Raw genomic sequence first — 288,358 nt, forward strand, 5'->3', positions numbered from 1 at the left:
CAATTTAATTTATTAGAATTTTAACTCAAGACAGATGATAACAACAAAATGCACATTTTTTAAACATATAAAATGACTGGAAAATAAAGTGAGCAGTTGATTCATGTGATTTCTGACCAGAGATGATATTACAGTGCAGTGTATTGGTTGGAACCCCGGTCACTTGCATGAGGACATCAAAGGTTAAAATTATTAATAGTTACAATCCATACATTGGTAGATTAAAGCAACATGTTATAGAGAACTCCTCTCACCCCAGGACTCTGTAAAGAAGTTGCTTCCAATACTGCATAACATAAGATCATGCATTTAACTGTTTGTTTTTTTTTAAAGTTAAATTATAAGAAAGCTCATGTCTTAATCCTGTAAACTGTTCCACTGATTTCCATTGACTATATAGGCATAGAGGCTTGCCTTTATAGACCAACTTGCTGGATCAAGGCCTAAATCAGTAAGTGTATGCTGCTCTAGTTTTGGGAGAATTTTTAAAATGAAAGTATATTCTTCATGGTCATAGGTGAAGTGCTACAGAAACTGGCCACCACACTGGCTGGGATCCACATGGGGAGGGAGGAGAGAGCTCTAAGTTTCTTACAAAAACATTTTATTGTTAAAAATATAACTATTTAAAGTTAATGTTTAACATTCTATTACTTTTTCTTCTAAATTATTTCATTTTAATGTTTGTTATATAGTTCCAATAATGATAAGATCAGCAACGTTCATTGTAAACCTAAAGAGTCATTTTTCTTTTTTTAAAGAAAGACTACAAGAAACTGCAGGCTACAGTGTCCCACCACTGACATTTTTTTCCCCTTTGCATTAGAATATCCACTATTCACCAATGATGTTGTTGTATCAACATTGCTGCACTGTTGTGTGTTATTACTTAACGAAATGGTTCAGAATGAATTTGAGTCCTAAGTAAATCGGGCAATACGCGTGATTCCCAACTATGGACAGTGTGGTGTTGTCTGTTTTAATTTCTTTTAAAAATGTCTTAGTTTTTCTGTACCAAATATGCTTTGTTCATTCTTGTGAGAATAGAACGCCCTTTTTTCTGCTGACTCCTTAATTCTGCAATGCACAGGCACACACTCCCCGGAAACACATTGGAAAGAATGAAGTTGTTTGCATCTAGGGAAGAAGCATAATGAATGCCAGAGCTCTAGAAAGAACTCTCTCCACCCTCTTCCCTTTTGTGTGTGTGTTTTTTCAGACTGGCTTCACTTGAATAATAGCAGGAATGGTACTATACACCGCTCATTAGGGAGCTAGATCTTTGTGAATGTTAATGATTAATTGAAGACACCCTGGCAATGGCTCTGTTTCTAGTTGGTCAAAGAATGCTGATAAGAGCAGTGGCAAACAATTTAGCTATAAGAAGATTATTAGAACAGCAGCAGCTATGTCTGCAGGAACAATGAAAAACATACAGTACAGAAAGAAGACAGACATATTCCCATATATTACACAGAAGTTAATATGTTGAGATCCATATGGAACATTATTCAGAACATACTTTGCTTCGAAAAAGAAAAAAACCCCAAGAATTTATACTTGATTTTGAATATTCTAGGGTGCTGAGTCACTGGAACACGTGTGACTGATACTTCTATATGGTTTGTTGCTTCTCTGTTTGGCACAGCATGGTAGGGGAAGGATGCAGCTAAATCAAAGCTTACTCCTACAACAATTACAGGCGTTCTCTTTCAGTGACATAAAATGAATGGCAAACTAAGAAAGTGCTTGGCACCATAGCAAAATTATGGATGATTAAGTAAAGAATTTTGCACAAGGAAATGAGTAGAGTGTATTTTGTATTCAAAGCATAATGTAGCAAATGGCAATCAATGGCACTGAGAATGAAATTGCATTTTAAAAACAACATTTTGAATTAAGTTTTATAGTGTATAAAAATCTTACACTTGTCACACACACACAGAGGAGTACGTGTGTGTGTACACGCATTTTCACCAAAACTGTACAGTACATCTCCTTTACAATAAACAATACTCACGTAGCTGTATTATATCAGGGCAGTGACTAGAATTCAAAGAAAATTTACTGCAGAAAAAAACTAGGTCCTGAACCATAGGCCTCTAACCTACTAGTTCTGACTTTTTTTGGTTTTGTTTTATTCTATTTCATAATCTCTCACTTTCTCTCTCGTCCTCTTCTCTCCTCCCCAATCTTTTTTTTCTTAATTGAGCAAATATGGTCCTGTTGCGAATGAGAAACTGATCCTGCCACATTGCTTCAGCTGGAGATAGGCCTGAATTTACCAGGTAGACAATGGGATGCCGGACAATGGGAGTGAGTTAGAAAGTGTGTGCAGTGATCGGCAGAGAAAAGCACTAGATGGCAGTTCTAGCTGAAGACACTCATGAAATGGGAGCAGGCCTACAGAACACAGATCCATACGATGGATCTTGGCAGCGTGGTTTGCTCTCAGCAGTTTAGATGCAGTGATGTACAGTGTCCATTTATAGCATTGCTGTTTACGGTTGCACTGCTGGGGCTCATGGTTCAGATCTAGGCGTCCTGGATGCCCAGGCTATGGTAGGTGGCCAACCTTAGAGGTAAGAAGATGTGGGGAACTTTAGGATCCAAGAAGAAAGTAGCAGAGCTGACCGGCCATGGAGAGATCAAGTAAAACTGCAGTCCCCCAAGTTGATCCTCCCTCTCATTACTAGACTGATGTCCCTGGTTATAGCCTGTACCTCAGATGAAAGGAGGAACTGAAAGCTGGAGTAGCTGACAAGATGCATAGGTCAGCTACTTCCACATGCCCACTAGGAAGTCTGTCCTTTTAAATGTATATCCATGGACAAGGTAGGTGGGAGGAACAGTTCTATTTTGTGCTGAGTTACTCTTATCCAATGACCATCGTGGCCAAGCGATCCCTTTCCCTTCCTGAGATACTAGACTGTCCACAGGGGTATGGTGAGGAGAAAGTAACATGTACTAGACAATTCCACTACAGAGAAGATCATTAAAGCCCCAGTCCTAGAAAGCAATTGAATTTGTGATTTGTCCCACAAATCTACTCAGCCTTGAAAATCAGGGAGGCATGACAGGCTCCCCAAAGTCACATTTTTGCTGCACTAAGAGGAGTCTCAGCGCAGCAGATAATTTCACTCTAATTTATACAAATTTAGGTGAAAAAAGACTGCAGACAAACTCTACTTCCTTTTAATTTACTTTATTTGGGCTGGATGCAGCTCTGCACAAGCCGGTAAATGTGGAAATACACTAGTGTAAAACTGGTGTAAGCAAGAGAAGAATCAATCAGGCACACTGAGTCTTAGATCTATGCCGTGTTTACTGAACCTCTGGATCAAAGAGAAGTCCTGAAGTGGCCTGGAGTCCTCTCTAGTAATTTTAAGGTTCTAGAGCAGGGTTAAATGTTGAAGGATCCTCCTAGATCCAAGAAAAGAAGTGGAGGATAACAGATCACTATAAGAAAAATAAAGGATAAAAACAGTGACAGGCCCAAAAATGTTTTCCATAACCTGGTTAAGCTGCACAAGCACACACCATGCTTGAAAGTTTTCAGAAAGATCAATTGGGCCACATAGCAGATGCCAGCAGGATGTTGTCAACCTGAGGACCATAATTTAATCACTCTGTTCTACAGAGCTTGAAAAGATCTACTACAAACTAATGCTTTCTAATTAGTTTGTGATTCTGCTTTTGTGTTACAAACTCACGTGTCTGACACGTGTTTGCCATATTGTGGCAAAAATCCAGTTTTGTGTTCATTTGCATGCTAAAGTATCTCTTTTGATACTGTTTGCAGTGTTGTGGTAGCCATGTTGGTCCCAGGATATTAGAGAGACCAGGTGGGTGAGACAATATCTTTTATTGGACCATCTTCTGAGAAAGACAAGCTTTAAAGTTTCAGGACCTGAAGAAGAGCTCTCTGTATATCAAAAGCTTGTCTCTTTCACTCACAGAAGTTGAGTCAATAAAAGATATTACCTCACCCACCTGCTCTCTCTTCATGCTGTTTTTCCTAAACTGATAGTAAAAGATCTTATTAACATGGGCTGACATTTGACAGTGAGTTTGGTGAACAGGAAGGCAGGAAATGCTGAGGAAAGTAGTCCATCTGACTTGTTTTCTTCTGGAATTTGACTGCTGAGCATTTTCCCCCCACATTCTGGAGGAAGAGGAACAGCTCTGCTTGTACTTCCTCTATATGTGACCTACGGAGTGTACAGTTTTGAGGATTCATTGTTAACCTTGTGTTTGAACTGTAGTTCCATTTCCAGCTAAATATAAAAAAATAAAATGTGTCAGACAAGTTAGGCTAAAATAGTGCTGCCTTGGTTGGATAAGGGAGCTATGACAGGATGTATGTAACTGTTCCTGGCTGAATGAAGAAGTGTTTTAAAACCCTTCACTGGGGAAAGGGCTAAAGCCCAGCCAATAGAGACTGCCTGAGCTATCAGGCCTAGAGAAAGAAGCTGACAGCTATGGCTCCATTAGGCTACTGGAAAGTGGAGCTGCCAGATGTGCCTCAATAGCAGAGCTGGCAGCTATATGAAAGTGAGGTTTCCAGGGGTGCCAAGGAAGAAAAAGGGTGGGGCTTCTGGGAAAGAAGAATGAAACTTCCTCCCAAGTGGAGCTGAGCTTGGTGACAGTACCAGGGCACTTTCCTTGATCTTCATTTACCACATCTAAAGGGATAAGTGGAGCTTCTGACAGGAGGATCTTTTTTCCTTGATTATGTGCGTTAGTTAGGCCACCTGGATATTAAATGAACTTTCAGAGACTTATCTGCTTCCCATGATGGAGACAACTTGAAGGGATGTTTTGCTTTAGCTTGTTTTCCATCCTGGATTAAAGACGTGTTAACCTCAAACCCAAAAGGTGGAGCATTGGTTTATTACTGGAGGATATAAGGAAATTAAAGACAATTGAGAGGAATAAGTGAGGGAATTTAGAAGAGGATCTTTGGAAGGCAAGTTAATTTGGAATCAGTAGAATGGTAGGATCAGGGAGAAGAAAGGAAAAAGTAAGAAGGAAGCCTTGATAGATTTAATACCTGTTTGGAAATCTTGGGAATATCAGGGAGCAGGAGGCTGGGCAAGAGGAGGACAGCTGGGCTGGAGCTATCAGGCAAGGAGTTCTGGCATCTTTTCTTCTGTGACTAAAGGCTGCATGATTGTCCTCAGTGAAGGCACTGGCTAGAACCAGGCATTATGAAGGCAGGCTTCCCTGCATCACTCTGCCAGCCCACTTCAGTCCCTCCCTGCAGGAATCATGCAGTTCTAGTCTTAGCCCTCTCTTTCTACAGTTATAAATCTCTGACTACCTTGAACAAGCATTATCACTATGTTGAACCCTCTTAATTTTAAAGCAGAAAAAAGGCTAGAACTTGCATCTTCCTGCACAAATAACAAGGGCCCCCAACACTTGAACTGAAAGAGAATCTCTGTTACCTCACAGCAGGATAAGGACTATGACACACAGATAAGTAGTTAAGCTTTCATCCATTAGAGGGCTCTGGTACAGTAACCTAAGCCAGTTTGGTTTGTTCTCTCTAATATGTACACACACAGTATATGGCATTCTCCTATGAAGCTGCATGTGATTTATCTTCTTCAACGAAGTAGAGTAACATCTGGATCTAAGCCTCCAAAGGTCAAATACTGGTGCTCCAAGCGGCTGTACTACTAAGCCTCTGATTGTATGTACACAGCTACAATTATATTTTCTGCTCTTGCCCTCATAGCGTAACACGTTTGGAATATGGAGGAGGGAGGGCTTACACTTATTTTCTCTTTGTTCCTCTCCTCTTCTATTCTTCCTTTTCTTTTCCCTTTCTCTTCTCCTCCCTTCCTCCTCTGCTCTCCCTTCTTTTCCCACCCCCCCACCTCACCTTTTTAGTGGGAGGGAGGGGCAGAGGAAGGCGAAGGGTCTTACAACATTCATTGGTAACCTGAAGCTGTATCCATGCACTCAGGTATTTTCTTTTTCTGTAGGCCAGTTTACATTGCTTGCCATAGCCCAATCACACTATGTGCTCTAATGTTGTTGGCTACACTGTATCGAGGCTGAGTCATGCATGAGGTGGCTATAAGCAAGAGATCTGAGATGTAGCCTAGACTTAGCAAAATCACCAGAAGTGTTGTGGATTATGGTGAAATAGCGGGGAGGAGTTGTTTTTTAACAGAAACTGAGCACATTTTTGAATGTAATGAGATTTTAGCATAGCCCTGAATTGGAGCCCTCAGTAACTGATCCTTACTTTCCTATGTTCCCTCTCCCCCACACTGGTCATAGCGCTGCACATATGGAATTTAGTAATTCTTTAAAGTAACATACAGAACTGAACACAACATACCGCTTGAAATAGACAGTGTGTGGTACAAAAATGTTATTTACCACTGGTTGTTGATCATCACTCTAAATCTGTACAGAGGCTTCAGATTTCGAAACGAGATGTGCAATAAGTACAAGGCAGTCATCTGATGAAGGGATGACACAAGGGAGTGCCCTGAAAAATGAGCAAGCGAGCGAGAGAGAGCGAGATGCACACAGTGGCCAGAATTAGATACTATCCTAATTACAGGAAACTGCTTTTCACTAATGCTAAGGCTGTGACAAATAGATAAAATCCACGAGACTCAAAGCTAAGGCTAACATTCTATCTTTTTTTTGGAGGTGTGCCGGGCTGGGAGAACGAGGAAGTGTTAAATGATGAGATATTGTTAAGATTAATATTTGCAAATTTATGCCAATTGTATAAATTGATAGACTAAGAAAAGTTACTTTTTTTTTTTTTAAAGTTTACCAGTTGTAGGTAAATGATTTGGTTCTGGAGATTCTGATCATATTAAACAGAGGACGAAGTTAACATGTAGGAGGCACTCTAATACAAAATATTTTTTCTAAACATTGTATGTCATCAAGGGAGTAAGAGTTAGTAGGTTAAATAGCAAAAGCACTTTTCTTAAAGCTGTTTACTTTTCGTACAAGCATTGGCCTTTATTCTGCCTTCACTCACACTAGTTTTACATTAGTGCAGGGGTCTCAAACTCAAATGACCACGAGGGCCACATGAGGACTAGTACATTGGCCTGAGGGCCGCATCACTGACCCCTTATCCCCACCCGCTGCCCCGTCCCCACTCCACCCCTTCCATGAGGCCCCGCCCCTGCCCCACCTCTTCCCAGCCCCCATTCCCCGCGTGTTTGAGACCCCTGCATTAGTGTAACTACTGACTAGAGTACAACTACTAATGGTTTACACCAAGATAAGTTCAGACAAAGCCCTTGTTTTCTAAAATGCTCAGATATTTCCAGACATCCAAGTGTTGGTATCTCTAAATACACTCTGGAGGATCAGCAAGCTGTGAAAGTGCTTCTTTTCCTATTCTCTTACTTTGGTCACCCATTATAAGCTTTGCTGTAGAAGGAGTTGTTTCTCAGCACAGATAGCTTTACTGTTATGATTGTAATTGTTATTCTTTACCCCTGATTGAATCTACATAAGATGGTTTCCCCTGAAAGAGGCATTACCACTGCCAAAGCCTGCCGTGCCCTTTTCTGAGAAAGCAGGAAGTCCCTACTGCTTAAATATAGTCACACAACGTTAATATTCTCAGTACGGATTCAGAATATGCAGTTTCCGGTTTAATGCTGCATGCATTGATCTGTGTAAGATTGACATTTACTGCACCAATACTGTTAAATAATTGACTTCCTTGTCTGTATCACTATGGAAGCCAGTGGTGTCATGGCAAAAATCTAGGACCTATTTTTTAATGTCCTAGATGTGACAATACGCTTGCATTTTAAACACCTAGCTATGAGCACAGTTTTCTCTTCCTGAATATGTCTTCGAAAATGTTTCAAGAGGTAGCTTTGCAATTTGAAAGATAAAAAGTATTAAACAGAAAAAATATGCAAAAGAAGGTGAAACAAACTTTCTTATGGAAGTTTCTAAACCTCTGTCACAGAAAAATATCTCATTTTGAGTTAGATTTCTGCTATCTGATCACCATTCTAAAATCTGAAGCCTTTGCACCATTCAGTTAGGAGAGTTGACACTTGAAAGAAGAGGGAAATACACCATAAATGGCTTTTTTCCAGTTTTACATCAACACCTGGGTTCTTGTGTCAGGAAGTCGAAGTCCCACCAGACCTCCGCACACTAGAACAGTTGAAGCAAGAAGAATGGGGATTGCTTTGGTGATGCCAACAAGTGAACCAAATATTAAGTTTCCAAGTACAGCTGCTGCTTTGCATAGTGCGTTCAAAAAGCCAAAACCTGTTGCCCTAAAAGAAAAAAAGAATAACATTAAACATGCTTGAAAAATTAAAGCCTTTGGGACAGATCCTGAGTGGGGGTAAATCAGGGTAGCCCCATTAACTTCAGTGGAGCCATCCCAATTTACATCAGCTGAGAATCTGGCCTCTTGATTTTATAGTGTGCCAACAAAACAAAGGGACAATCATCTTTGTATGGGGAACAGAAAGTTTTAATTTCCTCCAGCTGGCACACCTGATCAAACAGTACTTGGTAGAAATGCTGATATGATCTCATCCTCATATAATAATGAACATTAAGACTTTGGACATGAACCAAATGGGGGCTTGAAAAATGGGTCTTGGGCTGGAGGTGAGATGTAAGGGTATGACTACACTGCAAAGAAAACCCCACAGCACCGAATCTCAGAGCCCGGGTCAACTGACCCAGGCTTGCGGGATTGGGCGATGCAGCTATAAAATTGCAGTGTAGACATTCAGGCTCAGCCTGGAACCTCAGCTCTGAAAGCTTGCAAGCAGGGAGGGCCTCAAAGTCAAGGCTCCAGCCCCAGCCTGAACATCTACACTGCTATTTTCAGCCCTGCAGCCCAAGTCCCCTGAGTCTGAGTCAATTGACCCAGGCTCTGAGATTTGGTGCCACAGGTTTTAATTTGAAGTGTAGACATGCCCTAAGAGATTCTGCAGGACAGGGAAGGGAGGTGGTTTGCTAGCTGAGAATCAAACAAAAATGCATCTGAGTGAACATTGCTTTATGGAAACAAAATATATGATCCTATTAATATTCGGTATCAAAGTCCAAGAGTAACTAGTCTGCTGAGCTGATGACAAGGTTAAAACTAGATATGTTCTGCAAACTACTTTGATTTTAATAAACCTTGTTTAATCATGAATATATCATATGGGACTGTTACTTATGCAATTTTGCACAGGAAGTCCCAAAGAGAACAAAATCTCTAATAGAAACAAAGAAAGGCAAAGAGTATCAGAAGTGTTAGTCAATATGGGTTTGGACAGAGGTGTCCTGTGTCATCAGGGGCTTCAATCAGAGGAACACAAGGGTGAAGCCTGATGACCAAGAAGACGACACTGTAGTACAAATGCTGAAGTCAACAATCTTCTTTTCCAAGAATTCTTATGGGACAAAAATCATAAATGTAGATATCTATTGTTTCCACATTAGCTCTGTGAATTATGCACTTTCTGAACTCAAGACACACGGTCGAAGTCTTGCTGTGTGATTATAACCATCATTGCTATATTAGACCCTTGGCATGTACTTTGGTACCCACAGGTCACTTGCAGCCAACAGCTTTGTTTTATGATTCCTCTGCAACCTTTAAAATACTTGGACTTTAGCGAAGTATTGTTCCATTTGATTAAAGTATTGATTATTCTTTTTTATGCAACACATGGTGTCCTTTAACATACCACACTAGGGGAAAAAACTCAGTGATATGTCTAGGGAGAAAAGAGACAGGCGGATGGGAAGCAGAAGCTATCAAGAAATACTGCTTGAGAGGGTAAGCAGGAGAGTCATGGGAGGCCCACTTAGAGTGGCCACCAAATCTAGGAATTGTACCTTTTGTCCCTAAGGTGGCTATTACTCTGGTATGTAAGCACTGCCTGCAGCCAGAGAGTCTGCTGAGAATTATTCTTGAGAGGAGAAACTAAAATGCCTTGGAACCTTTGAGGCTGCAAGATTTGTGGCACAAGAGAGAGAATAGTGCAGACCTGTGAGACTCACTTTTTAAGTGAGGAAACTGAGGAAGCCCTGTAAATATATTACCCAAGAAGCCATTGAAACCCGCTGACTGAGAGATGGACCAAGGAATCCACTGCAATGTTGCCTGAAAAGCTGCTAAAGCCACTGCCTGACTGAGGAAGCCCTAGAAATGATGATCACATGATTACCTGTTCTGTTCATTCCCTCTGGGGTACCTGGCATTGGCCACTGTCGGAAGACAGGATACTGGGCTAGATGGACCTTTGGCCAATATAGCCGTTCTTATATTCTTAAAAACTGTTGAAAAAACCAATTAAGGGGAGGACTGTGGGAACCCTGGGAGGGTGGCAGCTCAACCGGTGCTAGTTCTGCGCTAAAATATAGCAGGGCAGTCAGGGATAGCATGGGCAGCAGCTTGGGCTAGCCTCCTGAGTACAAACCCGCCTGGACCCCCGGATATGTGCTTGGGCAGCTAGCCTGAGGCACCGCCCATACTACTGCCGGCCACACTGCTATATTTAGAGCTAGCGCATGTCTGCCTACCCATGATGGGAAGCCCATTCCCAGCTGCAATGTAGATGTACCCTTAGAGGGGCCCTAGAAAGCAGAATGTGATTTTCTCTATCTCCCCAGGAGAGTCTATGTTGTAAGGTGAGGCTCACAAGGAGGGGAGAGCCATAGTGCAAAATAGGGCATCATAGAATATTAGGGTTGGAAGGGACCTCAGGAGGTCATCTAGTCCAACCCCCTGCTCAAAGCAGGACCAATCCCCAATTTTTGCCCTGGATCCCAAATGGCCCCCTCAAGGATTGAACTCACAACCCTGGGTTTAGCAGGCCAATGCTCAAACCACTGAGCTATCCCTCCCCTGCATCAGTATAGTGGTATTTGAAGGAACTTGACTGGTAAAAGGAGGACCTTTTGGATGAGCTGCCTCTCCAGTCTGACTGGTGCCGGGGGGAATCGTGGTGAAGGCAGAGAGCTTGATTGGTACTGGAAAGAGTATCATGGTGGAAGAAAAGGATTGATTAGTATGAGAAGTGGGTATTGTTTCATTTTTGTCTTTATTTATGCACAGAATATAACCTTAAAGATATACAACTTATTTGTTATGATCAGTGCAAAAATCTATCTACTTATAGATAGATAGATATGGGCTGTCAAGTGATTTAAAAAATTAATTGTGATTAATTGCGCTGTTAAACAATAGAATACCATTTGCTTTAAATATTTTTGGATGTTTACTACATTTTCAAATATATTAATTTCAATTACAACACAGAATACAAAGTGTACAGTGCTCACTTTATATTTATTTTTTATTACAAATATTTACACTGTGAAAAACAAAAAAATTGTATTTTTCAATTCACCTCATACAAGTACTATAGTGCAATCTCTTTATCATGAAAGATGAACTTACAAATGTAGCATTACGTACAAAAAAACTACATTAAAAATAAAACAATATAAAACTTCAGAGCCTACAAGTCCACTCAGTGCTACTTCTTGGTCAGCCAGTCAATCAGACAAACAAGGGTGGTTATAATTTGCAGGAGATAATGCTGCCTGCTTCTTGTTTACAATGTCACATGAAAATGAGAACAGGTGATCGCATGGCACTGTTGTAGCTGGCATTGCAAGATATTTATGTGCCAGATGCACTAAAGATTCATATGCCTCTTCATTCTTCAATCACCATTCCAGAGGACATGTGTCTATCCTGATGATGGATTCTGCTTAATAACGATCCAAAGCAGTGCAGACTGACGCATGTTCATTTTCATCATCTGAGTCAGATGCCACCAGCAGAAGGCTGATTTTCTTTTTTTTGTGGTTTGGGTTCTGTAGTTTCTGCATCAGCGTGTTGCTCTTTTAAGACTTCTAAAAGCATGCTCTACACGTTGTCCCTCTCAGGTTTTTGACGGCACTTCAGATTCTTAAACCTTGAGTTGAGTGCTATTTTTAGAAATATCACATAGGTACCTTCTTTGCATTTTGTCAAATCTGCTGTAAAAGTGTTCTTAAAATGAACAACATGTGCTGGGTCATCATCCGAGACTGCTATAACATGAAATATATGCAGAATGTGGGTAAAACAGAGCAGGAGACATACAATTCTTCCTTGCAAGGAGTACAGTAACAAATTTAATTGATGCATTATTTTTTTAATGAGCATCATCAGCATGGAAGCATGTCCTCTGGAATGGTGGCCAAAGCATGGAAGGGGCATATGAATGTTTAAGATATCTGGCATGTAAATAACTTGCAACGCTGGCTAAAAAAGTGCAATGTGAATGCCTGTTCTCACTTTCAGGTGACATTGTAAATAAGAAGCAGGCAGCAGTATCTCCTGTAAATATAAACAAAATTGTTTGTCTTAGCAATTGGCAGAATAAGAAGTAGGACTGAGTGGACTTGTAGGCTCTAAAGTTTCACACAGTTTTGTTTTTGAGTGCAGTTATGTAACCAAAAAAAATCTGCATCTGTAAGTTACACTTTCATGATAAAGAGATTGCACTTCAGTACTTGTTTGAGGTGAATTAAAAAATGCTATTTCTTTTGTTTATCATAGTGCATATATTTGAAATAAAAATAATAATATAAAGTGAGCACTGCACACTTTGTATTCTGTGTTGTAATTGAAATCAATATTGGAAATGTGGAAAAATATCCAAAAATATTTAATAAATTTAAATTGGTATTCTATATCTACAAGCACGATTAATGCTATTAATATTTTGAGTTGAGTTAACTGCGATTGACAACCCTAATTTTATATATATATATATATATATATATATATATATATATATATATACTCCTACACACACACACATATGCACTTATTGTAGCTTCCACTAGTGTCCGAAGGCCAAAATTTGCCCAAAAGATTATGAACACTGAGAAAAACAATATTTATGAAGCGATAACATAATCCTTTCCTGTCAACAGGTCTCAGGCTAAATGCAGTAAAAGCTAACAGAATAAGAGTTAACAGAACCAACAAAAGAATATAGATCTAGCTAATGCAAATTTAGACACATGTCTAGACATTAAATCTTTGGAAGGGCAATGCTAAGGAACATATGGGGATACTTTTTATATTACCCTGTAGAGGTAAATTGCTTCACAGATGCTATCTGCTTACATCATCTAGTTATAACAAGGGCCTGCATATAATTTCCTGAACATTTGGAACATTTATTTTCATATCCTATGCTCTACAACGAGCACATTCTGAACCTGCAGTATATTCCGGGACTGTTATCAGGTGGATGTCTCTGTATTTTAACTCAGACATGAAGGTACTTTTTAAATATGGTATGTCATATATTTGAACTAAATTGGTGCAGAATTCAGGTACTGAAAAACCCAGCTCTTTTTTGCAAAAAAATAATTGGCATAGTCAAACTTTTGCAACTGGATGGTGCTGCAAATTTGGTGATCTTATTAACATTGTCAAATGATCATAAAGAGAGATGAAGAAGACGGTTAAAATAAGCCCATTTTTCTTTGTCCTTGACTGTTTCGAGGTTTTAAAGCGAACACCCCTGTAATAAATGCAATCTTTTGGTCTTTAAGCAGTCTCCATGCATAAAATGTTGCATAAAATACCACGTTGTTAATTGTGACAAGGAACAAAAATAAGATGTTCAAAAGAATGAAGAAAAATGTCTGAATAATGTAGTCCTTTGTTGATGCATCTGAACAGTGTTCTATTTTCAATCACCTCTGATCACTTACTTGAATCTTGAAACTATGGGTCTGACTGTGCGTGCTGTGTGCACCAATAAACATGAACAAGAGTTTCGAGGCTCAAGGAAAGCAGAGTCAGACCCTACAGCTTTAAAATACAAACGTATCTGTTAAAATATTTGAGATTCAAATCAATTATATCCCATATTAATACTTCCCTTCACTGAACCCATAACTCATTCTAGTTCGACAGAGGGACTGTGAAATGTTGTATGTATCTGCCCCAATCCCCAAGCACAACAGGGCACAGTCTTGCCCCTGTATCTCTGTATAGCTGCAGTCCTTGCTGCTGTGCTTCGAAGAGGAGATGAAGTATACTGACATTCTAAGAATCATCAAGGAAACTTGCTTTCAGAGTAGCAGCCGTGTTAGTCTGTATCCACAAAAAGAAAAGGAGTACTTGTGGCATCTTAGAGACTAACACATTTATTTGAGTATAAGCTTTTGTGAGCTACAGCTCACTTCATCGGATGCATTCAGGAAACTTGGTGAATCATCAAAGCACTCAGTGTGGATTGAAATGCAGATGCCTGAAGGCATGAACTCATTACCAAACATTGTACCAATCTGCACTACCTTGATCAGTTAATGGGCAAATCATTGGCACAAACTCCTGTTTTCTGATTCTATGTGAGGAATTAGCTGTGTGATTCCCATTAGGGACTGGAAAAATTATGTAGTCAGAATCCTGTGCACAGCTTAGAAAATTGACAGGAACACATCACATCAATACTGATAGCGCAGTGGGGTGGATTTGTTCAACTCTTGAAAAATTATTTTTTATATATCTTTTAGTAATAATAGAATAACAATATGGTGGTATGACAGGTCTGCCAATGCAGTGGCAGTTAGAAGGTAGGTTTTAATTCTGGTGCAAGGGAGGCCTGGTTTAGTTAAGCCATGACAAAGGGAAATGGCTTCCTTTAGCCAAAATCCCAAATGAAAAAAGTGGCTAAAAATGGGAGGTTAGTGACCCAAGCCTATAGATCACCAGAGCTCTTTCCCTGGATGCCATGTATATTCTTCTGTGGGCCAGGTACTTCTACTATTAAACTTACTGGTCTGGCCTTGCAGCCATAGCACCTAGTGACTGTATCTTCCTAAAATCCCAGCAGCATTTGTAGGGGCACCTGTCTGTACAGGCCAGGGATTGGACACTTTAGTTTCCAGACCCAGTGCCAGGTTCCATCCACATCTTCACATAAGACTATGAATAGCATTATCATGGCTCCCCGAAATATACGTGAGAAGATATAATGGAAGCTAGCAGTTTTTCCTCAATATGCTATGGCCAATCTTCTAACGTTAACAACTCAAGCATGTCCGGTTTTCTCCCCCCTTTCACATTAGGACACAGTTTCATATCCTAGACTAACAAGGTGCAAAATTTTACCCACAATTAGGACCAGAGAATTTGCCTTTCTGCATCAGATTAATGGTTCATCAAGGACAATTGTATAGTCAGGTTATAAATCCCTGAAATGTGATCATTTCATCACCGCACATGGAAGTATAGAATTGGAGATATAAGAAAAGGAATTACAGTCCAAGAATTAGGGGTCCTAGATTTTTACATCCTTGATGCTGAAGAGTGAGAGGGAGGGAGGAAGGAGATAGACACTCTGACAAGTACCTAGAGAACTAGATCAAGTGAGTTAATAAAATCCATGTGCTTTTTACAAAAAGTTTTTCCAGCTGAGTTTATCTGAAGTCATCTGCTGGACAGGACAAGTGCAATTCAGCAGAGGGAATGATCAGGATTATATTACATATGAATCCTCCTTGAGATCATATCTGAAACAACACATACAGCGGTAGCCTAAAAATAAAGACAGCAAAGAAAGACTTGTTAGGGTTTTAGCCAGGAGAACAGGTTTAAAAATTCCACTCCTCTGCCTGCATTGGGGTGGAGCAGAACAGAATACAAATAAAAAATATGAGTAGAAGAGTCAGAGTGGTGACTGTACCTGCTACTAATGTGGGGGAGAGGAGAAAATTCTAGTATAGTTTTAGACCATTCATTTGCTTTTATAATTTTGTAAGGCCACCAGATACTCTGGTGATGGATGTGAAATAAATGGAGCAGACAGAGAATAGTAGACTAGATATCTTTGCAGCATTGAGGAGGAGACTTTAGTATGAATTGATGAGGAATCACAACCCCAGTAATTAGGAAGTGAATTATTTATAATTCATCACACAAAGGAATGAGTTCACTATTTGCATGGGAAAGAAGAGGGAAGAAACTTGGGCAACCCTGCATTTCTGAGGCATTTTATGTCATAAGAAAACAAACATAAGTTTCAACAGAGTGCAGTTGAACCACATCCACAGGATGGCAGTAGAAAATAACTGCCAGGAAGCGTACTGTGAATCAGTGACTGCAATGCTATGTCAGAGATGAATACAAAATTTCTATTCTGACAGCAACAACAATACAACATAGGGTTTAAAATATCCTGTGGATAATGTTTATCACTCTGGGGGAGTTCTCCAGGCTCAGAAAGGGAAACGAAGTATGGGTGCACTGAGTAGTAAGTAGATTTGTAATTTTTCATTTTTGACCGAACTCTATGCACTCTTTTCAAATGCTCTGGAAAAAAGCAGGATATGATGACTGCATTTTACAGTACATTGTGAACTCTAAATTAGCTGGCCAAGATCAAAATCCAGATGTCTGGCAGCTCTAGTGAAGTTAATGAACTGTTGGGTTACTTGATCCGGAAGGAGGTACAATGAGATGACCATACTTATCAGTCTTATTCCAAAATCCACTTACGTTTGGCTTATTAATCTGGTCACAGCTACTCCTGGGTGAGAGTTCTAACTTCTAAACCTGGTGCTCCCCAAACTCATTCACAAGAAGTTGTTGTCATTTAGATGAATGTAGCAATTGAATTTTAAAGTAAGAAAATCTTCCTAAGAGACTTTTAGCCCTATTCCATTCAAATGTGTATTACAGATAGAGCTGGTTGCCTGTGCAACCCTAATTCTACCTCGTCGTGCATCTGCAGTATGGTACAATCTTTCATTACTTGACTGCATTCTATTTTTCCCCACAACAGTGACTCTGCCCAATTCAGTGTACAGTGCACACGGACCTGCTCTGGGGATAAATCAGGGCTGTACAATGAAGGACACTGTTGTCTGTAAGACCCCTGCCTCATTTGCTGACCATACTGTGCCTCAGTTCCTCCTGTGTGAAAAGGGGACAATAATACCACCTTGCCTCACTGGGATGTTGTAAAGATTAATTAATTAATGATTGCGAAGAACTAAGAAACGACAGTAGGGCACCTTAAGGGGGAAAAAACATGGAGAAATTAATAATTCTGTAATCAGTGTAGGGTTTGGATAGTGTGCAGTAAATAATGCCTGGAACCACATGCTAAATGAAGATAAAAGAAATATTGGATAATTTGCTCAGTGAGGGAACACTGTCCATCCTGTACACTGAATGCGTCAGGGTCCCATCAGAAAAATAAATACAAGGGGCAGATTCAAAGTTGCTAAGCAACCTTAATTCTGGCATTTCCAAACTTGTGAGTGCTTGACTTTGCAACCTTAATAATGTTCTTTTAACATAATTTTATTTTGTGTAATTGAGATACAATTCTGATAAGAAAAAATCTCATGGAACAGAGGGAGAAATATTTTGAGATTGCATGAAAATACAAGGCAGCACTTTCCTTGTCAATTAATCTAGGAAGATCTTAAGGGTTCAGAACCTATATTTCTTAAATGTGTGGAAGAGAGAAGGTTTGGGAAGACCTTAAGTGGCTATAGGTTGATTTGGGCCAGATACTACAGGGACTGAGAGTGTGAGACTAATCAAAGGCTTTCTAGAACCAGTCTCCTGGCTGAGCAACCCATCTTGAAGGAAGATGACTATCTTTAATGACCTATTTTATGCTATTAGAAACTGGACTAATGCAGAATATAAACTGTTATAAACTGGACTAATGCAGCTAATCATTATTGTATTGTACAAAAATGTGTGTATAAAGCAGTAAAGAAAAACCCAGAAGTATCAGAGTCACTGTTGTGTACATTTAAAATCCTAATTAGAGAATAGGTGCATCTCCTATTTCACACTCTATGTAGTCTCTTATATTTGCAGTTGAACAGCTCTGATGAAGATTTATTCTGTATGTCCAGACAAAAAGTATGAAGATAGAGTTAGTACATAGCAGTCATTTAGGACAAACTAAACTAAAAGGAGTATTGTAATTACCTCAAACCCAAGCATTAGAAAACCCGGGAAATTCACAGTTAAGGTTAAACTTAAAAGAAATCTAAACATGTTATGGTTCACAAATGCAGATAGGTTACTGAAACAACCCACACTCTATCCTGTAGTCATACCAACACAGGGAAAATTAAATATGTCACTGTATGTCATGTACATTGATTTTCAAAATTTACATCCAATATGTTAAATTGTACTACAAGTAATTTATGTATGAAACATCTATCCTATTAACCCTCATGACACTGGCAAATTGTCAAGTGTGTGGGTCCAGCTAGCTTCTAAGACCTACTGGGGAGCTGTGCTGGAAGGAAGGAAGGGGTTCTTGGGTTGGATCACTTGCCTATGTTAAGCCTCACCTTCCACAGCTGGAAAACACCTGCTTTTTTTCTAGCCCACTCTCCAGCTGCACCTTGCTTTCCTCTGTTGCTGGTTCCTGACCTCTCCTACAGGCATGGAAACAGTAGAGAAAGCAGTGCACAGCTGGTAGTGGTAAGTAACTGATAATATAGGACAGAATGGCTGCATGCAGGGGAGAGGGCTGGCAATCAAGAAGAGGCAAGACAGTACCTTAAGACTCTCAGCCAGTTTTGGACTGGGCCTGTGTGCTAGTGTGCAGTCAGGTGAGAGTAAAGGAGGATTAGGAAGATCTGAGAGGTCTCAGAGGGACAGGGAAAGGGTAATCAGAACCAGGGATGGGAGAGTTGGGGAAGGAAGGATGAGAGAACAATTATTTGGAAGGTTCTAAAGATTAAGAAACTCTGTATGATGATCTAGAGACTGATACACGATAAGACTACATGTGAAGTCTATAGATAAATATTTACCTAATAGACTATAACAGAAAGAATGGTTATGGTAAATTGTGTCAGCCTGTACTTGGATGTCTGCAGTGTTGTTGTAGCTGTGTTGGTCCCCCATATCTGAGAGAGACAAGGTGGGTGAGGTAATATCTTTTACTGGACTTCACAACTTCTGTTTGTGAAAGGAGACAAGCTTTCAAGCTCCACAGAGAAGAAGAAGAGCTCTGTGGAGCCTGAAAGCTTGTATTTTGAAGAACATTTTGGAAAGTGCATTTTTGATGACTCAAAATTCCCAGGGCACTAACTCACATTAGTGAGACATGATCTATTAAATATCAGATAAAGTTTGAATTATTAGAATTAAAATATTGTCTTTATATACCAACTTCTAATACAAAATAATAAATTTTGTAGCATCTAGCATATATTTGGTGCTATATAAATAATAATTGCTGTAATAATATTTTCTTTGAATCATACATCCACCCACCCACCCACACACACCTGATCTTTAAGCTAGAACACTGTTTCTGATCGGTCCTCTGTAGTTCCATCTGACTCCCATAACATATACCAGCAGCTCATATAATAGAATCATAGAACTGGAAGGGACCTCGAGAGGTTATCTAGTCGAGTCCCCTGAACTTGTGGCAGCGCTAAGTATTATCTAGACCATTCCTGACAGGTATTTGTCTAACCTGTTCTTAAAAATCTACAATGATGGAGATTCCACAACCTCCCTAGGCAATTTATTCCAGTGCTTAATCCCCCTGAAGTTTTTCCTAATGTCCAACCTAAACCTCCCTTGCTGCAATTTAAGCCCATTGCTTCTTGCCCTATCCTCAGAGGTTAAGAGAAACAATTTTTCTTCCTCCTCCTTGTAACAACCTTTTACATACTTGAAAACTGTTATCTTGTCCCTCCTCAGTCTTCTCTTTTCCAAACTAAACAAACCCAATTTTTTCAATCTTCCCTCATAGGTGATGTTTTCTAGATCTTTAATAATTTTTGTCACTCTTCTCTGGACTCTCTCCAATTTGTCCACATCCTTCCTGAAATGTAGCACCCAGAACTGGACACAATACTCCACCGCAGAGTACAGCGGAAGAATTACTTCTCGGTGTCTTGCTTACAACACTCCTGCTAATACATCTCAGAAGGATGTTCACTTTTTTTGCAACAGTGTTACACTGTTGACTCGTATTTAGCTTGTGATCCACTATGACCCCCAGATCCCTTTCTGCAGTACTCCTTCCTAGGCAGTCGTTTCTCATTTTATATGCATACAACTGATTGTTCCTTTCTAAATGGAGCACTTTGGATTTGTCCTTATTGAATTTCATCCTATTTACTTCAGACCATTTCTCCAGTTTGTCCAGATCATTTTGTATTTTAATCCTATCCTCCAAAGCACTTGCAACCCCTCCCAGCTTGGTATTGTCCACAAACTTTATAAGTGTACTCTCTATGACATTATCTAAATCATTGATGAAGATATTGAATAGAACTGGACCCAAAACTGATCCCTGTGGGACCCCACTTGTTATGCCCTTCCACCAGGCTTGAAAACCACTGAAAACTACTCTCTAGGAACTACTCTCAGAGAACACTTATTTCCCACAGGAGTCTAATTACTTCAATTGTTTTTGGATTAGGTCTATAGTCCCACTTTAGAAGTTGTACTTCTTCTCTGCTCCTGGTTTCCTAGGCAATGTAAATGGAACCCCAGAGCCCATGGAGCCTCATAAACAGGCAAAGGATAGGTGTCACTACAGGGAGAGGGGGATCACAGGCAGGCAGGAATTGGCATGGGAACACACTGAGAGGGGAAGAGGTGGCTAGTTACAGGAAAAGAAGCAGCAAATTGGGTCCACGCAAGTGTTACTTTTCACATAACTGTGCAAACCATAGGGCCAGCCCTGCATATAAATAACCCAGAAGGCCACTGTTAGGGCCACATTTCCGAAAGTGCTCATACTCAACAGCTCCCACTACCAACAACAGGTGGTGCTGGGACTGAGCTCTTGTGAAAATCTTGCCCTTACTATATATTGCGAATGGCCAGTCAAAGATCAGCAGATTCTACCAACCAGCCTTTTTATGTAATATAAAAATATTTGCTCTCTGTTTGAGTTTTGTAGAAGAAATTTCAGCTGGAAATCATCTTTTGTGGTGGAACTGGGCAAGTGTTATTGTGTGTCAATTGTTTTAAAGGGACAAATAGGAAAACTCTTTGTTGTAGTAGTGGTATTAGCAGAAACTGCTAAAGAGCAACTATTAAGTATAGATGTAATGCAGACTCACTAGGATATATGCTGAAATGTAAAAAAGTAGATGGAGCAGTTACCAGTAGTAACTTTTTATTATTATTAAAAATTATTATATTTTTTCTTCCACTAAAATTAATGAGTTTTACCACAGTAATTTACCTCTACCTGGCTTTAACAAAATATTTACTTCTATTACATTCAGGAATGCCAAGAAAATAGCTATCTGTAAATAAAGTTTATAATGCTTGGTTGATGGGATGATTATTACCAGAAGAGCACTTCCTGAAGTATAATAAAAACACTGTGGCATAAAAATAGAATGCTTTGGATTCATAAGTCATCTGGTACGGTTATCCTGAGATAGCTACAACAATGGAGATGAACTGCCAGTGTAAAAAAAGAAAATATCTTTGAAGCTTTTCTGCGAAAGAGGAACTAGAGGTGAATGTTGTATCTATACTTGGATCTATAATTTCTCCTTTCCCGAGGAAAGGTCTATGCCTATATTCACCCCAAAAGCTTGGAATAGCGTGTAAGGCATTAGGCAATAAGCAGCCTCTGGGTATTTTTATGTCCTGTGTTAGAAATGTCTAATGCCTTCATGACACAATTTACAATAACTTGAGAAAAGATGCTCCCCAGGCTTCACTGACAGGAATCTGAACAATTACAACAGAAGAATTTTTTCAAGAATAAAAGGAAGAAAATAAACTGTCTCAGTTTTCAGATCTACTAGTTTTACTCTTGATGAACTACAACATCTTATACATCCTTGTCCTTCTAATCCCTTCATTGACATTAGACCAATGATCTAGAGCTCCAATCTCAGTGTTAGATGAGAAACTTTATTGCAGAAATTGGAAGTGGCCTGGGGGCCCTTCAAGAGCCTGGAAAAGTCAGAAACAGTGCTCTAGAGGCTTCTTTGTAGCTGGTTAATGAAGAGGTCATGTAGATACCTGCTGATCCTTCATACAAATCCTCACAGGACTGATTAATAGTTCGTACTTGGGCCAAACCCATTAGCCCTCCCAAAAGATGCTATCAAATTCCTGTGCCAGTGATTATATTATAGTCTCCACATCATTTCTAAGTCAATAAACAATTATACTTCGGTTCAAATTCTGCCCTTTAGTTAAACTATTGTAAATCCAGAATCAGTCCACTGAAGTCAGCAGAATCACTACAGATTAGCACAGTCTAAATGAGAGCAGAATTTGAACCTACACGTTTCACATCAACTATACTTCTTAAGGTATTAATTCAAAAGAGCAGGTATCTGATGCAAAGTATGTCTCAACCCATTATCAAACAAACCGCTCAGAAACCAGATTCTTTTTTCCTCTGTTTGCAAGAGAAATGAGGAGTGGAAGACTAGCAGACTAACAGTATAAGACTTTGAGTATGTTTTGCAATGGAGCCAGCAGAACGAACACAGTTATATTTCAATGTACCTTCTGTCTGTAGGATACAGTTCCACAGTAATGACATCAAGGGAGTTCCATGCTGAAATGGTGAGACCATTGTACAAACACAGCATGCCTATCATCATGGATTCACTGGTACCAAACCACAAGAAAAAACAGCTAATTCCAGAGAGTACCATAGAACCACCTATATTCAAGGCAGACAAAAAAATAGTCATTGTTTTTACAGAATAATAATATTTATAATCTTGTTTGTTTTGCATAACAATGGCCTTTCCATATTGGAGGAGTTTAAATCACTAAACTGCACATTTGAATTTAAAACTAAATTCTAAAACAGAACCAATTTCTCTGGCAACTATCAGTAGGAACTACACTTCTTGCAATTACAAGGAATGCATTTACATACCATATTAAACTAACAAGAACAACTTAGTAGGACTCAGTCTTTATATAGGTTGTTGCTCATAGAAAATCAACATAATAAATTACTTGGTTATTTAAGTAAAATAAGCATAGATTTGTCATTATGAAGAGTCGACATCTAATTTTCAACCTCCACTAATGTCCCAAAATAGAAACCTGCCTATGGGCTCCTCAAAATTACACTAGCTAGATGGTTCCCTACACTCACTAAATGGTCTGCTCAACCATATGAGGATTACCTGTGCACAGCTCCCTCTCCCTTTAATGGAGCAAGCCAATACTGAGCACTTTTAAAAATCCCACCACTAAGTGCTTAAAATATTATATTTATTTTATTTTATGGTAATACTGAGTGATGAACAAATATACGGCAGTTGAGAATTGGCTGGGCTCCTTAGCTGTTAATTTCCAAACTTTCTAACATTTGGGTGTTTTGGAATAGGTGTTTAGGGTTATTCACTACTGAAAAAGTCCCTGGAAGGGATTTCTTCTTGCCTTTGTGAGCAGCAAACCCTAAAGAAAAAACTTTGTTTTATCTAGACTGCTTTAGGGTTTTTTTTAGGATTTTGGCAACGCCCTACCTAACATCGTTAAACGTCCAATTCGGTCCATCAGAAGAGCAGATACAATATTCCCTGGTAATACAGCCAAAGTTCCCAAGAAATTAACAAAGTAAATCCAATAGGCACTGTAGTCATCATCAAAGGTAATCTGACATCCTGTCTTGTTGTGCTTAAATATGCAGTTTATAAATTCGGTGTCAATGAATTTATATTGCTCAAGATCTGTGGAAACAAAGGAAGTGTCAGCTAAAACAATATCAGCTAACTCATAACCCTGCGAGAAGCATAGGATTTAAAACATCCCAAGATTAGACACGCTGATTGATAAATAGGAGCTTACATGCTGCATTGCTTAGTATAATATGGCCAGTTACTGCTGTAAATTGTTGGTATTTTTCCCCCTTATATATAAACATTCTCCAGATGAATTCAGAGCTCATGAAAATAAGGGACTATGGCCTTGATCCAGCAAAGCACATAAACTGGTTCCATACATGTTTTGCTCAGCTGGAGACTGATAGTACAGCCTACCACCCTGCATACTGAAGATTTACAAACTTCCACCACTTAGCATTGTCAATGTTTCTCAGTCTTGTTCAGCTACAGACCTGGGTCTCACTTGAACAGAGACTGTCAATCATGTCACCTTTTGGTGGGTTTGTGGTGAGAACGAATGTCCGCTGGAAACTCAGATGAGACTCATTTTCATTTGGGATCAGGATGTATTAGCCTTCAATTGCAGTTCTAATCTAAAAAACTGACTGCAAAAATGCTCTGGAATAACTGAGAGGCAATTAGCTCACCACTTAACAAAAAGATGTTTTTTCTAAAGGCTTGTCTACACAAGGCAGCAATGCCCTCCAAAGGGGTGTAAATTTGAAGGTGCTCTAATACTCCGTGTAGACCCTGCCGATGTGCTGATGGACTAGGAACCTTTTAGAACATGTCAGCAGGGTCTACACAGGGCAGTTACTGCACTTTCCAATTGACACCCCTTGGTGCGCATTGCTGCCCCATGTAGAGAAGCCCTAAGTGCCAGCTCTTCAAACAGAGCCTGAGATGGGTTTTATTTGTTTCCTTTTTAGTGAGACATAAATGAGGCCAGAGCATCAGTGACTGCTCCAGTTTCCACCTTGTTGTCCTACCTGGCCATTTATTTCAAGGGCCCTCAATAGTACCCTGGACTGTGTGCTCACTCATTGGGTTTTCCATGTGTTACGTTTTGAACCAGGAAGTGAACGAACTATTAAAATGCAGAGGGTTTTCTCCCAGTGTCCTCTTAACTCCCTCTGGAAGATCAGACCCTGCATTTCCCCCTTTGTGTCTCTTACTCCTGTCAGCCTCAAGGCCCTGAGCCACATAGACTTTCCCTTCAGGCAAAGAGGGCTGGCCATTTTTACCTCGGAAAACACAGCTTGCAAGATGACCATGTGGGAGAGCAGTAAGAGTTGCTACATCCTGCAAATGTTAAGTCCAGTGAACCAGATTCTCATGTCATTTCAATTGAACAAAATGGAGCTACTCTGGATTTACAACTGTGTAAATAAGATCAGGCCCTGGCCCATCATCTCTGCAATATTCCCACCTCTTATTGGCCTATGTAATAGAGGGAGAAGAAAGAGAGAAAGAATGGGTATGAGTTGTGAACTCAGATCCCCTCCCCCCAAACATGGTAGCATATTGCATATCCCTACTAGATAGCTATGCCAGCTCTGGCACTGATCTTTGTAAAGCTCCCATTCAGCCACATCAGATATAAGCCTAACTAGAGCAATCACTACACAGGTAAACAAACTTTCTCCTATGCGTTCTGAAACTCCACAGAGATAATTAACAAATGTAAAAGATTTAAAATTCACTCCCTGAATTAATAGTGACCATACGATCTTTTAAAAAGGGTCTGCTCCTTTACATTTATTTTTATTATTATTATTATTATTATTATTATTATTGAGCATGTTTATTACTATAGTGCCTAAGGACCAACCAAGCGTGAGATCCAATTGTGCTAGGCACTGGACAATCACAGTAGTAAACAGTCCCTTCCCAGAAGATCTTGCAGTCTAAATAGACAAGACAGACACAGGGTGGCAGAAGAGGTTTAAACACACCAGCACAGTGTATGCTAATGCAACAGCAAATGCCATGTTATTTCCACTTTTTTTTTTTTATACACAGGCTTAGTTAGGAAAGGATCAGTTAAATGGAAAGAAAAGGGCTGGGGAAAGGATACATTGAAGGGAAGGGAGGTGAGGGGGACAAGGCAGGAGAGAAGAGGGTAACTGGCCGCTGTGGAGTGAAACTGAGGTGAAGAGACTATGTGACAAGGGAAGGAAGAGGGCTGCAGCAAACAGCCAATCAGCACAGGGCAGAGAAAAATCTAGTCAAAACTGAGAAAAGCTTTCTGAATGTCCAAAGGTTCCTGCCTCACCCTGGTGCTGGAGTCTCTATCTTGTATTTACATCTGTTGCTTTCACAGCTATTGCACTCCTGACAAGCAGGCTTTGTGAAATAAGACCACGGTAGTTGGACAGTGAAATGATTTTCCTTTCAGCATACCTGTGCTGGAGAAGTTGGTGTCCACAAAAGTACAGTTCCTGAAGTATGTGCTCACAGAAGTAATGTCCTCAAATAAGCAATTCTTAAAAAGGGAATCTTCAAAGGTTACTGATTTAAACTTCATCATAATAAACCTGCCCAATACAAATAATTTCCATCAGTCTGCCTTCATGCATCAAGATTAAAGATTCAGCTGTACATCTTACATGGATGCCATTCTCAGAAGTCCCACACCCATGAACATAATACTTCCTGCAGAGTCAGAATGGCTGATTGACTGATGCTGTGCAACCATTGTTGAATCATTGATTTCACAAAATGACATTCCCACACAGCTGCCAGGCATACCTTTTTCATAGTTAATACGAGGATAAAATATTTGTTATCACCAATCTCTAATCAAAATGTAAAGAACCTCAGGAATCTGATGTAATATACTTATAAAAGCAATATTAAATAGCTATTTCACAAGTGCTACTGTATTCTTCGCTAAGGCTCCAGAAATCTGGCTTCTTGGAATAAATGATTCGTGGAGATGCTAACAGATTTTAAAGAACTTTTATTTCTACAGCCAGACAAAACCCTCTCTATCAGGTCAGGCTCAAACACATTTTGGCCCAGATTTTAAAAAAATGTTTACACAAAAATGCTGGAACACAGTCACAAATATTGCAGATAACCTGTTAGATGTCTAAATGGAAATATGTTTATGCTGCTACTGTGACTGAATGTACAATTGTAATTATTGTGCATAGAAATTATGCACATGCATTTTTGTGCACACTATTCTAAAATTACCCCTTTCTAGTTCCTAGCTCTTCTTACTTTCTGGCCCCTTCTTCTTACTGACTCTCAGATAACTAATACCATAGCCTTTTGACCTGTTTAATTAATTTTAAAAGGTGAAGGAAACCTAGTAGATAACCATACATATAATAAAAACATTAGACTCAATATTCTTAGGCCAAATCTACAGAACAAACTTTTTGCCAACATAGCTATGTTGCTCAGGGGTAGGCTGACCAGACATCCTGATAAAATCAGAACTGTTCCGATTTTTAGTTCTTTGTCCCGCGTCCCGACCGATGTACGTTCGGGACGCCATTTGTCCCGATATTGTGGCTGTAGCCACTCTGGTGGGTTTTTTTTTTTTTTTGCTTCAGCAACTCGGCTCCGGCCCCCCTCCCCCCCGCTCTTTTTTTTTGCTTTGGTAACTCGGGCCACTTTTTTTTTTTTTTTTGCTTCCCCCATGTGTCCTGATATTTTGTCTGTTTCATCTGGTCACCCTAGTCAGGAGTGTGATGAGGTGTGATTTGTGACCAACATAGCTGGGTTGGCAACAGCCCTTTGTGTAGAATTATTTGTACCAGCAAAACTGCACTTTTGCCAGCATAAGCTGCATCCATTATAGGATCACTTTGCCAATATAGTTATACCAGCAAAGCCTTCTAAATCTTAGTCTAGCTAAAATTTCTACTACACAAACTTCTCATGTCTTATACTAAACAACTTATTTAAGTTTTAGGTCAAAGAGCAATTTTCTTCTTGGGGTAGGAGTTCGGGGGTTGAAGAATGTCAAACAAGTTTATTGTGAGGTAGATAAAAATGGTGGGAATTAAACTTTCTCAGATAAAATTGCTAGAATCACATTTTTTGTGGGAAGAGGGGACCCAAAATTCTATTTTGATTTTCATAGGTTACTGGCTAATGACTTTGCTACTAGTATTGGACAGGAAAATGATGCCTCCAGTCTATTAATTAACAACTGTACCTTTTCTCATCTGTGACAGACTCTGATTAAAATCTCATGTCAACCCATTATCCTTTTTCACAACAACACCATGCTTGGTCTTCCTGTTCAAAAAATTGTCTTGATTGTTTAAAAAGGAACAAAGAGCAACAGGACTAACCAATCGAAATAGAAGAGACAGACTGTGTCCCCTACATACCGCAAGATGTGTCTTTTGCATTTTGGACAGGAACTATATTTTGAAACAAAATGAAAAAGAAAACCCAGATGCTTTAAAACTGGTGTAGATTGTTGAGATTGTTTGAATTCAGATCCACCCAGATTTAGAAAGTTAGAACGCTGAATATTGTTGGAAACATGTTCTGATTAGGAGAGATTATGAAAAAAAGAGCAGAGGGGGCTCTTGAGAAAAAAGAGAAATGAGAAAAAAATCCACTGACCCCCCCTCCCACTTCCATCCCCCGCCAAAAATAGTGAATCTTTTTTGGGGGGGAACAAACCCAAAAGTTTATACTGTTGGGGAAAAATGGCTCAAGCAGTTCACCAATCCCAAATATCAAAGTTTGCATACTTTACAGATTCAGGACAGATCTGGGAGCCTCAGTATTTTTACAAGCATTTTTATTTGGATATGCTCTGCAGTACCTGCGCTGGCAGAGTGCACAGCAACCAAAATGTACTGAATGATAATAAATGGCTCCACTTTTTTAGACAGCATCCATCTCCTGAAATGGAACTAAATTTGGAAGGCAGAAGCTAATTTAAAATGAAATAAGTTAGTCAATTTTCAATTGCTCTGCATTGAGCAAATCTTTAATTGCTTCCAAATTCAAATTCTTATTAAAAAAGAATCCTTCTTATATTACCAAAACCTTTAATATAATAAACTTAAATGTAATTTTATTATATAAATAACAACTATTTAGTACCACAAGGCTTAGAACCTTAATATAGTTTATATTATATTCATATGTATTGTAGACACTGACAATGTGTAGACCAGACACTTAAAACAATTCTGTGACCATAGAGTGATTAAACACAATTGGGTTGCTTTGATGTCTTTATAAAAGTAAGTCATTTAGAATTGTGCTCTGTAAAATTCTAGCTAGTGCCTTCAGACTTCTGGACTCAATTTAAAAATAAAAGGACATTGCTCATCTGGGTTTTTACTTTTTACAACGGTTCATACTTTCTACTGAATGTCTCTGGTATTTATCTTTTCAACTATTTTTCCCCTTTTTAAAGATGTCATCCTGTAAGGGCTCAGTGTTTCTGAAGCTCAGCATTTTGTCAGAAGAGATCCTAAGTGAGTACCAAGAAAGGAAAAAAAAGTAGAAAGGAAGAAAAGAAAACTACCCTTTCTCCCACCATTAAAGATACATCTCCTGCATCCCCACATGCCACACACATTGGGTCTGAAAATCTGAGTCCCCTGCTGAAAGTAAGTACCAATAATGTGAATCCTCTAGTCTGGTTTATAAAGATAACCAAGGCCTCAATCCAGCAAAAGGGATCCACCTACATGGACCCATAACGCATGTACAGTCCCCATATACTTCCACTAGAGTGCAGGATCAAGCACCAAGGAGATAAGAATAGAATGACTCTTCCAAAAATTCAGTGTAAACAAACGCAACCCAATCAACCTATTAACGGTCAACATCGAAAAAGATTAGAGTATTAAGAGTTTGTCTATGCAGTGCAGCAAAGTACTCTAAAAGGGGGCAGTGAGAGTCAGAATGCTTTACAAATCATATTCCTCTACCATTTTACCGTCTAGACAAGCCTTTAGGCAGAAAAATAAAATGTTAGTGAAATTAATGATATTTTCTTAACCAAAATCTTTCTAGACCTGTCATTGATGTATGATCCATTGATGTGAATCTGATTTTCCAATGTGAAGTTGAAGCTGAAATCTGTAATTCTCTCTCCATTAAAACGCTTCACTTTGGATGCATATTCGTCCGATTGCAGATGTTTAATGACATCAGGGAACCAGACAGACAACCCATAGTAGCTGTGAAAAGCAGAAGTGTTCAGTCATAAAGCTCACCTTAACTTCAGAAGTATGTACAGACTAGAGATATTAACCTACAGCATCCAACTACTTAAAGCAGATAACTAGATCTTCAGAAACACTTCTACTTCTACCTGAATTTTAGATTTTTAAGCATCAAACATAAGCATGCTTTTAGGATGAAATGCATTTTGCTTGCATAAAGTCAGAATAGTGGGATCCCTCACACTCTTCATCCATGTTAGAGGGGAGGAATAAATCCATTCTCCAATCAGGATCAGAGCTCAGGGGTGCAACATAGACCTCCTACAGCTGTTGGTTTAACCTGATGTGCTTTCAAGGTTGTTAGGGCCACTGGAACTGTGTGGTCACATATCCCTTCATTGATTCACACTGTAATAGCTCCCTATGCCAGACTATGCAGGGCCAGCAGAAACACCACCAGTGGGATGCAGAGAGCGTGGAGGCCCCCGGCTCAGATTTTCTGCCAGCCGCTCATGCTGTGCAGTACCAACACAGAGTTTAAGTGGCTGGGAGAATCTTGCCCAAGCTCTCTTCACTACAGTGAATGTCACTGTGAAGTTTAAACTCTTAGTTAGGGATTGGGCCCCTGCAAATTTACACTGCATAATGATTACAATGGTCTGAGCTTTTGGTGACTTATCCTTAGATCTGAGAGAGACATGATTGCTATGGAAATTCCCAAATCAAAGTAAGCTGGTGGGTGTATCACTTACTCTAATGTTAGGGTCTCAAAAATGTTATCTGGACTCAGAGGACAACTGGCTGGAAGATGGAGTGGATTAGAGTGGAGTGCAGGTTGGGGCACTTTGTATGGTGGGAAGTTGCAAAAGAGATAAGGAGATGCTGTTGTGGAAGGGATCCTGAAGTAGAGGTGGCATAGAGCACTTTATGAAGGTGGAGGAAAGCTGAGGAACTAAAAATTAGTTTTACTCTCCTTCAGTTCCTCAGTGTACTTCAATGAGGATAAATTTAGCATAGCAATTATTAATTATGATTAAAAATACAAGAAAAGTTCATTTTCTGACAGCTCAATTTAAATCTATATAGAACGACAGTCATTAGGTTAATAAGGAAGCAAATAAGTGAATTACTGTAGCATCTGTTCACCAATGAAACATATGCATGGAACAATAAGCCAAAATAATAATAATATTATTAAGGATTTATATAATACTTTACATCTTCCAAGTGCTGTACAAACTCTGACCCTTAATCCCGTTTTTTCTCATGGGAAATCTCTTTTTATTCAAGAAGATAGTGCACTGGGCCTATATATTCAGAAGTGACAAGTGATTTGGAGTTCTTTAGTTTTTGGTCACACAACTCAACACCTTGAAGAGTCCTAACTTTCAAAGGGTACCAACCTTCTGAAAGTCAGAACCCTTTAAGGTGCCAGGTGGGAAACCAAAAATAGAGTAACCCCAAAAATATGATGTTTTATTTAAAAGGTAATTGGGTAAGTATTGTCAATAAGAAAAGAAAATCACAATGACAAGCAGATTTGCATTCCGTATGACCAGCAGCATTAAAATTAATATGTATTTCAAGATTTACAGGCTAACCATGGAAAATTCATCAAGAATCCAAGTCAATCGTACCCAAAAGACAGCGTGAACCATACAGCTGTAAGTTTGATTGTATTGTCCTTGACTGGATAGTTGAAACATCTCATAAATGTTAACCAAATCTGTAAAATATGAGAAAATACATTTAAAAATAAAGTGTTTTAGACAATTAAGTTATAGAGACCTGGATTCTGTTCTCTGCTTCATCAATAAAGCAGCAAGCAAGGGGCATCACATTACAGCTCTTTGATTCTCAGGCCAGACCTGCATGCTGGTGTCGGTAAAAGTAGGTTTGGGTATTGCCAAACTCCATTTATCATGCACCTATCATGATGGCCTCCCCTGCACTGGATCCACTGGGTTTACTTCTAACATTCTGAATCCCTATGTAGCGTCAAACAATCACAGTTTAAAAACAAAATAGTCAGAAATATTTCCATCTTTCCCAACAAAATTATACTGTTCTGAGTGGATGACAGGCAATATTCCACCCTGAAATACTGACACTTTTAAGGTCTGATATGTCATGACCCATCATGGTGTTTTACACAAGTGGAAAGGAGCTGAGACTGCCCTCATCTCAGAAGGTTTACAGCAGAGCTGGTTGGAAAATGGGGTTTTCCACTACATCTCCCACAACTGACTCCTTTCCTGGAGAGGCAAGGCAGTGCATCATAAGAGTCTCCTGGAAATGGTACATCATGGGAGATGTTCTCCGATCAGGGCGCCTCACCCATAGAGAATGGGAACATGAGGCAACTTAACTACAACTCCTATGAGGCATTGCAGTAGCATATCTAAATTGAAACATTTCAGATTTTGGCCGCTGGGTTTTTTTGTTTTTTACTTAAAACACACACATAGAAAGCAGATACTTTTTGCAAATAATTTAGTCAAAAACCCAATTTTTCATGGAAAAACAGTTTTGATCAAATATTTTTTGACCAGCTGTAGCATACATATATTCAAGATATCATTGAGACATTATTACACGTGGGAAAACTATTTTAGATAATTTTTAGTGGCGTCTAAATTAGTGATATTGTCTCTCTCTTTTCAAGGTCTGTACTGTAGGATTCAAAGTAAATGATGTATCTTGGCTTTACAGGTAGGATATGGAAAACAGGCCCAGTAAACTTTTATGAAACGTTATAAAACAGTTCTAAGTTTTCCTGTAAAATATTGGGCGTATGCTGAATACATGACTGTATAGTGTCTTATAAAGATTTTATTGGTATTCATTTTGGATGACCTGCCTAACTTATTCATGGCTTCACTACCTGTAAATAAAGTGGCCATCCCAAACCTCATACTGATGGAACCTTTTCATCATCATATGTTCCCCCTCGCCCCATATCACACTTGTTTTTCCGGTATATATTAAACAGTGCTTGAGACATAGTCCCATATTTTTATTAGGAATGGCTCAAAAGGATCTAGGCTGCCCTTTTCCTGATGAAGAATGGACCCATTATCTCTATGATGCTCAATTCTCTCCCACTGGCCTGTGAAACTGGAATCTTTTGATTGTTCCTGAAGCCAGGTGTCATATTCATTGTATAGCACATCAGCTGTCCACATCAGGTCATCTAATCACTCCTATTTCAGGGCACTAATGATGGCTCTCGTGTTACCATATACACAAACTACAAGTTGAATTTTATTACTTACCCCATATAGCTCTGTGCGGATTCTAACAAAACATCTTCTGTACCAGGTTCCTGTGTCACTCTGAATTTCTATGAGCTCATCTATCTGTTTGGGAGTTTTGATTCTGTTAACCTGTGAATGGAAACAGAGCAGCATTTTTTTGACCTGTTAAAATGCAATTAAAGGGGACTTGAAAGTTTAAATAAGCTCCATAAGCTAAAGATGGGCAGACAGTTAGGAGCAGATTTTCAAAAAGATAGAAGTATAAAGTCTTAACTGGAAATTTACAACTACAAATATCCTATTTGCAAACGCTATATAATTTACATGCACAAATTAGGTGTGCTATTGCACACACTTCTGCTCTTGGACCTGTATTTCTGCATATTCAAACACTAGTTTCTGAAACAAAATAGTTCAACTTTGCAGCTGCTTTAACAGAGTGTTGCCAAAAATTTGGGCCTTAATGTGGTATTGTGGGTAAGAGCATAACAAGCAGATATATCCAATTTTCTTACAGTCTGAATAAAGTATGAGACAATTTGCTGTGTATGCCATGCTGTCCTATTTGAAATATATCTAAGGTACATATTTTTGGGGAAAAGAATGGGGAAGAATATGTGGGTAATCAACAAACAAAATGCAGCATAACACTTTTGTGCTGCGAAGGGCATGTCTTGGGCCCACCAGGGATAAAACGTTAATGAAACCCTTCTTCACTATTATAGCATTAAAGAGGCGAGTGTGGTCCAGGGTTGTGTGTTCAGTTATTGCTCGGTTACTTTCACTGTGACAAACATCATTAAAAATATTTTAAATAATTTATTAGAGATACCAAAAAAGAAGGAAAATAGTTAAAGCTTTTGAAATATAAAGTATTAGGTACAGCTTTGATTTTAACAATATCCCTTACTCCTTTTCCCTTTAGCTGTGGGGAGTTTTTACAGGGATTACCCCCTTCCTTCCTCTGCTGTTTGACCATCTTTAGATGGTATTAAAAATGTTTATTAAATGTCCTTTTTAGAAAAAAAGAGAAAGTTAGCTGAATGGGCTGAAGCTGTTGCTGAAGTCCAGTCCTGTTTTCTTTAAGACAAAACCAGACAAACGCACAAAAGAAAAGCAAAACAAGAGTAAAGATAGAAAATGCAGCTTCTGTGTCTGGTGCTGACTCTCACTTGCAGCCTTGCCACTGGAGAAACAGACACAGTACATGGCCTTATCAGCTACTCTGAGACCTGGCAAACTTGCACCAGTGTTGGGCTGTTTAAACTGTGATTTTAACTGCCTGTCTGGAGACAGACTCACAGCAATGTGGCAAAAGGTGGAGTTGTCTTGGCCAGCTCAGCCAGACTTTTTTTAGACAGAAGACAAATAGAAAGAGAAGAAATAAGGTATGGAAGAAAAATGCCATGGGGGGGGGGGGGGGAGGTGGGAAGGGGGGAAGGATAATAGCAGGAACTCAAGGATCACACTCCAGATATTATTTGGGATTTAGCTGAAAGCAGTGGAGGTGACAACATCATCTGTTTCCTTCTCATTTGCCCAATTTGATCAGGATGCTTTTCAGGATCAGGACAACAAAGGCCCAATGGTGTCATGGTAGATAACAATGTCTCTGGAACTAGAGAGGGTTGTGGCCATAATGGTAAAACTTGCTCCTTTCAGAACCCCTCCCCCCTTCCCCCAGATATACAGGCCCCAAGCACCCTTTTGCTGGGCTCAGGGTAAATTCCTAATACGGGTCTCCATCTCATCCCACACAGACACTAATGAAAGAAAAATTTATATTTGTTCTGAAATGGGATAGCTACGCCTCATCACCTCATCTCTTTAAGACTCTTCTTTTCCAGTGCAAAAGCACAAAGGACCTCACTAAAGTCAATGTTTTCCTATGAGTTCACACTCAGTAAGCAAAACAGCAAGATGACTTAAGTGTTCCTATGCCATTGTAGATCATCTGCAGTTTTTGATGATATCTGGTACAACCATGCTAACCAAGACTGACTAAATGTTATTTAGTCAAACTCAAACATCCACACTTTAGCTTGAATTTTTTTTCTTGGTGATGGGCTTGTGGCCTTCTGGCTGGGCTCCTTGTACTCATTTCCCCTCCCCTTTACTTGGTCCCTGGAGATATACAATGTCCTGAAAGAGGCAGCAGCCTCATCCCATTAACAAATCAAAGCACGCTTCAGGGTTTTTTTCTTTCAGCTCATTGCCATGCCAACTCGTGACTTCACCAGGAGCTTTGAAGAGTCTAATGTCATAGGTCTTTTAATCTAATCTAAACAATCCAATTTGGAACCATCTAATTGTCTCCAACTTTTTCTGACCTTCATAAAGAATTTTATTTTTTTTAAAACCTTGGACAACTTAGTGTACAGGCCTCTGCACCACCACACTTGCATCAAATAGCTGTAACTGATAGACACAAATAGGCAGACTGCTGGATAGACTGGCTGTTGATGAGAAATGAATGTGCAGGGCTTGCAGTAAAGAAAGTGTGTTTCCCCCCCTTAAAATAGAGGAATGGAAGATAACCTGCCCAACCATAGCTCATCATAGGCTTCAAAGTAGTAGCTGATTGGTTTTATTCAGTATGCCTTTCCCTGCACTGTTGAAATGTTTCCAGTTTAGAGCTTGTAACAGGATAGCGATCACCTCTTGCCTGTGCCCTCTTTGCCGAGTGCATATGCCTGCACGCTCTCTAATTGAGGTAAGTCTTCACCCCTCCAGTCGAGTCACACACAGTCTGAACATGAAACACAAACCCCTTCCGGGATAAACAGTTGTAATGGGGGCCTATCCCAGTACCCCTCGGTTGGCCTCTCTCTTCCTGTAGCCCTCCCAGGTTCAGGTCCTTAATTAATCTCAGTCTTTAAACAGTCCTGGCCCTGGTATCGAGCCATACCTCAAGGGATCAATGGAGGCAATGTCTTTTTCACCTCTGGGCCTCTCTGGGACAGCGTGGTTACTAAACAGTTCAGGTCCCCTTCTGGGGAGTTGTATTCCCAGTTCAACATCCAAGCCACCTCCCCAGAAGCAAATGGGAGGAACCCAGGCCTGCCCAGTACTCCAGGTCCCAGGCCTACAAATAGCAACCACCTACCATGTCCCTTTAACTAAACCGTGTTGCTGCTATGATTTCCTGGGCCACTTCCCCAGCACCTTTGCCCTCACTGTAGGGCTGAAGTCTTTGACCGTCTCTGCTCCCCTGATCCCTTCTAGCAGCTGCTTGGTCCACAGTCCGTTAACACCCTCAGCAAGCCAGGAACACCAGCCTTACTCCTTCAGCTACAGGCAACAACTGCCCTCATCTCTACCCTGCAGCTCCTTTTATATGGGCTTGCTCTGTCCAGACTGGCTGCTCCCTGCAGCCTCTCTCTGATTGGCTGTGTCCCATGGAGCCTCTTTAGGCCACTTGGAGGACTCACCTCCACTGTTTCTTTCTGGGATGAGGTGTGGTAAGATCATGAGGCCTCCAATGAGGGGGCCTCAAGGCCTGGTACACCCTGTCAAGCAGCTGTTTCTAGCACCTAATCTGCACTGGATACAGCCCAAAAATCTTAACCCTTTTACATCAGATTCTGGTAGCAAAATAGAAATGTTCCTAATATAGATAACTATGATTTTGGTTAGAGCTGGAGAACTTGTTTTTGCAGAATTAGCTCCACACCCAATAGAACTATAAGGTGCTCCTTAACAATGACAACAAAATACATTTTGATAATATCCTGAAAGAAATAACAGAATTCCTTTCTTTTTGTCTAAAATTATAAAAATGCTCAGCTGAATAAATAAAAAGATTTGAAGAAACAAGAATACTAAGTTATCTAAAAATCCATGTTATGTCTTTTATCTGTAAAAATTTGTAACTATAAAGAGAGAGATGCAAGACTGGAGCTATTCTAAGTGATAAATTTTCTGTTGGGTAGGTGTAGAAAAAATATTTTGAAGCAAGTCTGGTTTCCAGGGTATGAAATATGGGAAAGACAAAAAACAAGAATAGCTGCATATCTGAGTGAAAAGGCAACTTCTGTATTCCACAGATGACTAGAAGTACATAGTGCCTCAAATTTTACAAACTAATGAAACATTGTAAAGGAAAATTCACCCAGAAAAAATGCTCAATTAACATAAATGCAATATGAATTGACTGAGGGGGAAGAATTTTGTCTGTAGTGGATTGGAAGATTTTTTACATGGATATTGATCCAAGGCAACTTAACGTATGCTTTTTTAAAAGCCCCAGTTCTGGAAGGTAAACACATACTTAAATTTTAAGCATGTGAGTAGTCCTACGGACTTCAATGAGACTTACTCATATACTTGAAGTTAGGCATGTGACTAATTACATTGTGAATCATGGCCTAAGAACAGGAGTACTTGTGGCACCTTAGAGACTAACAAATTTATTTGAGCTCACGAAAGCTTATGCTCAAATAAATTTGTTAGTCTCTAAGGTGCCACAAGTACTCCTTTTCTTTTTGCGAATACAGATGAACACGGCTGCTACTCTGAAACATGGCCTAAGAACGTAACTGCCTAGAGGTATAAATATTTGCAGTGTTGTTATAGCCGTGTTTGTCCCAGGATATGACAGAGAAAAGGTGGTTGAAGTAATATCCTTTATTGGACAAACTTCTACTGGAGGAAGAAACAAGCTTTCAAACTTCACAGAGCTCTCAACAAGTTAGCACGAGTATAAATAGCAGTGTAGCCAGGGTAGCATGAGTAGCAGCAGCTGAGGCCTGGCTTAGCCATGTTGAACACACACTTGCCTGAAACTGGTGAGTACTTACTCAGCATGGCTAAGCCAAGCCTCTGCTGCCGCTATTCATGCTACCATGGCTACACAGCTATTTATCAGAAGGGTAGCCGTGTTAGTATGGATCTGTAAAAGCGGCAAAGAGTCCTGTGGCACCTTATAGACTAACAGACGTATTGGAGCATAAGCTTTCGTAGGTGAATACCCACTTCGTCGGATGCATGTAGTGGAAGTTTCCAGAGGCAGGTATAAATATGCAAGCAAGAATCAGGCTAGGGATAACAAGGTTAGTTCAATCAGGGAGGATGAGGCCCTCTTCTAGTAGTTGAGGTGTAAACACCAAGAGAAACGGCTTTTGTAGTTGGCTAGCCATTCACAGTCTTTGTTTAATCCTGAGCTGATGGTGTCAAATTTGCAAATGAACTGAAGTTCAGCAGTTTCTCTTTGAAGTCTGGTCCTGAAGTTTTTTTGTGGCAGGATGGCTACCTTTAAATCTGCTATTGTGTGTCCAGCGAGGTTGAAGTGTTCTCCTACAGGTTTTTGTATATTGCCATTCCTAATATTTGATTTGTGTCCATTTATCCTTTTACGTAGGGACTGTCCAGTTTGGCTGATGTACATAGCAGAGGGGCATTGCTGGCACATGATGGTGGACGTGCAGGTGAATGAACCGGTGATGGTGTAGCTGATCTGGTTAGGTCCTGTGATGGTGTCGATGGTGTAGATACTGCTATTTATACCTCTGCTAGCTAGCATGAGTATGTGTACACAAGTAGAGTAATCACAACTCAGCTCTAGACAGGCCATTTGTTTAGTTTTAAACCAGACAGTCTTCTTTTTGAGTGTTTGTACTCAGATAAAAGCAGATGTGGTTTTGTCCAGTATTAGACAAGGGACACCATTTTGAAGAGTCATGCTGTTGCTGGTGTGAGCTTGCACGCACTGTGAGTGTGAGGTTACACTGGCAGGGTCACACTGGCAGGGGCAGAGCTGTGTTATTCCTGGAAGTACCAGCATGTCTGCTATTCTGGGAATGTGTGAGTGGCTACCCTACCCAGCTCATAGTGTAGACATAGCCTAAGTGTATTCCCCACCCCAGTTCAGTTCGTCTCCTTTTCATTCTGATTTTGATAACCATATCTAAAAAGAAGCCCTAGTCATACTGGAAACAAGTGTAAATATTACTGGCAGATGACAAGTGGCTTCTGGAAAATATGACATCATATAATTAGGAAAACGTATCAAAAGAAAAACACTCAAATTAAATAAATAATTAAGAAAAAGGAAAATCACCTGAATCAAACAGAAATTAGATCTTCTGCAGGATCAGAAAACATCAGAAAACTACCAAAAGATCTGTATCTTTTTGATATAACCAGTAACACAGAGGTCAAATAAAAAATGACAAATATATCTAGGCATACAGTCAGACTGCATGAAGCTATGAAGTTTAAGAATACCAGCTAAGTAAATACTTGGACAACAATTCACAATAGCCAGGTCTAATTTAAATTGAAAAAATTAAAGACAAAAAAGAAAATGACACAAAAATTCTTTGCATGTGTACGTAATATGATAAGGTGCTAACATGGTCGAATGAGGAAACTGTGATAAACTAACATTCTAATAGTGTTAGCATTCTAGTCGGTTAATATTGTATTAGGAAAACACAAGCCTACATTAGTGACCACTTCAATGCATAACCTTGATGTACAATACAATGTTTCTAATACTTTGGTTTTAGGAGTCAAGTTTTCCCATCACTAACAGCAGCAGCACTGAAAAATCCTTACTCCCTGATGTTTTGCCTCTTATCCATGCAATGGGAAATTGGAAGTTTAATCATATTAAAAGTTGACGAACTATTTACAACATTTAAAAACAACACACTGAGTTTAGTTTTAATAATTTTTCCAGTGTTTTATTTCAATAATTAATGTAGAAGGAGGGAGTGTTTCTAGCCGTTAGATCAGTGGAACAGGAGTAACTAAGCCCATGTTCTTTCGCAGCTCCACTGCTAATTCACTGTGTAGACTTAGGCAATTTGCTTTACCTACAAACGACAGTAGGTATTAGTAGGTGTAATAACAACAACATTATGCTGGAAGATTTTAATGGCTGCCATCAAGTGGATCTTTGATCCAAAGGCAGCCACAGACCTGTTAAAGCTGATGCATGCATTAAACATCCTTCTTTAGACTAAGGAGCAACTAAGCTCCTATATGAAGACACCTGGAGACAACCGACGCTACCACTCAAGGCAATTGGCTGCAAGGCAAAGCCTGAGCAGAGTTACATTGTGAAGTTTGAGGGGTTTACCTGGGACTATTTGCAAATGCAGGGAGTAGGGGATTGTTTCTGGCAAGCTGGATGTGTGTTAAAGCAACAAGAAAGCCAGCAGAAAGCAAAACGAACAGTCATGAGCATGAGTTTGAGAGGGAGCAGAGAGACAGAGTGCCTTGGGACACAGAACTGGCTGGATTCAGAGTAGCAACCGTGTTAGTCTGTATTCGCAAAAAGAAAAGGAGTACTTGTGGCACCTTAGAGACTAACAAATTTATTAGAGCATAAGCTTTCGTGAGCTACAGCTTCAGAAGTGAGCTGTAGCTCACGAAAGCTTATGCTCTAATAAATTTGTTAGTCTCTAAGGTGCCACAAGAACTGGCTGGAGAGGCAGATTTGGATTTCTGAGGAAGGAACCGGACTATTGTGGTTTGTTTCTGCCGTGTTCAGAGAAACAAGACTTTGCTTACATTCTTTGTAAATAAACAGGATTTCACCAAAGAAATACTTGTCTCATATAATCCATTTCTCCTCCGAATGGAAACAAATCTGCAAGGCACTGAATATTGGTAATAACTCAGGCCAAAGAGGCAACTATAATAAATAGTTGATTTCCTGGGAGGGTATCAGAAAATTATTTTTAAATGTGTTGAGATCTTGATACAAAAGACATTCTAAAAAGTGCAGTATACTTTATTCTTTTAGCTGGGTAAAAACAAATTCATTTGAAAAGAAAAGGAGTACTTGTGGCAGCTTAGAGACTAACAAATTTATCTGAGCATAAACTTTCGTGAGCTACAGCTCACTTCATTGGATGCATTCGGTGAAAAATACAGTGGGGAGATTTATATACACACACAGAGAACATGAAACAATGGGTTTTATCATACACACTGTAAGGAGAGTGATCACTTAAGATGAGCTATTACCAGCAGGAAGGAGGGGGGGAAGGAGGAAAACTTTTTGTGGTGATAATCAAGGTGGGCCATTTCCAGCAGTTAACAAGAATGTCTGAGAGCCATTACCCTCTGATCCCACTGAGGGTTATCAAAAGAAACTACAGCATTTGCTCAAGAAACTCCCTGAAAAAGCACAAGAACAAATCCGCACAGACACACCTCTAGAATCCCGATTCTATCTGCTACCCAAGATCCATAAACCTGGAAATCCTGGATGCCCCATCATCTCAGGCATTGGCACCCTGAAAGCAGGATTGTCTGGCTATGTAGACTCCCTCCTCAAGCCCTATGCTACCAGCACTCCCAGCTATCTTCGAGACACCACTGACTTCCTGAGGAAACTACAATCCATCGGTGATCATCCTAAAAACACCATCCTAGCCACTATGGATGTAGAAGCCCTCTACACCAACATTCCACACAAAGATGGACTACAAGCCATCAGGAACAGTATCCCCGATAATGTCACGGCAAACCTGGTGGCTGAACTTTGTAACTTTGTCCTCACCCATAACTATTTCACATTTGGGGACAATGTATACCTTCAAATAAGCGGCACTGCGATGGGTACCCGCATGGCCCCACAGTATGCCAACATTTTTATGGCTGACTTAGAATAACGCTTCCTCAGCTCTCGTCCCCTAATGCCCCTACTCTACTTGCGCTACATTAATGACATCTTCATCATCTGGACCCATGGAAAAGAAGCCCTTGAGGAATTCCACCATGATTTCAACAATTTCCTTCCCACCATCAACCTCAGCCTAGAGCAGTCCACACAAGAGATCCACTTCCTGGACACTACGGTGCTAATAAGCGATGGTCACATAAATACCACCCTATATCGGAAACCTACTGACCGCTATTCCTACCTACATGCCTCTAGCTTTCATCCAGATCACGCCACACGATCCATTGTCTACAGCCAAGCTCTACGATATAACCGCATTTGCTCCAACCCCTCAGACAGGGACAAACACCTACAAGATCTCTATCATGCATTCTTACAACTACAATACCCACCTGCTGAAGTGAAGAAACAGATTGACAGAGCCAGAAGAATACCCAGAAGTCACCTGCTACAGGACAGGCCCAACAAAGAAAATAACAGAATGCCACTAGCCATCACCTTCAGCCTCCAACTAAAACCTCTCCAACGCATCATCAAGGATCTACAACCTATCCTGAAGAATGACCCATCACTCTCACAGATCTTGGGAGACAGGCCAGTCCTTGCTTACAGACAGCCCCCCAACCTGAAGCAAATACTCACCAGCAACCACACACCACACAACAGAACCACTAACCCAGGAACCTATCCTTGCAACAAAGCCCACTGCCAACTCTGTCCACATATCTATTTAGGGGACACCATCATAGGGCCTAATCACATCAGCCACACTATCAGAGGCTCGTTCACCTGCGCATCTACCAATGTGAGATATGCCATCATGTGCCAGCAATGCCCCTCTGCCATGTACATTGGTCAAACTGGACAGTCTCTACGTAAAAGAATAAATGGACACAAATCAGACATCAAGAATTATAACATTCAAAAACCAGTCGGAGAACACTTCAGTCTCTCCGGTCATACGATTACAGACCTGAGAGTGGCTATCCTTCAACAAAAAAACTTCAAAAACAGACTCCAACGAGAGACTGCTGAATTGAAATTAATTTGCAAACTAGATACAATTAACTTAGGCTTGAATAGAGACTGGGAGTGGATGAGTCATTACAAAAAGTAAAACTATTTCCCCATGTTATTTCTCTTCCCACCCCACCCCCTACTGTTCCTCAGACGTTCTTGTTAACTGCTGGAAATGGCCCAGCTTGATTATCACCACAAAAGGTTTTCCTCCTTCCCCCCTCCTTCCTGCTGGTAATAGCTCATCTTAATTGATCACTCTCCTTACAGTGTGTATGATAAAACCCATTGTTTCATGTTCTCTGTGTGTGTATATAAATCTCCCCACTGTATTTTCCACCGAATGCATCCGATGAAGTGAGCTGTAGCTCACGAAAGCTTATGCTCAAATAAATGTGTTAGTCTCTATGGTGCCAAAAGTACTCCTTTTCTTTTTTGCGAATACAGACTAACACGGCTGCTACTCTGAAACCTGTCATCTGAAAAGGTTTCAGTGCATAAAAAGCAGCTGTTAGAGGTCCAGTGACTTTATCTTTCTTTTTTGTGTTTACTATTATCCACATTAAGGCAGGAGTAGGCTTTGCAGCAGCTTTCTTAAGGAAACACTAAAACTGGAGAATATTGGTTATATCAATACAATGGAATTTATTGTTACATCACTGATCCATATGCCCTGCAATATGCTGGCTAAGGTTTACAAAGCCAGCAAAGGGATCTTGACACCTAATACCTATTAATGTTAAAGGAAACTGGGTATTTAAATCCCTTAGGTAGCTTTTAAAACTGAAGCCATTTAGTTTATATGGCAGGGCTGTAGAATAACTTCCTTACTCTGAGTCAGATGTACCACAGGTATATAGAGTACAGTTACTGATTGCTAAACCATTCAGGACCTGGCTGACAGGAAAATGGATGCTTCTCTAAGAGGTCAGCTTGGTGATTAATACTCACTGTGAAGACTTTTTCAGGCTGACCACGAGCTCGCATGTTGGTGTCATGAATTTGCTTGAGAATCATCCAAGCTTCATCGTGTTTTCCAACCTATAAAATTTGACCAAATTATGGAAAAGATTTATGTTAATACTTTTTCAACAATTTTAGTACCTGGTGCTGTGATACTATGGGGATGAATGCTCCAGACATAAGCTAGACAGGAACAGTGAATTATAAAGAATACGTTGAAAGTTTTACCTCCAGTAGAAACCTTGGACTTTCTGGCATGAAAGTGAGTGCTACTACTGAAGAGACACAGGGCAGTGCACAGACGACTACAAATACTCTCCAGCTGTGAAACTGGTAGGCAGACCCCATACTAAAACTCCATCCTATGGGAGAGAAAAATAAACATGAACAGAAACAAGGAGCATTTCACATGTTGATGTCTGATGACTTTTGAATAGTTGGATATAAATCTACACCCAAATTTGGTCCAGCAAATATTTATTTTGAGAGGGTGGTAAGGGAATTATTCCCAGCATTTATTCTATTCTTGTTCCACAGACATTCAAGGGATCAAGTTTTACTGACACAAATGCTCACCGGATGTATTTTAAACTTTTCTCTGTAATTATTCACACTGGATATGGTAATACCTTATGTGGGATGGGAGGCTGCTCGACACAGCAGTGGGAGAAAGTTTCCCAAGCCCCTGCCAGAAACCTCCTCCAGAGATAACTAAATGAACCAAACAAGGACACCACTGCAAGCTTTGCAAATAGGACCTCACATATATACATACAATGGCTGTGTGTGAATATGACAGGAAAATTAAATTTAAATGCTACATTCACCCACTATGTTTTACAATGGTCTATTTTTTCTAGGAATGATGCCTCTGAGAGGGCCTGTGTGAGCCTGAAAGGACAATGCTTAGTATTTTACAAAATTCCATCATCCTGCTTATCTGCTACATCTGGCTAAATTACTACCACTCCCTGAGAGAGTCAAAGCCCCAGCGGCTTCTTCAAACCTTCCTACTGATTATTGATAGGATTTACATCCATCCCTTTAGGCAAAAGTAATGATGCCATGGGACTTCTGGATAACGTGTCGAATTCTCACAAACTATTAGTAATCAATCCAAACAGCGTAAAAAATTGCAAAAAATGTGACAAGTATATTCATATAACAAATACATTTGAGTCAATTGCAATATGTAAAAAGAGGTTAAAATCAGAGTAAATTTTTCACTGTGAATTTTTTGCTCATTTGTCTGCTTTAAACTAAGCAGGCATGTTTTTATTTTTCTGGTAAAGCACTGGAATTTTGTTTTTAATTGAGTTAATTATTTTTTTGGTATAAGATCAAGAGTTTCTGAAATTGTGTTACCTCTCATTTAGAAAAATGAATATGGCCAAAGTAAATTCCTTTTTAGGTTTGGGTGAACAGTTAAGGAATTTTTTTTTGGTGTGGTTTTCACCCCACTAATTTTTATAGAACTGAAAGATAGAAAAATAAGAGTTATTTTGATTTAAGATTCCAAAGTCTGATTTTTTATTTATTTTTTCTACAAAAGGAAGATGCTAATGTCAAACAAACTCAATATGGAAACAGAGTCCCAGAATGCAATACAAGGCAATACATAACGCATAGAGCATTTAAAGGGCATAACTCTCTTCACATCTAGTCCCAGAACACTGTACAAAGAGCCATCTAAAATCTATTATCATAAACATCAAATGCCTTCAGTTGGAAGTACTAAGAAGAGCATTCAGTGTTTAAACTCACATCTGGGATTCAAATCCTTAATCCTGAAGCAGTTAGGGCTAGATTTGAGGCAAAACAGGAGGGGTGAGAAGAAAAAAATGAAAATAACTGTTCCTTTCCTCCAAAGAATAGGGTTGTGATTCAACCCTAACAGAAATATCACTGAGTTGAGTTATTAAGGATAAGTTTCTCGAGCTAAAATACTTCAAAGAAGACAAAAGGAAAGAAAGGCTTCCCTTTGGCAAAAAGTTTATTAGTCAAGTCTTGATCATTTATAGAACATTCAAAACTCTGAAAATGCAAGTGTGCTAAAAAGATACAGGTATGTGGATACGCACCATACTGTATATTCTCTGTGTAATAGATACACATATATTCTGCTGAAGATTTCCTTTGCATCATTCTTGTACAGAACGATTATAGAAGCATGACTGAAACTGGTAACATGTCCCCTGATGCTCAATGAAAACACTGTAATTCTCCCTTTTACATAATTGCACAAACATGTTTGACATTATTAAGCTTTTTCTTTCTTTTGTTCCACAGTGTGTGTCAGAATATGGTTTGTTATGCAAAGTGTGGTGTTTTTCATTTGCCATAATACAATGAAATACAGCTTTGTTTTGTAGAGCAGCTTTCATAAAAACTTTACCTGAAAGCACTTTACAGAGTTAAATAACAGAATCTGAATTAAATAACAAGGGAGAGAGAAAGAATGCCATTAAAGTGTAAATAATAGCAGAAGGAGAAAGAAATTGAGGTAAGAGAGAAAAAAGATGTTTTCAAATAAGAGTTAAAAGGAGATTGTATTAAAAAGGCAAAGAGTTACAGTAAAGCTGCTCAAAAAGAAAAGGAGTACTTGTGGCACCTTAGAGACTAACAAATTTATTAGAGCATAAGCTTTCGTGAGCTACAGCTCACTTCATCGGATGCATTTGGTGGAAAAAACAGAGGAGAGATTTATATACACACACACAGAGAACATGAAACAATGGGTTTATCATACACACTGTAAGGAGAGTGATCACTTAAGATAAGCCATCACCCACAGCAGGGGGGGGGAAAGGAGGAAAACCTTTCATGGTGACAAGCAGGTAGGCTAATTCCAGCAGTTAACAAGAATATCAGAGGAACAGTGGGGGGTGGGGTGGGGGGGAGAAATACCATGGGGAAATAGTTTTACTTTGTGTAATGACTCATCCATTCCCAGTCTCTATTCAAGCCTAAGTTAATTGTATCCAGTTTGCAAATTAATTCCAATTCAGCAGTCTCTCGTTGGAGTCTGTTTTTGAAGCTTTTTTTGTTGAAGTATAGCCACTCTTAGGTCTGTGATCGAGTGACCAGAGAGACTGAAGTGTTCTCCAACTGGTTTTTGAATGTTATAATTCTTGACGTCTGATTTGTGTCCATTCATTCTTTTACGTAGAGACTGAAGGACTGAAGGACGAGCCATCGCTCTCTCAGATCTTGGGAGATAGACCAGTCCTTGCTTACAGACAGCCCCCCAATCTGAAGCAAATACTCACCAGCAACCACACACCACACAACAGAACCACTAACCCAGGAACCTATCCTTGCAACAAAGCCCGTTGCCAACTCTGTCCACATATCTATTCAGGGGATACCATCATAGGGCCTAATCACATCAGCCACACTATCAGAGGCTCGTTCACCTGCGCATCTACCAATGTGAGATATGCCATCATGTGCCAGCAATGCCCCTCTGCCATGTACATTGGCCAAACTGGACAGTCTCTACGTAAATAGAGACTGGGAATGGATGAGTCATTACACAAAGTAAAACTATTTCCCCATGAAGAAAAGGAGTACTTGTGGCACCTTAGAGACTAACAAATTTATTAGAGCATAAGCTTTCGTGAGCTACAGCTCACTTCATCGGATGCATCCGATGAAGTGAGCTGTAGCTCACGAAAGCTTATGCTCTAATAAATTTGTTAGTCTCTAAGGTGCCACAAGTACTCCTTTTCTTTTTGCGAATACAGACTAACACGGCTGCTACTCTGAAACCTATTTCCCCATGGTATTTCTCCCCCCCACCCCACCCCCCACTGTTCCTCTGATATTCTTGTTAACTGCTGGAATTAGCCTACCTGCTTGTCACCATGAAAGGTTTTCCTCCTTTCCCCCCCCTGCTGTGGGTGATGGCTTATCTTAAGTGATCACTCTCCTTACAGTGTGTATGATAAACCCATTGTTTCATGTTCTCTGTGTGTGTGTATATAAATCTCTCCTCTGTTTTTTCCACCAAATGCATCCGAGGAAGTGAGCTGTAGCTCACGAAAGCTTATGCTCTAATAAATTTGTTAGTCTCTAAGGTGCCACAAGTACTCCTTTTCTTTTTGAGAATACAGACTAACACGGCTGCTACTCTGAAACCTGTCATTAAGTAAAGCTGCTGCAAAGGAGAAGGTTCTTGCACCAAAAATAGTGAGATTGTATGAAGGGACAAAGAGGGGGCCAATGAAAGATGGGCAGAGGGTGTAGAGGGCACCAAATTCCATGAGACAGTCTTGCCAAGTTCATGGAGGGATATACATACACAAGGGGCCATATCCTCAACTGGTATAAATCAAAGTAGCTCCACTGAAGTCAATTAAGTTATGTTGATTTACATCAGTTGAGGATCTGGCCAAGGACAATTGTGACCTGTATCCTGAAGTGGGTGTGGAACCAGGAGAATTGTTTGAGGAGTAAATGAAGGCATTGCAGTTCTAGGTATGATATATGAGAGAAGACAGGCAGCAGTATTCTGCACAGGTTGAAAACTAGAGAGTCTAAAGAGAATGGACTAACACGGTGAAAGAAGCTGCTGGTTTGCATGAGAATTTTCAGCAGAGATGGAGTTGAGGCAGTAATGTACCTTGGCAATGTTACAGAGATGCTAACAGCCGATTTATAGACAAAGGACATGTGTAAGCAACTAGAATTTAAATTCAAGAATTACATCAAATTATGGATTATAAACCAAATTATTCTATCTGTTGTTACAGCCCCAATAAAGCACCCACAGTCTGCTGTGTTTGGGTCCCACTATGCCAGACCAATGCACTCTTAAGCTTCCTTTGGTCTGAGTCAGCTGCAGCACTTTCTTTTTCTTTGGCCTCTGTGTCACGCTTCCTGAGCACAGGCTCTCTGGCTGTTACCCCGTTGTGTAAGAGGGACCTCACAGTCCAGCTGCCTTGGACTCCGGAACCAGTGTTGATCCCCTGCATACTCCTCAGTAGATTAAGAACAGCCTTTTCCAGCATTCCAGCCTCATGGGCACTACAGTTCACCTCTTTAGGGATGTGTCACAGTTGAAGGCATAACACGCAGGCTCTGTAAAGGTTTCTAACACAATCACTCTTTACCTTAGACAGCACAAGCAATATACAGCTCTAGACAAAATAATAAAACATCTGTAAGCATTTTCCTGCTTCAGTTTCCTCATTATACTTGAACAATCTTAGGTCAGAGTCATCTAGGTTGTCCAGGACCCCCCGCTTGCACATGGTTTCTCCTCCAAATCACTGACTATATGTGTCTCTCTCTTCTCTCCCCTCACCCCCCTCCAGCCAGCTTCATTCTGCTTTCTTTCCCCCAAAGGACTGTGAGAGACCCTTTCTTTTAAAACCCCCAGTCCTCTATGTCAGGTGACCCCATGATAAGCCTTATCAAGTGATCAAAGTCACCCAGCAGCTGAACCACTGCTTAGTCACCAGACCATCCAGACAGACCGGTTCTGGGCGGTAGCCAACTCTTTGTCCAAGGGGACTTCCATGAAATAGAGAATCATCCAGTTTTAATGACCTTGCATTATTAGCTCTGTGCCACAACCCCCTGGAATTTCAGTCCCAGGTTGAGATGAAAAGACAACAGAGAAGCCCCACATTCAAAATGGAGTTTGCCCTCTAACATAGATGTACATACTATATCAAACACAATTCATAGGCTGTATATAGACAGATTTCCCAAATTCTTACACCTATACAATCACACTGACAGACGCATTTGCAATGGTGTAATAAAATAAAATTTGGTCCAGTGGAGGCAATGAATTGTTCAAGACAAAGAGAGAGGATGCTCCTTATACCCAATAGCAGCACTTCTTTTTAAGAGACATTGAGCTGAAAGAAGTTAAATCCAGGCCATAATTTGCTTAGTCAAAGCAGGTGAGGGAAAAGACAGTTTGACAGGTGGGAGAGGAACTACAACAAGAAGGAACTAGAGATGCCTGTATAATTATGGAAGTGGAGTAAGATGATGGAGTGGTCCATAGGGTGAACCACACAATAATAAAGGAGAAGGAGTCACCAGCAAAAGACTCAAAAGAATGAGTTATTAACTGCATGGAGGTATGTGGCTTCTGTGCTACAATTAATGGAACGCAACCAAGGACCTTGTTCTAGGAGAGGTAAGTGCTGAGACAGAGAAGGCTACATAGTGGTTTCTTTTTTAAAAAAAATTAAACATTAAGATGACACTGTGCAAGGAGTTGTAGAGGTCTGATATACATGGAAGAGAACATAACTGTAGTGGGATCTACAAACCCCATACTGACTAGAGGCAGAAGGGGGAGGGAGCCTCTCCTGCCTACGGGAAAGCAGCCTGACCATATCCCTGTGCAGCTGCCAGAACTACCAGTCATGGAGGCAAGCACTCACAGTGGCAACCAATACAAGAACAAGGCCTGCTATAAAAGCAGAGAGCTCAGAGAAGGAAGAGCGGCAGAAAGGCTTGGGACAGTGAAGGGGTAACACCCCTGTACCAAGCTTCCTCCAGAAACATGGCCCAAAGGGACTGAAGGAGACCACTAGGCTTAATTAGAGGCCAGGGGCCAAGGAGTGTCTTGTCCAAGAACTAACCAAAGAAAGCTAATCAGTGGGCAATAGAGACCCTTTGAAAGACCACATCAGGGACTGGTGACAATAATACAATATCTTACACAGCTACTGGCAGCACACAGGAGATACATGATGGCAGATCCAGATGACACTTGAACAGCATCACCCCAGAGACATTAGCTGATGACGTGGTTCATTTTTGGATCACCACTGCCCAGGGATGGAAGGATCAATAGTAGCAATTTGTGTCAGGAAAGATGCTACTAGGAATGGTAAACCCAGTAACACACCGAAGCACTGTTTGAAGAGGACAGACTTGTTACTTCCATCATAACCCTGAATCATGTTTCCTTGGGAAAAATGCGTTATTCTTTTGGTACATTTTTAAATATATCAGGACTTAGTGCAACAGATCAGTAACTCATGGCATTCACAAACAGGGCCTAGCGTAAGACTAGTCTATAGATAATATAGATTCTATGGCAGGAGTTACTCCTTCCCACCCCCTGCTAATTTATCTTTATTTTGTCTATATGATGCCCTTATAGTCCCTGATCCTGCAATTTAGTGTATACACACATAATATCAAAACTGATTTAATAAAAACCAATAAAAATGATCCCACTGTGTGAAATTGATTTATTTATTTTAATTTCATAATGTGTTAGGCAATTAATAGTTGGTGCCTGTGACAAAGAGCTTACAAACTAAGGTCCTGATCCTGCAATTTACAATGCATGGGATACCAAGATAGCGATAGACACTGCTGCTATAATAAACCGCTTCTTAACATATGAACAATCAAGCAGAGCTAGAAATAGCAGCCGCTTCTATTTTGATACTCTATGTATTGTAAATTGCAAGATCAGCACCTTAGACTGGAAATTCTTTGGTTCAGGCACCCATCTGTTAAGTGTCTAGCACCTTCTGGAAGCAAAATAAATAAATATACAGTGTACCATTTTGATATTATAAAGTACAATATGTTAACAACAGGATTTGCAGGCTTGTGATCCTGTTTTTCTGGCCTTTTGACTAGGTTTTGTAATTCACAAACTGCATAAGATTACTTCACAGGATCATTTAGTGCTCTGCCTCTTTCTCAAGAAGAAATGAGAAAGAAAACAAAATGACCGATAACCCTTCAAAAGTTGTTTATTACATTCACTGCCTGAGAGAGACAGACATCTAGGCATGGAAAGTTTCTTGAGCCCTTGCTGGCTTTGGAAAAGCTGAGATGCTTTAAAAAACAACAGATTTTTACATAAAATTCTGCAGAAAATTGTTTTTCATAAAAAAAGGATTTATTTGTATTTCAGGCTGATTGACTGAGGAGCATGTGCCAGTGCAGATGAATCAATCATTTTGAGCAAGTAAAGATGTACTTTGATTTGATAGATTAATTTTTATACAAACAAACAAACAAACAAACAAACAAACAAACAAACAAACAAACAAACAAACAAACAAACAAACAAACAAACGGCGGTTACTTTCTTTCCTAACAACATAAACTGCTTCCTAATATACAGTCAAGATGAGCTAGAAATAGTGGCAGTGTCTGTTGCTGTCTTTGTATCCTGTGTTATATTCTTGAGTAGCAATGGCTTCCTCATAATTAAGGTTGACGCTTGCCTCACTTTATAAGTCCAATTTTTAACGTTCCCCTCGAAAACTTCCCTGAAATGTCATGTTCCTCATTTCATCCTAGGGTAGTATTCTGCTTGGAAATTTGGGAAAAAAGCAGAAAAGGGACTTTAATGTTATTTAAAAATGTACTTTTTGCTGACTTTTTAAACCCGTCCCCCCTTTTTTTTGATTCAGCGGATCTCCAAATGGCCCAGGCTACAAAATCTAAATTTTTACATTTTATTGGCCTATTTTTTCTTTTTTGGGAGAGGGAGGATGTAAAGAAGGAGAGGTGCCAAGTGAGATAATTACAAATATATCTAGTAAAAAGAGCTTGTGATGGGGTGTGCATACACTAGGTTGATAGGTAGGGAAAGAGCGACTCATTTAAAGCAGAAATAGAAGGTCTGGTCTACATTTAAGGTAGGTCGACATAGGTATGTTGGTGAGGGTGGTGAAAAATCCACACCTCTGACTGATGCAGCTATGTGCTGATCTCATCCCGGGTGTATATGCAGCTATGTCAATGGAAGAGTGCTTCTGTCGATGTAGCTACTGTTGTATGGGGACGTGGTGTTTCTACACTAGCGGAAAAACTCCCTTTGTCAGTGTAGGCTGCATTTATGTTATGGATTTATGCTGGCAATATAACTACGTTGACGTAGCAATGCCAGTATAGTCTCTACACTGTGAACATACCCTCAAGCAAAGGTAATGGAAGTTGGTGCTATATATACCGCAAAATGTTATTACCGTAAGTCAATTGTGTAGCAAAATCCAATTTCAGTGGACAGTAACATTTTTTTAAATATATTTTTATGTGGAGAAATTACATCCATATTTACAAAAAACAGTATTCGTGGCATCCTCCCTTTTCAGCCATCCAAAGCACCCTATTCTACACAATTCCACACCTCTAGAAAATCAGTATTCTTGATGGTTCATTTATAAACCCCACAGTAACACTTTACATTATTTCAGAGATAGGGCAAAAATAATCCTTGTGGAAGTGATGTCACCAACTGGACCATTTTCAATGTTCATTCTCCTAATCCTACACCTGAATTCAACATCTTCGGACACTCTCGCCTCTATTTGTATATTTGATGCGGTGAATAGTACTCTGATAATCCACTTTCAAGGGCATTCTTCCTCCCTTATCTCAAATAATGTGGCCTACCTTACAGAAAATCCTTTTATGATGCCTGGTCCCCTGTGTGACAGGGTACATCACCCCTACATTGGTGAGGCGAAGGTTAAGGACTTGCTCTGGATGCAGAAAGCCATGCTCCCTTGTCTATACTAGGCATGCTCCCAGTGGTGGAAGCATTCAAAATAGAGCAGTTCAGCTCAGTTCAGTCTGGACTGACCAAGGAGGAGCGCAGTTGGAAACCTTCCGGGACTGCCAGGAAGCTTCTGGGACTCCAAGTCGCCTGGATTGGCCTCCTAGATAAGCTGCTGGAAGCCCATTGACCACAGGAGCTGAGGGCAATGACACGATGTCATCAGGAGAAGGGGCTCCTGAGATGAACCTGGGAGAAAGTCAAGAGGGATCCCAAGACAGTGTAATGACACCGCAGAGGTACAGGAAACAGCGGTAGGAAGTAACCCAGGGAGCATGAGTAAGGGTAAAAAACACCCGAGGTCACATATATGGCCTACTGGTCAGAACCCAGTGGAGTAGGGTGGAGCCAGGTTCCCCTACCTCCCACCCCAAGGGACTGTGTCCACCAGGCAGAGCAGCCCTTGATTCTAACCCTTAGGCAATGCTACTGTGGACTGTAGCTGGTAGGCAGAATGGCTCTTGACTCTCACCACTGGGGCACCACTGTTGTGAACTGTAGCCGCTAGGCAAAGTGGCCTGGACACTTGCTATTAGGTGGTATTGCTGGCCTGGGACAAACATAGGGTGATCAGATGTCCTGATTTTATAGGGACAGTCCCGATATTTGGGATTTTGTCTTATATAGGCACCTATTATTCCCCACCCCGTCCTGATTTTTAACACTTGGCACACAGGCACCCCCGACACCCTGGCATATAATCAATTTACCTGGTTTCCCTGATTTGGTTTGAACTTATTCTTCTCTTAGTCTCAATTTGTCATCACTTATTGAAAAACATTATAACTCATAATGTTCCTGTATATGCACACAACCTAGTATATGCACACAATACGTTCCTGTGCAAATGATCCTCAGATTGATTTTCAGTCAGTTCAACAATCACTTGTTGTAGATCAAGCTCCAGTCTGGGCTAAGTAACAATGTAGGTTTGGTGTTTGCTTTTTAACCACCATCTTTGTTTAAAGCCAGATGCCACAAAACTGAAATTATTGTGCACTTGCCACTCCTTATTTCTGGAAATGAGAATCATTTATATATACACACCTTTATTCTACATATGCATCTCAGCTTAGAGACTCTGACCTGATAAATGTCAGTCCCAAACCTGACAACTATAACAGCTGCTCACCCCACATTTTAGGTGTGCACAAAGCAGATTATAAACTTCTGTCTCCAATGTCAGTCAAATACCATATTAATAGAGCAGGGACCACATCAAAATGGATACTCTGAAAAGGCTGTTATAAATAAAATAAAGCCAAATCTCAATGAAATACAGTTACAGTACAAACTAAATCAGCTCATGTTATAAACCTCTAAAGTCAACATCTTGTATGATTGATTTTTACCTTTGTATTTATTTAATAGAGAATCATACTCAAAATCAAGTCATTTCATTTTCAAGAAACAGGTTATTGCTTATGTTTCTGTCAGCAATCCAATCTGCAAGCTTCCAAAGCACGTGTATGCTGTTTACTCTCATACATATAATCAGTGTTACAGTCCTGCAGACAAATTCCAATGAAACTCCTATGACAGCCACAGTAAAAAGATTTCTCTCTGTTTCCCAATGCAGTTTCAATTAGTAAAAATGAAGACCTATACAAATCTTCCAGATCAACACAAAGCAATAGCTGATGTTGTCACTAGAATTAGTCACGGTAACATATGCAGCTAGGATTACACAATCCCCCCTCCCATCTCCTCATTTTCAGGCAAATTCAGTCATCCTTACCTATGTTCAGTAGTCTAATTCTACCAGTAGTTTCACTGAAGTAAACTGAGTTACACTGGCATAAAAACTGGTGTAAAAGAGTGGAGAATCCTGCCTACTGTTTTCCCAGTGCAATGCTTCCTATTTAATTCTGGAAAATCCTAGGCAATAAGTCATTTCCCAGCTATTAAGTTTAGTGAACCAATATTTAACAGTGCTACATTTAATGAATGACACCCATTCACAGTTATGGACACACACTTTACCTTCTGCTGTCACTCTGACAGTATCAAAATCTTTTTCATTGTATAACTCCTTAAGATTCCTGGTACCCTGTCAACTGGTAGGTTCATTAAGGATTTTGTTGCTCTTATCCTTTTTTCCTCCCTCTTCTCACTGGTTTTCAGCTGCTGCAATTTATCTCTTGATTTACTCACATTTTCACATTTCTGCCATGAATAATAATTATGTATTACAGAAATATCAAAAGAAATATGGGGGGGGAGAAGAAAACTCAGTGTCAACACATTTTTCTTAGTCTTGGGTTGCCTGTTGTAATACCCATTCTAAAATCACATGATGGAGTAGCAAAACAAAATTAAAAGCGCAGCGACTATTTGCTTATTATTATGTTTAACACATTTAAAAATTGCATCAAATTTTCTTAGATCATGAACTAGGCTGGGAAACTTGGAAGGACTACTGTGATGATTTTGGAGTTGGTCCCCAAGATGTCTTTCATTCTGATTGTCTGAAGATCAGCTTTGGAGCCAAACGTAGGCATGTTCTTGGCGCTAACTCAATTTGCCTCTCCCATTCCTGATTTATGATACAACAGGACAGTTATAAGTGCTCTTACTCTGTTTTATTCTGAGTGTTGTGCAGCAGCTACCCAGAATTAAATATCACCCTGGCTCCTTGTAAATGCTGTATCCTCAAATCATTAATCTTGAAGCCAGTAGCAAGTTCCAAGGTGCTATGGACTGTTAAAGTAAGTGGTCCCAGTGCATTCTGGGAATAGTTTTCTTGGGCCAAGGTGCAAAATAAAACCTACAATGACTGAGCTGGAAGCGCTGTAGCAGCTTCTCAGTGAATATCACCGTCTCACTCTACTGATTACCAGAAATGACCAGATGAATCACTGAGCCTGCAGCAACGGATTACAGAACAGTGGTAGTGCAGGGCAAATCAATCGCAAAATGTACAAAGATGATCATTTACATATAACCACTCATTTAAATGTCAAATTCCAGGCCTTGTCAGATTTGTTTTCTATTATGGCACTGCATCTCCTACATGGAAATATTAAACTGAAAGAATATCTTTAAACAAAGTTTCTGATCTGAAGAAAGAAAGGACATTTCAGTTGTACACACGCTAATGGAAGTGATGCATAGCATACCTTGGAATTTGTTTCAAATAGGAATTTAAGTCCTTTTTCTGTGGTGTTTTCATGGTACAAGATTCTTGTAAAAGAGATGCTTTCTATCTTCATTTAAAAATAAATAGCACTCACTGCAGAAAGAAGGGAGGTTATTGTCCTCCAACATCCCATGTCAACACAGTATGTACAGTTAGGGGATCTTTACCCCCAAACCCCAAATTTCTAGACATGAGAATCCCATATCTTTGGTAGAAATAACCCCCTCTTAACAATGCAGAGTTTTCTAAAGGTGGCAGTGAGTGAGGCACTTTCCAGACCTAGGTATTCTTCTCATGGGAAGCCTTCAGATCTTCAGTAAAGTCAAAATGTCCCATCTACTGGGACTCCAATGGCGGGAGGAGGGAAAAGCAGCCCCAAATGCAGGTGGAAGAGAAATGGCCAGGGAAGCCAAGGGAATTCACTGATTCAATGTATGTCACCAGCAGCTTCCCTTCTATGCCCTTCAGTGGTGCTTATCACCTTAGCACCTAAGCACCTATACTGGCCACTACTCAAAAGCTGTTCTCCACCCTCTTATATTTACTTCTAAATCTGGGGATGTGCTCACTAAATAGAACCTGTGATTAACCTAAATTGCCGCTTGATGGCACTGTTACTGCACTCAGATATAAAATATCCAGTAGATAATTTAACTATACAATAAGTTTTACTATGAACATTGCTGGGTAATTTAGAAGCCCCTAGATGTAAGCTAAATCTAAAGGATAGGGCTAGAAATATTTTACACTGGGCAGAAGTTGAGACACACTGTTACTAGGTTTCAATTGTTATTAAATGTGCCCTCAGCATTTCCCAATTTAAATGTTAGCAATATCAGCGGAGCAAAACAAGAACTGCAGCTAGAACAACATCTATGCTTTGAGGTCCTGAGATTGGAACAATGGATTTTGACCATATTAAGCTAAATCATACTCCTAAGGGATCAAGTTAGATATTTTCACAGGGTCAATTGAAATAAATGTTTTCTGACAAACTTAGGTACTATTTCGGGATTACACCGGAAACATGTGCTTGATGGAGGGGGGCTACAGTGTCAGGAGGGCTGGTTACCACACTAGTCTTTCATCTACATAAAGATATAAATCTTGCTACAATCACACATGAAGAGCAGTTTGATGGTCTGAGACTAATCACCAATGGATCTCATTCCACATTACCAAAACCACCATGCAACCTGGCACAATAAATCAACCACTGGCAATTTTTGCAGAAGAGAGTCCAGAGCTGAAATAGCTGGAGTGTTGCAGGTCATGACTGGAGTGTTGCAGGTCATTATCAAAGCTGCTGGTAGAAGTTTGCATAATGTCTGGCCGCATTATGTCTGGATCTCTAGCCAATGCTATTAGTCCCTGACATTCACAAGGAGGAACAATTTAATACAAGAAGAAAGTAATATTGTTAAGCAGACATCCTTATATTTTATCTTTTATAAATGTATTAAATTCCAAACTCAGACCTGCTCTGATGACATTTCAATCTTTGTTTAAAAGCAATGAGGTATTTTAGAGACATATCCTCAGAAATTGAACTGGGTCTTTTAAGTTTTGAGCATGGAGAGCCAGAACCTCAGCTGGCGTAAGCTGGTGTAGCTGGAGCTATGCCGAGTTACACCAATGGAGGATCTAGCTCTATGCGTGCCGGGTTGGTGAGGAGGGGTTAATCAATGGATCTCAAAACATTTAAACCTAATGATCATGAAGGTTACCCTCTCCCCCTAATCCAATAAGATTCTTCTGGAATGAGGTAGCTGGCGAAAGCTACAAACACATGGGGTAGCAGAGAGTGGAACAGTCTATTCTCTACTCTTACTATACAACACATAAGCAGAGACATAAGGAACAGTGTTCATTAAACATGCTGTAAGGCTAGCATTCCATGTTCAGGCTCAGTTGATTCTCTCCACGTGCCACACAGGAGCAATCCCACCCCCACCTCTAAATCCTCTAAATCCCACAGCATTAAAAGTTCCACCTTAACCCTAATTCTCTTTCTTCGGTTCCACTCACTATATGACATTTTTCCCATTTTACAAACACATTAAACAAATCAACTTCCATTTCACAAAACACCTATAGGCCAGAGATTACTAACACGGAGACTAGTTAATCACATTATACCACGGCTTCAGGTAGATGGATAGCTTGTGAAATAGTGTAGTTCCCTGAGCAGATAATTGGACCTCTCTGTCTCTAGAGTCTCTTCCAGCACTGATGATGATGATGATTGTGGCTGCACTAACATTTGCTGCAGCATTGGCCAAATTTGTTCTCTGTCTCTGCACACTCTAGCATTCTTGGTCTCTATGGCTGCATGTCGGATGGTTTCCCATTCTTCCTACTGTATCCGACTTACAGATGTCTGTCGTTTTGTTTTTATTAATTATTTAATATTTATATTGCAGTAATGCCTAGAGGACTCAACCAGTTTGGACCCCATTGTGCTACAAACTGTACAAACAGAGAAAATGACAATCCCTGGCCCAAAGAACTTACAGTCTAAAAGACAAGACATATAGGTGGATGAAACAAACCAGGGGTTCAGGGTGAAGACTGCTCGGAGGGTATAACAATAATAATAGGGTGTAGACAATTTTTAGTCAAAAGCAGTGATCACAATCTGTCATCTGCCTAGCTGTTACCAGGTTACAGTTTCCTGTGTGCATTATGGCAGAGATGACTCTAGAGAAAGCATTTGTTGTAATATTTGTCTCTCTTGAGTGATCACCTTGTATAATTCGGGTGACACTGCGCTACTCATGATTTCTTTAGTCCATCAGTTCTTGTATCTTCGTAAAGGCTTGATCTGTATTGCCTTCTCCCAGAGCTGTTATATCTTTCGCTGGCCATTTTCCATTTTGTAGTTTCTCACTACTTTTCACTGTAGCAAGTCCCTCTTCATTGGCAGCGAGGTTTTTGCCCCTCATGCCATCAGAACTTGCACTTGATAGCTCTGGCAGCTCTGCAATGGAATGTTCTCAAGGTGTTGGCCAACATTAGAAATCACCCAGGTGGTATCTACCTTTTCTGAATAGCATTGCTGGTGCACTAGAGGATGCTTGAAAGATATGGATGCTGTATTGCAGCAGTCATTGCAATTAATTTGGGCCTCTGTGGAGGCATCGTGACATCAAGCTTACAACAGAACTACAGACTGACAGAACCACAGTTAGATCAACTCGATTATATGGCGGTGAAATGAGTGCTGAGGAAGGCTGAAGAGCAGCAGATTGATGTTTTCAATTCTCCTTGTCTTTGCCAGTTGCTTTATATTAAGCAACTAGACAAGGTCAGCAATGAGGATATTCATAACCAAAGCCAGCAACTGCCTCTGTCAACAATAGCTTGGTTTCCGTGGCTTTCTTAGTATGGACATATTATTAGGATGAAAGACCAATGAATTAGGAAGTATGTTTATCAAGGAATGCTGTTACATGGTTGGTGATTGCTCAGGTGCTAAAAGCTCTGGTGGCCCAATAAGATCGCCAGTGAGAGACATAGTATGAACATCCAGCCAGTCTGTCTTAGGGACCTAGCTAGGGATCGGCCTGGATGGTGCTTGAGCTGCAAGGATGCTACATCCCTTTGAGATTTGCCTTGATGATTATGATGATTGTGCACTAAAATTGGCCGCAGTCTTTTTAGAGTGCTAAGGAGGGGTTTAGCCATTATTGTTTCCAGTGGTTTTCTGTCTGATTGTATTATTACAAGGAGACCATAGATATAGCGGTGGAATCCCTCCATCCCAAACACTACAGAGTCTTGCTCTCTTCTATTTTGGTCAGTTTCCAATAGAGTTCTGCTGGCATACAAAATTGGCTGTCCCAGTATTTCAAACACCTACAAATCCTTTCTCCAATGCAGCTTCCTCAGAATCCCCCAGTTGGTAGTACTTCAGGACAAGGGCATCGGTAATCAGCTTTTTTAATGTTTCAAATACTTGCTGATGTGGCACTGCTCAGTCCCATTCCACCTTCTGCCTTGTAAACCAGTATATAGGCATTGCTACTGCTGCCAAATGAAGACAGAATCTGGACTGGAAGTTTACAGTTCATAGGAAGTTCTGCACCCCAGGTACATCCACCAGGGCTGGTATATCTCTGAATGCCTGGACCTTGTTCGGATCTGCTTTCAATCCTTCTGCTGTAAGCAAATAAACTTATGTATGTCACCTGTTGCTGTCTGAGATACAGTTAAACCCAGGAAAAAAGTGTATGTTCTAGTCTCAGCATTGCTACAGAAGCCCTGCAGTTGCCACACAAGAGCTTTTAGAAGTTTTAATTCTAGCAGGCAGTACTGACAGTGCAGAACAGACTGACAGCTCCTGCTGTCCTGGAGCTAGGTAGGCACCTGCTATTCACAGAAGGTTATAGTACAAGGGAGTGGTCTGACTTAGCAGGTACACCCCACCCTCATCAGACAGCAATAGTTACTGGGGGCCTCAGGAAGGAAAAGTGGTGTGGGTAGAGGAGGAAACATCAACTCCCATGAGATTTCTGCTGTTTTACTTTGGATAATCTGTTGAAAACCTAATTCCATCCAGATATGGACATAGTATAAGATCAGCCCCTCTCTAATGTTGTATATATGGATGGATTGGAAGGTTTCTGTTAGTCCGCTATGGAAATGCTAATATAATAGCTGTGACAAGCTTGCTCCAAGAGCTATAAAAATCAGCAGAAAGTCCAGAATGCTACAGAAGGCTTGGGAAATGAGGAACAGGGAGGAGAGTTTTTAAGTTACACTGTGTGCAGACTGTGATTGTTGGTTTGAAATCTGAGATTCAGTTGGCCCAACACTACAGATTGAGCAAGTTGCTGTGATTCACAAGCCTCAGATTTATGAAATTAATTATTTTTTTAAAATTGTAGAGGTGATGAATGGATGTGATCATGTTGCAGAATTCAAGAAATGACCCCTAACAGGAGAAACCTGAGTATATTGCTGGATGCCTAATAGACTGGTACTGCCATTTGGCAGCTGTTGAAGGTGGCAAAGGATGGCTAATCAGTGGGTTGTTAATGACTATAAAACACAAGTGTCTTTTGCCTTTCTGGCTAAAGGGAATTGAATGCATGTAGGAAGACATGGAGACTTGAACCAGACTGTTGTAAATGCTGAGCTGACTGGCAACTTCGTACCTATATCCTTGCTTTTAGTGCCATGTTCCTATATACAGTTTTTCTTCACTGGGGAAGGAGGTAGGACTCACTATACAAAACAAAGACATGGATAAGGAAAAATTACTTACTTATAATTCATTTTTTTCTGGTTTTCAGAGTCCCTCCTCCTCTCACACTGTGGAAAATGCCAGATGACCAACATGATAGTACCATCTATGCCAGGAAGCAAGAAATAATGAAAGACAGAGGATATTCATCCCTTCAAGCCCTCCACTGAGTTCTACAGCCAATAACTCTGATAGGATCTCTCATAACATGAGGGGAGAAGGGAGGGAGATAGAAGAGGAGAAGAAAAGGGACTCTGACAAACTGAATTACCAGTGTGTAGTTTCTTCTTGTCCTGCGTCCCCCTCTTCTACTATCCTGTGGATAATTCCAGAGACTCAGCGGATAGTGAGCAGTCCCAAAAGAAGAGATGGGCTTAGCAAAGAGGCAGCTTATGAAACTTTGGGAGCTAACTTTATGCTGTCTATATGCACAGGGGAGAGCAAGACAAAAGAGTAAGGCAAGGATATAAGTGGCACTGCAGATTTTCGATATGGTGACCCCAGCAATCTCAACCCAAAAGGTGAAAATATCTAGGCTAGAATAACCCTTTACGGGAAGAGGTGAAGTCTTGGCTATCTGTCCACAAGTCAAGTTAATGTACAATTTTAACCAATGACATATATGGGCAGGACTGCAAGAGATCCTAGTGGGGGTCATGGAAATGGACAAACAATCTCTTTGCTTATGTACAGTAGTGAGTGTGAAGCAAATAAATCTTAATGGTTAGCTCTATATCCAGAGAGGGCAGTTTCTTATTAAAGGGGGAGAAGAGAGTTGGGTAGAGGATTGGCAGGACCATGAGCTCATTTACATGGAACATTTAGGAAGTAACTCCTGAGGCAACAGACACACCAGTTTGTCAGTCCAAAAAAAAAAAGTTTAACTAAAAAAGGTAAACTAAAAAGCATGCTGGGGTTAGCAACTAAAAGAGTGACTGGGGGAACTTTCCTTTCTGTCCTCTCAGACCCTTGCAGTCCCACTGAGGGGTCACATTTCTGAAAATTGCCATGACTGAAAAACGTGGAGATGAAAGGATTGGAAGTGAAAGTCCATCAGACTTCGTAACAAGGCAGAGATGGCTGAAACCCAAATTCCGAGAGAGGGAAGCTTCAGACCCCACCCTGCATCCAACCTGGTTAAAACAAACTCTCAGACATACTCTAAGGAACAATTCAAGGCCATGAGAGCCTGCACACAGGTCCATTAGAAACACGTCATCCAGATGTATGATTAAACTTCTTGCTCAAAGGCTTGTGGCTATTTAGCCAACATGTATGAAACTTTGAAAGAGAGATTAAGTGACTTTCCCAAAGTCACAGAGAACAGTGACTGCTTTGTCTACTGTGATCTTATTTAAAGTCCAGAGGATCAAAGGGAGCAAAATAGAGTGGATGGAGAGAGGGGAAAAGGTTTTAAATGCTTTCCCTCAGTCCCAGGAGCATAGTGTGAGGACCTTGGCTTAGGATCTGAAGGCAAACCAACCCACCGAGAGACTTTCCTACCAAAGAGAGAGGTAGAGGACATTTTTTAATGCAAGTCCCATTTCTCCAGGATAAGGGAATCTAAGTTTTAATTGGGGAATTCACTCTCTTATTTTTCTCTTGTACTGGAATTAAAAGAGAAAAAGTAGTAGATAAAAATAGAGCTGATGGCATAGGTCTGCCTTCAATTCTTCTTTGACTAAGAGTATTTCAGCTTAGATTGGCAACACATGTGATACCACCTCTGATTCTTCACACAAATTCTCTGTGGTTCTGCAAAATATCTTTGGAGACACCTTGGGCAAGTCGTAGTCACAGGCACTGTCAGTGACTCAGCCTCCCTATCTGTAGAATGGGAACAAGAATACTTCAGTTAAGGAGTAATTGATTAATGTTTATAAATTCTCTGAGAGCTTAGAAGACATTAAATAAGAACAAAACTAGCTTCCAAAACAAACAGCCCAAGGGAAGAGACTGGGCTGTAGTTGAATCCCTGTGGAAAAGCGAGGAAGTGGTTTGAGAGGCAGAGCCATTAGCCCTGTGGAGAAAGACTGCATAAAAAGTGTAGGCTCCCTGCAGGGTTTTCACCAACAATCTTGCTGCCAGGACCTGTACAGTTGATTGAGGGATGCTCTTCTTTTTGGCAACTGTTGTCCTTCTTTTCCTTGTCTCACTTCTTGGAATCCTCTTCCTCTGATCTTTTAATGCCATCCAGGCATTCCTAAAGGGAAAGAAAGAGTTAGATTCAAAGAGCTGAGAGCAAAGCTCTATGCGTCCAGGAGAGCAGGTAAAGGATACCAGAACTAAGCAGTGGAGATTGTCCTTAAGCCTCTGCCTTTCACATTCTTTGCCTCCTTGCTTTATGACATTGTAACACTGGTCATCTGGAATTTTCCACAGGCTGGGGAAAGAGGTGGATGAAGTTCTAACAATAAAAACATATTTTCTTGAGATCTCCTAGTCATAAAATTATCACCCCACCTGGCTATCACCAAGCAGAATCCAATTTTGCATTGGAAAGCTATGTTAATATTACCTTGTGCAATTCTCTGCTGAATACAGACACAACACGTCTGCTTTGAATAGCTGAAATTTTGTCAAAGCACTTTAACGTCACACTTGAATGGGTTGGCTAAGAACAGCATTGAGGAGCTCCAACTCTGTCTGGAGTCATTTTTCCAGACTCAGAACACTTGTAACCAGGATTCAAACCTGCATAGCCACCGCAGTCCTCATGCCAAACGCAAAAACCATTATATTTAGAACCACTGGAAAATGAGGTAAACATTCTATGCCAAACAACAAGTTTTTTGCTCTGTTTCTGGTAGAAACATGTAGATTCTAGGCTAACTGAAAAAAAATTATCTGTTGTAAGACAGATCTGTAGTAAAAAACCCCAAAACCAACAGCTCTTTTCTGTGTTACCACGTAGATACCCAATGCTATTGTAAACAGAACTGGAGCGAAGAGTTAATATCTGGATCCAGGTTAAATTTAGGTTAGAGTTCAGGTTCAAAACTGAACAAGAGCTATAGTTCACAGCAGAACAGAAATCTCAAGAGCTATTTTCTCTATTTTTTACAATTCCAATTAATGCACATCACACAACAATGGTTGTTTTTGTGAGATTTCAGCTGCGTTGGGGTGCATCAAAACCAGATTTGGAAAACAAGCCTCTTCCAGTTTTGGATCTGATGCAGACCCAAAACTGAAGGTGAGTTTAGGATACTGGGATTCTAACTTCAGCTTCCTCAAGCCTACATGAACTGGGGTGGGGTAAGGTGTTCGGATATGAAGTACAATTTCAGATCTCTCTCCAGATTTAAATACTGTTATCAACTGCAATTTTCCTAATGTTCTGATAAAAGTTGAGGGGGTGGGATAGGGAAAGGAAAGCAAAAGACAATGCTATGATCCAATTGCTGAAAGCATCTTGAAGGGATGGTAAAGGAAAGAATGGCATACTGGAATGTTGCCTTAATTTAACAAATAGGTAAAAATAAGCATAAAATAATAATAAAGAAGTTTTTTTGAAAAGCAAGTGAGTTTCACTTAAATATTTACATCAAACTTTCCATTATAGCTCCAGAGGAAGAATTTCCATTGAAGAATTTCCATGGAACTTTCCATTATAGCTTCTGAAGAAGAGGTCTGTGTAATGTTGAAAGCTTGTCTCTCTCCCCAGCAGAAGTTGGTCCAATAAAAGATATTACCTCACACACATTGTCTCTCTAATATCCTGGGATCAACACAGCTCAACAACACTGTGTATGTTATAGCTCAAGGCAGATGAAAAATAACATGAAGAACTTGGGAAGACAATGCTTTAATTATGCATAAAAGCCAGAGCAGGCCACCGAGTGTTAATGTTAAACTGATACCATTGAAAATCTCATTACAAGGATTGTGGCACTAACTGAGCTGACAGTATAGCTAACTGAGTCAGTGGCCCCAGAGATTTATATACCCACACAGCTCTGCAGAGTCCTTGATTGGATCTGACTCCATGGTGCTATTCAGTCAGAGCATTTTACAATGTGCAAAAGTAGATAAAAACCTATGAATCAGCAGCAAATCTACTAGAGATCACTCTGACAACAGCCAAGTAACAGAAGGGATACTCTCAGCATTACTGGGTTCATCTGACTAAAAGAATCCAGGACAAAAAAAAATAATCACCTCCTCCTTTGAGAGATTGCTGATCAAGCAGCTTTAATTTGTTAACAAAACTTGTTATTTTAAAAGCTGCTGCTCTGCTGACAAAATGAATCTGTGGTTAATATAATCAGATTTTAGGCTATGCAGTCAAATGGCATTAAAACACCCTTGAAAGGAGTCTTTAAATTGCCTCATTTCAGACTTCTTGTTAGACTTTTAGCAATAAGATAACTCTTATGTCTATTCAGATTTTTTCTCAACTTTCTTTTGCTGCATTTAGTTAATTAAAAAATTGATCAGATGGTTTGCATATGGAGTTGGACATTTCTGTTTGGATAGCACTAAAGACTATAATAATATTCTTTCATCAATGGTAAGCAAAATCCAGTTTTATGAATAGTAAATGTAACATTTCCAAACATCACTGCCCAGGGCAGTACTTAGCTATAGGCTAAGCTGAAAAGAAAACACTGCCTGAAACAGGATCCGATTATATAATTTTGGAAATAATGACTTCTAGCCTACAAAATACACAATCTATACTGATGGAAAGATGGCTCTATGTCTATATTGGTCCTCTACAACTGAACCCACAGTTTTGAGTTTAGTTTTCTATTCTAGCCTGTATAGATTCTTATACTGCGCTCATCACTATAGTATCTGAGCACCTGACAATGGTGCATTAAGCAACATGGCTAACATCTGTCGTGTTTGTTTTCTCATCCGCTCTCCGGGGGAGAAGAACATGCAGTGGAGCATCTTGTCTTTGCAGGGATTTTTTGTACAGTTTTGGCGTGTGTATCTCCACAAGTTGGTGGACAAAAATATTATGATTTCAATAGCTACTTGAACTGTGGGCACAAACCACGCTTGTGTCCCAAAATCAGGTAGTGAATCATCATCAAAATTATGTATGTACTGTGACAGGGTCAGGCCAGATGGCTATAGGAGAGTAATAGAAAGCAGATATATAAGCCCCAGGCTAAGTAGGTCCCTTTTCCCTGGCTAAGGTAACAGGGAAGGTTCCAGAACAATCAGGAATCTTCTGGAGACAATTAAGACAGGCTGATTAGAACACCTGCAGCCAGGCAAGAAGCTGCTAGAATCAATTAAGGCAGGTTAATCAGGGCACCTGGGTTTTAAAAAGGAGCTCACTTCTGTTTGTGGTGTGCGTGTGAGGAGCTGGGAGCAAGAGGCACTAGGAGCTGAGAGTAAGAATGTGGACTGTTGGAGGACTGAGGTGTACAAGCATTATCAGGAGGAAGGTCCTATGGTGAGGATAAAGAAGGGGTTGGGAGGAGGCCATGGGGAAGTAGTCCAGGGAGTTGTAGCTGTCGCACAGCTGTTCCAGGAGGCACTCTAGACAGCTGCATTCCACAGGGCCCTGGGCTGGAACCCGGAGTAGAGGGCAAGTCCAGGTTCCCCCCAAATCCTCCCAACTCCTGGTCAGACACAGGAGTCGTCGACCTGGACTGTGAATTCAGAAAAACGGCCAAGCTGAGGGCTGCCGCGAAGCTGTAAGGCGAGCAAATCTGCCAATAAGCGCAAGACCCATCAAGGTAGAGCAAGAACTTTGTCACAGTACCTACAAGATATGAGGCTGTATTGCAGACATCTATTTAAAGGCTGGATTAAGGCCCTTTGAAAATGTGGTTCATAAGATACCTATATAATACACAGAATAATAGACTGCTGAAAGACAACTCAATTGACTATTTTCAGACTGTGATGACAATGCTTGAATGCATACATCTTCAAAAATGCTGTATGTACATGAACTAATTCATCTTCACAGTTTTCCTCTGAGGTAATTTTGACTTTGGCTCCTAATAACATGACTTCTTTTAAATGGTTTTTTTTTTTTTGGTAAATACTTGAGTAAATAAAAATAACAAGTCTCAAACTGTGGCATTAAAACTGACATGAGAGGGTGCTTTGTTTTGCACTAGCTTCCAAAACAACTCTAAAATATAACAAAACAAATTCTAAAAAGAGCTAACTGACTTTCACTGATGTCTTATTGTTATATTGCACCAAAACATGAACGGATTAAAATGGATGTCATTGGTAGTTATACTGCTCACTCTTTGTACACCATAGTGAAAATGTACTGTAGAGTTTTCATATGTGATTTGCTTGTAAAAGTTAAATTAGGTAAACAGCTCTATTTCCCTTTGGTAGACTGCAGTGTTTTAATATGCCATTTACTGATTGTCCTCTTTGATTAATCATGTCTCTGTTCTTGGTCACAAGAAGCCCATCTTTTAAATATCCATAGATCCAGATGCCCATAAATCACTTAAATCCAAACCAGTACTGAAACACTTACATTTTCAATTAACATCCAGATTTAATGGCTGCTATTAGATATGATTACAACAATCTGAAAGGCCATACCAGATCTAACATTTAGGTTGTGATATGGTCTTTAGAATCCCCCTGCAAAATATTTTCAAGATTTTAATGCATGTTTCTGCTTGCACGTTTATCTATTACTTATTAAATACATTTGGTCTTTTGTCTGGGGAGTGTTAGTTAAAGTGATTGAAATTTGACTATATAACTGTGACACTCTGTACTTCAAAATAGCACCCTGGGACCCCCATATTCACCGCTGTAATACGATTACATGTTTTGTACCGAGTATGCTTTGTGAGGTATAATTTGAGAAGTCATGATCTACTGAACATTACTACCCTGTTGAATTATATGTATTACCATTGTACCTGGAGTTATGAAGTATTGCTATGTGTGTGTTACTAAAATATGTTGTGAAGTTGGAAGACCCCCACAGCCAGCCTTTCAGTGGCAACAAAGGAGCACCTATTGAGAGAGATTTTCATCAGGACCAGCCAGACATGTGTTGATGGCTCATTAAGGGGAATCCTCAGAGAGGGCACATAGGCAATGAGGGCTATCTAATTCATGTGACATAGCAAGGATCTTTCTACAGCTAGAGGAAAGCATAAAAGAGGAACAGTGACATCATCACTTGGCCTCTCTCCTCCCCCATCTCAACACCTGGAAGATTGTCTGGAAAACAAAGACTTTGAACTGGGGAGATTGGTCCCCAGCTGAAAGGGAATACAGCCTGTGTATTAAGAAGCTGTATTGTGAGCTGCCTATAACGTCTATTAGGGTGAGAAAAGCTGTTTGATTCAAATCTTGCTTAGTCTGTTAGAGTTAGAATTTAGACTGCAGTCTTATTTTTTTCTTATGTAACCAATTCTGATCTCTGTGTCTATCACTTATAATCACTTAAAATCTATCTTTCAGTAGATAATAAATCTGTTTTATATTTTACCTAAAACTGTGTGTTTTTGGTTGAAGTGCTTGGGGAATCTTAGCTCGGGTTAACAAGGGCTGTTGCATGTCCACTACCCTTTTGTCAAAATGGCGAACTAATTAATGAGTTTGCACAGTCCAAGGGAGTCTTGAGCAGTGTAAAACGGAGTATTTCTGGGGTGCAAGGCTGGGATAATTGGCTTATGTCTCTCTCTGTATAATCCATGAGTGGCTTGGCAAACTTCATGCAATTTAGCTGAGCTTGAGGCTCCACATGCTGATGGCTGAGTGATCACAGTGCCTGGAGGGGTTCACTGTTTGTCACTCGCATAGCTTTGTGAGAGACAGCCCAGGCTGGAGAGTTAAGGGGGCACAGCAGTCCCACAGTTCCAGATTGTACCCCGGAGACCCTGGAAGAAAATATTATATGGTAATATAAACAGATTATTATACTTTTTTCTCTTTTCAAAAATCCTCACAATTTCCCTAGCTGAATCTAGGATTTTCAAAGGACTGTAGGGAAGTTAGGTGCCTAAATCCCACTGGAAATCAAAGATTCCTTTGAAAATAGCAACCTATGAGCCCTATACTGATCTCATCTACTAGTATTCATCATTGTTGTTTTTATGTATTATAATAGTACCAAGATTGAGGCCCAAACATATAGTAAAACACAATCGGTGCCCCCAGAGAGCTTACAAAACAAATAGGACAGAAGGTGAAACAGAGAGGTGAGATGAAGTGTCTTGCCTAGTCTTACACAGCAAGTCAGTAGTACAGCTGAGAATACAGGTCTTGCAAGTCCTAAGACATGTGTACACTGCTGTGCAGTTCAGACTACAGGGGTATGAATTAAAAAAGGACTACGTTAATGTAAAGTAGGAACCTTTCAGTTTGCGATGGCAAAGTCCTTATGGGGGACTTACAGCACCACACTTTGTGCAATGTCCTAGCTTCTCTGTACTCTCATACTGCCACTCTGTCCACATTTCATGGTCTTTCCTGCTAGTGCACTCTGTAAAATAGAGAAATATGAACCTATATATTGGGAATGTTGTATTAATTTTGATGGAATATATGGGCTTAAAGAGTTAAAGATGTTAACAGGACCATGTTACTTTTTAACATTAAACCATTTAAAAAAAGGTTTGGTATACAAAGACCTGAGCTTGCTTAGTACTATAAACATTTTTTAACCTTCTATTGAAAAGAAGGAAAAACAGTTAAAGCATTTAAAATGTAAAGTATTAAATAAAGCTTTTATTTTAACTATAACCCTTGATGCGTGGTTTTTTGTTGGTTTTTGTGGGGGACGGTTAGCTGTAGATAGGTTTTCCTTAGAAAAGCTTTCTGTTTGACAGCTTTTTAGATTATATGAAAGATGGCAATAACTGGGTTTTTTGGGGAAAAAGAGAAAGTTAGTTGAGATAGGCTCAAGCTGTTGTCGCAGTTGTTAAAATTAAATTTGTTTCTCAGATGACAAAGCAAATGCATACAAAAGGGGAAAGAAGACAACAGCAAAGATAGAAAATGCAGCTCAGGCTTGCTGAGCTTGGGCTGCGGGGCTATTTCACTGCAGTGTAGACCTCCCACCCCGTAGGATCCTAGAGGCAGGGCTCCAGTCCAAGTCCAAAAGCCTATACCAACAATGAAACCACTCCACAGCCTAAGCCCTGTGAGCCCGAGTCGACTGGCATGCGCCAGCCGTGGGTGTCTAGTTACTGTTTAGACATAACCTTTGAGACCTGGCAAAGCACTGGGTTACTTAGGGCATTGATTCTAGCTGTCCTTTTGGTTTCAGGCTTGCAGCCGTGTTGCAAAATATACAATTTTAGCTAGCTAAACCAGACTCTTATTAGATAGAAGGAAAAGCAGATGGATAGGAAAGAGAAGAAATGAGGTGTGGAAGAGGAAAAACACATGGGGGAAGGGAAGTAATGCCTATTTCCTCTCCTGTATGCTCAATATCCTTCTGTAGCAATTAATATGCTCAGAAGGGCATATGATCATAGTACCATCTTCAGATACTGTCCATGAGTACAAAAGCTTCGGTAAAGTAATGTACCCAGTATCTAGGTGTGACTACTAGAAATAACATGTTATTTTTTTTTGAGGGGGGGAGGAGAAATAAGTTTGCTAAAAAAATAAAGTGCACATTCTGTAATTAATTCTGTTCACCTTATTTTATAGGCAAAAGCATTACAAATTGAAGCAGTGAGATTCCAGTTGCACAAAAGCTCTATGGGCTAAATCTGTTACGGAAGTCACAGTAAATTGCAACTGCAAGGGAAACTGCTGGCTCTTATCAGCCTGAGAGTATGGTAAACAAAGATGGGTTAAGAGACTTGTATTTTATTCTAAACAAAATGGACATAGACTTGTATGCATCTGAATTCTCATACAGGAGGACTGGTAACTAGCTCTGATATCTAAATGACTGTTCATTAGCACATATCAGCTGCTCTTTTCTCTGATTTACTTTAGGTAGACCACACAGCACTTATCATTTCTCTGTTTTATGGAAAAAAGGCTTTTGTCTCTTAAAAAAAAAAATAAAAGCAGATCCAGGAACAAATCTCAACAGAACAAATAAACTAATCTCACTTTATTCATTACTGGCAACGACAGGCAAAGATTATGCCTGCTCCTTCTTCCATCTTGGAAATATTATAATCTCTGATGCAGCAGGCACTTCTAAAAGATCCTGGGCCAGATCCTGGTGCAGCTCCATTGATTTCAATTGAGATATTCCTTATTTACATCAGTATGAGTTGAGAATCAGGCCCGCTGTGTAAAATGAGTCTTTCGAACAAACACAGAAAAGGAGTCAATGCTCTGTTACTGGCTTGCATTTTTAGTTTTTCCTTAACCTCTGGGAAAACAAATCCCTTTTCTCTTTTTCAGTCAATTTCCTGAGCCCCAGGAGAAGGTTCTTTCTGAAGCTCACTTAATGAGCATCTTTACTATTCATTAAGTAGATGTGATAAAAGCTACTTAAGCTTCTAACAATTGTGATTATAAACTTTTAAATGACCATAAAAAACCCTGCAGCAGGGCACAGAAAATAGTGCAAAGTGATAAACAAAAGAATTTGTTTTGTTTGCCTATCCTGATTTGCATAAGCATCCTTTCTATATTCTGCTGTGTTGTCATTCTTGTTGTTGCTAAGATAAAGATAATATTTTTAAGTGTACACCTTGAGTATAAACTAATTGGACAGGATTTTCCAAAACAAAAAATAATTCATGAGTAGAAGTTGACACACAAGCTGTCACTAAAACTACCTTGTTCCTACTGTAATTGACTAAGATTTAGAAAATGCAGTATTAGCTTGAAGGAGACAAAATTAATGGAAATGCACTGAATGTCAGTAAAAAGGCAACACTTTGGGATCATTATGCCCTTTAGTGGAATAGAAAATAGATCAAAAGATGTTTTCATTATACATAGATGCTTTTATGTCTTATTCTATTTGTTTTGTATTACACAGATTTCATGGCAAATATAGATTCAAGCATAACAAAGTTAAAATGTCATTTAAGTCTAAAATAATATTTTCCCATACCTAAAATAGCCACAAATTCATAGCTTTTAAGGTCAGAAGAGATCTTATAGATCATATAGTCTGACGTCCTGTATAGCGCAGACCATAGAATTTCACCCAGTTACCCCATATTAAGCCCAGTAATGTTTGACTAAAACATAACTTCCAGAAAGGCAGATACAGAAGGAAGGAAATATAATAAAGTTGCTTTGTGTTTTAAAATTTGGGGCCCATGTGTTTCCTCCTGCTGGAAAAAAGTATATAGGGGGAAAAATCCATAAATGCTGCTCTACCTGGCCCTGGACTACTGGGGCAAAATACCTCTTTTAGTGTGGATCTTCCTCACCTTTCCCCCGAGTGTGCCTCATTCTTCTGTATGGCCAATGGATCTCTTGCTGAGATCTTTTATAGAGAGGACAGGCTACCCTGAAAAGGGGGAAGCACCCTGCATCACTTTCCCCAATAAAAGATATTTCCAGAGTTTTCACTCTCCTCTATAGTGAAGTGGGAGGGGAAAGGTTTGGGGAGAAATAGGAGTAACAGTGTGTACAAATCCTGCACCAGGTAAGAAGCGGTTAAAGAGCAGCTGTGGGCTCAGGCAGCACCCACACTCCCATCCCATCACATCTCTGAAGCATGCCAGCCAGTCTTGGAGGAGGAGCCTTAAAAGGGAGAGGTCCCATTCCAAAGGTCCCCGCCCTGGGAAATGGACAGACCTCTCCTCCTAAGCAGGGAGATTCCAGTAAGAAGACACTGGCTGGCTGAATCTCCTGAAGCTGGGGACTAATTGGGAGAAAGGAGCCAGTTGAAGCAGCAGTGAACTGAGGCCCTACAGCTGGCCCAAGTTACAAGTCCAGCACCACGGAGGAGAGCTGCGGGACTCCTCCTTTGAGGGGAGTGACTCAAGGGACTGCCTGAATCAGGGGAAGTACCGGGGAGAGCAGGACTGTTTGGAATACAGCCCAGCTACTGCAGGAGAGGGTTGGCAGCTTAGCAGAAGTTCCTCTGTAGCCAGCTGGGAAGCAGCAGTAAGGAGCCACAATTCCAAAGCAGGAGTAGCAGCATTCCTAGACCTGGGGAGGTGCTGACAAAGAGAGAAAGGTAGGAGCAGCCCAGGGAAGTGGCAGGGGGATTGATGGAACTGTCCTTGGCCATCTAAACAGGGTCCCTGGGCTGGAACCCAAAGGCAGGACTGGGTTCCCCTGCATCTCCCCCAGACCAAAGGGAGGAGGGCAGGCTTCCAGACTGAAGGAGATCAAGAATGAGAAGTCCCAGGTAGGGTTGCGGGCCTGGCATAGAGGTTACTAGACTTTGGATTTTTCCTGTCTTGTAGACTAGCCTCTGAATTACCCTAAAAGGGGCGAGTCTCAATTGTGACCCATCCAGCAGGCCAAGTCAGAAGGCAAAGGGAACCACTAGTGGGCCTGAACGGCAGTTCTTTCATAGAATATCAGGGTTGGAAGGGACCTTGGAGATCATCTAGTCCAACCCCCTACTCAAAGCAGGACCAGTCCCGAATTTTTGCCACAGATCCCTAAATGGCCCCCTCAAGGATTGAACTCACAACCCTGGGTTTAGCAGACCAATGTTCAAACCACTGAGCTATCCCTCCCCCCTATAGTTCTGCAGAACTATAGTGGAGGAAAACCCCTGAAATGCCACACACACCTGTGAGCGGTGGCCCAGCTGGGAGCCACTTTGCCACATGGAGCCTTGTTTGTTTAGTGTGTTATGACACTGATTTAGGAAAGGAAAAGACCCGTTAGGAGTTCTAAGTCCTCTCCTTGCCTGTGCAGGATTACTTATTACAGCAGCAGTCACCATCCTCTTTTCTTGGAGCCCCCTCTTGACTGGTGGGTACTTCCCCAGGTCTGCTGGCACTATGTCCTGAAACGTTGCCGCCATCCTTCCTCTTTCCTACCATGTTAGGGTTGCCAGGTGTCCAGTTTTTTTTTACCAGAATGCCAGGTTAAAAAGGGACCCTGGTGGCTCCGGTCAGGACTGCAGACTGGGCTGTTAAAAGGCAGTGCTGCAGGTCTAAGGCAGGCTAGTCCCTGCCTGTCCTGGCTCCGTGCTGCACCCCAGGAATGGTCAGCATATTTGGCTCCTAGGTGGGGGGGTCACGGGGTTCCACACACTGCTCCAGCCCCAAGCACTGGCTTCACACTCCCATTGGCCGGGACCACAGTCAATGGGAGCTGGTAGGGTGGTGCCTGTGAGCAAGAGCAGCGCACAGAGCCTCCTCGCCACCCCCCCGCCTAGGAGCTGGATCTGCTCGCTGCTTCCGAGGAGCAATGCGGTGCCAGGACAGGCAGGGAGCCTGCCTTAGCACCCCTCCTCCCCCCACTATGCTGCTGTCTGGGAGCTGCCCAAGGTAAGCCCATGCCCCAACCCCCTGTCCCAGCCCTGAGGTACCCCCAACATGGAGCCCCCTCCTGCACCCCAAAACCCTCATCCCCGACCCCACCCCAGAGCCCTCAACCCCTCCTGCGCACCAACGTCCTGCTTAAAACCGCACTCTGAATCCCTCGGCCACACCTCCCAGCCTGGACCCCCCTCCTACACCCCAAACCCCTCATCCCTGACCCCAGCCCAGAGCCCATACCCCCTCCCACACCCCAACCCCCTCCCAAATTCTGAATCCCTCAACCCCACCCTGCAACCCCTCCTGCACCCCAAACATCTCATCCCCACCCCTGAGCCTGCACCCCCAACTAGAGTCCTCACCCCTTCCCACATCCCAACTCCCTGCCCAAGCCCAGAGCCCCCTCCCGCACCCTGCACCTCTCATTTCTGGCCCCACCCTGGAGCCCCCACCCCCAATTAGAGCTCTCACGCCCTCCCACACCCCAACCCCAGTGAAAGTGAGTGAGGGTGGGGGAAAGCGAGCCACTGAGGGAGGGGGAAATGTAGTGAGTGGGGGGCAGGGCCTCAGGGAAGGGGCAGGGCTAGGGTGTTCGGTTTTGTGTGACTAGAAAGTTGGCAACCCTACACCACGTGTTGTCCTCTCTTTTCTCATTTCTCTCTCTGTTGTCTGTGTACCCTTTCTGTACACTCTTTTCGTCGACTTTTCCTCTCATCTCCATTCTCCTATTCCCCGAAGACTCCATTGCTGCTGGAATGGGCATGTCCATTCAAGGCTGAGCCAAATGCTTTGGGAGCAGAAAAAAGAAGCTGAGCCAGAAAGTCAGTGCTGAGCCTGCAGCTCTTTACAGGCGAGCTGCTCCAGCAATTAGCAACATTAAGGGCCACATCGAGAGTAGGGAAGAAGCTGGATTTGTTTTCAAGTGACCACTTGCTACGTTAACTGTAGACGTAGCAGCTAGTTTCCAGTGTGTGTGAGAACTGGCTTTAGGGTGCTATAACTTTCCCCACCCACAATGACACTCTTTTTTACCCTGTTCTCACTCCCCTCACCCCAAATGCCAAGTTGGGAATTACCAACCCTACACTTTGTCTTGTCTGATTTTAAGTTTCTCAGATTATGGGGATTTTGCCATTTCCTGTGGGATTCTGTTTTACAGTCTAATAGATCTGGGACTTATTTCCCCCCCCCCCTTTTTTTTTAATCTTCACATTATGCTTTTCTCAAAACTTGCATTTACTTTTCATTCACAATGCGATTTGTTTCTTTGTCTCATTTCATTTTTACTTAATCCTTTTTATTCTGACAGCAAATAGATTTTTTTTCTATGCAGTAAGGCAAGCAAAACCCTGGCAGAATTCTCTTTAAGAAAATATATGGTCAGCACACTGTATTACTTAAAGCTGTACTCAAAAGAGCAAGGAAGGGTGGGGGATCAAAGGTTCACAAGCATTTTTTACACAAACCTCAGTAGGAGTTCAGACTATATGATCACAGTGGTCTGGGTTTATAATCTAGGCATTCATAACCTATGCATTAATGATACCACTGTATTTTCTGGCTAATCTATCAAAAGGTATTTATAATGCACCAACCACAACAGTATCAGTTTAAAAATTATATGAATGTGGTGAGGGTTTTTTGTATTTTTCTCCCAGTTTTAATTTTCTTCTACATTCATGCTTTTCTTGTACTTTAAAAATTTTATAAACTCTTGCCTTTCTTTTGTGCCTTTCTTCTATTTAGGGCTGTCAATTAATCTCAGTTAATGCATGCGATAAATGCAAACCAAATTAAATAGATTAAAAAAAGGTCACAATTAATTGCAATTTTAATCACACCATTAAACAATAGAATACAAATTTAAATTTATTATAAATATTTTTGGATGTTTTTCTACATTTTCAAATATATTGATTTCAATTACAACACAGAATACAAAGTGCACAGTGCTCAATTAATATTATTTTTGATTACAAATATTTGCACTGTAAAAAAGATAAATAAAAGAAAAAGTATTTTTCAATTCATGTCATACAAGTCCACTCAGTCCTACTTCTTCAGCCAATCACTAAGACAAACAAGTTTGTTTACATTTACAGGAGATAATGCTGCCTGCTTCTTATTTACAACGTCACCTGAAAGTGAGAACAGGCATTCGCATGGCACTGTTGTAGCTGGCATTGCAAAGTATTTAAGTGCCAGATAAGCTAAACATTCATATGCTTCTTCATGGTTCAACTTGTAAGTTCTAACATTTTACATTGTTTTGTTTTTGAGTGCAATTATGTAAAAAAAATTTTCTAAGTAGTACTTTCATGATAAGAGCTTGCACTACAGTACAGTACTTGTATCCTAATACAGTTTAACAGTGAGAGTAAAACAGATTAATCACAATTTTTTTTAATCTCATGATTAATTGTGATTTTTTAATTGTTTGAGAGTCCTAGTTCTATTTGAACTCTGCCTCCTGCAGAAAAATTAAAGCAAACTCCATTGATCTACTTCTGTCTAGCATTGCTATATCACTGACAACAGCTTGCTCCAGTGTGTTCCATCTTTGAACTAAACAACAAAGCAGACCACTGCTTATGTATCTTCATCTTAAAGCAACCAATCAGGTGTTGGTATAGTAGGAACTGCAGAAAATAATTCTGGGAAATCTGACCGGTGTGAGCAGTAGCTTTTGCCCAGATCTCTTAGGTCCAGTCACTGCAGCGATAGCACAGTGTGAAATCATTCAAGCATCTCCTTTTATTACAAATCATGTAAGTGCATTCTTGTCTTTTGATTGGTTGGATGCACTGCAGCAGAGAGACTCAAATCTGACTCTGGGGGCTTGAGCAGAGGGATGGGGGAGAAGAACTCACCATTTTGCCTAAAATGAAACCATGATTTATAATGCATTTTATAGCTCCCTGGGTAACTAGCTCCTGAAGAAATACTAGGAGCAGCTGATGAAACAGGCCCCTCTAATGCACGTCTGAATTTCTAAGCTGCACTGAAAGCAGAAGTACCTGTAAAAGTCAGAGTAGGGAAGGACCAGCATAGACTTCACTTCCAAAGCTTATAGGTTTTAACAAATAAATAATACTTGCACTTGTACAGCACCTTCCACTGCAAGTTCTTAACACGCTTTATAAACATTAATTTGCTCTCACATAGCAAATAATAGTATACCATTTTACAGATGAGGAAACTGAGGCATAAAGAGATTAAGAACCACATTTTCAAAAGCAGGAACTCATTTTCAGTGCTTTGATTGCTTGGTGCCCATCCTGGCACATCTCTGACCTGAACACTCAACTCCCATTGAAGTTAACAGGTGTCCCATGCCAGACACCCAGAAGTTAGACACCCAAAATTAGTGACTACTTCTGAAAAGTTTTGGCATAAATAATTTGCTTAAGGGGACACAGCCAATCTGTAGCAGAGGCAGGATAAAACCAATTTCCTGATCTTAATAACAAAACCATGCATTAACCATTTAATTGCTGTAGAAATAGATTTCTAAAAACAGAACAAAACACCTTTGCTATCATATTAGCTAAAATACAGTGCACTTACCATTTACAGAAAAGGAGAGAGACCCCTTTCATGATAACAGGTTTCAGAGTAGCAGCCGTGTTAGTCTGTATTCGCAAAAAGAAAAGGAGTACTTGTGGCACCTTAGAGACTCAACGAGAGACTGCTGAATTGGAATTAATTTGCAAACTGGATACAATTAACTTAGGCTTGAATAGAGACTGGGAATGGATGAGTCATTACACAAAGTAAAACTATTTCCCCATGGTATTTCTCCCTCCCACCCCACCCCCCACTGTTCCTCTGATATTCTTGTTAACTGCTGGAATTAGCCTACCTTGCTTGTCACCATGAAAGGTTTTCCTCCTTTCCCCCACTGCTGCTGGTGATGGCTTATCTTAAGTGATCACTCTCCTTACAGTGTGTATGATAAACCCATTGTTTCATGTTCTCTGTGTGTGTGTATATAAATCTCTCCTCTGTTTTTTCCACCAAATGCATCCGATGAAGTGAGCTGTAGCTCACGAAAGCTTATGCTCTAATAAATTTGTTAGTCTCTAAGGTGCCACAAGTACTCCTTTCCCTTTCATGATAGTGATCTTGGGGGACAGATTTCCAAAGAGCCGTGCAAATCCCTCTGTTCCCACTGCCATTCAGTACCCCTGATAACCACTCCCACCCGTGGGAAAAATTTGAGAAGAAAGAGATTAAAATATTACTTAGTGCCATCCAGCCCCTACTGCCCCCATGAAAAGTATACATCGAGGAAGGGTTTAAAAACTTTATGCTTTTACTATTACTCAGGGCCTCCCCTTGCCGCCAGCTTCACTCATGCCAAAGGACACCGGAAGAGAGGTTTTAAAACTCATCTGTGCTTTTACCAGTTCTGTGTGCATGGAGTACCCAGTCATCTGTACTCCAGCAAGAGAACACAGAGGGGCAGAGGCATTTTAAAACTTTGCTACTCCCATTGCTGCTATATTGTTTTAGAGAGCAGTGATCCCAACAGCTTAGTTCTCCTTGAGTACTTTTTCATGTAATTGGCCCCATCTTCACTTTTTAAGATTATATATTACACAGTAGTTCCATGAAAGAAAGGGACTTTCTTTTGCTTTTAAATGTGTATTTGCCTTTTCTTGTATGATAGCTCCAAAGAAGACAAAAGAACAAAGAGAATATGACAATGGAAAAAACTGCTACAGCGACAACTCTATTGACACCTAACGGGAAAAGTGTGACAAGAAGATCTCTTCTATTCCTGGTCACAGTCACCTTTAGCTAACACTTAAGGCTAATAGATCTGCTTTACTGAGTGAGAAATATCTTTACAGTGCATTTTATTCACTATCGAGTCAAGGAGAAACTGATTTGACCAGTTGAATTCACAACTGGACAGTTACACATAAAGGTCTGATTCTGTACCAGGATCTATTCATAGATCCCTCTGCTTATCCCTGGCGTCAGTGGGACTCTGAATGGGTGCAAAGGCCTGATGCAGAACTGGGGTCAGAATCTGCAGTTTACTGGTAGGAGAAAAGTAGAAAGATTCCTTTTTTTTAAAAAAAAAAAGTAGAAGCAAATATAACTCCAAATGCAAACAAAGACAGACAGTACAAAGTCATTAACAGGATAACTCATTGCTTCCATCAGTGAATGGAAGTTTTACAAAATCTTTCTAAGACAAACACTTAAATATCCATAGGCTTGGGGGGGGGTCCATAATTTGGAACACTTACATCTCTGTATTTTTAAATTCTATATCTCTGGATAAATTTGACTCTGCGCTAAAAATCTCTAAATATTTTTAGTCATCCAACAAAATTTCATCACTTTTCATTTGAGCTAATTTTAATTACTTGAGTAGAGTTCTCATTGTAATTTCTGAGTCCTTGTTAGCCCATGAGAAAGACTTTTCAGTGGTTTGGAGATCCAGTGGAAAGATCTTCTCAATAGCAAACAAGTTAATACTTTCCTAGTTACTCGAGACCTATACCACCTAGAAGAAAAAAAAAATAATGTGAGCAGAAACACTTTTTGCCTAGAAGATTCGTTGTACCAGTTTTCTTCCCTCCAAAATGTTGTCTTGTCAAGGATGCTTAAACATCTATTCTTGAACACTACAAGTGATATGTACACAAATTATGGAAAAAAGGATCTACTTATGAAAGTGGAATAGCACAACTGAAGATCCATTATACAATAGGATTTTAGCAGAATCTGAATAGAACTGTTTAGACTTAAATCTGGTGTTTGTATTGAAACCCACTGTTTGAAAGTAATATGTTTCTATTTACTAAATGCTATATAATTAAGGGACTAATTTTATAGGCTCTCTTATTGAATAATCTAGTCTAATTTAATTGGAATAAAAAGCAAATAGTGACTTTGGCTCGGATCATCCAAGGGAGATCTGTGCATGGAGGGAGTTCTCTGCACACAGTTCTCCCCTGGCCTCTAGGAAGTGGGGGATGGGGTGATGATCACCAGCCGCTCTTCCTGGGATCATTGAGAGGGTTGGGAAGATATTTTTAAGGTGGGTTTCTGGGGCAGCTGCCCAGTGCAAACAACTAGTGCTGTGCTTGCAAGGAGTAAGTGGGCCCTGGAATGCCACTCATTTTCAAGGTGGAAAATCCTGCTCACTGCACATCCCGTTAATATTACAATAGTGCTTAAAAGCTCCAGTCAGGATCAAGACTCCATTGCGTGAGGCACTGTACAACCACAGGGCTAGATCCTGTAAAATAATCTGTCTGGGAAACACCCTTGCACCCACACACTGCCCCAACAACTTGCACTCTGCTAGATCCATTGTATAGCTCAGACAGAATAATTTTGGAGAAATCCTGTGGATTTTTTCCTCCCTTGCCATTTTCCACAAGAATTTCCATGACAGGAGGTGATCCGAGCTTTAACTCTAATGGTATGGAAGCTGAAATTTATATTTTTTTCCTACAGCTTTAATAGATACTCTTTTGCATTCTTTTACTACTTAATCTAGCCTAGTCTAATTGAATCTGATTGATATAAACACTTATTTTGTCTTTGTTCCTTATTGAATTTTTTCCTCATTATTAAAATTATGATATTAAAAATATGATTTTGTTTACTTACCATTTTATGAGCTTAGTTACAGTCATTTTGATTCCTCGTGTGAAATTACCAGATTTAATTTAATTGGGATGTGATTGGTAAAAAATGAAGTTTTGAATCAGGTTTTTGTTGTACCATAATATAAGCTTTTAGTTTCTTCACCTAATTGATATTAATTAATCCAAGTGTTGGGGGGGGGTAGCTGATTAATTGTGTGTACGTGTTGCATATTGGTTTCTTTTAATATGTGGAATGCCCTTGTAATTTTTTTTGCAATAATTTTCTTGATCAAAACCTTTAAAATGATATTTAAAGGTGTTTTTTTTTTTAAAAAAAAAAACCCTGTGCAATATATCTTGCGGCTAATTATTTAGAACTAATGTGCATGAGATAGGCAGCAACACCTCAACACCTTCCCCTTAATATCTTTGACTCTTACATGAACTCAGAGGCAGACTGATAGATACAAGGACTAAACAATTGCAACCCAAGCAAAGAAATAAATGACCATAATCTAATCAGAAACAAGACAGCCGCCTAGGCACAATTGCTGGATATGATCTAGGAGCCTGATTCTTTTCCTGGAGTAGAAGTGGTATGATCTGCATGAGTGAACAGAGTGGTCTGTAAAGTAAAACTTTTGAGTTCTAGTCCCACTTCTGCAAACGGGTGATCTTTGCACTTCCTACGTTGCTTTACATAAATTGGAAAGCACTAGTAGGCTAGATTCATTCTTAGTGGTGAGGGGAGATTAAAAAACAAACAAACAGACAAAAGAAATAGAAACTGATATTTGGGAGGATTGTGTCTAAGGAATGTAGCAGTAGCATAGCAACGATACTGAAAGAGCCCAAAAACCTAACCGCAGATAATGTCATCTGAGATTGAGATGGTGCCAGAAAAAGAATATGCTTTGAGTGTTGAGGACAAGATTGAGTACAAGTCAGTCAAGATAGAAAGAAATATACAACTATTAATGCGGAAATGAGAGCAGCTTCCCACAATAAAAAGATGTGCATACATTTTTAAGCCTATTTTTCATAATTATACTGATCACCATTATAGCAGAAAATTAAAATGACATTTGTTACAATACATTGTTTATGCATTAGTGAAAAAGAGAACCCTAGCAAGAGTCAATGTATCTCCACAACCCTGACCGTATGTGAATCAAGCATCCTACTTGCAAAGTCTGACATGCTGCTTGTTTAAAAAAAGATTCATACAATTGTAAGCATGAATACTGGAGAAGCTCCTTTTCTTTTGGGAGAATGGATCTGGGGAAATTAACCAACAATCTGATGTGTTATATTGGAGGAAGGGCAAACACCATTCTTTCCTTCTCATTGATTTAAATGACACAAACCAAATGCATCGGTCTCCTGCCCCCCACTCCTTTAGCTGTCTGTCCTGTGCCATGCTGTGTTCTAAACAGTTACTGTAAACATACAGCAAGATTTTTTTTACCTTGGTGTTACTTTTGTCTTAGTATTGCTAAATACCAAAGCTTGGTGAAATAACCAACCACATTTAAGGAACATCAATAGCAAAACTGTTTCTTTTAATCTTTTAGTTAGTTCATCAGTCTATAAATCTGGGTATGGTACATGGACATCAGGTTCAAACACCATATCTATTAGTATAAGGCAGGGGTTGGCAACCTTCGGCACGCATGCCGATTTTTACTGGCACGCTGCTGCCAGCCAGGGTCCCGGCCACCGACCCTGCTCAGCCCGCTGCCGGCCTGGGTGAACGGGACCCCGGCTGTCAGGAGCCAGCGGACGGAACCTCAGACAAGCAGCGGGCTGAGCTGCTCAGCCCGTCGGCAGTCTGGGGTTCTGTCTGCTGGCCCCGCTCAGTCCGCTGCTGGTCTGAGGTTCTGGCCGCTGGCCCCTTGCCAGCCAGGGTCCCAGCTCCTGGCCCCGCTCAGCCCACTGCCAGCTTAGGTGAATAGAACCCCCGGCCGGCAGCGGGCTAAGCGGGGTCAGCGGCCGGGACCCCAGCTGGCAGGAGCCTCACTTCTGAAAGGTTGCTGACCCCTGGTATAAGTATTCTGAGTTTGGCTGTCTGATCTTTGGGTCAGTAATCTTTCTACTGGGCCTGCAGGTTCAGAATGCCAGGTATTGATCTAGAGCATGGATTTTCCTCAGGTTCTTGGCTATTTTTTCTGCCCTATGCATGTTAATTGCTACAACCGTATGAAGTCTGAATAAAATTTTGTTTTGAGGATTTATATAAATATTTATATTTTCCGACTATATTTAGAAGAGGAAAATGGTGCACTTGCAAGGGGGTTGGTGCACATACATAGCTGCATTAGAATGCATTCAGTCACTATGGGACTCTCATTCCTGAGGGCATTCTGCGCAAAAAGAATTAAAATGCTTCACACAATATTTTAAAATTCTGCAAATTTTATTTGTCAAATAAATAGGCTCCAGCTTGGCATTGGGGAACACAGGCCACTGGCTGCACAGAGGTGGGAGATGACTGTGCAACCCCCCCCCCCCCCCGGACATGGACTCAGCAGTGAGGCTGCACCCATCCCTGACACAGCGCAAGGACCAGGCCTGCCCCAGAAACACCCCAGGGCCCTGCTCCTTTGTGCCAGGTGCGGGCAGGCAGACTCAGCAAGGTAGGATTCAAGTGTGGAGGGGCTTCATGTGGGGGGATCCAGGTGTGGGTTGAGACGGTTCTGTTCTAGGGCAATCTGGGTGCGGGCGGCTCAGTGGGGGATCGAGGTATGGGGGAGATCTGGATGCACAGGGGTTTGTTGGGGGTTCTCCATGCAATGGAGACTCTGCAGTGGGATCCAGGTGTAGGAGGCTGGGGCTCAGTGGGGGGAATGGGGAGTCTGGGTGTGGTGGGATAGAGCTCGGCAGGAGGGTCTGAGTGTGGGGGGCTCAGTGGAGGGTCCTCATGCTGAGGGAATGAGACTAAGTGAGGTAGGGATCCAGGTGCATCTGGTTGGGGCTCAGTGGGCTGGGGATCCAGGTGCGGGTGGTAAGTCAGGGTAGTCCAGGCGCAGGGGGAGTGGGACTTATCAAGGGGGGTTCTGAGTGCGGGTGGGTGAGGCTCGGCAGGAGGATCTGGGTACGAGGGTGCCTGCATGCATGGGGGTTGGGTGGATGAGGAAGCAGCTCCCTGTACAGGGATCCCTTCCCCTGCAGATGAGGAGTGATGGATGCAGGAAGCGGGTGGAATTGCAGCGTATCCTACAGCCAGGGGAGAAATCTGTGGGTGGGTCTGACCCAGCCCTGGATGCTGTCCAGGGAAGAGGAAGTCCCATCCTCTCCAGCCCAGTTGGGACTAGCAGCTGAGCCCGGTGCAGGGTAGGAGCCACCAGCCAGGTCTTCCCCAGTACCGCTTCCTGCCCCTACCTCTCTGCCGGCTGCCCTGGGACCCGAAACATACTGCTGGGGAGGGTCACATGACTACTCTTGAGGCTTCCCTTTGCTTCTCCATCAGAAAGACATTTTTCTGCAGGGAAGCAAAGAAATCAGTGGGGGACATAAATTCTGCACATATGCAGTGGCACAGAATTCCCCCAGGAGTAGATTCTGGAGGCAAATACCTCCAGACAAGAGGGTCCTTCTGTGTCTACGTACTAGCATGACCCCATGGGTTCCAAGAGACTGGGATGGGGACAATAGCTTCCCCCCTCATGTAAATTGTTTGAAAGTGCCGTTGCTACCTATTTATCCTGTGATTCTCTGCAGGCTCAGCTGCCTCCACATATGGCCTGTCTGTGTGCTTATGTAACCCACACACCTTCTGGGTGTTGGCTTTTAGCTCATGTGATAGGAGCTCATGCACCAAGCTCCAGAGCTCCCCAGTTTGATCATGCCCGCTGATGACCAGGGTCTGTTAGCATTACTATATTTTTGTTGTTTGCTGTGCCTTGTCTTTGCATACCCCCTGTACTACATACCCCACTGAGTCAAGTGTTTGCACCTCAGTTTTCCCTTCAACCCTCCAATTGATGTTGGAGTTTTAATTAGCATTCCCACGCTTGGAGACTGCTGTATGAAGCCATTTTGGTTCCAAATCATAAATAGTTCCTTTGGGCAACGCAGGCCCAGGTAGTTTTTCCACAAGTTCCCTTTAATACACAGTTTCTGTCTGTTTTGCAGCATTGGGCTCAGTTGAACAAAACTGCAGTCCTGTTCCAGCTACTATCTGTTGGGCTCTTCCTGGAACACAACACAGTACCTTGAGCCCTTCCCTGTGCTCAGAGTCCATTTGCCCTCTTTCCAAAGCTTCGTACCCCACATCTTTTTGACACCTGTATTAGGGCACCATCAGAGGGCTTCCTGGCTCTCCTAGACCCTTCTCCTTAGCCCATAAGGGAGAGCCTCTCAGCTCACACCTAAATCCTGGCATGCTTCCCAGATTGCCACCAGCCTAGCTCTACTGCAGGGAATCCTTCTGACTTCCTGCAGTGCTCTCTCCTCCACTGCATTAGCAGGCAGTCCATCTTATGGGAGGCACTGCCTCCAGACTGCTCTCATGTGATCCTTGTCACCTGACTCAGGCACAGGCCAGAGCTTTACAGGCCCTGGTACTCCACCCTGTGACACACCCTATGCATCATGGGCTGCCTTAAATCATGCCTCATAATGCATAATATGGTAGCATGCCACATGTAACAAAGAAAACAGACAGCAGCCAGGAGCAGCCCTTACTCCTACTTGGATCCCCACCACCTGTACTGCTGGCCAAACCCTTGTCCATCAATATGCCCCTTCCCTGGATGGATCTGTTGATCTAATTTCTGTTGGGCTACTTGCCAGACAAGATTAAGAGCTACAACTGAATGGGATCAGGACTTAATTTGCTATTGTTTAGAGGAGTTGTGGGGTGTCATGTCCTGGGGTTGACTGGGAAATTTCCTTTAGTTCTGTAGGCCAATACAAGTCTGGATACAATATAATTAGAGATGAGCCAAAACTCTCCCTCAAACTTTGATTGTTTGATTAAATTGGAGCCCAGATTCAAACTGCTTCTGCTTTTTGCTTTTACAAAAACTGAAACCCAACAGATGAGATTTGCAATGAAACCCCGACGATCTCTCTCTGCTCATCTTTTTTAACAAACACTGTACATGGTTGGGAATATACATCTTTGTACCTCTGCCAAGTTGGTCATTTTACAAGTTTTTTTTTTTTTTTTTTGTCGGAGGGGCAAAATGATTACAGTAGCTTGGGATGACTCCTCTTAGTTTCTTAGCCCCCAGTTTCAGAGTCATTTGACATTATATTGAAGGAGACATTTGGGAGTAATCAGAAGGATAATATATTTAAATCTGCAATGGAAACAGAAAAGCATTTTTCCAGACTTAAGACAGTGCATTATGTGAAAACCAAACACGATGCCAAACGTTTACCGCCTTTTAACATTCATTACAGATATTTACCTTCAAATATTATGCAGAACTGGAAGATGCACTTTCAAAATGGTGTACAAAACGGCTCATTATCCTTCCTATAAAACCTAGCCTAATGACAGTGTAAGTCAGTGTCTACACAATGACCCATGCTGACCTTGTTCATGGGCAGTAATTGTGAACATCTCTTCACAGATGTTTCCACTTCTAATAGAAGCTCTGTGACATGAACTCCTCTTTCAGGGACCCTAGGCAGGTCCACACTCATTTGCAGTTTTCACACAAAGGACAACAATTATAAATTAACAAAGCCCTTCAACAGAGGCACTAACACTTACAGCGGAGATTATGAGGGACCTGAAGCAGTGATCTTTCAACAGAGGGTGCCTGAAGTACTACATCAGTGCCACTTTATGATCTTTGTATTAATGAAAGTTTTGCTTAGATTTTACCCTATTATCACACTGATGGTTATGTTAACAATGAGAGGTTGGCGCCAAAGCACTTAACTTGTTCTACTTTGCCTTTTTGGTAGCCCCCCTACCCAGCCCCCAGGAATGATCATGCTGCTTGAACAGAAAAAGAGACAAGTTACTGCATATATGCCATGTCATTTTCCTTCTCTCCTGACAAAAATTGAGGGCTAGATGCTCAGCTGGTGTAAACTGGTATTGCTCCACTGACAGCAATGAAGTTATGCTGACTCACAGCAGCTGAGGATCTCCCCTTTTTTCAGAAGTGCCTTATATAAGAGTGTGTACCTATGAAAGGTGTATACTGCTAAGAAAAAAAGATTTTACCCTCTCCTTCTAGTTACCCTCTTTTTAACCCTGCAATACAAGTATCTACCATGCCTACCAGCTAATACATGTTTAAATGAGCTAACACCTATTAGGTTTGATCCTCCTCTTGCTTACACTAGTATAAATCAGGAATAATTCCACTGAAGTCAATGGAGTTACTCTGATTTTAAACAGGTGCAACTTCATTCATTTCCATGGAATTACTTCTGATTTACATTGGTATAAGGGAACAATCAATCCACTTGTGCACACACTGTGGTCTAGTCTACACTTAATTTTTCCTGGCATAGCTATGTCGACTGGGAGTGTGGGGAAAAAAAAAAGCACAAGCCAAATTGATGTTACTCTGCTGGCAAATGGCGTAGGGTGGACACAGTTATACTGGCAAAAAAGTTTGTTTGCTGTTATATTTTGTTCAGGGAGCTAGGATAATTCCTTTGCTGATATAAGCTCACTAGGAGGGTTTGCCAGTATAGCTGTACCATTGTAATTATGCCAACAAACCCTTCCTAGCTTAGACAAGGTCCACATGAAAAGCAAAGAGCAGAGAAATGCCTCCAATTTAAATAAATAGATCACTGAATGGGTGGACTGGGCTATTTAGAATTCTGATTTGCTTCCTGGTAGGTGAAGATATAATGTGGAGGATGACTGAAAAGTATTTTGGGGGACAACTGAAGATTTTGGACCACTTCTGGGGGAAATGTAGAATTTATAAATGAGAAAATACCAATAATTGTGGTCTGTTTGACTCAAACCAAATGTCAAAAGGGTAAATCATTAAGAAATTAATTTATCAAACTTGCTTCAAATAAAAAGGGAGGAAATCTTGAAACCCAAAGCACTTCTCTTTCCTTGGTTCCCCCCCCCCCCCCCGCTTTACTGCCTCCTTGAGTGCCATTTTGAAATGAGGATAGGTGGGAATAATGTTGCTCAGCAGATGTGCGTGTGTTTGTGTTACCATAAATCTATTCTTTCCTAGTCCTCTGAAATACCCTCCCTGTCTCCATCCAGCCTCACTACCCACTAAATTTTCTCTCTCACTGATATCTATTATTTTATAGCACCCATAATGGTGCTAAATGCTTCACGGAAGGCATGATCTCTGAAGCCTAAATTTAAGGTGTCATACAAGTGGGAGCAATTATTAGTATGGCTCTGATGAAACAGAAAGAGCAAGGTTTGCAGCAATATGATCATGTTATTACTCACCCAAATACACATCTTAGTGGTTCAAGTTTTTTTTAAAACATTACACCAACATGTGATAAATGTATTTATCATGCACTTTTGTGCAGGGGATATATTGGGGACAAGGAAGGAAAGTGTCTGAAGAGCACTGCACTCTGGCAATCTCCAACTGGCAGATGCTTTCCTGGAGACCACTGCAAGGTGGAGCATATTAAAGCAAACCCTAGACTGCCCTAACATGTAGCAAGCCAGGCTGAAAACCAGGGAGGTGTAGCCAGCTTTCTGATGGTTCCACATCTCTACTGCACTCTGCAGACGCTGGAAGTGGCAGAGAATCTGGCTCAGTGAGTGGTAATGGAGGGCTAGAATTCAGCAAAATACTTTGAGTAGAATTTCATTTTAAACATCTGAATCTAAACCTTTCGCAGCATAGATGCATAGTTCTTGTTAATGGCAAGAAGAGTTATGCAGCATGTGCAGATGATATGGACCTCATGGGTTTTAAATGTAATTTTGGTGAAAGACAGGATCTCTAGAAACAGTGGGCCACATCCTTAGCTGGTGTAAATTGCCATAGCTCATTTGTTTTCACCGATAAGATCCCACTTTTGCAGCAGCTGAGTATCTGTCCCATTGTTTTTAAATTAGCCAGTGCGGTTAAGTAAGTCCAACTGAGAGTGATGACCCTTGAAAGTGTCCCCACTAAAACCCATACAAATAGTTTTATCAATTTTGCAAAACAGATGTTTGAACAGAAAATTTTGTGCTTTTTCACTGTGATGAAGAGACATTTTTACTGGCAGTTTCTCCCCTTTACTGTTAGGATCCCCCCTTTTATGGAGGGGAAAAAAGCACTACAAGGTCTAAGCCTTGTGTGGTTGAATCTGAAGAATATCATCCCTCAGAATTTCCTTTCACATTTCTTTTTAGGTCTCCAGCTGAAGTGATACCTCCCAATAACAGGGCAAAAAGGCCTGATCTAGTATGGTTTCTATTACTGGTGTTCTTCCACTGTTCGAGGATGAGGGGAATTAATCTCCTAGTGTCATTACTTTGGTGAAGGGGTATGCATTATTATTTGAGATTTGTTTTCATATCAAGTTACAAAACAGCATCTCAAAAAAGGTTACTGAGGTATTTCCAGAATCTGCAGTAAAACTAGACAACTAGACAACCTTCATAATGTTTGCATTTCTGCCTCCAGGTAAGTGTAAGTGAAAGAATAATGTATACTAGAACAAAAAGTTACTAGGCAACCAGAGCACTTTACTAATTAAAAAGTAAAATCAATTCATATACTCTTGCCAGTGAGTGTTTTTGAATTTTGGCAACTCAAGGACCCAGAGGCCAGGTCAGGAACTCAGACTCAGCTTTTCTGGGAGATTCCCTGATTAATTTTAATTCAAGATTGTTTGCTACCTGATTAAGCAGATTTAGTCTGTATAGTTATGATCCATTCCTCCTTTTCCTTCACACTACCTGTCCTCATCATCTTTATGAAAGCCTCAAGAATCCCCCATTTTCTTCCCTTTACACTCCAATTCTTGTGGACACCATTGTCCTGGCTGAAGAAAATTGGTTAGGATTTCCATTGCATCTCATGGCAGTCCTTTAATTGTTTGGAAAGGAGCAATGAGCAATGTTTCTACATCCTGACTGTCCACAAGAGCTTATTTTTAAAGGGCGCTGAGCAACCTCCATGTCCACTGAAGTCCGTGAGTAGTCAACGCCCTAGAGTCAGGCCCAAGTGCCCAGGAATCAAAACTGTACCTCAAGATTACCTTTTCACTGTGCTATGACTTTCAGGAGCTCTTTCATTATATCGGTGTGCATTATATAACTTGAATCAGCTGGATGTTTTGTAACTTATTCAGTCTAAAAACTGTTACATTATATTGCAGTCCATTCTATTTCTACATTTCTGAAGTATAAGAATAACTAATGGCCAATCGGCTACTGCAGCATTGTCTTCTGGGCTGAAATTACAAACATGAACAAGAACCTCCTTCCTTGCTCTCCTTTCTGAAGATTTTATGATCTAATGCCTTACTCTTACTAAAGGGAATAACTTTTCCCTTCAATCTATTTCAGCAGCAATGGCACAAATATGACACCACTGGTTTTCAAACTTTTTCTGTACGATGCAAGTTATTATATCATCTGTTTACTGCAAATACATTTCTTCAGTTTTGGTGATAACATCAATTAAGTTACAAGAGATTCCAGTGTATTAAGTTCCAGTCTCATGAGGTTCAGGACAATTGGCTGAAGAATGAGCAATGGCCGTGTCATAAATATAAAGGGAAGGGTAAACAACTTTAAAATCCCTACTGGCCAGAGGAAAAAGCCTTTCACCTGTAAAGGGTTAAGAAGCTAGGATAAATTCGCTGGCACCTGACCACAATGACCAATGAGGAGACAAGATACTTTCAAAGCTGGAGGGGGGCGGGAGAAACAAAGGGTCTGGGTCTGTCTGTATTATGCTTTTGCCGGGGACAGAACAGGAATGGAGTCTTAGAACTTAGTAAGTAATCTAGCTAGATATGCGTTAGATTCTGTTTGTTTAAATGGCTGAGAAAATAAGCTATGCTGAATGGAATAGATATTCCTGTTTTTGTGTCTTTTTGTAATTTAAGGTTTTGTCTAGAGGAATTCTCTATATTTTGAATCTAATTACCCTGTAAGGTATTTACCATCCTGATTTTACAGAGTGATTCTTTTTTTACTTTTTCTTCTATTAAAATTCTTCTTTTAAGAAACTGAATGCTTTTTTCATTGTTCTTAAGATCCAAGGGTTTGGGTCTGTGGTCACCTATGTAAATTGGTGAGGATTTTTATCAAACCTTCCCCAGAAAAAAGGGGGTAAGATTTGGGAGGATTTTGGGGGGGGGAAAGACTTTCCAAACGAACTCTTCCCTAATAATAATAATACCAGTGTTAGATGTTTGGTAGTGGCAGCGAAAGTCCAAGGGCAAAGGGTAAAATAGTTTGTACCTTGGGGAAGTTTTACCCTAAGCTGGTAAAAGTAAGCTTAGGAGGTTTTCATGCAGGTCCCCACATCTGTACCCTAGCGTTCAGAGTGGGGAAGGAACCTTGACAGGCTGATTTTTGCATGTTTCAATATTTTGTAATTTATGGCCTGATATAATGTGTCCACTTGCCTAAAAACAATCAATCAATTAGCCCTTTATAGTAAGTAGGTCAATATTTTGAATACAAACTCAGAATATGCTCTTTTTCTGATTGTAAAGTGGTTTACTGATTATGCACGATAGGAGTAATACACATGTGGAAAAGACTTGTTTCTTACCATAGTGAGGAATTATTGCCCAAGCCATGGCAGAAGCATAGATGCCTCCAATCATCCAAAACATGCACAGCCAACTTAAGTGTTCACCACGCTTCTCTCGAGCAAGAACTTCAGAAAAATATGAGAACACTGTTGGAACAACTCCACCAATCCTAAAAAGAGACACAGGCCATGTGTTAAAGACAGAGCAATAGCAAGTCTGAACAAACTTCACTACTGTACCTGCTTAGAACCTGAACTAAAAGAGCCTTTGCCACAAAAAAGTGTTCTTATCTATGTTAGTTTTTTCTTAAGTACATTGCCACTTAATAAAGGTCTTCTATCTGAAATAGGCCTGAAGGCAGTGCATTTGAAAACTTTCGGGGAAGCCCCACACTTTTGACACAATTAAATGCATACATTTTAATGGAAACAGTATGGTCAATGAAGAAGTGCCAGATTAAATTAATTGTCAGTGAGCTGTATTATACAGCTTGCAGAATTGTAACCAGCATAAAGTTGTGTATTTCACTTAATTTATATGAAAATCCATATGATTATTATGGTAGGATTGGTCGTCTACCAACATGACGACAAAATTCTCATGCAGCACAGAGAATTTTTTTAAATTAATTGTTGGTAAAATTTTCTGGAATCATGGTGTAAGTAATAGCTGCTCTCCCTCCATTTACTCCTTCCCCCCCGCCCCAACTCTTGGCTTAACCTCCTTTAACAGAGGACAGGCAACAAGGATGTTGAAATTTGAAATATCCCTGATTATTGCACATATGCTTAAAAAGTTTTATGCAGTTATATTTTTTATGATTTGCTAATAGTAACTTATGCTGATTTTTCTCTTTTTGGTCTTTGAGTATTGAATTTTAATTTTGGATGCAATGACTAGAGAGTTGTTACTTCATTTCTCCCTACTGTGCAATACAGTGCATGCTAGTAACTCTTTGATGTTACACAGCAATAAATATTTTATTGTTACCTACATTGTTGGAAGACTCCCATATAGTATTTTTAATAACAACAAAGTTTAAAAATATACATGTGGTTATAACTGACAGTTTGAAATGAAAACTAAAGGCTTTTTCTTCACTGTAGCATCCTGGCAGTTCTACCCTAGTTAGGCATTTCTAAAGTGCCCATTTTCATAGTAGCTAGGTGACTAGAAGGATTTCCTACCCTATCCTGGTGGTTTAGAGTACTTGAAATGAATGTTTTATTACAATGAGCATTTCTGAAGCTTGTACTGCCAGGGGCCATACTGCTAAAAAATTTATTAGAGCATAAGCTTTCGTGAGCTACAGCTCACTTCATCGAAATGCATCCGATGAAGTGAGCTGTAGCTCACGAAAGCTTATGCTCTAATAAATTTGTTAGTCTCTAAGGTGCCACAAGTACTCCTTTTCTTTTTGCGAATACAGACTAACACGGCTGCTACTCTGAAACCTGCTAAAAAATGACATCATCTGTGACACTAGCAGTATTAAATTTGGGATCAATAAACCATCATCAATACCAATTTACCAATGAGAAGGAGGAATTTTGTTGTTTAATAGTTAAGCAAAATATTTACTCATTATGATTGGCAACTTAGATTTAAAACAATGTAAATTGGTTTATTACATCTGATACTAAGCTGTGTTGTCCTGGGGGTCCAGTATCAATGTCACAAATCAAGCCCCTTTTCTGCAATATGGCCACTGCCTGCAGTCAGCTTAGAAATGTCTATTTAAAACACAATTTTACATAAAGTTCAGTTCATCTATGGTGAAAATATGGACCTTTCAAAAGGCTACAATGAGAAAAATGGTTCAGCTTTCTTCTATAAAACCTAATAAAATTCATGATCAGTATAATTTTCAGCATTAGATTCAGGGCTTTCATTATTGGTCTAGATCTTTGCTATAGGCTAAAAAGACAGTTATACTTCTTAAAACTGCAAAATGTTCCATCACGTCCCAGGACACAAGATTTGTGCTTTCATTTTTCAGTGTTCAAGACAATGTCTATGGAGCTTCAAGGAGTATTTTCATATCAGTGAATCTCTCAGCAAACGTGGGATATACTCTGTAAAACAGCTGTAATTCACACATGGTGAAGTCGCAACTGAATTTCAAGATAAGGATCCAATTGCATCCGATGAAGTGAGCTGTAGCTCACGAAAGCTTATGCTCAAATAAATTTGTTAGTCTCTAAGGTGCCACAAGTACTCCTTTTCTTTTTGCGAATACAGATTAACATGGCTGCTACTCTGAAAGATAAGGATAAATGCACATTTATGCTGCAGTCACACTGGCTGCTAAAACTGATTGGGAGAAAGAAGCAATTTACCAACAGGTTAAAACAATTATAGAGGAAAAGAGTAATGCAAAAATAAACTTCTGTCCCATGAACATTGAGTGGGTTCCAATACAGTTTATTTTAGAAGATGTTAAGGTACTTCACTAAGTGGTTACATGTTTCAAAGGGGTTGTTCTTTTGTTGCTTCCCTCTAGGCATCAATTTGCAATGGATCCATAGTAGACTTTTACATATATTATAAATAACTCCCGAGATTGACTGAAGCATGCTAGTTCTTAAATTCTCTGCAAAAGTCCTGCTACACAGAGTCATAGCCCCATAAAATACCACTCTTGCTAAAGAGCTAGAAATGTAGTATGAAATCTTCAACCCCACTCCAGTCCTTTTATGGTGGGTAAAAGGGCCAGCAGGGTATAAAGGGGACCTTACAGCCTAATATCCATCTGGGTGAGAATCCCCCTGGTATAGACACAGAAGACAATCATAAGGCTGTTCTCCAAGGATCCCCTTTACATCCTGAGTAGGGAATTGCTGGATGTAAGCTTGTGGAAAGCAAATCAGGGATGAAGCTGCAGCCAGGAGTGCTACGGAGATTCTGAGCCTGTGGAGGATATTGTTAATTTAGACAGGTCCTTAGGGCTGCCTCAGTCAGGCTGGGGTCCAGTCTCCAGAACAGCCCAAGACTGGAAATGTACAAAGGTGTCTTAAAGCTGCAATAACCAACCCTCCTTCTGGTCTGAACTGGAGCACTGACTCTCAACCCTACAAAAATACCCTGAATATAGTACTCGCTGCTCAAATTAAGTTCTTTAAATTATGTTGAAGAATTCACAGGCGATGGCAGAAACAAGTATTCCATATCCCTGCCTAACCCTAAGAGGTGTTGAACATGCACTTGTGTTGACTTGGCGTTCAAGGTGCTCACCTCTTAGAAGCAACACTTTCATTTGGGGCTTGCTTTAGCTTGTAGAAGAGTTTCTTTAACACCATATTTGCTTTGAAAACAAGTTCTTAGCATGGCAGTGATTTTTTTCCCTATAACTGCCTCTATCCATTAAGAAAAGGAGTACTTGTGGCACCTTAGAGACTAACAAATTTATTAGAGCATAAGCTTTCGTGAGCTACAGCTCACTTCATCGGATGCATTTGGTGGTGTTTTTTCCACCAAATGCATCCGATGAAGTGAGCTGTAGCTCACAAAAGCTTATGCTCTAATAAATTTGTTAGTCTCTAAGGTACCATAAGTACTCCTTTTCTTTTTGTGAATACAGACTAACACGGCTGCTACTCTGAAACCTGTCATTATGCAAGGCACTGAATTTAGCCGTAGAGTGGAAATCTGTCAACTTCATGAAAAAACTCGCACAGATACAGACAGACATCATCTTCCTCTCGAAATGCAAACAGATGGACATCATACCGAAAGGACTGAAGGTAAAAAATCCATTACAATCTACATACCACACAGACTATGCTGACAGCTTGTGCCACACACTCTCAAAGGTTTTTTTTCCACCAAATGCATCCGATGAAGTGAGCTGTAGCTCACGAAAGCTTATGCTCTAATAAATTTGTTAGTCTCTAAGGTGCCACAAGTACTCCTTTTCTTTTTGCGAATACAGACTAACACGGCTGCTACTCTGAAACCTGTCTATCCATTAAGGAAGTTTGTGGTGCCTTCTGGGTATTTTTAACTGGTATTTACATATTCTGGTCACTCTTCTACGAATCTTATCACCATATTCTTGCTTCTAAATTTGAATAAATGAGGGTCCAGATAGAAGTGACTATTTTCCTTTTTGCTTCAAGTTTTTGTCACCTATTAGAAAATCTAGTCTATATTCACATATTGCAGTTACTATGGTAGTAGTTACAAATTCAGATAGCCTATGCTATGTTGTATTCATAATAAATAGTCATATTTAATTACTTATATAGAGCTTTGCATGTTCAAAGCACTTTACAAAATTATCTAGTACACAGGGACAGTTCAGGCAAATCTGGGGCCCATGACTATGAAATTCAAGATTCAGCATGTAATCTTATTCCCAAATCTCCAAGGCCATGCAAGCTGTGGGACTGGGACTTTAGGAGACTTCAAGGCAAGGGAATGTGCCTTGGGTCTAGAATTGGTACAAGTGTCTGTGGACAGATAGGAGAAAATGGCAGGATGTCTTCTAGTAAACAGAAGGAGGGAGGAACTTGCAATGTGCCATATTCTAGTGTCATGATAAAAGGAAAAAGATCCTGATCCCTGGCAAGCAGCTTAAGATATCAGCAGGATGCTCTCTGTCAGCGTGAAGCAGCTCAAACACCTATGATGAGGTGAACAAACCCAACATAAAACACACGCAGAAAGGGGTTAAGAACTCTCCCTGCCTACAGACAGTCAAACCAGTCCCACCCTGGCCCACCTATGAGAAATAAAGAGGGAGGAACAGAATAAGAAGAGGCAGAAGAGTGTGGGGCTTCAAGGGAGCAAGAACTCTTTGCCAGTCTTCCAAAGGAGCTAGCAGCCCCTGGAAGTACAAAGGATGGGGACAAAAGCCCTAAGGGCCAAGGACTTTTTGACTCGTTTATGTTGTGTTTATGGACTATGCCTTTTCTTAGTTGATTTGATTTAAGCCACTGCTGCTCAGGTCAAGGCCCACTCCAAGTCACTTTAACTGAGGTTTTGCAAAAGATGGTGTCCATTAGTACTGATAGGTGGTACCAAAAGTGGAATATCGCTACCACTGAAAAATGGACAACCCATTAAAAACAACACAAAAAATGAAAAAGAACAAAGAAGTCCCACATGAAGGTGAATCGGCTCCTACAATTGCTAGTCAATTCACAAGCACAACAGCAGCAGTGACAACAGCAATTGTTAGAGCAGATGTTGATACACCAGTAACAAGTTATTACAATATATGACTGACCTCCTGCCTTTACAAAGCTACTTGAACCACACCATGGCAGGAGCTGTGCCTACCGAAATTTGAGGAACATCTCTAGACCTGACGTTTCCCAAGATCATGGCAGATGATGACCCCAAGTCCTTCCTGATAACTTTTGAGAGAGTAGCATTGGCATCCCAATGGCCCTCAGAGAAGCAGGCTATCCAGCGTGTCCCCTTTTGGCAGGCGGAGCTAAAGTAGTATACCAGGACCTTGATTGGTTGGGCTGCACAAGATTATGAACTTGTGAAGACAGCCATATTGAGACTGATAAGGCATTAACAGAGAGACCTACCATCAGGTCTTCTGCAATGAGAGATGCCCCCAAAGGCCAGATAATGAGCGGTTGCCCAGAAACTGAAGGACCTCTGGTGGTGCTGGCTAACGTCGGAAACTCAGATGGGACCCGAGGCAGTGGAGTTGATTGTTGTTGAACAGTTCATACAGATTCTCCCATTGGCAGGCCAAGACTGGGGCTGCAGACACTGTCTGGAAACACTGATGGAAGCAACCCACCTCATGGAAGACTATCTGACTGCTCAAACTGCCTGGGAGCCTCCCACCAAAGAGGCACTGGGGGGCCACTATGAGCAACAAGGAAGAGAACCGCACCATGAGAGAGAGATGGGAACTAGGCCAGATAAGCCCCGGGAAGGCCCTAATATCCAGCTGGGTGTCAGAAAAAGCCCACAATAACCATCCCTCCTAGGATGCCTCGACAAAAGTCCCCCAGGATGACAAACAGACACCCCCAAACATGCAACAAGACCTTCACCACCAGGGCTTGCACAGGGTCGCCCCGAACCTTCACAGGAAGATGATAACCAAAGTCACAGGCCAGGGCAGGGTGCAGTTGTCTTTTTCTCCTGTACCCAACTGTGACAGGGTCGGGCCAGATGGCTACAGGACAGTAATAGAAGGCAGATATATTAGCCCCAGGTTAAGGAGGCCCCTTTTCCCTGGGTAAGGTAAGAGGGAAGGTTCCAGAACAATCAGGAACCTTCTGGAGACAATTAAGACAGGCTGATTAGAACACCTGCAGCCAATCAAGAAGCTGTTAGAATCAATTAAGGCAGGCTAATCATGGCACCTGGGTTTAAAAAGGAACTCACTTCAGTTTATAGTGTGCGTGCGAGGAGCTGGAAGCAAGAGGCACTAGGAGCTGAGAGTGAGAATGCAGACTGTTGGAGGACTGAGGAGTACAAGCATTATCAGACACCAGGAGGAAAGTCCTATGGTGAGAATAAAGAAGATGTTGGGAGGAGGCCATGGGGAAGTAGCCCAGAGAGCTGTAGCTGTTGTACAGCTGTTCCAGGAGGCACTCTAGACAGCTGCATTCCACAGGGCCCTGGGCTGGAACCCAGAGTAGAGGGTGGGCCTGGGTTCCCCCCAAACCTCCCAACTCCTGGTCAGATACAGGAGTCGTCGACCTGGACTGCGGGTTCAGAAAAACGGCCAAGCTGAGGGATGCCGTGAAGCTCCAAGGCGAGCAAATCCACCAATAAGCGCAAGACCCACCAAGGTAGAGGAGGAACTTTGTCTTTGCTACAACTTTGCTACAACCAAGACACTGGAAGTACAAGGGAGGTAGATGAAGATGGAAGCCCTGAGGGCCAAGGGCTTTTTATCTTATTTATGTTATGTTTATGGACTCTACCTTTTTCTATTTGCTTTGATTTAAAGCACTGTTGCCCAGGTCAATGAATGATGCAGGCCACTCAAACTGGGGTTTTGCATAAAGCAGTGACCATCACCACTGAGAACACCACACTGGAGCATGGGCAGCTAACATCACTTTGACATGTCAATCTGCTTTTAGCAGGCTGGATTACACCCTATGACCTAAAAACCCTGTATAGCTGAAGGTTTGGAAGCATTATCTAAATTAGCCTTGGTAATATATGATGACTCTTCATTATAACCAGATTTTTTTTGCTGATACCAGGAGATCATGTAGAGACATAGTATAAGAACTCTTACAGCCACGTGTTACAAAAAATGTTTTTAAAGGTAAGAAACTTAAATACAGAGGAATTAATCAGCTTTGGAAAAATGCAATTTTCTGTCTCTTCCTTGATGAGATTAAGCTGACATTTTCACAGAGTAACCAACAGGCTAATAAAAGCTTAAAATGCTGGTACAGTTCATATTGCACATGAAAGAACCAATGGCCCTGACTCTCCATTGCATTGCAGCTTGTATAGGCATTTACATCTTCACAAACTGGGTGCAAAACTCTCACATTCCATTTATTAGCATTGTGCTCTCTTTGCACAGTGTAAATAACTACACAAAAGGCAGTGGCGAATCAATTCTGACTTCACATTTGTCGCCTCTGTGAGGGGGTTCTCTTGTAGTGTGGTCTCTTCGCATCAGCTGGTGCTACATTTTATCACTACTGTATATTAGGAATTCATTAACCCAAATAAACTAAAACTCAAGGTTACAAAAATACCACATCAGCCAAAGGCTGTATGAAACCATTTTTGTGCAGCAGTGCAGACACATCTGGGACCAATTTTGCCGTTACATTGGTGCAAATGCTTAACAACTCAATGACTTCAGCTGAGTTATTAAAGATCTTTGCTGGGGTAACAGAACAAAATTTGACCCACTGTATTTTTATAATAAAATTGAAAATGATGTATTAAAGGCAGTCAGCTTTTAGTCACCATTAGCCTCTTGGTGAAATTATATATATATATACACACACACACACACACGAAATTTTGACTACCATGAAGTCAATGGAAGTTTTACCATTGACTTGAATGCGACCAGGATTTCACCCTGCATTTTACAGGGAATACAAACACCATTACCCACAGGATACAATATTAAATCTGCTTCAGACAATTAATTAGCTAAACAAAGTATGCTGTGTGCTTTGTTAAATTTATGAGTCATGTGGCTAATCCTCATTTGTAAAATAAACATCAGGCACCAAAATGTTCATCTCTTCCCCATCCCCTGGATTCTACTTTTTTTCTATACTGAACTGAAAAGGCTTGGCCCTAGCTTAAAAATGCTGGTTTTTTGACAGCAGAGTGGACTGATTTAAATCATGACTGAAATCACCGTTTTTTTTTTAAAAATACCATTGATTTAAATACATCTGAGACTTCATAAAACCAGTATGAAAAATTGTTCAATTTATTGTTATTTTAGATTAAAATTTATAATGAACTAAATTATAAATGCGTTTTAAAAAATGCCTCTACTATTAGGGTATCTTATTTGAATATTATAAAATTTCTATAGGCAAAGAACAACATATCAAAAAGCACGGCTGTGATCCTACAAACTCTTAAGGAGGTTCATAACTTTAAGCACATGACTAGTTCTATTGACTTCAAAGTGCATATGTGTTCACAATATCAGGGGCTAAAGCCTAAATCTGTATTTTTGTTAAAAACTTTTCTCTTGGTGGCGTACAATCTTTATCACTTCAACACAAAATCGCTTCAGTTTTAATAGTGGATAATTATTTACATTTTCACTACATAAACAAAGTTATTGTGAACTTTCGATACACACAAAGTAAAATTTTCAAAAATTGAAGCCTAAAGTTAGGCTCCTAAACTCATATTTGAACACTTATGAGTGGGATTTTTCAAAAGAACCTAAATCCCATTGACTTCAAACCTCAAACTCTGATGGTGTATGCCTTGCCCGAAGCACTTCAGCTTTCTTGACTAGTGGAAGTTCAATATATTGCCCTAAAAATAAGGACTGAGATCTTGAAGTTGATGCAATGTTCTGTGGGAGGCCAGTGACATGAGCAAGAAACGGATTGGGGAGATGACACCCCAGATTGCAGAGGAAGCACATTGCTGTATTTTGTAATTTTCCCAGACGAAGTCCAGCTGGGAGGTAATAAAAGCATGTATTATCTAGACAAGGCCATCATCTGCAAGAACGAGACAATCTTCTAGCCAGTTGGAGATAATAGACTATGTTTCTCCCAGATGCAGTGGCGTGAGAGCTCTGCATCAGCGATGAACCCAGAAGCACACCTAAACTATGGACTGACCTGACAAGTTGGAGGCATGCCTTTATGACCAAAGGAGACTTCATTGCTGCAAACTCTTCAAAGCATTTCCCTCTGCCAGAGCTTAACTTCTGTCTTGCTAGACAGAAGTTATGGTATGGCTCTTCCTCATTCCCACACTTATCTCAGCCAGGCACAGTTAATTGGGTTACAGTGGTATGATCATGTGTTGTGAATGACTGAGTTATGTGTCTTCCGCACACTGTTGATGATTGTGGAGTCTCACCATTTCTCCTAATGGTGGCATGCAAACCTTAAAGAAGACAAGTCAGAGAATTTATAATTGTGGGACTCTGGAAGTGAGTCTTGCCGTGGAGGTACATGACTACCTTTTAGGCGCATCTTTCCAGGAAAAAATTCATTCTCTTTTAGTTCTTTACCATGGATCCTTTCCACCTGGACAGCAATATATGGAGATCGATGACATATCAAATGTTGTGGAAATGTCCAAACATATGAGAACCTATATCTGCCTCCCTCCCCCGCCACTATCAGTAACATCAGATCCTCCATCAGTGCCACCCATGCTGTTTCTGCTCTATAATAAACTAAATCAGGATAGCAAAGGAACAAAGATATTGGCTTTGACTAAAGAAGGCTGAAAGCAGCTTTTGGCTAGCTTTTCCATGAGCTTGCTCAGAAATAAAAGGTTTGATACTGGGTAGTAGTTACTTAGGCCTGTTGTATTCAAGAAGGGGTTTCTTCAGCATTCATTAGTATCTTGTCAATATACTATACCCAAGAAAATCAGAACAGAAAATTTTTTATTTCTCCTTATCAGTCAATAAAATGAAGGGCAATTCACTATTTGGATGCATGAAGCTCCTCTCTACTTGCTGTCTTAAACCACCAATGTCCCTTGGACTTCAGAACACTCAGAGGTGGTCCACAAAGAGCTGGAAGGTCACATGAACCTGATTCTTCCTCCAACTTCTAAAATGCATTAAAGACACTTAAAATACATTAATTATTTTTCCCAATATAAGCCTGTCAAGGCTGAATCCCAACTCTATCACTTCAAGTGCAGAAGTGGGGCCCGCAAGAATTTTAAAAATTAATACTTGCCACTCCAGGCTTGTATTAAACTCCCACGGTTACATCTTTTCTCTGACTTGGCTTGGTAAACGCTGCCATCACCCAAATGCAACAAAACCCACTTTGAGCCCAGGAAGGAGCAACTGGGAATTCCTCACTGGGGGGTGCCCTCAAGCCCTTTCACCCCCCCTCCAGGGAAGAGCTGAAAAAGGAAACAAAGGAAATTAGCTGTGGCTACCAGCTAATCAAACAATATGCACAAACCTCTTAGGACACCAAAAATCCAATCCTGTTCTTAAAAAAGGTAAATTTTATTTAAAACAAAAAGAAAGAAAATACATCTGGAACTTAGGCTTTTGCTAGATTTTTAAAAAAGCAATTCCAAAAATCAAGCATCGAAAATAGCTTTCTTGGGGGTTCAGCTTGAAGGTTACAAGTAAACAAAAGCATCTGGGGCAGTACAGAGGAGTCCGCAAGCCAATAAGAAATAAAAGAAATAACCCTAATGGCATCTAGTTAACATTCTGATCTACTTATACATTGGAGTTCAGATGAGTAGTTCTAGGCATGATCTGATGACTTATTATCATACCTGGCTAAGCTGCTTATAGCATGGATGCTCCGACCCTTCAGCCTAGAGAGAACAAAGGGAAAGTTTCTTTCCCAATTTTAAAAAGTTCTACTTTCCCACTGGCTCTTTTGGTCAGGTGCCCATTTTTTTTCTTTACCTGAGGGATTTTTAACCCTTTACAGGTAAAGCAAGTAAAGAACAGCGACCAAGGGGGATTTTACAGCTAACTGGCCTGCTGGGTATCCATCAAAGGAAGCTATTCCCCACCCCCTTTTATGTATTACAAAGCCATTGCTGTAATTGCCACACAGATTGTTATTTGATCTCTAATGGGAGGAGTGGTCTGCATGAGAGCAAATGAGAGGGAAGATGCTCCACAAAACAATCGCTTTATTAAGGTGTGGTTCATACAATGCAAATGTTTAAGAAACCCTGGTCTTGCGAATTAGAGCTCCAGACTTGGGTGGCAGAGCATTTTTAGTCTTGATAACAAAACATCAAGGCACTTCAAAAAAAATCTGACTTTTAAGAAAATAAGGATTTTACCAATGAGAAATGCTCTCCCTTTAGGGTTATTTCTTACCCTTCTACTACTTAAAAATGGCTCTTTTTCTTACAGCATAGATGAATGAATGACAATAAACTGACTTTTCCAGCTCCATATTTAAATCATACAAATAAAGAACAATGATAAAAACAGCTTACCATTGCATTTTCCTTGTGCCTCAATCTCTGCTAAATGCACATAGAAAGTTTTGGGTTGTAAAACAAAGAAACTCCTCCTGATTTCACAGAGATATTTGCTATGGCATAGAGCTTCCACCTTCAATTTGCTATGTTAACTGCCCTCTACCACTGAACTATTTTCAATCTATCTGGATATCATAGGATTTTCTATAGTGTTCATATAGCTGTATGTGGTGATCTCTAAGATGGATAATGCCAGCTCCTCTTTTTGGAGCTCCTAGGAATTTTCATTACAGTAAATATGTCTGTCCTAAAAATACTACATGCGCTTTTGAGCATTGCCTCATGAATTCATTCACTAATGAATGATTTACAAAATTTATACCATTTGGATTAGTGCTGGACATAATGGGTTAAATTCATTCAGTGGGCTTACACCAAGGATGAAAGTGGTCCAAAATGTGAGGATTTTTTCTTTTTAAAGGTATCCTGTTTTACCTTACTCCAAAAAGGAGCTTAACTGCTTCTTACATTTATCCTGAAAGGGCATCTATCATGCCCATCTATCATCCAACTTCAGTGAGGTTTCACTCAACCTCCATCATAACTGTGTTTTCATTATCAATTTTCGATCTTTCTATTTTAGACAGCAACATTTAAAGAAGAGAACTGTTACTTACTGGAAAAAAAATCACTTAAAACAATGTCTTAGTTTTCATCAAAAGAAGCGGCAATTGTTGACCTCAAAAGAAAATTCATCATACGGAATACAAGTTTAAAGGAACAGGGATTTACATTTTCATGTTTGAATTAAATCAGTAGTTATCATTTGTTCTGTGGAATTATGAGGGTGAAGAACAAAAGAATTTAGCCAATATATGGCAAGAGAGATGGATTTCTGAAAATAAACAAACTAAGATGCATCTCTATTTGTAACATCAAAAAACATTATAAGCATCTGATAATCTACCTGCAGGGCTGTAATTTGTCACAGTAGATTTGGGCAATGCACACTGACAGCTGGAATGTAAGCAACACTTATGCAGAGCAATCTGGAACCTGGCTTTAGAAAGTATCTGGTGTTTGTTTGCAGACTGTTGGCAAAAGGGGCTTGAAATGCAGAGGCATGTCAGGAATAAACAGATAAATAGGAAAAACACACAAGATTAAAATGCATAAGGCAGTAATATGCTCTTTGACTGAAATATCTAGTCATCTGCTGCTTATAAACTGGATCAGAGTCAGACAGTGAAAGTACAGTAGAGATTTAGCCGTATAGAGTGGAAATCTGTTTTATAAATTTATTAGTCTCTAAGGTGCCACAAGTACTCCTTTTCTTTTTAGTAGAGATTGTGTCAGTCTGTGATGGTGTTTGCAACATTCATCCATCCTGTTACCTGTGGTCAGCTAAGATGCTACATGACAGAGTTTGAAACATACAACTGCTATTATGCTGCTTCTTGATTTGGATCAACGCATCTATTGTCCTGCTTTTCCTGTTCCACTGTCCGATTGCAACTGTTACTTCCCCTTCTTATCAGCTCCTCTTTTCTCTGCCTGGTGACCAAAACCTGGTGACAGACTCCCACTGCCACCCAGTTTCATAAAAGACTTTTCCCCTTCAGAGCCTTCAGGAAACTGGTAATATCTGAAAGTGAGCAGGCAATCATAACAGTTTCCCTTGAAGAATACCTGCTGAATGGTGCCTTAGAAAAATTGTAATTTAATGAAAAATCAGTACAATGCAGTTCATTTTAACTGTTTTAAATTCAAGTGCCTCTGGACCACGTACAGTAGGATGCAGGTCCTTCGGGTACATGTGCAGCCAGAATGCCTATTAGAGGGAAACAGCCACTTTCAGATTGGAGGTTTAGGAAATTTAGTCAACAAGGGAAGCCCATGACAATGGGGTTAGGTGACTGGGGCTCATATGACTGCTTCTGGGACTATACAATACAAACCTCTAGGTGCAAGCTAGATATATGGAGTTATGTCCTCACCCTTCCTCAGAGTTCCTTCTAGTACCTCAAAGGTCAGCGCATAGACTCTGAAGAAGTGGTGACAGAAGGTAGTTTGTATGGATCCGTGCAGGCATTCATCTCAGAGAACTTCCATTGCATGCAACCCGATTCTGGTTCTGGAAGTTTGGTAACTGTGATCCTCATAAAGGTGGTCTGAGCAAGATCGAAACAATGATTGTAACACTACTAAATTAAGTATCAGCTCTTCAGGCTAAATCTAGGGAGTAATGGTATGCAAAAGTGTGTTCAGAGCACCAGGTAGCAGCTTTGCAAATAGGCTCTATTGAAAAGCTTCTTAGAAAAGCTGTGGAAGCTGAGCATTGACTCCAATTAAATGTGCTCCAAGGTCTGCAGGATGGAAACTCTCTCTAGATCATAACATGTCTTGAAACATGCTGTTATCCTCTTAGCACATGTATAAAATCCGACCCTTGGATATGTCCCCATAAACTACAAAGTTGAGGGGACATATCTATGGCTTTTGGTCTATTAAATTAGTAGGTGACTGTTCTTCTCACATTTAAGCTACCATAGAACCTCAAAGATACGAACTGACTGGTAAACCACATACCTCATTTGGAGCCAGAAGTATGTAATCAGGCAGCAGCAGGGGGGAAAAAAAGGTAAATACACTACAGTACTGTGTTAAACATAAACTACTAAAAAAAAATAAAGGGAAAGTTTAAAAAAGGTTTGACTAGGTAAGGAAACTGTTTCTATGCTTGTTTTATTTAAATAAAGATGGTTAAAAGCAGCATTTTTCTTCTGCATAGTAAAGTTTCAAAGCTGTATTAAGTCCATGTTCAGCTGTGAACTTTTGAAAGAACAGCCATAATGTTTTGTTCAGAGGCAGTAACTCTGAGGTTCTACTGTATGTAGTATAACATCTCTTAGTTAATAACATGGTAAACTTTTACTCTGGTTCAGATAAAAGACAAGGTTATTTCAAGGAAACTAGACTGAAATTTCCTACTGAAACAAATGTTTTATTCAGCTAAGTTATTTACAGACTTTTTATAACTTGGGTCGTCAGTGATCCCTCGAGATCAAGGATGATCTTTTTCACAGGTTTTATTTTTCAGGGATCCTTTGGTGGCTGAGGAGTCTGATACTTGAGCCACAGGCTCATTGGCAGACATTGCAGATGGTGCTGGAAGACAGAGTTGGCCCGCGATGGCTGTGTGACATTTGTCTTTCCTTTCTTTTCTGGCACTTTTCTGTGACCAGAGCAAGGCAATTTTCCTCAAAAGTGGACGTTCCCTTTCTGACAAGTCTTCACCAGTTATCCCTATCCTGGGCGGCTGTCTCCCAGTGTGTGGTGTCGATGCCACATGTCTTGACATTTATCTTGAAGGTGTCTTTAAAGCATTTATTTTGGCCTCCCCATTTCCTTTCTCCTTTGGTGAGTTGGGCATACAGCAGTTGTTTTGGTAAGTGTACATCAGGCATGCACATACAGTGCCTGCTCCACTTCAGCTGATGCTGGATAATCAGGGCCTCAACATTGAAGATGTTGGCCTCTGTGAGGACACTGACATTAGTATGACGATCCTCCCACTTTATGTTGAGGATTTTCCGAAGAAAGTGCTGGTGCTGGTGTTTTTCAGGTGTTTTCTATAGGGTCACCGAAGTCTCAGAGCCGTAGAGGAGAGTTGGGATTACCACTGCTTTATAAACTAAAAGTCTACTGTATGTTCCGATGTTGTGAAAAGAACACATGCTTTCTGAAAAGAAGAATTCATCTTAAAATAATCAAGTAATCACTTAGGTAAAGCAAAATAAATTAAAGTATGTTACTTATCAAAACTACCTGGAGTTTAGATAAAATTCTCCAACACTAGTTAACAGTTCACAATGGCTGATCTGTCATAATAGGTAGCAATTTTAGTTCAAGGTAGTATTAAGTCATGGTGAAATTAAAAATCTTGTTCCAGTATTGTGGAAATCTTCCTCTAGGGACTTAAAAGACAGATTTAACAAGATGCTTATTTGTCTTTGTCAAATGTAGGAGGAGCCTTCGGTGGCCAGCTGACAAATGCAGCTCTGTCTCTTCTCCAGATGTTTTCAGCTTGTAGGAAGTCAATGCCGAAGCCTTTATGATGCATTGGAGTTCATTCAAACCACACCTGCAAGGGGTTCAGTCAACACCTGCCCTGCAACTCTTGAGTGCCCTAAATGCTATGCTACTGTGGCTCACAGCCACAAGAATGCAGGTCACCCCTGGCTAAATTTACAGTGGAGACAAGTAAATGATAGCTATCTTCCCTCCTGTCCGGAAGAAAACTTTTGGGTCCCAGACTGTAAAGCATAATAGCAGTGAATGTCCATAATTCCTCATATAATGTTTCACAATGATATCACCACTGTGTCATTCCTTTTTGAAATATACTACACGACACCTTTTAGATACACATTATAACAAGTGTGTTAGGTGTAACGAGTGTGGCAGGCCTGACAAGAGTTACTGACACAAAGCAGTGAACTACCAATGAGCCTCTGGGTCACGCCCTCCTAGACTTTTTAGCCAGCTTTAAGGTGTAGTCTCCTAGCAAGTTCTGATCTCTCTCAGCCAGGAGCCAGGATTATGGAAAATGATGTCATAAGAAGAGATGACTTTGCATGTTACCCAGAATTTCTTCATCTTTTCATGTCACCTCAAGCTCATTTCTCAGATGCTCATCTTTCTCAGAGAGATGCCCTTTCTCTAGCAGTATCTTTGTGATATTTATGTTTTCTGCTAGTTATTCCCAGTTTTGTAAGGTGAGTAAACATGTTTCAGCTTTTTCTGGAGTCCAGTCTGCTTTGAAATGGCAAAGCTTGTTTTGCGGTAAAAATTCCAAAAGTGCCTATGACTTAGGTGCCTAAATCCTGTTTTCAAAAGTCACTTAGGCACTTAGCCTCAGTCTCACTGACAGTCAATTGGACATAGACATCTAAGTCCATTCTGAAAATGGGACTTTATGATTTTGAAAATCTTACCCAAAGCCTAACTACCCTCTGCTCTGTTGAACTTTCTATTAAAAGCTTCTGGTTCATCTTCTGGTTTTCCAGTTTGTGGAGAAGCTATGATGTAATCAACCATTCTTTTCCAAATGGTTTCTTGCTTGTTTAGGTGTATTTTGACTGTAGGAAATTCTGGCATCCGCCCTACAGCTTTGTTCTCATAAGACCTCTTATCAGAGGATGGCATTCCTGTCCAGATTTCTCCTCTTGCTTTTAGATTCGCTGTACTATTAAAGGCCAGTTTAAATGGTGTACACTTTTGTCATTTCTTTTACATCATTAATGTAATATTTCACATAATAACTTAAGAACTATATACAATTGTCTGAGAAAATGTTCTGACCCTGTAGGAAATTATTTTGACACCTTTCTCCAATAATATCCCAGAGGATTCAGATTGTAAAACATAACATCACTCAATTCTTTGATTAAAATTTTTCATTCTTTTCATTTGCTTCACACAGGAATGTATCTGCAATTAAGCCCCTTCCCCAGCTAACAAAGGGACTTCTTTGATTGCTCCCCATAGAAAGAGGGAGCCGACATCTTCCATCAGTGCTGGCCAAGGATCCCTGGAGAGGGTCCAGGGAAGGCATGGAGCTGAATCTGTAAATTATCTCTATTTCCAAAACCTATGTGACTAAAGTAACTACTCCATGTCACACAAGAGGAGGACTGATGAAAGGTGTATGTAGGATGTGTGAGGAAAGAGTCAAGGCTCATGGCAAGTTTGCTGCTTCATTCACCTGGTGTCAAAGCTGGAGTCAACTTTTGTTTTTTAAAGATTTTTTTCCCCCCCTAGTCCCAAGAGAGGAGTAAAAGAACTTCTGGAAGTTCTTCCCATAAAGGTTAGTACAGCTGAGAGGTGCCAAATGGTATCCTTTTCTTGTATGATGGTTGAGACAGTCCCAAGAAAGTAGAGATTTCACCCTTTGCCCCCACCCCACATAGTCTTCCCCCCCAACTGTAAAGGCCCCTTAGAAAGCAGATGTTTCACCTTGGTTTGCACATGCTGAAATAAACTAGAACTTTTAGAAAGCTTTTAGTAACTTTTAGTTACTATCATTGCTACCGAAATAGCTACCATATCTGAGACACTGTAAGCAGCCTTGATAAAGTGTTTACTTGGCTTTCAGATTGGATGGTTGTGGCCTATTACATCTTGAAGCAGATGCTCAATCAAAGATGCCAGCTTGTTCCACTTAGCATGGTCATATCGGGCAAGAGGACACTGAGAATTAGCCACTCTCGTTTGTAGATTTGCAGATAAATAACCTTCCTATTGTCAGGATACTAGGGGAAAGTAGTCAGGGCTAGTGGCAGGAGCTTGGGATTCCAGAACTGAAGCTAAGGGGTCGAAGCCAGTATTAGGGTCAAGAGTCAAGCTGAGGGTCAAGCCGGAGTCAGAAATTAAGCCGAGGGTCAGAGCCAGAGTCAGGAATCATGCTGAGGGTCAATACCAGGTATCGAGGTCCATGTTGGAGTTCTAGTGGTCAGCTGGGAGTCAGACCAAAGCTCAAAACCAGAGGTTCATGAACAGAGAAGCAAGGTAGTCATGGCAGCTAGCTAGGGATGCACATTGTTGCCTGGACACTACCTGGTACATTCCATGGGTTTATATAGGGACAAGGAGCCAATCAGGGATCACTAAGACTACTCTTGGTCAGATCACTTGATGTGGAACTTCCCATGATGTTGAACCTCTCTCTGTAGATTATGGGTCAGAGGTAGTAGCCAGGTTACAGCTGCTACTGGGTGGCAGAGTGGGGCTGTTAGTTGCCTCATAGCACTCCAGGCTTGGGTTCAAGCCCTATTGATCTCTCTAGCCAAAGAAGCCAACTTCTCATATCTTTATCATGAGGAATGGATTTGTGGTTTTGACTTGCACTGGCTCACAAGCCACAGCCACTGTTGAAGACTTCAGAACAGGGTTGCAGTAGAAGGAATGGTGGAACCAGAGCCTTTCGGAAAGTTGGTGAAGGGTCATCCAGAGGTCACTGACAAGTCCAATCAACCCTTTATTGGTTGGTACAGCTACTTTACAAGGTGTCATGATTTTAATACATGAGATTTCTTTTGGACAGCTGTCAGTTCCAAATCTAAGACTGTAGCTTTAAGGGTTGTCAAGTGTTGAAAGAAGCAGGGAGCTAGTAATGGAGGAGATTACTGTATCCTCAGGAGAAGATGAAGACTCTCTCTCTAGAGGCAGTCTAACTCATAGGCTCTTCTTCAAAATTTTCCTCTTCTGAGGTTCCACAGATTTAGATTGGAAGGCAGATGAGACTTTCCTTTATGGTGCCTCAGAAGTGAATGGAGGAGATGTATATTTTGTGGCAGGATAGTCGTTGGTCTTGACAGAAAGCCTTTTGCTAGTGTTGGTGTCCTAGGCTGACCAGCTCACATTGGCTACAGTGTCTATGGAGCACGGGTAGCAAAACTGTTAAGATCACGTTAAACCCTAGAGGAACCAAAGAGAAGTCAGTCAGTATCCAAAAACCTCAGTCTCCACTATCATTCCAGAAGCAGAAGTCAGAACTGAGGGAGGAGGCTGAACGTCCTCACTGGACTACCCTAAGGCTGCAGACTCTATGCAGGGATGCAAGTGGCCTGAAGTGAAAATGCAAGTGGTATCCTGGGGGAATTTTGCCCTTTGTGAATCTAGTGCTTATTAGAGGTGCCAAATTGTTAGTGCTGGAGACAAAGTCCTTCTTTATCCACAAAATCAGAGGAAGAATACAGGCAGACTGAAGAAGCTTCCCCATACTACCCCAACATTGACCAAAGCAGGGTTTAAAATTGCAACAGAAAAGGTCCTACTACCAATCTCTTAAACCATCCCACCCCCATCAAATATTATTTAGACCAAAAGAAATTGAAACAAACAGAGCCCCAAATATACCCTCAAGGTAACACCCACAATATGGGGCAAGTGTCACTAAAGGTCAGTGTTCACATTTAGCAATTGACTCCTAGTAATATTTTGTGCTCGTATAGCACCATATATATGAAATTCTCAAAATGCTTTACAAACATTAATGAAGTCTTAACACACACCTTTGACATAGATAATATTTTATTTTGAGATAGGAAAACTGAGGCACAGAAATTGTTAGTTGTCTGAGTTCACACAAGACGTCTGTGGCATAAACAGGTACTGAACCCACATCTTCCAGTTCTCAGTCCCATGTTATAGCCAAAAGACTATCCTTCCTCCCCTTTGATAGGTCTTTTAGGGCTAGTCACATATGTGCACTGTATAATTCTCCAGCCACTGAAATAAGACTATAACCCTACATTACATAATGTGTATTTCCATATATGATTAAACATATGGCAAGTTTCATAAACACAGAAAAATTAAAAAAATGAAAAAGCAGAAGAGCTTACCCAAATCCAGAAAATAAGCGACAGAGGAGAAAGAGGCCATAGCCCTGGACAAATGATGACAGGAAGGCAAAGAATCCATTGACAGACATGCATATCAGGAGAGACTGCCTCCTTCCCACCTTGTCTGCCAAGCCTCCCCAGAAGAATGCCCCCAACATCATCCCAAGGTACACTATGCTACCTGCAACACACAGAAAACAAGATGTTACTTTGTGAGCTACACAACTGACGCCAATTGATCAAAAATTAATCATAACATACTAAAGTATTTTTCCAGCAAACTTTTTAACTTGTGAAATTACAGAACAGGAAGTAATTTTGTCCCTATCTGCTTATGAGTGAGTTAGGTGTGTAAATCTGCACATTCATCTGTGGAAGAATAGACACCCTATTGTGGCTGACTCTTTTGTTAGAGACACATTGAGGCTTAATATATTATTAAACTAGGTGCCTCTAGCTATAGGCAGATGAGTAAGAAGTAGAAAAAAAGTTCCAACTATCCCACAGCAGCACACTGCATGCACAATAACACCGCAAAAATTTAAATCTGCCCTACAGAAATGCATTGCTGGAAACCTATTAAAAACAAGCAGTTATGTGTGGGATCATTAGCCACCAGTAGTTATTAAAAACAAGTTGTCCTTAGTCTAAGAGTCAACAAACAAATGAATGCTAGTTATCAGAGTGTAACAGTATCAAAGAACCCCCACTTTGTTCTTTGTCTCTTTTTCTGTAGTACAGTCTGTGCCAGGTGTGGCCAAACGGTGTTTCGTGAGCCGCATGCAGCTCTTTTACAGTTAAAGTGCAGCTCCCAGAGCCCCTCATGCATTCCCTCTCCATTCTCCGCCTACAAGACTGGGAAGGGGAGACCTGGGGGCTTCTGCCCTGCGGAGGAGTGGTGGGACAAAGGGCTTCTGCCCTGCAGGGAGGGGAGTCTAAGGGCTTTAGCCCAGTGGGGTGGCATTGGGGCAGAAGCCCCACACCCTAGAAGGCGCCACCCTGCGGGGAAGGTTGTGTGCATCTTGCGGCTCTCGAATGTCTGAAGATTATTGTATGCAGCTTGGGGGTCAGTAAGTTTGGCCACTCCTGGTCTGTGCTTTCCTCAAATAGTATTGTCCTAAACAAAAGACAACACATGAATAACACTGCTTTAAAAGAACTTTTTAAACATGGCCAAACACATTAAAATAACACAGTGAAAAAATTCTTTGTGGATATTATAATAAAGTGATGCTGTTTTAAATTTACAATGAAGTGTATGATATTGATTAAAAAATTGGACCCTTCAAACTCACCAGTAAATTCACTTCAACTAAAGAAAAGGAGAACTGTCAGGATAAAAATCATATTTAAAAAATATTTACCTGCATTACTGTCATCATCTTAGAGTTTAAAAATTGACAAGCTAATGTAAATAGCTTTCAGAAATCTAGTGTTTTTTTTTAACTCTTTGTACTTCTCTCTACATGGACAATGAAAATAGCGCAATTCATTTCTAGTCAATTTCATTTTCAGGTTCTAATGCACTGGGACAATGCTGCAAGGGTATTTTAGTTTGTATGTTACATTTCACATCAACACTTATTAATCTCAGGTTTTGTAAAATATACACATACCTATATACACATTTTTGGCCACATGGGACCTTACAGCGTCCCATTATTTCACAAACGTGGATCAGACAAATGACATGTCAGTCGCACACATTTAGCAAAACTATCTCAATACTTAGCTTATGCTCTAATAAATTTGTTAGTCTCTAAGGTGCCACGGGTACTCCTTTTCTTTTTGCGAATACAGACTAACACGGCTGCTACTCTGAAATATCTCAATACTAACATTACATTTCATGCAAGATACATACATTATCCTGTTACACTTATTAAAAAGGTCTTGAGTTTGACTGTTAGAAACTTAACAGTTTAGTGAAACATAACTCAAAAGTCAGAACAGTTTGTGTGATATCACAGTACAATTATAAATCTTAGTTTGCAGTCTCAGAGAGTGCTATCCAACAAACTAAATCTGACTGGTAAAGGCAGTGACTGTCCTTGAGCTCTGCCCAGGTCAAATCAGATTTTTATTTTGTTTTTGCTTCTTGTTTTAATTGTCATCTGTTCCTTCTCTCCACCTCCCACATTCTTATCAAAATTTCTGCTTGGACATCACCCAGTAATGGCTGCTGCCCTATTATATGTCCTATACAGAACAGGTGCTTAAAAGGAGAATAGCTGGGAGCAGGTTATTAGTTAGAAAGTCCTGCTCCCCCTCTTTGAATTGGATAATGAATAATAAAATAATAATATAGGGATAAGCATTATCCATTCACTGTTTGTAAACCCAATATCCTCTACAGCAGTGGTCTCCAAACTGGGATGCATGCACCCCAGGGGGTTGTGTGAGATGATCCCAGGGGGTGCACGGCAGCAGGAGCACCGCCGGACGGCACTCCGCCATTTTTTCTTCGGCGGCAGCTCTGCACGTCCACGGCTGGTGTTCCCCTCCGGCGGCCTGCCTGCGGCAGGTCTTCCATTCTTCTTCCGTCAGCGGCGTGTCTGTGGCTGGTCTTCCAGTCTTCACTGTGGGGGTGCGCAAGCCAAAAAGTTTGGAGACCACTGCTCTACAGAATAGCCAATGTCTGATGATGTCTCTGAGGGTTGATTTTGCATTTAGAACTCTGAGTTAGCTGTAAGAACTGTAAAATCACCAGTAGGCTGAGAACTCCCTGAAGTATACATTTAAGAGGGTCACATTGTCTATTCCAGAAAATGCATGTGATATTTTGCACTTATGAAAGATGACCCTTCTATCCTAGTTCAGAAACAAGTATATAAATAATCATGGATCATGTGGAATATTCAAGACCTGTCACCATGGAATAAACGGGTCTCAGTACATTTTTTTTAATATAAACATGGCCTCCATTTCCAGGATTTGTATTTATTCATTCTCAGTGATGCAAACAAAAACATTAACTTCTCAAATCTGAGAGTCATACGTCTTTCATGTACACATCGTATCCAGATTAACACACCATTTAAACAGAAACATTTGGCCTGTATCCTCCCAAGCAGTCTGCTCTTGTGGAGCTGTTCCTGTCTCTCAGCTTTATTGAAAAAGGAACCAGCCTTTCCTATTCAGTCAGCAGGATAATGAGTTTTATATCCTCCAGTTATCTGGGTCAAAAAGAATATTGGCCCTTCTCAGGCTAGTCAAGTTGGGAACAAGGAAAGTAGCCTCCCTTAATCATTAATGGTGTCTTGTACCAATGGTCCAGCTTTTCTACAGCTACTTAGGTTTTTGCCAAATATAAAATAGGGACAGGATGTTTTTGGCCCAAGAGGGTCTCCTCCATGAGTGCCAAAAGGCCTGTACACATATGACAGGTCCATTGCTACTCAGCCCTGAGATTGGTAAACCTCTTGGTGTGAAGGCAGAGTGCCAGCTTCCCTCAAAAAAGCAGCGGTTAGGTGCCTTCTCAAGATCTCTCTCAATGCTGGTAATCTTCCTAATTACCAGTGCGCCTCTCAACTTCCTTTCTGGGGGAAGATTGGGAATATGGCCAGGGAGTTAACTGTGGAATCTTTTAGTGTCATCAGATTTCCTTGATTCTTTTCTATTTAGATTTTGACCGAGGAATGCCATGGAGCCTGCACTACTCCCACTGGTTGATGATTTCCTAGTGATGGGCAAGGAGTCCACACCCAGTGATTTTATTACATCTGTTAGCATCTTTTTAAACTGTAAAGATGGGGTTTTCTTAACTAGCATATACACAGTTCATAGTTGGGGTAGAAGATATGGCTCAAGTATTTCTGGTTTCTAAGACATCTCCGTGGATGATTTGGAACAATTTACCTGAGTTCTCTCTTACATGTAGGGGAGTATTGCATTACCCTTTAGATGGGCCTGCTTTTGAAGCTTACTTGGAAATCACAAATGGAGGAAAACGTGATGGTTTTCCTACTTAATAGCATTAGCTGCAGGAAACATATTAGACCTATTTTGACAACTGCTTTGTCACTATATCCATTTCAGGGGGCAGCTCAATTGGTTGAATTTTATTCTTGAAGCCCTAAATGATTTGAGTCCAGGCTGTCAGAGACCACAGCTTTCCATGCTCGTTGAGGTTAGTTGCTGTAGCATTTCAAGTGTAGGAAGGCCCATGGTGCACAATTCACCTCTTTTCCCAGATTTATTCTTGAGGATGATAGGATGGATTGGGTGTATGGGTTTTTTGGAAATCTTTTTTTCCCTTTTGCTTCTCAGCCAAATAGTGTATGTTTTGTTAAACATACATCTTTCTTTGTAGTGCATAAAAAGGCACAATAGGGCAGCCCTAAGCAGAGCTTATTCTTCTTTTCCATCCCTCTTCTATCATTTTTTATTGCCGTGGATACCACCACCATGATCCCCATCACTCAGATGTCACAAACTTGTGATCTCATGATAGAATCATCCCTCTTCTCCTCATGAAGACACACAGTTTCCAAGTCTTGCAATTCCAAGAATATAAACCTTCCTCTTTGTCTCAATAGCTAAAACCATTGTCCATACCCTGGCCATTAACTCTGCTTTAGACCGTCTCTTACCCACGTCGCTTCCCTGAACTGCATTCAAAATACAGCTGCGAAGATCATCTTTCTCAGCTGTCATTCAGCCCATGTCACTCCCCTCTGAATCCCTCCCCTAGTTCCTATTTTGCCATCTCATAAGGTCCTACATAACTCCTCCCTAGTCAGCTTTCATTTCTATTTCTGTCAGTGACACCCAATTTCAAAGCACCTTCCTGTCTTCCCCTCCTTTCTCTTTTTTGCATCTCCTTCTGTATGGCCCCCTTTACACAGAACACACTTCCAACCCCAGACAACCAAGTCCACTTCCTCTCTTCTTTCAAATCACTCCTCAAGACTAATTTTTTTTTCTGCAATGTCCACAATAAGCAGTGAAAGCAACAAGGGAGATACAAAATTCTACCAAACAATTGATGTAGCAGAACCATCATATAACAATCAGATAACCACAACATTTTAACCTCCATCCTCCTTTTTCCCCATTCCACATATATCCAAGAGTTCATTGCTTTTGTTTGTCACCTCATGTCAATAACAACATTGTAAATGGCTTAGGGAAGAGCATCTCTCTTTTATTTGCTTTATAAATCACTTAGTGCACTTGATACATTCCATAAATAATTTTAGATGTCCAAAAAATAATGTGTAAAACACCCCTCTTTTGGGCAACCCATGCTCCCTTTCTCAGGAACTTTAAAAGCACAGGCCAGCACCTTAGATAAATGTATACCTTAAGACCTAACTTGTAATGTGGAAGACAGAATTCTGGTAATCACACATTTGAGCACACTGCAGCTAGTACCAGAGCTTGTTCCATTTTTTGGTACTACGCACTTCTGGATCTGAGATAAGAAACAAGCCTTTAAAGAACACATATGCTGTTGCTATCTGACAAGCATATTAGGTTAGACACTGGTCTCAGAGACCCCCTAATGACAATTTTTTCAGGAAAATAAATATAGCTTTAAAATACAAAGACTACAAGTGTTGCACCCTGAATAATGATTTGATTTCCTCAATGAAGTGTTATGCAGTCTAAGCACACTCAGTTATCTGGTAGAGAACCCTTGAAAACAACTCAGTGGCAGTAGAAAACAAACTAATCCCATGCTAAAAATAACATGCTCACTTGCTGTCTTTGTTTTCAAAGTAATAATTTGCTTCACTTTTTTTTTTTTTTTTTTTTGCATCCTGGGAATGCACCACACTCCAAGGATTTTCCTGTTAAACACATGCATAACAGATACAAAATACATGCTTTGTGTCTTTCCTCTTCAGATTAGGGACCGTCTTTCTAAACATACTACAAATAATCTGCAAAAGTGCTTTCACCAGACTCTTCTTTCCTCCAGAACATGGATTGAAATGTCTGCATTGGAAGGGCAATGAAAAGCAAGCAGTGATTAAAACAAATGATTGCCCGGCCACACCAGAAGAAAGACAGGAAGGAGGAGGCAATGGATGTGGTTTAATTAGATTGCCACATTATTCACCTAAAATATCACGGCATACCCAACAATAATTGTACAATTAATGTCATCATCCTGTCCTTAATCATTTCTATATAATCCCCAACCTGGTCCCAGCCACTGGATGGCTGGGACCCCGCTGCCCTTCCCTCATCTGAGATTAAGGGGATTATAAAGGGGGGGACGACTGGCTTCTCGCTGGTCTAGTTGTAGGAGCCTCAACTACCCCCTTACTCAGCTCCCTTCAGAGATGCTTTCCTTCAAATCCTTTCTAAACTGTTTTATCTGATAACTGTATCTCTTCCATAACAGTAACTGCCAGATCTGCCACATGGAGACACCAGCAATGATGCCTGGCTGCCTCCTCCCACCCCCACCAGGTTAATATCAGACATAATTATATCCATTCCCCCAGCAGATTGGCGTACCCCGTCCTCCCTGAATAACTCATGCCCAGTAAGAGATCCCAGTGAAGAATTACCAACCCTCCTTGGGTACATACAAATATAGCCACCTAGCTATTCACAGACCCCCTGGACTTATTGACCCATCAAGTCTTCATTCCCGCCCCCGCCCCCCGTACACACTGTGCTGCAACATGTCAGGCTCAAATAATTGTCACCCCACAGAACAATTCCTGAATCTGCCCAAAAGCCCATGTAGCTCTGAGTAGCAATTTGACTGCCTTACATCTTCCCAAATCACTTTCACTTTCTATTGGCTGCCACATTGAGTTGTGCCTCAGTTTCCCTAATCAGTATCTTCTAGATCTTGGCTGTGCCCATTTCTCCTAGTTTGATCCCCCAGTTCTGTTGAAATCTTGGCTGCATCTGTCCCAGCCTGCACCTCCATTTTCCCCCCAGTTTTGATTTCCACATCTCAGCTAGCTTCCTGGCCAAGTCCATCCCAAACTGTGCCTCAATTTGCCCAATTTTGATCCCCCGTTTCAGCTACACTATTGGTTGTAGCCATGCCTGAGCCATAAGCCTGAGCCACGCCTCAAAGTTTTCCTCAATTCAGCCCCCAGTTTTGTCTGGAGTCTTGGCCACCACTATTCTGAGCCATACCACAGTTTCCCAAAATTTGGGTCTCCCTTTTCAGCAGGAGTCTTGACCTATGCCTCAGTTTCCCCAATTCTGGTCCCAGGTTTATTTGGAGTCCTGACTGCAGCCACTTTAAACTTTGGTTCCCAAATATGTCCCTAAATTCCCCCCCCCCCCCGCCCCGAGTTCGATCAGAGGTGTTTGATCTGTAACATTGGGTCTACTGGGGAATCCCACACTCAGCTGGATGCTGCCTGCATACCAGTCCTGTACCCCTGCATAGCCTGGAGAGTGCCCAGGGTGTTACTTGCCCACCCCTTAATGGCCAGACTCTAAGACTTGCAGAATCCCAGGAAAGACATTCCAAACTCTGGGAATGTCCCTGTACGTCCCCTATTCTCATTCCCATACCCAGCCAGCCATACTGTCTCCCCACTCCCCTTTAAGAGGGGCCACACAGCTCTGTGAACAGCCAGCTATCCTGCTCCACTCACCCAATGGCTTCCATACTAGCTGCCACACCCAGGCAGCCACCTTGTCCCCCAAATAGGCCACCTACTCCCTCCTCTATGGTATGGGGAGCCCCAGCCAGCCCTCTGACCCCAAGAAGACACCCAATCACTTCTCTGCAGTAAGAGGAGTCTGGTCAGTCCCCCTACCCCTACCACGAGCCACTCCCCTTCTTCCTCTGGCTCAGGCTCCCCTTTGCCCCCATGCCTGCTGCTTTTGTTGCCAACCCAATCCAGGTATAAGAGGGCCTGGTTTGCCAAATTCTCAAACTGCACAGGATATAAATACCCCCGGTATTTCTTTTTGCGAATACAGACTAACACGGCTGCTACTCTGAAACTTGAAATAATTCAGTTGATGATCGGCATCTAAAGGGACATTTAGTCTAGACCAGTGGTTCTCAATCTTTTTTTTTATTTGTGAACCCATAAAAAAGTTCAAATGGAGGTACGGACCCCTTTGGAAATATTAGACTGTCTGCAGAGCCCCAGTCATCCGCAGACCACAAATTGAGAACCAGTGGTCTAGAGAGCGTCTACATCATGTGCACACATTTGGGACACCCCAGGCTAGATGTTCAGAAGTGCTCAGCACTCAGCGGCTCCCATTGTGACACTTATGGCCAGATTTTCCAAAGATTTCAGCACCCAGAATCTGACCACTTATTTTGGTGCCTAAGTGAGCTTTGAGCTCTTTTGAAAATCTGGCCCTAAATACACATTTCATTAAGTGGTATAAAAATAAAGTAGACTAGCATGCAGTAGAATAATACAGTTAATCAGTGGTGCTATGTCCTCCTGTTAAACCAGCATTTGCTTTAGTATACCTAGCGTATGACAGCTCCCTCTACACATGTGCCGATTTCATCAATTTCCCTTTTTTAATTGCTTTAGACTGAGTGAGGAAAGTAATTCAAAAAATTAGAAGCAGCCTCTCAGTAAAAAGTGATTATTTGTACTTTGGAAAATAAGATCCTAGACACAAAATCCTAAAATGGTTCCAAATAAGAGAAAGTTAGCTATTATCTAGAAACACACAATACTTTACTTATTGTTGTATTTATTCATACAAGGAACTTCTTGCAAGCTACCATTATGGAAATATAAATATAAAGACCAAAGAATTTAAATGCCATGTCTAGCATAATGAATAGTAATACCCAAATCTATCTTTGTTTTAACCCTGATTAAAAGTGTACATAGAATGTAAAGATTATAATCTTTCACTACTTTATTTGATTCTTGCCTGTAGTTGGTCTGCCTGATCAGAGAGACCGTGGAGAGAATTATAACCCACACAGCAGTTTCCCTGAGAAACATAGCTTCTAATTAAATTGTTCATAACATGATCTAATTAAAATAAAAAGGTGTAAAACCTTTAAGGAAAGAACAAATATAAGCACAACTGTAATTACTCTAGAAATAGTAGAACAAGAACTTCACATTCAAACCCATGCTACTCCCCGTTTTCCTGTGTATTCAGAATACTAGCTCTTCAGGTCTACTCATCATATTGCACTGCTCACCTTTGCATATGAGCTGCATTCAAAGAATCTTAAACAGAGGGAGAAGGATGTCAGAACTCTAACTCTAGTGTCTGACCCCTCTTGCCACAACCTGACCCTCCTGCAGACACAAACCATCTGTGAACTAGTTTCCTCCTTCCTCGAAACACTTTTTCATGCAAACACTGCAAAAGGCTTTTTTCATTTGGCAAAGTGAGGGGAAGTCAGTTGCTGACAGGTAATTTGGGATATGGATGGAAGGACTAAAACTTCCCTTCCTCATTCTTCTTCCCTTCAAGATGATATATGGTATTCCCAACAATCCTTGAAGTCAGTGAGACTCCTCTCACTAGTCAAGTAAGATATATGCCTAAGGGTTGGAGGACTAGGTCCTTAGAGAGGGGCAACAGCTTCCCTCTAATCAAAATCTGGCCATGTCCCTGTCTGTATTCATTTTGTCTCATACACTTATACGTTAAATGATTGCTCCTATCTAACCTACAATATATGCAAATCCCAAAGCAGTACTGAACATCAGTCTTTTCTTCTATTACCATTCTCTAATCTAATCTACTTCTTCTGCATTCCCTTTTATGACATCTGCAGAGGAAGACAATTAATTATAGCCTTAGGTCAGCATTTTGGAACAGTCTAGTGCTAATATTTAATTGCACAGTCACGTTGAGGGTTTTTTTTATCCTGCTAAATACGTTACGTATTTACAAACATCCAGGTTTTTCCTGCTTTCACATGCACTTGACAATTGTGAAAATAATTCTAACAAGTAATGTCTATTAGCCACAAATCTTAACGAAATTAGGATTATAAAAAATGCACAGCAATTTTTCAATCCAAATACAAATGTGTGTATAAATATTTTGTGTTTGTACAGTGTCTGGTACATTGGGGGGCCCTGTCCTCTAGTACAGTGGTTCTCAACCAGGGGTATGCGTACCCCTGTGGGTACACACAGGTCTTCCAGGGGGTACATCAACTCATCTAGATATTTGCTTAGTTTTACAACAGGCTGCATGAAAAGCACTAGCCAAGTCAGTACAAATTAAAATTTCAGACAGACAATGACTTGTTTATACTCCTCTGTATACTATACACTGAAATGTAAGTACAATATTTATATTCCAATCAATTTATTTTATAATTATATGGTAAAAATCAGAAAGTAATGAATTTTTCAGTAACAGTGTGCTGTAACACTTTTGTCTTTTTATGTCTGATTTTGTAAGCAAGTAGTTTTTAAGTGAAACTTAAGCTTTTAAGTACTCTTAAGAGGTGAAACTTGAGGGTTGGTGTCTTTTGGCTCCACGTATCAATAAAGTTTCTCAGGCATTTGCCCTGTAAAACTGCAACGACAGTCTGTTCACTGTTCAGAGTCGTAGTTGATGGAGGTCTTTGATAATTCTCTGGTAACGATTTCCCAGCAGGAAAGGAGTTCTACAACAACACTGAAAAAATTACAAACAAACCCAAAACTACAGTACAATACACAGAGTACTGCAAACATTCTTGAATTAACTGATATGTACTTTTTGAAATCTTGATAAATTTATATTGGGTCTTGGTCCATGACTGGGGCTCGTAGGTGCTACAATAATAAATAATATTTTCAAAGCATGAAAAAATTGCTTATTTTTATACTAATTTTAACATAAAAAGGAAACTCAATGATATGCTCTATTCAGGCAAGTCAAACAGGATTTAAACAGACAATCTTTCTACAGAATTTTTGAACAAACCTACAGAAGTCTGTAGTGAGGAAAAGAAATTTCTACTTAATTCTCTTATTATTTGTGCGCTTTAGTGTAATACGCCTTGAAGTGTACCAAGCGAAACCACTCAAAGATACTTTTATTGTGCAGTAAAAATGTCCACATGGGGAGGTAGTGTGGTGCAGCTAAGGCACTCTAAATATACACCGTGGCTTGCTGTTCAATAACTTCTCCGTGTGGACAAGCCCTAAAAAGCACCACAAACCTCACCACCTTTGGCTCCAAGTGCAGGACGCACTTTGACTTTGCTAATATGCACACATAACACGGTATACATTGTGACGAGGTCGGGCCAGATGGCTACAGGAAAGTGATTTTTCTTTTTTCAGGGGAGAGCACAAACGCAGTCCCCCACTACCACAAATTATGCAGTTGAGTTTCCAGAGTTTGGGGAAATCGCGGGGGTCACCCTGGGAAAACCACCTTCGTGATCATGGTATCTCCCCTGCGAGGAGAGTGATAGAAGGCAGATTATTAACCCCAGATTAAGCAGGTCCCTTTTCCCTGGGTAAGGTAACAAGGGCAGTTCCAGAACAATCAGGAACTAGCTGGAACCAATTAAGGCAGGCAGGCTAATTAGGACACCTGGAGCCAATTAAGAAGCTGCTAAAATGAATTAAGACAGGCAGACTAATCAGGGCACCTGGTTTAAAAAGGACCTCATTTCAGTCAGGAAGGGGCATGCAAGGAGCTGAGAGTGAGAGGGTGTACCGCTGGAGGACTGAGGAGTACAAATGCTATCTGGCATCAGGAGGAAGGTCCGGTGGTGAGTATAAAGAAGACGTTGGGAGGAGGCCATGGGGGAGGAGGCCAGGGAGTTGTAGCTGGAGAAACACTGTAGACAGCTGTGATCCACAGGGCCCTGGGCTGGAACCCGGAGTAGAGAGCGAGCCCTGGTTCCCCCCTATCCCGCCAACTCCCTATTGGATACAGGAGGAGTTGTCCTGGACTGTGGGTCCCACCAGAGGGGAAGGTCCCTGGCCTGTCCCCTGACCCACTAGGTGGATCAGCAGAGACTGCGGGGATTTCCATTTCCCTTCCATTTCCCCATGCTGGCCCGTGATGAGGTTAGCTGAGTGAATGGCAGGTTTGAGCCACTAGCAAAAGTGGCCAAACTGAGGGTTGCCGTGAATCTCTGAGGCAAATCCACCAATAAGTGCAGGAACCACCAAGGCAGAGGAGGAACTTTGTCACAACATATAATTTAAAAGAATTACCAAAACTAAAACATTCCACTGCACACACAATTTTTCCCCTGCGGACAGAAAAAATTAATCACATGAAAAATTTTAGTCACATTGCTTAATGCTCTACTGGAAGGTGCTCAGATACTATACTGATGAACACTGCATCAGACCTTGTACAGAACAGAATTCTCACAATCATTTTTCAGGATTAAACTGCATTTTAATCACAGGTTAAATATACTTTTCTCACAGAATTGTCCACATGATCTTGAGCAGGGGTCTCAAACTCAAATGACCACGAGGACCATATGAGGACTAGTACATTGGCCAGAGGGCTGCACCACTGACCCGCCCCGCTGCCCCGGCCCCACCCCCACTCCACCCCTTCCGTGAGGCCCCACCTCTTCCCACCCCCATTCCAACCCCTTCCCCGAAATCCCACCCCAACTCCACCCCCTCCCTGCCCCCACAGGGTGCAGAAGGGGTGCAGGGTGCAGCAGGGGGCTCAGGGCAGGGGGTCAGGGTGCAGGGTGTGGCAGGTGGATCAGGGCACGGGGTCGGGGTGCAGGAGGGGTGTGGGGTGCAGCAGGGGGCTTAGGGCAGGGGGTTTGGCTGCAGGAGGAGTTCGGGGGTGGGTCCGGCCCTGCATGCACCGAGGTCAGGAAGCGGCCGGGACCTTGGGGGTGGGAGGAGGCAAAGGGGTCTGTGTGTTGCCCTGGCCGCTCTTCCAGGTACCTCCCCCGAAGCTCCCATTGGCTGGGAACGGGGAACCGTGGCCAATTGCCTGCTCCTGGAAGTGGCTGGGATCTTGGAGGGAGGGCAAAGGGGTCTGCATGTTGCCCTGGCCGCTACTCCAGGTACCTCCCCCGAAGCTCCCATTGGCTGGGAACAGGGAACCGCGGCCAGGAGGTACCTGGAGGAGTGGCCAGGGCAACACGCAGACCCCTGTGCCCCCACCCGCCAGGTCCCAGCTGCTTCCCGGAGCGGCGCGGGGGCAGGGCAGGCAGGCAGGAAGGGAGCCTGCCCTGCCTCCGGTGAGCACTAGGCTGGAGCCACTCTAGGTAAATGCAGGGGGGGCCCCACAGGGATGCGGCCCGCGTGTTTGAGATCCCTGATCTTGAGGGTCATTTTTCCCCAGTAACATTCAATGAGCCCTTTATGGATCTCACAGTCTTTGAAGTATAGTTTGTCATGCTTCATATTGTTTACTATATTATTACTTGGAAAATTAATACAAAATTATGTTAAATAGTGAACTAGATTTCAAGGAGTGGGCCATAAAATAAGTGTGAACAACAAATATATGAACATTCAAAATGTTTTCGTAGGGTATAAAGAAGAAAAATATGGGCGTAAGCCTAACCAAGGAAGTCTTGGTTACCCTGGTCTAGGAGACATTACACAGCCAAATCACTGCTATTTTAAAATATTATTCTCACAGAACATTGCCATAAGTATTGTCAAATCTTTTTGTTATTGTGTTTCATTTATTTTAGGAATGTTTTTGAGTTTTATGCTGTCAGTATTAGAATGCTACCAAAAGAAAAGCTTTAAGGAAGTACAAATGTCTCACTAACAGCACTAAACAGCAACATTAATGGGCTCTGTAACAAGTCTTTCAAGGTGCTATAATGCTCTCCATCTGATTCACATCTTCTGAAGTCCATTTCCCTAGTACCTTTATACTGAACACACTTAGTGAGCCAGGGAGAGTCTAGGCTTTGAAGCCTGAGGCCGCCACCATAAATAAACCTGTGCGCCTCACAGCTCTGTCTAATTCACAAAGGGAATGATTTAACTGTAAAGGGCTTTACAGTTCAAGTCTTACTTCCACCGCAAGAGAATGCCATTTTCAGGACATATAGTGTACTTCTAAAGGTATAAAAAGAGTTAAATGTAAAACAAGCAAGCAGTGAAGAAAATGAACAGAGCGGTAAATGGAGAAGTCACTTATTATCAGCACGAAGGATGCAAGGCCTGAGGAGCAGAGGACTGACATATCACTAAAACATGAGAATGCAGACAAAGGGCCAAATTCATCCCTAAAGTAATTCCTTGGAGCTCAGTGAATCAATTATAGTCAGCTCAATGGAGCTGCACCAGGGATACATCTGACCCTTGAGGAATTTATTTAACCTAATGCCTCTTTACCAAATACTGTAACTTATTCATTGCAGTACTGGATTTAAACCATTAAAGAGAAGATGGCTTTCAGAAAACATTTTTCAAAACAGACTTATTTCCCATGCTAAATAAAAAAAGTGAAGTATACCAGACACTTAACTCGAAAGACTTCTAGTTTACTGAAAAGAAGAGCAAAACAAAAACACACCACCTCTTTCAACTGCTTTCAGGCATGTCTACAAAACAGCTGTAGACACTCAGTTGGGACCAAAATAGGGATTTCACATATACGGAAAGCAGGTGAAAACCACATCAGATTCACAGGTAAAATCACTGTGTTCTAAGAAAATACGATGAACTATAATAGGTGATAGAGGAGCTCAACCATGAAAGTCAGGCAAATAAGATTAAAAATGAACCTGAGCAAAAGAAAGATCATGCTCAGTTGATCAGTGTAGATGGAAAATTGAGAGAGCAAGTAGCTTGACAGATCTATCTTGCAAAGGTGTTTAGGTCTTTTAGAAATCGGGTGAAGGGAACCATGATCAGAAACAGACCGGCCTGGATCAAGTTCAGGTAAATAGAAGTCTATGACTATAGTATTCCATCCTTCTGCTAGTAGCTTAACACAGACACTTTATTGATGCATGTAATCCATTTACAGAATTGCTATTGTGACTCAGCCACGCACTGTACTGCTAAAGAAAAGCCAACTAAACACCAACACCAAGCTAAGATGGTCCCCAGTACAAATAAAAAATATTACAGGATCAGGCAGAAATAAGAGACACCAAGAGACCATGCCACCCCCAAGAGGATCAAGTCCTAACTTGTTATAGGAAACAGAAGAAACAAATGGGGGAAGGGGCAAGGGGGCAGAAGCAAAATCAAGAGAAGGGAGAATAGTCACAAGCCAACTGAAATGAAGTAAATGGGACTCACTGTGTGCTCTGAGGGCAGCCAGAAAAGGACTCACAAAAGGAGTTCCACAACAAGGGAACCCTACCATAGGGTGGTCTTGATTGAGCCTAGGGACTGAGAAAAGAATTGGCTCAGCTGACTATAGTTGTAAGACAAGAATGTATGGTAGGGCTAGAGCCATCCTTCATGCCCCAAAACAGGAACATAGTTATGGTCATAACGAATCAATACCAGATGTTTTAGAGGAAGGTGTAAAACACAGCCTATAATAATGCAACAACATGTATATAGAAGGTATTTCTTCCTCACCCCTGCTAGTTAGTGGTTGGCTTTAAATTCAGAAGCACGAAAGCTAATAGCCTTTAAACGTTTTTATCTTAGCTAATACAGCAACTAAGCTAATACAGCTAAGACTTCAAGATGGAGGTTAATTTCCAGCTCAAGGAGATATACTTGCATTAGCTCTGTTCAAGCTAGCAGACTGAAAATAGAAGTGTAGCTGCTATGCCATGAGCCTTCGGAGAGGAACAAGCACAATCCTGTCTGAAACCCGAGGCATATACTTGGGACAGCTTGTCCCTCCTGCTGCTCACACCATGACAGGTAGACTTCTGGTTTTTGTGCCCTACCTTGATCAGAGGCAGCATGATTGTCTCTTCTCGAGCTGGAAATTACACCTACAGCTTGAAGTGTAGCTATACCCTCAGAGAGGATTGAATATAATGAACATGGGACATCAACAGGCACTACACATATCTCTAGCTCTGCTTGATTGTTAACATCTTAGGAAGCTGCTTATTTGTTAGGAGAGTTAGTAGCAACTATTATTACGTGTGTTTTTATGAAGAACTGCATTGCAATATAGGCCTCCTATTACTGTTCCACAATATTACTGTGTTTAAGATACAGGGTAGATGCTCTCAGTTGAGTTCTGCCTGAGACACATTCATTCTTTTATTTACATTCAATCTTGCAACCTCTTAGAGCTGGGATAGAAGAAGTTGGTAGTTGACAGTATCACATACTGCCAAGAGGTCCAGAAGGCTGACTACAATGTACATCCCCTGTCTTTAGACAGGAGGAGGTCATTCATGAGAGTAGCCTGTGCAGTCATAGTCCTGGCCTAAAATTCATTGGCATTGAACCAGGTTGTTATAGGCAGAGAAAGTGGTGTTGAAGGCTATTTTTAGCTAGTGTCTCAATTAGCTTGTGTTACAAGTCTCAGAATGATGCTAAGTTTCTGTCACAATTATAAAACTGCAAGAGAGAGTGGAAAGGAGGCAATAGGCACAACTGTCTGCAGAAGCCATAGATATTGCCTAAGTGCAAGGAACAGAGTTCCAGGTGGTGGCTGTGATTGCTGTAATTGCTTCCATCAATCCTTGTTGACCAAATTTTGAGAATGAAACACTGTATTTCCAGTCTTGGGTCTGGTTTGTTGTTTCTGGAAACTAGCTAGGTCATTTCAGATGCAGGTCGTCTTCTCTGACAAAAAAGGATGGTAATTCCCCACAATGAGAGACATTCAGTTCTGGGTATTACTACAGAGAAGTCTCGATTTACAAAGTGATTACCGCCCAGAAGACTTCTGAAAGGCAGGACTTTGCTGCCTCTATGGGTGATCAGAATTAGGTTCTTTTAGCTTCCATTACAGCAGTTGCATAAGTTCAAAAGAATTCTTAGGGTATGAGTTTGCCTGAACCCGTCTGCATTTTTCTCCAGTTCGGATCAAGTTTTCTTCCTTCCTTCCTGCTTTTTATGTTGCAGGTGATCTGAGAACCAAAGGAATGTGTGTGGATGGCAAGGTGAGAGGGGGTACTTTTGTACTACAGCACCTTTAGTGATAGTCAGGGAATGGTTATAGAGTTTTACCAATTCTTCTACCCCTCAATCTCTTGATTGAGTAGAATTTTCTATACATATTTTAGAATTTGGTAGAGTCTAGGAATTTTCAGGGGTGAACCAGGCAGGAGACTTCTTCTCGTCTTCTGATGGGGTGGGGAGTAGAGGAGTTCTTATCTACCCTGACAGGAGAAGTTGGTCACCCAAGATGGTGAGGAGTTGTATTTTCAATGTATTTATCCAGCCTAGAGTGCGTCCATCCTTATGAGGGGTTCCAGAGGGGGGCAATGGATCAGTGTTCACGACACATCCCCCATAAGTACCCAGCTGCACCTTGTCTGCATTCTGAAGAAATGGACGATCCAACTAGGAGATCGAATTTGAGGATTACTACGAATCTCAAGTCAACCAACTGGTTCCAAATCATGATTTTCTAGTCATAGGTCCTCTAGTTAAGGTCCTCCAGCTGAATGTTGAAGGGTTCTCTGATGCCAAGCAGGAACTTATTGGTTTTCTGTCAAAGGAAGTTCTAGCAGATGTCATTTGTCTACAAGAAAAACTCACATCACTCTGAATGAAGCAGTTGGTTTAAGATCATTGGTTTCAATCTGTTAAATTACAATCTTTAAGTGAAACATGGTTGAGCCACATACATCCATAGTAATATATTGGATGCTGTCCTTACTGAATTTTCACCCTTTTGTGACACAGAGTTGGTGGGTTTCAAATCATAAATGTATATAAGCCACCGGGTGAAACATGGGGTCCACAAGTTCCCCCAAGGCTTATGCATCTGACAGTCTACGTTGGTGACTTTAATAGTCATCATAGAATCATAGAATATCAGGGTTGGAAGGGACCCCAGAAGGTCATCTAGTCCAAACCCCCTGCTCAAAGCAGGACCAAGTCCCAGTTAAATCATCCTAGCCAGGGCTTTGTCAAGCCTGACCTTAAAAACCTCTAAGGAAGGAGATTCTACCACCTCCCTAGGTAACGCATTCCAGTGTTTCACCACCCTCTTAGTGAAAAAGTTTTTCCTAATATCCAATCTAAACCTCCCCCATTGCAACTTGAGACCATTACTCCTCGTTCTGTCATCTGCTACCATTGAGAACAGTCTAGAGCCATCCTCTTTGAAACCCCCTTTCAGGTAGTTGAAAGCAGCTATCAAATCCCCCCTCATTCTTCTCTTCTGCAGACTAAACAATCCCAGCTCCCTCAGCCTCTCCTCATAAGTCATGTGCTCTAGACCCCTAATCATTTTTGTTGCCCTTCGCTGTACTCTTTCCAATTTATCCACATCCTTCTTGTAGTGTGGGGCCCAAAACTGGACACAGTACTCCAGATGAGGCCTCACCAGTGTCGAATAGAGGGGAACGATCACGTCCCTCGATCTGCTCGCTATGCCCCTACTTATACATCCCAAAATGCCATTGGCCTTCTTGGCAACAAGGGCACACTGCTGACTCATATCCAGCTTCTCGTCCACTGTCACCCCTAGGTCCTTTTCCGCAGAACTGCTGCCGAGCCATTCGGTCCCTAGTCTGTAGCGGTGCATTGGATTCTTCCATCCTAAGTGCAGGACCCTGCACTTATCCTTATTGAACCTCATTAGATTTCTTTTGGCCCAATCCTCCAATTTGTCTAGGTCCTTCTGTATCCTATCCCTCCCCTCCAGCGTATCTACACATCCTCCCAGTTTAGTATCATCCGCAAATTTGCTGAGAGTGCAATCCACACCATCCTCCAGATCATTTATGAAGATATTGAACAAAACGGGCCCCAGGACCGACCCCTGGGGCACTCCACTTGACACCGGCTGCCAACTAGACATGGAGCCATTGATCACTACCCGTTGAGCCCGACAATCTAGCCAGCTTTCTACCCACCTTATAGTGCATTCATCCAGCCCATACTTCCTTAACTTGCTGACAAGAATGCTGTGGGAGACCGTGTCAAAAGCTTTGCTAAAGTCAAGAAACAAAGCGAGTGGGGTCATGTGATTGCAGACCCAAACAGCGAACACCTGTAATGAGCAACAAGTAATGATCTCGCACTGGTCCATGACACTAAGCATTGTGGTACCTTCCATTCAGCATGTTGGAATAGGATTATTGCCCAAACCTGTGCTGGGTCATGTCATTTTCCAATCACCCACAGCCAGTGACATGTACTGTACTTAATGATTTTCTACATAGCCAACATCATCCATCATTGATGCAGATGGGAATGCATCTTCTGATTATAAGGAGTGTACTGAAGCCTAGATAGAACATCTAGAAGGCAGATTGGCGATTCTTTATAGAGTACTTAGAACAGAGCATCATAACCATCCAATTAAACATTATCTCCATGGAAGATGCAAATCGTTATTTCTGTTGTGCAATTTTTAAAACTGTAAGTGCAACAATTCCATGCAGCTTCCTATCAGTGTTCATTCCATATTTGAATGAGGATTATGCAGACTTGCTGAGGCAGCATGAGCAGTAGTGTGATCTGAAGATTGTGGACCATCTTATAGAATCATTGGATGCCATTCACCGGGCTCAATGGGAGGAAGTGACAGTGATGCTTGACTTTACCCCGTCAAGCAAGAAGAGTTGGAGCTTAATTTGTTGACTAGGTGTGGCTCAATGTGTCTGTGCACAAAGCAGGCCAGCAGTTACTCCAAATCAGATTGCCAATCATCTGTTGAAGGTCACCAAAGCGCCTGTTAACAGAGTTGTCAAATGACAGGTACATGATGAGGGGCAGTGTTTCCTAAGGAGCAATTCAACCGATAGTAAGATGAAGCCATTCACTAGTCTGGAACTGGATAAAATGCTGAATGATTTAAAAACATGTACAGTTCCTGGATATGATGAAATTGCACCTGAATTCATGAAACATCTGGGTCCTCATGCTCAGGAATGGCTAATTTGGTTTTTCAACAGAATTATGTGGGAATCCAGACTCTCTAGAATCTGGCACCAAGCGAAGGTTACTGCCTTGATGAAACCTGTGAAAGATTTATACTTGTCTTTGAGCTACAGACAAATTTCACTTCTAAACGTCTGCTTTAATGTGCTTGAGTATCTGATTTCACAAAGAATTTCACCACCTGTGGAAGGCATGCTGCAAGCTCGTTTTCTCCGTGGTCATAGTACATGTGATCAAGTGCTGGAACTTACAACTTTCATCGAAATTGGATTCCAACATAAGCTGAAGACTGGTTCAGTTTTTCTTGGCCTGACCGCAGCATACAATACAGTTTGGCACATGGGCCTCTTGGTGAAATCGTCTAGAACTATGCCAAGTTGGTTAGTATGTCCAATGGCTCAGTTTCTGAGAAATCGCCATTTCCACTTGCATATTGGTGATAGAAAAAATACATGGAGGCACCAGGCTGCCACAAGGATCAGTATTATTTCCAACATTATTCAACTTACATTCAAATCATCTACCATATACTGGGTCTCGCAAGTTTGTTTATGCAGATGACATATGCCTCAGCACTCCGTCACACTAGAGTGTGTTCTGAATGTAGATATGGCGTCTATGACTGATTATTGTCATCGGTGGTTTGTGATACAAGTGGAAGTAAGACTGTGTCAAGTGTCTTCCGCTTCCATTATGCACAAGCGGGCAGAGAGCGGAATATAGTTCTCAATGGTCAGCAAATAAAAGTATGATTCACACCTGGTCTATCTAGGCATCAAGTTGTATAGAACTCTCATATATTGTGACCATCTTACAAAGACAGCAACCAAGGTCAAAACACGCAACAACCTGCTCAGAAAACTGGCCGGAATGACATGGGGCGTCAATGCCCAAATGTTACGCACTTCAGCCTTGGCACTCTGTTATTCAGCAGTGGAGTACTACACTCCAAAATGGGCTTGCTCATCTCAGACAAAGATGATTGACATACAACTTAATTGCACCATGCATATTATTTCCTGTACATTTACATTGATTCCTGTACCCTGGTTACTGGTTTTCTGCAATATTGCTCCCCCCGAAGTGTTTCCAGAGGTAAAAGCATAGCAAAGCTTGTGACAAAATTGTGTGACATGCCACATCTACCATTAATTAAAGACTCATTTAATCTACCATGATTGTCTGTCCTCACAGCGCCAGTTATGGATAAATTTACTAGGTGAGGGATTGACGGTAGAGGACATATCACAAGCTTCATGGTCCAAAGAAAAAGTGACAAATAATTATTTTGTCTCGGACCCCACGCAGTGTCAACCCAGGTATAATTTACCACAAAAGCAATGGAGCTGGTTTTGTACTGGACATGGAATTTGTGCTCCCGCGGAATTTTGGTGGTGTTTTACAGACAGCCCATTATGTCAATGTGGGCAGCCACAAACCATGACACACACTGTTGAGGACTCCAAAATGACTCAACTTCCTAGAGGTCTTTGTTCCTTGAACACCATTGATAAGAACGCTGCGGATTGGTTTGACCAGATTGCATATAATAATAAAAGTGGTTCTAGAGATTACTTCTGAGAAACCAAAGATGGAAAGGTTGGTAATATGCCATATCAGAGGAGTCATCAAATGTTGAAGACCCCAAGGCAATTAATTCTGTAAACTTTATTCTCGTGTCAAACAGCATCTTGTCAGATCATCTGGGAAGCCTTTAATGTTCAGAAATTTACAGATTAGCAGAATGCTGGTGTTTGATTTGTCTCTGGTCTCAAGATTAAGTGGTACACTCTCAGAACTTTGTGGCAAGTGAGCCTTTCCTGGATTTGAACTCTGAAGGGAAAAGAATAGCTACACCACCTCCATGTTTCTCCTGACTGGATCTGGGTCTGCATCGGCAGTGTATAGAGTAGTCTTAGTAAACCAGGTGATCTAGTACTGGGTCTGTGGATATGCACAAGCTATCTTAATATTATTTGTTGATTATGAAAACAAAATATTTTTCAATGCCTTCAAATTCTGCATGCAGTTAGCTCTTCCCACACACCGGAAGATATCTACATAATACACGCAAACAACAGGTGTGCTAATCCCATATGCTTTTCTTTTAATTAATTAATTGAAGGTCTATATGTTTACAGAATGTGATTTATGGGTACTCTGAACCTAGGATTATTTAAAATAAAAGACATTTTAACAACAAAAGAATAACCGATTTACTCCTTTTTCCAGTCAGATCAAAAACAGACAAACTCTTAACTGCAGAATGGGAAGTAGGGTAACTGAAGAAGGATGTCACAAGTAATAGATTGCTCACTAGGAAGGGGACTTGCCTCCTCGCAGCTGTATTCTCTGATAAGGCAGCAAAATAAGGAATACAATAAACCAATGACTTTGCAGTATATGAGCATCATCATTTGTGCTTTACAAATGTTATCATTTTAATAAGTACATCTGAGATCAGAGAAGCCTTACAGAAAATCTATGCCACAGCCAGATATTTAGCACCGTTCATTATTCATTTGGTTTATCCTTATTGGGTAGCTGCAATCTTGCCACAAGCATGCACAAACTGGACACTGCTTGTGATTATTGCAACAAATGGTACCACACAGCAATATTATACCACTATTGTTTGGCTAAGCCAAATTAATAACCTCTCACAGGCTGTCTGAGACCAGTGCAACAGTTCCCTAATACCTATCTAACCCCTATCTTTATTCAAAGTAGCATAAATACAGTGCTGTAAGAATCAGTTATAGCCAATTACCTTGCCTCCCAGGTAAACAACATTTTTAAAAAGATACTGTTACCAATTTATAGCATATACAGCACTAGGTTTATCAAAACCCCAGTTAATCCCAGATTATGATGTGAAGCCATTGATAGATTCCCTAGTTACTATCAGTGAACATATAATTTTATGATATCTCCTCCTTTGATCCAACACTTCCCTCTGGCATTAGAGAAAATCCTAACTGACAAGCCTGAGATAAAACACACCTAGTTAAGCCTTCCCAATACTCCTAATTCCTGGTTTCTCTTCTCTTTGCTACTGAGGAAGGGCCTCAGAATTTTTTTACTCTGAGATTTTGATGCTACTTACAGTGCACTAGTCACCTGGCTCTGAATTGACTCTGTCATGCTAGCAAATTGGTGTGACTTTGCAATTTGAGATGCACTTCTCTGACAGTACTTAGAATCAGAATGATTATGAACGGTGTATTTGATTGACCAGCACAAAGCACTTCCTGTGCAATGTTCCAAGATTAATTCAATCTCACAGCAGAAAAAAAAATCCCCCAAAGCTTTTAATTGACCACACAATCATTTATATGCATAGTCTTGTTTCATATCAAAACTCACCATTTTGGTCACTTGTTTATTTTCTGAATACTAAATTATTTTTTCCTTGCTTGATGCTATTTCTGACTTCAGGCACAGCTGAGTAACACTGTAAAATATGGTCCTGTTAAATTAGTGCTGCATTAAACACGAAAATCCCAAAAAAGTACATACATCTACATCAATACCAAATGAACCCAACACAATTAGTGACATTAAGGAAATTAAATTAATACATTATATCACCGGTGCTGGTGTTTGCACACTAATAAACAGCTAACAGCTGATTTTTACTTCATTTAATTGGTTCCAAAAGCTGCTTATTGCAATTATGTTCCAGTGGTGTACACACTGCTTTCCTTGTATATGAGGAATTAGCATTTTCAGTCATTATCTCTTTACACAAAGATTTTTTGCTTCCTTTGTGTAATGGTTTGGAACCAGATTGTGGTTTCTGCCACCTTTGCAGCTCTTTTCAGTAACAGACAATAGGGCCCTAACTTAACTGAATTGGTGGGAAAGGGAGAGAAATCAGTGAGAGAGAAAAAAGGATCTGAATTGAAGCCTTTGACTCCCCCTGATTTTTCAATATAGCCTTGGATCAGGACCTAACTGATCTAGGGTGTGTCCCAAAAGTTAATAAATGTTCAGTTGTATGGATGTGAGAGACAGAGGAATGGACTCTCAAAAAATATCAGTATTAGTGTGGATGGGATTGACTGAAAATGCTCTCAATTGCAGAACAACGGTCAGCCTTTTTTTCTGTCTTTTCAGATTTTACTGTTTAATCTTGTAAATTCTCTTTCCTTGTCATTTCTGTTCCTAAAGTTTCCACACCTGGAATATTTTATTTCCTTTATCAAATACTCATACATTAGCATCTCTAAATTATACTATATATTTGATTCATAGTTACAGCAACTAACTGCTTAACAGGAAGAGAAGATATGTATCAAACATGTCAATAGTATTTAGGTCAAATCTGATTGACTTTTATGGATTCTCTCCATGCTCTTTATTAAATAGGGGCCAGAGTGAAATTCCAGTTTGTGATTCAGGACCCCTTGGTGCTAACTAGCAGAGGGTACAGGGGCTGCATAGTTTTACAGATATCTGCATAATAGTTCATGGAAGGGTGGCATGTAAGATCTCTGCTTAGAGCCAGAAGCCCACTAATGATGATAATTGTGAAATGTATGGATGGATAATATTCAAAGAGTTATGTAACTATACTGAAAATGATGCTCTCCAGGTCTTGGAGTTAAGGCAGGTCACCAGGAGGTGACAATTTGGAAATGTTCTAACAGGTAACTGACACTTACCTTCCTGTCTGGCCACTTGTGTCTTGTATGCCTCATACTATATGCTTATTTGCATACTGACCCATCCTGTGAATTGAGTGATTGTGAAACCTACAAGAGAGGAAATCTACAGGATGAAAGAGACGGCAGGGGGTGTCCTCTTTATGAACAAAGACAAAGGACTGGTCTGGTACATACTGGAATGCAGAGACACACTGGATCTTTCAAAGTGATAGCATGAAAGAAGGGTCACAGCCAGCCTAGGTGCAAAGTACTGCAAGGACTTTAGGTGAGCAATACTCTAAGACAAGGGCGGGGAAATTTTTCAGCTTGAGGGCCACACTGGATTTCTAAAATTGTATGGAGGGCCAGTTAGGGGAGGATGTGTCTCCCCAAACAGAGAAGCGTGGCCCAGCCCCCGCCTCCTATCCGACCCTGCCCCCGACGGCTCCCCCGGGACTCCTGCCCCATCCAACCCCTGCTGTCCCCATAGTGAATCTATGAATATTTCAAAGTGTCCAATGGAACTGGGACTGGACATTCCAGGGAGCTGCTCAGAGGGCTGGAGTGTGCCTATCGCTAACCTGCAGAATGACAGAAGGGCCTGCGAGGCCTAGAGGGCAGTGCTTGTGTTGGCAGTGACAGATGGGGTTGGGAGCTGACCCTCATCAGACACAGAAAAGGCTTCCTAATGCTAAGAGCAGGTGATAGCAAGGTGCCTCACAACCATGCGCAGACCCTGGAAGCATTACACACTTAACTCATCAAAAAAGGAAATGTAACATCTTGGTACAACGAAGTACCAGTTGGGGGAAATACAAACTACGTAAAGATATTGAAAAGAGGATTTGGGAAGAAACTTATTGTAGACAGGAAGTTCAGCTATTTACAATGTAAAAAAAAAAAAAGCCAGATTCTCTGATTTTGTAAATCAGTGTATAATTTACACTAGCTGGGAATCTGACCCAAAGTCTCCACAAACAGAGGTGAAGGTATGTAACAGATTTCTGCAACTCAGGCTAGTGGTGTGAGAATAGGTTGAATGTTGACTACAATGAAATCAACTGCAAGACTAGGACACTCTCCCATGGGCCAGGATTTCACTCCAGGGGCCTGGTCCTAGTCCTAACTCTTGTACTGAGTTTCGGTGTGACTTGGGTTATTCACATAACTGCTCTATGAGTCAGTTACCTAATCTGTCAAGTAGGTTAATGAAACTTATCTACTTTTGTAAAGCATTTTGTCATCTATGGATTAAAAATTCCACATAAAATAAACATTATTATTCTGTACTTATTAGTAAAAGGGTAAAAGAATACCAAATACATGAAGCGAACTGGTAAAATTTGGGATGGGTGGGAGGAATTGGCTAAAATATACACAGTTAAGAAAAAGTAACTGGCATTTTCTTGAGCTACCATAATTATACAATTTATAGTAATTCATTGATGATGCACTTAAGACACTGATCAAACTTCAATCTGTCTTGGCAGAAAGAGGATATCAACATAAAAGTCTATGATCAATCTCGTCTTCCTTTGGATCTTCACATAGATCTTGATAGTAAGTGATGTATGTTTTCTTCATAATCTGTATACTTACCTATGTTTTCAGCTATAGTTTTTATTGGACAGAATTAAACATTACTTGTGATGATACAAGTATTGTAATACAATCTCTATCATGAAAGTTGAACTTATAAATGTAGAATTATGTAGAAAAAATTGCATTCAAAAATAAAACAAAATTAAAACTAGAGAGCCTACAAGTCCACTCAGTCCTACTTCTTGTTCAGCAATTGCTCAAACAAGTTTGTTTACATTTGCAGAAGATAATGCTGCCTACTTCTTGTTTACAATGTCACATGAAAGTGAGAAAAGGTGTTCATATGGCACTATTGTAGCTGGCATTACAAGATATTTATGTGCCAGATGTGTTAAAGATTCATATGTCCCTTCATGCTTCAACCACTATTCTAGAGGACATGCGTCCAGGCTGATGACAGTTCTGTTCGATAACAATTCAAAGCAGTGCAGACTGACATGTTCATTTTCATCATTTGAGTCAGATGGAGAAGGTTGATTTTATTTGTTGGTGGTTTGGATTCTGTAGTTTCTGCATTGGAGTGTTGCTCTTTTAAGACTTCTGAAAGCATGTTTCTCTCATCCCCCTCTCAGATTTTGGAAGGCACTTCAGATTCATAAACCTTGGATCGAGTGCTGTAGCTATCTTTAGAAATCTCATATTGGTACCTTCTTTGCGTTTTGTCAAATCTGCAGTGAAAATGTTCTTAAAATGATCATGGGCTGGGTCATCATCCGATACTGCTACAACATGAAATATATGGCAGAATGCAGGTAAAACAGAGCAGGAGACATACTATTCTCCCCCAAGGAGTTCAGTCACAAAATAATTCACACTTTTTTTAAACGAGCTGCATCACCATGGAATTATATCCTCTGGAATGGTGGCCAAAGCATGAAGGGGCATATGAATGTTTAGCATATTCTGCACATAAATACCTTGCAATGCTGGCTACAACAGTGCCATGCAAACGCCAGTTCTCACTTTCAGGTGACATTGTAAATAAGAAGCTGGCAGCATTATCTGCCATAAATGTAAACAAACTTGTTTGTCTCAGTGAACAAGAAGTAGGACTGAGTGGACTTGTAGGCTCTAAAGTTTTACATTGTTTTGTTTTTGAGTGCATTTTAGGTAACAAAAAAAATCTACATTTGTAAGTTGCACTTTCATGGTAAAGAGATTGTATTATGGTATTGTATGAAGTGAATTGAAAAATATGGTTTCTTTTATCATTTTTACAGTGCAAATATTTATAATAAAAGTTGTAATATAAAGTGAGCAATGTACACTTTGTATTCTGGATTGTAATTGAAATCAATATATTTGAAAACGTAAAAAAAATCCAAAAATATTTAATTAATTTTAGTTAGTATTCTATTGATTAACAGTGCAATTAGAACTGTGATTAATCACGATTAAGTTTTTAATCACAATTAATATTTGAGTTAATCACGTGAGTTCACTGTGATTAACTGACAGCCCTAATTAGAACTATGGTCTTTCATCTCCAAAAACAAACAGAGGACTCTACCACTTGAACTGAAAGAAGAATTCCCTTTGTTGACAGTAGTAGCAAGTGCCTTGTCCTTTCTATGTCCATCCCCACTCCCACACACACAGAGCCAATGGTATACACTGGCCCAATATCAATCTCAAGAAAGATGTACCAAAAATAATAATTACTCTTTAACGGTGCCAGTAAACCTACAGCTGCTGGCAAGGCCAGATCACAAAACTCCAGGCTAAATAAGCTTTTTAATTATTTATTCACAACAGTGTCAACAGGCAGTGTTATCATTTCTAAATGAAAGATTATTCAGATGACTGTATCCACCAGTTCCTGATCTCCATTTAAGAGCCTGGCCTGTGGCAACTTCAGAACTGACCTGGAAAATTGCTTTGGATTCTAGCAGACTGGAAAAATCCTTGTGCTTTTTAAAAATGAGAAACTCTGGCAAGCTCCATACAAGATCAATACACAGCACGTCATCACACAGCTTGTTCATCCATATTCCTGCAAGTTCACAAGAGGCCATCAGCTAACCTATTTACCATTATGTCACAAATCATTGCTGGTTAGCTTCAAAGGCAGCAAGAAAGTTGCTAACTGGTCACACATCTGTGCATTTGAATGCTGCTTCCAATGTGCATGCTGACACAACCAGAGGACAGAGGAAGAGTATAATGGTAAAGAAAGAGTGCATTTAAAAACGCATTACACATTCATAGGTTTCCTACAATGTTGTTCACTATTGTTATTTGTACCATACTTGCTATATGTTCCCTTCCACACACATACATACAAACTTCCTGCCCCAAAGAGAGGAAACAGAACGTCCCCCCACTGCATAGGTTTTCTCTTCATTTCCCAGGAATGCCTCCAGGTAGGGCCAATTAAGGTATAGTAACATAAACCCCTTTTTTTTTTCTGGTGTTCAATCAAAAACCTTATTGCTGCTGTTTCTACTTGCTCCAAGCTGACGTGGAAGTATTCCCAAGGTGGCAGGGTAGAGGCTGGAGGGACTTCAGTCAAGTATTTGCTATTTCAGCACACTAGAGGGAGCGCAGGAAGTTGTTAACCTTGATCAGTAGCTATTTTGAAGCTGGTGTGGAAGGCTTCATTAAGGGCAGACATTCTTGCATGTACATACCTACCGCTTAGGTTAGAAGCTGGAAACTCCTGATCAAATCAGTAGAGAATTCTATCAGGGGTACAAAGTTGGCAGCCATTCTGAGCACCAGTCAGATCTAACCCAGTCATGTAGGGAGAAGACAGAGCTGCCTAGAATAACCCAAACTGAATCTGTAGGTTGGATCTTAATACAGTTTCCTGTAATTTTACAGAAGTTAGTGTGATTGAGACTGGGAAAACACCATAAAGAAGAAATCACAGACCGGAGGCCAAATATCTTTGGGGGTTGTGTCCTATCATTGAAACAAAGACATTGTGTGAACCTAACAGCTACAGTAATTATCAGTTTTTCTTACTGGATCCACATGGTGGATGCTGAAACAATTGGTTGTGTCGTACAACTAAAAGTCTAATCTAGTTTTCAATATAATACCCAGTACGAGCCTACGTGAAAGTAGATCTCTGATTGTCACAAGTCCAAGTCCCTGTACTTATTTAAAAAAAATAAAAATTTATATAAAATATAAACACATAAAACAAAAATGCATGCACAAGATGGAAATACCATATAAACAAAATTCAATGTTATTGTTTGTAAAACCTGGGGAAAACAAAGAAACAAAAAAATGTGACCCCCACAGAGGTCATGTAGGGCATCAATTGTTAAAGTGACTAAATAGATAAATAAGTGAGAATATAATCTATGAGTATCAGGGACTAATATATACTTAAGTATGCAGTAGTTTCATGAGTGACCAGACATCCTCATTTTTTTTCCAAGTGTTTCTATTGGACAGAGTCATTTTTCCCATTAATGCAGTAGTAGAGAGCTCACTAAACCAGTCTATGTATGAGGGAGAAATTGCAGATTTCCATTTTCTCAAAATAACACTTTTGACCACTAACATGATTACTGCAGTCCATTTCTTCAGCGGCCTCAAGCATGGTGCCATATTGAAGCCAGGCAGATGAAAAGGGCAGGGGTGCCCCAGAAGTAAGAACAGGCGCTGCATCCCAGACACTAGACAGGGGAATCGGAGAAGGAGAGGGAGGACCATGGATGTCCTCAGGGAAATTGTCAACCATCATTCCCTGATGGACATCTAGCTTGACCACCACCTGGACAACTCTATCGCCTTCGCTTTTGTCCAGGTGGAGGACACTTGGTTTTGGCACTCCTGGTTGGACCACATTTGTGTCTTGATTTCACATCTTGGTGGCTCACTCCTCTAGCTTTAGGCTGGCCACATTCTTGGATCACCTCCTGGTGGTTATGACAGCCTCACTGACACTCGAGAGGCCAGGGCCGGTCTACTGGCTTTTCAGTAACAGTTTGTTGGAGGATGTGGGCTTTGCAGCATCTTTCCGGGAGTTCTGGCTGGCCTGGCAAAGGCATGTCTTTGACTTAGCACAGAGGTGGTGGGATGTGGGGAAGGTATGTGACCAGCAATGTTACCCCAAAATTCAGACCTAAGGCACCCCACAAAGGCCTTTATACCCCAATAACTCAATTGTCAGTTTGGTCTGTTTTGGTAAGTAACAGGAGGTGGGCCCATCCTAGAGGAATTACCTGGGTTTTGTCTCTGACTTATGGAGGACTCCCCAGAACAGACTAACTCTGTTAACTCTTGGGAGGATACAGCCTTTCACTCAAAGGATTAACAGTGAGGGAGCAGTTTCTTCTAAAACAAAATAACCTTTATTTAATACATAATATTCCCTAATACAATAAGTCTAATACATATACCAAAAAAATAAGCCATAAACTTTAACATAAGTCATATATTAGAATACAAACTCAATCAGCACATATGCATATTCAAATGCCCAATACTTCTGCTATTACATGATTAAGCACACTTTTAAGTCATTATATTCCACATGCAACAGCCAGTTACATGCAGATTGCTGACAGCAAAGCATTGAAACATTAAAACAAACAATGAACACACACATACCCAGACATCCAGCCTTATTAACTCAGGAATACACATACATGCTTCAATTGGAATCCTTTACTAAAATCACCACGCTTGCTTTCTCCGATGCCTTCTTTCCCTCTGCTCTGTCTGGGTCCTTCTGTTCTGTCTCCTGCAGTTGGTATCAGCTCTGCTTCAAGTGTTTCAGCTCCTTTAGATGTTCTTCTTAATCTTCTCTTCTAATGATGACTCTGCTGCTCTTCTCACTCAGTTGCCTTCCACTCCCATGAGATGGATTGACTAAAACCTTTCAGCTCTCCTCCTTATATACAGTTGACCCACCAATCAGCTTCAAACCATTTAGAATCTGGACAAGACTGAAAATGTAGAGCTTTAGAGCTGGACAGGTTTAAGACCCATGTTCTAGCTGACTGACCCCTTCCTTTAGGTGTTGGAGTGACCTTTATTTCACCCAAGCCTACCTACTTGCCATTGGTCAAACCATTTTAAGACTGCCATTTTGATTTTCACAGCTCTGATTCCTTGTGGTCACCATTTTGTTTTCCCTCACTGTGACGGCTTAAAACTATGTTTGTTAACTATTTAAATCTTTAGAATTGCCCAAAAGTTACATATTTATAAGCACCTTATGATGTTTCACTGTCACTGCTCCAGTTTCACTAATTTACATAAGCCCAAACCTTGATCTTTTCCCTGCTTCAGCTAATAGTGGCAATCAGCACCATTACTGCCGGACAGTGCCTAGTGCTGAACAGCATTTTTTCAGCACAGAGAGCAGCTGAAAAATCCTCTATCAGCTCTTCTGACGCAGCCACACCCAGGAGGCCAGCCAGAGGAGGGATCCAACGATAGAGCAGCTGGAGTGAAGTTTTGAAGCTGGAGAGGCTTCTGGCTACTCACCCTGGGGATCCATCCCTCTGCAGAGTGTCAAAAGTGGGATTGGCACTGGGCCCTGGACAACCATCAGGCTGGAGGCATCTTTGTTTGATCCCACATCCAGCTCCTTCAGGAGTTGGATTGTGGCTCCCACTTCTTCTATGCCCTGGAGAAAAAGCGGGGTGCCAAAAAGCATATTAATCTCCTGGTGGAGGATAGCACTTCTCTCATGGATCTGGTAGAGATGCAGGGAAAGGCTAGGGCCTTCTATGTCAGCCTCTTCTCAGATCCAACCAACACCAGGGTCTGCCGGGTCCTGTAGGATGAACTCCCTATGGTCAGCATGGGCGACTAGGACAGGTTAGCGCAACCTCTCACTCTGCACAGTCCTTGGGAGTTCTCCATCTGATATCCACCAACAAATCTCTGGTCATTGCTGGGCTGACTGTGCCGTTCTACCTTGCATTCTGGAACCTGGTCAACCTGGACCTCGCTACCATCTGAGCCAAGTCCTTAGGGAGCAGGGCACTCCCCCTGTCATGCAAGCAGGCTTTGCTCACCTTAAGACAGGGGACCTCTGCAACTTCAGGAGTTGTGCCCAGATTAGCTCTTCAGCATGGACTAAAATTGTAGCCAAAAGTCATCTCACTGCAACTGTGGTCCGTTCTGGCAGACACGATCCATCCCAACCAGACCTACATTGTTCCAGGCCAGACCATCTTCAATAACCTCTGTCTCATCCAGGACCTACTTCATATACCATGTACAGATGGTCTGACACTCGCCCTCCGGTTTCTGGATGAGGTTTTCACCAAGAAGGTTGGTGGCGATTGGATGTCTAACATAGTGAATGCCAATGAAAATGAGGTAGGATCAGAGTCTAAAATAGGGAAAAAACAAGTCAAATTACTTAGACAAGTTAGATGTCTTCAAATCACTAGGGCCTGATTAAATCATCCTAAAATACTCAAAGAGCTGACTGAGGAGATATCTGAGCCATTAGCAATTATCTTTGAAAAGTCATGAAAAATGGGAGACATTCCAAAAGACTAGAAAAGGGCAAATATAGTGCCCATCTATAAAAAGGGAAATAAGGACAACCTGGAGAATTACAGACCGGTCATCTTAACTTCTATACCCAGAAAGATAATGAAGCAAATAATTAAGCAATCAATTTGCAAACACCTAGAAGATAATGTGATAAACAACAGTCAGAATGGATTTGTCAAGAACAAATATCAAACCAACAGACAGCTTTCTTTGAAAAGGTAAAGAGCCTTGTGACTGGGGGGGAAGTGTAGATGTAGTATATCTTGACGTTAGTAAGGCTTTTGATACTGTCTTGCATGACCTTCTCATAAACAAACTAGGGAAATACAACCTAGATTGAGTGGGTGGGTGTATAACTGGTTGGAAAATCATTCCCAGAGAGTAGTTATCTGTGGTTCACAGTCATGCTGGAAGGTCATAACGAGTGGGGTCCCACAGGGATTGGTTCTGGGTCCGGTTCTGTTCAATATCTTCATCAATGGATTTAGATAATGGCATAGAGAGTACACTTATAAAGTTTGTGGACAAAACCAAGCTGGGAGGGGTTGCAGGTGCTTTGGAGGATAGGATTAAAATTCAAAATGATCTGGACAAACAGTCTGAAGTAAATAGGATGAAATTCAATAAGGACAAATGCAAAGTACTCCACTTAGGAAGGAACAATCAGTTGCACACATACAAAACGGGAAACGATTGCCTAGGAAGGAGTACTGCGGAAAGGGCTCTGGGGGTCATAGTGGATCACAAGCTAAATACGAGTCAACAGAGTAACACTGTTGCAAAAAAATGAACATCATTCTGGGATGTATTAGCAGGAGTACTGTAAGCAAGACACGAGAAGTAAATTCTTCTGCTCTACTCCGTGCTGATTAGGCCTCAACTGGAGTATTGTGTCCAGTTCTGGATGCCACATTTAAGGAAAGATGTGGACAAATTGGAGAAAGTCCAGAGAAGAGCAACAAAAATTAAAGATCTAGAAAATATGACCTATGAGGGAAGATTGAAAAAACTGGGTTTGTTTAGTCTGGAGAAGAGCAGACTGAAAGGGGAGATAACAGTTTTCAAGTACATAAAAGGTTGTTATAAGGAGGAGGGAGAAAAATTGTTCTTCTTAATCTCTGAGGATAGGACAAGAAGCAATGGGCTTAAATTGCAGCAAGGGCCGTTTAGGTTGGACATTAGGAAAAACTTCCTAACTGTCAGGGTGGTTAAGCACTGGAATAAATTGCCTAGGGAGGCTGTGGAATCTCCATCATTGAGGATTTTTAAGAGCAGGTTGGACAAACACCTGGCAGGGATAGTCTAGATAATACTTAGGCCTGCCTTGAATGCAGGGGACTGGACTAGAGGACCTCTCGAGGTCCCTTCCAGTTCTGTGATTCTATGATTTGACAGGGTGGATCTCAGGTATCTCACAGGCAATCTGCAGGTGTTCAGCGTCAGGACCTTCTTTGTGGGGCTTCTTCAGATGCTATATGCCTCTGTGGAGTGTCTGGTCAAGCTCAATTGAGCCTTGACCAAGTCCATCACCTTGGATTGAGACAGACAGCTCTATACCATCGCAATCAAGGCTCTCCTCTGTCTCCTCCACAAGAGGATGATGGGGTTCGGGCTTCAGGAGACAGACTTGTGGGTGTTCCTGTCAGCATATGTCCTCATGGCCCAGGACACAGGAGAGCTGGCATGGATGCAGGCTTGTCATGCCATCTATTTGGTGATCTCCTCTGTCAGGGTCAACTAGGTCAAGAGCTCTGGCATGATGGTCAGGGTGGGTAGCAGGTGGGAACCCTCCCACCATCACTCTGCCATTCAGAGGGGCACAGGTTTACTGTTTCACCTGGGCATCTACCTTTCTGCCACTGATCCCTCCCCATGGAAGAACTGAATCAATCTAGAAACCAGGGTATCTGACTGGTTGCAGAGGTGGACAGGGCTGTTCCAGTGCCTTTCCTTTTATGGAGGGCACTGCTGCTCAACCAGCTGATCCGCTCCATGTTCTAGCATTGGTTCAAAACCCTGAGCCTGCCCCAAGGAACCCTGGCCAGCCTCCAGAAAAAGATCCTGGAGATTTTCTGTCCAGGGCTGCACTCAGTCTCTGCAGGTGTCCTAAGCCTCCCCTTGCGGGACGATAGAGAGGGCCTTGTCTGCATCCACAGCCACATCAATGCCTTCCGCCTTCAGGCCCAGCAGACTTCTTTACAGTGCAGGTAGCTTGGCATGGAATGTCCTGGCGCACATCTTCCTCCACTGCTTCCAAGGGCTCCAATACGACTCGCAGCTCCTTTATCTCCGCCTGATGCGTCTTCCCAGAGACCTCTCTGATCTGCTGGTCTTTGACCAGTCCCTCCTCAGGACCTGGAAGCTAGTTTTCCCTAGCAGCTGCTGAAGGGGAGAACCTCCTTGCAGAACCTCTGATACACTACCCCCATTTCCACGTGTAGATGGTAGAGTCCTTGCTGGTGCACTGGAGGTTGGTCCTGGCTGGCACCTCCAGACTGATCTCCTGGTCTATGATCAGAGGGACCGGTGGACCCCGTAGCACTCAGTGAGTGCATGGAGCTGCCCAAACTGCACGTCCCCTATCCTGTACTCCAGGAGGTAAGGGCAGCCTTGCCTCCAGCTTCTCTTGCTTTCCTTGAGTGGGTCCAACTCTCCCTTGAGTGGGAGAAAGGTGCTCCTTGTCCAACCCTCATCCCTGGCCCTCCAGAACTCGTCATTGGGACCCTGCCCTGCAAGCCTCCCTGGGACCCCCCAACAGGCCACCTGAGCTGCCCGACATCCAGCTGGTCTGCCTCCAAACCATGCCCAGACAACATCTGCACTCACTCGTGCTTCATACCATCTACTTATTCACCCTCCTATTCCACCCTAACATCAAAGTGGTGGGACTTGCTGCCACCTGAAGAGGACAAGGAACCCCAGTGGGAAAGCCTGTACTCCACTCTGGTTCCACAGCCCATCGGGGAATATTAGTTGGTGGCAGCTCTTCCATGAAGCCATGACCACAGGCATGTACTTGGCACAGTTCACAAACTCCCCTGACACCTGCCCCTGGTACACAGCCTAAGTAGGGGGCATCGGGTTGCAACTCCTCTTCCAGCTGCTACAGAACCTCTTATGGAGGTTCTCTCTGCACTGTTTCTCACACCTCCTCATTTATGTGCACCTCATCCATGGGACCACGAAGTCATGGGCTCTCCCAACCTCCTCCTGCCTCTGGCCAAAATGGCCATTCATCACTCCAGGAGGAGGAGGAAGCTGGACCCCGGGGGGAAGAGGATGGGTTGCTCTGCAACTGTGGGGTCTATTTCCGTTCCCATGTTCGATCATGTCTTTAGGCAGAATTCCTCTGGGTGGTGTTGACTAATTTCCTAGAAGCCTTTGAGGAGCAGAGGTTGCTATCTGGGGTTCTCTGCTCATTGTCCCACTCTGGATCCCTCATTTTTAACCTTTAACTTCACTACTGATCCTGTGTTCTCTTTCATTGTCCCAAGTACTCAATTGTGACTTGGGCTTAGTGGTCCCTCCCCCTTAGTTGAGGGACAGACTTTAGTTTTGGACGGGCCTCAACCCATCTGTCCCACTACTCGGAAGTAGTACAGAGTTCCCAGAATTCAGCAGAGTTACTTGGTCTGGGTCCAGAATTGGGATGAATAAACTATAGCCAGAGAACTTCCAATAAACCTCTCACCATCCCATTCCGGCTATTTTCTGTGCTTGAGCCTTATTTCACTTGTGCCTTGTCATTCAGCTGTACTCAGCGTGGGAGATTCCCAGGCTCATACTTAGGTTTGTATCTTTATCTCTCCTCTCTCCATAAACTAAGTCTTTCCATTCTTTATGTGGGTGATATAAAAATGGTGAAATAAGGGCCAAATATAAATGAAAAAGCAAAGTTATACAGCTGGATAAATAAATGTGCCTTTGTGGAATTGTTATTCACCACTGTAATTGCTGTGCCTGTGAAATGTTTGCACAAATGATGCATTATAAAACTGAAATGTACTGTTTCATATTATTTATTTAGGCATTCTGCTATCAAAGTATTTAATATTTGTAAAAAAACCCACTGGGCTTGATTTTCCACTTTGTTACCAACAGCTTTATGATTCAATGAAATTACACCAGTGTAAACCTTGGATTAGAGGGTAAAGAATTAGGCCTACTATATTCAGAGCAGCTGTTCCCACTTTTGAGGCAGATTTTTTCCCCCCACTTAAATGCTATCAGGGTTAGATAAAAAAAATTAACTGCATTTTCTTTGCTTTTAAATATTGGCATTTGAATAAACATGTAAAAGCTTTGGAATATACTGTATTTTAAATTAGCTACCAGTTCTTGGCTGACTTGAATGTACAAAGGTACAATTAATAGCCCAGGGCTTTGGTGTCCTTAATGTCCTTAAGTTCTGGATTCATTAGATCCCCTCATAAAAAACATAGGTGGAACAGAAGGAAGAATTTATTCAACAGTGGACTTGGAGCTTATGTTCATTCCACTCTTTATGAATTAGGGACATTAATACTTTTATGCTTTCTACAAAGGAGTTCTTATGTCCTCTCATTCAATTTCAAAACTTAAATTTTGATATAAGATGTGATGTTCGGGAGCTGAGAGCAATCAGATAATAAAGATCACCATTTTGATAAGTGGGGACTTGTAGGCCACTGCAATATTAACTAAACATGGACCTTGGGGAGAGTTTAATATTGTGTTAAAAATGTTCAGTTTGGTTTAAAAATTAGATTTGACACCTAATGCATTAAACAGTCAGATATCTTCAGCCAGAGGAGCCCAGAAAGCTGAGATTAAAAAAAAGTGGAGGAGAAAGCCAAATTAAATATGTAAAATCACCAAGGCCCTCAGGCTTTTCCTTTGGGAGGCATTTCTTCCTTTCCGCCATTCTTGTACAGATTGTAAATTTCTATGTGATGTGAATGGTAGAGTCCTGATTTGTGGTGGAATAGATAGAGCCAGAAAATAACATGCTCCGTCTGAAAAGGGAAAACAGCAATTTCTAACTACTTTAGACACAAGTGTGGGGAAGAAAAACACCTGTTTGAATTAACCTAATTCAGTATTGCCAACCACAAAAGATCACAAAAGACATGAGTCAGACGCCCCCAAAATCATGATATTAAAAAAAAACACACATCAAATCATGTTTTTAGGTTGTCTTATATAGGGCTGTCAATCGCAGTTAACTCACGCGATTAAAAAAAATTAATCGCGTTCAAAAAATTACTGCGATTAATTGCAGTTTTAAATCGCACTGTTAAACAATAGAATATCAATTGAAATCTAAAATATTTGATATGTTTATACTTTTATATATTGTATTCTGTCATAACTGAAATCAAAGTTTATATTTTTTGATTACGAACATTTGCCCTGTAAAAATGATCAAGAAATAGTATTTTTCAATTCACCTCATACAAGTACTGTAGTGCAATCTCTTTCTCGTGAAAATGAAATTTACAAATGTAGATTTTTTTCATTACATAACTGCATTCAAAAACAACACAATGTAAAACTTCAGAGCCTACAAGTCCACTCAGTCCTATTTCTTGTTCAGTCAATCGTTACGACAAACAAGTTTGTTTACATTTACAGGAGATAATGCTGCCCTTTCTTATTTACAATGTCACCAGAAAGTGAGAACAGGCGTTTGCATGCCACTTTTGTAGCTGGCGTTGCAAGGTATTTACATGCCAGATATGCTAAACATTTGTATGCCCCTTCATGCTTGGGCCACTATTCCAGAGGGACACACTTCCATGCTGATGGCGCTCATTAAAAAAAAAAAGTATTTAAAATTTGTTACTGAACTCCTTGGGGGAGAATTTTATGTCCCCTGCTCTGTTTTACCCACATTCTGCATATATTTCATGTAATAGCAGTCTCAGATGATGACCCAGCACATGTTGTTCATTTTAAGAACATTCTCACTGAAGATTTGACAAAACTAAAAGAAGTTACCAAAGTGAGATTTTTAAAGATAGCTACAGCATGGGACCCAAGGTTTAAGAATCTGAAGTGCCCTCCAAAATCTGAGAGGAATGAAGTGTGCAGCATGCTTTCAGAAGTCTTAAAGAGCAACACTCCGATGTGGAAACTACAGAACCCAAACCACCAAAAAAGAAAATCAACTTTCTGCTGATGACATCTGACTCAGATAATGAAAATAAACATGCGTCGATCCGCACTGCTTTGGATTGTTATCAAGCAGAACCCATCATCAGCTGGACACATGTCCCCTGGAATGGTGGTTGAAGTATGAAGGGACATACGAATCTTTAGAGCATCTGGCACGTAAATATCTTGTGATGCTGGCTACAACAGTGCCACGTGAATGCCTGTTCTCACTTTCAGGTGACATTGTAAACAAGAAGCAGGCAGCATTATCTCCTGCAAATGTAAACAAACTTGTTTGTCAGAGCAATTAGCTGAACAAGAAGAAAGACTGAATGGATTTGCAGGCTTTAAAATTTTACATTGTTTTATTTTTGAATGCAGGTTTTTTTATACATAATTCTACATTTGTAAGTTCAACTTTCATGTTAAAGAGATTGCACTATAGTACTTGTATTAGGTGAATTGAAAAATACTATTTCCTTTGTTTTTTACAATGTAAATACTTGTAATCAAAAATAAATATAAAGTGAGCACTGTAAACTTTGTATTGTGTTGCAACTGAAATCAATATATTTGAAAATGTAGAAAACATCCAAAATATTTAAATTAATGTTATTCCATTAATGTTTAACAGTGCGATTAATTGCGTGATTAATTTTTTTCATCGATTGACAGCCCTACTTTTAACTATTTAACTCCTCTGTCAGTGTGAGAGAGATAATTTCAGGTTGAAGAGTCAACTTTTAATGCACGCAATAAAGCATGCATCTCCCTGGCTGCACATACCCTCTCCTCACCCCTAAGATAGGAAGCGGATGGCAGTTCCCTATTATTGTCTTAACTCGCCCTCCTCCTAGTTTATTTCCTTTGATAACAGAAGAGATGGATGGCAAATAGTTTCAGAACCACTGACTGACTTAATGCATCATGTTCCACACTTGCACTTAGTACTTATACTACTTTTTAGGGTTAGCCAATCATTCATATAAGTGATAATGTTACAGTAAAAACAATATGGGATTGGTTTAGTCTTTTGCAAGAAGAAATGCTTTTCTGACACCCCCCTTCCCCTCCCATACCCACCGACACTTCTCTGCCTGGAACTGGGCAGCACTCCTTCCCTTAACCAGGCCTCCCTCCACTTCCCTCCCCACAAGGATTGCACCTGTCCAGATTTTGCCAGGATCATTCCTTTTTTGGAGGTTGCTGTCCTGGGAAATCTGGAAGGGTGCTCAGCATACACTGCCAGTTGTCCAATTGTATGAGCTCAGAATCATTCACACAAGGTATTTTTACTTCCAAGGTGGCCACCCTATTTCTTGCTGACTTCAGCCAAAATGACAGCAATAGGAGATGGTGGCCATTATGAATAAGGGAAAATTCATGAACTGGCAGCCTTTTGTCATGTTTTCATGAGACAGGTAAATAAGACACTCCAAAATCACTAGAGTTGCAATAAAATCATGAGAGTTGGCAATACAGCTAATGCATACGTGCAAATACATAATGAATGTATGCACATTAGTTATCTAAACACGCTGCCAAGTAGACTTGTAACTAGCCACATGAACAGGCAAATACCTGAATGTGGGTGTGAACATCAGGTATTGTGTACATACATTAGGTCCCCAAATCCCAAATTTCAAGGCCTAATTTTAGTCACCTAAATAAAAAATGATTTTCAGAGATTCTTAGCACCCACAGCTCTCACAGATCTCAATAGGAGGGTAGGGTACTCATCATCTCTTTGAAGAAAAAAAAAGAAGTCAGGCCACTTTTAGTTTAGGGGCCTAAATATGGATTTTGGGATCTCACTTTAGGCTCCCACATTCGAAAATGTCATCTTAGGGGCACACAGCTATATTCATGCACATATCTAACTCTGTCCCAATGTATACAAACAGTTATATGTTTCAGAGTGGTAGCCGTGTTAGTCTGCATCAGCAAAAACAATGAGTCGTCCTTGTGGCACCTTAAAGACTAAAATTTATTTGGGCATAAGTAGTTATGTCCATTTAAACTAAAAAACGGAGTTAGTCTGAGTATTTCTCCTCTGGCTATCATACAAATGTTGCACCCTTCAATAATGAAGTAAAATATGGTGATTTTTACATGTTTAATATAAACACACACTACTTGTGGTGTGTACTTTTTTTCCTGAAGAACTGCTTCTCAAATATATGCTGCACTTTGTACTTCTTCTCTAGTTCTAGTCTATTTACTCCACTCTGCTGACACCATTACAAGTTATTAACCTAATAGAAGTGAAGAATAAATGACATGCCAACAGTTTCCCATTTGTAGAAGTCAATGATAAAGCTACAGATTAGAAAATTTGAAATAGGGAAAACTGCATGGCTCATATCAATGGTTTTCAAACAGTTCTCAACTTTTCCCATAGTATGACCCCAAATTACAACAGAAAAGAGCTTTGGAACTCCGCCTACCCATAGTTCTGGGTCCCCATTCTCATTTCACCACACACAGAGAGAAGGTGGATATTCATGTTGAGAACCCATGGCTTAGAGAATTAGATATATCACACGTCATTACTAATTCAAATCTGACCATAATCACTACTTTGTGACAGGTCCACTGTTCCATGTGACATATATTTAATCTCAGTCCAGTTCATAGCAGACAAGAACCACATCACAAAAACCACCTCGTACATTGATTTCAATGACATAAGGCTGATTACCTCAGCTGAGGATCTATCTTAATTTTTTCCTCCCAGGCAGAATTCTCACATCATTAAGGTTGATGGCCAAACTGAGCATACATCGAAGGAAGAATGTTCTAACTGGGAACTGGAAAGGAAGTGAGCTGTGCCAAAGATAAACAATACACGATAGCATTTGTATTTTTAGCACCTTCATATTAACTCTACTTGTAGCAAATTTTCATCTTGCTTGGGAATATTCATGGCAATATTTCAGGGGTTAGAATTCTATTTCTAGAAATTTCTATTACCACCTCAAGAATTATTACTACCATTAAGCACAAGCACAATGAACTCCCACTGTTATTTCAATAAGATGCCTCACATTCTAAGGGTTGCCACAATTTCACTACGCATTCTTAACCTAGACACATTTCCAGAGAATATAATGATTTTTAAAACCACTCCTATATACCAATCTTTTCAAGAACTATGCTTACCTCAGGGAAAACTATCATTCATACTAAGAACCAAATTTCAGCCATCAGAAAAAAAAGTTTTAATATTATTCCACTGCAGAATCATCATATACACCATTGTGATAGAGAGAACTAAGATTCTATCCATGTTGGGAGCAAAACAGTGCTTCTGCAGCTACAACGCCTGAACAATGTCTGAACATTGTCACCACCAGGGTCTAGTAGTAAAAGTACAAATTGGGCGTGATTCTCCATTGCTTTGCACCTAGTGTAGCCAGTTTTATCAGTGCAAAGCAGATGCAAGCGTTCGTAAACTGTTACCAAATCACAATAGACAAATTCTCATGTATTTGCAATTCAGTATCTATATGTAGCTATACATAACAAACCTCACACTTCTATATAACGGCATATGAGGTATTTAAGAAAAAGAAAAAGAGGGTGTGCAAAGCACTAGTTTTATTAGCAGAAAGAAGTCTTGTCATCTGCTACACAGGAATGGTTATGTGAATATCAGCTACTATTCAGACCTATTTAAAAAGAAATGCTGAATATTGACTCAGGTGTTCCAGTCGGTTGAACAATGACATGTGGAGGATGTGTGTGGTCCAAAGTAAATATCACTGAAACTGAATTGGGAGACAACCACAATGCTCACTTCCAGTAGGTAATTATTAAATACTAATATCTTGGCAATTTACACTTCCCACTTCTTTTTTTTAAATTCAAAAACAATTAGACTATATTATAGTTCCCAAACTGCACTCTTAAAGTGAAAACAAAAGTTTAAACTAGCAGAAACTAGTTTGGATTATAAATTCTGGGCCTGTTTGACTGATTGGTTTCAGTGAAGCTATTCACAGAGTATGGTATTATTCAGTGTAAGGTTAGTAAAACAAGTTCCTGTGGATTTATGAAAAAAAATCCAAAATAGTAAACTTAGTTTAAAAATCTCTCGGTTCAGACTCAATCACATTTCTTTAAAACTGTTTGTTTTTATATATACACACATATATTATATATATATATATATATTATATATATACACACACACACACACACACACACGGCGACATAGCCAGCCAGCAGCAAAGATACCATGTTTAGCTTCCATACTAAATTAGTCTCTTTAAAAAAAAAAATCTGTTTAATGTGGCTCAACAAATTTCAAGTTTCCAAAACCAAAAATTACTTAATTACTAGAAAACGTGTGGTAATGGAACATATTGGAAAAAAAAAATCAAAGGAAAATTTGAAATAAGATTTTGTTCAAGATCTTCCTAACTGATCCACCAGATCAAGAGAAATTTAGTTTAGCCTCCTTCCACTGAATCTATGAAGCCTGTTTCTGGAAATAAATTGAAACGCAGGGGCTAAATTGATTAAATACAAAATAATCACACTGATTTTAAGAGGAGTTAGGTGACTAGGCACCTTTGAAAATCCTACCAGGGGCCTATCTGCATCTTTAGTTGCCTAAATACCTTGAGATCCCAGTCCTTCAATTCATTGCACAGTAGCACTTTGCTGCATCCAGACAGAGCCTCATGGAAGCCAGTGGGACTGCATGGGGGCTCAGTGTTAAGCCTGAGTGCAGGATCAGGACCTTAGATGGATAAATCAATATGGCCTTGGCAGTCAGAAGTTAAGCCTCAATCCACATAGGCAAACTAACGAGCCTGTATGTAGCCCCACTGAATTCAGTGCAGCTCTGGGTGGATGGTGAGGTTCAATCACACGGAGCAGCTTTACGGGACTGGGGCCTAGAATGCTGAAAAGCATTTCTATACACTATAAAATATTAAAAGTAATAATGCTTGCTACAGATACAGTCACATTCAGATCTCCTTTGCTGATAGACTGTACGAGGAATGTTTTCCTGGTAGCTGACATGTTTGTAGCAAAACCAAAAGATGCGTTTTTTTGGTTTTTTGTTTTTTTTTAAACTAATCTTAAATATGCACCATAACCTTAACAGTGAAATATGCATGGCAGCAAAGCAGCCTTTTTTTAAAGCAACTTTTTTCAGCTGGATTAGATTTAATCTTACTAGAGAAGAGAACAAAAAATTATGACCTCATTAGCAGCATCTGTGTATTAATTAGACTTAATGCAAGGGTCACAGGTTGAAGTGATCTAACTCTCTTGGGCTGTGTCCCTGCTGCTGGCAGCACAATTTTATGTGGTAGATCTTCACAAAGTCAGCCTCTTTCTGTCAGGCCAGTGAGTTCAAAGCCAATACCCTTTGAAACGAAGACAAGTAACTTAGAAACCGTGCAACCATCAAGATGTATGCAGTAAGAGCTGAACTGACCTGATTTTTAGGTTGTCTTTCCCCATCACAACCCTACGTAGTTGTCTCCCCTTGATGTTCTTAGCTTATATCCTCCTTGGAGCAGACACTCATTTTTTTTCCTCTGCAAAGCACCATGCATATCTATGGCTGTATATAAGTAATAAATAATGAACTCTTCTAAAGGTCACAGACAGTTGTTTCCTTAAATAGCCAAAGAGAATTTTATTTTATTCAGTAAAACACAGAAAATAAAATTGTTAGATTGTTAAATAACTAAGGGCTATGATGCTAACACTTTCTTAAATTATAAAAAAAGTACAGAAGATTCTCAATAAATTTAATTATCTGTTATTTTAGCAGAGATTGTAGCCAATTCTGATCTGCCACTTTGTCCCCTGGGCAGCCTATCCTTTCACAATGAAGCCAGGATTTCTCTAGATTAGAATTATGTTAGATCATGTTTAACATGTGCTAAAGTACAACTTGCCTTGACTAGTTATATTGCACTAGCTAACATGTACTAACATCACATTTTTAAATCCTAATCTCAGGAAAGTCTCTGACATCTTGACCTGTTGGTTGCAAAATGGAGTCAGAGAGTCTCTGATCTCCAAGATCTGTTTAGAACCTTCTCACACACTTTTGAACCTCACTCTTGAGAGCACACTGTATAACTCAAATACCATTCTGATGAGCTTCGGGGAAGATGTTAATTCAAGGTAATATCTGATACTGAATTTGTGAGGTTTCAGTAAACATCTTGATGACTCAAGTAAACTCTCCTTGGATGTTCACCTCCCCAATCCCAGCACTATTATCTCCTTATGGTTGTATTTACCCTCATGTATGAATCATTAGGATACCCACAAGTCATCCAAGGATGATAGAAGCTCGGCACAAGTTGAGTGAGAGAGTTCTCCACTTTACAATTCTGAATTCTAGTACAGTACTTCAGAATTAAAAATCATAGTAACAGATGTCAATGAAAATAACTGATCATGTTGGTTATAGCATGTCACCCACATCAAATAACTCAGAATATTTTAAAACAAAAAAGAAAAAAGCCCTTCCGTAAGCAATGGAATGGTATTTTATCTTAGATTTTTGATCACAGCAGATGCTGCAAAGAAATCTAAGATGCTCACAGAAAAATCTTTCAACACACCACACTTAATATCAACAGGTAACAGTAACAGTAAGAATCTGCAAATTATGCTTCCATCACATAGTTCTTGGCATCTGAGAAACATTTTTGCAAAAGTCAGATCACGTTTCAACATCTTGCAAAGCAAGCTAATAGTTTGCAACTGTGGATGTGGGAACAGAATACAAGTGGACAAATATAAATAAATAATAAGACACCCACTCAGAGAGAAAGATGCTGTGACTTAGTCAACCCTACTTCATTTACACTTATATAAAAGTCTTCACCTTATTCTTTAAATATAAAGCGTTCTTTGTGATTACAGATTGAAAGAAAACATTAACCATAACTTTGTGTTCCTTAGAAAAAAAGATCAAATTCTACTACTACATCAGCTGAAGTGTAATTAACCTTTAAACAACACCAGGATCCATTTTGAATAGCATTAACCTTTCAACATAGTGAAAACAACAATTGGGCAATAGAGCAAAGAGAAGCTAAACTTATTATGCTTGGAAAATTGGTTTTGGATGCAGGCCTGCAGTGCAATTTGAACCTCTGAATCCTCAGAGATGCATAATATCTTTCCACAGCATTTTGGGGCTGTGTTTTATTTCCATAAATTACTGTCAGTGGAGACATTTTTGGTGACTTTTTCAGTCTCTATGGAATTCAGTTGGCTATCTGTCATGAAAAGAAAAAAAATAAATAAATTTCTCTCTGATGATCCGCTGTCATCAAAAGCCTTGAAGACATGGCCATAGTGCAGACCCATTTTCCCCCACACATTGTTGTCTCATTCAAAATATTAAAAAATAGAAAATTAAAAAGCAAGGAAATGTTTTTATTATTTCTCACACTTTCAAGTGTGCTTTATATATATATATATATATAAAGTTAGTTACTGTAGTGGAAAACAACACACAATGAGCTACATTACAATTTCTAATGTGGTGGGGAATACCCTTCTGGAACTTCACCAGATCTTTTTCTTCTTCAATCTTTACTGTTATTCTGAGCACAGAGACTATGATTTGCCCTTAGTCCCTGTGAGGCTCCCCTTATGCATAGAAAGCTCCTTGAGCTCTCTTCTGCTGCTCACCCTCATAAGGGAAGGAGTTAATCTAGCCCTTAATGTTTTTGATGTTCTGCTGCAATCCAGCCAGTAAAAGAGAGACACAACTAAAACTGTATTCTTAATTTTATGCTGATACTGGTGATAACAGCAATGATGCTTCAGATCATCAAGGAAGAAAAAAAATTATCTCCAGGAGAAAAAAAAAAAAGAGGAAAATACATTAGGCAGTTGTAAAAAAGTTCAGAGGCAAGTTAGGAAAAATCCTAGCTGTCAGAAACCAACCTTGGACAAACAAAAACCAAAGCTGGTCAAGCAAAATAGAACTATTTAGTGCTTATTGGAAGAGCTGTTGACATAGGATGACCAGATGTCCCGATTTTTGGGTCTTTTTCTTATATAGGCTCCTACTACCCCCCATGACCTGTCCCGATTTTTCACACTTGCTGTCTGGTCACGCTATGCGGACCAAACTCTTGAGAATTCACTGAGCAACACATCCTACCAGAAGCTAAATATGACAACTGGTCTGACACCTGTTTCAGGGTACACAGGAGAAGTGTTGCTATTATTCTATGCCATTTACAAAGAAACTGAGGTGACAGGCCAGCGTTCATGTTTTTATTTCAAATCAGATGTACCAGTTAGTTCATATGCCTCGGATTTTCACATGCCAGTGTGATTACTACTGTAGCTTGTCATTTCATTGAGAGATTTCGGTAGTGCTCATCATTGATGTATCTATGCACCTCACAGATATTAATGAGTTGACCCTCACAGCACCCATGTGAGGCAGGGAAATATTATCCCCATTTTACCAATAAGAAAACAGAGCACACAGTGATGAAGTGACTTGTGCAAGGTCATACAAGTAGTCTGTGGCAAAGCGAGGAACAGAATGCAGATCTCGTAAGTCTCACTCTTGTTCCTTAACCACAAGACCAGTCTCCAAAGCATATTTAACTTAAAAAATATATATACACATGCACTCCTTTTGGCTACAGAAAAATTGGGCCAGTCCTATTTTCATGTAGACAATCAACTATGAGATCTGCCTTGTCCATGGATAAGTTGTTGGCAATGGCTTCCTAGAAGGTTTGGATATCTCATTTGGTTAAGCAGGTAAACTTCTGGATGCTTATCCAAGCCTCTTAGGGGTACAGAACTGCAAAAACAGGCTCTCCTCCTACAGGGGAATGGATCAGGTCAATTCTTTTATCTAAACTAGTAAACTTAGCGATCTTATATATTTTACAATTTGAGGTTTGTTTTTAAAAAAAACAACTTTCCAATTCTAGCAATATAAAAGAGTATGGAACTGACTAACACTGAAAACTTTTACTATTATAGAATAGCTGGAACTATAAGTTTTTTTTTAAAAAACATTTTACAAAATATTTTTTCTTAAAAAAAAAGACCAACTTGAAAGTAAGGCTGGTATGGAAAGATTTCCAGACTATCCCAAAAGAAAGTATCAAGGTTATTCCCTTCCTACCACTATAACCCTTCTCTAGTTTCTCCTTTTCTGCTACATCATTGCTAAGCTACTGATAACACTTACTCCCATCTGTGATATATCCCCTACCATTCTCTTCCTTCCACCCTAACTTGTCTCTTCACCACTCACTTTTGCTTCTTTTACTCACTTCCAACTTTATGCTCTCTTTCACTCTGGCCCTGCGACTTGGAAATGCCTGAAATCTGCTATTCTCCTCCTTTTAAAAAAAACCCCAGTGTCCAGAAAACATACATGTTCATGAAGCATTCAAGATATAAGATCACTCCAAACTGTATGTGTGTTGTCCCATATATTGCTTTGTATTATATGGAATTATTCCTCTAATCTCTTTGGGGGAAAAGACTTAATTTTATTTGGCACATTACACTTGATGCAGGGAAGGGTACATAAACAGCACTATATAACTGAATAAAAAATACATTTTCACAGTATCTTATACCCTAAAATATTAGGACTAATTCATCCCTAGAGTAAAGTGGATACAATCCATCTGCATCTACATTAATATACATATAAAATTACATTAAAAACATTAAATTTGCAAAGTCAAGCATTCAAAAATTAGAAAATGTCAGAATTTAGATTGTCCATGTAGCCTTAAACCATCCTCTTGTGTATATGCATTATGATACAGGTCTTTAATTACATGATCACATGCTATTTTTTCCACAGGAGCCCTGCTTCAGTCAGTGCATAGGATGAACCTGCTCTTGGGAAGAATCACAGCTGTGGAGTGAAGGAGGCTGTTTCTAGGATTCAGTCTCATTTATCTAAAAATCGGAAGGTGTATATAGTGAAAGAGGCAGGGCACCACATGAAGAGATATGATTCATTTGTGGTAAGATAGATGAATACCACACAGGAGAACTTAATTCTATCCCTGCCTCTATCGTAGACTTCCTGTGTGATACTGAGCGACCCTTTTAAACCAACATTTTGGCAGATGGCCACTAGTTGTGTGTTCCTCGTTTTTTTGCTGTCCAAATTGATACACATGGGGCCTGATTTAAGTGATGAGCATACATTTCAATTAAGTTATTAATAGTGGTAGATGGTTAGTTCCTCTGGCAGTAAGACAGCATGGTACGGGGGAAAATGAGCATTGTGTTGGGAGTCGGGAGATATTTAGTGTTAATCTTAGCTCTTCCAGATCCACTGGACGGCCTTATCAGTGTAAAAAAAAAAAAATAAAACACACCTCCAAAAACCTCCTCTCTCACTGGGCAGATGTGGACATAAGTTCATTAGCATTTGTGAAGCGCTTAGACACTACCCAGATGGATCCTCATGAGAAATTAATAATTCTGTATTACTTGCTTTGGATGGTGTGCAGAAAATAAGGAAGTGGCCACACATTGAGTGATGAGGATAAGAGAAATATTGAAGAACTACCTATACATTGAATGAGATGGCAGGGAGATCTTGTAGAAAAAATAGTGTGTAATTAAAGACTATCATAATTCATAGGCACAAGGGGGCCGTATTAAGGTCAGATGGGCAACTTAAATTCTTGCATTTTCTAACATTCATGTGCTTGACTTTGCAATCTATGCAACACTCTTAATATAGAGGTTTTTTGTAAGTAATTTATAGGGCTTTTAAGGAAAAAGGTAAACACTAATTCTATGATGTACATGAGTAAGATTTGAATTCTAGGCCTTCAGCACTGCAACTTAGCTTGTGCCACAGACATTAGCTTGTAGCAAGAGAAAGGTGTACCCTAGCAGGGGAAAATGGACTGCTAGCACCAGGTACTGGATCCAGCACTTGGGCAGGGGGAGCTCAGACTGGCTCCCTCTTTTCCCCGCTGAAGGAGATAGTGCCACTTGGTGGGGCTAAGGGGAGCATGACCTAGCTCTCTCCTCTTCCACTCCACACTACTGTTCCTCTGACAGAAGCAAGTTGTCTGTTTTCAGGATTTTCAGTGCAGTGTCTGTGGCTGTGGAGGTGGCAGTGGAAACATGGGGCCCATTTCTTTAGAATGTTCACGTTCAATTATTAGTTTGGCAAGCTGCCAACATTTTTGCTGACAAAGAAAGCAAGCACCTAGAAATGACAATTGTCAACAGTTTATAACTCAGCTAAACGTGAATGGAATTTCCTGGAACAAAGAGAAGGCGCTTCTCTAGCCCAAAGGCTCTCTCCCTGCCAAATTACAAAGAACTGCTGCAAACACTGGAGGTGTGAGAGCTTCTCAAAAAAGATCATAAGAATCTTTTATAACAGAAAGTGTTAGGTACCGAAAACATAAATGGTTGCCACCAGCTCTCCAATAATAAATTACAATCAATGAATCACAGTACGTGTAACTAAACCAATGGTTTCCTCCTTCATAAGTCATCTCTTTCTATTCTCCCCCTTACAATGAAAAGCATGAGATCTCACAGACTGATTACATGATATTCTGTGTGACTACTCGGGCTTTATACATCATCTTGAGGTGATATCATGGCCCCTCCTTCTCTCTGCCCCTCACTATGTTGGTCTAAGTCCACCAGCTTGAATTTAGCAAAATCACAATAAGACTGCCAGTACACTTTCTCCCTTTGAGTGATCTGATAAACTAAGGCTAAGATGCTCTGTTTGAATCTACAAGGAAAGTAATTCCATTGTGATTTTGCTAAAGTAGTCAGGAAGCATTCAGTGGGAAACAGATTGACATCTTTTTATCCTTAGTGTCAGTAAAAAACATTGTATTTTTCTTGTCTCTCTCAACTCCCAGGAGAAGGCTTTGCCTCAAGGGAAAATATTTTTAGTACATCAGCTTGAGTGTATCTGCTGCTGTACTGAGTGCAATTCCAAGAAACATAAGTTGCTACCTAATAGGCAACAGAAAGAAAAGCATTAAAAATATTTCCACAGAAATTAGTCTCTAACAAATATGTTGGATTTCTTAGATCGTCTTCCTAAATAGTTTTCAGAGTAGTAGCCATGTTAGTCTGTATTCGCAAAAAGAAAAGGAGAACTTCAGACTGTTTGTCCAGATCCATTTTGAATTTTAATCCTATCCTCCAAAGCACATGCAGCCCCTCCCAGCTTGGTTTCGTCCACAAACTTTATAAAAGTGTACTCTCTATGCCACTATCTAAATCATTGATGAAGATATTGAACAGAACCGGAACAAGTACTCCTTTTCTTTTTCCTAAATAGGGGCAACAACTTGTGTGATCTCCAAGAGAGAGAAAAGGCAACACTGGCTTGTCAATTAGCACCTTATGCTCATAGCAAAAAAAAAAAAAAAAAAAAAAAAAAAAAAAAAAAAAAAAAAATCTACTGGAGGTAAGACCAGTTTGTAAAGTAGACCATAAAGGTTTTCATTGTCAGGGAGCTTTCAAAAGTCCTAACAGGGTAAAGCAAAACCAGCCTAGTTTTGAGCTTGGCATATAATGTAGTTAAATGAAAGAAATAAAACATTGGCAAGGATACCTTAAAAAAGAACCAAAGCTGTGTTTTAAACCTTGATCCTGCAACTTGTACCATGAAGACAGACTCGTGTGGCAATGATCCATGAAGTCAATGGGGTTCCATGTAGATTCATAGATACTAAGGTCAGAAGGGACCATTCTGATCATCTAGTCCGACCTCCTGCACAGTGCAGGCCACAGAATCTCACCCACCCACTACTATGAAAAACCTCACCCATGTCTGAGCTATTGAAGTCCTTAAATCATGGTTTAAAGACTTCAAGGAGCAGAGAAGCCTCCCTCAAGTCAACAATGCCCCATGCTACAGAGGAAGGTGGAAAACCTCCAGGACCTCTCCAATCTGCCCTGGAGGAAAATTCCTTCCCGACCCCAAATATGGCGATCAGCTAAACCCTGAGCATATGGGCAAGATTCACCAGCCACATATTGCAGAAAATTCTTTCCTGGGCAACTCAGATCCCATCCATCTAATATCCCATCTCAGGGGATTTGGCCTCTTTACCCTGAATATTTAAAGATCAATTACTTACCAAAATCCCATTATCCCATCATACCATCTCCTCCATAAACTTATCAAGTAGAATCTTAAAACCAGATAGATCTTTTGCCCCCACTGCTTCCCTTGGAAGGCTATTCCAAAACTTCACTCCTCTGATGGTTAAAAACCTTCGTCTGATTTCAAGTCTAAACTTCCTGGTGGCCAGTTTATACCCATTTGTTCTTGTGTCCACATTGGTGCTGAACTGAAATAATTCCTCTCCCTCTCCTGTATACATCTCCCTCTGATATATTTATAGAGAGCAATCATATCTCCCCTCAACCTTCTTTTAGTTAGGCTAAACAAGCCAAGCTCCTTAAGTCTCCTTTCATAAGACAAGTTTTCCATTCCTCGGATCATCCTAGTAGCCCTTCACTGTACCTGCTCCAGCTTGAATTCATCCTTTTTGAACATGGGAGACCAGAACTGCACACAGTATTCTAGGTGAGGTCTCACCAGTGCCTTGTATAACGGTACTAAAACCTCCTTATCCCTACTGGAAATGCCTCTCCTGATGCATCCCAAAACCGCATTAGCTTTTTTCACAGCCATATCACATTGGCAGCTCATAGTCATCCTATGATCAACCAATACTCCAAGGTCCTTCTCCTCTTCCGTTACTTCTAATTGATGCGTCCCCAACTTATAACTAAAATTCTTGTTATTAATCCCTAAATGCATAACCTTACACTTCTCACTATTAAATTTCATCCTATTACTATTACTCCAGTTTACAAGGTCATCCAGATCCTCCTGTATAATATCCCAATCCTTCTCCGAATTGGCAATACCTCCCAGCTTTGTATCATCTGCAAACTTTATTAGCACACTCCCACTTTTTGTGTCAAGGTCAGTAATAAAAAGATTAAATAAGATTGGTCCCAAAACCAATCCCTGAGGAACTCCACTGGTAACCTCCCTCCAACCTGACAGTTCGCCTTTCAGTAGGACCCGTTGCAGTCTCCCCTTTAACCAATTCCTTATCCACCTTTTGATGTTCATATTGATCCCCATCTTCTCCAATTTAACTAATAATTCCCCATGTGGCACGGTATCAAATGCCTTACTGAAATCTAGGTAAATTAGATCCACTGCATTTCCTTTATCTAAAAAATCTGTGACTTTTTCAAAAAAGGAGATTAGGTTGGTTTGGCACGATCTACCTTTTGTAAAACCATGTTGTATTTTGTCCCATTTACCATTGACTTCAATGTCCTTAACTAATTTCTCCTTCAAAATTTTTTCCAGGACCTTGCATACTACAGATGTCAAACTAACTGGCCTGTAGTTACCCGGATCACTTTTTTTTCCTTTCTTAAAAATAGGAACTATATTAGCAATTCTCCAATCATTCGGTACTACTCCTGAGTTTACAGATTCATTAAAAATTCTTGCTAATGGGCTTGCAATTTCAGGTGCCAATTCCTTTAATATTCTTGGATGAAGATTATCTGGGCCCCCCGATTTAGTCCCATTAAACTGTTTCAGTTTCGCTTCTACCTCTGATATGGTAATATCTACCTCTATATCCTCCTTCCCATTTGTCATGCTACCATTATCCCCAAGATCCTCTTTAGCCTTATTAAAGACTGAGGCAAAGTATTTGTTTAGATATTGGGCCATGCCTAGATTATCTTTAACCTCCACTCCATCCTCAGTGTTTAGCGGCCCCACTTCTTCTTTCTTAGTTTTCTTCTTATTTATATGGCTATAGAACCTTTTACTATTGGTTTTAATTCCCTTTGCAAGGTCCAACTCTACTCGACTTTTAGCCTGTCTCACTTTATCCCTACATGTTCTGACCTCAATTAGGTAGCTTTCCTTGCTGATCCCTCCCATATTCCACTCCCTGTATGCTTTCTGCTTCTTCTTAATCACCTCTCTAAGATGTTTGCTCATCCAGCTTGGTCTACAACTCCTTCCTATGAATTTTTTCCCCTTTCTTGTGATACAGGCTTCTGATAGCTTCTGCAGTTTTGATTTAAAGTAATCCCAGGCCTCCTCTACCTTTAGATCCACAAGTTCTTCAGTCCAATCCACTTCCCTAACTAATTTCCTTAATTTTTGAAAGTCAGCCCTTTTGAAATCAAAAACCCTAGTTGCAGATTTATTTTTGTTAATCCTTCCATTTAGTTTGAACTGAATTAGCTCATGATCACTTGAGCCAAGATTGTCCCCTACAACCATTTCTTCTATGAGGTCCTCTCTACCAACCAAAATTAAATCTAAAATGGCATCCCCTCTAGTCGGTTCAGCAACTACTTGATGAAGGAATCCATCAGCTATCGCATCTAGGAAAATCTGAGCCCTATTATTATTACTAGCACTGGTCCTCCAGTCTATATCTGGGAAGTTAAAGTCTCCCATGATCACGCAGTTTCCATTAGTATTTACTTTATTAAAGACATTAAAAAGGGCTCTATCCATATCCAAATTAGATCCCGGAGGTCTATAGCACACCCCAAGCACTATCATAGGAGAGGCTTTACTAGTTTTCTTCCCCAATGTAATTTTTGCCCACACGGACTCTGTCTTATCCATTGCATCGCTTCTTATTTCTTTACATTCTACCTCATCATTGATATACATTGCTACTCCACCCCCTTTACCTTTGTTTCTGTCTTTCCTAAAGAGCACATACCCTTCAATACCTGTAGTCCAGTCATGACTACTATTCCACCATGTTTCTGTTATCCCTATAATATCTGGTTTCACTTCCTGCACCAGTAGCTCTAGTTCCTCCATTTTGTTACCTAGGCTCCTCGCATTGGTGTACAAACATCTTAAATTTTTGCTGTTTGGACTCGCTCACATTTTGTACCCTATAAGGCACAGTCATTCTATAGCCAGTATAACCTATTAGACTAGTATCCACACCACCCTCGCTCCTTATATACATTCTCCTACCCACGGCTGTATCCTTTCTTACTTCATCTTCTTCCCTCTCAATGCTAAAATCTGGCATGGAGATTTTCTGGACATCTCCCATCCATCTCCCCCTAATTCCTAGTTTAAAGCTCTCTTTATCAGTTGTGCCAGCCTCGATCCTAGAAGTCTATTTCCTTCCCTACTCAGATGAAGTCCATCCCGAGAGAACTGTCCTCTGTCTGTGAATGCCTCCCAGTGGCCATACATCACAAAGCCCTCCTTATAGCACCACTGCCTAAGCCATCTGTTGACTGTCATAATCTTGTCACACCTTTGTTGCCCTTCTCTAGGAACAGGAAGGATCCCGCTAAAGATCACCTGAGCCTCAATTTCCTTAAGCGTCTTCCCCAGCCTAGCATAGTCTCCCTTAATACTTTCCAGCGAGAATCTAGCCGTATCATTTGTTCCCTCATGAAGGATAATTAGGGGATTCTTTCCCGCTCCCTTTAGGATCCTTTTCAACCTCAGGTCTACATCTCGTACCTTAGCACCTGGAAGACAGCACACCCTTCTATTCTCAGGATCAGCTCTAGTTACAGGCCTGTCTATTCTTCTCAATAAAGAGTCCCCAATCACATAGACCTGCCTTTTCCTGGTGACGGTGCTATTCTCCAGTCTCTCCCCTGTTCCCTCTTGCTGCAAGTTCTTTCCATTCCTATTTTCCCTTATAATCTTCCTCAACCCATCCTGTATCCTTCTGGGGCTCATATTTGGTGTAGTCTCCCTTGACTCTTCCCCTTTTCCTATAGGACTAGCCTCTCTTCTCTTCTTCCTTACCCTTCCACCTTCAACAAGTACCTGCTGAGCCCCTTCTTCATTTTCCAACTCTGCAAACCTGTTCCTAAGCTCTATTTCTCCTTCACTAGCCCGTCTTTTCCTCTGCCTGGTTCTTTGAGTCACATGTTTCCACTGACCACTTTCCTCACCCAGTCTCTCCTCAAAATTCCCCAGCCCTGCTTCCATCTGTGAGTCTGAGCTTTTCCCTTCAGATACCTCATATCTTTGCTCCATCATCTGCTCAAACCCCTTCCTAAACTCAACCAGACTTTCCACCTGCATCTCCAAACCTCGGATCTTTTCCTCCATCAGCTCTATCAGACGACATTTCATGCAGAAAAAACTCTTACCGGTTCCCCCCTCCAGGATCATGTACATACCACAGCTTCCACATCCAGTCATCCTCAATGTGTCTTCCACTACAGGAGTCACTCCCACAGCTGCCTCCATATCTGTCATCACCTTCCCACCTAAATCCTGTTAATCTGGGAAACACAAGGCACACCAAAAAGACCACCCCCCCCCCAGCAAAAGCAAATCCCAAACAAGCACCACAATCCAAACCCAGCTTGCAAACTCCCACTCAAACTCCCATTTAGAGCTCTGTTTGCTAGCTCCTGTGCCGCTGCAGCTGTCTAGGTGCAGGAGTCTGCATGAGCAGATCAAGTTGCAGGCTACGCAGGTGGTGTCGGAGAGAAGGCTTTGGATTCTTTGACCATGGGATGGTGTTCCATGAAGGAGGAGTGCTGGGCAGAGACGGGCTCCATCTTACGAAGAGAGGGAAGAACATCTTTGCCAGCAGGCTGGCTAACCTAGTGAGGAGGGCTTTAAACTAGGTTCACCGGGGGAAGGAGACCAAAGCCCTGAGGTAAGTGGGAAAGCGGGATACCGGGAGGAAGCACAGGCAGGAATGTCTGTGAGGGGAGGGCTCCTGCCTCATACTGGGAATGAGGGGCGATCAACAGGTTATCTCAAGTGCTTATATACAAATGCACAAAGCCTTGGAAACAAGCAGGGAGAACTGGAGGTCCTGGTGATGTCAAGGAATTATGACGTGATTGGAATAACAGAGACTTGGTGGGATAACTCACATGACTGGAGTACAGTCATGGATGGTTATAAACTGTTCAGGAAGGACAGGCAGGGCAGAAAAGGTGGGGGAGTAGCACTGTATGTAAGGGAGCAGTATGACTGCTCAGAGCTCCGGTACGAAACTGTGGAAAAACCTGAGTGTCTCTGGATTAAGTTTAGAAGTGTGTGCAACAAGAGTGATGTCATGGTGGGAGTCTGCTATAGACCACCGGACCAGGGGGATGAGGTGGATGAGGCTTTCTTCCGGCAACTCACGGAAGCTACTAGATCGCATGCCCTGATTCTCATGGGTGACTTTAATTTTCCTGATATCTGCTGGGAGAGCAATACAGCGGTGCATAGACAATCCAGGAAGTTTTTGGAAAGCGTAGGGGACAATTTCCTGGTGCAAGTGCTAGGGGAGCCAACTAGGGGGAGCGCTTTTCTTGACCTGCTGCTCACAAACCGGGTAGAATTAGTGGGGGAAGCAAAAGTGGATGGGAATCTGGGAGGCAGTGACCATGAGTTGGTTGAGTTCAGGATCCTGACGCAGGGAAGAAAGGTAAGCAGCAGGATACGGACCCTGGACTTCAGGAAAGCAGACTTTGACTCCCTCAGGGAACAGATGGCCAGGATCCCCTGGGGGACTAACATGAAAGGGAAGGGAGTCCAGGAGAGCTGGCTGTATTTCAAGGAATCCCTGTTGAGGTTACAGGGACAAACCATCCCGATGAGTCGAAAGAATAGTAAATATGGCAGGCGACCAGCTTGGCTTAATGGTGAAATCTTAGCGGATCTTAAACATAAAAAAGAAGCTTACAAGAAGTGGAAGGTTGGACATATGACCAGGGAAGAGTATAAAAATATTGCTCGGGCATGTAGGAAAGATATCAGGAGGGCCAAATCGCACCTGGAGCTGCAGCTAGCAAGAGATGTCAAGAGTAACAAGAAGGGTTTCTTCAGGTATGTTGGCAACAAGAAGAAAGCCAAGGAAAGTGTGGGCCCCTTACTGAATGAGGGAGGCAAGCTAGTGACAGAGGATGTGGAAAAAGCTAATGTACTCAATGCTTTTTTTGCCTCTGTTTTCACTAACAAGGTCAGCTCCCAGACTGCTGTGCTGGGCATCACAAAATGGGGAAGAGATGGCCAGCCCTCTGTAGAGATAGAGGTGGTTAGGGACTATTTAGAAAAGCTGGACGTGCACAAGTCCATGGGGCCGGACGAATTGCATCCGAGAGTGCTGAGGGAATTGGCGGCTGTGATTGCAGAGCCCTTGGCCATTATCTTTGAAAACTCGTGGCGAACGGGGGAAGTCCCGGATGACTGGAAAAAGGCTAATGTAGTGCCCATCTTTAAAAAAGGGAAGAAGGAGGATCCTGGGAACTACAGGCCGGTCAGCCTCACCTCAGTCCCTGGAAAAATCATGGAGCAGGTCCTCAAAGAATCAATCCTGAAGCACTTAGAGGAGAGGAAAGTGATCAGGAACAGTCAGCATGGATTCACCAAGGGAAGGTCATGCCTGACTAATCTAATCGCCTTTTATGATGAGATTACTGGTTCTGTGGATGAAGGGAAAGCAGTGGATGTATTGTTTCTTGACTTTAGCAAAGCTTTTGACACGGTCTCCCACAGCATTCTTGTCAGCAAGTTAAGGAAGTATGGGCTGGATGAATGCACTATAAGGTGGGTAGAAAGCTGGCTAGATTGTCGGGCTCAACGGGTAGTGATCAATGGCTCCATGTCTAGTTGGCAGCCGGTGTCAAGTGGAGTGCCCCAGGGGTCGGTCCTGGGGCCCGTTTTGTTCAATATCTTCATAAATGATCTGGAGGATGGTGTGGATTGCACTCTCAGCAAATTTGCGGATGATACTAAACTGGGAGGAGTGGTAGATACGCTGGAGGGGAGGGATAGGATACAGAAGGACCTAGACAAATTGGAAGATTGGGCCAAAAGAAATCTAATGAGGTTCAATAAGGATAAGTGCAGGGTCCTGCACTTAGGATGGAAGAATCCAATGCACCGCTACAGACTAGGGACCGAATGGCTCGGCAGCAGTTCTGCGGAAAAGGACCTAGGGGTGACAGTGGACGAGAAGCTGGATATGAGTCAGCAGTGTGCCCTTGTTGCCAAGAAGGCCAATGGCATTTTGGGATGTATAAGTAGGGGCATAGCGAGCAGATCGAGGGACGTGATCGTTCCCCTCTATTCGACACTGGTGAGGCCTCATCTGGAGTACTGTGTCCAGTTTTGGGCCCCACACTACAAGAAGGATGTGGATAAATTGGAAAGAGTACAGCGAAGGGCAACAAAAATGATTAGGGGTCTAGAGCACATGACTTATGAGGAGAGGCTGAGGGAGCTGGGATTGTTTAGTCTGCAGAAGAGAAGAATGAGGGGGGGGATTTGATAGCTGCTTTCAACTACCTGAAAGGGGGTTTCAAAGAGGATGGCTCTAGACTGTTCTCAATGGTAGCAGATGACAGAACGAGGAGTAATGGTCTCAAGTTGCAATGGGGGAGGTTTAGATTGGATATTAGGAAAAACTTTTTCACTAAGAGGGTGGTGAAACACTGGAATGCGTTACCTAGGGAGGTGGTAGAATCTCCTTCCTTAGAGGTTTTTAAGGTCAGGCTTGACAAAGCCCTGGCTAGGATGATTTAACTGGGACTTGGTCCTGCTTTGAGCAGGGGGTTGGACTAGATGACCTTCTGGGGTCCCTTCCAACCCTGATATTCTATGATTCTATGATAGGGAACCAAACAAGGAAGACCTTTCCCTCAAGCTTTGTGGGTCAACTTATTAACAAGAGAAAATCATTCTCTAACAGATGAAAATTGGCAATATTATTTAAAACTAAAACTTATTGAGACACCAGTTTGAGAGTGCTGATCCGCAGTTTCATCATGTTACTGAAAAGGTGTCCAACCAGATAGCAATCCACAGCTTAGTTGAAATGATTTGAGATAGAGGGAGCCAGCTCTGGTGAAAATGAAACAAAATATAAAAACAAAACAAGGAAGCCTTTCTATACAGTAATGGTCAAGTTGTTTGCATGATCTCTATCTGGTGTTTGACTAGAAACTGATGGAGAGGTGGTATACATGTATTGAACCAACGGGGCGTTTTTCAATGACAGAACAGCCTGGGGGTGCGGGTTGTGCGTGTGTGTGTGTGCACGTGCGTCTTTAAAAATCATAATTTAGTAATCTAGATTGTTGTATAAAAAACAGCTGCATGTGCAGTGATTTTTCTATACAACTTTTAGCCCTGGTGCCATAAATTTAGAATCCTAACAACATTAACAATCCCATTAAGTTATGAAATTATAATAGTAAAACAATGTTAAGGTTTTCTAAAAAGACCCAGTTAGGATGGGATTATGATGTGAATTTACAACAGCGAAATAATGGAAATGCATGTCTGTGAAGGCCCAGTTATGATGCCATTAAAATGCCTCTGCCACAGACTCTCATAAAATTGAGGAATACGACGTATCATTGGGGATATAGTTATTCCAACTATGCATGCTGTGTATATAATGGATATAAATATTATGTTCACCACTTGTGCTGTAGTATTGCAATTCTACAGCACTTGTATTTTGCTAGGGGGCAGGTAATATCACTATGTTTTTGTGGGCCCTATTGCTAAGATGACCCAAGATGTCACACAGTACAGTCGGTACATATTAGGGGAAGATAAGACTGCAATGGCAGACTTAATTCCGATTTTCCTTGCTTTTGTGTGTTAATCTTTTAAAGGGGTTGTCAAGGTTCCTTCTCCACTCTGAACTCTAGGGTACAGATGTGAGGACCTGCATGAAATACCCCCTAAGCTTATTCTTACTAGCTTAGGTTAAAAACTTCCCCAAGGTACAAACTTTGCCTTGTCCTTGAACAGTATACTGGCACCACCAAGAATTTTAAACAAAGAACAGGGAAAGAACCCACTTGGAGATGTCTTTCCCCAAAATATCCCCCCAAGCCCTACACCCCCTTTCCTTGGGAAGGCTTGATAAAAATCCTCACCAATTTGCATAAGTGAACACAGACCCAAACCCTTGGATCTTAAGAACAATGAAAAAGCAATCAGGATCTTACAAGAAGAATTTTAATTAAAGAAAAAGTAAAAGAATCACATCTGTAAAATCAAGATGGTAAATACCTTACAGGGTAATCAGATTCAAAACATAGAGAATCCCTCTAGGCAAAACCTTAAGTTACAAAAAGACACAAAAACAGGAATATACATTCCCTCCAGCACAGCTTATTTTACCAGCTATTAGACAAAAGAAAATCAAACACATTTTCTAGCTAGATTACTTACTAACTTAACAGGAGTTGGCAGGCTTGCATTTCTGATCTGTTCCCAGCAAAAGCATCACACAGACCAACACAACTCTTTGTTCCTCCCCCAGCTCCAGATTTGAAAGTATCTTGTCCCCTCATTGGTCATTTTGGGTCAGGTCCCAGCGAGGTTCTCTCAGCTTCTTAACCCTTTACAGGTGAAAGGGTTTTGCCTCTGGCCAGGGGAGATTTTATAGCACTGTATACAGAAAGGTGATTACCCTTCCCTTTATATTTATGACAGAGGTATTACCAAATATTTCTATAACACAGAATCTAATATTGTTCTACAAAAAGATATAGGAACATTTATTATACTTTCCATATTTGAGGCATGAGACTATTATATGATACTCAGATAGCTAAGTGGGTTCTCTTTTCGTAACTTTACGAGTGAGGTTTCTATTTACATAATTTCTGAGGAATAAATTCAGACACACTTCTGTAGTGAATCTTAGTTAAGATTTGCCAGAAATTATTTTAATGTCACTGTAACAGCGTAGCCAACCTTGACGACAGAAGGAGCCACACCTGACAGAGATCAGGATGACTGCCCTATGAAGAGCAGCAGAAGGCGGCAATGCTCAGGGATTGGAGGCTGCTAAGAGTGAGCAGGTTCTAGTAAAGAGTCCCGACAGTTAGGACTCAAACTTCAGCCAGGTAGGGCCTGAAAGTGGCCTGCCAAAACAGGAAAGGCCCCAGGCAGGAAGTCCTGGGAGGAGAAAGAGAAGCTTTTGTTTGTGTGAACTTTTGGCTGGACTTGAAAACTTTATTTTGAATGTATGTTAATTTAATAGTGCACAACTCAAGGGATGGGAAAGAACAAAAGAATCTATGTTTCTTGAACAATCCAAGAGGGGGAACTTAGGCAGGCTGCCTGTAGCACAACCCTAGGCCATGCAGGGTCACACAAGAGGTGGCCAGTCCACTACAACTGGCATAGCTGGCAGGATTTGACAGAGTCGTCTACCATTAAGGAGGGAAATGGAAACAGTGCAGCAATTGGAGGAAGCTGTTCATCTGCTGTCTGAACAGCAGCAATGGACATAGGTAGTTCTTCTGCAGGAACAGTGGCAGCAACAGAAGGCACAGTGGGCCATACGGTGGAAGGTACAGATGGTGGGGTTTGGAGCCCAGCAGTGCTGGCAGGGAGATCACTGCCTCCTACATGAGAGGAATGTCTGTGTATGTTTCTGATGTGGAAGAACAGAGTACAGAAGATTTGAGTGCCACAGGAGGCAGTATGAATGCTTTGCGGGGGACGTATAAGAAAAAATAGAAGCATGTGAGGGCAAGGTCCCAGAGTAAGGGGCCACCCAAACATTTTAGAGTGGAGAGACAGGACACAGTAAAAGGGCATGCCCCTTGAATAATGAGGTCGGTGGGAAGGGAAAATCCCCGAAGACCAAGAGGGAGACAAAGAGATGGGCAGTCAAGAGGGAGGTACAGTCTGTATATTTCAGAAATACATCAGCCCCAGGTACCTACGGTGAGGGAAACAAGTGGGGGTGGTGATGGTCACAGCAACCCCTACTGTGATTGAGTGCAGGGAAGAAATAAAGCCAGAACTGGCTGCTGGGCAACATGATCAAAATGTGGGAACCCCTAGAGAATGGCAGGGTTGTATTAGTGTTTGGGAGAAGGAGGCAAAGACTGAAACTGCAATAAAAATGGACCTTCCAGTCATGGCAGCACCTCCTGCCAAGATGTGAAATTGAGCCCTGGGAGGAGACAATATAGGCAGCCTGACCTCTCTGGTGGAAAAGTATCAGCGGGAATTAGCTGCTATAGAAGAAGCCAGGTAGCTTGCCCTGTTATACAAGTTCAGCCATCTATCTCAGTCATCAATTAGATGTCTTCATTAATTTTAATGAAAGACTAATCTTTGCACCACACAAATAACTAATGCCTTTTATCTCGAGCAACAAAGTATATGAGCCTTCAAATAATATAAAAGCAAAGACGGTCTCAAAGGATGCTTATTTGTGCAAATTCTGCCCGCAATTATACCCATGCATCCCTAAAGAAGCCAGTGAGGGTGCACGGGTGTAAATGAGAACAGAATCTGTATTAAAAGCTAGCGAGTAAACTGTTGGCATCAATGTTGAGAATTCCATCTGAATAAGGCTTAATACCTTAGTAAGACAGCTTCTGTCATAACTTAAATTTTGTAGGACAGTCTAATTTTTACATTCTGAACGTTTAGGAAATTCAGATAGTTCCAAAACAATGAAGAACAAAGGGACAAGAATTAAAACAATAGCAAAACTGAGCTAACGTGAAAATGAGAGAGAGTTCTAACAAAACCATGTGCTATAAAGATGAAAAAAAACCCAACAATTTTAATGCTTTAGGGTCACAATCTACTCATTTACACCAGGGTAAATCCAGAATAATTCACTCAGAGAACATTTTTAATATAGTTCTTCTGGATGTCTATTGCTGTAACTGAAAGCAACATTTCAAATAGTAGGTCAAAGCGCATTACAGAATTTCTAGTGTGCTGAGAGGAAAGGACCGCATGGCCAGTTACTGTGTGACAAGCTAGTGGACTGTAGATTTACACCCCAGCTTGCCATGCACAAAATCCTGAAGACAGGCCCTTAGACTATACAGAAAAAGAAAACACCCAGAACTATCTCAACAGTATTTGTGTACCTACTTTTGTTGACTGACTGTGAAAAACAAAACAAAAAATTAAAAAAAAAATACTGTTTTCATTAAACGCATTTCAGCCATCTGATACATTTAGTGACTTGCAAAGTCACATTTAACAGAGAAAAATATTTATTTTTCTTAACAAGCATTAGTGTTGGCAAAATAATAAGTAGACAGACTACAAATGTAATTTTTCATACAGTAGAATCATATAGATTTGACTCACCTAGCCATCCTGATCCAGAATTGGGTATGCACATGTCTGTCTCAGCACTAGGCAACACAAATCCAACCACAAAAACCTCTACCCCATCAGCCATTAGTGCCATTCCAAGAACAAAGAAGAGGGCCCACTGAAAACGGCCATGTCCGCACTCTTGTATAATCAGCTCATACTGCTGTGCTAGCTCCTCTTCATCAGCTTTCCTTTCTGCTTCCAGTTCATGACGGTCCTTATACTTATCATGGATAGGTTGCTCTAGGGCCACTATGCCATCCTTGACTTGCCCTATGTTTGGGATTCCCTGATATTCCCCCTCGTAAATCTCATCATCTTCATCATGCCCTTCAGTTGCTTCACTTGACCCTTCATCATCATTGGCTTCTCCATCATTTCCTCCTTGTGTATAGTAGTCGTCATCATCTTCCTCGTCCTTGAATTGTTTGTAGGATCTCTGTGTATACCCATCCTGAGCTTTGTCTATCGTTTTATTCACCTTCTTTACAGTTTGTCTCTTCACCTCTTTGGCAATGTCCTTAGCCCCTTTCACTAATGAAGTCCTGTCTTTGTAGGAGTCTTCCATCTTGTATTAATGTACGATGGTCCTACTGCAAATGGATCTATTGATTCTGTCTGGAATATCTATTCTGCGTTAGACATCAATAGTGGAGATGCGAGAACATGTTCAGCTTCAACAAGATATCTGCAAAATATAAAAAGAATATCCTTATTTATATTTTGTTCCCTCTTAGATGCTCCTTCACACTAGTACAGCACCATATTAATAATTGTTTGGGAGCTACAACACTGTAGCTGCATTTCCACAACTATAGCAAAGGGCTCCAAAGATAATAAAATTCAAAGAAAATGTATGTACACTGAGAAAATGCTCTTAAGAAAATCACTGTTTCCCTACACATTTGCACTATGGAATTTATTGTCTGCTGGTGTCTCACCCACCACTAATTTTCGGTGTGAAAGAAAAAAAAATCTCTATCCTAGTGCTTTAAAATAAATATTGCTCGTTTCCAATTTATGAAAAAAAAATGTTAGGGATGAACATAGTACCACAATGTCATTTTTAATGAGTTAATTTATGCTTGTGAAAAGTGAACAGATGAACAGCTATAGACACAAGTCTATTTACAAATATCAACTGTGCAAGCTTCCCCATATTAGCTCATCAATGTGCTTCAACTTTGACCTGGAGGAGCCACATCTAGTGATGAAAGGGTAGTCCAGTCTTCATAAAGATTCAAAGACTGATCCAAAGTACATTGAAATCAATGGAAAGACTTCCACTAACTTCAATAGACATTAAATCATGCCCTCAATCTTTTAGTGCCAGTTTTAAACCGTAATGATGTTGACACCTGCACTAAGGAAATGGACTGAGAACATTAGCCAATTGCACACAGGCCATAAAACATTCTGTGGTTAATGCCTTTAGTCACCTTGGGTGGTATTTTCAAAAGCAGCTAAGTGATTTAGTACCGCAAGTCCCATGGAAAGTCAATTCACGATTCTGAAAATCCCACTGTACAAGCCTAGTCTGAATTTGAATAGTTAGCTGGAGGTGAAAAGCTCTTTATTCTATTACCCATCCCCCTAGCTTTCAGCTCATGCATTTTTAAATTAAGTTGATTTTAAAGTGTGCCTCCCTCCAGTTAAAATTAGCATCCCCTATAAACAGGAAGGGGCTAAAGAAAGTTATTTTGAAGAAGTTTTGGTTTAAGAAATATATAATGACTGAAAAAGTACTCAAACTGATATAAATTAAAAACTGAATCTGTCAGATTAAAAGCCAATGGTTTTTTTAAAATCAAATTCCTTTCCTTATCTTTAATACATTCAATTATTTTTTCCCATTTTAATACTTTTCCACCATTTTTGCGGTTTGCATAAACAAGTAGTTCATGGAATGCTTCTCAGGTCTCAGCATGCAGTGCTTCGGGCACAAATAGTGCATAGGAATGTTTAAAATCAAGATAACTATTGTTTTTGTTGAAAACAATTTGATTCATTAAACCATTTACATTAATAATAGGGTTAACCCCACCCCCCTATAATGTTTTACTAAGTGGCCTTTCAAAAATAAAGAGTATTTTACATTTAAGGTGGAATTTTCAAAAGTGTTCACCATTGGCTTAACTCTGCTCCTCCCAGTTAAGTCAATGACAGTTCTGCAACTGAGTTCCGTGGGAGTAGATCTGAACCAATGCAGATTATTTTTTAAAATCCACCCTTAAAGTAAGGTGTTGTACTAAATATTTATCCTTAAAAGTGTAGTTCAGACATCCAGGTTTAGATTGGCAATGTCTGTGCTATAGGCAGAATTATAAAATATATTATGAAAAATAGGACACAAAGTAATTTTAACAGAAAAAATTGAAGTCATATAATGTGCATCTAACCTTAAAAAAATCAATGTATTTTAATGAAACTAAAAAATGTTAGGACTTTCTTCATAAATATTACCAAAAGTCACCACAGTTCTTTATTTTTCTTTTTATTCCCTCAGTCTGCATTGATTTTACACATTGTGAATGTTCCTCAAATCAATCAAAGGTAAGAGCGCCCTTCAAATGTTCTATGCAAACCAATGCAGTCACCAGCAGAAAAATTGAGCACTTAAAAAAAAAAAAAAAAAAGAGAGAATGTAATATTTATGATGGAAAACTGTAGCCTAACTTTAGACTCATGATGTTCCCCCTAAGTAGGTCTATTGGGCCAAGGCCACTGCTGTCATTAAAGTTCTTTAGCTTTGAAAGTCTCCCTCAAAAGACATTATTGGTAGGGTGACCATATTTCCACTATACTGCATATGGGACACCTGGTATAATTAGTCGTATTCAAGCCAGTTCAATGGCAATCAAAATTATAGAGTACAAACATTCACATTAACATCAAGTTGACTGAGCCCATTAAAAAGAAATACTGCATCGTTGGATTCTTTTATTTACCTTCTTATCTTTAAGGCTTTAGGGTTCACATGGGGATGGGTCACACACACACACACACACACACACACACACACACACACACACAGATGACACACTCCCATACACCTCTCTTACACAGGGGAGGTGACCAATGGACCTGATCCTCCCTGCCCATCACTGTTCGCCCTCCATGCCTGGCTGGGCCCCTAGGACAGATGCAGGGCAGGGGTGGGTGGGTGAAAGGGGCTGCTGTGAAGCCTGCAGGGTCGGGGCGTGAACAGGCTGGATATTGCTTCCCCCCACCCGCCACTCCTGAGCTTAGCCGAGGAAAGGAGAGGCTCTCCCATGCCAGCACTGTGCTGGGCTTTCACACATACAGGGCTCGGCTCCTCCAGGCCAGTGCCCCGGGCCAGAGGTCCTTGTGCTTTCCTAGGGTGCCAGCCCAGCCAGAGGCAGTGGGGAAGGAAGGAGCCTACCAACCAGGCTGTTGTTGAGCTGAGCGCTCCCGCCAGGAGCTAGTTCTCCACATGGCACTGGGAGTGGGAAGCACCCTGCCATAGGGGATATGGAGGAACAGTGGGGCGAGGGAGGGGCCAAGGGGCAAAGCAAGGAGAGGACAGGAAGACGGGGAGCACATAAAAGGTGAATGGGTAGGCAGCAGAGGTGACATGTAACCGGCCACTGCCTGACACCTCCCCACACTCGCCAGCCACTGCAGCATGCAGCCAGTGCCAGTTGGAAATGGAACGGGGCCCTGCTGGCCGAGAGCTGGTAGGCAGAGGGACTGTGTTGACAGACCAGTAGGGGAGCAGCCAGCTCCTCATGCTACATCTTTGCCCTGCCACCAGCCTTGCATACCCATCCCCATTTTGAGCCATTGCACCCCCTCCTGGCTCCCGCAGGTGGACAGGCGGCTGACGAGCAGGGGGATCTGGCCAGCACTATTGATGGAGGGGATGGGGACAGAAAATGCCAGTCAATATGCCTGTTTTTAAGAAAAAGGCGGGACACTTGCAGGAGGGCTTAAATACAGGACTCTCCCTTTAAAAGTGGGACATCTGGTCATCTACCTCACATTAATTACTGTGGAGGATGATGTTCACACTACCCTTCTGTCAGTCCCCTCACCAGGAGGCGCTTCCACTGACTGAAGAGTCAGGGCTCTCAGCTCCATGCAGCTCCCCACCAGGGGCCCAGCAGCCCTCCAAGGCTTCTGGCCTCCATGCTTCCAGCCACGAGCTGGGGGATGGGAGGCAGCTACCTGGGGCTTCTTGACTTCCTGCTCCCAACTGGGAGTGTGTGTGGGGGGGGGGGGGGGCAGTGTCATGGAGCTTCTCGCCTCCACGCTCCCCACCAGGAACAGGGGGAAAGCCACTCAGGGTTTCTCTTCTCCAGCAGGGGCAGCAGGGCTCCCATGCTCAGCAGGGAGCCAGGGTGGCAGCCCAAGCCAAGACCCTGTGTGGCAGCCTGGCTGAGAGCAGAGACCAGGCAGCAGCCAGAGAGCCAGCTTTCTTGTCAATTTCACAGCTCCAGCAGAGCCGTGAAATTGACAAGAATGACAGCCAACAGCCAATGTAAGGAACACAGTGTCTACACAGACCCTATGTTGCTCTAACTACACTAACACAAGTTCTATGCCTCTCATGGAGGTGTTTTTATTATGTCAACATAGCAGGGGAGTTACATCAGCAGGAGGAGCATTTCAGTGTGTACACCTCCACTGTTTTGTCAACAAGGTTTTAGAGAGAAAAGCTACTGTTTTCTTGCAAGTTGTCTCAGATGTGAAAAAATTACTAAGGAGAAATAGAAAGTTATTATGTACTATGACATCTCGAAATATAATGCTTTTCAAAATTTTATTCAAGTTCTTTAACATTTTGTATGTGACAATTCACGAGACAAAGGCCAATATCCAGAAAACCACGTGTTACTTTAAGCACATGAGTAGTCCCTCTATACTTAAAGTTAGACACCTGCTTGTGTGTATTGCTGGAATAGGGTCTTCCGTAGCACAAAGCTTGATTACTGATCTGCATGCTAGGTAGTTCCACAAGGGGGATGTGAGGAAACCCGAGGCAGCTGGAGTCCCTGGGACCATTACATGCTGCCTCCTCCTAGGGAGGGAGAAAAGAGGAGTCCGTGGAACAGTGGATTCCCAGCCCAACTTTATTTATTTGTGCCTACGGGGCCCCTGCAGAGCTCACATCCACTGGAATGCTCCCTCCCCTTCATAGAGGAACTGTGCTGGTATTGCTGTTAAAGGAGACTCTGTAGTCACATGGGTGGTATTTGCTTCATAGGGCAGGTAAATCCAATTAAAGGATAAATATATGAATTTAAGGAAGAGGTGGTACCAATGTTTCTAAGTCACCACGCCTCATGTCCAAAAGTGGGATCTCAACAGTATTCTACCTAGTTGGAAATCAAAGAGAGACATTTCACGTGTAAGCCTAATTTATATTGTTTGCCTTGTACAGTAATGATTGCTGAGAAAATTAGGGCTTTTCCTTTCAGAGAAACCACTGGAAGTCAGGAACAGACAAAGATTTCAAATGAATAGAGAAATCAGATTGAAGGGTATTTAAAAAGCCCTCTGTCAGGATTTTATAATATCAGATTGAAACTTAGAATACACATCCCAAAGAGAATTCATTTTCTTCATGTAAAAAATGGAGGAAAAAATAATCAGTATTTCTGGAGCTATGCATTTTTTTTTAAAATTAATATCCAATAATTCAAAAGGTTTGGGTAGGTGGATATTCTACAACCCAGACTACTTTTGCCTTTTTAAACAATAAAGCAGCTACTACATGGAATTTTCCAAATGAAATACTGCACACACATGCCACAGTTCACTTATTTTTGATTATTTGGTATCCTTGCACATAATTGGATCTGTATACGCAACACCAATACACATCATAATTATGTCTTCATAAAAATTCACTCTGTTGATCTCCTCACAATTACATGCCATATCAAGATAACAGCAAATGAAATTATAGCAGTTATATTAAAAGTAATAATCCAACATTCCTTGTTTTTAAAAAAAAGGAAATAACCATAATGAAGATCATATTGTGGCAGCATGGTATGCAATAGCACTCTAGAGAGGGAAGCTGGGGTAATATGTTGGCTTACTAGGTTTTGAGACATGCTTGTAATGAATAAATTCATCTATATTACATAGCTGCAAGATGGGGAATATCTGAGTGTTTGATTATTCCTTCTGAAACCCTATACACTGTTATATCCAAAATTCAGTTGTATAAAACAACTGAGGGCCCAATTCTCATTTACATTAAGTCTCCCTTTATACTGCTTTGGTAGTGTAAAAGGGCCCTACAGTGAACGTAAAAGGTAATTCCCACCTACTTTATGATCCATTTATACTGCCAGAACAATACAAAAGGCCTTAGTGTAAATGAGAATCAGGCCCTAGGAATGCTTTTCCTGCTTAAGGACACTCAAATCCACCTGGCAAGAGACAGGGAACCTAGTTCTCTACTCACACACTGTTTACACAGTGTAACTCCACTGATGTCTACCAATTTACTTCTCAGTTACACTGGTGTACTAAAGAGGAGCATCAGGATCAGTAATTTTTATCTGGAAACTGCACTTCGTATAAATAAACACACAAATAAATAAGTAATCCAGCAACATTACTGCCACATTATAACTTAGAAATAAAGCATACAAGAGACAGGAAATGCCAAAGTGAACCAATGTTCTAGAAAAGAATCTAGAAATCTTCTCTGGGCCCATGTCTTTTATTGATAAACGTTTAACAATATGAAGAGTACTATATTAAACATTTGAACACTATATTTAACAAGGGAAGCACAAATAGAAAATGCTACATGTACAACTCTGTAGAATTGCTAGACTGATGGCCCTTCACACTTATTGCCTAAAATATAGCCAGTTGCTTGACTATACTTATGGCTCAGGATTCAAAGTGTTCAAGAGACCAAATAACCAAGCTTAGCTAATTTATTGTCTAAAGACAAAGCAATACAATACAGAAAGGAAAGTGTTACTGCATTACCAATCCATCTGGGAAGCAGTTTTTTCATAGCATACAGTTCTCCTTCTGTGCTCCAAACTAGCCCTATTTATCATATGTTTGTTTATGAGCTAAAAATCACTCTGTAGGTCATCCCAGATTAATATTCACCAATCAGATTTCTACCTTGTTTTTCTTGTGTCCAGAGGTACCTTATCTTTTGTTGTCAATACTACATCCCAAATCTTAGGGGCTTTGAAGGCACTCCCTACCTGTACCAAGACACAGAAAAAAATATATCTTGCCTTTAACAGGTTTCGTATTTGCCATTGCCAAAGATGACTTCAGGTTTGCAAAGTATTGTGGGGTACTTAGGCCATGTCTACACTTACTGGGAATTGATGCTGCTGCGATCGATGAAGTGGGGGTAGATTTAACAGGTCTAGTGAAGACCCACTAAATCGACCACAGAGCACTCTCCGGTCAACTCCGGTATTCCACTGGAACGAGAGGAGTAAGGTAAATTGACGGGAAAGTGTCTCCCATCAATGCAGCACGGTGCAGACACCGCAGTAAATTGACCTAAGCTATGTCGACTCCAGTTACGTTATTCACATAGCTGGAGTAGCATAATTTAGGTTGACTTACCCAGGCAGTGTAGACAAGGCCTTAATGTAGGTGAACAGAACTGTGGGAAGAGCATAATACAAGACAGTTAGCATAACTATCCAACATTCATATTTAATATACTGTGACAGGCTCAGGCCAGATGGCTACAGGAGAGTGCTAGAAGGTAGATACATTAGCCCCAGATTAAGGAGGTCCCTTTTCCCTGAGTAAGATAAGCTGTTCCAGAACAAGCAGGAAGGTGCTGGAACCAACCAAGGCAGGCAGGCTAATTAGAACACCTGGAGCTAATTAAGAAGCTACTAGAATCAATTAGGATAGGCAGGCTAATCAGGGCACCTGGTTTAAAAAGGACATCATTTCAGTAGAAAGGTGCGTGCAAGCAGCTGGGAGTAAGAGGAGCGCAAGAAGCTGAGAGTGGGAAGGTGTGCTACTGGAGGACTGAGTACAAATGCTATCTGGCATCAGGAGGAAGGTCCTGCAGTGAGGATAAAGAAGGTGCTGGAGGGAGAGCCTCGCGAACCAGCTGAGCGGCAGCGAACCAGCGGAGCAGCGGGGACAGCAGAGCAGCTCACAGCAGGAGTTTGCCTGGGACTGGTAAGTATCCGAGTGTGTGTGTTTGCTTGCTGAGGAAGTATCCGAGCGTGTGTTTGCTGGGAGGGCAGGGAGAGAGCCTGAGTGAGTGTCTGATTGGCTGCTAGCCTGCAGGGGGCGGGCATTAGGGTGTCTGTGTGTTTGCGTCAGGGAAGCCTGGCTGTTTAAAAATAGCCAGAGCCTCGCGAACCAGCTGAGCGGCAGCGAACCAGCGGAGCAGCGGGGACAGCAGAGCAGCTCACAGCAGGAGTTTGCCTGGGACTGGTAAGTATCCGAGTGTGTGTGTTTGCTTGCTGAGGAAGTATCCGAGCGTGTGTTTGCTGGGAGGGCAGGGAGAGAGCCTGAGTGAGTGTCTGATTGGCTGCTAGCCTGCAGGGGGCGGGCATTAGGGTGTCTGTGTGTTTGCGTCAGGGAAGCCTGGCTGTTTAAAAATAGCCAGAGCCTCGCGAACCAGCTGAGCGGCAGCGGAGCAGCGGGGACAGCAGAGCAGCTCACAGCAGGAGTTTGCCTGGGAGTTCGCCTGGAGTGAGCCCAGTGAGGCTTACATCTTGCCAACGTCTCTGAGGAAGCTCATAGTAGGTAGGTGATATGGAAGGGGGGGGTTCAGCTGTTGTGACCTGCACTGGATGTGCCATGTTTGTCTTTCTTCCACAGGACAGAAGCGACTTTGTCTGTACAAAGTGCAAGCTGGTCTCCATATTGGAAGAGAAGATTGAAGGTCTGGAGCAACAGGTAACGACCCTGCGTTGTATACGAGAGACTGAGGATTTTCTGGACCAAACTCAGGATAGCCTTCTAGGGGCACAAAGCTCTAAAGATGTAGAGCAGGTTGCACAGAGGAGCCAAGAGGCCAGTGAAGAAGCTTGGCAACATGTGACCTCCAGAAGAGGTAAGCAGAATGTCCGGGTTCCAGTAACACAGACACAGGTAACTAACCGCTTTCATGTTCTCTCCACAGGTACCATTGCGGAGAGTGGACCAGATGATATGTCTGGGGGGAGAAAGCAGAAGGAGACTCCGCTGGTTGGGAGGCATGAGATGCGATGTCCTGAGGTTGGGGGTTCCACGACCACCACTCCCAAGAGGAGAAGGCGGGTGGTGGTGGTCGGAGACTCTCTCCTCCGGGGGACTGAGTCATCTATCTGCCGCCCTGACCGGGAAAACCGAGAAGTCTGCTGCTTGCCAGGGGCTAAGATTCGTGATGTGACGGAGAGACTGCCGAGACTCATCAAGCCCTCGGATCGCTACCCCTTCCTGCTTCTCCACGTGGGCACCAATGATACTGCCAAGAATGACCTTGAGCGGATCACTGCGGACTACGTGGCTCTGGGAAGAAGGATAAAGGAGTTGGAGGCGCAAGTGGTGTTCTCGTCCATCCTCCCCGTGGAAGGAAAAGGCCTGGGTAGGGACCGTCGAATCGTGGAGGTCAACGAATGGCTACGCAGGTGGTGTCGGAGAGAAGGCTTTGGATTCTTTGACCATGGGATGGTGTTCCATGAAGGAGGAGTGCTGGGCAGAGACGGGCTCCATCTTACGAAGAGAGGGAAGAACATCTTTGCCAGCAGGCTGGCTAACCTAGTGAGGAGGGCTTTAAACTAGGTTCACCGGGGGAAGGAGACCAAAGCCCTGAGGTAAGTGGGAAAGCGGGATACCGGGAGGAAGCACAGGCAGGAATGTCTGTGAGGGGAGGGCTCCTGCCTCATACTGGGAATGAGGGGCGATCAACAGGTTATCTCAAGTGCTTATATACAAATGCACAAAGCCTTGGAAACAAGCAGGGAGAACTGGAGGTCCTGGTGATGTCAAGGAATTATGACGTGATTGGAATAACAGAGACTTGGTGGGATAACTCACATGACTGGAGTACAGTCATGGATGGTTATAAACTGTTCAGGAAGGACAGGCAGGGCAGAAAAGGTGGGGGAGTAGCACTGTATGTAAGGGAGCAGTATGACTGCTCAGAGCTCCGGTACGAAACTGTGGAAAAACCTGAGTGTCTCTGGATTAAGTTTAGAAGTGTGTGCAACAAGAGTGATGTCATGGTGGGAGTCTGCTATAGACCACCGGACCAGGGGGATGAGGTGGATGAGGCTTTCTTCCGGCAACTCACGGAAGCTACTAGATCGCATGCCCTGATTCTCATGGGTGACTTTAATTTTCCTGATATCTGCTGGGAGAGCAATACAGCGGTGCATAGACAATCCAGGAAGTTTTTGGAAAGCGTAGGGGACAATTTCCTGGTGCAAGTGCTAGGGGAGCCAACTAGGGGGAGCGCTTTTCTTGACCTGCTGCTCACAAACCGGGTAGAATTAGTGGGGGAAGCAAAAGTGGATGGGAATCTGGGAGGCAGTGACCATGAGTTGGTTGAGTTCAGGATCCTGACGCAGGGAAGAAAGGTAAGCAGCAGGATACGGACCCTGGACTTCAGGAAAGCAGACTTTGACTCCCTCAGGGAACAGATGGCCAGGATCCCCTGGGGGACTAACATGAAAGGGAAGGGAGTCCAGGAGAGCTGGCTGTATTTCAAGGAATCCCTGTTGAGGTTACAGGGACAAACCATCCCGATGAGTCGAAAGAATAGTAAATATGGCAGGCGACCAGCTTGGCTTAATGGTGAAATCTTAGCGGATCTTAAACATAAAAAAGAAGCTTACAAGAAGTGGAAGGTTGGACATATGACCAGGGAAGAGTATAAAAATATTGCTCGGGCATGTAGGAAAGATATCAGGAGGGCCAAATCGCACCTGGAGCTGCAGCTAGCAAGAGATGTCAAGAGTAACAAGAAGGGTTTCTTCAGGTATGTTGGCAACAAGAAGAAAGCCAAGGAAAGTGTGGGCCCCTTACTGAATGAGGGAGGCAAGCTAGTGACAGAGGATGTGGAAAAAGCTAATGTACTCAATGCTTTTTTTGCCTCTGTTTTCACTAACAAGGTCAGCTCCCAGACTGCTGTGCTGGGCATCACAAAATGGGGAAGAGATGGCCAGCCCTCTGTAGAGATAGAGGTGGTTAGGGACTATTTAGAAAAGCTGGACGTGCACAAGTCCATGGGGCCGGACGAATTGCATCCGAGAGTGCTGAGGGAATTGGCGGCTGTGATTGCAGAGCCCTTGGCCATTATCTTTGAAAACTCGTGGCGAACGGGGGAAGTCCCGGATGACTGGAAAAAGGCTAATGTAGTGCCCATCTTTAAAAAAGGGAAGAAGGAGGATCCTGGGAACTACAGGCCGGTCAGCCTCACCTCAGTCCCTGGAAAAATCATGGAGCAGGTCCTCAAAGAATCAATCCTGAAGCACTTAGAGGAGAGGAAAGTGATCAGGAACAGTCAGCATGGATTCACCAAGGGAAGGTCATGCCTGACTAATCTAATCGCCTTTTATGATGAGATTACTGGTTCTGTGGATGAAGGGAAAGCAGTGGATGTATTGTTTCTTGACTTTAGCAAAGCTTTTGACACGGTCTCCCACAGCATTCTTGTCAGCAAGTTAAGGAAGTATGGGCTGGATGAATGCACTATAAGGTGGGTAGAAAGCTGGCTAGATTGTCGGGCTCAACGGGTAGTGATCAATGGCTCCATGTCTAGTTGGCAGCCGGTGTCAAGTGGAGTGCCCCAGGGGTCGGTCCTGGGGCCCGTTTTGTTCAATATCTTCATAAATGATCTGGAGGATGGTGTGGATTGCACTCTCAGCAAATTTGCGGATGATACTAAACTGGGAGGAGTGGTAGATACGCTGGAGGGGAGGGATAGGATACAGAAGGACCTAGACAAATTGGAAGATTGGGCCAAAAGAAATCTAATGAGGTTCAATAAGGATAAGTGCAGGGTCCTGCACTTAGGATGGAAGAATCCAATGCACCGCTACAGACTAGGGACCGAATGGCTCGGCAGCAGTTCTGCGGAAAAGGACCTAGGGGTGACAGTGGACGAGAAGCTGGATATGAGTCAGCAGTGTGCCCTTGTTGCCAAGAAGGCCAATGGCATTTTGGGATGTATAAGTAGGGGCATAGCGAGCAGATCGAGGGACGTGATCGTTCCCCTCTATTCGACACTGGTGAGGCCTCATCTGGAGTACTGTGTCCAGTTTTGGGCCCCACACTACAAGAAGGATGTGGATAAATTGGAAAGAGTACAGCGAAGGGCAACAAAAATGATTAGGGGTCTAGAGCACATGACTTATGAGGAGAGGCTGAGGGAGCTGGGATTGTTTAGTCTGCAGAAGAGAAGAATGAGGGGGGATTTGATAGCTGCTTTCAACTACCTGAAAGGGGGTTTCAAAGAGGATGGCTCTAGACTGTTCTCAATGGTAGCAGATGACAGAACGAGGAGTAATGGTCTCAAGTTGCAATGGGGGAGGTTTAGATTGGATATTAGGAAAAACTTTTTCACTAAGAGGGTGGTGAAACACTGGAATGCGTTACCTAGGGAGGTGGTAGAATCTCCTTCCTTAGAGGTTTTTAAGGTCAGGCTTGACAAAGCCCTGGCTAGGATGATTTAACTGGGACTTGGTCCTGCTTTGAGCAGGGGGTTGGACTAGATGACCTTCTGGGGTCCCTTCCAACCCTGATATTCTATGATTCTATGATTCTATGAGATCATGGGGAAGTGATCCCGGGAGTTGTAGTTGTCACACAGCTGTTGCAGAAGATATTGTAGACAGCTGTGATCCACAGGGCCCTGGGCTGGAACCCAGAGTAGAGGGTGGGCCCAGGTTCCCCCCAACCCACTACTTGACACAGGAAGAGTTGAGCTGGACAGAGTCATATCAGAGGGGAAGGTCTCTGGCCTGTCCCTGATCCACAAGATGGGACAACCGAGAATGCGGGGATTGTTCTCCTCCCTTTCCCTCATGCTGGCCAGCGATGAGGTTAGCTGAGTGAATGGCAGGTCTGAGTCACTGGCCAAAGTGGCCAAACTGAGGGATCCCATGAACTTCCGTGGCGAGCAAATCCACCAGAAAGCGCAGGACCCACCAAGGCAGAGGAGGAATTTAGTCACAATATACAATGTTAATATCACGGACAAAATACCAATAATGTGGTGTGTGTTTGTGATTAGAATGTGTGTTGGCTAACACACTGCATTAGATTTTTTTCATATAATTTCAGAGATTATTTTGTTTGTTTGTTTGTTTAAAAGAAAAGAGAACAAGAGGAACAGCACTGATGATAGCTTTCTCAATGCACCCTTAACTGATGCACTCTAAGCTGACGTAGGCATGCCGTTTATTCAGGTGTCTTTCCTTGTGCATGCCCAAACTTCTAAACATTGTAGACAAGGATACTGAGAAAAAACAAGAAGTGTTCTAACACGTGCCCAAACCTAGATCTATCAATCAATGACCCAAACTTCCCCACCAACATTAAGGAATATGGATTTAGGGCTCTTCTTTGTGCCAATATCAATTAAGAAAGGGTAGTGTCCTCCAGTTATTCTTAACTATATCTATGGTAAAGATATGAACTTTCAGATTGCCAGAAACATAATTACTGTATACCAGTAACCCTTAAAAACTGACCAATTGCCTTAGATAATTAATAACATTACTTCACTCTTCCCTATAGTAAGAATAGCGAACATTACAAATACTGAGGTAACTATAACTAATAAGTTAAGGTTTTAGTGGCCAGACTTTAAGTGCAACCACTGTATGTGGCACTGTACAACAGATATGCTGTGATAAATGGGGATGGGGGGTAGTTCCCTTTTATGGGCACCCAGTCAGTTAGCTATAAAGTTCCTCTTGGTGGCTGTTCTCTGCTTGCTTTACCTGTAAAGGGTTAAAAAGTCTCCCTGGCTAGGTAAAAGAAAGAGTGGGCACCTGACCAAAAGAGTCAATGGGAGGGCTAGAACTTTTTAAAATGGGATGGGGGGAACCTTCTCTTTGTCTGGTGTGGTTGTTCTCCAGGAAAGATGAGAACGGAGTACAGTTATGCTATAAAAATCTTTAAAACCAGATATGAAAAAGCATCACATCATACCTCAACCCTACTTATCCGAAACCCCAAATATGTATGTAATCAGGGAATGTCTAGGAAGACATGATTAGGGTTATTTATTTTATTTCTTACTGGCTTGTGGACTCCTCTGTGCTAACCCCAAGTGCTTTTGTTTTGCTTGTAACCTTTAAGCTGAGCCTCGAGAGCTATCTTGATGCTTAATTTTTGTAATTGTTTCTTTTAAGATCTAGCAAAAAACCTAAGTTCCAAATGTATTTCCTTTCTTTTTGGGTTTAATAAAATTTACCTTTTCTAAGAACAGAATTGGATTTTTGTGTCCCTAAGATGTTTGTGCATATGTTGTTTAATTAGCTGGTGGCAACAGCTGATTTCCTTTATTTTTTTTCCTCAGCTCAGGGGGTGAAAGGGCTTGAGGGTACCCCACAGGAAGGAATTCCCAAGTGTTCCTTCCTGGGTTCTCAAAAAGGGGCATTTTTTTTTGCACTTGGGTGGTGGCAGCATCTGTTGTAGGAGCAGTAGTGATCTGTATGACTATGCTCTGTATAACCTGTATGCTCAAAAGGTCTGTTACAATTCCTCCTTCCCCTTTTGTCTCCTCTCCCTCTTTGAATACCTGTGAAGTGCCTTCCCCCCCCCACCCCCTCCCTCCTGGAATGCTTTGAAATGAATGGGCTGGTTGAACAGCTGAAAGATCAGAAGAGCTCCCAGGTAGACAAGGTGTCTGGGACTTTAATTGGGAAGCAATCACACACCCAATGCATGGACACTGCTTGAGGTGGAGTGTGACCAACCAGATGTGGCTAAGTCATCTCTAGTCGCAGGCCATGACACTGACTAGGCAAGCGATCACACACCCAATGCACGGACACTCTCTGAGGTGGAGTGTCACCAACCAGACGCGGCCAGGTCATCTCTAGTCGCAGGCCATGAGGAGCAGGTCCTTAAAAGGACAAGGGGCCATGTGCTCAGGAGCGCACTCACAAGCTTGTACCTCCTGTGAAGGCCCTTCGTCCGGACTGCCTGGCCAGTGATTCGCCGCATTGCATTCCATCGTGCCTCAGGAAGACTTACCTTCATCACACCATCCATCTTTGTGCTGTGGGACACTTACCTTGAAGGATCCTGACATCTCCAGTGCATGCCTGTCCTGGGAGCGTAAGTATGCAAGTGTAAGTGTGACACCCCCCCATGCCCTTCTTTTGAGCTCAGCTATAAGTATAATAAACATGCTGCTTTCTGCCAAACTCTGGAGGGTAACAGTCCTCCCTAAGCTTACTACCTGGCCCAATTTCGGGTAACAGCATCTACCCATTCAAGGTCAGAGAGAAGCTGTGACCTTGGGAGTTTAATACCAGCTAGGAGTGGCCAGTATTAATTTTTAAAATCCTTGTGGGCTCCCACCTTCTGCACTCGAAGTGCCAGAATGGGGAATCAGCCTGGACACATGCATTTTTCCTTTTTTCTGAAATCAAGACCATTTCTTATTTAGGATACAACAACTGACAATAGAAATATGGCATGTTCACAATTAAATACCCCATACACCTTTTGTAAAGTACACAGAGGATAAAATATACAAAAGAAGTTACATTTACTGTTAAGAGTTATTTAAATCTCTGTTACAAGTCACGATGAAGCCTAATCTCCATCATTTCCAAATTTGCCCCATTACAATTAAGTATTGGAGGTTTCATCCCAAATGATCCATTTAATTACCTTTGTAGGTTTTACCATCAGTTATTACAATCTACTTTTGCTGAAGAAAGAGTTACTTCTTTTCTTTTTTACATGCATGTGTGCACATGCAAGAAACAGTTCAAGAATATTTGGTGCTCATTAACTGAGGTGACTTAGACCTGGGTGAATGATACTACAGCAAGTTTCAGGCAGGCCTTTTAAAAGCTTCCCCTGCATAGTTTTGCCAATCCACCTCAATCCTGAGCTAGGCCACCCTTTCTACTCCTGTTGAATGTCTTGAGTGAGCATTTACTCACATCTTGAGTAAAGAATACTAAAAATGCATCAAATGGTACAGTGGTTTTGTGATGCGACAAATATCCTGCAAGGAATATTGTAAGCCTAAACTGGATGCAAAAACCACGTGAAAAAAATATTGAACTAATTTACTGGACCAGACAGTTTGTCCCATTGTAAAAGAAAGAGTTACATGAATGTAACCAGAGTTGGCATTATTTCTAAAGTATTTTTCTTTAACTAAAATATTTTTGACCAACTCATTTTCCCCCATATTTTTCAAATGGTTATTGATAAACAAAAAGCCTGTTTCCTCCTGAAACAAGAGCTATGCTCCAGTCTCAGACTTTCCTCTCTTTAAAATTCATTGCATGTCCATCAGAGGTATCCAGATCCAATGTGTACTGTCATTTTCAGCTGTCAGCATCAAAGTGAAAACAAATGTACTGAATTTAAATACAGAACAGAGACGAACTGGCACAAAGCAATAGGACAAGCTCTGTTCTGATTGCTTGAACTATCAGTCAATTAAAAAAATCCTTTCAGTGCTGTTTTATTTTGTATATTTTTTAGCATACACCATCTTTTTACTATCTGCCATGATTCTGTTCCTTGTCTCCTGCAAAGATGGAGGGAAACAGCCTCCTGTGAGACCCATACCTTGGCACAGGCAGGTCACCTGGCAGGAGTTGATGTGAAGTCCTCAGGGTGGGGGGGGGGGGGGGGGGGAGAAGAGAGAGAGAGAGAGAAGAAAGTGAAGGAACTCCCTTAAGAAAGGAGGGGATATGGTCCAAATTTAAGAAAGGACAAGCTTGGATTCGATAAGAGGAAAAAAACAAAAACAATATTAAGTGTTTTAATAACTAGACATTGAAATTGAGTTCTAAGAGCAGTGGGCAAGGCACTCTGTCCTGAATTATCAAAAAGTCATTAAACAAGGACATTGGAAATTATAGAGAGTAAGTCCTGCAAAATACAGCAGAATCAGACTGGATGACTTGAGTGGTCTTTCCTTACTTTCAAAACATCTATGATGCTTAAGTACTATGGAGATGGGGGCCATATATGTACCAGGACAGACAGATGCCACAGCACACGTCAGATAAGAGAGTGGAGATCAGTGAGCATATGTTAATGTCAGAGAGGGCCTTGCACAGCAGGTTGTGCAAGACCTTGGAATTAAGAGTAAAGGCTTTCTATATATCAGAAGAAATACAGGTGTTTAGCTCCTGCTGGAAAAATATACTCTATGGAGGAGGGGGAGAGAGAGCGCGTGCACACATACAATATCCCTTTTCCAGTGGTTTATATCATCTTTGTGATTAGAGAATGACAACCCCAAGACTGTTCTCAGTCCTAAACTAATACAGTCTGCCAGCTCTCACATGCTCTTTGCTGCTGGTATATGTCCTTATTTTCTTGGGGAATCAGCTACTTGCTGCCAATAAACCTTGATAAGAGAGCAGGAGTTTTGACAAAATGTAACATATAAACGCTGGCAGCAGCTAGAGAACATCTAGTTGCCTAAAAAATAGTTTTAACTCCGTGGTATTTTAACCCCCTGCTTTCCAAACTGAGCAAGCCTGTGCCACTCATCTAGGGCATTTCTCTCTCTCTTTTTTTGTTTTTTTTTAATTTTAACACTTTTTATACTTTTCATTGTTTGTGACATGCTATAAACAGGTTGAAAATAAAAACCCTTCCCAGTTCACTCTCTCCATTTTCAAACACTTCATTTTGCACTTTAAAGTGCTGCAGCAGCAAAACTAGCTGCCTTTAGTTATATCGCTGCATACCACAAGCTTGACATAAATGAGATGATGCTAGCTCTGAGAATCCAGCATTACTCCACACTAACTCTTTCTTCCTTGAATGAAACCAGTTCTTGTTGCCTTTGCTGGGCAACAAAGTAACAGAGTTTTTACTAGGCTCTCAGTATTGCTCCAGATCTCTATGGCTTAAAGCCTGCTTCCTCATTGGTATTCATCCAGTATCCCACACAAATAGTCTTTCACAAATTAATACATCGTTCAAAGCCCCTCTGGTGAGAGATTGTCTCACTGGCAGGACCGGAGGAGGTGGCCCCATTCAGTTCCAAGTCCCTGCTTTAGTTGGGGATTGGTCCTGCTTTGAGCAGGGGGTTGGACTAGACGACCTCCTGAGGTCCCTTCCAACCCTGAGATTCTAGGATTAAGTCTACCCCATTGGAGAGAAGTAGTCACACGGTGTATCATAGGAAGAAAGGAGCAGTGTGTGCCTAAGAGAGATGAAATAAATGCTTCAGTAGAAACAGGTAATGAGTAAAAGCAGCCCCTGTGCTTTGAAGGGGAAGAAGCCATCAAGACAAGGAAGGAGCATCAGAGCTTGGTGACATAAGCCAGTTCATGTGTAGCTTGTTATTTAACTGTGCTAGAATGCAGTTAGTGGAGCTCTGCAGGCAGCGCACACTGTATTTTACTCTGATCATGTTCAAAAGAGATTGTTTTTTTGTTTTATCTCATTGAACTGTTGATCTAAAAAATTGAGATGTAAACTGTGGAGACTATTCCCACAGACTTAAAATTAACATTTAGGTAGGTAACATTTAAAGTCAGTGCATGTTAACAGAACGCCTTTAAAGAGATGCTGCTTGCCCATCTTATTTAGCTGCAGCGGAAATTAGATTTCTGAGCGGGTAACAAGACGTATTGCTAGATTTATCTTCCTCAATGAGAGCAGAGGCTATGCCCTCCTCTTCCAGTTAGTATCACGCTATATCCTGTCATGAGGCAGCAAGATTCATGTCTGACTATGTTTGCTGCCTCCAGACACACAACTCACTTCTACCACCTTTGCCTTCACAAGAGAATTTTCTGCAACAGGTATACAAGAAGGAGTCACATGAATTTAACTCTGCACAGTCCAGCCAGAGGCAAACAGCATATCAGCAGGGAGGAAGCGTCATTTACAACTGATTATTCAGATGGGATTAAAGAATGAACAGGTTCCTATGCAGCTGCGTATGCTTATGGTTGAGCTCATTGAGGAATGAAAGTATCGCAGGTTTTGAATATTGAGAAAAATTAGATGAAATATTTTGTCAGAGGTAGAGAAGAAAATACCCGATTTCAAACAGCCGCAGAGCAGAAATACTAGTAGTATGACCCTAAGATGGCAATCTAGTATGGTGTTATTCACAAACCACCCGTGGCCTGAACTATCATCATCCACATTTTACAACACAGAAACTGAGGCTCAAACATTGATGCTGCTATTTTGGATTTGGATGCCTTAAGAGACTGATTTTCAGAAATGCTGAGCACCCCCACTCCAACTGAAGTCACCAGGGAGCTGTGGATGCCCAACATCTCTGAAAATTAGATTATTTAAGGGCTTAAATACATGTATAAGTGTCTAATTATAAGCATCCAACTTTGAAAAATTTGGCTTAAGTGATTTGTCTGGGAGAGTTTTCTGGTCTATTGGACTAGACATGTACAGAGAGGAGACCTAAATTCTAATCCTGATCGGACACTGATCTACAGAAGTCAATCTCTCTGTGCCTCAGTTCTCCCATTGTGAAATTAGGGTCAATGGTATTTACCTATTGTCACCATTAGAAAAAACACTGGTTTCTCAGACAGCACTGACCGTGAATATTTTCTTTTTAATGGAGACCACTCTATCCTAAAAAACACAATATTAGCATAAAAGTGAAAAGCATAAGGCCAGTCAGAGACAGAGAACTTGGAAATCCTGTAGTCTGAGCACTGGACTTAACCCTTTACAACCAGGGGTTCTCAACTTTTTTCCTTTCTGAGCCCCCCCACCCCCCTCCAGCTTTAAAAACTCCACGGCCCGCTTGTGACACAACAACTGTTTTTCTGCATATAAAAATAGGGCCAGCATAGGGAATAACAAGCAGGGCATTTCCCTGGGCCCTAATGCCACAATGGGTCCTGCAAAGCTAAATTGCTTAGGTTTTGGCTTCAGCCCAGGTGGCAGGACTTAGAGCCCTGGGCTTCAGCCTAGACGATGCGGGTTAGGCCTTCTGCCTAAGGGGGAGGGATAGCTCAGGGGTTTGAGCATTGGCCTGCTAAACCCAGGGTTGTGAGTTCAATCCTTGAAGGGGCCATTTAGGGATCTGGGGCAAAAATTGGAGATTGGTCCTGCTTTGAGCAGGAGGTTGGACTAGATGACCTTCTGAGGTCCCTTCCAACCCAGATATTCTATGATTCTATGAAGTCTAATGCTGGCCCTGTATGGGGGACCCCCCAAAACCTGCTCACAGCCCACCACAGTGGGCCCCGGACCCCTGTTTGAGAACCACTGCTTTAAACCATGCTGCCTCAGGGGTATCCTTTCACTCCTTCAAACAACCAGTTAATGAAACATTTATTGCACAACCTGCTTCAGTTTTTACAAATGCAAAAAAAATCAGCACATTTTATTAAAGAAAAATATCCAGTGCTACTCAGATAAAAGAGTAGATCAGTCCACTCCATCTCTCTCTTCACAATATTATGAGTAGGGGAAAAGATAAAAAAAAAGTCAACTTTAACTAGATTTTTGTTTTTTGTTTTGTTTTCTTAACTGTTTTGGACAAAAGAAAATGATCAGAATATGGGAAATCTTAATGATGTCATTGTGTGAGTAATTACCTTTTATGAAAGAAAAATGGAAGCATAACAAGAGAAGTGTTAATACATACTACTTGTATAAATACAGTGTATAAATACTACTTTCACAGGATAATTGGGTCCCAAGTAACAGGCTTCAGAGTTCAGATCATGGATAATGGGAGGGGGAATGAGGGGAAACTTCAGTGGAATTGAGGGGAGAGGTAGCAGGAGAGGGAGACAGAGAGGGCAAATAACGGACTAGAGCTCTGACCAGGAAGATTGGCCATTTCCACATCTAAAGTAATGGAAAATAGTCTTTTACCCCAGATCAAGTTTGTATAAAAATGAATATGCAAAAAAAAAAAAAAAAAAAGCCAGACTGGTACAGAAGTTAAATCCAGAGGTATTACTCACATCCCTACCGAATACCTTTGATTCAGAGCATATTAATGATTCTGTTCTCCAACAGCAGAGACTTCAAAAGTTCAGGGTCTCCTCTGATTTTGATACACAAAGATTCCACTTTCGTAAACTTGATCATTGCTTTAGCTCTTCTAAAAACCACAAGACAGTGATTAGCTTGTGTCTTATAGTATTTAGAGAGTGTATAGACAATATAAAACAAATACTTTGTGCTTTTTAACAACTATTGTCCATTACCAACACATTATGCAAATTAATCAATCCTCATATTACTCGTGAAGTAGTTAAGTATTCTCCCACTTTGAAGATGGGGTAAGAGACACTGTCACTTATCCAAGGTCACACAAAGTTCAGAAAAGTGAGGCTAAAATGCATTTCACCTGAGAGCACTCCTGTCCAATTTGGAGATCATTCTCACCCTACATGTAGCTCTGTACATTTGCTACCTGTAGGAGAAAAACAAAACAAAAACATAGCACACCAGTCTGCCAGGTTACCCACTAATAATTAGTCAAATGCTATCAATGTCACACATTCATGGTTCATTAGAAATCATGTGACAATAAAAAAGAAAAGGAGTACTTGTGGCACCTTAGAAACTAACAAAGGTATTAGAGCATAAGCTTTCGTGAGCTACAGCTCACTTCATCGGATGCATACAGTGGAAAATGTAGTGAGGAGATTTTATATACACAGAGAACATGAAAAAACGGGTATTACCATACAGACTGTAACAAGAGTGATCAGGGAAGGTGAGCTATTACCAGCAGGAGAGCAGGGGGGGGGGGGAAACCTTTTGTAGTGATAATCAAGGTGGGCCATTTCCAGCATTTGACAAGAACAGTAGGAGGGGAAATAAACAAGGGGAAATAGTTTTACTTTGTGTAATGACACATCCACTCCCAGTCTTTATTCAAGCCCAAGTTAATTGAACCCAGTTTGCAAATTAATTCCAATTCAGCAGTCTCTCATTGGAGTCTGTTTTTGAAGTTTTTTTTGTTGAAGAATTGCCACTTTTAGGTCTGTAATCGAGTGACCAAAGAGACTGAAGTGTTCTCTGACTGGTTTTTGAATGTTATAATTCTTGACGTCCGATTTGTGTCCATTCATTCTTTTACATAGAGACTGTCCAGTTTGGCCAATGTACATGGCAGAGGGGCATTGCTGGCACATGATGGCATATATCACATTGGTAGATGCGCAGGTGAACGAGCCTCTGATAGTGTGGCTGATGTGATTAGGCCCTATGATGGTATCCCCTGAATAGATATGTGGACAGAGTTGGCAACGGGCTTTGTTGCAAGGATAGGTTCCTGGGTTAGTGGTTCTGTTGTGTGGTGTCTGGTTGCTGTTGAGTATTTGCTTCAGGTTGGGGGGCTGTCTGTAAGCAAGGACTGGCCTGTCTCCCAAGATCTGTGAGAGTGATGGGTCGTCCTTCAGGATAGGTTGTAGATCCTTGATGATGCGTTGGAGAGGTTTTAGCCATGGTTTCATGTTCTCTCTGTATATAAAATCTCCCTACTATATGTATCCGATGAAGCGAACTGTAGCTCACAAAAGCTTATGCTCTAATAAATTTGTTAGTCTCTAAGGTGCCACAAGTACTCCTTTTCTTTTTACAGATACAGACTAACACGGCTGCTGCTCTGAAACGTGACAATAAAGGAGTTGATAATGCCAGATGTTCTTGCACATAAAAAAGGTAGGGCGATTGTAGGAAGTCAAGACATGGAGATTCAATGATCAGGGAAGGGAGCTATAAGCAAGTGTTATGGCATGAGTGTTTATATAGTGGTATAGTGAAAATCATTTGATAAGAGGACAGATTAGAAGTGCCTTGACAATATTTATCCTCAATATTTTCTGAACATATATGTGAAAAGTGTGGGAAAACTATAAATGGTTAACCTTTTCCCAGAAACGTTGCTTCTGCATGCTTAATGTTAATGCACAGTTTGAAGACTCTCTATCCTTTTATTGAAATGTAAACATGAGTCCTTTTTCCCTGAAGAAATAAATAGGTTGGTGACCTACCTTACAACAGCTCAGTATTGCATGTAGAACTTTGCCATTTAAAAAAAACCCAAAATGTAACATGCTGCACAACATTGCCTTAAAGATTGGAGCAGATTGTGCATGTTCACATTATAAATGAGGGAGATAGTTTTGTTTGCTTCTTAAAGAGCAGGTACATCTGAAATGGACAGGAGGGGGCTTTAATGAGGAGTTTATTGTATTTTAACATTAACCTAACAAGCTAAATTCTCCTCAAATATCTGTTTAACAAGTACAAACAAGACAGCTTCATCCCTGTTAACAAATTAAATTGGATTCTTATCCACCCCAGTTTTTTCTGCTTTCTTAATTGCCAAACATAGGATGCTTTATAAATGATTCAGTTTGAAATTCTATATCAAGTATATGCCAGATGATATCATTTCCATTTCATCCCGTTTCCTGCAGGGCTTTCCTAGTACTGTATTCTCAGCATGCTACCCAGCTACCACATCAGGATGCACTATTGTTACTGCAACTTGCTGGTTTGTTATTCAGATATCACACAAAATCCCACAAAAATACCCCAACTGTGAGAAAAAAAATCCCACCATCCTGGATACTAAATGCTAATTAAATAGTCCATGAGATGAAAACCACAGTAAAAGACAGAAGATAACAAAACTGGATGTGACTTGTATATTTAGAAATGTATATTCAAAAGGGAATACATGTCATCTTCAGAGTTCATTCTAAAGCCTATGTGTTGTCTGCATTTTCAGGGAAGTGTCTGCATGTTCTATTGAACTGACATTAGAAAATACCATTTATAAATGATCAAAAGTTACACATCTACAGCCAAATGTCTACACCAACTATACGCTCCTAAACCAGCAAGAAAATAGGTTGTTACATGGATGTTACTAGTATTAACTCGTGATGTAATATATCCTAATAAACTTCATACCATCCCTCGTTGGAAGTGTCCATGAATGAAAAACAAAAAGGCAACCAAGAAAGAAGAATGCATGCTGATAAATCATCACAGGACAGGTGATTAATCTGATTGTTTTTACTTAAATAAATTACAGGGTACTGATCTTTGTACTATCCAGTAATTAATGTTTTTCTTCAAAACGTAATCATTTCTGGAGCAAATATACAGAAGGCAGATCGAGGGAAGTGATTTTTCCCCTCGATTCAGCACTAGTGTGGGCACACCTGGAGTATTTCGTCTAGTTTTGGTCCTCCCACTACAGAAGGGATGTGGACAAATTGGAGAGTCTCCAGGGAAAGGCAACAAAAATGATTAGGAAGCTGGGGCACATGACTTACAAGAGGCTGAAGGAACTGGGTTATTTAGTCTGCAGAAGTGTGAGGCGGGATTTGATAGCAGCCTTCAACTATCTGAAGCGGGGTTCCAAAGAGGATGGAGTTAGGCTGTTCTTAGTGGTGGCAGATGACAGAACAAGAAGCAATGGTCTCAAGTTGCAGTGCGGGAGGTCTACGTTGGATATTAGCAAACACTATTTCACTAAGAGGGTGGTGAAGCACTGGAATGGGTTACCTAGGGAGGTGGTGGAATCTCCATCCTTAGAGATTTTTAAGGCCCGGCTTGAAAAAGCCCTGGCTGGAATGATTCAGTTGGTGTTGGTCTCCTTTGAACAGGGGATTGGACTAGATGACCTCCTGAGGTCTCTTCCAACCTAATATTCTATGATTCGAAGGTGGTGGAGGACGTAAAAGGAAAATTTTAGAGGATTTTTCCTCCAAAACTTTGAAACTGAGAGCTGGCTTATTTCTTGCTAAGATAAGCGTCAATCTGTCCTGAGTGATTCAAGGGCATGAGTACCAACCAGGATACAAACCCCAAACTGTCTTGGAGTTCTATACTTCACCAACCAATCATCAAGTGTAAAACTGAAGAATCATTCCAGATCAAAGTCTATTTCCAGCTGAGAGGTAGGCAACTTGGAGTCTGTCTTGAAGGAAGTGTCCTGCTGCTTCCTCCCTTGCTGGAGTTATATCTGCTAAAATGCAAGTTTTTCAGTTCCTGCTCCCTCTGGAGCAACTGAATGACCATTAGACATGCAATTGTCAATCTCCTCCCCCACCGTGATAGCCTGGAGTTTGCTTGATGGGTCTGTTTATACAATATGTGCATACATTCTCACTGTCTTCCAAAGTATTTTGGAAGTAATGCTCTAGGTGAGACCACCACATTCCTTTCCTTGGGTTGGGTAATCCTCGGTTGGGGTAAATTGGCTAACACGCTTTAAGAATTATAATTTCAGTTGATTTCCACAACTTTGCACCAGTTGCTTGCACATACTGGTTATTAATATCATCAGGTAATGTGAGTCAAAGAAATGAGGTACTTTGGAAATGGGTAAGCCAGTTGCAGTTCATTACCAGATATCTGGGTGCCTTTTGCCCACTGTCCTTGGGCTGTTCTTAGTATCACAAAAGCACATTTAGCTTTTCAATAAGTCAAAGAAAGCACAGAGGCTAAATGAAGTATAGTAAATAATAAATCAAAGTGGCTGCAGATGCACAGCTTCTATTAAATCACAAACTCAATATTTTAACAGTTTAAATTATACGTTCCTAACTAGTTCACTAAATTCCATAAGCCATCATTCTGTAGATTTCTGTCTCCTGTTAGGTTACATCTACACTGCAGCTGGCAGCATGCTTCCCAGCTCGAGTAGACAGACACACATTAGCTCAGCTCGAACTAGTATGCTAAGAATAGCAGCGTAGCCGGGGGTTACACGGGTGGCAGCTTGGACTAGCCTCCCGAGTCTAAACCCACCCGCACCTCTGGATATGTATTCAGGCAGCTAGCCCAAGCTGTGCTTGTGCTGCCCCCTGCTACACTGCTATTTTTAGCACCCTAAGGAAAGCAGAGCTAGCACATGTCTGTCTGTCTACCCAAGCTGGGAAGCACTCTCCCAGCTGCAGTGCGGATATACCCCCAGTGGCTAGACCACATAGAAGGCGACAGAGAACCACAATGAGTAAGCATGGGTTACATATGCTTAAGGTTAAGATTTTGTCATGGATATTTTTCATAAAAGTCACAGACAGGTCATGGGCAATAAAGAAAAAAAGAAAAAAAAAAAATCAGAGAAACCATGACCTGTCCTTGACTTTTACAAAAAATATCCATGATAAAATGAGAAGGGACTGGGCAGCTGCAGGGTGGCTGGGAGCTCCGGGGCCCCCACCACCCCGGAGGCTCAGAGCTCCAGGGTCCCCCTGCCCCACCACAGCGGCCAGGGAGCTGCGGGGTACCCCCACTGCCCATGGCGGTTTGGAGCTTGGGGGTCCGCTGACTCAGGCTACGGGGGGTACTTTACAGCTTCCTCCCATTGCAGGAGGTGGCGGGACCCTGCAACTCCCAGCCACCGGGGCTGAAGTCACAGATTCCATTACTTCCATGACCTCTGTGACAAAAATCGTAGCCTTAGATATGGTTAATACTCCAATATCTAGAGTCATACAGGCTCTAAGGCAGCAGAACTAAGATGGAACCACTTTTCAATCTAGAGGAACCTCTTAAAATGGTTTATTTTGAAAACAGCCTAGTTGCCAACCTGAAAAGTGTCCAAGTCCATATTGCAATATGGTGGAGTGAGCTGAGACCCACACATTTCATTCCAGAAAACATTCTGCCATTTAACACTATTAATTTTTTTTTTTAAAAACAGCAAGACACTATTTTTTTCTCAACCCAGACTTAGAGGCTGTAGGGCCTGTTTCAGAATTTCCAGCTGTCCAGATTATCATTATTTCCACTAAACTCTTGGTGGTCTTAATTTATTACCTGCCAGCCTCAAATTTGGGGCACATGAGCTAGCCACTCTACTCAAAATCCTTCCCTCTTACATAGTTTCTCTCTCCCCCCTTTAAAGGAATCTTTAAATAATCAGCTTTCAAAACAGTGACTACTCAGATATATATCCAAAACAATTGACTCATTTCTGCCCCAAACCTGGTACAGTATATGGAGATGTTCTGACAGCAGCCAAAGAAAAATACTAGAAAAAAAAGTCAACATCAACTTCCAATAGAGACCAGTTTATCACAACTCTTCCCTGCTTCACTAGTGGAAGGGTCCCTCTGCTCACTGGTAGATCTGTTACCTTACAGATAGGTCTTTGTTTGAGTCTCCTCTGTGGTAACATACAGGAAACGTATACTGCAATTTCAGCTACTCAGCTGCAGATTCAAATAGAATCATAGAATATCAGGGTTGGAAAGGACCTCAGGAGGTCACCTAGTCTAACCCCCTGCTCAAAGCAGGACCAAATATCTGGCTTATGTTGCCTATCTGCAGTTCCTTCCTTGCATTCCATTCATCCAGTTATAATACAAGAAGCAGTAACACACCTGCAAGCCTAAAGTAGCTGTTTACATAAGGACATCAACAAAGAAGAACAAACTTCTCCACTTGATCAAATTCCCACTTAGTCAATGGAAGTACTCTCTCTGAGGACAAGGAGAGAGGGCTCAGATGTCTGAACACCAGCATATGGAATGGGTAGCTGCTAACAAGGAATATTTAAAACATGCAAACAACAAAACCAAACCCTGCAGCACTGCTAAAATTATTAACTGTGATTGTGGATTTGTAACAATCCACATTTCTGGCATCATGAGTAAAACAATTAAAGCAACAAACAAACAAACAAACAAACACACACCCTTAAAGAAAGGAAGGTTTAGGACTAGTCTGGTGTTTTGATTTTGAAACTGTTGTATATTGGGGAAATCACAGATTTGATTCTCAGTGCTGCCAAACAAGCAGCATATTAGAAGTGCTGTCAAAGCAAGTTTTGTGCTGTCGTACACAAGGCAGAAGGAATGAGAGCAGTTACCTTCTGGGGCGAAGTCAAGAAACCCTGACAGTGGAACTGTATCATGGAATTGGAGCACACTAGAACAATATGGCTCCTAAGTGACATTGTCATGACCCATCACTGTCAAGCAGTGGGATTGAAGCTAGAAGGGGTGGGGAAGGGAGAAAGACTGTGAAAAGGAACTGACATAAAAGGAAAAATGTAGAAGACATGAGGATTCTGCAGTTATTAAAACTTGAGTCTTAAATGCCCAATAACTAAATAAAAATGTTTCCTATTGCATTTCCTCTTCAATGACCTTGGGGTTCATTAAGCAGCAAACCAATGAATGAAAAGGAATAAAAACTTAACAAAAACTAGAAAGCTTCTGTGGTGAACTACAGCATGCAGCTACCATGTGTTTTTTCACCCCTGCTTCCAGGGCACATCTCAAAATTCCTATGTTCATAATACTGTGCCTTCTGAGGGAGTGTCTCAGCATTATAAACTTGCATAAACACATCTCTACATCTTCCCTCCTAAAAAAAAAATCCAGTTAGCTCTTACATACATACTTAACATAACACATACATTCAATTCTCAACCCATCTCCTACATTTTCATAAACTCAATGTATCAACTACCTAGAGAGAAGAGGTCAACAGCACACCACTCTCAAGTGAATCTTTTCCACTCACTTTCCTCAAATACCCTTTCTCCAGGTAGGTGAGCAAGTCTCTGAGTCTTTCAGGATGTTTAATCTCCCTCTCTCATCTTCTCAGTATCAACCTTTCGTTAGAGTCAGAGTTAGAGTCTTGTTCCTTGACAGTTTCTCATTAGTCTGCTGATGATGAATGGTCAGTCAATTGGGAAATGCCAGAGTCCACATTTACTATCAGTGTTTTGGAACTTCCTAGGATTACTCCTAGGGCTTGTCTACACTTACATTTTATAGCGCTCTAACTTGCTGGCTCGGGGTGTGAAAAATCACCCCCCCCCCGAGTGCAGCAAGTCAGAGTGCTTTAAAGCGCTGGTGTAGACAAGCTCCAAGTGCTGGGAGCCGCACTCCCATGCTTGGAGCTAATCCCCTCGTGGAGGTGGATTACCAGGAGTGCTAGGAGAGCTTGCGACCACACTTGCACTTCAAAGCCCTGCCGTGGGAGCGTTCCCGCGGGAGCGCTTTGAAGTTTCCAGTGTAGCCATGCCCTCACACCCCTTCGATTAGACCAAGGTGACATGTTTTGATATATCTGGACTACATAAGACCTTGGATGCAGCTGTTCTTTAATGATAGAGGTGAGATTCTTCAGGCACACTATCACTTGGGTTAAGAGATCAGAGATCACGGGCTCTTTTGTCAAAATTATATTTCATCTTCCATATGATTTCATTGTCATGAGATTTCAGCAAGTTATCAGTGATTGGTTAATTCGATTTGATCCTTCTTCCCATTAACAGCTGAACTGGAAAAAAGCCATTCTCCAGAAGTATACTTTAGTAAACCAATAAAGCTATATACAAATTACCCCCACTGTAGAAAGTCTTTTTTCATAAGGTTCTTTACCATCCATATAGACCTTTTCACAAATCCATTCAATTGGGGGTAATTTGGATTTGATGTTTGGGATTTTTATCACAACTCTACAGTCCATTATCACTAAAGACTTCATCTGAATTCCTTGTCTGGAGAAGATTACCTTCATGCTAGCTATCACTAGTGTAGTGTGCAAATGTCTGGATATAGAGAATAATAATCTGTGACTATTAAATAATCCTTTGATTGCCAGGTAAATAAATCAGTGGCTATCTTCTCAGAAGGCCTTTGTGGAACTGGATGAAGTCTCTGAGGTTCTGCCTGTTTGCATAGATTGTATTTCAAACATGAAAAGCAGTTTCTACCACATTAGTAGTGTCATGATTGATCCACGGCCAAGACAGCACCTCTCGTGCTCATTGTTTAAAATTTCTCAATTCCTAAATGACCCTCGTGCCTCTTCGGTAGCATTTCTTTCTGCAGGTATTACAACCTTGGTGCCCTTGAAAAATCACTCCATCTATCATAGTAAGTTCATGTCGGCAGTTCCCATAGTCTCTTATACTTGGACAGCAACTGCTTATTTCTTCAGGCCACCCTTTAATTATCACTTCTTTAAGGATCCCCAACAATTCATTTTTCTGTGTTTCCCTGTTTATTTGTTACAGTTTCCTGCTAGCTACAGGAATTGACTTTACAATCAGATCTACATAGAGATGCAAGCCTATCTGTAGGGTCTTCTCTGGCTTCAGAGTGGGAGATACCACTCTGGAAAGTGCATCTGCAGTGAACCTGAATTTACCAGGCATGTAAATCACAACCAAATTATACTTTTGCAGCTTTATCATCATTCTTTGAATCCTTTAGGTACAGTCATTTAGTGGTTTGCCAAACAACACTACCAGGAGCTTGTGGTCCATTTCAACATCCAAAGTCTGACCATAAACATACTAATTGAATATCTCACAGACAAACAATATTCTTAAAAGCTCCTTCTCAATCTGTGTTTAAATGGTTTCTGCTCAGTTAGTGATTTGGATGCATATGCCACTGGTTGACAACAATCCACATTTTTCTGTGTAATCACTGCACCTAACCCAGGCTGTGAAGCATCTGCTGAGATTTTAATAGGCCTTCCTGGCACACAGAACTTCAACACTGGCTCTTGTATCAGTTATTTCAAACATGCTCATGATTCCTCCTGTTCTGTACCCCAATACCATTAAGTTTTATTCTCTAAGAGTTTTCTCAAAGCCGTAGCTTTGGTAGATAGATTAGGTATGAATATTCCAAGATAATTAACCATTCCCAGGAACTGATGGACATCTTTCTTTGACTGGGGACATGGCATCATTTCAATGGCTGAAACCTTCCCCTTATCAGGTTTTATATCTTCACTGGAAATAATATCCCCAACAAAAGTCAGTTCTGTAACCACAAAGAACACATTTTCCCCTAATTAGTTCAAGTTTTGCAGTTCTAGTTGCATCCAGGACTTCCAAAAATCTACAATCATGCTCCTCTTTCCTTAAGCCTCTGGTGATGATCTCATCTTTTGAGGTACCAACAGTGTTAATATGTTCATAGATCGTAGTATGATTTTGTGGTACACTACTGGTGCTGAAGCGACACTGAAGGATAAGCATAAGAATCTGTATCTTTCAGATGGCGTATTAAACGTGCATAGTTTTGAGCTTTCTTCAGTTAATTTTAGCTGCCAAAAACCTGAGGCTGCATCCAATTTACTGACATATTGTGCATTTGCAAATCTTCTCTGAGTGGTAGTTTGAAGTGTTCTCTTCGTATAGCCTTATTGAGGCATCTTGGATACAAGCACATGCATAGCTGGCTGTTACTTTTCTCCACAATGACTAGGGAGCTCACCCATTCTGGTGGCTCCTCAATTTTTTGCATTAGTTGTATTGCTTCCATCCTTGAGTTTATCACGGAGTGCAATGGCACCTTTCTAAATGAATGGATAACTGGAGGGACCTGCTTGTTTATCTGGATTATATGTTCACCCTGCAAGCAACCCAACCCTTGAAACAGATAATGATATTCCCAAATTAGTGCCTCAGAGCCAGGTTCAATATGATCTTGTAGTGAGAACACCCGTTTTACCAGACTGAGTTTTTCACAGGCAGCCAGGCCTAAAACTGATGTCACTTTCTTTGGCACCACAATGAATGGGAGCCTGTACATGGTGTTTTTATAGCTGATGCTAGCAATGCACTTCATCTTCACTGATATATTTGTTCCAGAATAACCAGTTACTTTTATTTTTGTTGGTCCCAGTTTTGGTCTTATTTTCAGTCTCTCAATCTTGTTCAGACAGAATATTAACCTGACCTCCTGGGTCCAGTTTCAATGGAATAATTATTTCATTCACTTTCATAGGCAGTATCCAGTCCCTCTCATCAGGATTATTTGATGTCTATGTAAAACTCCTCAACCATGTTGTCTTCAGCTGAATGCACTTGACTTTTCTGCATTTTAGATCTGCGCCATTTTGCAAAATGATTATTTTCCCCACATTTAAGACAGTTTCCCAAAGGCAAAACAGCGTGGCCATGCTAAGATCCATACCTTCCACATAACCGTCTGTACCCAGTTTCTTCCCTAGCAGTGGTTTCACTTTTCGATTTGACCTTTTCTGGCTATAGCTTTTGTACTTAGTGGATGGATTACCCCTTCTGGTGTATTCCCTTTGGCTTGTGCTGTTGCCCAGCATATCTGAAGAGCTTTTTCAAAAGTTCACTCTCAACACATTGTCTTTAATGCCACAAATGATTCTACTTCTGACCAGAGAATCTGTCAACTCACAGGTTTTACTGAGTCTCCTTAATTCTGTGACATATTGCTGTATGCGGTCATCAGTTTTCCGCCTGTATGTAAACAACTCTCTCTCTCTCTCTCTCTCTCCCCCGTTTCATTCTTTTTGGCATACAATATTCCTCAGATTTAGTCAGTATTTTCCTTAGCTTCATGCTTTCACTTTCTTCAAACTTAAAGTTGTTATAAATATTCAGTGCTTCCTCCCCAGCAATACACAAAAAGATTGATCATTTCTCTCTCATTTTTTCCTCTGCCCCTCTGGCTGCTAAATACTATTCAAATCTGTCAGAATCTTTTCTAGTTCACTGCAAGATTGCCTGACAATTGCAGACTGGATGGTGGCTGCAGCACATCCATTCCTGACCTCCTTCCCTTCTCAAGCTAATAGAGTAACTACTGTGGTCACAAAATACATACAAGAGCCTCTGCTCTTCTCTGTTTGCTGCTCCACCTGCTCCCCTTTCCTCTGGTTTCAGTTTCACACACAGGAGTTAACCTCAAAATGAGTGCAGTCTCCTTCTCGTTCCGCACTTCTGACACCAGGAAATCATCTTGGGATTCATTAACAACAAACCAGTGAATGAGAAAGGAATGAAACTTTGAATAAAACAAATTAGAGAGCTTCTGTGGTGAACTGAAGCACACAGCTACACTGTGTTCTCCACCCCTGCTTCCAAAACATCTCAAAATGCCTGTATTCATAATGCTGTCCCTTAGGTGGGAGTGTCTATAAACTATCATCTCACACAAACATACCTACATCCTCCTTCTAAACAAATACTCAATACTACAGCAATGGGGGCCATGTAAGGACCTATGTAGATAGAGGGATAGATTAAGGAATGGCAACTCCAACCGTTCCCTTCCAATCCTGAGTTGCAATTTTGTTTGATAAATCAAACCCTTAGCTAGCAGAGAGTACATAGAATATTTAATCATCTTCCCACATTACCTCCAGGCTTTATTAGATGGAACACCATCATCACACTCACAGTCTAATGTGGCAAAGTAGGATATGTTCTAGTACTGCATATTAGAAAACAAAGGGAAGAGTTTAAATTCAGGTTTCTGGAAATTACCAAACCTTGCTCAGTTCCCCACGAACAGGCAATTTTGTGAAAGATTCAGACTGTTCCAAACTTTTCACCAACACTTATTGTTGCCTTTGTCAGCCTTAAAGCAACAATATTCTCTCTCCATGAGACTGCAAGGGAAACTGAGGTGTCATTCAAGCCAAGCTGCCCTCTGAAATCATTTCCTTTTAATTTATGAGCTCTTTCACTTCTCCCCCTCAATGATTTGATATTAATCTTTCACACTCTGGCTTTTTACTGATATTGTCCTTGAATAAAATCAATCCTGCTCCTTAGCAGTCCCTTGAATCCAAAGAAGCTGCACAGTCATAGCATATTCACGTTCATCACAATGAATGTTTTGGAAAACAATTAGCTTTTTGAGCAACTAAAGACATCGTGATTATCAGTAAATCATGGAAGCACTGCCACATCAATAACATCCCCTGTGTGCCATAGATAAGGCGCATGGTGCCCTGATCAACACCTTAATTATACACGCTTACAAAGCGCATACAAGCTTTTACCGTTCACTTTTGGCTAGCTCTTCAAATATTTTCTCATTTATTCTTTATAACATGTTACCCTGAACTTTATTCTATTATTCTGTTGCTTTGGTAACAAACTTCTTAACATTAACATAGAGCATGAATATGAATTTCCTCCTCCCTGCTCTCCCCCACTTTTCTTATTTGGGAGCAACCTTGAAGACTCCCAAGCTGTGAGACCAGCGGCACTGATCACTCACCTAGTCACAGAGACGACATAGTGTCTGCCCTCCCAGATACCTATAAGAAGCTGCAAGCTTATGTGCCAATTTTGCACCAGAAAGAAAAAAGGAACAAGGGCTGTCAATTAATCACAGTTAACTCATGTGATTAACTCAATTAAAGGAATCAATTAAAAAAATTAATCCCGATTAATTGCACTGTTAAACAATAGACAACCAACTGAAATTTATTACATTTTTTTGGATGTTTTTCTACATTTTCAAATATATTGATTTCTATTACAACATAGAATACAAAGTGTACAGTGCTCACTTTATATTACTTTTTATTACAAATATTTGCGCTGTAAAAATGATAAAAATAGCATTTTTCAAGTCACCTCATACGAGTACTGAAGTGCAATCTCTATCGTGGAAAGTGTAACTTACAAATATAGATTTTTTTTGTTATATAACTATACTCAAAAACAAAACAATATAAAACTTTAGAGCCTACGAGTCCACTCAGTCCTCCTTCTTGTTCAGCCAATCGCTAAGACAAACAAGTTTGTTTACATTTATGGGAGATAATGCTGCCCGCTTCTTATTTACATTATTACCTGAAAGTGAGAACAGGCATTCGCATAGCACTTTTGTAGCTGGCATTGCAAGGTATTTACGTGTCAGATATGCTAAACTTTCGTATGCCCCTTCATGCTTCGGCCACCATTCCAGAGGACATAGAATCATAGAATCATAGAATATCAGGGTTGGAAGGGACCCCAGAAGGTCATCTAGTCCAACCCCCTGCTCAAAGCAGGACCAAGTCCCAGTTAAATCATGCTTCCATGATTCTTCCATGCTGTCGCTCGTTGAAAAAATAATGCGTTAATTAAATTTGTGACCAAACTCCTTGGGGGAGTTTGATCCCTGCTCTGTTTTACCTGCATTCTGCCATATATTTCATGTTATAGCAGTCTCTGATGATGACCCAGCACATGTTGTTCATTCTAAGAACACTTTCACTGCAGATTTGCAGTGATAAAATGAAAAGAAGATACCTACAGCACTCGACCCAGGGTTTAAGAATCTGAAGTGCCTTCCAAAATCTGAAAGGAATGAGGTGTAGAGCATGCTTTCAGAAGTCTTAAAAGAGCAACACTCCAATGTGGAAACTACAGAACCTGAACCACCAAAAAAATAAAGGTTTCAGAGTAGCAGCCGTGTTAGTCTGTATTAGCAAAAAGAAAAGGAGGACTTGTGGCACCTTAGAGACTAACAAATTTATTAGAGCATAAGCTTTCGTGAGCTACAGCTCACTTCATTCCACCAAATGCATCCGATGAAGTGAGCTGTAGCTCACGAAAGCTTATGCTCTAATAAATTTGTTAGTCTCTAAGGTGCCACAAGTACTCCTTTTCTTTTTGCAAAAAAAGAAAATCAACCTTCTGCTGGTGGCATCTGACTCAGATGATGAAAATGAATGTGTGTGGATCGGCACTGTTTTGGATCGTTATCAAGCAGAACCCATCATCAGCATGGACGCATGTCCCCTGGAATGGTGGTTGAAGCATGAAGGCATATATGAATCTTTAGCGCATCTGGCACGTAAATAGCTTGAGCCGCTGGGTACAACAGAGCCATGCAAACGCCTGTTCTCACTTTCAGGTGACATTGTAAACAAGAAGCAGGCAGCATTATTGCCTGCAAATTGTAACTAAACTTGTTTGTCTGAGCGATTGACTGAAGTAGGACTGAGTGGACTTGTAGGCACTAAAGTTTTATGCTGTTTTATTTTTGAATGCAGTTTTTTTGTACATAATTCTATATTTGCAAGTTCAACTTTCATGATAAAGAGATTGCACTACAGTACTTTTATTAAGTACAGGGGTAGCCATGTTAGTCTTTAACATGCAACCAGATTCCTTGTTGTTTTTGTGGATACAGACTAACAGATTTATTTGGGCATAAGCTTTTGTGGATTAAAAAAAAAACACAACTACTTCTTCAGATGCAGCAGTGGTTTTTTACCCATGAAAGCTTATGCCCAAATAAACGTGTTACTCTTTAAGGTGCCACCAGACGCCTTGTAGTACTTTTATTAGGTGAATTGAAAAATACTCTTTTTACAGTGCAAATATATTTATTCTAAAAGAAATATAGTGAGTACTGTATTCTGTGTTGTAATTGAAATCAATATATTCCAAAATGTAGAAAACAAAAATATTTAAATAAATGATATTCTATTAATGTTTAACAACACAATTAATAATTTTTTTTAATCACACGACTAATTTTTTTAATCACTTGACAGCCCAAAAAGGAACAGCTCATTCTTGGGAGCATGGAGGTTTCCATTCATAAAAGAAAAAAAAACAAACAATTCGTTAAGTCCAGGTAACATACACTGGCCTACCTCTAGCAGTTCTTTTCCAAAAGAATAATCCAATGTCTAGAACATTCAACCTCATTGGGCCAAGCAATTTAATAAATAATTCTCTGCCTCACCAGCCAATCAGTGTTCTTGACTCCAGCACACTTATTTCTTTATAAGAGTTTCATATTATGGTGGCCTCACACAATTTAGAGCACTGATGAAATGCTAATAATACAATGAATGTATATGGCAACCATCATCCAAAAAGATTCCAAAAAGTCCTTTACATGTTGTGGACCTGATTCAGGACAAATATGCACCCACAGGGCAAACTCCAGCAGGGCAGGCTATTCATCCCCATCAGGAAAGGGCAGCTTTTAATTCAATCCAGCACTCCTAGGAGTTTAAATCAGCATGTCTTGAGCCCTCAGGATACACCCCTCCTCTGCTAGCCTCTTTCATAGACTTCAATGAAACTACTCACTTCAGAGTTTGCAAGCTAATACCTAAATTTACTGTAACTGAAAGGGATTAAAGGTGAAAGTATCTTTTTCTGTTTATTTTATGCATTTGGCTGCACTTTGGGACAGATCTTTAAAAAAGTATTCAGGCATCTAACTCCTATTGAAATCAATGTGAGTTAGGCACCTAAATATCTTTAAGTCCTGGCCCTCTGTGTATAGACCATTTCACAGTTTTCCCTCACAAACTCAGTTATATAGTTTCCACAGATCTTTTATATACAATCAGGAAAGAGAAAGATTTAAAAAAAAAACCCACAAGAAAATGTCCCCAAAAATTTACAGGAAGACTTGGGGAGCAGGACAGTATCTGAAAGCACTTTAATTTTGTGCAATGGAATAGTTTTCAGGTTGACTGTATCCCTTTAACTGCATACTCCAACTATGGACATAAAAATTATGAGTTCCAAACAGGACTCATTAAAATGCATATAGTATTACTCTAGTGAATTGCATAACTTGGCTGCATCCATGTCAAATTAAGAACCAAATGCTGCTCCTTACAGCATAATCACTTTTGGCAAGTAAGAAGTCAAAAGAATATTTTCTAAAATGCTAGTATGTGCAGTAAGATGTCAAATGGGATATGGAAGTGTACCATGTTAACCTTCAATGCAATGGAGAACAGAAAGCACTGAGGCAAATCACAGCCAGACTTGCACAATGTGTACTCTCTGAGCATACAGTTGTTCAGCTTTCTGAATGTTTGACTTCAGGTAGGTGTGTGTGCATATTGAGGGGACAGTCCCATAACAATGGACAATACTGTAGCCCTAGATATTGGAATAGGGATTTGAACTCTCCCACATCTCCGATGAGTGCCCTAACCACTGAACCAGAGAATCAACACCGCCAATGGGAGAGACTGACCCACTCCAATAGCCTGGTGGTGAGGGCAATCTTCTAGGAGGTGGGAGAGTTAGGGTCAAGTTCCTGCTCAGGATCAGGCAGAGTGGGGATTTGAAAACAGCTCTTCCACATGCCAGCTTAGTGCCCTATCCACTGGGCTATTGGCGATAATTGGGTGAGGCAGGGTGTGTGTTTCTCTTTCCCTGTCTTTTTTGTGAGACAGGGCTGACCCGGCTTAAGCACCTAACTCCAGGAGAGGGGTCATGGCAGAGAATCCTGAGCGTAAGAGGCACCTGCCTCTGCTTCCTCAGTCAGGCGTTTACGGCCCAGATCAGTGGGAATTAGATACCTAGCTCCCTTTGTAGATCTGGGCCCCAAACCCCTGCCCCTTTCCTCCTCATTTCACTCCTGGCTAGCTATGGGGGTTCCCTGATCAGTCTGCTGTCTTCTGAGAATCCCTTTTTTAGGTGCTTAACACTTCCCATACGTTGTATGGAAAGCCTATCTTGGGGCTGTGAATTCCACTGGGCAGCAAGGAGCCTAGGTGGTTGCAATTTTCAGCATTGCAACACCCAAGTCCTCTTTGTGATTCTGGCATGAAGGGCCAGGGACATAGAACCAACTACCAGGAAATGCAGGATTCCAGAGGTCAAAAAGAGTTGCAACTTGTGTGCTGTAGAGCTGTGCTCCATGCTGCCTTGCTAGCCCCCTGCACATCAGGAGGCTGGAGTAGCAGCAATGACAAGGCAAGTGGACTGGCAGATCCAGAGAGCCACTCGCCATTTTCCCACCTCAAGAGCGAATGCACAGCAACCATGAGCACTCCTTCAGCTGGGAGGCTGCAGCAGTGGTGGTGGAGCAGCAGCACTGTCTCTCCATAGCTTGAGGAAAGATTCTTCCTTGCAAGTTTCCACAGTGCCAAGCACAGTTACTTTGTGGAGTAAGTACTTACTTTCTCCTGTCGAAATGAAAGGTTTACACTAGAGCATCACAGAGACCCACAGGGGCTGACAATCTGTAGAGGATGTCATGTCCAGACCCAATGGATCCTGGGACTTTTTGTGTACCCAGCTCCCTCTGTGGTGCTCCCTAGGTATCCCTCCTCCAGAAATAGGCTCATTACTTTGGGCTGAGCACCTATAGAAACAAAAGCCTAGGGAAGTAGTCAATACTGGTACCAATAGCATTAATTACTGTACAGATTTCCAATCAGAAATCTACAGGTAGAGTTGTGGGGAGCAGACAGCTCTTCCAGCCTAGCACACACACTGAGACCTGACTACATAGGGGAGCTTCTGTAGAGGAGGAGCAGAGATGCTGCTTTACCTTAAATTTATGGCACAAACCGATACAAGTCCTTAACTTCCCCCACTGTGCATATATTTTGCGGGGATCTCAGATTTGTGTAATGTTACATGCCACATGTGCTGTAAGTACTAGGTATTATTAATCATCATTATAAATTCCTAGCTCAGTTAGAAGTGTTAGGGATGGAATAGCCATCTTAGCTTTTTATTTTCTGGCTTTTGCTGTTTTGTGTTAAAGCCTTAATGCTAACTGCTGGCTGGCAGAAATGCAGTTAGACTTTGATAGGATTTCAGTCTTAAGATCAAACAACATTGTGATATCATGATGTACACAGGATAGAATCTTCAGCAATTTTATGGTTATGCCTGAGTTATGTAAACATTTATTTGCTGGGGGGAGGGGGAGAAAGGGAGGAGGAGTGAGAATTCAAACATGATTCAGAGAAGAGATAAAGATACTTTGCTTAATTTACCTTTTATAATTGTCACTGTTGTCCTCCTGTTAAAGAACTAATCTTACCAGTCTTGTAGAAATATTTGCTTGATTGTATTTAAATGAACAGATATTTATCTTTTTCAAAAAATTTAAAAATTGCATACGGAGCACAAATGGCATAATAAAGTCTGGCAGTGTATGCATTTCCACAAAAATAGATATTTTTAATCTTTATAAAAGAACCTGTAAAAGAACCAAATACTGATACATTAAATTAAGAGGTTACTAAATCCTATTTTTATAACTTTATACTAAATAAATATTTCATCAAGTAAAAATGCTACTCATTTTTTAAACTTACAGTTTTAAAGCAGAAGTGATATTTTCTTCAGTAACTGAAGCTGTTTTTTAATCTAAAACAAATTTAAAAATTTGATTTAATGTTTTCTTAACACTGTTATTACCCTCAACATTTCAGACACACTAATAAAAATAATCTAAACACAAATTTCTTGTTTAGCAAATTACGGATAAACACTTAAAGAAATCAAGCCCCAAATTCAATCCATTGCAACATTTTAAAAAAGATTCCCAATCTGTTTAAAGATGAAAACATTGTGTGCTATAATACCATGGCAGCAGCAGGTTCCCTATCATAGATCTGAAAACATATTTCATCTAATTGATGAGCTTTTGTTTAAACAAGCATTGATATGCATGCTGTGATGCATGTAGTCGCAAGAAAATCTCAGCAACATATAAACCAAGTGATTAGGCTACTAGATAAAAACAGTTTTTATAGTATTTAGAATTTTTTTCCCCACTAATTCAGTATTAATTATGCACAAAAAAAAGTTATTTTTTAAAGACACTTGCACTGTATTAGACCCCATTCTGCTCCCACTGAAGTCAATGGCAAAACTCCCACCAACTTCAATGGGAGCTCTGGGCCCTGAGAATAAATGCTTACTTATTGTGCTTTGGAAAGCATTGTCTTAACTCATTTAAAATCAGGCATTAATGTATAATGATTTGTGAGTCGAGCAAGCCTATAGACGGTATTTTGAACTGACAATTTTATAGTGGTCTTGGTCACGCATATGGCATGATATGACATCATTTATTGTATCTGCAATAAAAACACATTTTAAGAGTACAACTACAAGCTTTATGGATGATCTTACTATGTGGCATGTTTATTCCATGTTGCTGAGACCTGAGAAAAAATAATTTTCATTTTACTGCATCATAAAAAATGAATTAGATTTCTTGAATACAGTATACAATCAGAAAGCACTTGGTTCCGACCTCATTTGTGACACAAATCTTTTTTTTTTTTTTTTTCAGAAGCCAATGGTATGTGATTTTACATCTGGCTGATGTTTGAGAAAGTCAGTGCCTTGTCTGTGCTTATTGATCTTCAGGGTCATCTTTTAATAATACCAAAAAAGCTTCCAAAATAAAGATCTTAAACCTTTTTTCTTCCATTTTCATTTTAAGGGTTTCTTTTAAAGATGCTTGTCGGCACTAGCTCTGTCAATAAAGTTAATTGGCAAACTGTCTCTTTGTCAATATATGGCCTATGGCAAGCTTTACCACAAATCTATACAAAAATCCACTTGAAATATATTATGATTGTACTTAAATAAGATTCTGTGCTTCCCTGAAATTTATAAAGAGGAAGTCTGCCTATTTTCAAATGGTATGATACAGATAAAAAGCAACTAGCAAGGATGTTAAAATTCAATAAACAGCAGGGAATAGAGGGCTGGAGCGTCTCTCTGCTGGTGTTTTGTTTTTGATGGAAATGGGAAATAAATGCTTAACTACAGAAAGAACAATGAATATTTTGCATAACAGCATAATGAAAGTTCCAGTTCCCATAAGGGCACACTTCCAAGCAAACTAAATTCATCACAAAACTTAAATAATGCATGTTTTCATGAAACACAGGAGAGTTCCCAATGCAATACAGGAAAGCAACACAGAACTATACTCCGTTCAAGGAGTCTATGGCTACAACTTTATGTCCTGTTTGTGCTAGCTAATCCTGTCCATAAATCCTCTGTCCTCAATTGTGAATTAAACAGGAAGTTGCTTTTAAAGATCCCTTAATAGGAACAGGTTTCAGAGTAGCAGCCGTGTTAGTCTGTATTCGCAAAAAGAAAAGGAGTACTTGTGGCACCTTAGAGACTAACAAATTTATTAGAGCATAAGCTTTCGTGAGCTACAGCTCACTTCATCGGATGCATTTGGTGGAATGAAGTGAGCTGTAGCTCACGAAAGCTTATGCTCTAATAAATTTGTTAGTCTCTAAGGTGCCACAAGTCCTCCTTTTCTTAATAGGAACCTGTCCATTTCCGAATCCATATGTAATCATCCTATGGAGCAAAATCCCTTCGATGGTGAGTAGAGCGTGGCACCCTACAAACACAGGGACAGCTCCCTTTCCCTCCTCCTCTCCAAGCAGAAGTTGCTGTTAGCTCCCGGCACTGCAGTGCAGTGTAGCCCAAGCCAGGCCAGGCGGTCCACAGCCCCCATCTGGTTGTCCGTGTAGGGGTCCCCGTGCTGTGCTATCCTCCTGCAATCCCCCGCTCCTTCTACAAGCTCATCATCAGCGGGAAGGAGCGCTGGAGGCTGCCCGTCCCTGGGAGCCTCTGCGGGCTCTCAGCATCTCCCGAGGAGACGACCACCCTCACCCTGCCATCTCGTTTGCATCTCCACCCCCCCCCCACCGTCTGTCCGCCCCACTTTGCGCACAGATGTTACGTGGCCGCCCCGGCCAGCATGACTCAGCCCTCCAGCTTCCTACCCCACGGGCACCAAGCGAGTCCTGCAGTCCCCTCCGGTGCTGCAGCCCCGCAAACCAAGCGGGGGGAGGCTCAGTCTGCCCGCAGGTCAGAACTCCCCCGGGCTTTCACTGGGACTGTTGCCGTGGCTCAGCCTCCTCCGCCCCCCACACACACCAACTTAATTAAGGACTTCGGGATCTGTCCCCAAAGCACCTGGAGACCAACAACTTGGCACGCTTCAGGCAACTCCTACCCTTGCGTCGAAGCAGTAAAGGAGGCGGTTTGGGAGGGGAACCTACTACAAAACCTCCTGGCCACTCTGAGCCCCGCTCCTGGCATGCAGCCTAGGAGGGGGGGGGGGGAAGGCAGGGCGGGTTTCAAAGGCTCGATCTGACGGTTATCGTTTATCTACTCGCTCAGGGCGAACCACAACATGCTCCCCCCCCCGCGCAACTGAAAGCCTGGATCTCCTTCGCATCCTTTCATGCATCTTTGCCCCCAGCACCTCGGCAGCTTTCCCGCTGCCTCCCGACCACCGGATCCTTGCAATCGCTGCCCTCCGGCATGCAAAAGTTGCGCCAGGCTTAATAAGCGAGTTGTTGCAAAGGCACTCGAGGTGCAAAGCAATTCCCATCATCGGGAAAGGCAGCCTGGCGCCGGCACCGAGACGCGCCCTGTAGCCCAGCGGCCGCCCCAGACTATTCTACCCCCCCCCCAAGCCAAAGTCAGATCGCCCCGGGAAACCACCATCGGCTCCTGGAAACCCCCCCCCCCCGGCCGCAGCCCACCTGCTAACTGCCCCGGCGAGCAAAGCCGCTCGCTGCTCTCGCCGGGGGAAAGTTGCAGCCCTTCTCCGACACGCTCGCTCGTAGGAAAAGTTGCCCCGGAGGCAGGAACAGCCGCCACCGCCCATAAACTCTTGGGCGCGCCACTTACCCGCTAGGACACACCGAAGCCCCCCGAGGTGCCGGCACCGAGCAGCCGCCCGCCGCGTGCGGAGCTGGTCACTTTCTCCTGCCTCCCGAGCTCGGCTCGGCGCTGCCGGCGGCGGCGTCTCCTCCTGGAGGAGTCGCCAGGCGTGACAGAGCCAGAGGAGGGGCGGACAAGGGGTTGTGTGGGCTGCACGTTGCAGTCCTCCCTCTGCTGCAGTGCTGGAGCGGGAGAGGGAGAGGGAGGTAAAGGCAGGGAAAGCGAAGTCACAGAGACTGGGGAGAGACAGGCAGGAAGGCAGCGCACGATCAATAATTGAAGGCGTGGGAGTGGGCAATCTCGGCTAACGCAAGCAGACAGACTCCTCCGGGACGAGATTGGGGCATCGCAAGCCAGCACATGGACTGTGCGAGAAATGCATCCCCCCCCGCCTTTTTGGAGGGGAATCCACACGCATCTGCATACACAGGCGCTTCGTCCCAAAGTTAATATTTCATTAGAGGCAACAGCAGGGAAGACTGTGTGAAAGGCTCTACTTGCCAAGAGCCTGCTGCAGGCAGCTCCTAGGAAATCCAAAGCGTTTCTAAAAGGCTGCTCCTTTTATTAGACAATAATGCTATTGGTGTGCAAGGTGCTGTACAGACATGCCCCAAAAAGACATTACAGTTTAGGGACCCCTCCCCCATGCTCTAACCCCTATTCTCTTTGCAGTCCAGTGATTTTAGACTTCTTTTGCGAGTCAGGACGACCCCTCTCATGAATAAGGGATCAGTCCTTGTTTCGATTATTAGTACTAATTATTTCTAATGCAGAATCATATAAGGGCCCCAAATCAGCATTAGAGCTCTGTTGTGCGAGGCATTGTACAACAAATGAGGCAAAGACAGTCCTCTCCTCAAAAACTTTACAAGTGTCAGAACTTGCTTCCCAGAAGCTCTGGAAAGCCATTCCACCCTATAGACTCATTACCTTTTTTCTTCTTTTTTTTAAGTGATGGCTGATTTAATACTAAAACGTAGCAAAAAAAAAGATTTACTAACAGAAAATTCCTAAAGAAATTCCATTGTCTTTAGTCAGTTTAAATACATTTACGGTGCTCAACATTTTTTTCCACATATTGGGCTTGATTGTCCATTGCTTTGTAGCTTATGTAGTCATTTACACGTGTGCAGAATGGGTATCTGCACTCACCAGCTGTAAATGGTGGAGAATCAGACCCACCCTCCTCAGCAAGAACTAATGTATAACTGACACCTGATCCGCATATAGCATCACAACAATGAAAGGGAGGAAACAGTGAATAGAGCAGATAGGATTCCTTATTGAAGGAACTTCTTTCAACAAACAGCCAAGAGGTAGTTCAATAGACTCTTCCATTAGACTACTCAAAAAGAAAATGTCTCAGCTACAAATAAGATCCATAGCAAGGGGCTAGAGACAACAAAGAAAGACACCAGTACCAAATACCCTCTAGTCTCTTGGCAATACTGGCTAAGTATACAGTGACTCTAAGAGCACCCCAATGACAGATGGCACACTGTTGTCATTATCTTTACCTAAAAGAAGGCATGTAATATATCATTGGAAAACTAATAACACTGATCATTAATCTTCCTGTGTGAATTATGTATAATTAACCCACAAAGTATTTTACAGATGTTCTGGAAATGTCTTTAAAATATGTTTAAAGCAGGTATAAACAGGCTTTTGTCTAGACAAAGGAAAGAGGCCAGCACCTTTCATTTCAAGAGGCAATTCATTTGTATCGGAGCTTGCAGGAAAAGATCATTTGCATTTTAGAAATTACTAGCAGGGGAGGAATGAGCATGGTGTCTACATCCAGCAGGGGACAGAAACATTATCCTACCAAATTCATGGCTGTGAAAAATGCTTCACGGACTGTGAAATCTAGTCTTTTGTGTGCTTTTACCCTAGTATACAGGGTATATATATATTTCATGGGGGAGACCAGCTTTTCTCAAACTGGGGGTCCTGACCCAAAAGAGGGTCATGGTTGGGGGATGCCAGGTTATTGTGCGGGGGGGGGGCAGAGGTTGCAGTATTGCTTCTGCACTGCCTTCAGAGCTTGGTGGCCAGAGAGCAGCAGCTGCTGGCTAAGCGCCCAGCTCTGAAGGCAACGCCCTGCCAGAAGCAGCACAGAAGTAAGGGTCACAATACCATACTTCTTCAGAGTTGGGTAGTCAGAGAGTGGCAGCTGCTGGCTGAGGTCCCAGCTCTGAAGGCAGCAGCACAAAAGTATGGGTGGCCATACCACATCATACCATTTCTATATTCTTTATATTTGATATCACTTCCACCTGTGTCCTTTTATTAATAAACTTACTTTACTTTTACTACAAACTGTCCCAGTGCTTTGATTGAAACAGAGTGTTTGTTAACCCCAGTTAAGGTAATAAGTTGCTGAGTACTGTCTCTTTAAAGGAACAATGAATTTGATAAGGTTTTGTGAATATGATAGTAAGAAGGATCTGTGCCCTGCAGAAAGACTTCTCTGAGGAACTCAGCAATTGGGGTTTCCTTATTGTTACCTGCTAGGCAAGGTTTGGACTAGCAGCATCCTGAAGAGTATGCTGGCAGGGACTGACAAGCTGATGTGTCAGGCTGAGACATAGCATAGCAATAGCAAACCTCTCACTTGCTGAGGCTAAGAGGGGTAACCCAGTAACTCACAATTTGGGGAACCCCAGCAGGCTTTCACATATACTGAGTCTTCTAGACAATTAAAAGTAATTTCAAGCACAGCAGCCTCCCCTAAGCCTTCCTGCCTATATTTTTGGGTTTTCATTCATGTTTTCTTACTTTTAAAAATGCTCTTTTCTCCTCTGTTGCTGTGTGAAAGACTCACACAAACAGCAAAAGAAATTGACTAATTGAATGACTACCCAGGGGAAACAATGAATGGGACTATACACAGAGTGCTGTCAAATGCACAAAGCAAACAAACAGAAAGAAAAGAGAAAAATTCCTTTTTCCTCTAGTCCTGTTACGTTATAGTAATCTTAGGTATTACTTGCAAGGACAGTAACAATTTCAGTCAGAAGCGTGAGTTAAAATAATTCTGATCATTTAAAAAAACCCATGAAAATGCAATTTAGAATACACAATAATATTCAAAGGGAAACAAAACAGATTGCCAAGTTTTCTCATCAGCAACAAAAGGAGGTATTGGAAAGTCATTATCACTACATAAGCGAGAAATGCAGCAAATGTCTCCCATTCAGTTCATTATGGTCTAATTAAAGTTGGTATATGCATCTTGTATTTTATTTGATTTTACAAAGTACGTCAAAAGAAAATCTTTTGCTGTACAGTGACCAAGAAGGAAGACATGTTTCTTGTGAGCAAATAAAGGAAAAACTCGATAAATTTCATTAGAATAAGTTTTGGAATTGTTCAGCAGTTTTGTAGGTCATATCTAAGTCCTAAGGACAAGAAATCATGCTCAAACCAAAGAGCAAAAGGAGGCCCAAAAGGCCTTTCTAACCGATAGTGCAGGGTCATGGCAGCAGCCATCTTGTTCCTCTCCTACCCCATTGGACTGGAGAGCTCTATTTGAGAGTGTTGAGACATACCCTACCACAACAGACTGACTTCATACAAAAATGTCTTTTCTGAAGACAAAAGGTGAGACTTTATCTACAAAAATAAAACCTCTGGATAGACACATGAGCAAGGTGAAGCAGCATGGAGGCAAGATGATGGCAAATGAAGATCAATGTTGATAAATGCAAAGTAATGCACCTTGTAGGGGGAAAAATTGAACTACTCACATACCTTTACAAGGTTCGAAACCACAGGTGGGCAAACTATGGCCCGTGGGCCACATCTGACCCGTGGGACCGTTCTGCCCGGCCCCTGAGCTCCTGGCCTGGGAGGCTAGCCCCTGGCCCCTCCCCTGCTATTCCCCCTCCCCCACAGCCTCACCTCGCCACGTCACTGGTGCAATGCTCTGGGCGGCGGGGCTGCAAGTTTCTGGGGCAGTGCAGCTGCAGAGACTGGCTTGAGCCGGTGCTCTGTGCTGCATGGTGCATGGCTGGCTCCAGCTGGGTGGTGTGGCTATAGCGCCACCAGTGCTCCAGGCAGCGCGGTAAGGCGGCAGGGAGTGGGGGAGGGGGGTAGGATAGAGGGCAGGGGCCGGAGGTCTGGATAGGGGTCGGGGCAGTCAGAGGGTGGTTGAATGGGGGGTTGAATGGGGGAAGGGGTTCCAGGGGCAGTCAGGAAGGAGAGGAGGGGTTAGATGGGGCAGCAAGGGGCAGTCAGGGGTGGGGATTCTGGGGGCGGTCAGGGGACAGGGAGAAGGGATAGTTGGATGGGGCAGGGGTCCTGGAGGGGCATTCAGGAAGGAGGGGGGGTTGGATGGGTCAGTGGGGGGCAATTAGGGGTGGGGGGTCCAGGGACAGTCAGGGGACAGAGAGCGGGGGGGTGGATGAGGCAGGAGTCCTGGGGGGGCATCAGGGAATGGGGGGTTGGATGGGGCAGGGTACCTGGGGGGGCCATTGGGGGTCAAGAAGCAGGGGGGGGTCAGATAGGGGGTGGGAGCTGGGCCACATCTGGCAGTTTGTGGAGGCAGAGCCTCCCCTAAGCGGCCCTCCATACAATTTCTGAAACCCGATGCGGCCCTCAGGACAAGAAGTTTGCCCGCCCCTGTTCTAAACTAACTGTATCGGCTCAAGAAAGGGACCTAGCAGACAGCTCAAAGACCACCTCTGCTCAGTGTGAGACTGTGATCAAAAAAAGCAAACAAGATGTTAGGCTGCATAAGGAATGGGACAGAAAATAATACAAAAAAATTATGCCTTTTATGTAAATCAATGATGTGGCCTCATCTGGAGTACTACTACGTGCCAAACTGGTCACCCCATCTCAGAAAGGATATTGCAGAATTAGAGGGGGTTCAGAGAAGAGCGATGAGATTGATCAAGGGCATGGAAAAATTCCCATATGGAGAGAGATTGAAAAGATTGTGTTCTCACTTGCAGGGATGGGTCCATATATTCATAGTGATGGGTTCGTCAGTCACCATACTACAGCAGGCAAAGTGAGATGTATTATTGATTGGCTAGGATGAGTCTCGAGAGAATTTTTCTCTGGTGAACAACCCCTCCAGAATTTTTTCCACTCCAAAGGTACAGCAGGCTATGACTCAGGGCCTCTGTAGATTGACCACACCCTCATTAATTTTTTCTTCTTTTTTCCTACTGTTTTTCCTCAACTCTCCACCTTCTTAGTGTGAAGGGTTACTTGCTTTTTAAGGAGCTCCTGGGCAATTGCAGGGACTTTTATTGAGCTCTCCCCTCAAATTAACCCGTGATAATGGCTGAAAAAGTGAAAAAGAAGAGCACGGCATTACAATGGGGCCTATATGTTTCCAGGACTCCCCTGTCCCTGCCATTGGGATGCTGTGGTCAGAACTCCCCCAACCACCATTCCTCAGAGGTCCCGAGAACCACTAGGGGCATAGAGTAATCAGTTTCCCACCTTTGCTTCCTCTTCCCTTATAACTCCAAATCCTCACCCTTCTCTCCTGGTAGTCCTCCCTTTAAGGGGGCTCAGGGTCACAATTGAAGACATAAAGCCAAGAAATCCTAGAAGATCCCCAGCAACTGCTGTTCCCTGTACAATTTTTCAAGTCTATTCTGTTGCGGTTCTTGGTATTTCTCCTGAACATTCACCAAAAAAGAATTAAGAAGGGGATGATGAGGAGAAGGTGGTAAAAACTGACCCTTACACTCCTATCCCAGCCACCCTGCTTAAGGCCATGAAGGCAGAATGGTAAACACAGCAAAGAAAGTATCCGACCCAATTCTCCCCTTCCCCCCAAAATAATGTTTAGAAAATTCTAGTGCCCATTAGTCAAAGGCATTCTTGGTTGCTTTACCTAAAACAGGTGCAGCTTTGTCAACCCTTGTCAAGGACAATGTCAACCCCACCGAAGGGGACTTCCTACCCAAAGTTTTTACTGACAGAAAGGTGGAATCAGCTCACAGAGATGATGATGCAGCCTTGGCAGCACCTGGAGCCTTAGCAAAGGCGACTTTTTGCACCAGAGCAGTCTTTGGTTTTACTGAGTTCCCACTGTCTGACTTTACCACAACGCTGAAAGAGTGCCAAGGGGCTGGGATTCTCTTTAAAGAGAATTTCCCTAACACCTGCTCTAGTTTCAGATGCCTCACTTGATGCTTTCAGGTCCTCCACCAGATCCATGGTGTCCAGCACAGTGGCAAGGGCAGAGAAGGTGGATATTTCTGCAAGACAGGTTTTTGGTAGCAAACCCATACTCTTGAGAGACATTTTCTCAGTGAGCCAATCAAAAAAGCCACCTTCAAAGTACAGGACCAAAGCAATGTTGGTAAGAAAAATCAGTATGAGTTAAGCCATTTTTCCGTTTTAGGCAGCCCTTCCAAGGTTATGGAGCTTCATATAGATGTAGTAGGAGAGACAACAGGGTCTCTAAAAATAGATGGGAGAAAACCAGGCCCATTAAACCCAGAGGTGACTCATTCTCCAGGAATGCCCCTAAGAACAATCAATGACAACCCCTCCCTCCAACATTTGTGGGGTGGAGGGAAGGGTGCTTGTCTCTTTTTGTTCCTACCTGGTTTGTGACCATCACGGATGAACGGTTGAGAGACATCATTTCCAACTATTACACCATAAAATTCAAAAGGGCCCCTGACCCTCTGTCATGGAGTCACAGAGTCTGGTCTATGCCCCAGTCTCCTTTAGTGTTCCGAGTCCCAAAGGCCACACAGTTCCATAGAGGCAGGTCTCCAAAACTTCAGCACCACCCAATCCTCTCTATGTGGCTTCCTGCAGTGAAAACCTGCCAAGCCAGACTCCTGCAGGAGGCTTGTACTGTAGCCCTTCAGGGCAAAATGCTCTCAGGGAGTATCTACAATGACACCACCGACCTTTTCAAAACAAGGTAGCCATTTATTAGTCACCTGGCACACAGAATCTGGAAGTCCAGAGGCCCAACCCCCAAGCTGTACTGAACCCCTTGTTCAAGCTCTGTGTCTCACGCTATCTGACCTCCTCAGTCAGTTCCCAGGTGAGAGAGAGCTCCCAGTTTCCTACAGAAGCCAACACTTTATCCCCCCACTTCATACCTTCCAGTCCTTTGTTCTTGAGCTGGGACCTTTGCTCAGCTTCCCTGCTGAAAGATGGGGGAAATCCATCTGCCTCTGGGTCATTGGCTGCTAGGTATCAATATCCTGGTGACTGGGTTTTCTATTATCTTCCTGGATTTTCCAATGATATGGGGTCCTACCTGATGACTGGAGAATAGCAAAAGTGATGCCAATTTTTTAAAAAGGCTCCAGAGGTGATCCTGGCAATTTCAGGCTGGTAAGCCTAACTTCCGTACCGGGCAAATTGGTTGAAACTATAGTAAAGAACAGAATTATCAGACACATAGATGAAAACCATTTACTGGGGAAGAGTCAACATGGTTTTTGTAAAGGGAAATCATGCCTCACCAATCTGCTAGAATTCTCTGAGGGGGTTAACAAACATGAAGACAAAGGTGATCCAGTGGATATAGTGTACTTAGATTTTCAGAAAGCCTGTGACAAGGTCCCTTACCAAAAGCTCTTAAGCAAAGTAAGCTGTCATGGGGTTAGAGGGAAGTCCCTCTCCTGGATCAGTAACTGATTAAAAGATAGGAAACAAAGGGTAGGAATAAATGGTCAGTTTTCAAAATGGAGAGAGTTGAATAGTGGTGTCCCCCACTGGTGTGTACTGGGACCAGTGCTATTCAACATATTCATAAATTATCTGGAAAAAGGGGTAAACAGCGAGGTGGCAACATTTGCAGATAATACAAAACTATTCAAAATAGTTAAGTCCAAAACAGACTGTGAAGAGTTACAAAAGGATCTCACAAAACTGGGAGACTGGGCAACAAAATGGCAGATGAAAATCAATGTCGATAAACACAAAATAATGCACATTGGAAAACATAATCCCAACTATACATATAAAATGATGCAGTCTAAATTAGATGTTACCATTCAAGAAAGATCTTGGAGTCATTCTGGATAGTTCTCTGAAAATATCCACTCAGTGCAGAGTGGCAGTCAAAAAAGCGAACAGAATGTTGGGAATCATTAGGAAAGGGACAGATAAACAAGACAGAAAATATCATATTGTCTCTATATAAATCCATGGTATGCCTGTGATGTTGCACTCCATATGATTTTATGAAAATATTGTAATAAGTGTGAATATAATGTAACTGAAATATACTTCATGCAAAAGGTCTCTTGTAATTTATCGTTACAAAGCTTATAACCTACTGAGTGTGGTCATCCTATTTGTATGTATTGTGACGGGGCAAGGCCAGATGGCTATGGAAGAGTAGTCCTTTTGGAATCCGGGAAGTGGGCAGGCGAAGCCGTCCACCGCTAAAGGATCCCCCCCAGCCTAGAAGGGGGATCCACAGGACCTAGATTCCAATTAATTTTGGGGGACAACTAATGAAATAAGAGGGACAGGGGTGTGGTCAAAGGGTCAAATGAAGGGAACCGGATGGGGACACTGAGCAGAGAACCCCAGACAGCGCCCATTGCTCCTCAAAGGCGTCAAGGGAGTCAGAGGACGCCACCCAGAGGAACTCTGCCCGGATACGTGAACGGACCAAGGATCGGAAATAGGCCCCACAGTCACAGGAGACTCCATCGGCCAACCTCCTCACTCTGGTTTTATAGATGGCCATTTTAGCTAGGGCCAGGAGGAGGCTGACCAGGAGATCCCGTTAGTTTGTGGGGCCACGGATAGGGAGTGCATAGATAAGAAGGTGAGGGGAAAAATGCAACCAAAAACGTAATAAAATATTGGTGAGGAGCTGGAATAGGGGCTGCAGCCTGGCACACTCCAGGTATATATGTGCCAGGGTTTCCCTCACGCCGCAGAAGGGGCAGGTGTCTGGGATTGTGGTGAACCATGCCAAGTACACGCTCGTGCTCATGGCTCCGTGAAGGAGCCACCAACTGACATCCCCGGCGGGCCTTGGGACTAAGGTGGAATATAGGCTGGCCCACCGGGGCTCCTCACCCTCCAAAGGTGGCAGGAGGTCCCACCATTTTGTATCAGGGCGGGACACGAGGGTGCAGGCATGAAGGGTGTGGAGCATGAGCGTGTATAGATGTTTACTTGGCGCAGTTTGAAAGCAGACCGGCTGCATCTCGTGCAGCCGGCTTCCAGTGAAGGGTGAGGGGGTCGGTTGGGTCCACGGGGCAGGGTCCAATTAAAAGGTCCGGTGGGGCCCGGGGTAGGGGGTGGGCGGGGCATGCCCTTGTGCAGGACCCGGTCGAGATAAACCCGAGCAGCGGGCAGCAAAGTGGCCTTCACCTCCTGAAGCATGCGCCGGGGAGTACAAGGTCTGGAGAGCCCCATGCGCTGAGCGAGCATCAGGGGATCCAGCCAGTCTCCCCGGTCATAGTCCAGGAGGTCTCCAACTCTTGTGACTTGTGCCAGGACCAACCTCTGGCGCACTGAGTGGGCTCCACCACCTGCACACGGAGCTGGGGGTTGTGTAGCAGGGGCTCTGTGAGGAGATCTGCCCCCTCAGTGGCTGCCATGGACCTGGTTGTTGAAAAGAGTTTCCAAGTTCAGAGGAGGCCCTGGTAGAAGACCAGCAGCCTGGAGAGGTCTCACGGAAGGCCTCTTGGATGGAGATAAAGGAGCTGCCGGTCGTATCGGAGCCCTCGAAAGCGGCGCAGGAAGGCGTGCGCCAGTATGCTCCAGGCCGGACTATCTGCACCATAAAGGAACCTCTGCAGGGCCTGGAGGCGGAAGACATGGACCTGAGTAAGCGGACATTTCAGGCCCTGCCCTCCCTCCTCCAGGGGTAGATGGAGAACCCCTGCAGGGACCCAGTGCAATCCTGACCAAAAGAACTCCAGAATCGATGTCTGGAGGTTGGCCAGGAAACCCGAGGCCAGGACCAGGGTGTTGAGCCGGAACCAGAGCATGGACAGGACTAGTTGATTAAGCACCTCGAAGGGAAAGGCACCAGAGTAGTCCTGTCCATTTCCGGAGCCGCTCTATCACCCCGCCCTCTAAATTCTGCCAGTTCTCCAGTGGAGAGGGATGCGTGGCAGAAAGGTAAACGCCGAGATAGAGCAGCGGACTCATGCTCCACCGGATGGCTTGAAGCGCGGGTGGGAGGGAGCTCGCCTGCCGCCAGTCCTCTTCCACCAAGCCAGAGCTCTTGACCCAGTTGACCTGCGTGGAGGAGGCTGCCGAGTAGATGGCCTGGTAAGCCTCCACCCGCTCCAAGTCGCCCGGGTCCTGGACCACGAGGGGCACGTCATCAGCGTACGCTAACAGGACCAGCCGCAGCTCCGGCTCCCGCAGCACCAACCCTGTCAACCTCCTTCGGAGGAGACAGAGGAAGGGCTCGATCACCAGAGCATACACCTGGCCCGAGAGGGGGCACCCCACCGTACTCCTCGCCCGAAGCTGACTGGTTCGGTCAGGGTCCAGTTGAGCCTGACCAAACACTCTGCGGAGGTGTACAGCGCCCGGAGAAAACCCACAAACTGGGATCCAAAGCCAAACACTTGCAGAGTGCTCAGGAGATACCCGTGATCCACCCTGTCGAACACCTTCTCCTGATCCAGGGACAGGAAGGCAAACGACAGACCATCCCTACACCCAAGTTCCAAAAGGTCCCGGACCAGATATAGGTTGTCGAAGATGCTGCGGCCCGGGAAGGTGTAGGTCTGGTCTGGGTGGACCATGTCCGCCAGCACAGACCCTAGCCGCAGTGCTTTTGCCACGACTTTGTAGTCCGTGCTGAGGAGCGAGACGGGACCACAATTTCGTAAATTGCGGAGGTCCCCCTTCTTCGGCAATAAGACGAGCACAGCTCGCCTGCACAAAAGAGGGAGAACCCCGCTCTGCAAAGACTCGGCCCAGACAGTGACTAGGTTTGGGCCCAGGACATCCCCGAAAATGCGGTAGAACTCCACGGTCAGCCTGTCCATACCCGGAGATTTATTGGTGGGCATACGACGGAGGGCTTCCGAGAACTTGGCCAGAGTGAGAGGCAGCTCTAGCCGGTCTCGGTCACCCGCGCTGACCATCAGGAGCTCCTCCCAGAGCACTCTGCAAGCATTAGGATTGGTCGGATCTGGGGAGGAAAGGCTTGCGTAGAAGGCTCTCGCCCTCCCGCACAACTCCACCGGATCCGTGAGGGGGGTGCCATCTTCTGCCAGTAGGCAGATGACATGTTTTTTAGCCCCCCTCTTTTTCTCCAGGGCGTAGAAGAAGCGGGAGCCGCGATCCATCTCCCCAAGGAGATGGATGTGGGATCGAACAAAGGTACCCTGGGCCCAATGGTCCTCGAGGGTCCGGAGCTCCACCCCGCTTCTCCCGGCACGCTCCGCAGGGGGGCGGATCCTCAGGGTTGGCGGCCAGACGTCTCTCCAGCTCTAAAACCTCCCTTTCCAACTGCTCTATTGCCGCATCCCTCCGTCGGCTGGCGCCCCGGGTGTAGTCACCGCAGAAGAGCCTGGCGCGCACCTTCCCTAGGTCCCACCACCACCGCGCCGAGGGAAAGGCACGCCATTGCCCTCGCCAGGCCAGCCAGAACTCCCAGAAGAACGCCACGAAGCCCGCATCCTCCAGCAAGCTGTTGTTAAAATGCCAATAGGCCAGCCCCGGCCTCTCCGCGCAGAGGGAGACTGTCACAGTGGCTAAATGATGGTCAGAAAATGGGGCCGGCCAGATGCTGGAGGAGTGGGCTCGTGAAAAATGAAAGTGTGATAAATAAATGCTGTCCAACCGGGAGTGGCACAACCGAAGGGCCTCCACCCGGACAAAGGTGAACGTGCAAGTGTCATCCGGGTGGTGGTCGCGTCAGACGTCCACCAGGGAGTGGTGTTCGACTATCTCCTGGAGGACGGCGGCGGCGGCCGGGCTCTGCTCGGTCCCTGAGCGGTCCCACTCCTCAAGGGTGATGTTAAAGTCCCCTCCCAGGACCAGGCACTCATGAGGATCCAAGATGCCGAGGAAGGCAGACGCCTGCTGATAGAATTGCAGATGCTCCAGACTCGCTGCTGGAGCATAGATGTTAATGAGGTTGATTATGAGCCCCTCCATGCGGACCTGCAGGTGCAGCAGGTGGCCCGGCACAGCCTCGGCGACCCCCAGCACCTCGGGCCGTAGGTTGGGGGAGAACAGGGTTGCCACTCCAGCTGTACGAACTGTGAGATGGCTAAAGTAGACCCTGTCCCCCCAATCCAGCCACCAGCTGTCTTCGGCGGTCGGATCCGTATGGGTCTCCTGCAGGAAAACCACAGAGTACCCGCTCCTGAAGGAAGGAGAGCACCTGGGACCTACGGAGACCCATCCTACAGCCGCGAGTGTTCAATGTTGCAATGGTAAGAGGTGCCATGAGGAGGGTTGGGGGGGATCCTCGCCGGCAGGGACGCTCACGGCTCCCGACGGGCCACGCAGCAGTCCATGACCTACCCCATAGGTGAGTAAGGAGTCACGGAAGAGGCGGACCCGCTGGTAGGCCGTGGCACCCTGCCTCCCGGTCCTTTTACCCTCCCCCATGAGGGCCCTTGCGGCCCGGAGGATTTGATTAAAGTCCCCCCATCGCTGGAGAGCAAGCTGTACTTTGTTGCGGGAGCCACGGACGTCTTCTAGAAACTCCCGCAACTCCTCTCGCAGCGCATGGGGGGCTGGGGTTACGGTCTCCTGGTTACTCCCCAACGGGGCCCTTGGTACAGCCCTGTGGCCCACTGAGACGGGCAGACAGAGTGCGGACCCCCGACGGGGCTCCTGATAGTTTGGCCTGAACGCTGGGGCGATAGGGGGCGGCGGAGGGAGGATAGCAGTCCCTGGTGGGTCAGGACAGGTAAACACAAAGGCCGCTCCCTGGGGGTCATCGATTGGAAAAGGGAAGGAGACAGCCCCAGGGGCGGCAATATCTCGGGAGGTGGACGGGATAGGAACAGGGGCAGGGGCAAGGTTAGAGGTGAGATTCTGGGCTGGGAGAGGGCTCTCAGTGATGCCAGGCGCAGGCTCTATGGTGGATTTGGCAGCCATGGCATGAGGAGGTGGACTTTCTCCTGTAGGGCCCTCTCCCGGGAAAGAGGTCAAATGCTCCTCACCAATGAGGGGTGCCCCTGGTGGCTCAGGTCCCGGTCGCGTGGCACAGGCCGTCGCCTCAACAGGCTCGGCGGCCCTCAGTGGGGTGCCATCTGCAGCCGGGTTGATGGAGGAGTCCAGGGGCTCCTCAGAGGTGGGAGCGGAAGCAACAGTTAGGGGGAGGGCGCATGGGGAAAGGGGGGCTGGAGTGAAGTCGCTTATATGGAGGCCCGCTGGCATAGGGTCGTCCTCCCCCTGGGTGACTGGGGTCAGACCCAGGGCCTCGATCTCCTCATATATGGATGGGAGATCAGTTTCCGCCATCCCCGGGATCCTCCCCGCTGGCACCTGACGCGACGGTCGCCTCGGGGCACGCTGAGGTTTCAGATGGCACCAGGGCAGGGGTGGCTCCCTCAGGGGCCTCGGAGGGGAGCAACTCCCATGGAGGGGAGATACTGCTTTCCAGTACTGCCACGTCTTCCCCACCCGGCACCGGTGGATGGAACACACCCATGGGTAAAGTGGAAGGCTCAGCATCAGTGCCCCCCTTCCTGGTCTTCCGGGGGGCCTCCACATCAGGTGGAAGAAGCGGAGGTCGAGCCTTCCGCTTGCCCCGCTTCCCCTGGACTAGGGCCCAGCCCTCCATGGCATCATCCGGGGGCTGGCTAGCAGGGGTTTTGTCAGGGGCCATGGCTCAGGGACTCGAGGGGATAACGGTGGGGCAGCACAAGGGAGGGAAGATTCCCCTTGGGGCGGGCCCTCTCCCATGCTCGGCGGTGTCCCTGCCGCACCCTCCTCCACAGGCGCCACCAGATTGCAAGCAGCGGGGGCGGGGCTCTCCCGCTCATCTGGGCATAGTTGGGGAGGTGCCCCTTGGGCCCAAGCGGGAGCAATGGTGGACTGGGAAGAAGGAGGGGTGGTTTCGGGTGCCGGGCAGCCAGGGGCGCCAGCGATGATGGGGCCGGTGCCCTGCCAGGGTTCGGGGGTCCCGGATACCCCTCCTTGCCGGGCCAAGGGGCAGTCCCTCCGGACGTGCCCCATCGCCCGGCAGAGGTAGCACCAGGCCTCCCCCGTGGAATAATGCACCCGGTAATGGGCCCCCTGGTAGGGGACTAGGAAGGACCCCTCCAGCGCCTCTCCATCACACGCCGCCGGCAGCAGTTGAAGCTGCACTTGCCAGCGGAACGAGAGGACGTGACGGAAGGCGGAGTCTTTGCAGCCCAACGGGAGAGGGCTGATGACAGAGATGGGCTTCCCTAGGGTAGAGAGGGTGGGTAAAAGGGCAGCACTGGGGAGAAAGGGAGGGACGGAGGTCAGGACCAGGCAGATGCCCAGGTCCTCTAGCGGCTCCAAGGGGACAAACATGCCCCCTACTGCCAGGCCTTTCTCCACCGCCTCCTGGGTGGCGGCCTCCAATGTTAAGAAGAAGACGACCTTGCCATATATTTTGAAAGCCGCCACAATGGCCATGGGCCCCACCCGCCCACCCCACAACGCCCGCACATAGGTCTCCACGTGGGGTGAGGCGGGCACCAGGAGGCAACGGATGCCGTGCTTCCTGGTCATGGTGGGAAAGGGGCCCCGGCCGCTATAAATGGTAGTGGAGGCAGTGGGCGGGAGAGATGAGGTAGCGGCAGGCGGGGGGGGCTGCCGCCACCTGGGCATACGCCTTGGGGACCGGGGGAGGGACACCCGCAGAACTGGTGGAGGGAATAGCGGGGAGGGACGCCCCAGCTGGTGGTGGGGCCGGGGCACTGGGGGCAGCCCCTGCCATGGAGGGCCTGGTCTTTTTAGCAGGGCCCTTCCCCTTCTTCTTACCCTGGCCCTTCCCGCCGGCTGGGGGGGCTCCCCCCGAGTCTGAGGGGGTGAGAGACATGGCAGCAGTGGAGGTCACCCCGGTGCCCGTCGCTGCTGGTGCCCCAGCGGGGGTGATGGCAGATGGTTTGGCAGCGGAGGTAGAAGCTTGGGGGGGTGACAGAGGGGCAGGCGGGATAGGGACAGCTCGGGCTGCTGGAGGGGCCCCACCCGTCTCATCCCCCGCCATCATGAGCAGGGAGAGAAGGAGAGACACCAGAAGGAGGAGGGGAGAGGGAAAGCAGGTCGACCACTCCTCCCCGCTAGGCTGCAGGCAGGAGAGGAGGGAGCCAAAAGGGGTGGGCTGGACGGGGGGCAATCAGGGGTTAAGGGTAAGTTGCCAATACAGGGTGGAATTCCAGCTCCTCTTGCTGCACTAGGGGAGGGGGGGATACAACAACATTGGGGGTGCAATGAAGAGGGTTGAAACTAAAATGGGGAGTTGCACAAGCACATGGGAGGGGGCATGGGCACACGGAGAAAGGGGCTAAGCAGGCTGGAGGTAGGGCAGGGAAACGAAGGGGCTAGCCTTAGAGGCTGGGGCAGGGCAAGCAAACAGAGGCTGCAGGAGGAAATGGGCGGGGCAGACAAACAAACTGAAGGTAGTAAGCAGGGGCTAGGGCATAAAGGGGGCAAAAGCTTCAAAGTGCAAATGGGGCAGGTTGCAAGGGCAAAGCTGGGAGGTAGGCAGTCGGGGGGGGGGAGCACGTGCACCCGGGGGCACTTGCACAAGTCTTTTTAGGCTGGCTGCTGCTTCTGGCCCAAAGGGTGGAAATAGGGCATGGCAAGCCAAGCAAGCACTGAGTCCAGAGGCAGGAGCTGAGGCAGATGATATACAGCCAGTGGGGGTGGTGTATTGCCAGAAGCTGGGAATGGGCAACAGGGAATGGATCACTTGATGATTACCTGTTCTGTTCATTCCCTCTGAAGCACCTGGCATTGGCCACTGTCAGAAGACAGGATATTGGACTAGACTTTGGTCTGACCCAGTATAGTTGTTCAGTACTTTTTAATGACCCATTCTGGCTCTGACAGCGAGGTGACACATACGCTTCTATGATCATGTCTACACTAGTACTTACGTAGGCAAAACTTTTATCACTCAGGGGTGTGAAAAAAACACCCCACTGAATGACATAGGTTTCACCAGCATAATGCTCGTGTACACAGTACTGCCACTCGTTGAGCTGGTTTTCTGATGTCAACAGGACAGCTCTCTCCTGTCGGCATTATGCAGCTACAAAAGCTCTCTTACAGTGGCACACCTGTATCAGTACAGATCTGCCTCTGTAAGCTTGTAAGTGTAGACGTGGCCTAAGTCTCTTAGCCTTCCCTGAGAACAAATTTAGCAGCTTTTTCCCCCTCACTGAGTAGCCAAGCAAAATAGAGGAGAAACTGAGACACTCATAAACATCATAAAAATATCACAGAAAATTCCCACTTTGTCACACTCTCCTCCCTCTACCCATCCAAGAAGAAAATTACGCTTAGGCAAATCTACCAAAGTCTCCGAATCAGGGAAATAGAGCGTGTTCTAGACCAGGACCGATATCAGGCTGGAGGCTTATAATCCATACTGTTCCTGGTTCCAGAGAAATCTGGGGAGAGCAGGGGAGGAAGGTAATTTGCAGGAACAGAAGCTGGAGATTGATGGAGAGTTGCTCATCAGAAGAGCACTAGATTAGAAAATAGGAGCACTTAAACAATTTGCTTTGTTTGTTTGATATTTTGGCTTCATACTGTAGTTTCATAAAGCCCCCCACCAAAAGATACTCCCCACTCTTCAGATATATGGTACTTAGCCAAGTTAGAACCAGACTAATTTGTGTAATGATTGTTAGCCACATATGCATTGTATATTAAAATAATAAAAAAGAAGGACTAGAGGAAAAATCTAATATTGGGCAGTCTCATAACATTTACCTTTTAAGAAGATCTGTATAGAATTGATTTATCCACCCTGGCTTATGCTAGTCCTCAGTAATTCTGGGTTTCCCATGGATTTGTAAGTCACAAAGGAGTCCAGTCATAAGTGAAAATGAGCAGAGGAACTCTCTACAACCAAAGGTGAAATCAGGTAAATCCTCAAGTGATATTATTGTGAGCAAAATTATCCATTGGCTCAGGTACCGTACCAAGAGAAGATCTTTTGGCATTTGAATTTTGTTGGACATTGTAAATATATGAAGCAATAGGTATTTCTCCCTCTGGACACTGGAACTTCTGTTTCTGTGCTGTTGCTGTCTGAGGGCAGGTCAACACTACAGCCAGGATCGACGCTCTGAGATCGATCCACCGGCGGTCGATTTAGCGGGTCAAGTAAAGACCTGCCAAATCAACTGCAGATCGCTCTCCAGTCAACCCCTGTACTCTACCCAGACGAGAAGAGTAAGGTAAGTTGATGGGAGATTTTCTCCCATCGACCCCCCGTGGTGTAGACCCCGTGGTAACTCGATCTAAGGTACATCAACTCCAGCTACATTATTCACGTAGCTGGAATTGCGTAGCGTAGGTCCATTTACCATGGTAGTGTAGACATAGCCTGAATAATCTCAAAAGATGATTCAGGAGAGGCAGTGGGATCCTGGCAAATAGGGAACTGGACTTAGACCCAGGAGACTCTAGTCTAGGCATTTCTGCTGTCTGGCTGTGTGACCTTGGGCATGTCACTTCAATTCCTTGTGTCTCTGCTTGCTCTCTCTTTGTCCATCTTGTTTGTTTAGGCTGTACGTTGTTCAGAGATGCGAATTTCTCTTACAATGTGTTTGTCCAGTGTCTAGCACAATTTTGCCCCAATCTTATAACTAAAATAGTAACTCACACATCTCTAAGTACAATAAAGGAGTAAGGCCTCAATCCTGCAAATACTAAAGCATGAACTAACTATGCACTCTGCGTTGTCCTACTGGAGTCAATGGGACTACTCACAATGCAAAAACTTAAGCATGCATTTAAGTCTTTGCAAGATTGAGATCTAAAACTTGCAACATGATAAATGCTAGTATTTTTCCTGAGTGTAGCTATTGCTTTAACTCAGACAAGCTTTCAGTAACTCACTATGGTCTCATACATGGGTACATGCTTTTTTAATAAAACCTGCTGCTGTATTAAATTTGAGAGGAGTTTTGATTCATACTACATATTTTATTTTGAAAGCAGCTTCTCTTTAAATCATCATAATAATGCTTCTGTGTTTGTTTACTCTGGTTCAAATGATTTCTGACATGCTCATGTGCAGTTTGGAGAGGTTCACCCCTATGGGTTTCCATAGTATCAGAGCATGGTTCAGGTTAAGGTCACAGGACTGGAATATATCTCCAACATATCATCTGTGCTTTAACATTCAACAGTTGTAAGAGCAAAGGAAATCCATGTTACGTTCAATTCCCATTTACTATGGCAATCCCCTAGGCTGTTTTGATCTCTGTGCCCAGACATTCCACTTGATTTATCTTGGGGTACATGACTCCGTGTTCTGTGCCTAAAAGTCATACTGCAGTGCCAAGAATCTCCCTATGGACAGGTGTTCCCCTGTCAGATGTAAGGTACACATCTAACAAAGCTTTCTTCCATGAGATGGATGCTGTTACTTGGGACACAGTGGAGGGAAATACATAAGTCTACAGAGATGAACAGGTATGTGTTTCTCCTAGAAGCTTTTGGCAGAGGCCCTGTGCAATCAACATGGGCAAATTCGCAAGGGTACTGTGGAGCTATCAGGACCAAAATTCCCACAAGTTTCTATTGACTAGGTTTTAATATATACCCCATCAGAGATGACTTTACACATTGGATGACATCCTCTCATCCAGACCTGTGGGTCTCGCTTTTACATATCTCAGCGATATCTGTATGTATGTATCTGACCCATACACAATGTATGAGCTCTCCAAACTCTAGGGGTTGCCTTTCCCATAAGGGAGGCAAATCTCATCTCTGGCCTAGAGGATGCAGACAGATGGCTGTGAAGGGAGGGTCATGGAGATTTCCTTCCTCCCAAACCCCCATCCTCAGGAGAGCAGTGTCATTCACTTCAATGTCTCATTCACTTCAGTGGGACTACTCACATAAGGGTTCGCATGAAATACCTGAACTGGAATGGAAGAGACTACTGCAGCATTATCCTACTGCAAAACAACCTTGTTAGTATACATAAGAAATTAAACATGGGATAGCTTAAAAACCACTTCAATTCAGGTATTTTTTTCAAAACAAGCCCCCCCCCCCTTGAAATAACTGATCAGCACAAGACCTTAACTCTGGCTTTTCAGCTGTCACATGCCACCTAGGCTACAGCATGCATCAGTCAAAACAAAAATTGTAACAAGCCTTTAACTTTACTGACAGGCATGCTAAACTGTCACACAATGTTGCAGACCCAGCTCACATTTTTATAAACTATTCACATACAGTGAATTCTCTAACATGTGGTTTTGGAGATAGTTAAAAGAAATGAAGACAATTTTTAATAGATTAATAACTAGCATTGAATTATATCTAGGCTACCTTTAAAAGTGAAGAGTATTATCAACCGTACCTCTCACAGCCTACATACAGTAGATGGATTTCGGTAAATAATCCATCCTTTAGATTATGCATCCACAGTCCTGGATACAAATTATGCATAGGACAACCCTGAGTGCTGAATTTTGAATTTGTCAAATGTGTAATCCACAAGTTGAGATAAAGTTCAGAAAGCTCCCCATCATCTATCTATGCATCTGAAGAGGATCATGTGCATTGTTTATTCTAGGAAGTGCTAGGAACATATTGCACTGGTGAAATGGGCCATGATATGCTATTTTGATGTAGAATTCTAGTTTACTGGGCCAAGTCCTCCTAACACTTCTGTTCAGACTGTCCCCCTTCTCTGGGATCTTTAAGCACAGGCATGTGAAATAAGTTAACTGTCCCAGTGCATTTTTTGGAGGAGAACAGCTGTATCCTGACATAACTACAATTTGGAGTAAAGATTGCTGTTTGTTCTTCACACACATATATTGTTCCACAAGTTGGTATTACGTATGTGCAGAGCTGAGATTAGAATCATGCCTGAAGAATCTAAAATTCTGAAGCTAAAACAGTAACAAAAAGGATTTACAAACAGATCCAACCAAAAACAAACAGCAAAGTGAATACATGAGGATGGACTAAAAATGAAGAGAGTAATATGAGAAAAGGCATCCAGTTAGAGATCAGAAAACCTGTAATGTTTGGCGCTTTGGGTAACCTTCAGCCAGAGCAAAGTATCTGAACATCTAGTCTTCATAACCCTGGAGCACTACAAGCCCTTCCTTGATTCTCTCTCTGTGATCTTCTGACATACTCCTGGCCTACCTGATTTCTATTCCTTGACCACATTCTTTCATGTTGTATGCTCACAGGGCCTGACAACCCTAGGCTGCCAGACCTGGTTTATGCAGTGTTGTTGTAGTCATGTCAGTCCCCAGATATTAGAGAGATCTGGATTTGTCAGTCTGATGAGCTCCAATTCTGGGAGCATTAAAACACACCCATGTTAGGGCTTCTATTCAGAGATGACCAAAAGCATCCCAAAGCACTTGATGATCAAATGCATTAGTGCCCAGGACCCCACTTGTCTTTTTAACCCTGACATTTTCCCACCAGTGCTACTAGTGCTAGCTCTAGTATAGAGAAAACGCTGGTGACATTTTAACCACATCATCTAGCCATGGTGGGAAATTTAAAAAATTTTTTTTTTGCAATGTGGACAAGAGATGCTACCACTGTTAGATCTGCTGAACTTCACAAGAGGATCCTCCAAAGGACAGGGTGCTGACGCTAGCCAAAAGAATCAGAGACAAGGAGGATTCATGGGGGATTTTGCTGATTGGGAAGAGAGGGAGGAGGTTTGTGTTAGGAACTAGTATAAGAGAGCCCCTTATCTGAACCTTAGTAAAGGTTTGGTCCCAAGAAAGGGAAACATATCTGGCTAGTTCTTGTTCTATAAGAAAAAGTTTAACTAGCCTTACTTACAATGGCTGGAACAAAGATTATATAAACAATTGCTTCACTAAGCTGGACTGTGATTAAAACAAAACCAAACAGCAGTAAAGCAGCATTTTATGCCATTTGAATGAAAGGTTTAGAGTGAAAACAGCTCCACCAACTTCCGTTGATAAAAAAACTTCTTCTGTTTGGGCTGTGTTTTTCCTATCAAAGGCTAGCAATGGAAAAACACTGCTTTGCTGAGAAAGTAAGCCTGAGAATACGAACTAAAATGTTAGAAACTATAGTGGTGTAGTGAGGTGTTTTTACAATTGAAGAACTGAATCTGAGATATTACATCACTTTAAATAGGAAAGGATCACAACTGATCTCTGAGACAAAACAGTGTAAGGGTTGATGAGGTTAGTGAGCCACAGACAGATAGTTACAAGGCTACTTGGCTTGTTCTTGTGCCATACATGTATTTTTGCTCCTAAAAGTAAGGGCTTAATTCTCCTCCGACCCCTTTTTGTAGCTTTATTGACATCAGTGAGTATCTGCTGATTTATACTGGTGCATGAAAAGAGAATCAGGCCCTTTCTGTCTACAGGAGGCTGTAACTTAGGTTAAATGCTCAATTTATGAAAGGGGGTTCTGTTTAAAAGAATTAAAAATATGGGCCAAATGCTACAGTCCTTAGTCATTCTAATTTGCCAACTGGTGCTCCAGCCAATGAGAATTTTTCTTAAGTGGTAAGGCAAAACACCCACTGACTTGAATGGGTGCAGGATAAGTCTCAAGAACAGCAGGTTCTGCCCCAAGTATTTGGGGAACATGCACAAATGTAACATGAGTCCTAGAAATAGCAGCTCACAATCCTCTTACAGAGAGCAGAGATGTTTATGAAACTGAACCTAAAAATTAAGTTAGAATCTTCTCAGCAGCAATTGAATGGGCAAAATCAAGACCTGGTGCAAGTGGCAGGTTGCCATCTGTCTAGGTTTTCCCAGGATCATCCCTTTTTCAAGGTAGCTGTCCTAGGAAATCTGTAAGGGTGTCAGTAGACATGGTCAGATGTCCAGTTGAATGGGTTCAGGATCATTGCGGCTGTCCCTTTTTTGGTACCTCAGAGATGGCAACCCTAGCAAGTGGCCATAAATCCAATAAAAATCTGGGCTAAATTCTGCATGAGATTGTAAACTCTTTGGGGTAGGGCTTTAATTTATTACATTTGTACAGCACCTAACACAATTGTACCCTCACCTGATTGGTCTCTAGCTACTATTACAATATAAATGTTAAACAGCAACTTAACTTGTGGTGTAAGTTACACATCAAGTTAGAGTGGTCAGAAAGCTGATGAGGACAGTAATGGGAGTGGGTGTGCAGAGTATAGCTCATGCACTTAGTGGGTCGAAGTGGATGAGCAGGAACTACAGCTAACAGGAAGGTGTGAAATAAAGCAGGCCTCTCCCATACCCTATTTTGATCCTTCCTAGTAGTTGCTTTTCCTGCCTACACCCTTTTTCATTGGCTTGGCACCTAAATCACACTCATTTTGCACACCTCTAAGGCCTAGTCTACACTAAGAGTTTAGGTCGAATTTAGCAGCGTTACCTGGATTTAACCCTGCATCCGTCCACATGGCGAAGCCCTTTTTTCGACTTAAAGGGCTCTTAAAATTGATTCCTTTACTCCACCCCTGACAAGGGGATTAGCACTGAAACCAGCCTTGCCGGGTCGAATTTGGGGTAGTATGGATGCAATTCGATGGTATTGGCCTCCAGGAGCTATCCCAGAGAGCTCAATTATGATCACTCTGGACAGCACTCTCAACTCAGATGCACTGGCCAGGTAGACAGGAAAAGGCCTGCGAACTTTTGAATATCATTTCCTGTTTGCCCAGCATGGCGAGCTCACCTGCACAGGTCACCACGCAGAGCTGATCATCACAGGAGACCATGCAGTCCCAGAATCGTCGAAGAGCTCCAGCATGGACCGAATGGGAGGTAAGGGATCTGATCGCTGTGTGGGGAGACGAATCCATGCTGGCAGAACTCGGTTCGAAAAGACAAAATGCCAAAATATTTGAAAAAATCTCCAATGGCATGAAGGACAGAGGCTATAACAGGGATCTGCAGCAGTGCCGCATGAAAATTAAGGAGCTCAGGCAAGCCTACCAAAAAACCAGAGAGGCAAACGGCCGCTCCGGTTCAGAGTCCCAGACATGCCGCCTCTATGATGAGCTGCATGCCTTCTAGGGGGTGCAGCCACCACTACCCCAACCCTGTGCTTTGACTCTGTCGAAGGAGTGGGAGGCAACACGGAAGCGGGTTTTGAGGGCGAGGAAGTTGATGAGGAGGAGGTTGTAGATAGCTCACAGCAAGCAAGTGGAGAAACCGGTTTCCCCAACAGTCAGGATCTGTTTATCACCCTGGACCTGGACCCAGTACCCCCCAACCCACCCAAGGCGGGCTCCTGAACCCTGAAGGCAGAGAAGAGACCTCTGGTGAGTGTACCTTTGTAAATATTATACATGGTTTAATAGCAAGCGTGTTTAATGATTAATTTTCCCCGGCATTCGCGGCCAGTACAGCTACTGGAAAAGTCTGTTAACGTGTGTGGGGATGGAGCGGAAATTTCCAGGGACATCTCCATAAAGCTCTTCTGGATGTACTCCCAAAGCCTTTGCAAAAGGTTTCTGGGGAGGGCAGCCTTATTCCATCCTCCATGGTAGGACACTTTACCACGCCAGGCCAGTAGCACGTAGTCGAGAATCCATTGCAGAACAAAGCATTGCAGCATACGGTCCTGGTGTTTGCTGGCATTCAAACAGCATCCGTTCTTTATCTCTCTGTGTTACCCTCAGAAGAGTGATATCATTCATGGTCACCTGGTTGAAATAGGGTGGTTTTAGTAAGCGGACATTCAGAGGTGCCCGTTCCTGCTGGGCTGTTTGCCTGTGGCTGAACAGAAATCTTCCCTGCTGTTAGCCACATGATGGGCGGAGGGGTGAAGCCATCATCCCAGAGAATTGGGTGTATGTGTGGGGGAGGAGGGGGAAGGGGGTTAGTTGGGTTTCTGCTGCACGTGAACCCAGAAACCACAGCCCCTCCTTTTAAATTGCCAACCCATTTTAAATGGCCAACCCAACAGCTACTTCATTCGGGAAATGAGGGCACTACTGTTTGAAACCACTCCCATACGTTATGAAGGTTAAAGAAGCCAAAAGACTGTGGTTTACCATGGCTGCCTGCAAGCCTAATTCTGCTGCCCGGCCCTGCATGAGTAAGCTCTCACACCAAACCGGCATACCCTCAATAAGAGGCAAAATGCAGCCTTGTAATGAAAGCACATGTGCTATGTAATGTTAACAGCAAGGTTTACCGTGAAAGAGAGTGTATCCATTGTTCTATAAAATGAGTCTTTTTAACTACCACTCTCCCATTTTTTTCCCTCCACCAGCTGCATATGTTTCTCCTTCCCAGATGCTAGCGAAGATTAGAAGGCAAAAAACCACACTCGTGATTAAATGTTCTCTGACCTCATGCTGTCCTCCCACACTGACAGAGCACAGCAAAATACATGTAGGCAGACAATCTCAGAGTGCAGGAACACACAATATGACCGCGAGGAGAGGTGGCGGGCTGAAGATGGTAGGTGGTGTCAGCTTGCTGAAAGAAGGCAGGAGTCAATGCTCAGGCTGTTGGAGGATCAAACTCATATGCTCCAGCATATGGTTGAGCTGCAGGAAAGGCAGCAGGAGCACAGACCACCGCTACAGCCCCTGTGTAACCAACCGCCCTCCTCCCCAAGTTCCATAGCCTCCTCACCCAGATGCCCAAGAACGCAGTGGGGGGGCCTCTGGCCACCCAGCCACTCCACCCCAGAGGATTGCCCAAGCAACAGAACGCTGGCTTTCAATAAGTTTTAAAGTGCTGTGTGGCATTGTCCTTCCCTCTTCCACCACCCCTCCTGAGCTACCTTGACAGTTATCCCCCTATTTGTGTGATGAATAAATGAAGAATGCATGAATGTGAAGCAACAATGACTTTATTGTCTCTGCAAGCGGTGATCGAAGGTGGGAGGGGAGGGTGCTTAGCTTACAGGAAAGTAGAATGAAACCGGAGGGGGCGGTTTCCATCAAGGAGAAACAAACAGAACTTTCACACCGTAGCCTGGCCATTCCTGAAACTGGTTTTCAAAACTTCTCTGAGGCGCACTGTGCCCTCCTGTACTCTTCTAACCACCCTGGTGTCTGGCTGCGTGTAATCAGCGGCTAGGCCATTTGCCTCAACCTCCCACCCCGCCATAAACATCTCCCCCTTACTCTCACAGATATTGTGGAGCATGCATCAAGCAGTAATAACAATGGGAATATTGGTTTAGCTGAAGTCTAACCTAGTCAGTAAATTGCGCCAGTGCACATTTAAACACCCAAATGCACATTCTACCACCATTCTGCACTTGCTCAGCCTATAGTTGAACAGCTCCTGACTACTGTCCAGGCTGCCTGTGTATGGTTTCATGAGCCATGGCATTAAGGGATAGGCTGGGTCCCCAAGGATAACTATAGACATTTCAACATCCCCAATGGTTGTTTTCTGGGCTGGAAAGTAAGTCCCTTGCTGCACCTGTTGAAACAGACCAGAGTTCCTGAAGATGCGAACGTCATGTACCTTTCCCAGCCGTCCCACGTTGATGTTGGTGAAACGTCCCTTGTGATCTACCAGTGCTTGCAGCACCATTGAAAAGTACCCCTTGAGGTTTATGTACTCGCTGCCTTGGTGCTCCGGTGCCAAGATAGGGATATGGGTTCCGTCTATCGCCCCACCACAGTTAGGGAATCCCATTGCAGAAAAGCCATCCACTATGACCTGCACATTTCCCAGAGTCACTGCCCTTGATATCAGCAGCTCAGTGATTGAGTTGGCTACTTGCATCACAGCAGCCCCCACAGTAGATTTGCCCACTCCCAATTGATTCCCGACTGACCGGTAGCTGTCTGGCATTGCAAGCTTCCACAGGGCTATTGCCACTCGCTTCTCAACTGTGACAGCTGCTCTCATCTTGGTATTCTTGTGCTTCAGGACAGGGGAAAGCAACTCACAAAGTTCCATGGAAGTGTCCTTACACAGGCAAAAGTTTCGCAGCCACTGGGAATCGTCCCAGACCTGCAACACTTTGTGGTCCCACCAGTGTGTGCTTGTTTCCCGGGCTCAGAATCAGCATTCCACCTGCCATGAACCTGCCCAATTGACACCATGATGTGCACACTGCAGGGGCCTGTTCTTTGTGAGAAGTCTATGTCCGTGTCCTCATCACTCTTGTCACCACGCTGCAGTCGCCTCCTCCTTGTCTGGTTTAGCTTTTCTTGCAGGTTATGGTTCTGCATATACTGCTGGATAATGTGTGTGGTGTTTATAGTGCTCATAATTGCTGTGGTGATCTGAGCAGGCTCCATGTTCCCAGTGCTATGGTGTCTGCGCTGAAAAAAGGCGCGAAACGATTGTCTGCCGTTGCTCTGATGGAGGGAGGGGAGACTGACAACATGGCTTACAGGGTTGGCTTAAAGGGAATTAAAATCAACAAAGGGGGTGGCTTTGCATCAAGGAGAAACAGAATGGCCCCCTCAAGGATAGGACTCAAATCCCTGGGTTTAGCAGGCCGTTGATTTCACGGAGGGAAGGAGGAAGGGGGGAGAAAATTTAAACAAATGCATACAAAACAAATATGGTCTATTTCTTGTTTTGATCCACTTCATCTATCTTTATACATCTTAGGCTGGCAGCAGACAGTCCAGTACGACTGCTAGTTATCGTCATCTCCTGAGTGCTCCGCAGAAGACGGTGCAGTACGACTGCAGGCAGGACTGAATCTCCATGAGACAAAACTTAAAAAGGGAAATGACCTGGCTGAGTCACTCCCATGTCTGCCCAGGCGCCCCAACCGACCTCACCAACGTCGGCTAAAAGAGCACCAAGGAGTACAGCGACGATGGCTACCAGTCATAGCGCACTGTCTGCTGCCAAAAGGCAATGAGCTGCTGCTGTGTAGCAATGCAGTACCGCGTCTGCCAGCACCCAGGAGACATATGGTGACGGTGAGCTGAGGGGGCTCCATGCTTGCCGTGATATGTCGTCTGCACGGGTAACCCAGGAAAAAAGGTGCAAAATGATTGTCTGCCGTTGCTTTCATGGAGGGAGGGAGGGAATGGGGAGGGCCTGATGATATGTATCCAGAACCACTCACGACAATGTTTTTGCCCCATCAGGCATTGGGATTTCAACCCAGAATTCAAATGGGTGGTGGAGACTGCGGGAACTGTGGAATAGCTACCCACAGTGCAATGCTCCGGAAGTCGATGGTTGCCTCGGTACTGTGGACGCACTCCGCCGACTAAATGCACTTAGAGCATTTGTGTGGGGGGACTCACAATCGACTGTATAAAAATGCTTTCTAAAAAACCGACTTCTATAAATTTGACCTAATTTCGTAGTGTAGACATACCCCAAGGCTCAGTCCTCAGCCCTGGCTCCAGCTGCTTGGCAGCATGCCAGGGGAAGGGCATTATCTTAAATTTTAGGAGCTCAATCCTGCTCCTCCTGAAGTCAATGGAAGATTTGCCACTTTAGGGGGTACAGATTGGGCCCTAATTTTTCTATAGCGTGGATTGTTGTGCACAAATGCCCAGTGGTGCTGGAACTAGGGGTGCTGCCGCACCCATGGCTTGAAGTAGTAATAATAAACACCAAATACATGGTTTCCCTGGTTTCCATCAGCAGCACCCCCACCATAAAAATTGTTCCAGTATGCCTGCAAATGCTGCCAATGGCTGGCTAATTTTAAAAATATAATCTTTAAACATCTTGAAAATACAGGGGCTATAGCATCCATTAAGTTGCTTTTGATTCCCACAGTAAAAATGACTGTTGAGATTTATACTGAACTGATGAGTCACTGACATAAATCCAAAATACTGAAATATCCTCTCTGGTGTGCAGAAAGTACAGCAATCATCTGAGAAGCAGGACAACATGTATTATTTTCTTCTTCCATTACAGGATTATGTAAATCAGCTATATGGACATCTGAATTTAGAGAGATACAACCTTATTAGTAGTTTATAAATGGTCACAACCCACAATCCCATACTACATACTCATTCAGTGGCAGACTGTGAAACCCCTACTTACTCACACTGGAGATCTTGAGTATCCCATTGAATTATTCATGTGAGTAACTGCTCAACAATGTGACTAGGTATTTCATATTGTGGCTCTGAATGAGGTTTATTTTCACCCTGCTTCCTCTCTTGCTTTTGGTCTGAACTGTCATTTGATTGTTCTGTCATTTCTATATTAGATATCTAGAAATCTTTCCTGAATCAAATAATTTGCAAATCAAATCTACAAAATGCTCACTGGGCCTTCTCCAATATCATTTGTCACGTCATTAATTTTAATGCAATATCTGCAGTTTCATAATACACTAAATATTATCAGCTTATGTTCTGGGGAACATTAGCCTTTCAACGTGTTTGTCTTGAATAATTTTCCCCACTATATTTTGCAGTTCATCTTCAATTAGTATTCTTTCCCTAACCTTACCTTTTTAATATTAAGCATGACAAGTTCTCCAAGATGACATGGATTTTAAAATTGCCATAGAAAGCTCATAGGAAATCAAGTTTATTTCTATTTTTAGTGTGGCATAGCTTTTAGAATCAAACTGATCAACTTGTAATGGGGCTTTAGAGTTTTACACAGGTTTTTTTAATTAAAAGGGGCATCAATGCAATGAATGTAAGTATGAAAGTAAAATCATAGACAAAAATATTGGACAGGAAACATTGTCCTGACACATTTCTAGCTTCTGTTTCATAAGCAAACAAGTTAATAAAACTTGTTTCTTTAATTGAAATATTGTTTATATGTATCAGCTGTACATATATTTATGCACTCTGTTGTAACTATCGTAGCACAGATTTGAGCTGTAGCTCACGAAAGCTTATGCTCAAATACATTTGTTAGTCTCTAAGGTGCCACAAATACTCCTTTTCTTTTTGCGAATACAGACTAACAGGGCTGCTACTCTGAAACCTATCATTATGCAAGGTACTGAATTTAGCCGTATGGAGTGGAAATCTATCAACTTAATGAAAAAACTCATAAAAGAAATAAGAGTTTGACTTAGAATAAGCTGCACATATCAAAGGTTATTTTACTGTCACTATAAATTATTTGTTTTTTCTTTTTTCAGCCTCCTTAGAGCAAATGCACAAAGTATGGGTGGCATATAAGGGCACAACAGGATTCAGGTTTTCTTCATCTAAATGGTGATTCTATGATTATACATAATTACCACAACCTCCAAACTGAGATGCAATATCCTTATTGCATACGTACTGCAGATACAACTAGTAATTAATTTATTGTACACCATACTTTAATCAAAACATTTCTTACACAAAGCCCACAAACAGTAATCCATGTCAGCCAAATGCCCTCTGCACCCCAACGTTACATAACTGGAGAAAAGCGGGCGGGGGTGGGGAAGGGAGAGAAAAGAAAAATAGTAACAGCCTTAAGTTTATGTCACAGTTTAGGGTAACTGTACCTGTATTCCCACTTTATGGTCCACCAAGGGCACCCACTCACAGGTTTGGTTGAAAACTGGATACTTAGCAACCCTATAACACAGCCCTTTCTATGCAAACACATATTCTTGAGGTGAAAGCATTACATAGAAAACATGTTAAAACAATTAAAAAACCTGCATGCATGCTAATAAGCTTACCAGAGATCACCCCAGCTAAAATAAGGGGTGTGGTAGGAGTCAGTTCTTCAAGCCCTACACAGGGGATTTTCTGCGGTTACAAGTTCACAATGCCTTTTTCTCAGAACAAGAACACTCCTTTGTACAGTTTGGGCCTCTTATATTGTCCGCATGTAACAGGTGATCCACAGACAACGGTCGCCTCCTCAGGGCAAAGCTTCAAAAGGCTGAGTTCTTGCATAACCAGAGGTGGTACGTTTGCATACACCTTTTCCTAGAGATTTCCTAGGAAATCCACTTAACTTTAAAAGTTCACTCTTGTCAGGAACATTGTTTCATATAGTCCCTTTGAGCTCATAATACTTCTTGGGGTTTACCTTAGTAATGTCTCTCCCCCCAGAGATGCTACATACAGTCCCACAATAATACATAAATGTGACATGAACTGTGACGGTATAAATCATTGTTGCAACCAGGGTCCTATGGTTGCACCAGGTCTTGTAAAGAGGAGGTCAAGTGGGATATCTATGGAAAGGTTATAATTTGCTGGTTATGATTATGCAATCCGTATGCATGTATCATTTTTGTATTTAAAGTTATAAGTATTGGCTCTATATTGTCTGTATTTCAAACTTGTGCTATGCTTCTGGGTGACATCCCAGACAATTTGGCATCAGCACTGCCTAGCCTGCTTGATGGCCCATCAATGACCATCAGCTATACAATTGACGCATTGAGAGAAGGCAGATACACCTTATGACTCAGCAAGGCATGCAGGGACATGCCTATGGACAGAACTCTAAGGCTTTTTCATGCCATGTGCTGGAATGCTTGTCTTTGGAACAAATAAAGAAAGGCCAGATGACAAGAGACTATAAAAGGCCGCTGCAGCTCCTCCCTCTTGTCTTCAGTCCTGCTTCTTGTCTCTGGAGGGACTTTGCTACAAACTGAAGCTCTGAACAAAGGTATGGTTTTGACTGAATGACCCATCCCAGCTGTGCATGTACTCCAGAGACGTGATTTGAACCTGCAGCTTATTCCATCACTGCTATAAGCCTGAACCCAGAACTTTGCCATTATTATATGTAATTGATTTCATTTAACCAATTCTAGCTCTCATCTATATTTCTTTCTTTTTACGAATAAACCTTTAGATTCTAAAGGATTGGCAACAGCGAGATTTGTGGGTAAGATATGATTTGTATATTGAGCTGGGTCTGGGGCTTGGTCCTTTGGGATTGGGAGAACCTTTTTTCTTTTACTGGGGTACTGGTTTTCATAACCATTTGTCCTCATAGTAAATGGCACTGGTGGTGATACTGGGAAACTGGAGTGTCTAAGGAAATTGCTTGTGTGACTTATGGTTAGCCAGTGGGGTAAAACCAAAGTCTTCTCTGTTTGGCTGGTTTGGTTTGCCTTGGGCTGTAACTGCCCTGCCTTAAGCAATTTGTCCTGAATTGGTAGTCTCAGTTGGGTCCCACCAAAGCCAGCATCGTTACAGTGGGTGATGACCCAAGTCAGTCAATTGACCACTTCCTGAAACTGAGTTTCTAATTAGCAAGGAAGTGTACATGAGTGTTTTAAAGATGATCAGAGTTAGCTTGTATGTGTGTGTGTCGTTTAACAGTATCCAGTCAAGAGTGCTGTAAAGTAGCTTTTGAACTGAACTTACTCTTGTTAACTAGGATTATAGAACACTGTACATGTCTACCCTAGTTAATGGTTTCACATTGCCTGTCAATTTCTAGGTACAGAGACATAAAATAAGACCAAGTGTGCAAGCTTTTTGACCTGCATTCAGTTGGTCATAAATGTAAGTTTTATTTTAGGTAGCTAGATTTGTTAGTCAGATCCAGGGGCTAATATCATTCTTTGGAAAATAGGTTAAAAGGATTGACTACTGTAGATCTACTGGAAATGAGACCTTGGTGAACTGGAATGTAAGTGATTGACCAAAAAAAATCGTTTTTTAAAATCATTTAGCTTTGATTGTGTTTCCTCTGTTATATTAGCAATACTGGAGTAGATAAGCAATTAGCACAAGTGAGCCCTATTCCGAGGGACTCAGTCAATACTCTAAGATAGTAATTGAGTGTGTGTTATTCCCAAGATAGTAATTGAGTGTGTGTTATTTTTTGTTGTGGTTGTGTAGGTGCCAAACGATTTCTCAATTTGGAATGAATTAGTCCAAAGGAAGAAAATATTCTTTCTACACTGGCAGAAGAAGCTACTGCTGTTAAAAGTGTGATTATCACTTCAACAGTCTCTGAATCCAAGTGCTTAAGTGACTTCCACCAGTTCACTGGTGTGACTTTCTTTAAAACATCATCAGCAAACATACATTTCTTGAATGGTTCTTATTCCCACACTGGGTCTCTTTTATGGCCTGCTGCCATTATAGGTTTTCCCTTCTAATGAGAGAATAGTATGGTAGATCTCAAATCAATGAAGGCTACACTCAGAAAGACTTCAAGACTTCTGGAATATGCTGCTCAAACAGTTTCACTTTTGTTTCTACTGCCTGTCCCTCCCTTCTTACATTTATCCCCAGACTTCTTCTCCTTGTCCAGATCTTTTCTGCCCCCAACAATCTTCTATTCATTAAACTTTTTGAAATTTTGCACTTTTAGAGAGAGGTAAGGGATTGACTGTGTACACAAATTTACATAGGGACAATAGTGTTGAGATCTGTTATTTCTCACCGCTATATATTATTTATTTAATTTAATAACATTTTTGCTGTTAACAGGCATGTTATCTCTGGAAACAAATCCACATTTTGAGAACTGCAAAACTAAGCTACAAGAATGTCCTGACCCTTCTGGGCCCACAGAGTCATTTACCAAAGTCCAAAAGAAATGTAAACAAAAGCAAACCAGCTCAGCTAGTAGCCACCTCATCACAGGCTTGCATCTGCTGCTCTATACTGTCCCCATCTAATCACTGGCTTCTGTACCTCAATCAGCTCACTAGCCCAGTGGCTGGCACACATCTCCCCTCACTCAGGTTCAGGAAGGCTACAGCTCCTCAGGGCCCCTACTTCCTGCTCACCTTTGGAATAGCTGTCTGTTCTGCTTCTGAGCCTTAAGGCTGCTTCCCAGAAAGAGGGAAGCCTCGCCTCGCCTCGCCTCGCCTCACCTCGCCTCTCTCCTCTCCTCTCCTCTCGTCTGGTCTGGTCTGGTCTGGTCTGGTCTCCTCCCCAAACTGGGCTCACCCAGCTCCTTATGGCTACAAGACATGCTCTTCCCCAGTTGGGTTTTATTTATAATTAGGCCTGGGCCAGAGGTGTTAACTGATCTCTCATGTCCATAATAACCCTTTCATGGCATGTCTGGAGTAAACACCCCACCACAATGCCGTAGTTCAAATTGGTCAGATTTTCAAAACAGCCCATGAACTTGATCCACAGTGTTTTTGCATGTGTAAAACCAGTGTGTGTGTGTGCGCACAAGTGTGTATGCTGGTTGCCTCTAAAAGGTAAATATTTGCCTACAGTCACCATAGAATAGGAAGTAACTGCAGTATTACATATACTGTCATGTAATTTGTTCAATATCTACCTTTTAATGGCAACCACTGTAGATTTGCAATTACTTAGTTTTTGCACTCACTTTTGCACAAATAAATGTAGATTTTGAAAAGGTGGTACAAGTGGAGGAGCTGGTTTGATAATTAGGCCTAATATGAATTATCAAGGGGATCCACTAGGTTTGCTACATAAAAATTATAATAAAAAGGCAACATCTTACTGGCTCAAGAAAAGCTTTTCAATATGTAAGAAGGATCCAACTTTGATTAATGGATTTTAATAGTGTTCAAGTTCATACAGGAGCTCAGATTTTGTTTTGCTGAATGAAAAAGAAAACCTAAAAGGTAAAAAGTGGTAAAAGCTGTATGCCATTCAACTGTGGGCCAAATCTCCAAATTCAATGGCAGTTCTGCTCGAGTAAGGCAAAATGTAATTAACAGGTTATTCTGGAGAGACACAAGCACCAATGTAAATGGGAAAAAAGAAAAAAAAATCAATGCTATCCCAGTATCCGAGGTTTTTTTTCCCCTCATTTCCTTTTTGGCCTCATGAGTTTAATTTAATTATGTTTTCCCAATATATATATAAATGCCAGTGCCTGATCAAGAGCAGTTTGCTGTTCATAATTTGAAAAAAAACCAGCTCTTTACCAAAACATCTTACAAAAAAGACTGAGACTCTTGGAAGAAGTAGCTGTCTTATGGATTAACTGCTGCATTTTTATTACATTCTTTAAAAGAAGGTAAATTATTATAATCTTGTAAATGAGGATTATGGAGTGACAGACCCACTGACAGCAAAGGTGACCCTTAACCTTTTGAGAGTCAGTTTGGGCTGAGGCCAACCTCTCTGTATGTGCACCATGCACCCACAAAATCTGTGCCTGCATCTGAATACTTGTACTTCTAGCTACCCAATTTGTGCCTACTTAATATTTTTAGTTAGTCCTCACAAGTCTATGAAGTAGGTAAGTAATAATTACCCACATTTTACAGCTAGGACAATTGAGTCTCAGACATGCTAAAAGGCTAGAACTTTCAAAAGAGGTGCCTAATATTGGGTGCCTCAAATTTGGATGCCTGACAAAATGCTTGTAGGGGTAGATTTTCATAGGACCCGAGCGCCTGCAAATGTAGGTGAAGTCAATTGGAGCTGTGGGTGGCTAGCACCTCCAAATTCAGGCTTATGTTGGGCACCCAAAATTGAGCCATACAGCAAGTCAGTATCAGAACCTACATTTGCCTGACACTTGCTTAATCCACTGGACCACAGTGCCTCATAGGCAACTCACTTCATCCCTGTATCATTGTTTCTTTGCACACACCTCACAATGTCTTATCAGTAAAACGGAATTAATACTCATCTAACAACCTACCCACCCCACGGTTCTCTTTCTTAATGCAAAGGGAGCTCATTTGTTGACTTAAGTAAGTTTGTGGAAAAAAATAATTCACATCAAGAGAGACATGTAGACCAGATGACAGACCAGTTATTCTAGGAAATCCAATCTAAGGCATAAAATGACTGCCAGTTATCACATTTTCCCCCTCCAAGAAGCATATGATTACTACCGCCACATAGATGGTGTGTGCATGTATATGCATATATACAGGTATGTATGCCTTATATGCCATACTTTACCCATCTGTAAAGTTAACATAGTAATGTATACCCATCTGATTGGTGGAAAGGTATTCTGTGTGAAGCACTACAAAAATAAATATATATAATTGACACAGAGAGAAAAATTTCAAAAGCAGTCATTGTAGTAGCTGAGTGCTGTACACAGATATGAATATATTGTTAGTGTTCATATTTTTATACACACAGTAGGAGAAATAGGTGCTATTCAGATTTAGGAGGACTCATGCAGTATTTCAAGTTAATACTTTTATAGTATGAAAGATGTGTCTTTGTTGTACACAACAACTCAAATCAGTACACTTAAAGGGGAGAAAAGGTCAAACCAAGGTTAATTGCATTCTTGACATTTCAGAGAAAATATGAGTTCTTCATGTAGTAAAAGCACGAAGGAGCAGCTGGTAGTACTTGCAGAAGAGCATCGAGCAGTGAAGAAACAATCAATATACCAGCACAATGGGAAAAACTACCCTTTAAGCCTAATTAGAAAGGCATTGTGAAAGAGGGGGAATTATATCATTGTAAGCACAACATTAGCTCAGTAATGATGGAAGTAACCCAACTGTTTCCTCTGTATGTGATTCTCTCTCCCTTTTTTATACCACATTCTCTTGAGAAATTAAAGGAAAGGGAACAAAAACAGAAAAAACTTCATTAACGGCTTTCAACGTACTTTAAAATTCAAAAGCTCAACACACAAAAATATACATCATTAAAAATGATTAAGCATATTTTAAAAGATTCTCATATTAAACAATCCTTCCTCCGCATACTTCTACTTTTGTGTCCATGTTTTCTAAGATTTGCAGCGTAAGCCTGAACTTGGGGCGGGGGGAGAGACAAAAAGCTAGAGGAGACATGATAACAGCGGTGAAAAATTCTGTTTGTGGCCAACAGCATCATGCACTTTTGATGGGCTAACAAAATAAAAAGTGTGTAGTATTGAATTAAGAAAAATCCACAACCAGCTTAAATTCTATTCTATAGAGGTTTCTATACAGTACTACTACTATTACTACAGTATCGTGCATGTAAACTGTACGCACCTCTGAACTTCCTAGCTTTCTTTTTGTTTTCCTCAACTCCAGATTTAGGCCCCCTAGCCTGCCAACACTTACATAAATGCTTAACTTTATGCCCATGACTGATCCCATTGAAGTAAATGGGACTATTCCTGCATGTGAACTTAAGCATATCCTTGCAAAATCAGGAAAGGTGAAAAGTATTATACTTACAGGACCCTACTCACACAAGTAAAACTGTTCACTGGAACTATTTACATGAGTAAAGCTATCTAACTGTGTGCAGCATCGAGCTGAAATGGATTTGATACTTGTAAAATAACCAATAGTCCTCTTTTCAGAGTAGCAGCCGTGTTAGTCTGTATTCGCAAAAAGAAAAGGAGTACTTGTGGCACCTTAGAGACTAACAAATTTATTAGAGCTTAAGCTTTCGTGAGAAGTGAGCTGTAGCTCACGAAAGCTTATGCTCTAATAAATTTGTTAGTCTCTAAGGTGCCACAAGTACTCAATAGTCCTCTTGTGATTGAAAAAAAAAACATAAGAGAACACAAAGATACTTGTTATCTGCACAGATCTGGCATTTCCTGTGCTCTCAGAACTCCCTTAGACTTCAAGGAGTGCAAGCAAGTTCAGGCATGAAGTAATCCCTGCAAAGAAACTTCTGGCTGAAATTAGCTTAGTAGAGTTCTTACTGGTTTAGCTTGATAAGGAGAATTCATTCTGACTCATCTGGAAGAACCCTTCTGTTGCCCCTAACTTCTCATTCCTTGTAGTACGGTCAGCAAAACCAAAAAACAGTTAGTAGAAAGCAGCTGACTTCTTAGGATACACACTGGGATTCAGAGTAGCAGCCGTGTTAGTCTGTATTCGCAAAAAGAAAAGGAGTACTTGTGGCACCTTAGAGACTAACAAATTTATTAGAGCATAAGCTTTCGTGAGCTACAGCTGGATTGTAAGATTGAAAAGAGAATGAATTAAAGCAGGACAATCCTTGGGAGAGGAGGTAGAAACTAAAATGAGAGGCTAGAAGACTGAGCCAATGGAGGGGATGTTGCACATCTCTTCCTCCCACAACATGTGCAAAATACAGGTAGGCAATAAAATACACAACAAGCTTTAGCCTAAAATATTGCATATTTCTATGCATTTCCTAATCGAGTGCTGAAAAGTTTGCAAATAACTACCCATTCTAAAGAACCATATCAGATTCTTTTCTGAAGGCCATTTAGCCCTGGGACAGATGTCCGCTGGTCATTCCCAACCAAGAGAGAGGAAGGATGATTCAGTAGTTAGGGCACTAGACTAGGGTTTGGGACATTTCATTTCAAGGCCCTGCTTCACCACAGACTTCCTCTGTGATCTTGGGCAAGTCAATTAAGTTAGGATCCACAAAGGTACTTATGCACCTAAGCCCCCAGACACAGATGCCTACGTCCCAGTTTTGGTTCTACTGCAATCCATAAAATTCCGCTGAACCTGTTCGGCACCTAAACTCACTCAGCACCTAGGTTTTCAAAGTAAAAATTCCCTAGGTGCCTATGTATTTGCCTCTGAGCATGTGCATTCCTGCCTCCCTCTAGACATCTGGATGTCTATCTCCCACCTAAGCACCAGAGTAATTCACGAACTGGGGGAAGATAGGCATTTGGCAGCCTAGGCTGCATGCAGGGCCTGAGCTGGTAGGCATACTCATAGGCTGCCTACCAGATCAGGTCCCATTCAAAATGTAAGTGGAGAAGGAGGTGCCATCCTGCACCATATGGTTTTTAGGTCAGTGGTTGACGCACTCACTCGGGAGGTGGGAGACCCAGATTCTGCCAAAGAAAGGATTTGAACCAGGACGGGGGTCTCCCACTTCTCAGAAGGCGGCTCTAACTACTGAGCTATGGGATATTCCAATGTTGGTTTCCACCAGTCTCTCCTGTGGAAGCTGCTCCACTGTGGCTAAATAAAGAGTAATTGGAGCAGGGGGACTGGACCTGTGGTCTCCTGCCTCCTAGGTAGGTGCCCTTATTACTGGACTATGAACTCTCACCCACACTTTCTATGTGACCAAATGACTGTTTAAGTAAAAGCCCCCCCTCTCCGCCCCCTCCCCACACTTTTCCATTTTATGTGGAATGAAGCAGGCACCTCATTCCCTCAAGAAGTGACTTAAATGCCTAAGCAGCCTGGCTCCAGGAGGTTAGTTCCCACTGTGGATTGCTAAGAAGAGCTCATAGATTCATAGACACAGACACCAAAAGTCAGAAGGGGCCACTATGATCACCCAGTCTGACCCCCTGCACAACGCAGGCCACAGAATCTCACCCACCCACTTCTGCAATAAACCTCTCACCTATGTCTGAGCTACTGAAGTCCTCAAATCGTGGTTTAAAGACTTCAAGGAGCAGAGAATCCTCCAGCAAGTGACCCATGCCCCATGCTACAGAGGAAGGCGAAAAACCTCCAGGGCCTCTTCCAATCTGCCCTGGAGGAAAATTCCTTCCCAACCCCAAATATGGCGATCAGCTAAACCCCAAGCATATGGGCAAGATTCACCAGCCAGATACCCAGGAAAGAATTTTCTGTAGTAACTCAGATCCCACCCCATCTAACATCCCATCACAGGCCATTGGGCCTATATACCATGAATATTTAAAGATCACTTAATTACCAAAATCATGTTATCCTATCATACCATCTCCTCCATAAACTTATCGAGTTTAATCTTGAAGCCAGATAGGTCTTTTGCCCCCACTGCTTCCCTTGGAAGGCTATTCCAGAACTTCACTCCTCTGATGGTTAGAAATCTTCATCTAATTTCAAGTCTAAACTTCCCAATGGCTAGTTTATATGAATTTGTTCTTGTGTCCACATTGATACTGAGCTTAAATAATTCCTCTCCCTCTCCGGTATTTATCCCTCATATATTTATAGAGAGCAATCGTATCTCTCTGCAGCCTAAATTAGGCACCTATCTCCAAGAGACAGGTAGGGCTTAGCATACATCCCTCTGGTTGGCATCTCCCCATCAGTTTGCGTTGGTGGCTTCCCCCCCCCCCCAGCCATACAGTGTGCTGGCTTTTGTGGATCGCATTCTTAGGTGCCTCTCTCCCCATTCATTGTATAGGGAGCGTAGGTGCCTAACTCAGCTTTGTAGATCCCAGTGTTGTTCCTGTGTTTTTCTAGCACCTAAGTTAGGCACTGCGATTCTGAGTGTTGCAGGTCTCTTCATGGATCCCACCCTTAGGCCTGGTCTACACTAAAAAATTAGGTTGGTACAACTATATTGCCCAGGGTTGTGAAAAGCTGAACGGCATAGTTTAGCTGACTTAAGTGCCTGTGTAGATAGTGCTTGGTCAACGAAAGAATTCTTGCCTCTCAGAGAAGCAGATTACTTATGCCAATGGGAGAATCCCTTCCATCAGCATAGATCGAGTTTATACTGAAGTGCTACAGCCGTGCAACTGCAGCGGTGTGGCTGTGCCACTGTAGCATTAAGTATAGACAAGCCTTAGTCTCTCTGCACTTCAGTTCCCCATCTGTAAAGTGGGGATATAGCACCTCTCAATCTCAAGGGTGTTGTGAGAATAAATACACTGAAGATTGTAAGGTGCTCCATAAATATGTACAGCATTTTACAAACACATAGTAAGATGCTATCCCCATCTTGAAGAGCTTACAGACATCACAATATAATGCCCCAAATAAAGAAAGCACAGTGAAAACCCTTACTGTCCATACTGACAGTTTTGATATTCATGGGGTAAGAATGTAATTCAGAACGCTGACCTATTTACACATTAATCACATTTTCCAGAATCACTGACACAATTATAGTTTATCCCTAAAAGGTTAAAATCATAAACCTATGCATAACTCCCTTTTGAGAATTTCCTCTTTTTTTAAATCAGATCATGCTGTGTTCACAGTACAGTAATGAGCCCAGTTCCTCATTTCCACTTTTGCTGACATGGAGAGTAAGACAGCATTTGAATAATTCCACAAAGATTGGCTGTGGATGACATGCGATGACTAACACAAAACATACATTAGTGTAAGTAATACAGGGTGGAGACTGTAAATTCTGAGTAGCATTATGTTACATGTTAAAAGCTGTAAGTTTGTGGGTATATCAAACAGATTATGGAGTAAAGTGATTTAGGAGGAGTGAGTTGTATCTTAAAACAGAAACAGCTGGAGATAGATTTTGCCAGATGTGGCCTGGCCATATTGAGCTCACTCGTGTTTGGCTAAAGCATCTGTCCGAAAGGGAGGCATCTAGTCTTGACGTGGAAACATCAAGAAATAAAGAATCCACCACTTCCCTTGGCAGATCTTTCCAGTGGTTAATCACTCTCTCTGTTAAAATTGTGCACCTTATTTCTAATTTGAATTTGACTTCAGCATCCAGCCCTTAGTTATTATGCCTTTCTCCGCTAGATTAAAGAGCTCTTTAGTACCCAGTATTTTCTCCACGAAAAGGTACTTCTACACTATAATCACATCACCTCTCAATCTTCTTTTTCATAAATTTAACAGATTGAACTCTTTAAATCTCTCACTGCGAGGCATTTTCTCTAGCCCTCGAATCATTGTTGTGGCTCTTTTCTGCACCCGTGCCAATCTTTCAACATTCTTTTTCAAATGCGGGCACCAGGACTGGATGCATTATTCCAGTATCCATCTCATCCAAAAAATCACCTCACTACTCTACCTACTTCTCCTCTGTTTATACATCCGTTAGCCCTTTCTCCCAGACATGCGAAAAGACAGACAAGATGTTTCTCAGGATATAATACTCCTATTCTGTAGGCATGTAGTTTCTTTTGCTCTTGCATTTGGCTGTTAAAAAAAACAAAAACAAAAACCACCGCACATTGTTTGAATGGGCACACTTTACAAATTGATTCAGATCACTCTGTATGACTGCCCTGTCCTCGTCATCATTTACCCATCCGCCTATCGTCATGTCATCTGCAGCAGTAATTTTATGTTAACCACCAGACCACTGATGAAAATGTTGAATAGCATTGGGGCTAGAACTCACCCTCATTAGAAACCCCCTTTTGCATTGGTGCAACTGTGTCCCCTCTGGCCAGCTGGGTTGAGGTCCCTGAGCTCATTCAGTCAGGTGGGGCTGTCAGCCTATTCCTAGTGCCCAGGGGTCTAAAAGGTCTCTCCACTCTTAAGTTCATCGGGGGTTGGTAGGGGAACCCCAGCCTACCCAATCCACTGGGTTCCAGCTCAGGGCCTTCAAGTAAGATAAGCTTGTTTCCTGCTGCCCTGAGCTCCTTCCAGCCTCCCCCAGTTTCTGCAGGCTCTTCAACATGCTGGTCTGGCTGTCTCCTTCTCGGGGAGAGGTTCCCAAACTTTAACCACCCACGAACCCCTTTCACGAAATTGTGAAATCTCGTGAAACGCCTCCTAAAAAAGAATATTTCCAGGGATTTAAGTTTAAAATTTCCTCAGTGTGATGGATGGACTTGCTTTGCTCTGCATAGCTCTTGGAAGTCGGGAACCACTGGAGAAAATAAAGTCTCAGGTCTGGTTTGGCATGAAGTCTGTTTCTGTATTTGGTTTTCAGATGTGCATATGAGGAAAACGCTTTCAAGCATAAGTATGTTGTTGAAAATGGTAACAAAACTGTAGTAGCTTTTTCTGCCAGAAGGGGGTACTCGTTTCTTAAACTCAGCAAAAAGTTGATCACTGACAGATTTCTGAAACTCCTTTTCAGTTTGTAATCACAAGGGATCTCAATCAATTTCTCTTTTTCCTCAGTGTTCAATATCTGTGTTGAGAAAAGGTATAATCAAAAGGGTTGCAAATCCAGTCATTATCACCTGACATAGCTGGAAAGTATTCCCTGAAAGTTGTGCAAAGTCCTTTTAGGTGTTCAGTTTTTTTGGTTTTAGTGCACTGATCCAACTGAAGTTTGTGTTCTGCCAGGAAGTCATGAAGATTACTGAAACACTCAGTTTGATTGTTTTCCAAACAACTTTCCCAGAACTGCAACTTCTTTTATCATAGATTCAACTTGCTCTTGCACATTGAAAACTGTTACATTGAGGCCTTGAAGAGATAAATTTAGATCATTAATTCTTGAGAAAATAACTGCTAAATAAGCTAGGCTCTGGAGCCAGACATTTTCTATACAGCTGGCAAGGTGGAAAGGGTGGCTGTTGAAAAAAAAAAAAAGTAGGATTTCCGTTCTAAGCTCAAACAAGCACCCAAGGATTTTGCCCCGTGAAAGCCATCTAACTTCGGTATGGGTCAACAGAAAATTGTTTATACTACTCATTTCTTCACAAAGTATGTGAAATATTCTGGAATTTGTTGGCTGTGATTTTATGAAATTCACCATTTTCACTCATTGTCCAGCACTTACTTCAGTCCCTCAGGCATGTGTTTTGTTGCGAGGGCTTGTCTATGGATACTGCAATGAGTCCAAGAGACTTTTGATGCAACCTTTTCTGTTAGAGCTACAAATCCAGTATACTTCCCTGTCATTGATATGGCCCCATCAGTGCAAATGCCTAGGCAACAAGACCAATCTATTTCCTTTTCTTGAAAATATGCATTAGTCAGATTGAAAAATCTTTTCCAGTTGTACGTTCTTCCAATGGTCAGCAAAACAACAAATCTTCAACCATACCTTCATTCATATAACATACAAACAGTAGCAAAATAGCTAGATTAGCTACATCAGTTGATTCATCCAACTGTATAGCATAATATGAACTATTTTTCACTCTATGTACAATTGTAGTTTCTACATTATTTGACATGTCATTAATTCTTTGTGACAACATATTATTGGACAAAGGTACCATGTCAATCTTTTTTGCAGCCTTTTCTCCGAGCATGCAATGAATTATGTCTTTTATACATGGACCAATCAAACTCTCTGCTATGGTATGGGCTTCTGATGCTTTTGCTACTCGGTAGCTCACACGGTATGATGCTTCAAGTGCGTTTTCATTATCAGTACTTTCTTTGGATATAAAACTGGTAATGTCACTTTTCCTCTCAGCTAATTTTGGCTTGAAAAAAAAAATCAACAGGCCAGTTTCTAAATGGCGCTGAAGTAGAGAAGATTTGAGGCTGCTGTTTGCTAGAACATACCACAAATTACACACAGTGGTTTTGGACGTTCTTGATCACCAATGCATGTAAAGCCATATTTTATATTTTCTTTTCTTTGTAAGTGACTTTCCAGGATCATCATGATCATTAGATTTAGATTTTCCAGTGTGGACTTGAGGAAACACTAGCTGAGTCTTGCATCTTTACACTTTTCTTTTTCAGCCACTTATCCATTGAATTTGTGTACAAAAGTTCTAATAAAAATAATAGAGAGAGAATGCTAACAATCAACAAACTAGAAAATGAGAAGAGTCATTCACGTCTCACTGAAGCAAAACAGCACTCCAGAGAGAATGACCGAGTATCGAATTACTGAGGGACCTTAACCTTGCTACACTGGCTACAACGTGGTTCCGGCTGGTTTGGCATGCAAACACCTTTTCTTCCGCCATGAGGGCCATCCCTAGGGGGGTGTCCCGCGAGAGACAAATTAGCCTGACCACTCCCCACGTACAGCGTGGACCCTGCTCACTCTGCCCTTCATGCCGCCCAACTTCTCCTGTCTGCCAAGGACAGGGGTCCGAGCTGCCACCTGGGGTCCCAACTGCCGCCCTGTCCACCATGGGGCTTGGGCTGCCAGCCCCGTGCTGACCGCTGGGGCTTGGGCTGCTGGCCCCCACTGACCGGGGCTCAGGTGCCTGCTCACTGCTCCATGGGGCTCGGGCTGTGTGCCCTGCAACTGGGTCCCACCTGCTGCATCCCATGCCCAGGGGATGTCCTCTGGCCACCATTAGGGAAATTTTTCTGGTGAACCCCCTGTAACTTTGTGCATGCAAACCCCCAGGGGTTCACGAACCCCAGTTTAGGAACCACTGTTCTAGGGTTTTGTCCCCGAGTGGCTCTTCAGCAGCTTGCTGGCAAGAGTTCCTTCTCCAGCTGGCTCACTCCTCTGGTAGCCACCACACTCCTCTGCTTCCGAGTCCTTTTATCCTCCCAGCTGCTGTGAGGCCTCCAATCAGCAGCAATGTGTTAACTCTTTGATTGCTGGCCTGGCATGGGGTACATACACCCCATGACACCCCACATTCAATGATGATTCCCCATTGACAACTACTCTGAGATCCGTTAGCTCTTAATCCATTTAACATTTGCTTTACTAATATTGTATATTGCTAATTTTTATATCAGAAAGCTGTGTAGTACTAAGTCAAATGCCTTACAAAAGGCTGAGTATATTACATTCAGTTACCTTTATCAAGTTTGCTTGATAACTCCTGAAACAACAAAATCAGGTTGGTTGGACAAGACCTATTTTTCACAAAACTATATTGCAGGGGTGGCCAAACTGTAGCTTGCAAGCTGCATGAGTCTCTTTTGCAGTTAAAATGCAGCTTGCAGAGCCCCCCGCTCCCCGCACTCCCTACCATTCTCTGCCTACCAGACTGGGGGTGGGGAAAGGGAGCTTGGGGCTTCTGCCTGTGGCAGGGTGGTGGGGCTAGGGGCTTCTACACAATGGGGAGGAGGTCTTCGGGCTTCAGCCCCATGGGAGGTGCCTGCCAGGGCTTGGGGCTTCTGCCCCATGGGGAGGGGGCATCTCGGAGCTTCTGCCCTGCTGGAGACACCTGCCGGGACTTCAGCCCCAAGCCATGGCAGGTACCTCCCACGAGGCCAGAGCTCCAGTAAGCGCACCCCACAGGGTGGAAGCCCCAAGCCCTAGCTGGCACGTCCAGCTCTTGAACTTCTGAAGATCATCATATGCAGCTTGGAGGGTCAGTAAGTCTGGCCACCCCTGCTATATTGAGAGGCATTAATTATATTCCCAACCTTTAATTAATTCTTTATTGATTGAATCCTGTATTGTCTTTGCCCAATGTCAATGTCAGTATAATCAGCTTACAGTTACCCCAGTCAACTAACTTGCCCTTTTTGAATTGACACAACATTAGCACTCTTGCAGTTTTTCTGAATTTCTCTAGTATTCTAAATGTACTAAAAATTCCTATCAGCAGGCCAGATCTCTTCATCTAACTCTTTTAGGACTCTTGGGTGCAAGTTACCTGAGCCTGCTCATTTAAAAGTGTTTTTCCCTCATAGAGGTTGTGATCCTCATTAATTACAATGAGCTGGAAAATATTTCATCATCCTCATGTGATATGAGTGCATCAGTCTGCTTTTTTCCAAATGCAGAATAAAAATATTATGGAGTATGTCTGCCTTTCCTGCATCACAGTTAACAATTTTACTATCTCCATATAAGAATGGGCCTATACTATGTTAGGATTTCTTTTGTTCTTCAAAAATCTAAACTCCTTTTTATTGTCCATTAGCCCTGCCAACCAGGAAGGTTCCTTGATGTCTTTAGTTTCTCTTGTTAGTTTCTACACTTCATAACTTCTGATTTGTATCAATTCCCATCTACTTCCCCTTTTACCCAAAGTTGTCTTCTTTCTTGATTGTGGAATAGACATTTTTCAAATTTATAGTTTTCCTCAGTCTAAGGAAATTAGCCCCTTTAAAGCACCAAGTGTATATGTATACTATAACTAATTGGGACTGTCTTCTGTTTACCCATATTGAATGTAATCAGGTTACAATCACTGATCCCTAGGCAACCACCAACTTCCAGCCCCAGTGATTACTTCATCTTTATCTATAATAATGAGGTTCAAAATAGAGTTACCTCATACTGGGTGCAATACTTCTGTAGTCATTTACCATCAGGGGCCTGATTTTCAGAAAGTGCTCAGCACCCACCTTCTGAAAATCATGGCCCTTTACTGTGCCTCAAAATTAGAAGCCAAAAAATTGAGGCCCCCCCCTCCAAATCACTAGATACTTTCTAAAACATTGGTCTAAATGCTTAGATATAGAAGCAGTTTCAGAATGAATTTTAAGAAGCGTACTCATTCCGAGGAGAACCCTGAGAAATGGAATGCAGCCAACATATTATTAAAGGTGGATCTAAAAATACAACTCTTTTTTTTTTAATTTCAGTAATGGGAAAAGTCATAGGAATTATTTTAAGAGATTAAATATATATCCAAGGAAGGGTCACACTTTTCTAATTTGTTTAAAAGATCAAACTGCCAGAGCAATTTACAGAATGAAATAAACATCATGTTCTCTACACTCCAATCTTGTTAGAACATTCTTGTATTTAAAGCAACTGTACATTGACGCACATTAGAAGGATAACTTTTTGCAGTGCTCTCTTTTTTTTTAAGCTCTCAATAATAGTGTAAAATAGGGGCTGATTTTCAGAAGACATCAGCAAGGTTGTTAGCTTTTAACTTTTAAAGCCTGATATCCCCGCACACCCTGCCCCCCCCCCCCCGACTCAAACAAGCTTTCTATATCTGAAAGTCCCCTTTTTACTATTAATTAGAGTTATTTCCACAAGCAGTACAATAATCAATAAATAAATAGGGCAGCTATCCTTCCCAGAGTGCTCTTATCCAGTCACTCTTACACCTTATATATAGCTTAGAACCAAAGATTGTAAGACAGTCTTGATCAGGGGTGAGCAAACTTGATCAGCCGGATCCGGCCCGTGAGCTCCCACTGAGGAGCGGGGTCTGGGGCTTGCCCCACTCCAACCAGGGTGGAGGGTCAGGGGCCGCACCACGCAGCTCCCGGAAGCTGCGGCATGGCCCGCTCCGGTGCTCCAGCCGGGGCGCAAGGTTGGGGGCCGCATCACGCAGCTCCTGGAAGCCACTCTAGGACCTGTCTTCTATCTACGCTGATTAACAGAGAGGATAATACGGAGGGTTTTGTTTTCTCTTCCCAATCCCAATAGTGCCTCCAAGAATATAAGGGGGTTTTATGGGTCGCCATATACCTAAGGGCTGCTAACCATCAACAGGAGCTGTTACAGTGTCCCTCTGCTTTGGCTGCAGTGGATGTCTGCATCCTGTCTACCCCGGGAGAGTTGAGGAAATATTTAAGGCCCTCTACATAAGTAAGACAGCAGGAAATTTCAGAGGAACCAGGTACGAGAGCAGCCTGGGTCCCATAACCACCTTTGCTCCCCCAAACTCAAAGATGTGAAGACTGAGTCTTTGCCTCCAATTATCCCAGACTTGCCTGAAGGACTGAGTGGACCAAAGTCTGAGGCTGGAATGACTATTCATGGAATAGAGTGCACAGCTGTTCATGGAATAGAGTGCACAGGTCACTATCATCTTCAAACCCTTTTACTGGCAACATCTGATCCATCTTCCCCTACAATCCTTAACCAGCTTGGCCATGTGGGGGTTAGGAGATATTCCAGGTATGGATACTGGTTATGTGCTAGTGAAATTAAAATTCTGAAAGGATATGGGTGAAACTGAGAAAGAGATAGATACTCTTGCTTTGATTTGTCCATCCATTGGATATCTGAACCAGGTGCCTTGGAGTGTAGGAACAAATGCAGCCATGTTTGGACCCTTGGCTCAGTTATGTAAAGAGTTTCCTGGACCTAAGTATACACAAAGCCTGAAGATCCATGCACTGTTTGGAAGCATATCAATTTAAAGAAGGAGAGCAAGACCAGCATGGACTTGGAGGACTGGTGGGAACAGTCAAACTAAGATATGGGTCTCTAATTATTATTCCTACTAGGACAACCCATCTAGTGGATGGAATTGCTCAAGTGGATCAGAAGGCCACCAATCAGTTAATCCTGGTTGAAGTCCCAGATACAGACACACTGCCAAGTGGATTGAGGGTGAAGAGAGGTGTAGCCAAAACCTCATCTCATAAGAAAGTGTCAGTAAAGCTACTGGTGGCTAAACTGAGCACCCAATCGCTATCTTTTGGGCAACTATGTTAGCACAGGTATACTTGGCTGAAACAGTGGACCATACTACCCTAGCAGGAAGATCATGCCCATATTTGACCTAGAGAAGTTGAAATTTAGGAACCCCAAGGCCTCTAGTGTGGAAAGAGAAATTGAAATGGGAGCCGGAGTGGTGCCATGCTAGCACAAAGAGCCCAAGTGTTCTCCACCTTGAGTGGGATATGGGTTGTGCCAAGGGAGCTGAACATCACATTCAGCTGACCTTTCCTTGAAAGATCAAGGTGGCTAGCACATGCTGATGTCAAAGATGTTTGGAAACATACCCAGGAGCTGATGGTTGGGAATCATCAGGAATTCTAGATGTCCTTAGGCTGCCCCAATTGTTGTGCCCAGTAAAAGAATGGGGATGTACATATGTGCATAGATTATCGTGCAGTGAATAGATAAACAATCTAACCAATATACCACCCCTAGAGCTGATTATGTTGGACTGTGTAGCTGGAAGCTGTTAGTTTTCCATTTTGGATCTGAGAAGTGGATACTATCAGGTACCCATACAGCTGATATGGAAAAGACTGCCTTCATTTGTCCACACGGATTCTACAAATTTCAGCAACTGCTCCAGGTAATATCTGTGGCCACAGCCACATTCCAGAAATTCATGGGGAGCAGACAGTTGGTTACATGAACCTTCTGGAAGGCCTGGAGTATCTGGATGACTTGATAGCTTTTTGTCACACTTTGGAAGAGCATGAAGAATGCTTGTTGAAAGTGTTGGGCTGCCTGCAGGAACAAGGGTTGAACTATCCCTAGACAAATGCTAGTTTTGTCAAGAAAAAGTAAAGTATGTAAGGCATATCTCTGAAGATGGAGTTGCTGCAGATCTGGACAAGCTGGAAGCCCTGAGGACATGGCCAAGACCCAAAACCTTGAAAGAATTGCAGAGCTTCTTGGGATTCTGCAATTAATATAAGCAATTTGAAGAGGGATTTTCTGCCTCTACAAGAGGTGGTCAGGCTCTGCATCCACATACCAACTATTACAGAGTCAGAGAACCCTTTGAAAACTAGTGGACTCCAGATTGTGAGACTGCTTTTCAGATGTGAATAGATGCACTGATGCATGCTCCTGTGTTAGCTTTTACTGATAATAAAAATATGTATCTACTACACATTATGTTAGTATGGAAGGACTTAGAGGAGTCCTCTACGAAGAATATAAAGATGACTGGAGAGCAGCTGCCTATGCCAGCAGGAGTCTAGCATCATTGGAGAAGAACTATCCGGTTTACAAATTAGAGTCCTTAGCATTAAAGTGGGATGTGACTGAGAAATTCCATGATTAGCTCAATGGAGCAAAATTCACAGTCCATACTGATAACAATCCCTTAACTTGCATCCTGAAGTCAGCCCATTTGGACGCCATAGGGCATAGGTGGTTAGCAGCATTGGCCACCTAGGATTTCCAAATACAGAATTGGCCAGGACATGTGAACTTGGATGTCAATACACTATCCCAAAAGCCACACAGAGAGGTGTCACCAGGCCAGGAATGGATTGACATCCCAAATCCTGGGATGAGAGCTTTGTGTAAGAAGGCCGAGAGCCCAGCCTTCTGATGCCACTGTGAACCAGATTAGGGCCATCAAGATACTTGGCAGCCCTCTCTATGCTCTACTTGAGGTGTAAACAAATACCACCCATCTGGACCTTACTTCATTACCCAGATTGCATCAGCAAGACATCCGCACTGCCCAGCTTAGGGATCCTAGCCTGAAAGTGATCCTGACTGCCAAAAGACTGGGGAGACCTATGAATACCATACAGAATATCCACCCATATATATATATATCAAGCAGATTTTGAGATAGTAGGACTGGTTAACATTGAAAGGAGGCCTATTATATCAAGACACTAGGGACTCTCTTAATCACCATCATCATCAGCTGGTGTTGCCAGAAGAATGCAGAGACCTAGTGATGAAGTCCTTGCATGATGAAAGAGGGCATTCTGGGGTAGAGCAGACACTTTAATCTGGGCAAATAGAACCTTATTCTTAGCATTTGGTGAGGGTTATAGATGAATATTATAAGAATCACACCAGATGTTTAGCTTGGAAGATGTTACCCAGAGCATCTGCCCAATTAGTTAACATGCAAAGCCAGGAACCCATGGATCTGTCATGTATTGACTTTCTGTCCTTAGAACCTGACAACAAAAAGAACCCTAATATTAGTGGTCACAGATCATTTCACTCGATACTCCCACACATTGCCCATGAAAGATCAGCAGACTACCACTATAGCCAAGATATTATGGGACAAGTACTTTGTATACTATGGTTGGCCTGCCAGAATCACTCTGATCAGGAGACTTATAGAACTACTACAAATTGGGATAAAGAAATCCTCTTTGTATCACCCATAAGGAGACCCACAGCCAGAACATTTCTATAGGATGCTTTTGAACATGCTTGGACTTTCAGTCCAATACAAAAGCACAAACAGAGCCAACACGCTTCACAGCTAGTACACGCTAATGACTGTACCAGGAACAACTCTACTGGATACTCCCTTTATTATCTAACGTTTGGAAGGGAAGCGAGACTACCTGTGGATATTTCTTTTGGAGCGTCACCAAGATGGAGGTTATCTTGAAACATAATTCCAACATATAAAGAAATTAAAGCAATAACTGGAGAACACTTATTGACTGGCTACAGACACAGCAGTGAAGATAGCAACTCAGAATAAGATCATATATGACTGGTGCATAAGGGAGCAAGATCTACTTGCAGGTGACCAGGCTTTGATAAGGAACTTGGGAGTAAAAGGGAAGACCAAACTGGAAGATAGGTCATTCAGACATTACCTGGGATTCCCATATATCAGCTCCAGATGGATGGACAGAAGGAGAAATGTCAGAACTCTTCACAGGAATCACTTGTTGCCTATTGGACAATTGGTATCGGTCCCTGAAAGTGAGCCTGGGACAGAGATGGCAACTATGTCTATTACTAGAAATCAGGCTGTTCACATAACTATGATGGTCTGGCTCTGACCGAACAGGGACATGAAGATGAGAGTATCTCTGGTGATGAATCTGATTACTGGGGTTTAACTACTTTTGTCAACCCCCCAGAGCCTAGGATCACAATGCCTTGTGAGGCTGTAGCATCTATGGGTCCCCTACACTACAGCCCCCAGTGGCAAATACAGCCGCAGAGGGTAAGGTGCCCTTAGGGAGCCCCCCCCAAAAAATAATAATGAAGGGACAGTCTTTCTCCCACCAGTCCCCTTTTTTGGGTTCTCAGAAAGAAACTTTTTTTTGCAGGGGGGGGGGTGAAAGGCTGGTTACCACAATGTTTGTGACAAAGAAGGTTAAGGAGCAAGCTTCACTATCAGAGCTGCTACCCCAGACCTTCTTCATCCCACTCCTGAGAGATGTCCTGACCAGACTAGCCAACAGAGAGGGAGCCAAATGACATCACCACCACCATCACCAGCTCCTGCTAAATCCCAACCACCACCTGGAATGAAAGTCTTTGTCTCATACCCCTCCCCCACTTCATGTGTTCTTTCCTTCCCCATCTGAGTTCTTCTGTTTCCTATCACTCTCCTTTTCCTTCTGTGTAATAAGTCTGGGTTAGCCAGCCAGTACTGTGTATTTTGCATCACTCCTGTAAGCTGGTGACCAGAAGGAGGCATGGTCAACTAAATGGTGCTGGTACATGCTAGCTCAATGAGAACTAGTATGAGTAGAAATAGCAGCAAAGCAATGAAAGCACGGGCTGTGGCAGCAGCCATGCCAGGTAAGTCTTCATGGGATTCAGGAAGGTTTGTCCTCAGTATAGCCATGCTGTCGCTGCCTGTGCTACCATGGCTACACGACTATTTCTATTCGTGCTAGTGTGTGTACGCAAGCTAGGAATCACAGTCCTAACTCCTTGTGTAGATGTAGTCAGAGTGAACATCAAAGACGGAAACTGCATTTTCCATCTTTCTATTCTTTTCCTCACCCTCTTTTTTGCGGGTTCATTTTGTTTGGTTTTTTAGGAAATGGGACTGGACTTTGGCAGCAGCAGCAACTACCACAGCTCCAGCCCACCTCAACTTTTTTTTTTACCCCACCCCCTAAAAAGGAGAGTTATTAGCATCTAAAAGACTGTTAAACAGTGGGGGCCATTTCTAAAAAAACTCAACTAAACAGAAAGGGAACAAGGGATGTTAAAATGAAAGCCTTATGGAATACTTTATATTTCAAACACTTTAGCTGTTTTTCTTCTCTTTTCTGTATCTTTTTTTTTTATAAAGGTACATGGATTTTAATAATGTGTTCCCCATGGTACTTAGCAGGTTGAGATCTCTGTATATCAAATCCCGAACCTTCTTTAAAACTGTTTATTGTTAGGCAGTTTTGGGATCAGTTTCTCTTTTTGGGCCCTTTATTCCATCTCAATTAATACAATACCTCCGTTCCTGACCCAGAGACGCCGGCTTCCTCTGGGTCTGAGGGGTGGTCAACCTCCCTACTCTGCCCCAGGCCCTGCTCCCACCCCACCCCACCCCTTCTCACACGTCCCCATCCCCACCCCGCCTCTTCCCACTCTCACCCTGCCTCTTCCTGCCCAGTTCTGCCCTGTCCCTGCTCCTCCCCTTTCCTCCCAGAGCCTCTTTCACACTGTGAAACAGTTGAGTGCAGCAGGTGGTAGGCACCGGGAGGAGAAGGAGTTGACAGACAGGGCTGCCATCAGGTGGGAGGCCCTGGGGGAAGTGGGGAACTGGCTTCCAGGGGGTGCTAAGAACCCCACTCATTTTTTCCCCCTGTGGGTTGGTGCCTATCCCTCCTAAAAGAAGACAGGGCCTACTCACTCCACCTCCTCCCAGTGGCTGGCCTGCTTTATTACTTCTCAGATCAACATTCTTCCCTTTCACCTAATTCTGCTCCCACTTCCTTGAGCCAAAAAAACCACAAAAGCTGCTCCTACTTAGCTGTAGTTTATGCATAGGGTCTAGTTGCTTCACAAAGAGGTCAGTTAATTTTCTTGGTAAACAAATCTAACAAAAATAATAATTTAATGACATAATACTGTATTGTGACATCTGTAGGCAAGCGATGAGACTAGTTGCAATCTAGAAGCCCTTTACCAGGTGTAGAATTAGCTTTTGTGTAAAGCTTTAACAGATGCACAAACTATGATCAAAAATATTTTACGACCATCAGGGGAGTTGATAAATTGGATTTATTTAACAAATATTGCCAGAAATTTGCATGTTATTCAGCTTTACTGGCAGTGAATGAAACAGTCTAGAACTTCTGTCAGTTATACAGGAGTGTGGTAGAATACAAATGCTGTATGAAGAGAAGAGTGACAGATAACTTGACTTTTGAGTGGCTAACAGGAAAAAAATTGTAACCCAAATACTTTGCACTCCAATTATTCACTATAGTATACCACTGCTGGTGGTACAAACACCTCTGGTTTTAGAGTCGTTGGTGCTCATATCAAAATGCAGAACAAAAAAGCTAAAAAGCCACAATGAGCAAAGTCCTGTATTTTCCTAGTTTTCTGCTCTTGTTACTTTCTTGGGGTAAAAAAGTATCTAATTGAAATTTCAAATGTGCTTTTCTGTACAGTCAGACACAAAGCTCAGTTGAATATTAACTCCATTATGTCTTTCCTCGGTGTTCCTTTACAGAATTCCTTGGTAATGAAAAAGGCAATGATATATGTAAGTAGCTTGAGTTTACTTGCAGAAAACATTTAATCTTTGCAGAGCCATTTCACAAGCTATTAGAATGCTGTACAAAATGCACAAGGGTTTAATTCCAAATTCTCTTCCTGCCAACAATATCAAGTATACACGGTATGTTCCCTATGTCTTGCTATGAATATTGAAATAGCTTTAACAGTTCTTTTAAATAAAAGGCACTTACACACTGACAGAGTAAGTTACCACCCCCAGGACTTTCTGATTTTCATTAGACAAATTTGTAGATATAATTAAAAGCAATATTTTGCATTCCTTTCTTTTTTCCAAATTAGCAGTGCATTTTTATATAAACGTTAATCCTTTCAGAACTATCAGTTAATCATATTCAGAGAGCTTAGATTTGGCTTAATCTTTATATATGTGATAAATATGCTAATCTAACCTACCAATCCCACAAGATGGTAAAAACATCCTTTCTATGTACAGAAGCTAGCGGAAATGAAAACACTTAGAAAATCTCTCAGTTTATCACTGTTCTTTTATTTTTATGGCCTTCACCATGGTATATCACCATGGAAACAGAGTTCGTAGGTCATCCATGCCTAAAATTCCCTTCAGAATTAAAGGACTCTAATCATCAAGATGTCTGGAAAGAAGTGATTGCTGCAAATCCTAAGTGTAGTACTTCAGAAACTTAATTTCTTCTCCACTGCGATTACAGAACTTGGACATCAGACTTGCCAGTGCTCTCAAAGCTTTGCATACCATCACACTGGATCATATGGATATGGTCTAGTTTCCAGCTGTGTTAGTCTTTGTTAATATACAGACTGAGATCTCTGTACATTTCATGGCGATCACATACCTAACAAAATTGAGTGTCATTGATTAGTCATTGGGGCACGCAGGCACTGCCTTAAAGAGAGATGGATAAAGCCATCTCTCTTCCTCTTTTCTACTATCAGGTTCGTTTTATGCTCTACTTGTTTATGCCTGGAAATATGGAAATAAGCAGAAGTCAACACCTTGGTTTCATAGGTTATGCAAAATGCAGCAGGCAGTTACTATAAAATGGTTGCATTCGTCATTGAACTGTTATTGTTGATCTGACATCTCCACCTTGCTTTCAGTTTTTTGAAGGTACACACTGTCATCATCCTCCACCTGCTGAGTGCATAGATGAATGGGATCTCACTAGCTTTGTGTAATCAGAGTTCATCACAGATAAAGTAGGTATATAGGGTCACCTCCATCTGTGGAGATGGAGACATCATTAGTATCAATTTAACTTGTTGGGAACAGATTCCTCCACCCTGTCCATTTTTTTAAAAGGTCCACAGTTTTTGAAAATTTGGGCTTATGTGCTTTGCCTGGCCATTAGACACATGCCCTCCAATATCTACATCATTGAGCAGTACTCCTTCCTGGTCTCTTTTGAAGGGTGGAGTAGAATGCCAAGAGGCCATTGATAGCTCCCATTCCAATTGTTTTAATCCCTCAGTGATTTCAGGGACAAGGGACACCTTATACATACACAGACCTTGCAACATTCCAGGTAGTGCCATGCAAACTTTCAAGACACCACCCACCCTGGGATTTCCTGACACCAGAATAGTACTCAACTGACCAGTACATCACTAGGGTACCTAGCCACCTCAGGGAAACAGATATTCATGGTGATCAAAGCTCTCATCTTCCTGGGGCTGCACTGCAATATCAGGATGAGCTAACCACAAAGGTATAGAAAAGTCTTTCTTCATTCTAAAGTTATGTAGCTATTGCTGCTTCTCCTGCATTTTGAGAACACAGTTCCCAACAGCCTGTAGTCATGATCCAGACTCAAAAGCAGCACTTCACCAAATGAACCTTCAGCATCAAAGCCAGTTTCTTTGAGGGTGAGTGTGCACAACCGTTGCCACACAAACTTTGTGAACTGCTGGTCTCTGTATCTGGTGTCTACAGTATTGCCAGAACATCTTCACCAGCTTGCTTCAGATATCACACAACTGCTTTTTAAAAAGCTCCTGCAGAAACCTTTATTGCTGAGCAAAAATGAGAGACTTTTCACAATTCCTTTCAGCCTTTTCTATCCCTTTCAGGTTTTTATACCCCTGTCACCACAACCCTATCGGAGCACCTTTCAGTAGTGCATTAAGCTACATGACAAATATGTCACATCATTCTTTTGCGTTTCCTCTCCCCATGGGAAATTGTGAGGATTTTTAAATTTAATCTATGTACACTCTGTGGAGTACTTACATTGGCAATTGCAAAGCTGAAGTAGTATGCCTGGCATTTGGAGCACACCAGAGAGAAGTTTTTGGTAGTTCTTAGATTGTGTGGGCATTTGTTACACAATCTTGGACCAGTCCCCAAGAAAGCTTCAATCTCCTGCACAGACACGTTTTACTTTTGTAGTGCACTATTCCATTATGCCTGAGGAGGGGAAGCTGTGAACTCCAGTCCTCACCACCAATCAGTTTAGTCAGATCCTTATGAACACCTTGGTGTTCTCTGGGTGCACAAGAAATCTATTAGTTTTGGCTCTGGTTTATAGTATTACACAGGCAAATTCAAATTACCTTATCTAACCCAATGTGATTTTTTGGATCTGAAGTTCAAGGAGAAGATGAAACCAATTAGCATGGCTTTTTTGTCCTTTCAAGGCTTATGGTAAGCTGAATAGCTTGGAAGGTCTAAGTCGGCTAAACATAGGACTTGAGGGGTCATCAAGCCAATTTTGAAATCTCCCTGATGCCACTGCCAGGTACCTAGAGAGCAGTGTAAATGCAGTGGTGTAGAACAGCACAAACATATGTGGGGGCAGAACTGAAACCATATAGTGAACACTGATACACTACACTAGGGGTCAGCAACCTTTCAGAAGTAGTGTGCCAAGTCTTCATTTATTCACTCTAATTTAAGGTCTCGTGTGCCAGTAATACATTTTAACATTTTTAGAAGTTCTCTTTCTATACGTCTAATATATAACTAAAGTATTGTTCTATGTAAAGTAAATAAGGTTTTAAAAATGTTTAAGAAGCTTCATTTAAAATTAAATTAAAATGCAGAGCCCCCCGGACCGGTGGCCAGGACCTGGTCAGTGTGAGTGCCACTGAAAATCAGCTCATGAGCCACCTTTGGCACACGTGCCATAAATTGCCTACACCTGCACTACACCCTACAGTGCTGTCCCATTGGTTCAGCTACCAACAGTTTGATTTTCTAATCAAGAGACAGCACTAGAGACCTTTATCCAGGGCAGGGGTAGATGGCACAGAGAAAACAGCAAGAAATCCCACAAGCTACACTGAATGCTTCCTTATGTTTCCCTTTACATTCAGCAGCAAATATCTCAAAGAATTTCACCAATCACCAGGCTTTATTAGATGCCCTTATCTCTCTGTTTCCATGTACTGAAGATCTACCTAGAGAAATGAATAGCCTAGAAGGCCACGAGTTGTTCTGTCAATGCATATAATTTAAAATTCAGCAGGCATCATCAATTTACAAAAGGTGGGTTAGCAATTGTGACAAAGTTCCTGCTCTACCTTGGGGGGTCTTGCATTTATTGGCAGATTTGCTCGCCTTGGAGCTTCACGGCAGCCCTCAGCTTGGCCATTTTTCTGAATTCACAGTCCAGGTCGACTCCTCTTGTGTCTGACCAGGAGTTGGGAGGATTTGGGGGGAACCCGGGCCCACCCTCTACTCCGGGTTCCAGCCCAGGGCCCTGTGGAATGCAGCTGTCTAGAGTGCCTCCTGGAACAGCTGTGCGACAACTACAACTCCCTGGACTACTTCCCCATGGCCTACTCCCAACATCTTCTTTATCCTCACCAAAGGACCGTCCTCCTGGAGTCTGATAATGCTTTTACACCTCAGTCCTCCAACAGTCCGCATTCTCACTCTCAGCTCCTAGTGCCTCTTGCTCCCAGCTCCTCACACGCACACCACAAACTGAAGTGAGCTCCTTTTTAAAACCCAGGTGCCCTGATTAGCCTGCCTTAATTGAGTCTAGCAGCTTCTTGATTGGCTGCAGGTGTTCTAATCAGCCTGTCTTAATTGTCTCCAGAAGGTTCCTGATTGTTCTGGAACCTTCCCTGTTACCTTACCCAGGGAAAAGGGACCTACTTAGCCTGGGGCTTATATATCTGCCTTCTATTACTCTCCTATAGCATCTGGCCCGACCCTGTCACACAATACATTAGTGCTTCCACACAAAACTTCTTGGTGCTATGTTGGCTGCCTCTGAAACTATGCACACTAGACATCTATACCACAGAAAGATACTCCAGTCAGCTGGTGAGAGGGCACACTGCCATCCAAACATATTGGGATGAGCATAGGTAGCCAAGAAACCATCCATGAGCCTCAAGTCGGTGTTGAGTGATGGCAGAATTCCCAGCCTGGAGTGTCCAAAGAGCCATCTGTTCTTTGGAAATACACCTGTGGTTAGGGGAATATTCTAGCACTAATCTATTACTCGTTTACAGTGAATTCAAAAATTACAAATACAGCACAAGTATCCAGCAGATTTGCTAGTCTGTAGTGGGCGGGGAAGCTCTGTATAAAGGAATACAAGGGAGAGCAGTATTACAATGGAGTTTTCCCTCTGATTTTTTCATAAGACAGCCACCAGGTAACAGAGCCTGGCATCCCTACAAGATGGCTTTCATCCACGTGCTGGTTCTCTGCTTTGGACTATAATTCAGCACGGTGGGGACATATGTTTGAAGCCCATATATTTTTACAATATAAAGCTCTGCTTTATTAGCTAATAAAGGAGTTACATCTAAAAGTAAAGGATAAAATAAAGGTAATAAATGAAAATTTGCAGTGAAAATGTCCTCGCTGTGAGATCTGCTTTACTGAAGAATATTTCATCAAGCCCATTGCTGGAGTCATTTTAAAATGGATTGGACAAAGCATTAGAACAGTGGCTCTCAGCCTTTCCAGATTACTGTACCCCTTTCAGGAGTCTGATTTGTCTTGCATACCCCAAGTCTCACCTCACTTAAACTACTGGCTTACAAAAAAAATCAGATATAAACATACAAAAAAGTGTCACTGCACACCATTACTGAAAAATTGCTTTACTTTCTCATTTTTACCATATAATTATAAATTAAATCAATTGGAATATAAATATTGTACTTATGGTTCAATGTATAGTATATAGAGCAGTATAAACAAGTCATTGTCTGTATGACATTTTAGTTTGTACTGACTTCACTAGTGCTTTTTATGTTGCCTATAGTAAAACTAGGCAAGTAGATGAGTTGACGTACCCCCTGGAAGACCTCTCTGTACCCTTGGTTGAGAACCACTGCACTAGAATACACTTTGTTCTGGCAAGGAGATGGACAACCACTTTTCCATGATTCTACTACATTTTAAGCAGAGCCATCCTTTCCAATTCTTAGTATTCTGCTAACCATTAGAATGGAAGTTACAGGGTATCTGCAGAGACTTTTCAGAGAATAATTACTTTGTTGCATTGTCTAAGAACAGCACATTCTGTTATCTGGCTAAGGAAAGAACGGCAGATACCGGTAGCTCTAGTATTCATTTGTCATGAATATCTATTTAGAAGTATTTCATTATTTAATATTAATTAATGACGTTCAGCAACTCTATTTTCAAATAGTCTTAATGAAAGAAGATTTTGGCCCTAAATATTTATGAAGCTACTTAGTTAGAAGAGTACTGTAACTAAATTAAAAGTTAGAAATTGAGTTCTGCTAATTGGGTTTATCTTTGTACAATAATTAATTCTAGCTCTGATGGGGCGTTCACCCCATACCAGCATGGATCAAGTTAAAGTGGCAAAAGAGGCCAATTAGCCTTAGGCTGAATCTGCTGGGGAGCTGAGGGGCATTGAGACTGCAAACAAAGTTCACCCAGGCAGGATTTCTATAAAGGAGTCAAGGATGGAGGAGGTGCAGTGAGGTGAGCCTGCAGTCATGCTCCCTGATACAAGGGGTAGATGAGGAGCCTGAAAAAGACAGGGTAGAAAGCAGCCAGATCTGAGAGGATAGACCTGAACTGCTGGTTCAAGAGTCCCTAGATTGGAACCCAGTGTAGCAGGCAGGCCCAGGTTCCCCTATCACCCAGTGCAGGAGTGGCACAGTCAGCACAGTGGAGATGGAGATGGCCTGAGACTTTGAGGAAAGAGACTGTTAATACTCTGAAAGGGAAGGACTCTTGTGACTTGGTCAGAGGGCTAAACCATGAAGGAGAGGCACTGCAGCTCCTGATGAGCAAGAGAGGGGCCACAGTCACTCAATGGGTTGAGTGACTGCCAGATGGGGTGTGCACAGTGATGAACTAATTCCCCAGATGAGCCATAAGGAAGCACTGCTGAGTGGTGAGTAGAACACCATTTTACACTACCAAATCCATCAAACTATAACGTTTCCCTATATGTTACCTGCATGGAGAGCATTAATACCTTGCTGCTATGGGTCAAACCCAAGACTTTACTACAAGCCTAGGCAAAACAACCTTTCAAGTGACTATATGACACAGTACTTATTTACTAAGAGTCATCCAGTATTTCATATATTCAGAATGCCCAAATTCTGTATGCTGCATGAGGAAGAAAGCTTTTAGGACTCCCTACTCCACTCTGCATATTGCACTCTCCCATGGAAAGAGGGATTTACACCTCTGCAGCATGCTCCTTTCTCCCCAACCCTCCAAAAGCTTATCTGTGAGGTTCTAGTTATGTGGAGTTGTAAGATGCAAGTAAGTTCCTTAAGATTCTCCCATACAATCTCCACCGGATTGGAAGTGGTTAAGGAACTAGCCTGGGACCCATAAGACCTGGCTCAAATCCCTGCTCTGCCACAGGCTTCCTGTGTGACTTTGGACTTCAGTTCTCCAGCTGTAAAACTGGGGATGATAATACTTCTCCACTCTACAGAGGTATCGTCAGGATAAATATACTAATGACTGATGTGCTCTACTTCTAGTGATGGGGGCCCTAAGCAGACAGGGGAACACACAGGAAGTTCATACAGCTAGGACTGTATTAACTTGAACTGCTTCATCCTCTGCACTGTGGAACCCTTCTTTGGGAAAGGCTCCAGGGAAACCACAAGAGCAGCATTGTCCCATACCCATTCAGTGCATGGGTGGGACACTTCTCATTGAATGAGCCATTAGGCAACATTTTATCCTCTTTGTTCAATGTAGGCCTCATGTCTTATTTACTCCACATTAGTCAAACCCTGCTCTGAAGACAAATTTATTTAATTTCTTCCTGGACTTTCTATGCCATTCCTCACTATGGCATCTCAGGGCTTCCCAAACATTATTTATCTTCACAACACCGCTGTGAGCTGAAGGGGTGCTAGTATCCACATTATACAGATGGGGAGCTAAGGCACAAATTGATTAGGATCAAAAGTGTCTGCTAAGTTTAGGTGCCCAGTTTGAGATACCTAAAACCAGATTTTTCAGAGTAGCATTATAGAGCACATTATATGTTTAAAGCACTGCTCCCGTAGACTTCAGCTGTAGCTGTGAGTACAAAAATCTTTTGAAAATCAGACACCAGGGTCAAATTGGGCACTCAGAAATCAAGAAACACACAATTAGGAACCAGCTCTGAAAAGTCTAAGCAAGTTTCCTAGCATCACACAGGAACTCTGTGGCAGAGGCAGGGATAGAATCCAGTTCTCATGGAGAGCACTCCACTGCCTTAACCATGAGACTGTCCTTTCTCTTCCTGCAGTCCCCTACCTGATTCACTATAGACCTTCCAACTGCACAACCCTGAATCATCCCTAGAGCAGGTCAAGCATATGTGCTGGGGACCTGTGAAAAAAATTAGTATGCAATCATGTAGTTAAAAACTGTATCACAATGCATGCACCTGGTGGGAGAGGAAGGACAATCACACATGGGAGCTGTGAGGGGATGGAGCATGCTCAGTGCAGATGGAATCTTCCAGGAATGTAGCTGCCAAATTCTAACAAGTCTCGACTGAACATGTGAAAACTGCTATTTTTCAGAGGCATATAACTTGGCCAAATTTGAGTGACTTTTCACAAGGATGGCAAAGACATCCCCCTCCCTTACAAATTTCAATACTCTGCTCCAAAGCATTGGGACATTACAGGGTCTTAACAAAAATGGTTATAAAATAATTTTTAACATGGGCAAAAAAACAAGAACCCCCCCCACACATTTATTTCTCCTCTAATCTCATTCTTAGAAATGTCTGAATGATTTTAGCTAAAACGTAACAACAAAAAAGCCTGAGTCAGATGCCTGGTATGGAAAAGTTCAGCCTGAGTGTTTAAAGTCTGGCAAAATTATAAGCACCTGAAAACAGGGTCATATAGTGGAAAGTGTTGGGCAACCCTAACTATAGGCAGCACTACTTATGATGCCTATAGTCAGATCAGGGATTCAAAAAATGGGGATGTGATCTAACTGGACTACCTTGTTCTAGTTGATATACTGACTGTATCTATCATAACATTTGAACGGAAGGGCACCATACCTTGCCCACAACAAGTGTTTTCTGCCTTCAATATCATAAGTCACTACAAAAATAAAATGACAAGCTTTTGCATCTGTTCATCAAAAATGACGATTTCACTATAATCATTTGAGACAGTTTCTTGAAAGTATTCAGAGTTTCAAACATAAAAGTAAACACAATGAAATTTAAGCACGTACTTCGGTGCTTGGCTGAATCAGAGTCTAGAGGTGCCTGCTGGTGTTAGCCACACAACGTGGCAATGCCAGGTTAAGTTTGCCCACCTAGTCTTGCCAATGAGCCTCAAACCTGATCTCAGCAGAGGACCACATGGAGGTCATAGTTTAGTACAGTCTCTCATATCCATCCAGTCCATGGTCTCTCTCTTATGGCACTGCCAACAAGAGTGCCATTTACAGAGATATGACTTTTGTTGACAGTGCCCCTTTGTTGCAATGGTTTTTGTGACACAAATCCCTCTAGTATCTAGACAGAGGCCACTAATCAATTTCACATATATCTACCAACAGCCATCAGAGGATCACTTGGTAACTACCAAGCTGGAATTAAATTGATAACCTAGAGTGGTCAGTTTGTTGCCCTAAAATCATCCAGATCCACTAGGGCAATTTGCTCACCATCAAACAGATGGTGCTTTGAATTGGGACGCCTACTTGATAGGATCCAATGTACCTACAGTTCTGTGCTGTGTTAACAAATGTGCTTCCCCTTAAACTGTGTCACATTAGGAGTTCATGTAGTTTAAGTTTTTAAAAGAATACTTTAATATTAAGGCTATTAAAAGGTTTCCATTTTAACATGAGAAAGGTCACTGAAATTCCACTGCTTTTATAGCAAGATTCTCTAAAGTTGTGACAGCAATGGTGTCTGGGTGTGAGTCAGAGGTGAATGGCATATAATTGAACAGCTGTGATGCTACTGTTAGTTCATTTTTCTGAAGGATTGAGCCCATATTTATAATTAAGCAAAATGCAACTCTCCTCCTCTCCTAATTTTTGTTTTCCAATCTAAAGAGATTAATTAGTGTAGATTGGTAAGGGAATTATGATAATAGACACAGCTGCTTCAATGGTAACTGGATGTATGTTGTTAAATTTAGATTTAATGCAGATTAAACTCATTACTGTCTCTTACACAGAAACATTGACTATGGCTAAATATAGGAACCAACTGCTAGAAAAGGAAAGCTTTGTTTCCAAACTTTGCTACAAGAGCAACCCCATTTATTCTCATTTCAATTCTCTACCAATCCCACTCAGATATCTATTAGAAGTGCACCTTGTTTTAGAAGAGTTTAATTTATTAACCAAATACTTCTCATTTGTATGTGCTGAGTATTCAGATACTTGAGGAGAGACTATTTGATTGATATAGGTGCAAAATTACTAAAAAAGATAGGATGGTTAAATCCATAATTTAAATGAAAAACTAGATTTAAGGGCTTGGTTATATCCCAGAATGTGGTGGACTTCCCACTCTCCAGGAATAGTTGAGAAAATAGTTTGGGAAACCTTAGCATTGTTTCCCTTTTGGAAAATTGTGAAAAATGGTCTACAAAAGATTTGTGCAACAATTTGGCCACTCCAGTGAATACATTTTACAGAGAATAGATTAGATTAGCATATTGTGCCTATTAAGCACAGCTGAAAAATCAAGAGAAACTACATAACATGAATAAAGTAGAAGTTTACCCATTTTCTAAAGATTCAGCCTTAATATTTATTATTGATCCTGAGCTTCTAACAATTGAACTATTAAAACCATCAATGAGGAAGAGACACAAAAGTCAAGAATGAATTTTGCTGTTAGAGAGAAAGTTGAGACTCTCTTCCAAAACGTGATTCTCATAACACTCATGACTTCTCATAGAATGGAGCAGAAAGGAAGATTTGAGGGTTCACATATGCATGCTCCATGGGAAACAAGTGAGCCGGCATGTTTCACGTTAGGCTACAAGCCTTGCAAACATGCTTTTAATAGCAAATCTAAAAGATATTCAAACATTGCAACTGCATAATGAGAACTCTCCCCGGAAGTGTGTAATGCATAGCAGTAATAACTGTGAAGGTATCTGGAATCCCCCCTACTGGTATCATGTCCTGGGCACTGAATTAGGTAGTTAATCAGATGTGTAACTTTCAGCATGTGAATAGTCCCATTAATGTCAATCAAGACAATGGAATTGCTCATGTGCTTAAACTTACTCATCTGCTTAAGTACCTTGCTTAATACAATGAGGCCCAGGTTCTCAAAAAGCTGTTTAGGCAGAATTTGGCACTTCAGTAGCTTTGAGGATGTGGGACTAGGTGTCTGTTTGACAACACAACTCAGAGACCTTTAAAATTTGGAAGGAGCAGAGCTGGACATTAACAAAGTATGGTAATAGCAACAAACCACCCAGCCTCTCAAAAATCAGAAGTAAAATGGGAAGGGGAAAGTTGTGATCAAACAGATTTATGAGGCATTGAAATCACCTTGCCATCTTCTGAACTATCTATGGCCAAGGCATATGCCCACAACCTAATTTGATTCAGGGAATTTGGTCTCATCTGGGTGCATGAGAGGTGTTAAGCTTTCACTCACTCCTCTGGGCCACCTTTGCTGCTTCACGAAGTGCATGTAGCTTGTGCAACTCACCTGCTAACCTGGTTGGGAAACATCTGAATGGGGAACTTTAGCAATGTAAGATTGTAAATTCTTCAGGGCAGTTGTTGTTGTTCTGTGATTGTACAGCACCTGGCACAATGGGGTTCTGGCCCATCACTAAGACTCCCATGCACTACTACAATAAAAATCATAAATATGAATAAAAATAACCTCCTTGCCGTAGCCATTTAGAAGTATTCACAGCTATTCCCACAAAGAAGGGGAGATACAAATAGTCCTTACAGGCTTGAAATAAATTCTCAACATTGCCTCTCTTGCATATATACTGTGATCATCATATTGACTAAAAGGTATAGCCAACTGTTTTACTACAGCTGCAGTTCAGTCTTAAAAATATTTAAGAGACCAAATAGCCAAACTTAGCTATATGTACTGTCTAAAGATAAAGCAGTACAATATGAAAAGGCAACCTACCTACCCACTTTTCAGGAAGCAATTCTTATCTAGTAGCATGTTCACCTTACACAGGTGCACTTCAAAGATGCACATTTCAGCCAGCAGCATTTTAGTATTATTTTATAAGTTACACAACTCTTGACACATTGTTACAATCCAACCCACCAGTCCGTAACTGTTCCTTAGCTTGTTTTGTTCTGTACTTGTCTTATCTCTGTTTTGGATATTATATTTCAAACCAGCTGGGATAAAGGGATCATCCCAACCTGTGATAAGACACACCATTCACATATTTTGGCTTTGGCGGGCTCTCTTTTCTAGTGCCAAACCTGCCTTCAGCTTTGCAGATACTTGCCACAGATGAACAGAATTGTGGGAAAGGCATAATGCATTCAGTTAACATACCTTTCCAACACTCATATAAATGCATAATGTATATTATATACATATTGTGCACATAATACCCATTAATATGTTGTATACTATGCCTAACATATAGGTCTTAATGCCTTACAATAAAGGATCTTCTTTTGTCCAGATATACTCTTGCAGCAGGTATTGTTTGTTTGTGGGAATCAAAGAAATCAGTTTTACATTTTAATTTAAAGGCTGAGGCTCAGCATGGAAAGTTTCAGCCCTAAAGGAGAATTTTTGAGACAGTTCTGAGCAAGTGAAAGCAAGAGGCTATAATAATGAAAGTCAGGTTATTAGGTATATTATCACAGAGCCTACATACCAAGATTGGTATCCTATTGTGCCAGTCAATGTAAACAGACCTAGAGCTTCCCCACCCTGATCGGCTTACACTCTAAATAAGTTATCACCTTACCCATTGGCATCACTATGTGAAAGCTGGGAGGACATGCAGTACACGCACAAGTTAGATTTTAGTGATAAAAGCATATTTTTACTTTTGTTTGTTTGTAATCATTTCTATCCCTGTTCCTTCTCTACTTGGTATCACTTAAATCTAAGTTCTATTGTTAATAAAACTTATTTTACTTTTACAAAAGCATCTCTGTGTAGATTAAACTAAAGGGTAAAATCCTCTGCTTATCTAGCAGGCTGTTGTGTATTCTGTCTCTTTGGAGGCAGCGAACTTGATAACTTCTGTGAGGGTCCAGTGAGAGGGACTGAACATTACAGGAGAGATTGGAAGGGCTGTTGGGTCACCTGGCGAGCAGTAACCAGGCTGGTAGAAACCAGGGTGAGGCCATTCTGCTGTGAGCATGTTTCTTGGTCAGGGCTCTGAGCCTAAGCTGCATAGCACAGAAGTGTTACAGAGAAGGTGATGACAAAAACCCTTACTGGTCTAGATGAAACCCCAAAGCATCACAATGGCTCCATCTGGAGCTCTTTAATGACCTGAAAATCAAAAAGTAATCCTAGAAAGAGTGGAAACATGGATGAATTTCCGAGTACAAAAAAAATAGCACACATGTATAGGGGCAAAATCAGAAAGGCTAAGGCACAAAATGAGTTACACCTAGCAAGGGACATGAAAGGTAATAAGAAGAGGCTCTTTAAACTATGTCTGTCAATTAATTGCAATGAACGCCTGCAATTCTGAAAGCAAAATTAGCACGTTAATTTTTTTAACACCTTAATTCCATACCTGTGGGTGGGACGGGAGGCATCAGCGGCAGGGGGTTGAAGCAGCCCCAGTCCACAGCCCCAAGTCCCTAGAGGGGCTGGAGCCCCAAGCAGGAGAGAATCTGAGAGCCCCCAAGACCTTCAAGTCTTCAAGACCTTATATTTGAAAATACAGAAAACCCCAAAATATTTAAATAAATATTAGAATACCATTTAACAGTGCAATTAAAACTGTTTAATCACAATTACTTTTTAAAATCCCTTTACAGCCCTACTTTAACGCACATTAGGCACAACGGAAAGATGAAGGAAAGTATAGATTCTCTATGCAGTGGGGAAGGAGAGCGGATGACTGAGGTGATTAATGCTTATTTTTCTTCAGTCTTCTCCGAAAAGGTTATTGGTGACCAAATACTCAGCAAAATTAATATTAACAACAAGGGGGAAGGAATACAAGTCAAAACAAAGAAAGAACAGAATAAAGAATTTTTATATAAATTTTATGTATTCAAGTTGTCAGGGCCTAATGAAATTCATGCAATGGCACTTAAGGAACTAGCTAAAGCAATCTCAGAACTGTTAGTAATTATCTTTGAGAACTCATGGAGGACAGGTGAGGTCCCAGAGGACTAGAGGAGGGCAAACATAGTTCTTATCTTTAAAAAGCGAAACAGACAACCGAGGGTATTACAGACCAGTCAGCCTAACTCAGATACCTGAACAGATACTGCAATAAATTAAATAATCAGTTTGTAAGCATCTAGAGGATAATAAGGTTGCAACAGCCAGCATGGATTTATCAAGAACCAATCTGATTTCCTCTTTTTGACAGGATTATTGGCCTAGTGGATGGGGAAACAGAAGATAGATCTTGCTTTTAGTAAGGTTTTTGACACAGGGCCACATGACAGTCTTATAAGCAAACTAGAAAAATGTGATCTAGATGAAATTTCAAGGTGGGTGCACAACTGGTTGCAAGACCATACTCAAAGAGTAGTTAGCTATCAATGGCTTGCAGTCAAACAGGGAAGGCATATCTAGTGGGGTCCTGTAATGGTCAGTCCTGGGTCCTACTATTCAATATTTACATTAATGGCTTGGATAATGGAGTAGAGAGTATGCTTATAAAATTTGCAGATGACAGCAAGCTGGGAGGGGTTGCAAGCACTTTGGAGGACAGGATTAAAATTCAAAATGACCTTGACAAATTAGAGAATTACTCTGAAGTCAACAAAATGAAATTCAATAAACAAGTGCAAAGTACTACACTTGGGAAGGAAAAAAATCAAACACACAGTTACAAAATGGGAAACAACTGGCTAGGTAGTTGTACTGCTGAAAAGGATCTGGGGGTTATAGTGGATCACAACTTTAATGCATCAATGTGATGCAGTTGCAAAAAAAGGCTCAAACCATTCTGGGGTGTATTAACAGGAATGTTGTATGTAATTGTCGCAATCTACCCAGCACTCATGAGGCATCAGCTGGAGTTCAGTTCTGGGTGCCAAACTTGGAGAAAGATATGGACAAATTGGAGAAAGTCCAGAGGAGAGCAACAAAAATGGTAAAAGGCTTAGAGAACCTGACCTTTTAGGATAGTTAAAAAAAACGGGGCATGTTTAAGTCTTGAGAAAAAGATGACTGCGCTGGGGGTGAGGGGAGAGGGAAGAGTAGGTAACAGTCTTCAAATAGGTTAAGGGCTGTTACAAAGAAGGTGTGGAATCCTCATCATTGAATGTTTTTAAGAATGGATTGGACAGCATCTGTGAGGTACAGTGAGTTTACTTGGTTCTGCCTCACTGCACAGGACTGGACCGGATGACCTCTCAAGGTCCCTTTCAGCCCTATATTTCTATGTTTCTATGCTTAAAATTAAACAAGTGCTGAATAGGTTCACTCCCTCTGGGGCACCTGTCATTGGCCACTGTCGGTAGACAGGATACTGGGCTGGATGGACCATTGGTCTGACCTCCCCAACCCACCCCGGCGGCCCCTGCCCTGAGTCCACTCACTGGCTTTGCCAAGGTCAATTTCATTCTCCGTTCTCCTCTGCAACGACCATCCCATAGGCACTTGCAGAGCCAATGTACTAGCTGTGACAACTTGGCTGCAGTCACATACATTACACTACACACAGTACAGCAGCTGCAACAATCACACACTCCCCATTTGCACACAAAAAACCCAGCCCAAGCCACAACCAAACCTCAGACAGCCTGAATCTGTTAAGTGGCCACTTCACCTTGAATGGTCCCTTGAAATGC

General features: G+C 42.1%; 1 protein-coding gene and 1 pseudogene across 3 annotated transcripts; both read right to left on the bottom strand.

Annotated features, from left to right (window-relative positions):
- Positions 1-333: 333 nt before the first annotated feature.
- SV2C (synaptic vesicle glycoprotein 2C) lies at positions 334-219,878 on the bottom strand. Of its 3 annotated transcripts, XM_043515280.1 has the most exons (14): positions 219,474-219,878; positions 216,107-216,158; positions 176,147-176,843; positions 112,260-112,440; positions 92,274-92,425; positions 43,917-44,050; positions 43,677-43,766; positions 33,089-33,199; positions 31,451-31,539; positions 29,664-29,828; positions 26,059-26,192; positions 23,518-23,721; positions 22,538-22,697; positions 7,195-8,291 (listed from the first exon to the last, which is right to left on the bottom strand). In XM_043515280.1, exons 3-14 carry the CDS (start codon positions 176,721-176,723, stop codon positions 8,108-8,110), a joined length of 2,181 nt encoding a protein of 726 aa, XP_043371215.1. In that variant the 5' UTR covers positions 176,724-176,843; positions 216,107-216,158; positions 219,474-219,878; the 3' UTR covers positions 7,195-8,107. The 3 variants fall into 3 exon arrangements, with proteins under 3 accessions (XP_038259301.1, XP_043371215.1, XP_043371216.1); XM_038403373.2 differs by lacking the exon at positions 216,107-216,158 and having other exon boundaries at positions 334-8,291; XM_043515281.1 differs by lacking the exons at positions 112,260-112,440; positions 216,107-216,158.
- Positions 123,473-123,606, bottom strand: LOC119856468 (annotated as a pseudogene).
- Positions 219,879-288,358: the final 68,480 nt, after the last annotated feature.

Source organism: Dermochelys coriacea, chromosome 5 (assembly GCF_009764565.3).
Source record: "Dermochelys coriacea isolate rDerCor1 chromosome 5, rDerCor1.pri.v4, whole genome shotgun sequence".
Lineage (NCBI taxonomy): Eukaryota > Metazoa > Chordata > Testudines > Dermochelyidae > Dermochelys > Dermochelys coriacea.

Coding starts and splice junctions, on each gene's coding strand:
- SV2C (XM_038403373.2), bottom strand. CDS start 176,723: ATGGAAGACTCCTACAAAGACAGGACTTCATTAGTGAAAGGGGCTAAG. Junction 43,767..43,916: donor GTCCAAGGTTTCTACTGGAG/GTAAAACTTTCA, acceptor CAAATTTTATAG/GTTGGAAAACACGATGAAGC. Junction 22,698..23,517: donor TGGACGTTTAACGATGTTAG/GTAGGGCGTTGC, acceptor CCTTGAATATAG/GTGGTTCTATGGTACTCTCT.